This window comes from Carassius gibelio, chromosome A10 (assembly GCF_023724105.1).
Source record: "Carassius gibelio isolate Cgi1373 ecotype wild population from Czech Republic chromosome A10, carGib1.2-hapl.c, whole genome shotgun sequence".
In the NCBI taxonomy this organism is placed as follows: Eukaryota; Metazoa; Chordata; class Actinopteri; order Cypriniformes; family Cyprinidae; genus Carassius; species Carassius gibelio.
This window is the reverse complement of record NC_068380.1, coordinates 15,583,395-15,871,752: the sequence shown is the minus strand read 5'-3', so window position 1 is coordinate 15,871,752 and position 288,358 is coordinate 15,583,395. Positions and strand designations below refer to the sequence as shown.

General features: G+C 37.0%; 3 protein-coding genes and 2 long non-coding RNA genes across 6 annotated transcripts; all 5 read right to left on the bottom strand.

Moving 5' to 3' along the window:
• Positions 1-4,580: 4,580 nt before the first annotated feature.
• LOC128021335 (protein phosphatase 1 regulatory subunit 3C-B-like) lies at positions 4,581-6,876 on the bottom strand. Its single transcript, XM_052608449.1, has 3 exons — positions 6,713-6,876; positions 6,385-6,451; positions 4,581-5,928 (listed from the first exon to the last, which is right to left on the bottom strand). Exons 2-3 carry the CDS (start codon positions 6,396-6,398, stop codon positions 4,971-4,973), a joined length of 972 nt encoding a protein of 323 aa, XP_052464409.1. The 5' UTR covers positions 6,399-6,451; positions 6,713-6,876; the 3' UTR covers positions 4,581-4,970.
• A 33,154-nt stretch (positions 6,877-40,030) lies between these two features.
• LOC128021338 (fish-egg lectin-like) lies at positions 40,031-41,742 on the bottom strand. The gene is made up of 6 exons (XM_052608451.1): positions 41,581-41,742; positions 41,411-41,495; positions 41,088-41,315; positions 40,735-40,946; positions 40,445-40,572; positions 40,031-40,321 (listed from the first exon to the last, which is right to left on the bottom strand). Exons 2-6 carry the CDS (start codon positions 41,463-41,465, stop codon positions 40,180-40,182), a joined length of 765 nt encoding a protein of 254 aa, XP_052464411.1. The 5' UTR covers positions 41,466-41,495; positions 41,581-41,742; the 3' UTR covers positions 40,031-40,179.
• Positions 41,743-154,105: 112,363 nt separating this feature from the next.
• Positions 154,106-263,723, bottom strand: LOC128021332 (leucine-rich repeat transmembrane neuronal protein 4-like). 2 transcript variants are annotated; one of them, XM_052608443.1, is made up of 3 exons: positions 263,144-263,723; positions 257,969-259,533; positions 154,106-162,329 (listed from the first exon to the last, which is right to left on the bottom strand). In XM_052608443.1, the coding sequence occupies exons 1-3, from the start codon at positions 263,145-263,147 to the stop codon at positions 161,991-161,993; spliced, it is 1,908 nt and encodes a 635-aa protein (XP_052464403.1). In that variant the 5' UTR covers positions 263,148-263,723; the 3' UTR covers positions 154,106-161,990. The 2 variants fall into 2 exon arrangements, with proteins under 2 accessions (XP_052464403.1, XP_052464404.1); XM_052608444.1 differs by having other exon boundaries at positions 263,415-263,723.
• Positions 263,724-269,104: 5,381 nt separating this feature from the next.
• LOC128021343 (uncharacterized) lies at positions 269,105-270,709 on the bottom strand. The gene is made up of 3 exons (XR_008185532.1): positions 270,659-270,709; positions 270,466-270,530; positions 269,105-269,759 (listed from the first exon to the last, which is right to left on the bottom strand). It is a non-coding gene; the product is annotated as an uncharacterized LOC128021343 (long non-coding RNA).
• Positions 270,710-270,771: 62 nt separating this feature from the next.
• LOC128021342 (uncharacterized) lies at positions 270,772-271,980 on the bottom strand. The gene is made up of 3 exons (XR_008185531.1): positions 271,736-271,980; positions 271,042-271,293; positions 270,772-270,885 (listed from the first exon to the last, which is right to left on the bottom strand). It is a non-coding gene; the product is annotated as an uncharacterized LOC128021342 (long non-coding RNA).
• Between the last annotated feature and the right edge of the window lie 16,378 nt (positions 271,981-288,358).

Genomic DNA, 288,358 nt, shown 5'->3' with positions numbered 1-288,358 from the left:
ATGCCTTTGCTGCTGACCGTTGATGATCCAGTTCAACCATAATAAAAAGCAAACATTACTCTAGATAAAATAACAATTAGGTTTGAATTGTGCTCCATAATTTTTTTATTGCTAAAGAGTGTTGGACCTTCCTCTCCTGGATTCTACTCTACAGACGTCAATTGGCTTTTTCTGCAGCCTGAGGTTTATTCATTACTCATTTTGGTGTGAAAGGACTTTTATTTTTGCTATAAATAGAACTTCTTATATTAAAAACAATCAAGCCCTGCTCATATTAAAAAGGTAACAGGAAAGTAATGCTTAAGAAATGTAATGCGTTACTTTCCTTAAGTAACATAGTAACGTTTTTTTTTTTTTTAAGAAACACAATATTGTAATGCATTACTTATAGTTACTTATACGTATCTTTCCCCAACACTGATTCTCAGGACATCCATTGCTTAAGAGGACCACATGCAGGCTCATGCTGCACGTCCTGATATTGCTGAGTTAGATGTGTTCCTAGGTCAACATATTTTGTTGACCCTGGAACAACATTAAAAACTACCAAAAATTTAGTCTTGACCATATCCCTACACCTAAACCTAACCTTAACCATGAGTGATCCTTAAAATCAGAGGAAATTATAGATGAATGACACTGATGTACAAGCACCAAACAGTGATTGTAAGCGTAATATTCACAAAATCTATAAACTGGTTCTTCAAATCTGATTGGTTAATCACAATGTTTTTCCAGGGTCAACAAAGATGTTGTCACAGGAACATGTCTCACTTGGTAAAATCAGGTTCTACGCTCATGCTACCCTTGCAGAATTGATTCATGGCAAGGAGATGTGCATGACTGAGAGTTTAAAGGAATAGTTCAGACAAAAATGTAAATTTGATGTTTATCTGCTTACCCCCAGGGCATCCAGGATGTAGGTGACTTTGTCTCTTCAGTTGAACAGATATTAAAAATAAAAAAATGTTGCAGTCTGTTAGTCATTTAATGCAAATGGATGGGAATCATAGCTAAAAAAAAAAAAAAAAAAAAAAGGAACATACACAAATTAAACCCTGCGGTTGATGACGATACATTGATGTGTAAAGACACAAAACAATTGGTTTGTGCATAAAAATTAACAGTATTTACATTACATTTTTTTTTGTTGTTGTTGTTTTTGTTGTTTTCACCTTCGACTTATAAGTGTTGTATAACTGTTGTCACTCCTAATTGAGATTGTATAAAAAGGGAGTCAGTCCCATATTAAACTGCCCAAATTATTTTTGTTTATATAGCTACATTTTGCTCTTAGTGACAACTGTAAGGGGGGTAAATTTTAAACTCATCCGTTTAAATTATATTAAGCCTTAAAGTTCTTCATAATTAAGGGCTCAGCCACTTGAGTGACAGGTGGATTGACGTTGCTGTCACCACCGTCGTGCTGGATGGGCGTGGTTTCAGTAACAAGCTCCCGCCTTTTTGCCCATTTTCGATTATCCGGGACCGGGAGTGACGCTCGGTGACGTGCTGCCAAGATGCCGATGGACGCCTCCACCCACATCTGACTTCAAAAATGATCTTCGGTAACCAATGTGTGATGTCATGGACATTACATCCATGTTTTTATACAGTCTATGGATCCACTGTAGAGCAAGAAGAAGATGCCTCATGTGCAGGCTGTGTTTTGTAAAAACTGTAATATATTATTCATCAAAACAATAGGGTGATATCAGCTAAATTGGGCCACTTTTTGGTAAATCGTTTGGGACAATAATACAATACCATATATGCCTATTCCATGTGTATTTATGATTAATAATGACTGTTTTTGATAATTTTGTGTTGAAATTATGTAATAAAATATAATTATTTAGGCCCTACAGTTCTTGAAACATCAGTTGTGCCAACTTTTTTTGCATGAGCAGTTTAAGGTAAAATGGGCCAGCTGTTCAGGTAAAATGGGCCGTTCAAACTGCAAAGGGAAATAGTAATTTATCATCAATTTTAATTTCAAAACAACTGCTTATACAGCCACATAACATTTAAACTGCATTAAAAAAACATATCCATATGTGCCATTAAAAAAAACAAACATTTTGGGTGCAAACCCACATATTCAAATGTGCAATTAAAAAAGTCAATTTTGGAACAACATAGATCAGTGAACTGATGTCAGTTGTGTGTGTGTGTGGGTGTGTATGCGTGTGTGTTTTTGTGTGTGTGTGTGTGTGTGTGTGAACAATATATTTAGAACAAAATGTGCAAATTACAAAAATTCACATTCAAGATTGATAACTGATTTGTGTGTGTGTGTGTGTGATGAAAGTTTTTTTCAAACACAGTCTTTGCAAATTAAAACATCGTCATCACAGATACCATTCTCTTCACCACAGCTCTCATGAAACCAGGCAGAACATGGATCACATTTTATGTTTGTACACCTTTGGTGTGAGAGCCCTGGGTTCAAATCCACCAATGTGTCCCTGAGCAAGACACTTAACCTCTAGTTGCTCCAGAGGCGTGCGACCTCTGACATATATATATATATATATATATATATATATATATATATATATATATATATATATATATATATATATATAGTATATATAGTAATTGTAAGTCGATTTGGATAAAAGCGTCAGCTAAATGTAAATATATATATAAATTTACACACACACACGCGTATATGTGTTTGTGAGTGACACAGATGATGGCCCATTTTAGCTGAAACCATGTGGCCCATTTTACCTCAGTGGGTTAAGGTAAATTGGGCCGCCAAGAAAAACATCACTTTTTCAAAAAATATGTTCCTATACCAAACTAACAACATTATTTCTGATTGATGCCATCAAGGCAGATATTATGCATTTTTTTTTTATGTGCATGTTTGTTTTTTTATAGATTTATCATCCTTATAATAGTTTAGTTACATTTGGTATGCCAGGCTACTTACCATGCAGCTCTCTGGTGCAGTCTTGATAAGAATTATTACCCCACCCACCATAGCAACCATAAACCAATTAAATCACCTGTTACTTGTCAAGCAAAGTTATGACAATAGTTTGAAATATTTTGTAGTCATTGGTTCTAAATTCCAGAGGGACACTTTATTATGTGTTTTTAAAGGGGGGGTGAAATGCTCGTTTTCACTCAATATCATGTTAATCTTGAGTACCTATAGAGTAGTACTGCATCCTTCATAACTCCAAAAAGTATTTAGTTTTATTATATTCATAAGAGAAAGATAGTCTGTACCGATTTTTCCGGGAAAAACACGAGCGCCTGGAGGCGTGACGTGTGGGCGGAGCTAAAGAATCACAAGCGCGAGTTGCGTTGAGAGCCTTTGGAAGCTGTGACAGCTGAAACTGAACGAGAGCAGCAGCAGCAGGCGGACGCACTAACAAGGAGGCAGAGATATTTGAAGCAGTTTTACTCACTGCCTGTGGTTCCAACACACAATAGTGACCCTTTTTCGTTGGGGTTGCATCATCCTTAAGAAATAAACGATACGCAAATCCGTCATCAACCTGGGCTTTGTTTGTAAAACAAGCATTTTAGAAATGCAGGGAACAAACACAAACACTTGCACAACTCAGTTGATTCTCTGTAAAAATAAACTCCATCCACTGGTCCCTTAATGCTGTTTTTTTCTTTGGTAATCTGTGCAGGGTTGTCTTGCCCTGGCAACCAAAAATACACTTCTTTTGTGACATTTCGGGACGCTCTCGCTCTGATCAGTGATTGTCTGTGCACAGCCTCTCTCTGCTCTGCTATATGGGAGCGCGCGCTCTTCTGGCAAACGTGCCCTCAGGACCCATATAAGGAAATTCCGCTCCATCTAACGTCACACAGAGCCATACTCGAAAAAAACTTTACGAAACTTGTGACAAACCGGAAGGAGTATTTTTGGAACAGAAATACTCCTTCAAACATACAACTTAATTTTTGAAACTTTGTCCATGTTTAGCATGGGAATCCAACTCTTTAACAGTGTAAAAAACTCAGTATGCATGAAATAGCATTTCACCCCCCCTTTAATGTTTATGTTTTTTATTTTTCATTGTTGATACAACCCAGATGTGTTTTATTAAACAGCATTCAATTTGTCAAAAGACCCACAAGCCATTCTGAATCAGTGTTACAATCATTTACACATCTTAATGGCTTCTAATATACTAAAGTATATTTATAGAAAACTGTTATTGTAAATTGGAATGATTTTTCATATATACTAGTTTTAATAATGTATTATTACAGAACTTAGATTGTTTAGCTGTCATATTAGGGAAATAAAGTCAAGTGTAAATGTTGAGGTGGAATGTGTGCTGTTGACATTCTCAAAAGCTTTAGAACTGTAGGCATGAAATGTTCTTTTCTGTGAGAACATCTGGAACATTCTTTAACTCTAATTGTTTTGCTGGTTGCTAGGTGTGGCTTCAGTTAGATAACAGACTTAAAGACTGCCTTGATATAATACATTAAGTTATGAGACCAGTTCAGACATGAAAATGCCTCAGGCACGTACCACCTTGTACCCACTGCTTGTTAGTGCTACAATGTTGCTCAATAGCACTTGACAGGAAGACAAAAAGTTCATGGAAAGCACGTTCTTTTAATAAAAGAGCTCAAAATAAATACATTATCATACATACATACAGAGGGTTCATTTACACCACTTTTACATATCGGTTTACCTTTTCAGGCACAGCAAATGCAGATGATCGGGAAAGCAAGCCAGTTTCCCATAAAACATTTTAACTGTATAAGCAATGTATATTGTGCAAATTAAATCCAACTCAAATATATTTAGATGTACAATAATAGTAAAAATTCACATTTTACTGCTTCAGCAGCTTGTGCAAACCAGCAAGCACTGTGTCCATTCAAGTATGATGCCCCTCACGGGGGCGCATTTCTGTACTTCTTTGAATCCGCACTTAATCAAGTGGAAATGTGGACCGCGCCAGTGTCTCAGTCCCATCTTAGCACAACGGAGTAACATTTGGCGTTCTTCCCCAGGTCCTGTTTATCAGACGGTCCGTGTGGGCTGGGCCTTCGCATGCCAGGTGTTTCATTCTATGCATTTCATGACCTTTAACCCCAGGCCAAACAAAAATATGCTGAGGATTTGGTATAATGATGGCTCTCCTGCTTGCCGTCACCAGCTGAGGTTCCGGTATTGCATTTTCCACAAGAATGTGGTAGTTTTTACCTTTGTTGTTGTCCACGAAATGCAATTTGCTATTGCCGGGTCGGAACACCACTAGGAACTCCAGGCGCTCCTTTGGGTCCAGATCGGACGGTAGCGACACATTAAAAGAAAACAAGTCAGTCTCTGAAGTTGCATTTGGTTCCCTCACGTAAGTGCATGCAATGTCTTTATGGCTTCGCCATGAGTCAAAAGTTATGCGGATGAAGACAGTCTTGTCTAATTTAACGTTGCAGACACGTACAGTCCCGCTCAACCCCCTTTCACTCAGGCTACAGCTCTCCAACTGCACCAATGTTTCCGTAATTCTTAGACTGTCTACAACAGGTTGTGGAAAACCAAATTTAAGTCGCAGTCTCTTGCTCTGAATGGGCGCTCTAGGCTTTAACTGCTCCTCGGGCTGCGGGGCGTCTTCTGTTTCCAACTCCGAAGGGTCAGCAGTGAAGATGCGCACGGATGTGAGCGGGAGACCTATAGCATCAGCAAACACAACTCGCTTCCTCTTGCGTAGCATTCCAGTGCTAGGAGAGTACGAGGACAGGGAGCTGGCAGAGCTGGATGAAGATAGTGAAGATGCAGGTGAAGGGGGTGAAAGCCTGGCCCGTTGAAGCTCTGGTGAAGACCCACTGGGTGGGGAGCACCTGATAGCAGGCATGCTAATCAGCGCATACATGGCCAGATCCGCTGGCATCACCCGATCAGGTAAAGAGTAACTGCTAAATCCAAATGTTCTGTGAAAACACAGAGGAAAAGCTATATTAGACAATTTGGAAAGTATAGAGACATGCTTGGCTCCAAAAGACAGATCACACCAAAAATATACTCAAAATCTAATTTATAGTTTTGAAAAAAAAAAAAAAAAAAAAGAATTTCAAGTGGATGCCATTTAATTTCTGAATTTCACTAAAAGCAGTAATATAGCAGTTAATAATAATAATAATAATAATAATAATAATAATAATAATAATAATAATAATAATAAAGTAATCTTAAAATTTCAATGATACAATGCTAAATAAATCATTTTTCACTGGTGGTCTCAAACAATGTGGAGCAATGTGACAGTTTTTTGTAATCAAATATCCCAAAAATACATTTTAACTCGTACTGTGACTTCATTAAAAACAGCAAGTTAACTTTCTGTAATATCACATGCATTATTTTGTGCGGAAAGCTATGGAACTTACTTTGTGCAGCTCATTTGTGATTAGAGAGAAGAACGTCAGCTGAAGATAATGGTTGATGGAGAAATATCTACAAATGAAGGGAAAAATGGGTTCAAGTAAATGGCTTCAGAGAAATTCTTAAGATCTGTGTTAATATCTTTACTGAAAACTATTCACTAGAAGCATTATCAAACTGTTTGAAAATGACAGATGTTTAGCAGTAATATTGTTAATATTCAATGTTACATTTATTTATAAAGCACATTTAAAAAAAACTTTTGTAGACAAAAGTGCTGTACATAAAAAAGCATGTTAAAACATGCAGAATTATTAAAAGTCCTTCACTCACCTCTGTTAATAAAAAGATGCGCTGAAATGGATTTTCTTTGAACTTTAAATGCAGAATGGCAGTCGTTGTCAAAGAAATAACGCACAACAGAAGTAGTTATGAGAAGTAAACATCACTGTTTGCCATCGGCTGACCTTCTCTAAAGCGGGTGCTGTTGCTGTTCTAGTGCAGCGCTGACTCTCTCAGAGGCTTTAAAGCGCTCCCGAAGGGGCGTGGCTTATTCCAGACGTCACAACTGTCGAGGAACAGCGTGTCCTTTTATTGATTGATCAGCCCATTGTTAGTTTCAACGAAAGTACTGCAAATTTCTCGATCGCATGAATTCATTATTTAGGTCTGACTGGTCGTTTTTCATTTATGAGCAACAGGGAATAAGAAACAAAACAGATAGCCATGACTCTCTAGTCGACTACTTAAAAAGTTCAGAAGTGAACATGAATCACAGGATAATTTTCTCTGTTTTATGAAAATCTTGAACATTTGTAAAAGTAATTGGAACAAAATTGAGAAAAACTCCATGATAATATGCATTCATTGAATGCACTGTATAATAAAAAAAAATATTGCATTGACAATATAACATAGGCTATGCTATTAACATTAATTATTCTTTGTTTTCTTCGCACTTCGAGTCTCATTTTCCGAGAAAGAAATTAAAGAATATAAGATATAAAAGAATGCACTTCTGTTGACTTTTTGATAATCAAATGTAAGTTTGAAAACTTTAAAAGAGTGAAAATTAGTTCAAAAAGGTGTGCACATCCAAAAGACCAAAAAGTGGATTCAGGTGTAGGACAAATAAAGAGAGAAAAGACGTAGGCTACGCCATTTAGTTTTGCAGCCATGGTTCCATGCACTTATTAAACTATATTTTCTAAATCATTTGATGAATCCAAATTCTTTTCATAACTTTTTGTCATCAGAGTCTCTAGATGCAAAATCTAGCTTTAATTGGACAAATGGTCTAGAAGGAGTTTGAACATGTAAGAATGGTTCTAATAATTTTATGAATGGCACAAAAAAGAAAGAATGGGGGGGGGGGGGGGATTTGGGACCATCCTGACATATTTGGTGTTGTAAGTCTTTACGGTTTTGGCTGTTCACACACTTTTGGGGCAGAAATAATAATACGAAGAAAATCAGTACAAATAGGGCTCTGGATTCAACTGCTTGGAGCTCTGATAATAAATGTTTCTTGAGCATGAAATCAGCATAATAATGATTTCTGAAGGATCATGTGACACTGAAGACTGAAGCTGAAAACAGCTTTGACCTCAAAGAGAGAAAAAAAAGTAATCACATTTAAATTGTTATAATATTAGTGGGTTTCTTAATAAAATAAATGCTGCCTTGGTTGGTCAACATAAGAAAATCTGACCGACTCCAGACTTTTGAATGGAAGTGTGGAAACCTAAAAAATAAAAAATACACAATAAATAAATTATTTCCAAAACAGTTTTTTTTTACCCCCCCCCCCCCAACCATCCCGTGAGAGTGGAAATGAGAATATGTTGATTCAAAAAGCCTTCTGTGAAAACAGAAGAGGGTTCTACAAAAAGTGATTTTACAACTATTTTTCTGTACTACCCCAGACAGCATCATAGTGTTGTCCCATATCCGGACCACATCTGGCCTGTGTGGAATAGATGCGTACCAGATGTGGGCCAGATCTGGGCCAACACTATATGATGTTGTTTGGGACCCTTAACACTGGACGTTTTAAATAGTCTCTCTGCATGCACTATCAAGCACACCCAATTCAGCTGAAGAAATGTGTCAGATTTCCTTTCCCATTTCACTGATAAAATGTCACAAGATGATTTCACTTAGTTCATGTATGCCCTAATAATATTTACAATATGAAGTGACACCTATATTAATCATGTTTCTGTGGAGCTTTTGTCAATCAATTCTGCAATAACAATTCACATGATGGCTGTGATATCATTTTAGTCAAGTTGGGCCAGTTGTTTGATTGTATCTGGTAATTTATGTTCGAAATGTAAATTGTAACGTACAATGAAATGTAAATTAAAAAGCAATTATTATAATTATAAGCAATGACGTCTGAAAAAGATCAACTTAATTAATGTTTAGTCTATCAGACTACATTCATAGTCTATATGGGTGAAGTTTTTTCTAGAGCTTTTGTAGATTTAGTGTCTACTTTAGGATATTACTTTTGCAGGTAACTTCATGACACAAATCATCCTTAACAGATCTCATTCCAAACTCCAGATATTTAACAGGTCTTAGCTTGTGATCTACAGTATTAATTTTTCATTCCTTCGATAATGATAGCACATTACTTTGGACCTCAAGTAGCTTGCTGTTTTTCTTAAAGGGCAACACAAAACACAAATAACTGCTTATCTCAACGTGACCTCAGTGACCTCAAAAGTAGCTCATACAGCAGAATTTCAATATCTAATAAAAATTAGATCTATCTAATGTATAGTAATTGTTTAGTTTGTGCTAATCCAAATTATGTATGCTATGCCATGCAATCATGCACTGTGTGTAAGAGTACATGCCTATCTTGTATCTGAAAAGTCAAGAGCAGTCATTTTTTATAATTAAACTAAAGAATTCTTTCACATGCTATATACACATTTAGAATATTTATTTACTTAGCATTTTCAAAACGCTTTTTTGCACTTTTGAACAGTAACTTGTGTACCAGGTAATATGTGTAACTAATTTGCTGAACAGTTTTTACTAATTAAAATAACTTTGCTAACTTATTTATTAGTGTCTATAGATGATACATGCAAATGAGAATTATGTGAGAATCAGTCAAGTGGTTTAAGACGAAATCGAAAAAGAAGTTTTGCCAACTCAAAATGGCCAACGGACTACAACACATTGTACTAATGTTGTCCACTAGAGGGAACCACAAGATGAGAAATATATTTTTCTATCGGTTTCCATCAGTCTAAATAACACATAAATATTTTTTACAGAGGTAAAAAACAAAAAAACAAAACTGTGCTTCATATCCAAAGCAGTAATCAAAGCAAAAGGTGGCTACTTTGAAGAACCTACAATATGACATATTTTCTGTTGTTTCACACTTTTTTTATGTATATAATTCCATACATAATTCCACATGTGTTAATTCATAGTTTTGATGCCTTCAGTGTGAATCTACAATTTTCATAGTCATGAAAATAAAGAAAACTCTTTGAATGAGAATGTGTGTCCAAACTTTTGGTCTGTACTGTATATATAAAAAAACTGTTGTCAAGTTGCATGACATGACATCTTTTTATTGCAGTAGCCTACATATTTCTGCCTTTTCCAACAAGTAAACATGCCAACCTTTCTGATGCTCTGGGTGCTAGAAGCAATTTATAATACGTCAGTCATTTATAACAATGGAAATGAGAGATGAAGGCCATTATAGTAATGTTTTCCACCAGAAAAAGGCACAAGACAACAAATTCTTTTAGATCACATAGTAAAAAATGTGAAGGAAAAAAAATATATCTGTGTAAATGGTTCAATAGATCTACTATGCATAACATTCATTATAGTTTCATAAAGTTTAATAAAGTATTAAACCATCCTCTAATCAGTTTTCAAAAAAATCTGTAATCTCCAAAATACCTTCATATTTATATATCCTAAATTCAGAAAACATTTGTCAAGTTGTCAGACATGACTTAATTACAATACAGTTAAAATGAAAAGACAATATTATTATGTTTGAAAAGAGAAATTGCCTTTGTAACATAACTATATCCTCTACACAAAGTGTTTCATGCCCAGTGATCGCGAAATGCATCAATTTTTAGTATTAAAACTGAAAACCTTTTTTTTTTTTTTTTTTTGAAGAACAGATTTTTGTGGAAACTGTTTTTCTCAGGATTTTTCTCAGTTTTTCTCACTTCTGATCAATTAGATTTGAGATCAGTATTCCACCACCCACTAGTAAACCTGTCTCCTCAGCCTCTAGGCGCCGCTGCATCACACCCTCTGTAGGTGTAGAGTTTGCTTCTGTGTTTATGGGCTCACAGTTTTATGCTATGAATGGTCTGGTCTCTCCTTCATCCCCAGATAATATTCTTTCTGTGTTTCTCTCCACAAGCACTGAAATTCTAGACTCTATTGCCCCTTTTCGGACTAAATCTATTAAACCTAAGGTGGATCCTTGGCTAAATGACACCACAAGGGCCCTTAGGCAACACTGTAGGCAAGCCGAACGAAAGTGGAAAAAGGACAAATTATTTTCTTCACTAGGTTTATTAAGAGACAGCCTAGCCACATACCAGAAGGCTGTGAAGGCGGCGAAGATGCACTATCTTTCTTCAGTCATAAATAGCAGTTGTCATGAACCTAGAGTTTTATTTAATACCATTAACTCTGTGTTGAATCCATGCACCTCTGATCCGACAGAGGTTTCAGTTAGTACATGTGAGAAATTTCTTGGTTATTTTACGGACAAAGTAGCAGCTGTCAGGCAAAACTGCAGTGCTAATTTTAACGTGTTTGTACCTGCTGCTCCGGTGCTTTCTGCTGTTTTTGAGGATTTTAAGCCAGTTTCACTTACACTGCTTTCTGAGGTAGTGCAGCACATGAAACCCACCAACTGTCCGTTAGACATTGTCCCAGCCAGGATAGTGAAAGAAGTTTTTAATACCGCCATTGGGTCAAGTTTACTCACTTTAATTAATTTGTGTCTTAGTCTAGGTTGTGTCCCAGCTGCATTTAAACATGCTGTGGTCAGGCCCCTACTTAAGAAACCAAATCTTGACCCTTCAGTGTTATCTAACTTTAGACCAGTTTCTCATCTGCCTTTTCTGTCAAAGGTTTTGGAAAAAGTTGTTTTTATACAGTTACAAGCCTTTATGCAGAAAAATTCTGTCCTCGAAAAATTTCAGTCTGGTTTTAGATCACGTCACAGTACCGAGTCTGCACTGCTAAGAGTACATAATGATATTGCCTTGTCTGTGGATGCCGGGAGTCCTGCTGTGTTAGTGCTTTTGGACCTCACAGCAGCGTTCGATACGGTGGACCATGCAGTCCTCCTCTCTCGTCTTGAGCATTGTGTGGGCATTCGAGGTTTGGCACTTCAATGGTTTAGCTCCTATTTAGCAGATAGGAGCTTCTCTGTTATGATTGGTGAATGCTCCTCGTCGGCTGCTCCTCTTTCTTGTGGGGTACCCCAGGGTTCAATTCTTGGCCCAATCTTGTTTTCTTTATATATGTTGCCGTTAGGGAGTATTATAGGAAAGCACAATCTATCCTTTCACTGTTATGCTGATGACTTGCAGATTTATTTGCCTTTAAAACCGAATGATAATGTCTCACTAGACTCCCTACTTAGTTGTATCGATGATATTAGGATGTGGTTGTCACAAAATTTTCTTAGTTTAAATAATGAAAAAACGGAGTGTATCATCTTCGGCAACCCAAACGGTTCAGCGGTGACTTTGGGGGCTTTGGCTCCATACCTTAAGCCTGCTGTCAGAAATTTAGGGGTTACTTTTGATTGCGACATGAAATTTGACAAGCAAATCAGCAATATTGTCAAAATGAGTTTTTTTCAGCTTCGTCTTCTAGCTAAAGTTAAGCCTTTTCTTAATAGGCATGATCTAGAAAAGGTGATTCATGCTTTTATTAGTTCGAGGTTGGATTATTGTAATGCTCTCTATGTAGGTTTAAGTCAAGGCTCTATTGCACGACTTCAACTTGTGCAAAATGCTGCCGCTCGGTTTTTAACAAATACACCTAAGCGTGTACACATTACTCCTGTCCTCTATTCCTTACACTGGCTTCCAGTACAGTTTAGAATAGATTTTAAGATTTTGTTGTTCGTTTTTAAGGCCCTAAATGGCCGAGCACCGGAGTACATAAGTGAGATTTTAACCCTGCGTGAGCACAGCCGGTCGTTACGGTCTTCAAATCAACTGGTTTTAGAAGTCCCAAGGTCAAAGTACAAGCGTTGGGGTGATCAGGCGTTTGCAGTTGCTGCCCCAAGACTTTGGAACAAGTTACCCCCTGATATCCGTACAACTGCAGATGAAACTCTTTTTAGGTCTAAACTTAAAACCCACCTGTTTAGGATGGCTTTTAATACATAGTAGTGGTGACACAATTTCCCTCTTGCTGTTTTCTTTTTTGTTATATGTATTTATTGTATGATATGATGTTTATTGTATTTTATGATGTGAAGCACTTTGGATACCTGACAGTTGTTGTAAAGCGCTATACAAATAAATGTAAAAAAAAAAAAAAAAAAAAAAAAAAAATTGCATCCTTGCCAAATTTTATTCAAAACCTTTTTATTCAAAAAGAGTGGCATTACTGTAATAGAGGACAGAAACAAGATGCACTGTCACATATAAAAACAAAATCCGACAAATAATGAATGCTTCATTCCTATGATTTTTTTTCTTTCTTCCTGAAACAGATTAATAATTATTTTAGCAGGAAAGGTTTCAAAGGGGTTTCTTATGTGAAACTGGTCCTGTAAAAATAGGGAACATCTAAGATACAAAACTGACAACTGTTGGAGAAATAGTTTGCACAACTAAAATGCACAACTAAATTATTTTAAATTAATTAAAATATCTAAAAAAGCAGTTTGACATTACTTGTCTTGAGTCAAGCCTTCACAACAAAACAAAAGCAGCAGCTTAAGTAGGTGTGTACATTCTTGTTTTATAACATCACAACAAGGTGAAGCATATGGTTGTGCAACCAAGAGCTCCAAAGTCTCATCCCACAAGTTTCAGTCACTCCTTATGATCTTATTAGCCTTCACATTTTACACACAGAAGAATGACATTTTGTAACTCTTTTGGAATGCAGATTATTTTAAATTATTACCTGACAATATGTTGCCATCTGGATGCTGTAAAAAATCCAAATAACATGTTGGAAGGGCAAAAATATTTAACTAATTCTATTGCTTGGGCTAAGTTGAGAATACTAATTATATTAAGTCTGCACAAATACATTTTAAAAACATTAACTCAATGTTTATTTTCAAATCCAGACAACATTCAGAATGCCAGTGTTTGACTGAACTAATAAAAACAAATCCAGCCAACACTGAGATCATTCCACATGTGCAGGAGACTGAGTGACTTCGCGGGAGAAACAGTGCAGTGCCCTGTGCAGTGCATCTTGTCAAGGTCTGGCATCAGTTAGGTCCCACCAAATAAATGTTTTTTTTTTGACTCAATTTAACGACAAAGACATGCAAGATATTAGTTGTTGTTTTTTTTGAGTGGACTTTTAAAAAGTGTTTTATGAGTTGTATATCCGAAGAAAAGTGGGTATAAGTCAGTGTATGTCAAGTTCAGGTGTTAGGTAACATAAATCAAGTGGCACTGAATAAATATTTGTAACTTACTTCACGTCAGACTGAATTTATCATAACGTATATTTAAAAGGTGTAAATGTTTGATTTAAAACGCATATACTTATACACAAACGTACATATATAAAAACATTGAATAAGCGTTGTATGATATGGCTGAGGGAAATTTAAGGTATTAAAGGAAAGTGGTATTTCACCTTGTTTAATCCATAAAACACGTAATGTCAAAAGATGTGTTACTTTAATGACTTTTAGCTAATTTTGGCCTGTTGTATGATATTCAAATGTACTTTTCTTTCTCAATTAAGGTGTGGCCAAAGGTTTCACTGGTGCTTTGTCATCATTGCAAGATTTCAGATGTAACACAGTCAGTTTTCCATGGCATCCAACACTGGCACATGACCAGACTGCTCCGCTGCAACTACATACTGTGTGCACTTTAAAGACTAGGAGTTTATTGGTTTTATTCCAGGTGATTTGTGTAAATGTTTAGAGTTTTTACTACAATTACAATGGGCTTTACTGTTCTCAGTGGCATCTTACACTAATATTAGTCTGCTTCATTCTTATTCTGAGATGAATGTAGCCATCCAGATCCAGTCTGTACAGACCTGATGGTGGATCAGCATGTAGAGATGACCTCGACAGCCCTGTATGTCAGCGGAGACCATGTCAGCTAGATGAGCCCTAGAGACAGATCCTCTCTGAAGACCTCAGAGGTTTTTCTTAGTTCATTAAACAAAGTTTAAACTGAAGTTTGCAGTTGTTTTACAGATGTAATGTTTGTCAACTGGAACTTTAAAGGGATAGTTTGCACACAAATAAAAAGTTGCTGTTAATTTACTGACCATTTTTTTCTTAATTTCCTGTATGTTTAGTTTGTATGAAAAATGTCATAAATGGAGATTGTTATTAAATAAAGTGCATTATGTGTTGTAAAGTGTTTGTTTTTAGTGATTGATAAGTACCAGTTAATCATTAATTTTTTTTTTACTATAAAAATATATGTTTATGTAGTTCCACAGCAATTTCTTATGATGCCCAAATATAAATTATGGTTAAGGTAACATATAAAAAACACAGCAAACGGTTACATTTTAATTGACATAAATTACTGTAGTCTTCTTATTGTTTGACCAATTAAAACATTTTAGTTGAATGGACTATTAAACTAGTTCACTAAAGGTTATGTCAACTAAAAAACATCAATTCAGATAACACCTTCAGAAATTGACTGAATGTAAAATTTCTGTGGAACTTGTTATTAAATAATAATTAGTTGAAACCGCTTGCAATTTTTTACACTGTACTTGGTTTGATATTTTGTGCTCCATGACCTTAATACATTGTTAGGTGTGGTTTAAATTAATAGTACACTACACCACAAAAACAAAATTTGCTAAAACCTTAAGGCAAAGATGTAGAATTTTTTTTTTTTTTAAGATTTGAGGAAGTTAAGGATTCCATCACTTGCTCACTAGTGGGTCCTTTGCAGTGAATGGGTGCCGTCAGATTGAGAGTCCAAACAGTTGATAAAAACATCACAATATTCCACAATTAATCCACACCACTACAGAAAATCAGTTAAAAACGGGTTGGCATCTATACAGTATGTACCTTAAGCTTCCTGCAGCTTTCTCTAACAATAATATAGCACACACACACACACACACACACACACACACACACACACACACACTTATGTTTGTTTTTGTGAAAAGTGGGGGACATCCCATAGGCGTTATGGTTTTTAGAATGTAGAAACTGTATATTCTATGGCCCTTCACCAACCCTAACCCTAACCCTCACACGAAACTTTGTGCATTTTTACTTTCTCAAAAAAACCTCATTCTGTATGATTTATAAGCGTTTTGAAAAATGGGCACATGGGTTATGTCCTCATAAGTCACCCTCTCCTTGTAATACCTGTGTCATACCCATGTCATTATACTGAGTTGTGTCCTGATATGTCACAAAAACATGCCCACACACACACACACACACACACACACATGTGCGAGTGCACACACATCAAATTGAAATGGTAATTGGCTGTGTAGACTTCACTGAATCTATCTTAGTCTGTAAAAGCACTGCATGCACACTTATTGAGCGAAATCAATAAGGATTGCCTCAGCAAACTCAGGTGATCAATTCTCCTCAACAGGTAGACTGTTATCTGGGAATTCTCATTTATTGGAAAGGCAGAACAGGCAAAGCAAATGTCACCATCTCTGCTGTCCAATTCCGCTACTAATCTCAGCATTGATCTGTGCAGATGCTGGACCTTTGTGCACACTTTGATCGGTTTCAGTCTCCCAGTTCGACTGGAGAAAGAACATGGGAAGTTTGATGCTTTTCCTTGTGTTCTTGTTCTGCCACTAAAATAACAGATATATTAGTGTCACATTATTATTGTGCCATAATGTCCTGCACTGCAAAATCTTCATCTGAAAGTACTTTTTGTAAACTTTTTCGAAGGTAGGCCTACTGTATGTCAGTATAACAAGACTTGTTACGCAACTTAATTTATATAACTGAATAACTAGTTCTTGGTTTATCACGCCTGAATTTGGAATGTGGATGATTATGTAGAACAGGTTGTCTAAGAAGGCGGTGTAGGTCAGATTGTGTAACGTTTAACACAATATCAGTTACCAGGGTCTGGTAAAATTAAAGTGAATTTAAAATGTCTCAATTAAATATATGTAAAGTTTAGGCCACACTACGAAATGAGTGGTGTGCCCTCAAAATGTCCAAAAAGACTGATTGCTGCAAAATTGATTATCAGAAATAAACACAGCCCACTTAGTCAGTGTGGGCCATGCCCAAAAATGATTAATTTTCCAAACTAATCAATGAATCGTAATACAGCATTTTTGTTTATACATGCCACATTTGCACCAAACCGGATTCATGGCTAGATGAGAAAGAACATTCCATTTTGGGGCACAAATGGAAAACCATGTGCTCAAGACATTCTGCAGGGGAGGAACAGGATTTAACAATTTATTTATTTTATTGTCTTTTTTTTTAGGGGAAAAACTCATTTCATATTTGCTCATACAGCAAGTGTCATGCAAACTATATAAAAAAACAACAACTGAAAAACAATATTGTGAGAACTCAAGGAATTAGGAAAATCTACCATAGCGGTTCCTAGCGGACGCGGAAAGTATAACACAGGCTTCACCCTGATCAAATACAGCTGAACCAGCTAATTAAGATCTTCAGTTGCGCTTGTTAATTACAGAGAGGCGTGTTGGATCAGGTTTGCAGGTAGGTAGATCTCTAGCAGGATTGGCCACCCATACTCTTTAGAAAAAGACCATTATTATTTGCATCATAGCGACAACTAGTGTTAAGTGGATGTCAGTTCACATGCAAATCCTCAGATTTGGGATAATTTCATTAAGTTTAATGTCTCTGTGTTTTGAAGGTGCTAAGATACTTTGAGAAAGAAATCTAAACATCAAAACCTTCATTGCATAAACCGAAAACATTTATTCACAACCAACAAATCACTGTGGAACCACATGATGGCAGCAAAGCACCAGACAATGCCCAAGTGTGCAGGCACCATTTCGATCTGCACTGCAGTATCAACTGCGTTTAGATTACACGATCTTAATCAACACTTAAATACGCTTGTTTATGCTTCTTTTCTGGCTTGTAGAACTGGGCGTACAAAACAGTGCCTCACAAGAGGAAAACTGTTACACGGTTTATTTTCAGAGAAAAGATCTGATGGATGAGTTGATTGATTGCAGCTCCCCGTGGATCAAATCTTTGTGGTTCAGCACAGATGTGCTTCACAGAAACATCATGAGCTGAATTTAGATGTTCACGGCTGTGATATTATAAGCACTATGTGATAGAATCTGAAGAATGTGACATATTGCCGTCTTGGAAGCTACAGCTAGCCGTTTTCAATTTAACACACGTACGCTTTTAGCTTATGTTGTATTTAAGTCTGATTAGTATCTCAGCTGAACAGTTTATGCTTGGAATCAGATTTCATAATATATTGGATTAAAACAATAAGCCATTACAAACAGATGCCTGGCATTTTCCCAAGTGAGTTACATACCATATGAACTTGACGCACTGAAAGTTTCTTAAAAGATGCTGGTTAAAGCAGTTTTTTTTTAACCTAATTAATTTGGCATTAAAGATTTCTGGAGCCATCCATGGTACATTTGAGCCTGATGAAATGGTAAAACAAAATCCCATGCCTCCCTTGGTCACAGCTGTGCTGTGTCATCTAGACTGATTGTTTCCTAAAGATGAGACGTGCACTTTTTTTTTTCAAACAATTATTTCCTACTTATGTCACATTCCAATATAAATGTATATATACAGTCTGCCATTTTTATTCTGAAATGGTACATTCACAACCAGCAAAATTAATCTTTGTGGTTTGTGTTTATTGGTAGTGCACCGATATGTTGACCAAATTAACTTTCAGATTTATACATTTAAAATGTCTCTCTTCCTGAAAACAGATACAAAATATTGATTAGTTATGCTGCACTTGTGGGCGTGTCCACATTTTTGTCCAATTAAATGATTTCTGTGATGATGCCCCTCCCACTAATATCGCCTTTATTACTAATAACTGAAAAAAAGTAGCAAAATACATTCACAGCTTTCAATAAGTCCTGCCCCAACTTCCTGTTTAAAAAATATGTCAACTTAGGAAAGACAACTGCTCTTTTCAGCTAGTCTTTAAAACAAATATGTCCGTATGGCCTTGTCGAAGGGCCCTCTGTGAAATGCTTCCATTGTTTCCTCTTTGAGTTTGAAAACCACAGTGCTTTCAAGCATGCAAAAAGAAATGCCATTTGGAATTTGCCCTTCATTACCATGTTAGCGGAGCACTCTGGGAAATCACAGCTCATTTTGCGCACTCTCTCTTTATGTAAACTTTGGCAGCTGTTTGATCACTTTTGTTTGAAGGGAAATCTTACATCACCGTGACTGGTCTCCTTTTGTGCAATATTAGCAGCACAGGGATGCCAACAAGTGAAAAGTCAAAGAAATTAGCAAAGCGTAGTGGTTAATGATCTAACAGAAGAGCTGCAGGATCAGATGTGGCAACTGTTGATCTATGAATCACTGAAGCTGCTCTGAAGGGAATGATCCTTGTAATATGTGTACTGTAAGTCGCCTCAGCAAATAGTGCTCAAGTGAAGACCACTTTTTTTTTTAAGTAATATTGCCTGACATCTTCCAGACTCAACAATGCATGGTTCTGCTTCATCCTCTGAGGTATATCTTTCTTTTTTTGCTTTCAAACAATGAGTTTTTCACAGGTTTAAATGAACAGGCAATGAGACGATCTCAAAACGAATCTCAGAACCATAGGGAGCAGGAATTTCATCTTGATTTTTAAATGAAATCAGTGAAACTGTTGGTTTTAAACGATGACGCGTTTAATTGCTTGAGAAATTGAGTGGGGTGTTTATTTGGAGCTGAAATTCGATAGGAACCATTCAGGGGTTGTTTTCCAGCTGCTTCCTGTGTATAAACCTCCACTTGCAAATTTTCATTAGAACATTATTGAACTGATAATATAGAAAAAATGCATTTACATAAGAACATTTGGGCTGCTGATGAAGTGAGAAATGTGCTAATCGGACTTTGGCAGATGTATGATACTTGGATTTGTGCACACAGGGCAGCTTCCGCTGTGAGTCTGGTGTTTACAATGGATTCCGAGACACTCAGTGAACTTGAGGGTAAGTGAAGGAAAAGTCAAGAAGCAACAGATGTTCTTTCCATATACCTGAGGAAAGGGTGAAAGCTCTTTCTAAAGGCACTTCCCTGGTGTCTGTTGAGTTACTGGCATTGAGTGCTACTGTAACTGAGGGTTGTGTTCAAGGGCTGTGAATGAAACCACGGCCGAGAGTTTCTGACTAAAGGTCCAGCTGAACCTCAGGAGGGGCTGTGAGTCTCCCGCGCTCATATTGAAACTGAAAATGCTGAGTGCAGAGAAGTATGCAGAAGAAATTGGTTGCGACTTCGATTTTTATTCTTTCTGTAAAAAGACTTCAATCATTCTGTCATTCTGTATAAGCGCTTTTGTCTTTCCTGCATGTTGGCATTGAATTCTGTTCTGTTCGTCTGTGCTGGTCTTGTTCCTTTAAGCACATCAGATTAGTATCTCATTTCAGTGACTCGTTAGCAACAGTATGCTAAAAAACAAGACTACTTAAACCGTTTCACACATAAGTAATATGGGCATGAACAATATGGGGTTAAGAGTTTCTCAAGGTCAGATATGCTCCAACATCCCTACTCCCATGCGGTAATTTACAATAAATCATCACTTGATTTCAAGTCGAAGATAAATACAGAGGTCACATTTAAATTAAGTTTTAATATAATAAAACATCATTAATTTGGTCTAGTCTTTAAGTAAATAAATAAAAGAAGATATATACAAAAATCACTCTTTTCGCCAAATCCAATTCAATCCAAATGAATATAAATCACTTTCTTAATTTTAAATAATAGGCATATATATATATATATATATATATATATATATATATATATATATATATATATATATATATATATATATATATAGCTATGTATACACACACACACACACACACATGGTTGTTTTTTTGTGAAAAGTGGGTTCATCCCATAGGCATAATGGTTTTTATACTGTAGAAACTGTATATTTTATGGCCCTACACCAACCCTACACCTAACCCTAACCCTCACAGGAAACTTTGTGCATTTTTACTTTCTCAAAAAAAAAAAAAAACTAATTCTGTATGATTTATAAGCATTTAGAAAAATGGGGACATGGGTTATGTGCTCATAAGTCACCCTCTCCTTGTAATACCTTTGTCATACCCATGTCATTATACAGAGTTGTGTCCTCATATGTCACAAAAACATGCACACACACACACACACACACACACACACACACAAACAATAAAATATAAACCAATTTAACAAAATGATTTAATTAATTTAATGTAGTGTTTATTTCTTTATTTTAACAAATAAACTCGATTGGTTGGTTTTTATTCTGCAATTTAACCTGACCACTACTGTACACTGCTACACATCAACATTCACGTTAACATTCATTCCTCCTTCACTTCTGACTTCTAGCAGATGAGAAGACTTTTCTCATGGGCAGACAGACAGCTGCAGAAGTGAGAGGGGAGGTACAGTATAGCACAGGGAGCTGCTCAGAACAAGTTATCCACGGGTCTAGGACACAATTCATTTTCAATGAGTGGGCCCAATCCCTTAAAATGGCTTTCAACAATACTTGAAAGAGGCTTCTGTAATGACATACTTTGTACACTGTAGGTAAATGGTGTTCATTTTTTTTCCCAATGAAGTTTTCTAAAGGGACCGGACATGTAGCCTCACATCATTTTAAAATACGTCATTGTCAAAAGAAAAAAAACAACAACTTTTACATAATTATTATTAATTTTTTTAACTGAACTATACTTGTAGATTTCATTTAGTAATTTAATTTATACATTACTATAAATCAATGTATAGTTTCCAATACAGATTACTGTAAGAACCTACACGCTCAGAAAAAAGGTAGAAATGGTGTCACTGGGGTGGTACCCGTTCAAAAGCTACTACATTGCAACATTTAGATACTAAGATGTACCATTTAAGTACTAATACATACATTTAAGATACTAATGTGCACCTTTTAGGGATAAATATAGTCCTGCCCCAGTGCCAGCTTTATATTGATTTTATATTGAAAAGAAGAAAAGGCTTGGCGTACACTTAACAATTTTATTTGGTTTATCCAAATATATATAAAAAATATATAAATAAAAAATAAAAAGAAATACAGAGAAAATAAGCAGGTTCATTGTGAACAGGGACCATGTGTACCGCTCTGTAGGAATGGGCAGGTGTTGAATTGCGTCTCACAGCAGTCAAAAACACAGTGACCTTTTGCACAGACCTTTATGCTGCTGTGAAAATTATTTAAATGGTCTGAAAGAGCCATTTCCCATTTGTATTGAGCTAAATTGTTTAAAAAAGAAAAAGAAAAACTTATTTTAGGTCATCTTGTGGCCCCTTTTATGTTTTCTGGGGCCTCCAAATGTGCTAGGCTCTTTGGATGTGAACCATTTCACAAAACAAAACATATGAAGCAGTAGAGTAGCTACAGTAGAACTGAATTACTCACATTAGATATGCCTGACCAGCCCTTCTCCGGGAGTGGTGTCCTCATTACTGCAGGAATGTGACAAATGAAGAAAAATATGATCTGCTTCCTACTATTTACAAAAGTTTGGCAGTCAGGTCAGGCGGCAGGAGACAGTGAGAGAACAGCTATGCTGTGCGGTACTCAAGGGCCAAGGGAGGAAACAGACCCTAAGTGATCTAAATGAGAAAGTGCTACAGCAGAGCTGTTGCTCTATTAAGAGTCTCCTAAAGGAGCTTCACAAGGGGCTCCTGCTAAAGACCAAAACAGAGGCCTTGCCAGGCGACCTGTACGTTTTCCAAAGAAAATGGTTTGCTAGTACATAAAGATATATATATATGACATATGATACATGACAACTGTTCATGAAGTTAATATTATCCCTTGTTGCATGTTGCTAGGAGCTTCTAAATGTGACCCAACATGAAACTTGTATTAGTATAAATATAAATAGCACATAAATATTTATTTAAATGATTTTAAATAATTTTTATCAATACTTTTCAGTATTGTATGAACAATATGCATGATTGGTCAAGTCACGACAAAGGGTATTTATAATCAACATTTCCGCAATCTTTAATTTATTTTTTCACTAATCTGGACATACATCTTCAAAGTCAGCAACATTCAAGATGCCAGATTTTAGATTTTATTTCAGGTATGCATGCGATGTTCTAAAATGTGTGGCCTGCTGACAGATCTCTAACATTTGAAACCAATCAGAATAATTTTTAGAACACCTTTAGAGTGACACAAACCTAAAAAAGCTTCTTTAAGGGACCCTGAGTGCTTTTCATAAATACCTTTATTTCATATAATTTTAGTTTGGTTATTTTTAAACTTGCACATAAAATACATACAACAGCAACAAAACCCCTTAGACTTTAACAACCAAGATAAAAGGATTACTGCTCAGTCTGAAATTGGTTTGTCTGACTGCTAATTTAAAGATGTCCCAAGACTTGTATTGAAAATTGGCAACCTGTCAAAGTTAACCAGACCTGATCTGTGTAGCTAACAACAGGAGGCATGTTGTCCTTAACATGCCAATCACGACTGTAGCCAGGCAATCACAGAGGTTACAGGCAGCACCCGATCATGCGTCAAAGCACATTGAAACATTTCGACTTCAAAGGCGAGTCAAAGTATAGAATTAAGAGAAGGAAAGAAAGTGCTCTACTTGCTGTTATTTCTGTCGGAGAGCTCTTTTGTGAGCGATCAGTCATTCAAAACACAAAGAAGGTCCAGGTACCTTGTGAACCTTTTTAATGATGTACTTTTCCCTATTTTGCCATTTTATGTAACAAAGCTCTGTTTTTAAAGCAAACTGTATATTGTCAATGGTTGTAGATACATTTGCTATGACTTATGTTGTTGCATAGCAGCCCAGGCTAATTAGGTGTGGACATTATGTGTGACAAATGCACTGACAATCCAAAGGCTGAAGACAATGATTTATAGCTATCAGTCACAGGACAAGCATGCCAAATGATTGCTCCCCCTAGCAAACAGCAGTCTTTGGCACAGATCTATTGACTTGAAATTGCATTTTGCTCTTGGAATGAATATCGTCCAGTTTAATTCTGCCACTAGCCTCTTTTGCAATCCCTCACCTCTTGAAAGAAAGTATTCTTTGAGTAACTGGATTCGTAAATAATTTTTTCCCCTTGCCCCCCATCATGATGACTTTAGTCATTGCTGAGATGAACCGCAATGAGAGTGGAACCTTGCTTATTTGAGGATTGTGTTTCAAGATGATGAGCCAAAAGCAGTCTTTGGGATTGCTTTGCCTGAGATCTAACCTTCCACCATAGGGCTGTTGGCAAGCCGAGATGAGTTTTCTTTCCAATCACACAAGCCATTTTCCTTTGAGAAAAAGACTGAACTTTGTAGTTTGTCCCTCTTATGTGTGAAAGAACTCAGCTCAAGTGGCTTAAGAGGTTTCACCAAATGTTCACGCTGCTCTTTTTCATATACCATGAAACAAATGTGTCCCAGGTTTTTGAGCAAGGTTTAAAACAGCATTGGACTCCCTTGACTTTTGTTGCATGTAAAAAAATGGTTCTTTAAAAACTTTCATCAAAATATCTTCTCTTATGTTAAGCAGAAGAACAAAAGGGTGACACAAGGGTGAGTAAATTATGAAAGAATTTTTATATTTGGAAAAACTCTCTCTTTAGCCCAGGGAAATTGCTATGGTTTCTGGGCCCCCTGAACACTTTATTGTTCAACCCCCTTTCAAAATCATATTCCAGGGGGCCTCCACAGGGCCCACTCTCTGATCAAGACCCTCGGAATTGTCCTAACCTTTTGTCCATTATGGTGCCCTGCTTTAACCCATTGAGAATAAAGACCTCTAAATCCCCTGTGTAATCATTTATTATTGCTGCTGTTTTCAGCAAATGTTATCAGTATAATACCACACCTACTGAATAATTCTTTCATCACTCCCTGCAGTTCTGTGCAGTTTATATGTGAAATGTGTTGACTGGTTCCTTTAACACAATCTACTCTTTGTGGACTACTGTTGCTAACCAAGACAAAGCACATGTTAATTATAGGGAATGGGTTTCGGGACCTCTCTGCTACCCACGCAATGATATTTACTGTCAAAGTTTCACAGGGGGACTAACAGTATGTTGACAGTGTGTCAAAACAACTGAATAGGATGCTGCGTTGCTATAGCCCGGCTGGTGTGCAGAGGTGTTCGAGAAATTTAGCCTGCTGTCTGGCTGTGTCTGTGTTTGAGTTTGTGTGTTAGCGCACAGGGAGCTCTGCATTCCCTCTGGCACTGAATGGCTTTAATAGGGTTTACCCTAGACTAAGACAACCAGATTGGGAGCGATGTGTCACCTGGGGGGTAAACAGCAAACCAGAGAAGAGAGAGAGATTTTGCAAATCAGCAAGGCTAGTCTTCATGCCTATGTCCATTAAGTACCACTGGCCTTAGATGTTTTCTCAATTACCCCAAGTGTTTGCTTCATCCCCAGTTCTTATGTTAAGCATACGTCCTCTGCGGCCAAGATTGTCTGTTCTTTGGTAAATACATTTCAGGCTGTAAATTTTAACGTAACCCCGCAGCACAGGACCAGTAAGGGCTGAGCTTTCCTAAAGTCAATGTGAAATGCTATTCGAAACCCATTTTACTTCTGTAGTCTGGTATATTTAACATACAGTATATCCATCCATCTATCCTCCAAACCATTTGTCCTATGTTTTGGGGGCCTCTGGGATATTGGAGCCTGTTCTTGTGTCTCAGGCCATAGGCTTTGTATTTGGATGGCAGGGAAAACCAGAGAACCTGAAAGAAATCCCATGCCAACTCGCAAACTTGACACAGAAAGGCATTCTGGCTCAGCTTGGACCTAAAGGGGGTTCCTTCTTTCTGCAAGATGACAGTGCTACCCACTGGACAATTGCTGAGTCCCTACAATCAAAAGTTTTTTTGGGGTTGAAAAATCTTTGAAGTATCTTCTTTTGTGTTTCGCAGAGGAAAGTCACATGGGTTTGGAAAGACATACAGTAAGGGCGAGTAAACAATGAAGGAATATTCATTTTTGGGTGAACTATCCATTTAATGTGTCCATACCAGGCTGTGTCCTTCGACTTCACATAACACTCACTGATGCAGCTATCTTATTTTGACAGATACTCTCGTGGCAGAATCAACATAGATGTTGCCATTTGATTCAATGTCCTCTAAGAGTCAGTTAACAAGTGAGTGTTTAGTGGGCTGTTGAGTATCAGCCGGGTTTCAGGCTCACATCTGGTGCTGTCGAGGAGCCGACCCACTGAGGCTTTTGGATTATACTCCACTAAAGAGGGTCAGGGGCAGTGCACACACACACAGACCTCTGTTTGCCAGGTCTTCAGATCGGATTGTAGTCCGGGCAATGTGGCATCAATTTGCAAGAGTGTCGATGTCAGACCAGAGCATGCCAGAGACCTGCTGGACTGCCGTAGAATCCTTTCACTGACCCAGACACACCTCTATGCAATTCCCCTGATCTCCAGGCCCCTAAACGGATTAACTCCGCAGCTGGCTCAGGGAACAGACTCGCCACCATCTCTCAATCACACCCCTCCTCTTTCTATCCGTCCCTCCCACCCTACTTTTTTTGTCCCACCCATCCTTCCCCTTCCTTTGCCCTGTGACATGCCATTCCAGTGAGGGATTTACTTGCAATAATCATTTTCTCCTCATGTCACCTCACCTCTCCTCTCACATTTCCCCTTTCCCTCCTTCTGACAGAATTCTCTTCTAGTGAGCTAGTGATTCATATGTTCTCTCTCCTCTGTTTACATCCCCCTCCCATATGTCTCCTAGCATATCATTCTCCATAAGGAAGTGCACAGGGGGTGGTTCCTTAAGGGAAATCATTGCTTATTCTTTTTTAAATGGAAGGCCTCGTTGTGTATTTGCTCGATGAAGCCAGATGAAAGAAGTGCCTCATGATAAAATTTGCTTCAGAACTTCTCCTGTAATTACTCTCCATAAAACTTTCATTCCCATACCAGTCATCTCACCCCTTTGCAACCTTTCTTAGCTATCGGCTTAAAATTCATCCTCCTCTTGCTGCTGTCCTGTTCCAATTAGACTAAAGTAAGCCAGTGGAGCTAGTTTATTTGTTGGACAAGAACGAGAGAGCAGGAGTTACCATATCTACCACTGAAGTTATGCTTCTATCTATCTTTTTTTAATCTTTTTAAGGCCTATAAACCCTAAAATTCGAGGCTTTTTAAAATGGCATTGTTAAGCCACCTTATCAAGATTTTTTTTGGACAAACACTGCTTTAGTGGTTAAAGTTAGTTCTTTTAATTTCTAACATTCTGACAGATTTATTTGAATTCTATTTCCTTACATTCAAATTTGAACTGCAAGTTTGTTTCTCTACACCTCAATTCAAATTCAGTAACTGATTTGAAAATTTTAAAGGCATTTTCAATTAAATTCTGAATGTCGCACACCTGATATTCTGGCCACTAGAATGACTTTCTTTGTGACATGAGCTGTAATGTGTCTGGTATTTAGCCATAGCTTTCTGATCTATTAAACCACCATTTACCCAGGACTCTCTCTTGCATCTGAAACAGAATGCAGGAGGCTGGAGACACTCTGTTTACAGTTGAACTGTCTTTGAACTTGACACAGTGTCTTAAACAGAGAAAGATCAAAATAAACAGGAAGACACGGCAAACACCAAATACACCAGTCTGACAAATGTTCATAGATAAACTACTGAAAAATAGCAGGAGCTGGATTGCAGGAACCTGTCCTACATGGACATCAAGTTGGGAATGCTGGACTATGGGAATCTGTATTGTCTTGCAGATTAAAATAGTATATCCAATCACTTCGAAAAGTAATAGTATACAATGATGCATCATAAGGTTAATGTTTTTTTTTTTTAAATACCTAAGCCAAGTGTAAGAATTGTGATGTTTGCCTTAGAAAAAACTGTTAATAATAATAAAAAAGACAGTGTTTCTTTGCTCGACTTATGCTCTCAAATGGCAAAATATGAGTCTGATTGACAAATAAACAAAGCGGAGGAAGGTGCAGGGTGCGAGTAGGAGGGTGAGAGGGAAATAAATATGTCCTAGCAGTCAGTCATCTCATCAGACGGATCGACACCGATCACTCACACTCTGTCAGTGGAAGAAATAGAGCGAGCGAGTGAGCGAAAAAGAGCAATGTATTTGTGTGATGGATCAGCGGATGCATCGCATGCCGTTGCCCCAGCTGGTCTGCTTAATGAAACGTGTCCCATGAGAAGATAAAGCAAAGTGATTTAAACTGAACCAACCAGGCTTGGCTTCCTCTACCTCAAATGAGCCTAGAATTGGTCTATTTCACCACTTCAGAGTGTACAGTACATCCCGTACTTGATTCTGCATAATATTTAGATAAAGTAAATGAAAATTGCTTTCCATGTTTGACAAGCTGTTAGATGTTTGAATACACTCTCTGATAAGTACAAAAAACAACAGACAACAAGAATGCACACATAGCACTCATGAAAAGAGCTTTGATATTTCAATTCACCTGTCAGAAAACATGCTCTGCCATCAAGTATCATCAAATTTGGTCCCCAGGGCCTGGGAAACATTATCATATCATGTGTTTTCAGGGCAAAAATGAAATAAGAAAAGTGCAAAAAATACATTTTCATTTAGTCTTCAAGTTTTTAACTGGGCCATTCATTAGGTTCTCTGTGTAAATGACAGTGTGTGGAGAAGAATAAATGAATGATTAAAAGTGTCACTGAAACATGGTCGGGACAACTGATGTTTCAAGAACTGTAGGGCCTAAATAATTCAGAATTCGTGCTCTGCATTTAACCCATCCGAAGTGCAGTGAACACATACCTGGAGCAGTTGAACTTAATATAAACTTACAATTCTTTGTAGACAATAAGCACACAATAGCTTAACAACACAAACACAAAGTCTTGTTTTAATTCTTTCACACACCAGACGGATCTCTGGTAAATATACCTAAAATTGTTAGATATCATCACTTTATCCAAATGTTTAATGGCGCTACTGTTCTGGGCCTCATTACACCGTTGTGAGATATAAACCGCAAAGTTTTTCATTACGTTACACTATGAAACCAGAACAATCATATATGTTTCCATGACTCTGTTCACTCTTTCTTTTTGAATTTGTTTACCGTTGTTGCGCCATTCTTATTTTATTTTCCTGCCTAAATGTAAATGTTAGGCGTTCTACATTCTGTTTCCTAGTTTTGCTGTAATGTTAGTGAGCTCTTAGTACTCTTGACTCTGTTCATATCAATAATTTTGCGAATTTGCTTGATTTAATAAAACATTGCTTTAAACCTTTTCTTCACTTGAGACATTTACGTTATATTATTATATTATCCTAGTTTTTATGTACACTGTGGTACCGTTTTGAAATCATGAAAGATTGTTACTTATTAATTATTTTCCATCTATGCTCGTAGATTCTATTCTGTCCACCGGTTTTCTTTTTATTCAGTAGATTGAAAAACTCCTACGTGTACTGCGTTAGACTATCCAGAACTTGTTGCTTCTATCATACTCTATTTGTAAGTTGCTTCAGATATATGCTTAATGATTACATTTAAGTTTTTCAAATATAAATTTTTATGAACTTGGAGAAAAGAATAAGGAGTTAAGTGAGTCAACCTTTTATTTCAACAATGAATATACATTCATAAACATCAAGGAAAACAGGAACAGGAACTGGACGTCCTGTTGTGAATTTGACCCATATCTTTAATTTTTTTTTCTTTCCCCATACATATATATTTGTACTACATATCCCACAATTCCAAGCAGACTACAATACCCGTGCAAGTGCACTACATTACCCATACACTTCCTGGTCAAGGTCTATAAGTAGACCTCACTTCCTTCCATTGTTTCTCTTCCTTTGGTAAGGTGTGGGTGTTTGAATGGACACCCAACCATGTCCTTTGAGTCCATTCCTTAAGATGCGTTAAGTAAGTTTGTTTGCCAATTTATTGTTTGGATTGAGTATATATGTATTTGTTGTTGAAATGTTTGTTGATGAATTGGGTTGATTTCTTTTATTCTACTGTTTGTGACTTAAGACCATCTTGTACATCCTGTACATCTTGTACATGTTGCCCATCCAGTTCATCCTGTCCATCCATTAACATCGGTCCATCTCCATGTTATGGGAATTGTCTATGAATAATCATTTTGAACTTAAAATAAAAAGAGAGCAAAGGACTGGTATCTCTCCGGTGTTTTAATCAGACACACCATCAAGTTTCTACACCTCCGATGAACTTTGGATATATTAACATCTGATATTCTACACGTCCCCTATATCTTCTTCTGAGAGAGCTTCATAAAGAGCTGCTGGACACTAAACGTTGTTGTAGGAGCTGGAGATGTATGTGATATGAAGAAAGCGCAAAACAGAAAAGAAAAAAAAAATCTAAATTACAATCACATTACAAAAAGGTATTAAAGGCATGGCATTGTGGTTAATGTGCTTTAACCACAGTAAACATCATGGTAAAAATATGGTAAGTGTTGTGGTTTACTGGGCATTTCACATTCGTTGCAATTGCCACACATTCATTCACAACAGATTTGTAAAGAAAACGTCAAACTGCACTTACTTTCAAAATTAATTGCAGAGAATCAGAACAGTACCTTAAAAAACAAACCATACAATAAAATAGTTTACACACCAGGACAACAATGTTCGGTGAACTGTTGGGTCACTCCTTTTTGTGAGTGGTAACGACAGTCAAAAGGTCATTTGATGACACACACGACAAACAAGACTGTCATAAGGCTGCTATATTTTAAAATGTAATAATAGGTCATAAACAATGCTTGCACAAATGACATATGTGGTTGTTTTTAAGACGACAGTTTCCTGGTTTCCGGTTCTTCTCGTGATTAGTTTTCCCTCTTGGTTAATAGTGCAGTCGGTTCATAGCTAGCATCAGACAAAAAGCATTGAATAAATATTTTATAGTGTCTATTTGCCAGACTGTAAACCCTAATAAGTTGAGACTACTCAAATGATTTGAGAAAAGTGATTCCCTCAGTTTAATTGAGTAATGGGAAATTGACAACTCCGTTTGAGTTCACCTAATGTGGCCTTCTCATTGAGTTAACTTTAAGTACAGTGTAACCGCACTGGGTTGTACATAATAATTAACTCAAATGATATATAGGGAATTTGAATAATTAATCAGGAATATGATTAATATATATCTCATATGACAGTTACACTAAATTTTATTGATTATGAAAAATATTTCAATTGCATTTATCAATAACTCATTACAGGGCACTGTAATTTACTCATTAATATGTCAATATTCCATTCTTCATATCAATTATAGTGATATCTCTTACTGTAAATTACTGCAAATCAAACAGTGGTTTGTCCAGCAAACGGACGTAAGATTAACTTATCAATTTTCAATAAAGTTATCACTTCTTATAATTCAAGGAAAAATATTATCTGGCCATGAAAACATTATCCTATCATTATGATAAATTTAGTTACTCGAAGTAAACAGCATGCAGCTAAACATCAGACACTTCATTGACTCGTAATGTGAGTGGTTCAGAGGCAATCATGAATATATATATGGGTTTTTAATAATTGAACTAATAATACATCAAACTACAAATCACGTAGAGTAAATACGCGTATGACAATACAGACAGTAAACTTTGTACAAGACATAACGGAATCCAAATAAGGGAGAGAAAGAGAGAGAGAGAATGAATGAGAGAGAATGGAGGTGAGAGAGAGTGTGGTCACAGAATGAGCTCAGTTATGCAAACTCACAGACAGTAACCCTTGAAAGACAACACGAATCAAATCATAGACCAACTTTAAAGCAGCATTTAAATTCTCCATAGAATGATACTTGCAGGGTCCAGCGTGCGTGGCGTGAGACCGGCGCGCGTGTGAGCTGCGTCCTTGGTTCTTTGTGTGCTGGAGCAGCGTGAGTGGGGTCTTTGTTCTGTCTTCCGGGGTTTGCTGCGGAGTCACGTGGTATTTGAAAGTCCCAACAAAACAATGTTTTAGGATTTGTCTTCCTCGTGTGGAGAGGCGAATAGGTGAATAAACTTAGAAATGAAAAGAAAAAAAAACAACGAAAACGAAAGCTTCCGAAGGAGCCATAGGAACGAGGCCGCTCAGAGGGACGAAAGGAAGCGATGAGGGTCCCAACCAATGAACGTCCGCGATCTGAAGCGGGAAAAAGTTCCTTTGTCTCGATGGAAACACCCACCCTAATAACTTAGGGCTTGTCAGATCTCAGCAGTGATATTCTAGCAAGTTCGTAATTCAAGATTAATAAATTTTTACACACCTTTTATACAGGTGGATAGTTGGGTCACAACATGACAATTCCAAAAACACCAAACAGTACATATATAACTGATAGAAACACGAAGTTACATTCAAATGCAGAATTACACACATTTAAAGATTAACACACGCTAAAATTGTGGATACTCCAATTTTTGATTATGGAAAACATCTAATACACCAAAAAGCAATGCTTAATACATTGAGACCACATTGAAAAAGTAATAGTTTAGAAAACATTGAGAAAAAGGTACCGGTGAACGGGCTCTTTCCTGTCGCCCAGTGGGGTCATAAAGTTTTATGAGCTGGTCAGGGGTAGGGTTACAACCAGACATGGGGACTTGTGACTTGGTGACTTGGACTCGAGTCGCTATTTTTATGACTTGAGACTTGACTTGGACTTGGAAGTTAAAGACTCGGGACTTGACTTGACTTGAGAGACGATGACTTGAATGACTTGAGTGTTAATCACACCATGTTTTCAGTTTAAATATAAAATATATAAATTATTTTTAAAAATAAAGTTGATTACTCAGCTGGAGCGCAGGCTGAGAATAGCGTTGTGACTGGATCAGGACACTATCATCAGTCATGTCCTCTCTACCTTATGCACACCACGCCCACTTAGATCAGATATCATATCACATCACATCAACATGTCAGCCAGAGGGTTACCGACGGTCATTGCTTTTGTCTTCAATAATTTGCTCCTAAAAACGCGTGGAAAACGCTGGGTGCGCCACTTTCTCCTTCTTTCCAAAGCGCTCGGGCAGTTGCGCCCCTGAGGCGCACCGGCGGCGCCAGGGGGGGTCTTGGGGGGTCTCAAGACCCTGCCAAAAAATGCCTTGACCCCCCATTTGACCCCCCAGCCTCTTCCTGATTAAAAAATATATATATTCGGGATAAAGATCCAAAATGTTTCTCTTAAAACTACGCAGAACAATATTAAATAATAATTATTTCGACATTTATTCATACACTGAACCGAGAACCGTTTCTGTCAGACGCGTCCGATTCGAGAACCGATGAGCTGATGATAACTGCGCATGCGTGATTCAGCGTGAAGCAGACTGACACAGAGCGCATCTGAACCGAACTGATTCTTTTGGTGATTGATTCTGAACTGATTCTGTGCTACTGTTATAAGCGCGGGTAAACCAAAGGCTTGAATGAAGTGCAATCATCGCCAATGACGGCATTACATCGAGCGCAAAAACCTTTTTTTTTTTCAGCTGGCTTATTTGATCGAATTGTCCGAAAGAACCGGTTCACTTGAGCACCTGTTCCTTTGCCCCTTAAGTGCCCTTTTGTCAAAGCAAAATTTCCTCAATTTTTTTTTGTAATGACATAAACTTTTGTGAATGCCTGCCCACGCCCAATCATAATATTAGTACAATTTATTAATAATTATTTAGCCGTAAATAAAATGACCAACATGATGACCGTTCACCTGACTACGACCTCATCCAACCGGGAAGATTCCTCATGCTGCACGCGCATTTTTTAATTGCTAGAGGATATTTTCAACATCGTGGCAGCTGGTAAGTGGTGTTTCATTCTCAGCGAAGTGATTTTGGTGTTTATTTACTTATTATTATTTTACAAGAACGATGTGATGTGAGAACATGCAGATACGTTGTTTATATTGCTGTGTGTAGCCTGTAGTGTAGAAGTAACACTAGCGTGCTGTTTGAGGGAGAAAAGTTTCACAGGCATCGAGGGGTCTGGTCTTTTTTATGTTATTTGAATAAACTTTTATTATATTACAGTACTTATTTATTTTTAACACGTAAAAATAATTATCACAACACTGGTAAGGTTTATTCAGATTTTATCATTCTCTGAATTATCATTATAAAAATAAAAACAATTCAGATTTTAAATGTGATGCAAATATTTTTTCTACAATAGCAACAGTGTTTACAACAGCAAGACCACTTTAGCCTGTAAACTCAATAATATCTATCTGGAAATAAATGTAAAAATGTCAATAAAAATGCATAATATACCTGACATGAAAGTGAAGTGTGAAGGATATGAATAACAAATGTAGCCTGTCATTTGTTTACATTGCAAAGGTGTTTTTGTTGTTTAGTAGCAGAAATATGCAGTTATTAGCCATGTCCACTGTATTGTTTGTTGGTTTTCATGAGACCCCCCTTGAAAAGACCAGGACCCCCCCATTGCCCCCCCAATCAAAATTGTCTGGAGCCGCCACTGCTGAGGCGTCTGTCGTTGCTAAGCAACCATGACGAGCTCTCTCCATGACATGCTCTCTCCATGAAGACGCAGAAATTTCAGCAAAGGATAAATGGATTTGCAGCTCTAATAATCGCTTGCAGTAGCTCTGCTACTAAATTTATTTAAAAATGGCAATCCATGCTATGAACAGCTGTTCCTTCATCTTGGCTGAGCTTTCAACATTGTTACGGGAAAGGATGAAGCATATATATATATATATACACAGTGGGGCTCGAAAGTTTGGGCACACTTTGCAGAATCTGTGAAAATGCAAGTAATTTTCAAAAAATAAGAGAGATCATACTAAATGCATAACATATTTTATTTAGTACTGTCCTGAGTAAGCTATTGTATATAAAAGTTATTAACATTTAGTCCACAAGACAAAAAAAAAAATGCTGAAATTATTAAAATAACCCCACTCAAAAGTTTGGGAACCCTTGGTTCTTAGTACTGTGTGTGGTCACCTGATGATCCTCGACTGTCTTTCTGTTTTGTGATGGTTGTGCATGAGTCCCTTGTTGGTTCTGAACAGTTAAACTGAGCAGCGTTCTTCAGAAAAATCTTTGAGGTCCTGCAGATTCTTCAGTTTACCAGCATCTTTGCATATTTGAACCCTTTCCAGCAGTGACTGTATGATTTTGAGATGCATCTTTTCAGACTGAGGACATTTGAGAGACTCAAACACAACTATTTAAAAAGGTTCAAACATTCAAGGATGCTCCAGAAGGAAACGAGATGCATTAAGAGCTAAATGTAAAAATATTTTATGTACAATATCTTACTCAGGACAGTACTAAATAAAATATAACATGCATTCAGTATGATCTCTTATTTTTTGAAAATTACTCACATTTTTACGGATTCTGCAAAGGGTGACCAAACTTTCGAGAAATGTAACAAAGTTTAATGTTGTATGTAAACTGTGTTTGAGAGAGAGTTATTATTTGTTTTATGGACTCAGTGTTGAAAATGTAAAACATTTCAAACACTGTTGGCAGAAGTGAAAAATAAATAATTTTGTGTTACAATTTTGTTTGATTCCATGATGTATTTTACTGAACATGAGTATTTACAATGCAAATCCAAATTATATTAATTTACTGACTGTTGCTTATATCTTGTCTTTTAACTTTAAAATCAGATTCTGCAGGTAAAATTACAATAATAAGGTGACTTGACCTGCCCAAGAAAAAAATACTTGGGACTTACTTGAAACTTGAATGTTAAGACTTACACATGTGTGACTTGATCCCATCTCTGGTTACAACCCACAGTTCTTTTTGAGAACATTCATGCTTAAAACATTTCCCATTCAGCAACTTTAACCATTTACACAGGATTAACCATTTTATGCAATACACAACATATTCAAAATACATCTTATTAATAAAATGACGAAGGTAAAGACATTAAGAGAGGTTTGTTTGCATGTGTGTGCTTGTGTGTGTTGTGGAATGTGTTTCGTTTGTCCTTTGAGGCTGCTCACGGGTATCCCTGGACAGTCTCAATAGGTGTAATAACTGTCACCCACGGCAGGATGTGGCCGACGTCACGGCGCCCAAAATGGTGAATTATGTTGTAAAACGAAGGTCCTTGTTTACTCACGTTCTGGTCTTTGAGTGCAGAATGTGTTAAGGTCAGGATTCATTCTTATGGAACAGATGGCTGAAATACCATCAGCTCATTAGTGTTACAACAGATAACGTTAGAGGCAAAGAGACTAAACTCAAACATTCCAGTTTATATATTGTGTTTGACTTTATTAAAGTTATAAATCATTAAAAACCTTCACATCAACAACTTTATTTGGGTGATGTATACTGACTTTACTGCATTACTACATTTAATAAAAAAAAAAAAAAAAAAAAAAAAAAAATATTCCAAGGAGTATCAGGACAATTAAAAGCACACTGAACAGACATGTTTGTCATCTTAATGTACTTGACAGAAATAATGCTTTTATAAAAGCTCATCATTTAGGCCACATTTTAACAGTCACCAAAATGTGAAACTGTATGGAGCATAGTATTTGTGAATAGTATCTACCCTGTGAAAAAATAAAAAAATTAAGTGTAACCAGAAAGGTTTGCCAAAGACTGTTCTAAGATGCAGGTCTTTCTGCCCCATGGAAAGTAGAACACCTCAAGGATCATCCTGCAAGCATCAACCATCTAGAGAAGAGGAATAAACAAATTAAAACTGATTCACATGCATCCAAACTCACATTTCAAAAAGGTGCAAAGTAAAGGAATACTTCACCCAAAAATGAAAAAAAAAAAAAAAAGCTGTTAAATTTACTTACCCTCAAGCCATCCAAATGTAGGTGACTTAATCATCAGTAAAGACTTGACCTTAAACCTTGGTCATGCATATAATTGCAAGACAACAGCTACCGGCACAGAGTAAAAAAAAATAAAAAAAAAAAAAAATATATATATTAGAATAAAGACGACAACCCATATACAAGAAATTTTTTTTTAATATTGTGGCTCCTGATGATACATTGAGGTCTTATGAAGCAGAATTAACAGCAAACTCTCATTTTTAGATCAACTATCCCTTTAACATACCAGCATACTTCATGGAGTCTCTTCCCACCTGCTTCAGGATAACTGCCTGTCTGATAGTCCTGCACCACGCCGATGTTCTTACAGGGAGCTAGTACCTCAAACGGGTTTATACCTTGGAAATAGGGCTGAGTAATATAGCCCCAAAAACATTATAGAATTTTCATATCAGTCGATATTGATAAATAAAGCTTTATTTCTCTTAAGTTTAGTGGCAGAGTTTTTGCTCCTGCATGAAGTAAAAACCAGACAGATAATCATGCTTGTATTATAGACTATTTTATACAAATAACACGTACACAAAAAGGTTATATAGCTTCATCATACTGCAATTCTATTCCATGACTGCTTTAATACATAGAATTCAGAATTTTATAAAATCATGAGCATCCTAAATTTCTGCCAAAATAACATTGGTACAGACCGCTGGCGTTACAGTAAATCCATGGTAAATGCTAGCAATTTCTACATTTGAAAGCCGCCTTCCATTTTCCACCTCAGTGCTGTTGATAATGTAATCGTCTGATCAGACAGTAAAATAGTTTAAACGACAGAGACATGCATTTATTAAAAAAAATAAAAAAATAAAAATAAAAAAAAAACCCCACACACACACACACCTCTCAGCGCAGTTTAGTTTAGCGCCACTCAGTGAAAACGCAATCGATCCGAGATCTCCACGGGGCACTTTTTTAGGTCGAGGTGATAAACGGTCCAAGAGAGGCACGGTTTCTATCAGCTTGTCGTGTTTGCAATGTAATGTTTGCGTAGTTCATAAACATTATAAAGAACATTGAGCATTCTCAAACGTTTTATCTGATATCTCTAGCCCTTCTTGCAGATCACACTAAAATAAAAACATTAAGTCAAACCAAAATGTTACACATGTATTTTACCATTAACCTACCAGCGTAAAAGGTTTTCAGTGCATCTTCATGTTGATTGCATCTTCAAGGCGCTCTTTCCACCTGCTTCACGACGACCACCTGCGATATGGGATAATAACATTTGCAATTATTACAAGTTTTATTTTAATGTTAGGTACTTAGGCGCATTTTAATCTCTACTTACCAATTTAATGTTTGATTTTCATCTCGAATGAGGAGATGGCTCGCTCTGCCAGTGCCTGGACCATTGCTTCAGCAAATTCACAACAAACAAAAACTTCCGGCATTTGGCACGTGGTGTTATGTGTGGACCACTCGGCGCATTTCTCAAAGCAGAATTTCAAACACGACCAATCATTTTAAACAGACATAATGCTTAATTTAAACTGAAATTAGTGTTCATAACACTTAATTCAAAATGCTGATGGGAAGTTCAGTTCTTTTCCGTAAACCAGTTCAGTTCAATAAACCGGTTGAAAAAAAAAAAAAAAAAAAAAAAAAGGAAGGTTCACCAGTTCTTTTACGCCTGACGTCAAGTCTATCAAACATTCAAATATACAAGTCAGTAATCATAACTTTAGTCAGTTTAAAACCTCAAAATAATGAAAAGTTTACAATTAAGTTTTGAAACAATGCACCCAAATACAGTAACAGCAATAATGTGCATACAACGATTTAAGTCTTGAAGACAGTAAATAAGTGTAATCTGCCCAGAAACCATGATCCACTTACTAACCCATTGATATTTAGTCGTTATTAAATAAACTTACATGTCGCCAGATTGCCCTTCTTTCAAGCCTTTGGTTTAGCTGCTCTCATAACATTAGCACACAGAATCAAGTCACCAGAAGAGCCAGTTAAGTTCAGACACACGGTGTCGGTTTGCTTCACGCTGAATCATGCATGCGCAGGATCATCCAGTGTTGCCAGCTTCCAATGGAAAGTAGCTAAAGCCCTCCTGAAAAGTCACTAAATTATGTCATAAGCTAATTAGCATATTCATGGCGTCAGTGCATATCGGTTATACTTGCATGTAAAAGTTAGAAGCAACAGAATCTTTTTTTTTAACTGAAAGTGCTACCCTCTCTGAACAGATGCAGAGGAAAAAAATAAAAATTAAGGGAGAGTGTTTGCACGCATGCTGCAGTACTAGAGATTCTCAGAGACTAAATAAGGTCTGTCGCTAGTCTCTTTTTTTGAAAATAGGCAATTTATATTTTGTTTCATTGTAAACGGCTGAATAGTTAGGTTTAAATGAAACGAGGTAGTGGAATTTGATATCCTTTTTCATTGGATTGTAAACACAGAGGAAAATTGCAGTAGCCAAGGTGAGTGATTGTTGACTGATGTTATCAAGTGCGCTCGGTTTGCAGAATTACCAGATTTGCGTCACCGTGGACATCACACTCTCGAGTCAAATGCATAAAGTCTGAACTACCGAGGATGCTGGTCCAAAATATGCCTACTTTGTATTGAGACACATGCACAGACCTACGTCAGACTATCTACCTAATCTTCCCCAGTACTTTAGACCACAGTGGAAACACCGAAAGCGAAAAAAAAAAAAAAAAAAAAAAGGGGGTCCTGGTAACTTCAGTGGAAACGCAGCACAAGTCACCAAGTTGACAACACTGGTATCATCAGCTCTTCGGTTCTCAAATCGGACATGTCTGACAGAAATGGTTTTCAGTTCAGTGTAGTGCTGATTCGAAAACCAATGCAACTGGTTCTTGACTCAAGAACCACTCTAGCAGTGGGAGTGTTCATTCATTAGCTGGCTCTGCTCAGGGTTCATCTTCAGTTCACAGCAGTTCAGCCGGTGTACTGTTTGAGTAGATGAATTACTCTGGGTGACGAGTATTTTGAAGCAGAGGGTGTCAGCAACAAGAAAGAGGTCTCCATTGGAGACGCAAACGGTTTCGATTTCCTGAACTGGTTCAACCGGTTCACTAACCTATTCCTTTATAAAGCTAGCCGGACATCACGAATTCAGAAGAATTTTGCTCCCAAATGAGTCAAACATAACGGTTTAATTTTTGACACCAAAACCTGGCATTTTAAGTAAAAGTTAGGATAACTTGATTTCTTTAACATTGGGGTTTACAGTGCATCACTTGAAACGTCTCCACAGAACCTAATACATGAAAGAAACAGGAGTGAGAGATGCTTTCTTGGTTCAATAGAAAAAGTAATCGAGCTCTTGGTTTGTTAATTGCCAATTACTTTATTACAAATCACTCTGAGGCTTCAGTTAAGGATTGACCTCCTGTTGCTGCAGTGACATTATAAAGTACGTTTAGGCATGCGCTCTGCCAGAATCTTGAGACCGCCCACCTTGGCCCACTATAGTGCCTTAACTGCATTTAAGGATGGAGCCATCAACACACACGACCCACAGCACTCCCAGGTCAAAGCTCACATGCTTGTTACCATTGGGACAGGCAACCACTGGGATCCAGTCTGTGCCATCAGGTGTGCAGCGAGTGACACCAGTTCTGCAATAGACAAAAGGTCTCCTTGAATGAAGCATTTGGCTTCCATTTATACTGTATTCACAGGTGCATTTAACAAGCAAATCATTTGGTTCATAAAACTTGTAATAGGATTATTCAGCTTACCGTTGGAATAAGCTCCCTTGAGAGTTTACACCATAGACACTGCCATCGGTTGCTACTTCAATCATGGACAGAAGTCCAGGAATATTCACAAAGCTGCCGGACCCTGAACAGACAGTAGACGACACGTCCTGCACAAGACCAAGAGACACAAATCCAGTTAACCACAGTCAGATCAAGAAATTTTGCGGCTTTCACCCCAGTGATTTTCCCAGTTGTCAAAACTTTGCATAATCTCTAATACATTAAAACCTGGTGTACTAGAGCATTTGTATTTAGCATTTTGACATTACCTTCATTATGAAGATTTGGTCTTTGCGGTTCACTCCCCAGCAGCTGTATGGACCACAGCTGTAGTACTTCAGCTTTCCACCAATATTAACCCAAGGAATGTTACTGGATAGCCATTTGTTGTTAGCATCCATATTTGAACAGAAAATGTCGTCATACATATTGACACCTGCAATGATCTGATCACCTCCAGCATCCACCTGTTTGAGAAGCCCTTACAACACAATCAACAGGTTCAATTAAAGACCAGTTGGTTTAATAAGAACCATAATAAAATGTCTTTGGCCATTTCACAACATGTAAATTCATGACCGCTTAAACTGGACTTCATTTCTGTTCGCTGTTAAGTCTTCACCTTCAAGCTTAACAAAACCGCCACTCTGAAACCTAAAGATGTTGTTTGCTGTATTAACCCCCAGCTGACCAGCAGGACCAACACTGAAGTGCTTTAGAGACCCGCTGATCTTTGTGAAGACGTTATCAATCAGGACGAATATCTCATTATTATTGTTCACGCCAACCACGGAGCCAGACCCAGCGTCTATCTGCTTCAGGTTACCATCCACCACGTTACAGTTTAAAGCTGTGAAAACAGATGAAATTACTCCAAAATAAATCAGTGACTGCAAAGACAGCAACTTTTTCACATGAACTTAATAAAACACAAAAACTGTTCACCCAGAGTGTGAAAGAACTGGCAGCAGAAAAGCAGGACGCTCTGATAAACCTTCATTGCTCCACAACACAGTATGTTGCTTTTAATCTGTTCATAACCAGAATTATTTCATATAAGTGAAGTCCGGATAAAACATGATCAATATTACAGCGACAGTAATTAAACAAACAACCTTATCTTGTTAGTTCAGGATTCAGCAGTCACTAGAGAGTCTCCTCTGACAAGATGCACTAGAAACTTGCATTCAGTATGTGTACATGTTGTTGAGGGAGAGCTTATATAGCCATTCCAGTCGGTGACTGAGTCACGTTAGTGACCGACGAATTGGGATTTCTCTTCGAGACACCAATCTACTTCGAGTGTGAACTAAACAAGCCAATGGACAATCACATGTGATGATTCCATCCAGCTGCTGCTGATCACAGCGTGATCATGAAAAGGTGCAGGTGTATGAAGTTATTTCAGTCACGGACTAAATGTACATCCGCAAATCAGTAGCCATGTGAATTCTTGCAATGAGATTTGCACATTTGTAGAATATCTTCTTACACATACACACAGATCACATATAGGACACATTCTGCTAATTTTGTACACAAACCAAACATTTGTGAGAGGTCCAAGTGGGAAATAATGAGCCCAAAAAGGTAATTTTGAAAGTCAGGGCATATTTAGATTTTATAGAATCACCATCAGTGTAATTCTATAGAATTCAGTTTCAGATTTCAGATCTAGATTTCAGATCTAGTTTTTGTCTTTTAAATGAAATATTATTTTATTATTTATATCATAATATAATTATAGTATTTTTAAACAATTATAAGTGTAAAAAAACAAACTCTCTCTCACACACACACACACACACACACACACACACACACACACACACACACACTTTTAGATTTTTAGCTTCGTCTTTATCATTGACAGAATGTAAAAACCAAACCAATAACAAAAAACGACACAGGACATTTCTGTCAGTAATTTGTTGTTGAGATTAACACTGATTACTATTCTGCTTGAACCTCTTGATTCCTTTTTTCTTTTTTGGTGGACCTTTTGCTTCTCACCTCTTTCTTTCTCCTAGTGCCTCCTTCTATGATGATGGGGTCTCCTGGGGGGCCTGAGGCTCTTTACACTGATGGAGCGAGAAAGTGCCAAGGACAACATTCGAGAGCACTGATGTTTACAAATGCTCTTCCACGGCTCCATGGGGCAAATCCCACTTTTCCTAGTTTCCTCTTCTAATCCATGCTGCTTGTCTCCCTGATTCATGTGGCTGTGTGCCCCAAGAAGAGACACACTCACACTTCACACTTCACAAACACTTATACTCAATAAGCCTCCCATTGCTCATGACATATAACTAACACTATTACTCCATTTTAATGAAATTATTTGCAGTTATATATCAATAGTTGCAGTGAAAAGGCCTCAAATTTAACACTATGGAAGACAAATAAATAGATATAAAGTGGCTTTAAAAGTAAAGATAATGCTTTTTATATGTTATACTGTTTATTTAAACAGTAACTTTTTTTAACCCCCTCGCAATGAGCACCAATATTTTTGTTTGTTTGTGTTTTTGTAAATCACTTTAAGATAAAAACACACTGAGAACTCAGTTCTGTTCCATTAACTAAATAAACACATTAAATTGACTGCCCTGCACACAACATGTCACTTTTCTCTTTCTTGACTGTATGTGTATGTAAAATGCCTCATTTCCCTCGCAGGAATAATTGATTTAACAAATAGACATTTGTGTTTGGTTGGAGGAGGAAGTGTCAGGGTGTGACGAAGGGAGATTAATTAAGCTACAAAGTTTACTTGATGGAAATGAAACGTCTAACAAATCATGGCACTAGTTTCGAAGTTCAGCATCTTAATCCCACGTGAGCTGTGTTGCTGTCAATCTTGGCCAGGATGCTCTTGTAAAAGAGAATTTAAATCTCATTGTGCTTTTCCTGGTAAAATAAAGGTTAGAATATTAAACGCATATGGGGCCAAGTGAGAGAGAAGCGTCACTGGAACATTTTCAGGAGAAAATGTAAAACAAAACATTGAACATTGAACCATTTACTCTCATTCCTTTGTGGAACACTTCAACAGGCTTCAAATTATATTATTTTATGTTACATTATGTGAAAAAAAGTCATACAGGTTTGGAACAACATGATTTTTTGGGTAAGCTATCCCTTTAAATGGCACCAAACTCACTGCCAATATGCTACTAGGGTTTTGCATCATGCATATCGTCTGCCATATCTTGGGTCAAGTTACATATTAAAACGTAATACTTAGAATTAGGGATGTGTTCAAATCCCTAAGTATGCACAATTGGAATAGAATTGCTTGCCTTAGCTATCACAATGAATGAAACAATCCATCTCAGATCAGTTTATGAAAAAAACAGGCACCACATTGAATGCATATGTGACATTAGAGGTTAAATTGCACCTAAATGTCAACAGAGCAGCGGAAATCTGTTCAAACTAGATTATACTAAATTGTATATCCGTATAAAAGATCCTTTGTGCTTAGTGAAGGGATCCTACTGCCTGATGCAGCGGCCTTTTGCATAGCAAGCTGTAGGCTAACCCGTTCCCACAGGAGCTGGGCTGAATCGCTAAACTGCTGGGAGAGTATCCATGAATGCAGGATTCTTTACATACTACGCACACACTGTGGCCTTTTATGCATACAGATAGGATTTGGGACAAAATGGCAAAGCATTCATTGAAGTCATGTACTGAAAATACATTTACGTGAGTGTTTTGGCTGAGTGAATTAAGGGTGAGGGAGAATGAGAAGTGCTCGTCTGGTTAAATGTATTACTTTGATCACGATCACTCAGTGATTGCCCTCATTTAGTAGTTCTTTGCGATTGGTTGCATGCCCCAACCTTCCACATTGCATTATAATTCAAAGGGATGATTGAAAGATGAGCTCTTCCTCTTCAGACTAAACCAATAAGCCAAAAGAAATAAATACATGCTCACTTCTCTGTCTTCTCACGGTGCGCTATTTATTTTCCCGTTTAAGGCGCCTCGCAAACATGAGTCACTCACACCGGCAAAATACTAAGCAGACTTTTTGTGACCTTAATAACAGGTTTAACAGAAATTCCTTATCATTCTCTGCATTTCTGATTGCTGCGTGAATGTGAATGTCTTTTATGTTTTTTTTTTTTTTTTTTTTTGTGTGTGTAGAGAAAGTTATCGGGTCAACAAAAGCAATCCTTGCTCTTTTAAATGAGCCATTAATGTGTTTTATAATGTTTTTTGAAGGAACACCAGAGGCACACTTTCCCCCGGTTTCACAGACAAGGCTTAAACCCATAGTCCCAGAATAAAATGTATGTCTAGGCTGTTTTAACTAAAAAAAAAAAAAAATCTTAAAAATATATGCCAATGCCATTATTTTGTCTCAAGATTTACACGAGTAATGCTATTTTATAAGGCACATAAAAGATACTTAAATGCCCAAATTGAAATATGGCCTAATCCTGGTTTAACCTAAGCCCTGTCTGTGAAATCAGACCTTAGTGCCCTACACGAGATAAAGGATACAAGACAATGTAGCACAAAAAATAAGCACAATTAAAAACAAACGCATCAGTAACTGAAAACTTTTGCTGCTACATCCACATCACTAGGAGTCAGTAGTCAAAGTTGACTGCTAGATCAGAATAAATATTACCCACTTTGAAAACAAAAACTAAGCAAAACTGGATGAAGTTTACAGTATCATTCCGTGGAGAAGAGCAGCTTTCATAATAGCTCCTCTTTTTTTGTTACACAGAAAAGAAAACAAAAAAAAACTTTGGAGATTGGGTAGATTATAATGAGTTTCTGATATCCTTGAATAAAATAAGCAATCACGTCCTTATAATATATGTTCTGTTTAGTCCACTCTTGGCACAGTTTATTCTACTGTGACTGACTCACAGCATCTAGTGGGACTGAGTATTGCTATCAGAAGGGCCTTTTGGCTCCTTTTTATGATGATATCACTCGGCTACATCATCTCTGAGGCGCTGTTTGTGCTAGAGAAGAGTGCTATGCGAAGAGTAAGATATCACCTCAGGATCATCTGAGACACTGTTAGCTGCTGAGGCTGTCGTTCAGGTTATCACTCCCACTTACCCCGTAAAAGAGCGAAGTGGTGAGATCTGACCATCAAAGAAGGATTTGTGAGTTATTAAAATTCGTTATGAACTTGTGTGTTAAAAAAAGATGTACATTTTTGATGGTGAAATGGGAAATGGTTAGATTGCTTAGATGCTAATTTGCTGACATTCTCTGTTCTTATGCACGTATTCAAATATGTACCCTCCCCCCATGCTGTTAAAATCAAATTATATTATGATTGTTTTAGTCATAGAGTTGTGAAAACCTAAATTACCTTATATATCAAACATAGCCCCACATGTCATTTTGGTGCCAGTGTTGAGTTGGACTGGAAATTGTGACAAACTCAGTAATGCGACATAAATTGTGTTGTTGATGTTTTGCTCAAACCGTTAAACTTATGTCATCAGAGAAAGAACGCATTCCAGAGTGGAAGCAAATTATTTGATTTTGACAAATGATTATGCAGACGAACATGTTTTTTGACTTTAAGCACTCTTGCACTTATTGAGGCGAGAAAGGCATTGTGGGAAATGATCTTTATGGAACTGTCACCTGTGTGATCTGTTACCGAGGCCACTGTCTTGTTCTTTCAGACCTTTAGCTAAGTTTTAGTCAGACTGTGCATGCAAAGAGCTCAGACAGATTGATGGAAAGAGAGCCACAAGAGAGACAGAGAGGAGTAGAGCTGACTGAAAATCCTCTCACGAACACCGCACCGGGTCATTAATCATTGTCTGTTAGGCCACGACCTCGAAAAACCTGTATACTTTACATAGAACTAGAAGCTAGCAACATAAGTCTGTCGGGATTCAGTGGGACAACTGTCCTTTGCTGTCTTGTCCTTCTCAAGTTTGTTCTGCTACTAAGAGGATCAGGAAGTACGCAATTTGAATTCTACCGACTTTGCTCAAGTGTATTTCATGCTAGATTCTATTTTATTTGAGCCAATCACCTGTAAATGCCAGTGCATTCATGGTATATATTATTTATTTATTTATTATTCATCAGTATGTGTGTTCACTGGGAATCAGACCCACCTTGTGCATTGCCAATGCAATGCTCTTCCACTGAGCTAAAGGAACATGACAAACAGCAATGCATAAAACCTGCACTAGCAACTATCCTCAGCTGTCAAAGGCCAAATATATACTTTGCATAAACTATTATTTTCTACTTGCAAGAGAGCATGATACTGGCCAAAATAAATTGTTTTTGACAATTTTTATGAACATGCAGCATATAGATTACCTCAAAGTATACTTCAAATAGAACAGTTATTTTTTTTTTTTCTTCTTTCTAGAACCTAACAGTCCATGTCAGGATTCAGAAAAAAGGTTTAGGGTTAGTTAGTGTTATGCGGGATATACAATATCTTCTCATCTTTCTTCTTTGTCCTTCTGTGGTTGTAAGACAATACATAATTTTACTATTCTACTATTTTTGCTTTCAAGAACCCTAAAAGAATGTTGTCATTGGAAAAAAATCAGCTAAAACATATACAAATATTTGCACATTAAATATTTCAAATATTTAATGGCTAATACCTTCAACCAACACTTTGCTTCTATTGGTAGTTCACAATTATCTGAGCTCTCTTATTCTACCACAACAAATACTGTGAACAATATCTCTCTGAAGTCCTACAGGCTATCTCAGAAATAAAATCTTCTAATGGTGCTGGTCCTGATGGTCTGGACATTAAGTTTATTAAACTTTCTTCTCATGTACTAGCAGTTCCACTGTGTGATTTATTTAATTTATCACTTTCCACCTGTGTAATCCCATTAATGTGGAAATTTGCAAAGGTAATACCATTACACAAAGGGGTTAATTCACTTGAAGTCAATAATTATAGGCCAATTTCCATAATCAATAATGTAGCTAAGATATTTGAAAAGCTGATTTTTAGGCAATTGTCTAAGTATATTAATGAGTTATCCCTCTTAACTCCAAATCAATCTGGATTTAGACCTCATCACTCGACAACAACAGCCCTTACATTATTTACCAATAATATTTTTTTCGGCACAAGATAATAACAGGTCTACTGGTGCAATCTTTATTTACCTCCCTAAGGCATTTGACATGGTCAATCATTATATTCTTCTCGACAAACTATATGCTATTGGTCTTTCCAAATCAGCTGTTCTCTGGTTTAATTCATATCTGCATCACAGATGTCAAAGCGTGTCTTTTAATGATGTTCTCTCCCAGACTAGAATAATTGAAACAGGTGTCCGTCAAGGTTCTTCCCTAGGGCCTCTTTTATTTTCCATTTTTATAAATGATCTTCCACAATTATGCTCAGACTGTCAGATTCATCTATATGCAGATGACACAGTTATGTATACATCCAGCTATGATATATCTAAGATTCAAACCTCACTTCAATTTGATTTTAATCTTATTCAAACATGGTTTTCTTCTAATTTACTTATAGCATGCTTTTTGCAACTAGATCTGCACTCCATAAGCAAAATAATTATCTTCATGTTAAATTTGTGGATGGTACACCTCTAAAGAATGTTGAGGAGTTTAAATATCTAGGCCTTTGGCTCGACTCCCGACTTACCTTTAGAACTCATATAGATTCTATTGTAAAAAACATAAATTGTAGTTCAATAATATTATACCGCTCAATTAATTGTTTTACAAAACAGATTAGATCAAAAATTATTACTCAATTATTATTGCCCATAATTGATTATGCGGATGTTGTTTATCAGAACACAGCTGATATAAATCTTAAACATTTGAATATGATTTATAATAGTATCTGCAGATTTTTTTTGAGGTGTCCATTTAGAACACATCACCGCCAAATGTATCAGTCATTGAATCTTCTTTCACTAAATTCTAGACGGCAGTTTCACTGGTTGCAGTTTGTTTACAAATGCATTTTTTCAAACTATCCATCTTATTTGAAACAATATTTGATTCCACACCACACATCTTATAGCCTAAGAGACACGGACCATCTATTCTTTTCTGTACGAAAGATATCCAAGGAAAGTGGGAGGAGAGCATTTAAATTTAAAGACCCTTCTGATTGGAATGCTTTACCTAGGTCTTTTACATCAATTTCCTCCTACCAGTTTAATATGTCTCTTCTTAATCATTTGCATACCAGCTGCAACTGTTTTTTCTTATGTTTGACGTGAATATATTTGTCTATATGAATGACTCTAATTGTTTGTCTAATTTCTAATGGTTGAATTGGAAACTAAATGCGTGGTTTTGATGTGATGGAGAGCTTTTGTCTTTGTTTTGTTAGTATGTAGGCTATGTAAGTATGTGAAGTATGTTTTGTTTTTGTTTTGTTTTTTGAGGTCCCCTCGAAAATGAGATGTTACATCTCAAGGGGTTTTCCTCTTCACAATAAATTTGACAAATTAGCATGCCCCAGAAGAATATTATAGTTAAATTGTTGCCTGACTGTGGAAATTTCCAGTTAGAACCAGAAATGCCAAATTCTTTTGAACTAATCATGGTTTGCCAAAGGTTTTGCAATTATTTACAATTCACTTTGATTAGTTTGGATTTACTGACATACTGATTAGTTTGCAGTGGTTTCTCATACTGAAATATTAACGGGACACTTCATAAGACAGAAAAAGACAAAAAGAGTCGTAATTAAAGGGTTAGTTCACCCAAAAATAAAAATTCTGATATTAATTTATCATCTCGATGACCATGCCGTTCTAAGCCCATAAGACGTCTGTTCATCTTCGGAACACAAATTAAGATATTTTCGATGAATTCTGAGACCTCTCCGACCCTCCCATAGACAGCAATGTAATGATCAAGGTTCAGAAACATGGCAAGGAGATCTGTAAAATAATCCATGAGACATCAGGGGTTCAACCATAATTTAACGAAGCTACAATAATACTTTTTATACGCAAAGAAAACTAAACAACAACTTTATTTAACAATTTGTATCCTCTGCATCACACTGGTGCCATTTTGGAGATGATCCATTGTAAAGCCACATAAACAGCATATTCTATTCTGTTTCAGCAGCGTCACGCATTTTACATGTTGTTTATGCGTTGATTTGAACAAAAACAATATGTCCGTGTCAGAGGTGGGTAGTAAAAAGTTACATTTACTTTGTTACATTTACTTGAGTAAATTTTTTCGGTAACTAATATTTTTTAGTGTATTTAAATATGGGAACTTTTACTCTTACTTGAGTAAATTTTTAGGGTAAAAACTGTACTTTTACTTTGTTACTGTGGGCGTCGCTCCTCTCGTTACTTTTTTCTTAATGCAATAAATGTTATAAATGCTTCAGTTTTGCGCCGTCTAATTTTCTCTGGGCAATGAGTGATGCCCATTTGTGAATGATTAATTCTTTTGAGTCAATTCTGTTTAAAGGCTTGATCAAACCAGTTGGCAAATGAGTGAATTGGTTCATGAATCAGTTTGAATAATTTGTTCAGTTCCCGCCGCTTGCACTGAGTCATCTGAAGCGGTACGCTCAGAGTTGTAACGTTTAAGAACATCAGCAGCATTTAAAATGAATTGAAAGCACCTCTGCAAAGGATATTATTTGCTAGCGATGAAGATCTGTATTGGATGAACACCACGTGCGCTGTCTACGGTTCAACTTGGGCTACACTAGATTACAGTACACGATACCACTGTGACATTAGTTTGTTGTACGTGTAACTTATAACAGAGGGGAACCATGTTGAATACAGCTTCCAAAAGAAAAAAAAAGCTGATTAATATTTTATTAATTTTTAATACAATCACATCGGCGTCAGTACGTTCAGTGAGTCATATCATCAGCTGCTAAATTCAGATCTGCGTTCGCTGGCTGGCGCTGAGCCAGAGACAGACGCGTTTTTACAGCACTGCTCATTATTACCAATCACAGACGATTCTGTTGAGCTTATGAATGCAATGGCCAATCAAAGGTGTTCAGATGAGTCATCGTTAAAATGCCAGCGCTTCCTTCACTTGCTCGCTGACCGACTCAATACCTCTCTCATTCAGAAACAATTCTCACGTCAGAAACAAAAAAAGTGCAGATGTGTGTACGAATCTGTAAGATATTGATTTCACAGTGTGAACAGGTTCAGTGATTTTAATGGGATTTTAATTGGAGTTTCAGAGAATGATTGAATTCTAGACTGTCAGTGAAAATGATCTTTGATAATTTAAATGTTATTTGCTCTCTTTCTGAACAAGATATTCGTATTAGTAGTAGTTTTTATATCACATTAACATTCAATGTTATTCACATTTAATATAAAGTCAGTCGTATAAAAAATATGCTATAGCATGACATCTATATCTGTTACTTAAGTAAACAGACAGGTTTTTATAATAAAATATTACATAATTAGGCTACTTTGACCATCGCATATTATCATTATTAACAATCTATGAAATGTGAAAATCAAGATATTTCATATAGTTCATGCATCTGGGAATGTTTCTAATAAAAATGAAAAAAATAAATAAATAAATAATGCTTAATAATAATTTGCCAATATGCTGTTGTGGCTGCTGTATTTCAAATAACAACCCCCCTATGCCTAGACACAATTAATTATGATATTTCCACAATATTTACTATTGCAGAAATATACTTCTGCAAGCAGACAGAAGATCCGTCAATGTGGATTTGGTTCGTTATGTTCAGATGTTCGGTAACTTAGCGGTCGTGTAGGAGTTTTCTCTCTTCTCTGTGTCAGAGGTTATTTATACATATATAATACATACTTAGTTTAAAATATAATTCATTTCTTGATGGAAATCAGAATTTTCATCAGCTGTTACTCCAGTTTTCAGAGTTTAGATCCTTTAAAATATAATTCTAATTTATTTATAGTAAATCAGCATATTGGAATGATTTCTTAAGGATTATGTGACATTGAAGACTGGAGTAAAGTCTTGGGTTACATCTTCAGCAAGATACCCCCTCTGCCCCCACCACCCCTCAACATTGCCCCTCCCTCCTTTTAGAGTGACAAATTAATCAGGCTGGTATCGTGACTCGACTAAATAGGTGGTGCATGTTAACAAGATCAAAGTGGCGTAAAGCATTTTTGTAAATTGTACACTTTTACAGCTCTGAATCATGAGGGAGAATGTTTTGTTTGGCTCCAGTGCAAACATGCAAACAGAATCACTCTACACTTGTCAGGAGAAAATGGGCAGGATTCAGATGCGGGTTTACGCAAGGCTTTATTTAAAGCAGAGGAGGCAGATCAGATGAGTCACGTTCACAGGATTACTCGTAGTGACTGGAAGAATAGTCGAAGCAGATGAATCAAACCGATGAGTAACGTTCCACAGTTATTTGTACGACCACTGAGACCGGAGGGATGACACTGAAGCTTCCAAGAGCTCTGCGCTGGGGAACAGGGGGCAGAGAAAACAGCTAAACACACTGGAGCCTGAGGACAAGACACGACAAAGGTGAGTGCCAAGAATAGCTAGAAGATCGGAGCTATTGATACGAGTAACAACAGTCTGACAATAGACAGAGAATCACGGGGACTGATAAGGGGAAAAAATTAGAAGAACATAGAAAACAGGTGGTGAGTAATTAGGGTTCACAACACTGAAACAAGGAGGGCGGGGAAAACTCAAACAGGTAGACACGGTGAGCTGACAAGAGACCCAAACACACACAAAAGGCAGGTGATTAGCCCCGAGACCCGACAGTACCCCCCCTCCCAGGAGCGTCACCTGACGCTCTAGGAAGGGGCCTACCTCGATGCCGCCGGAAGTCCTCAATCAACGAGCGGTCCAGAATGTCCCGGGACGGCACCCAGCACCTCTCCTCTGGACCATACCCCTCCCAGTCCACAAGATACTGAAACCCCCTGCCGCGGCGCCGCTCATCGAGTAATCTCTTAACCGTATAGGTAGGAGATCCATCCACAAGACGAGGGGGCGGGGGGGTGGGCCGACTACAAGCAGGATTAAGGGGGGAAGAGAAAACCGGCTTGACCCTGGAAACATGAAACACCGGATGAACCCGACCAAAAGTGGGAGGGAGCTTGAGCCTGATCGCCACCGGACTAACCACCTTGGTGATGCGGAATGGCCCAATGAATCTGGGTGCCAGCTTACGAGAAGGCGCCCGGAGAAGCAGATCCTTGGTAGAAAGCCAAACCCGCTGACCACACACATAGGCAGGAGGAGAGGACCGGCGACGATCAGCTGCGGTCTTGGTTCGGCCAGAGGCTTGGACCAGAATCCTCCTGACTTTCTCCCAGGTGCGACGGCAGCGCTGGACGAAAGCCAGGGCGGATGGAACCGCTGCGTCGGGTTCCTGTGACGGGAACAGAGGTGGGTTATAACCAACAGAACACTCAAAGGGGGACATACCTGACGCGGCCACCGGAAGCGTGTTATGAGCGTACTCTGCCCAGGAGAGCTGCTGGCACCAGGAACTCGGATTGTTGGACGCTAGACAGCGGAGCATTCTTCCTAGATCCTGGTTGGCCCGCTCACACTGCCCATTGGTCTGGGGATGAAACCCTGAAGACAGACTAGCAGAGGCCCCAATCTGTCTACAAAATTCCCTCCAGAACCGGGAGACAAACTGGGGACCCCTATCAGAAACCACATCCACCGGAAACCCATGGAGACGGAAGACGTGGTCCACCACCAGTTGGGCGGTCTCCCGGGCGGAGGGCAGCTTGGGCAGGGGGATGAAGTGAACCGCTTTGGAAAAGCGATCCACCACTGTGAGAACAACAGTGTTACCCTTCGACGGAGGAAGCCCTGAGACGAAATCAAGGGCAATGTGTGACCAAGGGCGGGAAGGGATAGGGAGAGGGTTTAGCAGACCATCAGGAGGGCGATTGACCGGCTTACTTTGGGCACATGTGGGGCAGGCCAACACAAACTGTCTAACATCTGCGGCCATAGTAGGCCACCAGAAACGCTGTCGGATGGCAGACAACGTCCTCCGAATCCCTGGATGGCAGACTAACCTGGATGAGTGACCCCACTCAAGGACCTCAGAGCGCAGCGCAGCCGGCACCGGCAACCTGCCCGCCGGACACTCCCCTGGCACTTGCACCCCTCGACCGGCCTCCTCAACTCACTGCTCGATACCCCATGAAAGAGCCCCGACCACCACCCCCTCAGGAAGGATGGCCTCGGCCGCAACCTCCCCCCCTGGAGCACCGAACAGACGAGAGAGGGCATCGGGTTTGGTGTTCTTAGATCCCGGCCGGTACGAGAGGGTGAAGTTGAACCTGGCAAAGAAGAGTGCCCAACGGGCCTGGCGCGAGCTCAGCCTCTTGGCTGAACGGATGTATTCCAGGTTCTTGTGATCCGTCCAGACCAAGAAGGGCTGCACTGACCCCTCCAACCAGTGACGCCACTCACCCAAAGCCAATCGTACCGCCAACAGTTCTCTATTGCCGATGTCATAGTTACGTTCTGCAGGGCTGAGACGACGAGAGAAGAATGCACAAGGGTGGAGCTTCCCATCGTGGAGGGAACGCTGAGATAGAACTGCGCCAACCCCGACGTCCGAAGCATCAACCTCAACAATGAACTGGGCCTCAGGATCTGGAACCAACAGAACAGGTGCAGAGACAAAACGGGACTTTAAAATGTCAAAGGCTACCTGCGCTTCCCGGTTCCATCTGAAGGACACCTTAGTTGAAGTTAGGGCTGTGAGCGGTGCAGCAATCTGACCAAAATTTCTGATGAATCGCCGGTAGAAGTTGGCGAAACCCAAGAATCGCTGCAGAGCCTTCCGGGAGTCAGGAACCGGCCACTGGGCAACAGCTTCAATCTTAGCGGGATCTGGCTTGATCCCCTCCGTAGAAATAATGTGGCCAAGGAACGTAACAGACTCAGCGTGGAATTCGCACTTCTCCGCCTTGACAAACAACTGATTCTCTAACAACCGCTGGAGAACCCGTCTGACATGCTGGGTGTGTAATTGGAGAGAAGAGGAGAAAATCAAGATATCATCCAAATACACGAAGACAAATTGATTGATCATGTCACCCAACACGCTATTGACGAGTCCCTGGAAAACGGCTGGAGCATTGGTAAGACCAAACGGAAGAACCAAGTACTCGTTGTGTCCCGAAGGGGTGTTAAATGCCGTCTTCCACTCATCCCCCTCCCGAATGCGCACCAAGTGGTAGGCGTTGCGCAGGTCTAACTTGGTGAAGACCCGAGCTCCCTGTAATAATTCAAAAGCAGAAGACATTAAAGGTAGGGGGTACCTGTTCTTAATAGTAATGTCATTCAAACCTCTGTAATCAATACAGGGGCGCAGGGAGCCGTCCTTCTTCTGAACAAAGAAAAAACCTGCACCAGCGGGAGAGGAGGAATGGCGGATGAGCCCAGCTTGGAGTGACTCACGTATATACTTGTCCATGGCCTCTCTCTCAGGACCCGAAAGGGAGTATAACCGACCCTTAGGCGGAGAAGCGCCCGGGAGAAGATCAATGGCACAGTCGTAGGGGCGATGCGGGGGTAGCGAGGTGGCCCGGGCCTTACTGAAGACCGCCCGAAGATCATGGTACTCCGCGGGGACACCGGACAGGTCAGAGGGATCCTCCTGAGGAACACAAGACACAGAGACAGGAGGAAAAACAGCACCCAAACATGACACGTGACAAGACTGACTCCAGGCTAAAACAGCATTGTTGACCCAGTCAATGTGTGGGTTGTGTTTATGTAACCACGGATGCCCCAGGATTAAAGGAGCCTTAGGGGAATCAATAATAAACAGTTCAATCAGCTCGCTATGGCTATCAGCAATATGAAGGCTTATCTTGGGGGTGATGTGAGTGATGGTGGTGAGGGGACGGCCAGCTAAAGACCATGCTGATACGGGACTAACCAGAGGAATAAGCGGTATTTTCCAACGTTGAGCAGAAGCAGCATCGAGGAAGTTCCCCTCAGCCCCTGAATCCACAAGGGCGAGCCCAGCGTGAGATCGACTCTGGAAAGAGAGTTGGAACGGCAGCTGAGTCCGTGCTGCAGGAGAGCTTGAATTAAGAACCGTGCCCACCAGGACTCTCCGCCTCACTGGTGGACCCTGGCTTTTAACGGACAGTGAAGGGCGAAGTGTCCTCCCCTGCCGCAGTATAGACACGCCCCCGATGACAGACGCTCCTGCTTCTGTTGTGGTGTAAGCCGTAAACGACCCAACTGCATGGGCTCCTCCTCCGAGGGCTGTCGGCTGGCAGAACTGGCTGAACTGGCTGAAGAGGACTCTAGGTGGCGCCACGGGGCGGGCGCTTGCCGTTGTTTGCGGCGGCGGCTGAGACGGCCCTCAATACGGAGCGCGAGATTAATGAGATTATCCAATTCCCGCGGGAGCTCTATGGCCGCAAGTTCATCAGAAATTTGAAAATCCAACCCCTCAAGAAAACGAGCGCGCAGCGCGCTCTCATTCCAGCCACACGCCGCCGCTAAAGTCTGGAACTGGATGGCGTAATCCGTGACAGAGCTCCTCCCCTGAGTCAGACGCGACAACTGGGCCGCCGCCTCGTCTCCCTGAGCTGAGCAATCAAATAACTTTGCCATCTCTCGACTAAAATCAGTGAAGGTAGCACAACAGGGAGCCCGCGATCTCCATACGGCAATTCCCCATTCGCGGGCACGGCCCGAAAGAAGTGTAAGGACGTACGCTACCTTGGCTTCCTCAGTTGCGTAACGCCGGGGCTGCAGAGAAAACACCAGCGAGCACTGGGAGAGAAACGCTTGACAGGCGTTAGGATCGCCATCATAGACCGGCGGATTGTTGGCATGAGGTTCGGACTCGTGGGCCATACCGGTGTGAAGAATGGACCCCCGGTTTGTTGCCTCTCGCTGAAGGTCGTCCACCCGTGTGAGGAGCTCGGAGACTCGGGCACTGAGAGCGTCCACATCCTGCGCGGTGGTGTTGAGCTGGGTGGCATGCTGTCCTAACAAAACTCCCTGCTGCACGAGAGCCGAGCGGAGTGGATCAGATCCCGCTGAATCCATGATCTGGTCAGACTGTTCTGTCAGGAGAAAATGGGCAGGATTCAGATGCGGGTTTACGCAAGGCTTTATTTAAAGCAGAGGAGGCAGATCAGATGAGTCACGTTCACAGGATTACTCGTAGTGACTGGAAGAATAGTCGAAGCAGATGAATCAAACCGATGAGTAACGTTCCACAGTTATTTGTACGACCACTGAGACCGGAGGGATGACACTGAAGCTTCCAAGAGCTCTGCGCTGGGGAACAGGGGGCAGAGAAAACAGCTAAACACACTGGAGCCTGAGGACAAGACACGACAAAGGTGAGTGCCAAGAATAGCTAGAAGATCGGAGCTATTGATACGAGTAACAACAGTCTGACAATAGACAGAGAAACACGGGGACTGATAAGGGGAAAAAATTAGAAGAACATAGAAAACAGGTGGTGAGTAATTAGGGTTCACAACACTGAAACAAGGAGGGCGGGGAAAACTCAAACAGGTAGACGCGGTGAGCTGACAAGAGACCCAAACACACACAAAAGGCAGGTGATTAGCCCCGAGACCCGACAACACTGTTGCCAAGTAAAATCTACAAAGTGTGACAACCTGAGAAAGCAGCCAATGTCATAAATATTCTTGGGGTGAAGATGAACAAGTGCAATTGATTGGTGAACTTTTGCAACTTTTGGTAGAGCACATCTAATTTTTAATTGTGCTACGATACAAGTCCAGATCCTGTAGTGACACACTGTGTCTACAAGGATGTGACTGCTATAGTAGTGTCGAATCACATTATAACACTGCCCTACAAAGGCAAAAGACGTTAACTCGCTAGAGTGGGAAACTGGGGAAAACTTTTTTACTTGTCGAGCCAAATTTAGGAAATTTAACAGTTAGATGTTTTAGTAATGAAGATTATCTACATAAAAAAAAATTGAGCTCAAACGAGTCACACCAAGGCAAATGGCAGTAACTTCCACATTATCAGTATATGGTTGCTGATCACCATTTACAAGATCGTTAATGTAACACCTGTATAAAATCTAGTGATCATGGGCTGTTTCATATAAGCTATAGCATATAATAATGTGACTGTATAATTTTTTTTGGGTTGTTTCTTTTGGACCATAACAAGCAGACTAGTAGTTAAACATGAGTGGATACCTTGGATACCGATTTATTTGCTATGCTCGGTGGCGTAAAAGAATGCTAGACATAGCATAATTGCTTTTATATTGATTTGTATGAAATAGCCTAACCTAAAAGAACGACTTGTGGATTAATGTAAATGCCAACAAGTGTGAATAATGCTCAGAATGCTTGAGGATTAAACATCTCCGATGATGTTCATCGCTATGGATTGATTTTATTGGGTTACAAGAAAAGGTAGGACATGGATTTAATTGCGAACTGTTAGTAAGCTACTGATTTGATTATGATTGGTCATGCTAGCTATGGGATTCAAGTCCACACACGTCCAACTTGTAATGATAGCCTGGTGAATAATCTGCATTACAAAAAAAAAAAAAAATCTTTAAAGGTTATTTAAGATTACAAATCCCTGCCAATGTATGTATTCTTTACAGTGCTTTGTTATATGGAGCTGTTTAGTAGATCGCGATCTATCTAATTCATTTGTCTACACTGTAATTAAAATTAGGCAGACTTTAATGGACAGTAAAACAAAGGCAGAACACTGTATAACTCTGAACCGGCACCGTAATGTCATATTGATGTGTGGCTAAACAAAGTCAGAATGACGTATCTCAATTTGAGCATTCCAAACAAAGTGAAAGTGTGGCAACTGGTGTTAGACGGAGCTCTACCTTGGTTTTTCAGGGGCTTTTCGAAGTTACAGTTGAGACAACCCATTATTTTCTTGGTGAAACAACGAAATTGACTCAAGATTCTTTATGCAACAAAGCAACAAAGCAACCATGGAAGTCTATTTGTCCTTTATGTTAGAAGTAGTGCTGGTGTTTGAAGTATGTCAGAAATAGAATGAGGCATTTGTTTACTTTTGGGGATTTGTTGTCGCATTGCTTCACGGCGCTTCTAGTGTAGACAGAATCACTGATTATTCCGGCTTCTTGTTTGTTGTCTGTAGTCGTAACTAATTGTCCCGTTCATGTCTGGTGTAAACACAGTGCCAGACAGTACCAAAAACCACAAAACCAGTGCACTTATCTGTAAAACACTATACAGTGGTAAAGTCTCTGCAGTGGTAAAGAACTGGCAACAAATTTTCCGAGGGCTGGTGTACTGTACGTGCTCTGCCAATTAATTTACAACCATTACTTTAAAAATTTCATCTTAGGGTGATAGTGATGTCATTTTTTATGTAAATTTATTTTTTATTATTTTCAATATAATTATATCCATATATGAATTTTGAGCAGTCCTCAAAATAATAGATGAGCAATGTCAACACTGAACAACTTTTTTTTAACATATTCAACACAAAAGTTGATGGGTTGGCATTCTGGGCTCTTGGTTCTATTCTTACTTAAAGGACAGAAATTCTGAAGTTCAGTTGGCCAATTACTTTTCTGATTCTGCAGCTTCCTTTTGTGGGGTTCCCCAGGGATCAATTTCGGGGCCAATCTTATTTTATATATGCTTTATATATGCTTCCATTCGTTGCACAACTTTATCTTCCACTAAAAGCAGGTAATGAATACTATGATCTAATGTCTTTTTATCATAAGATTAGTCTATAGTTGTTGTTGTTGTTTTTTTTTACAATTAAATGAGGCTAAAATAGAATGGATAATATTTGTCTCTACTACACTGTCTTCACATATGTTAGACTGTTTAGGTCCTACTGTATTAAATCTGCATAAGCAAGTAAGAAACCTGTGAGTGGTCCTCCATTCTGAGCTTAAATTTGATAAGCAAGCAGACTTTGTAGTATAAGGTGGGATAATTTCAGTTAAGAAATATCGCAAAAATAAAACTTTTTTTCTTTTTTTGTTGTTTGGTTACTTGGTGACTTGAGGCATCCCTTACGAAAGGAAAATATATTTACCAATATATTTCTTAAATATATTGTGATATATAGTAATATATTATTTTCCCTTTTTATTTTCTAATATATTATATATTTGAATACATTTAATAATATATTGATGATACATATATTATATAATATATTGCAAAATACACAAATGATTGCCACTTTCAATATATTGCAATATATTGGAAAAAAATATATATATATAAGAATATATGCCTAATATATTACATGATATTTTCCAATATACTGCAATATATTTTTGTTTCATAAGGGATTTTATGTATGCTTTTATTATGTCAAGATTGGATTATTGTAATTCATTGTATCTGGGGATCCCTGCTGTTCTGTTGAATCATCTTCAACTATTAGAAAATGCAGCAACCAGACTGCTGACCTAGGTTCAAGAAACAGGTCAGTGTTTCCCCAGCCCTAGCCTGCATTGGCTGCCTGTTAATTTTAGAGTTCAATTTATGGTTTTATTGTATGTTTTTGAAACCTTGCATGAGCTAGCACCTGAGTGTATTTTGGACATGATCCAGTTTTATTCTATGACACGGCCATTGAGATCATCTCAGAAATGCTGCTTAATGTCCAAAGGAGACTGTGCCTTTTTGGTTGAGGGCACCCCACCTCTGGAATAATCTGTCATTGGAAATAAGATGTTGTAAATCAATAGGTCATTTTAAAGTACTTTTAAGAGGGCACTTACTTGCCCGGGCATTTGGTGTGAGCTAGATAGTGCATATTTGATGGTCTTGTATTTTAGTGTTTGTCACGTTGCTTTTATGTTTTTGCTGTCTTAGTTCAGGTTATTCTATTTTATATGTTTTTCTATTGGAAAACACTTTGGAGTTTTTTTTTTTAATGTGCTACACAAACAAATAAACAAACAAAAGAAAACCTTCAAAAATATACAGGAAACATATACAATCAATTAACTACATAATTATGTTTTTTTTGGCATATTTTTACATTTAAAATTGACCTTTTTTCCAATATATATATATATATATATATATATATATATATATATATATATATATATATATATATATATATATATATATATATATACACATATATTTGCCTTCTGTAAACTTCCAGGCTCACAATCACAAAATGAATCACGGTTAATTTAAAAATAATCTTTCTCTATTAATGGACATTGACACAAGAATTGTATTTTTGCCAAAATAAAGATTTAATTTTGCTTCGGTACTATTTTGACAGTGATCTTTTCTAAAGAGCTCTCATAGCTGTCAAATCAACTCTTTCTCTATGAGAGAGAAATGAGTGGGAGGGAAATGAGACAATGGAAACAACAGTACAGTACATAGTGTGGGTCAGACATGAAGCTGCGTCCCAGTGGAATTTTTTATTTTGCGAAATGGTTTATACTAGTGAATGTGCATCGCCATAATTTAATTATCTATTTTTTTTTAATACAGTTGTAGTGTTAGAACTTCCTCTTACATTAAGCAATGCACACATCAGCTGTGACCAAATAACACTATTATTAATGACCAGTGGGGCTCTGTGCATCGTAACCGGTTACCGCAGGAAGCGTATTATAAAAAAATATATATATATATATTTTAAATATCCATTTGGAATACCCATGCTAATCTATCTTTCATAACTTTAATAAATGTTATGTATCTTTTAAAAGGGGAGAGGGAAAAATAAAGAAGTGCAACCCACAAGGGAGAAACAATGCTGAATCAATACTGTGACATTTCTTTGCAAAGACTGTCAGTAATTGGAGGTGAATTGACTGGGGTCTGACTCTGCAAAAAGGCCTTCATGGGCCAGGCTTTAAGAGTGAACACACACACACACACACACACACACACATGCTCTCTCTCATTCAAAAGCAAGCGTGGATTGCACACATTCCCAATCCTTTGGGAGATACTGTAAATTCCCACTCACAAAATTAATCTGGTCTCAAGCCTTTCTGTGGCATCCATCTCATTAATGCTCTCTTTGATGGCGAACATAACAACTTTGTCAAAGCAAAGTCACAGAGCCAAAGCCTCACGTGAACTCTCTCAAAGAGCCACAACCGCATCCATATGGGAGGAGAAATCTGTGGCATTAGCATGCAGGGATCACCTGCCATTCAAACCAAAGGCCAGATGGACCCCTATGATACATTAAAAACCATGACTTTTTGATGTACTTTTGATTCTGATACACAAACACTGATAGATATATATTTGATGAAAAAACTGATACAAAGGGCGGATTCAATGACCAGCTGTGGTCCCAGGCCTATATGATTCAAACACACACACTGGTGGAAGTATTATACTCTAAGGCCAGAATAAAACAGCTTTACCCGGGGTATTAACTCAAACAGGGAGGTCTAATGCCACGGGATCAAGCGTTCTGCGCCATTGACAGGAATGAGGGTAGTCCCACAGGATCATAAACTCTGTCCTGATCTTGTTACGCAGTCAGAGACTACATCTTCTCTCTTACTAAGCCTTTCTGTGCCAGAGTTGGACAGACTTGCAGATAAAGCCTGGCTTATCATTTGCTGCTTATAGGAAGCTTTTCATCCAAGTTTTTCTGTGCATGAAGTTGAGGAGCTAAACAGAAGAAGTTTTTGAAGATGAGAGAGAATTTTTTTTTTTTCTCCAGGCATTGCTTTCACAAGCTATTCATGATTCAGGGCCAGTAACAGATACTTACTTTACAAACACATTCAAAATGTAGCATGCATACAGTGTTTTAAACACTCCTCTTGATATTTTAAATATCTGACATTTTAAATATTTGACATTTTAAATATTTAATATTTTAAAATATTTTATGAGAGTATTTATAATATATATAGTTGCTATAGTTACCTTAGGTACATATGACTTCTGTTTGCTACTGTTTAATTAGCCCCAGATGTAAAACACATTTATCACAAACCTTTGCAATATATACATGTATATACGAGTGCCTACTTTTATGAGAAAAACAAAAAAATGAAAACAAACATTCAAACTTCCTTCAGGATAGTTCAAGATGGCTCAGGTCCTCCACAGACTCCCCCATAAATCGCACCATTCAAAGCAAACATTTTCCTGCAATTATCATTCAGTTTGTAGGCTGAAACAAATTATTAGTAAGATTCCATGTGGTGGTGGAGGTTTTTCCAAAGTTAGCACTGCGGATTGGGTGGTTAGCGTTGAAAATGTAAATGGCGCAGCTTTAGCAGGCACTTCACATAGCCTCTCTGTCACCTCTTGTTATTAGCCTCCCACTCTCCGTCTGCGTGACCGGCTAGCATGGACGCTTGGAGTGGCAGCTAAGGGGGCTGCCACATGATGGCTAATAATGCCACTCATTAAAAGGGCTTTATGAAAAACCCAGCTAACTAACGCTCTCTCTTACTCACTCCCATCGTTCTTAGCAGAAAAGTGGGCACAACTTTCCTCAAATGCATCTTCTTTCCCAAACACCTCAACACTGTCTCCCATCTTAACAGCTTTCTGGGTTTGTTGAATCAAAATGATAGCAATGGTACTATTTTTGTGTTATTTTACCCAAGCTCCCTTGATTAGAGTGCTATTGTCCGATAGTTCCGCCGTATGGATGGTGAGAAGGGGATTTGATGGTTGGTTCCCATAGCGGAACAAACTCAATTCTGTTATATTTAGCAAGCAGGATGGGTCTTTGATGATAGGAGAGAGGAGGGAGGGGATTGTCCGGTGGAACATCTTAAATGAATGAGAATCAGATAGTGTAACACTTTTCTGCTCGTCATATAATGCAAGGCCCCACAGAATGGGATGGCGAGGTAGGCTGGGTCTTTGATAATGGATGACAACACTGGTGGGATGTTTGAGCCGTACAACAAATAAATCAACCATTAAGTCGTCTCACAATTTAAATCAAGCTGCTAATAGCCTCTCCATTTTAAATGGAGGGATTAATTTTGGCTCCGGGGGGTTAGTTTTTGTTGTATGTATATTGAAGCATTTTTTTGTAGGCTTTTAAGGAGTGAGCATTCACATTTGTGGTTGAAAATCATTTACGCTTGTGCAACAGAACATAAACACAATTAATTGATATATATACATTTAATTAATATACAATTAATTGATGTATATATATATATATATATATATATATATATATATATATATATATATATATATATATATATACACAGAAACATAGAGCAACCAATAAAATGATAATGTTGCAAAGGATGGTTAGAATATAATGTATAATAATAATAAAAATAATAGAGATAAATCTGCAGCTAGCTCCTAAAACCTTTGCTGATTACTGCATAATAAATCATTATAATTAAGCACATGCTTCTGCATGGACTAAAAGACCCAATATAAAATTTGTCCCAATCAACACTGCAAACACTATTGGAACAAGTTGTACTGAATGATTGCTCCTAAGATGAAAACACTGCAACTAAAACTAGCAAGTAAATGATTGCCTGATAAGAAGGGAAGTTTTCTGGCAAGTGTTTACCATGTGCCACAGGGCATGGATAGAATTAATAATTCGGAGAATTTGCCAGCACAAAATAAAACACAGGTTTTAATGAGTTTATTTCCACATCGTGGACTATCAGATTAATGAGGAAACCACTGCCTCCAAAGATTGAACCCAGGAAAACATCTCCAAAGTTTCAGACATGGTATTACTGGGAACACTTTTCTTCATTACGAATATGAAATCATAAAACAACAAATTATTCATATTTGGTTCCATTTTAATTTCTCATAAGGAATTCTGAGAGAATCATTTGTGACCAAATTGATGCTTATGAAACATACAGTAAATTCACTTTATCAAACTTTTTATTTTTCACTCTATTATTTGCTTTCATTAATTATTTTCTCTGTGACCACCTGCTCATCTGTGTATATCTGCACACTTACTGTCAACACTTCACAAGTCTTATGTGTGAGCACGAGGCTATAAAAATAACATACACAGTGACATGCAACACATATCATAAAGTAGCCAACTCAAACCTCTCCATATTTACCTTTGTGTTTAGAGATTTCTATTAGTACGTTTCTGAAAGTTTCAACCTTGTGATTCTCAGTCTGCTAATAGGTTTTTAAAGCTAAGGCCATATGAAATCACACGTCCACACACATACTCCTACACAGTATCACTTAAGTTTAAAGCCACGGTATATTCATTAATGCTTTTGGCAGACACATTTATTCAAAGTGATTTGCACTGCATACAAGATGACAGTTCATAACTTGGTATTGAAACATAAAATGTGGTTCTAGTGAGCATACATTTGCAAAGACACTAAAAGTTACATTCTTAATGCATTGACAGCATCTAAACATTTTATGGACAATGTCTAAGAAAGTATTTAGGTTCATAGAATGTTAATGGAATTTCTAGAATGAATATAATATTTTATATTTTATATATATGTGAATAATTTATATTTATACAGTACTATAAAGTAACTGAAATAAGTCAGATTAGTTTTATGAAATTGTCATGGTAGGTTATGGAAAAAAATGTCAATATAATAATAATAATAATAATTACTATATGTGTGGACCCTTCCTGGACCCATGAGGACACCAGCAATTTTTGGTGAGCCTGAGCGAATTGTAGCCTCCATTTCCTGTTCTTAGCTGACAGGAGCGGCTCGTGGTGTGGTCTTCTGCTGCTGTAGCCCATCTGCTTCAGGGTTCAATGTGTTGTGCATTCTGCATACCTTGGTTGTAACGAGTGTATATTTGAGTTACTGTTGCCTTTCTATCATCTCTAACCAGTCTGCCCATTCTCCTCTGACCTCTGACATCAACGTGGCATTTTCATCCACACAACTGCCGCTCACTGGATATTTTCTCTTTTTCAGACCATTCTCTGTAAACCCTAGAGATGGTTGTGCATGAAAATCCCGGTAGATCAACAGTTTTGGTTTGAACTTCAGCAAGTCGTCTTCACCACATCTAGATGCCTAAATGCATTGAGTTGGTGCCATGTGATTGGCTGATTAGCAATTTGTGTTACCAAGCAACTGAACAGGTTTGTACCTAATAAAGTGGCCTGTGCGTGTATATTAGATGCTAAGTTTTAGATACATCCATATTGGACATTTCATACCTCTAAACTACAAACTACCTATAGAGTTAAATAACTGTAAAATAGTTGATTATATAAGTAGCAAAGATATTTATGTAAATAAATAAATATTACAAATAAATATAAATGTGCATTTTCATGCATCTAAATGTATATAATTTAGAAATACCTACTGATCAGTATAAATACTACTGTGATCAGGCTGATATTTGCACAATACTCCATAGTATTTCCTCTTTTGGATCATATAAAACCTGAGACCTATACGTGTATAAATGCAATGGGTTGTTATAGTAATATCAGGTTGGCTGAAATGACATCACTTTGACCGGCATCGTTTGGGCATAAGATAGATATTACGTACACAGTTATTTCCTGACGTTTGGTTCTGTTTGTCAAGCTTTAGGAGTTTATTAGGATCGTAATTTAGGATGGTTCTGTATCCAATGTTGTTTTTGCTCTGAAAGATCCCTAAAAGCTTGTTGCAAGACATTGGACCAGTCAAAGCTGTGTGTGGGGATGTGGCTTGTCGGGGAAAACTGGAATTGACAGCTGGGATTTAAGCAAGGTGTTTGGCTGCTATCTTTCTGTGTCAAATGCGCTAGGTTTGGTCACTCTGGACATCCCGGGTATCCCCCAGTGGACCCTGCGTGGAAGCAGCTGTGGGACCAAGAGTCACTATGTGATTAATCACCACTGGCTGTAACACAAAGATGCACATACATATAGAGAACACAAAATCACTCTCAGCCAAGGGGGCAACAAAGAGGACATCCCTCGACACATGTAAACATTCACACCAGGCTTGCAAGGATTCCTCGCACATCCGTTTGTAAACAAAACAATCCATGAGAGATGTAAGAAGGGATCATACAGTCTCATGTGGCTTATAGAGTAACTGATCAAAGCACAATTTCAAGTCTAGAAACTTATTTTGCTGCTTTATCTTGGGAATAGCACAAACGCAGCGGGAGGGAGTTGTTTCGGCTTGATACAACAGTGATTTCAATTTCACCACGCATTCATCAGATTCTCTCTCTCGGTCTCTTTTTTCAAGAGCTCAATTTCCTGGCATGTTATGTGTGGGAGTAGTAAGGCACTGCTAGTCAGACAGGAGGTCTTTTAAAATGAGCCCTGCAAAAATGGAGGCAGTTCAAAAGACATTGTGAATACTTCCAAGTCTCCTGTCAATTCCAAGCCCTTTAGAGCTTTGCCGTTACTTAAGCCAGGCTGCTTAATGAACTCGTGTTAGCTTAATTAAACCTTTCCCATTAAGATCCTTGTCAGTTTGCTTAGGTTCGTTGGAGGGGATGTCGGCGTAATTGGGAAAATGGCCCCAGGTCTATTGCAGAGAAATGTGTTGTTGAAACCGTCCCCAGATCCTCCCTGCAAAACTTTTATGATTTTCTTTTCCCTGATTTGGCCTTCCCTTCGAGAACATGGAATCTAATCGTCATAGCAACATTAACAGTCACTTTAACGTCCTTTGGCTGGCAATGCAAGTAAAAAGGTTTCGTTTGGAGACAAAACACCCCCCTGCCATGGTGACTGCGCACACACTTACAAAGCGGCCATGGCCCTGTGCATTCAGATGATGTGATACTCAATGGCTGGAGCTTGAGGGTTACTCAGATTTCATTCTTAGAATATTTCCACAGTAGTCCTGCATTCTCTAGAGAATTAATACATACGGGTGCATTAAACATCGTGGCTCTAGTTACGCAACAAGTAGCACACTAAGAGGATAACTAGGCCTTCAACTGACAGCTTGGCGTCACCTCATTATCCCTTTATTAGGTTATGTTAATGATGTTAAAGAGAACCCGTAGCTCCTCATGGTAAGTGCTAAGGCAAAGCTGGTCTACACCCAGGCCAGTATTTGCACAATTATTTTAATAAAGGACATTAAAGGTGCAGTATGTAATAATGACAGCTAGTGGTTGAAATGGGTACTGGTCTAAATTCAAAATATTGTTTCTCCCGCCCCCTCCTCCTCAGACTCAATACTCATGGGGGATGCTAGACTGAGGACAAGCAACATGAATCAGTGCAACTGACAGTGGAAGCTAATGAATGTTATAAACTGATGAGTTGGTTTATCCACGTTTTAATATGCCTGTGGTCCTAGAGCTTTTTAGATGCCAATGCTGTTTAGGTTGGGTAGAATTAGTTATTTCTGACCCATGATGGGTTTGATGCTGGCTTCCATGGCTGCAGTATGCTGTGTTTCCTGCAAAATGTAACCCCAGGCTGTTGAAATATTATTGGAATATTATCAGTGGAAATATTAAAAATTATTATTATATTATTGGTAATTGGGTGGAATAATATGGATCAAAACAAAAACAGACACCTTTTCAAAGTAGAATTACTGGTTGTGTTTTTCAAAGTATGTGAACTTAGTATGTTTTCTGAATATTTGCAAATGTTTTTGTTAAATGCCTTTAACTAATATTTTTAATCGGTGCTTGAACACAAATGTCATTCCGTCCATCTGGAAATCAGCTTTGGAGGTTCCCCTGTTAAAAAAGGTGGTGACCCTGCTATATTAAATAACTATAGACCGATCTCTAAATTGTCTGTCCTGGCCAAGGTTTTAGAGTCTCTTGTCAGTGATCAATTAAAGACTTTTTTAGACAATAAAAATGTTCTATCTGACTTTCAATCCGGTTTTAGAAAAAGGCATAGTACAACATCTGCAGCTCTTAAGGTTTTAAATGACTTAATTGAATCCATAGAAAAAAAGCAGCATTGTGCAGCCCTTTTTATTGACCTTTCTAAGGTTTTTGATACAGTGGACCACGCAGTGCTTAATCACAGACTGTGGAGGGCTGGACTTTCTGAACAAACTGTAACTTGGTTTGTTAATTACCTTACAGACAGAACTCAGTGTGTGCAGGCGGAGGGAAATACCTCTAGCTATCTCAAAATAACAAAAGGCGTGCCACAGGGATCAGTGCTGGGACCACTGCTTTTCATTCTATATATAAATGACATAAATCATAACATATTGAAAGGAAATTTTCATTTTTATGCAGATGACACTGTTCTGTATTGCTCATCACATACAACAGTCCAGGTCCTCTCCCAAATACTATTAAAGCTTGTTTTAAATGCTGAAAAAAACAAAAGTAATGCTTTTTCAAATTCAAAATCGAAATTAAAACTGCCTTCAATCATCACTTCTCAGGGTAAGAAGAGGGTAAGGGTAAGAAGATTGAATGTGTTTCTAAATACAGATATCTCGGTATTTTAATAGATTAATCTCTTTCTTTTACTTCTCATATTCAGCAGCTGGCAAAAAGATTAAAACTTAAACTAGGGTTTTATTTTAGAATCAAATCCTGTCTCTCATTCCAATCTAAAAAGAGGTTAGTTGCTGGTACTTTTATGTCTATTATTGACTATGGTGATGTTTTATATATGCATGCTTCGTCTCAAAGTTTACATGCACTGGATACTATATACCATGGAGCTTTGAGGTTCATCACTGGTCTTAAAGTCCTCACTCACCACTGTGAACTGTATGAACGTGTTGGATGGTCTTCTCTGTCAACACGGAGACTTCAACACTGGTATGTTTTTATATATAAGGTTTTTATATATTTTAGGTCTTCTTCCATCCTATCTTCTGACCTACATCAGTGTAAAAAATACTGGGACTTGCAATCTTCGGTCCCAGGATCTTGTTCATCTGTCTGTACCAAATGTTAGAACTGAGCTGGGACTTTGCTGCTCCCTTTGCATGGAACAAGTTACAGAAAAATTTAAAACTTAATAAGCTTGTCTCATTGGCTACTTTTAAGAGGATATTAACTGACTTGGATGCAGCCACATCTGGTTGTAGTTGTTCTGCATGATATGCTAAGGATTTGTGGTTGTTGTATCTGCTATTCAGTTGTCTTATGTTATTGTGTATTCTGTGTTGTATGTATGGTTGTACTGCTGCCTATCTTAGCCAGGACACTCTTGAGTACTTTCCTGGTTAAATAAAGGTAAAAAAAATGGTGCTTTTAATACATTACTACAGTCAGATTTGACTCTCTTGCACAGAATAATGGCACAAAAGTCACTTGTTGCTATTTACAAGCATAATCTGTTGAAAGGGTCAGTAAATAAATCTGAATTTCTTGACTGAATCCAGTAGTTGTGATAAAACAAAAGTAGTGAATGGTCTTGTTCTGTATTGTGATGTACAGTTCCAGCAGTGTTGTCAAGTATGTGGTTTTCCTGCAGAATTGGGCTACATTTATTTTTTAGTCCACAGGTTGAAGAGTTACTCATGCATCGCTAAGCAAGTACCTGCTTAGCAATGCATGAGTAAACAGAACAGCCTTGCACTTATCACATCTTCTACAGAAAATCACATGCATAGATTAAATGTTAATAGGTGTGCCTTTGATTTTACCTGGTAACAAGTAGCTCTGGGATCTTATTAATTGATCCATTGTTCAGGCTAAACTCACTAAGGTTTCAGTCTCTGCAGTAAATTTCAGTAAAATTTCCAACTTAATCCAAACTAGCTGGTGCATGTGCACAAGTGTCTTCAACCTAAAACAAACTGCTGAGATCTGATTATCTGGCAAGATTGACTCTTTAAATACTTTTTCAATTTAGACGATTAGAAGGGGAATCACTCTGAAGAGCCTGAGAGCTTTTGGGCCGCTGTAGGTAATCCCTTTCCCACTAAAAGCTAAACACCAGGAAGAGAGATCCATATCTATTCCCTAGTGTCCGGAGGGAAGTCTTATCTGTGCAACTTTCAGCATCACCAAAAAATGACTTGTTACTTTAAGACCACAAGCGAGAAGAGTGGCATATCATTGTCAAAATGAAATTAAGGTTTGAACCATACACACATTTTTATTTGAATTCTGGACAATCTGAGATCCTTTATGCATCTGAATGAGCTTCCCTTATTATCAGTACATCTTGTGACCTCATGGATTACAGGATTAAACTGAGAATCATTGGTGAACTGAGATTCATTGGTGACCAATCATGATTTGTTCACAGATAAGTGAAAGCCCTTGTCGCATATGAACTACACTGATAACGTCACCAGATAATTTCTCATTGCGCTAGTGAAATTACTCTGAATTCAGCTGCCTATTTTAAAACTGCACACAGCTTTGTCTTCATGTTGGTGACACAAAGGATATGACATGATTTCAGAAATGGCATCGTGAAGAATCGTGAAGATTACAAGAATAGCCACATAATTTGATGGTCTGGGGCTAACCCTCACCGTGAACTGCATGTCAAGTAGCATCTGCGTAAAAAATACCATCCAGGCCCATAAAACTTACGTTCCTCAGCGCTTCCTCGGCTGTCATCTCTATATAAATGGCCGTAAGCTGATCTCCTTCGCCAAGTCGTTGTTATTATTAATTATATTTTTTTGGCTATGTCACTCATAATCTCTTCCTTTGTGTGAACAAGGAAACTGATGAATTTCATGGCTGTGCGCTGTTCAGCCAACAAACAGGAGGTTTTCAAATGTTTTGCGAAACACCTGAGAGCCATCCAGAAGGGAGAAATCTTGTTGACTTTTAATCAGTGAGGCTTGAGATCCAGTCTCAAGCCTCTTGCTACTGTATATGCAGACTCTGAAATAGAAGGAAATGGTTATTTGTTTTTCTCTCATAATGGCACAAAATATTGGATCTAGCAACAAACAGCAAAAGGGAAAGGTTTAAAGTCATATTCATATTCTCTCTTCTTTTTGTCAAATAAGCATTGTGGTTCTGTAATCAAACAAATAATCATTGTATCCAATTATAAGCTGCAGTTGTTTGTTGCAGCTTCTTGAGTTATTCTTGGAACACAGCTTTGGGATGTTGGGAAGATGGAAAAGAGATGAGAAAGGCTGTGAAACCAATTAAAACCAATCACGACTTATTACTTTGATAAATATGCTTGAATTAATTCCATATTGCTGCACTAATGTGGAACGCATGTTTCCACAACCTTGTAATTAAAAGACCTGCATCAGTGGAAGTCTTTGTTAACCATAATTTGCACTGGTGATTAATTATTTTCATGTAGAAGTGATACAGAATAGGTCACTGGGTTATGTAATTGTTCACAAATTGCTCTGGTTCGTTTTATTTGCACTCACCTTTGTGTACAAATTGGAAATAAAAAAAGACTCTGTCACAGTAATTCAGTTATATTTCAAATATCACTAATTGTAACAATAACTGTGATTATATTTGTGAACCCAGGTATACATTGAACTAAATAAAACAAGTGTCAAGCAAAAAAAAATCATTTTCATAACAAATGATCAAGGGTCTCAAACCAAAATTCGGTGAAGAAACACAATAACTTTTTTACGCTACTTAAACTCAGATAAATGTACTTCGCCTGCCATTGAATTGTTTTACTCAAACGAAATATGGTAATATTGATGGTAATAACATAAAGCAACTCCCAAACTAACAACAAGCTTGTGTTTTAAATCTACATGCAGCAGCTGTAATGAATTGTGGCTAAAAGCCCCTCAAAAGAACTAAAATCAAAGCTTGTCTCATCAGGACTTGCTCATGCTGTTAATCAGTGACTAACTGCTATTGAAATAATTCTGAATAAAAATCCCCAGGGATAAAAGAGGCAAAGTACTTTACAAAAACAAAAAGGAGCCTGTGTGGTGCATTGACCTATTGGACTTGATAATCTGAACACCGACTTCAAAAGCCAAAGCTTTAAAGCCCTTTAGTCACTATAACGAAACCGAACACCTACGTCGTCGAACAGGACTTAATGGTCTTTTAGTGCCTTTTAACTGATTGGTGTATTGTGGAGTACAACATAACAAGCTAGCAAATGAGCTACCGAGCTTTTCAAATCCACAACAAAAACGCCTGGGGCTCATTCAAGCACCAGAGGCAACTTTATGTCTGCTGACAACTTGATTTAACATCACTGCCTCCGTTTATGTGTTCTTTTATCCAGCAGCATGCAGAGCTGTGGTCATCATGGAGGAACTTACTGCTTTCGAGTTCATAAAGCGAAAGAAAAGAGAGCATACATGTTTGACCTCAACCCTCTCACTAAACTCGATCTCCAGCTTTCACTTGAAAGGCTACAGTTTTGTAAATAGGCACTCAGGTACAAGAACAAATGACCTATAAGAGTGGGTCATATCAACTTATCCTCTTTAGTTTATTCATGTGAATTATTATAATTTTTTTTAGCAAACCAAAGCAGATGATTACAGAGACTGGAAATGCAGCAGCTTCCTGTCACTCCCAAACTTGGACTGGATCATTCCCTCCAGAGGCACATTTTCTAGGCCCTTAGAGAGGTTGTGCTGCACTAGACTGCCAACAGGGGAGAGAAGAAGAAAGTTGGAGGACCTAACAACTCCTGGGTTTTAATTAAGACACATATCTGTGAGGGCAGCGTTGCAGAAAGTTCACAGCGGCCTACTTCTGGCCGGGTATAGAGGGCCTTCAGGGGTTTCTCCTCAGTGGAACATTCAATTGATTACGACACCTCACAGCCGGACTGGCGGAGAAGACCTCCTCCAACACTTTGGTTTCATGCTGTGCAGCCTTGTGATGTTCCCCACTCATCTTCGGCTGACTTTACTGATTTCTCCAGAAAAATATCACTAAAATGTGTTTTATGTGCTCTTTTGATTTCAAGGTTGTCCTGTGTATGATGTAAAAAGTGCTGCTTTTAGAAAGAACTTTGCTTATAAAGAAAGGAGAGTTTAGGGGAATGTAGAGAATTATAATACAGATTGTTCCAGTGATGGATACTGATTGATCAATACCAAGGTTACGTATTAAGTAATCATTTATATGCTGTTATAACAGTTTTTTCCCCCATTGCTAGGAGCAGTTTTTCAATACTCACTTTTTCATTTCTTTGGTACAACATTCTCATAAAGACTACATTTAAATTACATTAATTATTTTCTCCCTCAAACACAACAACTACTAAAACGTTATGTACCAACAGGCCAATTTATTTATCATTACCATCTCTAAAAAAGGGGAACTTGTGAATAATTGTTCTGTAAATGTACAGTAATGTAAACATGAACCATGTTAAATATACTGCAGATAATTCTAACAGTAGATAAATATTGACTAAATATACCATTGTGTAATGCTGTGAGTTTATGCAATAAAAAAATGCTGTCGTTAACTTCAGTGTTGAAGTTTTACAAAAATTTTACATTCTGCAAGTGTGTTGCATTAATGCATTTTCTTATTTGGAATATTTGCAGATACTGTACAGGTATCAATTGTATTTATTAATTTTAGAAGTGTTTAACATGATATAATTGCATTTGAGTATAAATAACACAATTAATATTTGCATTTCTTATTTTCAGACAAAAATAAACGTTTTATGGAAATGGAAAGACAAGTGCACACACAACTGTTCAAACTGTTTTTTTTTTTCAATAATTCACTTAGATTGTAGTTCTACAGAATAAGTGTATAAATACACAAATTAAAGAAAACAATTATTTAATTATTATATTTAAATATTATAAATGCATATAAATATCAAAATAAAAAGCACTAATTTGAACATGTATATAAAAAATCCACTTATTATTTAATTTATTAGAGAAATTTTGTATCATAATTCTCATTATACAGGGTTAAAGAAATTGGATATTCCTCAAGAGATGGAATTGCTAAAAAAATAAAAAAAAATAAAAAAATATGAACCTTCAATCAGTAATTATATAGCACAAATATGACATAAAAAGTCACAAGAAATAAGCTCTGAGAATTTTGCCTTCCTCAAATGTCACAAGTTCTTAAGTCAAAACATACCTAATTAAAATTTTCTGTGAAAAGTTTCTGTGGTTACTGTTGTGCCTTCAAGTAATTGTATAAAATTGGATAAATACTAGAACCATGAAGAAACGCGCTATAAATATGTCTTTGACATGCATCACTAGACCAAACGTTTGTTTCAGTGCACTGCCCGGAATCTCATGGTTTTACAGAAAAAAATACATTCTAAATACATTCTGTAAATGACCTCTTATACATTTGAGAGAAATCGAAACTTAAGTGTAAATCAGGTTAAACGTCCTTGCCAAATGAACACTAATCACCATAATGGTGACATATAGTAAACTGAAACACAGCAACGGAATATGGTCATTTTTTTTTATAGTAATTTATTATATTATGACAGAAAATTGTTTGACCTGAACTGATTGTGCATTTATATTTCATTCTGAATAAATCATTTACTATAAGTAATTACTGTTAAATTAATCCCTAAAAAATATTTTACAGCGAGTTTATGACTGGTAGAGCATAATTATGTATCACTGCATTACACTGGACATAGTCATCATGACATGCTTTCTTTTTCTAAGAATCATCAGCAACCTGTTCTTCAACATAGCCTGCTTTACTTGCGTAAAACATGAATACTAATGTGAATGACATCAAGCACAGTAAAAACACTGCTATCATATACAATAGTGTGTCATAATACATAGCATTAATTAACTGTAACAATGTCTGAGCCTCATCTGTCTAAAGACTGACAGCATTTAGAACTAAAAAAGTGCCATTTTAGAGTTGGTGATTTGAGGTTTGAGACCATTATAAGAGTGGCATTAGCATGTAAAAAGATGTGTGGATGTGTGTGAAAAGCGCCCATGTCACAGGTCCAGCCCACATTTCCTCAGTTAGCAGCAATCTCTCTGTGTCCGACCGCTCTGATGATCTGGGAACCGTGCCACCCTGAGCTGGATTAGTGGACAGCTAACAGGATCCTCCGCTCCTGTCGGGTGGAAATGGCATGGGGAGAATCGTGGATGGGGCATTACATTAATTACAACCTTTAAAAAGTAGGACGGCTCTATATTTCATGCACCGCTTCCAGGGATTGAGATGTGTGTGTGTGTGTGTGTGTGTTACATACACCTCTCTTTCTGTTGTCTCTCTTCCTTATTCTCTCTCAGTTTTTCTCAGTTTTCTGTCTTTTTTATTTAAATTTTTTTTTCATGAGGTCAAAGAGGACAGGCTGACAGAGTTGGTGGGTGCACTGAGATCACATTACCTTCTTTACACACTTGTAGAGGAAAGGGTAAAAGAAAATCCCTTTATACCACAAAAGGAATTCTGTTCAGGCCATGTCTTGGTTTGGATAAAGACTAACCATTTGCCTGACCCTTCTTACAAACGTTTATAAAAGAAAAAAAAAAGTTTTTCTTTTTGTTCTGAACTCATACTGCGACTACTACTACTGCTACTATATATACAGTACATTAGTGCCGGGACTTTAACGCGTTAATTGAGATTAATTAAATTACACAAAAAATAACGCGTTAATTAAGATTAATTAATTACAGAAAAAAAATCCCCGCATTTTTAATAACTTATTTTTGCACCGCGGAACGTTTCTCACTGGACGCGTTTCGGCGGACCGATTATACTGAAGCACCAACTAGCGTTCGCATATCGCCGCAGCAGCACATCGAGCCTCAAGTATCACCTCAACGCAAAACATATAGCAGCTAGCGTGGACTTTACACTTTATGTTGAACTATGTATTATTTTGTTGGTGCAACTGGCAGTTTATGTTGAACTCTTTATTGTTTTGGCCAAGGTTATTGAGAGTTGGACTTAGTATGTTATGGCCTCTGAAGCAACAGAGAGATGTTTTCTAATAGTCAAGGTTTCCAATGTTCTGAATGTAATTGACAGTATTGTGTTTTACTTAAAAAAACACTTTACAGAAGGTTTCAGCACCCTATAAGCTACCTGAATTTCTGAAATGTACTATTTCTAAATTGTCTCTAAATATGCTATTGCTACACTTAATGGCAAAAATTGCACTGGTCTGCTAGACTAGGTTGAACAAAAATAAACAATATTTTGTTGCTTAAGCTTATGTATTCAGTCATTATTCAATGGTATACAATAAATCCATGTGAAAAAAAATTACTTCTCACTGTTCTCAGGTCAAATATTTAAATGCGATTAAAATGCGATTAATTTCGATTAATTAATTACAAAGCCTCTAATTAATTAGATTAATTTTTTTTAATCGAGTCCCGGCCCTAATATATATATATATATATATATATATATATATATATATATATATATATATATATATATACTTGCTGAACACCTTAACTTATTTTTATTTCAAATTTTAATTTCAAATTTTTATCTAGTTTATCTCTATGTACTAAAAGAACTAAAACCAAAATTAAAATTAATAAAATCTTTACAGATGTCACATTAAAAAATCAAATAAAAAAAGACTAAAACTTAAAACAAAGTAAAACATGAAAAAAGTGCAAATATAATAAATTTAACTGAAAATATTAATAATAATAATAAAAAAGGAGCTATTCTAGTATCTAAATGATCTAAATCATTTTTCTTGTTCGAGTTGCCATTTCACTCGGATATACATTTGCAGCTTCTGTTTTATGCCAACTTTATTAACATTTGTTAAAAATATTAAATTCTTTAAAAGAAAAAAACTAATACTTCAATATATTAAGGTGTTTGTACAGATACCTCATTTGTATATACGTTTTTAATAATAATAATAATTATTATTATTATTATTTTGTTAAACAGGTGCTAAAACTGATTCAGAATGAATGTGACATTCTCAACACTCTTCAGTAGCTTCAAAGATTTTATCTTCCAGGTTTATGACTCTGAGGTGGACTGAAATGCAATACTGCGGTTTCTGTCCAAGTAAGATTTTTCATTAAACGTACAGAGGAACAGAACTATATCTGCAGCAAAAAGCCCCTTCACCTCTGAGAGTAAAGAAAAGCCAACAACCTCTGTGACGTTAACGTATCCTGACAGTGACCTCCTCTGAGCCTGAGTCTTTCAGTCAACTCTCTCTTTGTATCTGCTCTGCAACTGGAGACGTCTAGTAAAGATGAAAGTCTAAGCATGGAAGTGGTGCTCGGGAGATTAATTAGTCCATCACTAACCTGGCCTGAAAAAAATTCACTGATAACAGATATAGGTCATGCTATGAGAAGCAGAAAATATACAAACACACATCACAAACAAGAGTGCTGTCAAATATCAGGAAGACAACAAATTAATTTTGTTTAATAAACAGTATAATAAAGTAGATAATGTTAAGTGGTTTGCATTCATCAAAAATAGTTTCAAACAAAGCTACAGTGGAACCGTTGCACATATCCAAGCAACACACGGTGGTGTTTTGATACTGAATGATTCTTTAAAATTAATCATTTAAGTGAGTGATTCATTCACCTACTCATAAAGACAGCCAGTTTATTCATTACTGAAAGAATCAGCTGTTTTGTACAAAACGGTTGAATGAATGATTCAATGACTCTGTCATTAAGAGAGCGACTTGCCAGTTTTAGTTCAGTATTTAAATGTTGTATTAATTTCAGTATTATCAGTGCATTAAATTAAGGATTTATAAATGTTATATTGTATATTGAAAATCTGCTCCAGAGTGGAGTACTGAGTTTTTGAATGAATGAAAACATCAGAGCTGTTTGCCACTTATTGCCAAATGAGGCTAGAATGTGTTAAGCCAATACATTCATCTGATATACAACCACTAGATAAAACATTTTGAAAAACTAACATATAAGCAAAAAATGCAGGAAACTGTATAATCTCATTAGCATCTCTGTGCATTTTTCATTAGCAGGCCTAAATTATGCATGCCAATAACTTTTGTCATTACATTCCAATCGACATCATCTCTGTTTGTTTCTGATGAATCCAACATCTGGCACTAGAGTCTTTCTCTCAACTGGTTTGTCAAGTCAAGATGAAAAAGGTGCCTCTAAAAAGCTCTGAGCTTTAGCAGGTGTTTGCCCTGAAATGTCCCACTGAAAAACTCCCTTACATGAATCACTGTACTTCATGTTATTTAGGGTAATGCCAATCGGGCTAATACTGTATTTGAGAAGAGGGTGATCTTATTGCAGTAGAGCTAGTGAGATGATGCGAGCTTGCACAGAAACAAGGGAACGTCTTGGTTGGGATGTGGGCTGGGTAGGAGACTAGCTGAACTATGAATTTGGGGTGCCTGAAAATAATTTCTTGGAAAACGTACATATGTACTACTTCCTGCCGAAGCGGAGGTGGATTTCGATTTATTTTGAATATACTCTCTTGTCAAATGGAGGTGTACTGTTTCTAATATTGCTAGACGTGTTTCTATGGCAGCGCAGGTTGATTGAATTAAAAAGTAACAAATGTTAACTTTTTCTTTTCTTTTTGTCATTTGAAGGTCACATTAAATGATCCTTCATAAGGCCTTCATAGTGTTTTTTTTTTTTCTCTCAAATGTCTTTGTTTTTATTCCCATCCCAGACTTTCAATTCTAAAATATGAAAATTCACCATAGTAAATACATTCTTTACAGTTTGAACTACATATTAAAACAGTTCAATGTATATACTTTATATTCAGTTGATACTATATTCTACAGGAACAGCAACCCGAGTCACTCACTCAGCACACAGAGTCACATAGCATTCAGCGTCACAACTGCACAACTGCGAGGTTAAAGTGTGCTGTATGTTGTTAGTGGGGCTGGAGCTCTCTACTTGCTTGTTTGGGCTCATTAGGTCAGTAATGAAGTATAGCCGAAGGGGAGCTTCATGAGTAACAGCCAATATTTGTACTAATGTGACAGCCTGCATCCTCTTTCCCTTAATTCTGGACCAAATGCACATTTTAGCTAAGAGATATGGAAAACTTTTTAAAGAGTGCAGTTGCTGAACCTAATGTGTGTTGTCATTTCAGTTAAAGCTTATTATATGCGTTCTTTCACTACCCCATACTGAAGCAAAACATAAGCAGACATCTGCTGAGCTAAATTGCAGTCAATGTTTTGATATCTTCAGCATGATTTTTAGCAACAATAAGTGTGTTTTGGAGATGGATTCGACTGACCTTACACTTACATGCTTTTCTGAGAACCTTAATCTTCAGCACAGGAATTGCCACCTGACAGGAGCAACTAGGGTCACATCTGGAGTGCCACAGATTGTTTAATCCCTAAAAAGTGTTCACTGTGAAAGAGATCCATATACTCCTCTCTTTTAGAATTGACATTTGATGAAAATAAAGGACCGATGTGGGGTCATATCATTAATGTAGACTGAACACTATAATAGTTATAAAAAGACTTTGGGGGGAATTAAATTTAATGAAATGTGGTTGCTGAAAACGGTAAGTTGAACATAATTTGCACATCAGATACATTTACATTTCTGAGTTCTATATTGTGGAGACTACCACAACTTGATTTTATGTATTTACAGCTACAAAAAGTAAAATATTTACGAATCTTTTATATCATTTAGATACTTGCCTTTTTAATATTTTACCTTTAACCTGACCCCAAATGATTCCTATGATAAACCTACCTAAACCTATCGATAAACTTATGAACATTTTAGTAAAAATACAGCATCAAATGTCATGATTCTGCCCTCGTGTCCTTGATTTTTCCTAGTCTTGAGGAAGGATCATGACAGACCCGTGTTTTGTGTACAAGCACATGGCTTTGTCTTTGGGCCATGTGCTTGTGTTGTCTCGTTCCCTTGCCCCGCCCCCTTGTTATCCTAGTCTTGTCGTGATTGTCCTATCTGTGTCACCTGTCGTGTCTTAATTGTTCCCCCTATTTAGATCCCCTAGTGTGCTCTGTCTTGCGTCGGTTCATTTGTGATTGTACCTCATATGTGATTGTTCCACCTTTGTGATTGTGCTGTACCTCTGAAGTCCTTGTATTACCGTGAGTGTTTGGTTGTAGTTAGTGTTAAGAGTTTGTTTGTCATGTCAATCCTGTCCTGTTAAGTTGTTTAGTTTCCGCCCTAGCTGTTGTTTTCCCCCTCGTGGGTTTTGTTTTCCCCTGTTTGTATTAAATAAATCCTGTGTGTTGTGATCCCTGTCTGCACTTGAGTTCCTCCCTTGCCAACCCTGACAATCAAATATATATTTTATATAGTCGATAATCTCACTCCTACATCTAAACCTAACCATAACTATTTCTTAAACAATTGTACAGTATTAAGAAAAAAAACATGACAGCCAAGTGCAGTCAAAATCATTTATTGTAAAAATGTCAACAGCAGTACCAAAATTAATCCATAAGCTTATGCGTTGCACCCGCAGCCCTCTTTGACTAAATACAATAGTTTTCTGTGAGGTACAGAGCAGAATTTAAGTTGTTAATCACTGAAAATATTATCCAGATTATTATCCTGATTCAATCCATGAAGGCGCATGTTTTGGTATGCACACGCTTCATGGCATGTCACAATCTGTAACAAAGCAGGTGACAGCCAATGAGCACATAGATATGTATAGCTAGATGCCCTATTTGCTTGCTGTTTCCATGGGCCACTATACTGAACGTCATCTATTGGTATGTCAAAGCTGGTCAGTGAATGCTGGTGCATCTGTATGTAGTTATACGCATATGAATATCTATATCTTCAGACTTCAGAAGATGCTTTTGCTAAACTAACACAATACAACAAGACGAAGCTGTTAGCTAACAATGCATTTAAAATGTACTATAGTTTAGAAACCTGTAATATTGAGTTAATACAAATTAAAAACACAAATATTGTCTGAAATGCTGCTCTTAGCTCGTGCTTTGAATGAGTGCGTGCAAGCTCCGAACGCACGAATTGTTTAAAACGCTTGAATTGGCAAGATTTAGAAACAAGTGCAAACGATCAACTATGATCTGTTTCACCCTTTCAAGTGAGAGAACAACGCAAATCAAGTTAGGAATTTTACATCACTATTCAAGATAGCCCGTCGTGCAGGGAATACTCAATTGAATACTCAATAGCCCCGGGATGTCGGGCTAGCGATTGTATGAGCCCTGCACCTCAGATCTATCCAGTTTGTGAACCATTGGTTTCCACACTGGTTTCATTCAACAAAATAAATGATTATTTTAAAAGATTGACTCAAAAGAATCATCTGTTCACGAATCAGTTAGTGAACTCGTATTACTCAAAAGATCTTGAATAATAAAGACTTCAAGTTCATCTGTAAAGCACATAAAGCTATCGTTTCACTTTATAAACTTCTATTCCATGCATGATTTATATGGATCTGTTAACTGAATGCAAAGTGTGAGTTCTAGGAGATGTTTTGTGTCGTGATGAGCATTTATCGTTAACTAGGAGTCGCTAAATTAACAGCTGCTGCACGCAGGTTTTTTATTTTTTTTTCAACAGAGGATCGGTTGCCCTATTGGTTAAAATCCTCAAACTGTATACTTAAATATTAAATTAATAAATTACATCAAAACGGGCAGATGCGTTATGATGTGGTGGGCTGCTGTGGGCCTGTCCAGGGCCACTTTTTCATCCCAGTCTGCCCCTGAGGTCACTCACTGTACAATTACAACACTTTGCCAAAAGAGCCAGCTGTATGATATATTTTTCCTCTTAAAACAATATCTCCCAGAGAAGAAGTGGCTGTCAAGCAATTTTAGAAAAGTACAATTTCAAGAGACCAATTTTGAGCAAAAAGGAAGCCGGTTTTTGGCTAATCATTCTCCATCACCTCTCTCCTTTTCTCCTATCTATCGGTCTCTGTCACTTTCTCGTGCTCTTTTGCCCTCATCTCAGTCCATTTCGCCTTTCCTTTTTCGGAGGCTAAAGCGTTCCATCAGTAAAACCACTTTCTGCCGAGAAAAAGGCCAAGGCTATACTTTTGTGAAGGTCAGTTGTCATGTTGGCATGTCTGAAGGGAAGGACTAACTTGATTGAAAAAACCCAGCAGCTCGAGAGGCGAAGCCGCTTCCTGGGTGAAGGTGCAGTGGGTGTCCTTAGGCAAGGTGAGGGGTTACAGGGGCTCTTAGATTGAATTGTTACTCATGAGAAGAATGTCAAAGAAGTAAACAGTGGAAGAGGCAGACTGCACCGTAAGCACATGTTATTCACTTTGGGTTTATCTCGGCTTCTACCTGGCCAACAATGTAATCTGACTCCGGAATTCTCCGGAATTGATATATTTGCCAACCAAATCCTTTAGCGCATGAGATGGATGACTTTGAGCTGAAGCTTGAGACTCAAGAGATAAAATACCATCTGTAGCATATGCGAAAACATAATAAACTCCTTTCATGAAGATCCTGTCAAGAATATGAATGCAGTTTAATAGTGATTTTCTTAAAGAAGCAATTGATTGCGTAGTTTAATTAATGTGAGTGATGAGCTTTGACCATGGCCTGAATTTATGCCAAAAAAAGAAGCTAAATCATAATCATGTCACAGTGTGGCACAGACACCATTACAAAAAATCAATTTCTCTCCTTCTCTTGCCCCTTTCTCTATATCCTTTTTTCTTGTTTGGAGCGATCCCCACCGCTCTCCCAGGTAACTCCTTTGAAGCATTTATTTATTGATTGTCTAACCCCCTCTACTTTGTTGTGCTTTAACTCTCTGCACTCATCCTCTTTCACTTTTTGTCGGGATGGTTTTTGCAAATTTCCCAACGGGCATGGTAAAGACGCTTAAGAATTTTTCTGAACATAAAGTGGTTGAGTCGTGAGCGGGAGGCTGTGTAGGTGTCTGTTCCTTTTTGATACCTGAAATATTTTGAACTTATTTTGATAAAAGATTTGCCAGCACAACAGGCTTCAGTGAAAACACTTGTCTTTTAAAGTAAGCAGAGGCTTGGGTTTTGAAAGGTAACAGTTTGACGGAAAATCTTATTTTGTATTACAGACAGCACATTCAAATTTGAATGTTTTAATTTTCCTAATTCTTTCTGGAATAAAAATAATCTGCAGATTCAGAGGAGTTACTGTGATATTCATGGTGCCTTACATTTTGTAGGTACACAAAATACAACTAAAATTACTCTGTTATGGAACTGACTACAAAAGAAAGAAAAAAAAAATAGAAAAAGTAACTATAAAATGTAAAACTTTTTACCACAAAATGTATACTACTTGTTGTAATTTTTATTTTTATTTTGGTGCTATTATGCACAGCATAATTAATTTTAATTATTTTAATTATTTAATTTTAATCAATTAAATTTTGACTTTTAGGGGTGTGTGGAATCAACCTCGGCTCTCTCATGTGTTGAGGAAACAATGATATCGACAGTGTTACGCATGCGCAGAATACTTCCTGAACAAGCGTACACCCGAGTCCATGTTGCTTGCACATTCATGCGAACCGTGCCACAGCTCTGGAGCAACCAAACTCAGACCACCTTCTCCAGGTAGTCTCGGGTTCGGTACCCCAGTGTGCACCAGGGTCCGATGGCAGCGTTCACATTAGCGATTTTTCATGCGAACCGTGCCCCGTTCTGTACTAAACTGCCAGTGTGAAAGCCCCCTAAAGTAAACCTGCCTCATATGTGTAACAGATCTTCAAAACCACCCAGTCACAGCGATCCTTATCACCGAAGTACTGAGCACCTGCAGCTGTCACCAATCAAGCACCTCATCAACCAGCATGTATAAAAGCACACACCTCAGACACCCTCATTGTCTGATATTGTATACACATAGAAGACTCTCTGACTTTGCTACTACTTCCATTTGACTACTTGTCTCCTGTTCCTCCTAGTTCCCTGTTCCTCCTAGTTTCCAGATAGCTGAGGTGTGTGCACCTCCTAAATAAACTTTATTGTAGACACTAACCTGTTGCTTCAGACCTCTTCCGTTAAAGAATGCTTGCTGTGTGAATTACAAAAGCAGCAATGCACAGCAATCTTAGCTGCATACTAAGTACTTAATGGAAAAAGTATGGTATTTTGCAAAACATTTTCTTGCTTCACTGCTCTTAGTTACTTATTGTCTATCTCTGTCGATTTTCTTTAAGGTCAGCCTTGAATTCCAATTTCTAATTCTATTAAATTTTTGGGTTTGTTCAATGGAACTTGCACATTATTGGCTGGCATGTCTAAAAACATCTATTGGTTTTCATGAGGACCCAACTTAAGATTGCTTGGTTTTAAAGTAAAGATGATCAATCACAATGAAGTAAACCATTTCACCGTCAGAGTCCCCTCCTCTAAATCTTATTTCAGCATTATGGTTCCATTTAATGACATTTTAAAATCGAATTATTGTAGACCTCATTGGCCAGGATAAACTTTTGACTTTACTTTTATCCTCACCATCCTTGCCTTTTACCAGCCAACACTCTCTTTCTTGGAACTGCAATTTTTAACAAACCTAGATTTTTTTTTGGGAATCTTGCAAATTGCTCTCTCAAAACAACTTACCCCCAAGCTAGGCAAGTTGCAGTCTTTTTACCTTACCTCATTTGTGGTTTCTTTTTCTTTTTTTCTCTCTTTTTTTAAAATATATATATTGATGGGGCACCAAGGCTCGTGTGATAGAAATGCACTGACATTTGCATTGCAGATAGTGATCTTGCTGGCACAAGAAAGCTGAGAGGACAGCCAGATATGGCCTTGTTGTTCCGGAATTCTACCAGATTTCCCCTCCAAAATGCTTCTCGACATCAGTGACAGATCAGCCATTTCATTGATACTTGTAATGCTACCCTTGACCTTCTAAAGAATGGAACAGCTTCGATACTGACTCCACGGAGCAAATACAGGTAATCACATTTAAAAGAACAACCAAGATCTGAACAAAGTTTGAGTTAAAATAAACAGTACTTTCCAAAATCACCATTTTGTACTTATTTATTCACCTTCATGTTTTTCCAAACTCATGTGACTTACTTTCTTCTGTGAAACACAAAAGGAGATGTTTGAAAAAATTATACTGCTGCTCTTTTCCATTTAACAATCCATGGGGATTTATACTGCTAAACTCCAAGAATGACATCAAAGCATATTAAAAGTATCATGAAACTAGCATGCTAACATCAATTGATACTTATTATGCTTATGGTCCCCTTATTGTCCTTTATGGATAGTATAACTGTAATATATTCAGTTATATTCATATATTTTAATATATTCTTAATATATGTCACAATTATATATAATCTCATGACACAATAATCTCATTCTTTAAACAGTCAAAATAGAGTTAAAATGGTACCACCCACCCATATTAACAGTTAACAAAAAGTACTGTTCACTTCTAAGTTTCTGACCTTCTAGGTTTTGATCCACATTTACCATACTTGATGCTATATTTAAACTTTCATTTTGGATACACTATATATTTTGGTGCATTTTTGTATGCCAATATATTTAACATATATATTTGTAATACCCCTAATAACTCATCATTCACACTTTTTGTGCAAAAAAGAGAAGCTTGGACTGTCAGACAATTTTTAAAAACAATTTCATGCAAAAGAGTACCAGCATGTAGAACTCAGATTACCTTGAATTCAAGGCCGCTAAGTAACAGTGGAAACATTTGGTCCTGTGTGGCCTTCATTAATCATAGTATGAGTTCCCAAAGTATACATTCAATTAATCACGTCTCTTATGAGGAATGTAAGGGCACTCTAATTAAATAAATGGGGTGTGGGTTGTGGGGTCTAATATTAAATCAATGAAAATACAAAAAGTGTACACAGTAACCAGACTACCATCGAGCTATGGCACAGTTCTGATGATCTCCACAGGGTGACAATATCTATTCTTGTGTCATGGGAAAAACAATATGTTGAAGAGGCTGTTTATTTGTACTACATGGTTCGGAGGCACAATGTCATGTGACTGTTTAGAGCTAAATTTAATCCAAAAGCGAAGATTTTTAAAGGGGGGGGGGGGGGAATGCTCGTTTTCACTCAATATCCTGTTAATCTTGAGTACCTATAGAGTAGTACTGCATCCTTCATAACTCCAAAAAGTCTTTATTTTTATTATATTTATAAGAGAAAGATAGTCTGTACCGATTTTTCCCGGAAAAACACGAGCCCCTAGAGGCGTGACGTGTGGGCGGAGCTAAAGAATCACGAGCGCCAGTAGGCTTTTGAGTTGAGAGTGTTTGGAAGTTGTGACACAGATCCAGAGGCTGAAATTTAACAATAGCAGCATCAAGAAAATGCGGTATGCTATGTGGTATGTACTGAAACTGTATATATTTGCTTAGCGGTTTTGGAAAATGACTAAGTTCCACTTTGTGTCGTCTTTTATTTTTATTTTTTTTTAAGCTGTACATGTGGAAAGTGCAGTTTGATTGCAACATCGCATGTTGTTTACTTGATGTGCTTACGCGCTGATAGCTAAGTTAACAACACAGAGATATTTGAAGCAGTTTTACTCACCGCATGCGGTTCCAACACACAATCGTGACCCTTTTCCGTTGGGACTGCATTATCCTTAAGAAATAAACGATGTGCAATCCGAAATGCAGGGAACAAACAAAAACACTTGCACAACTCCGTTGATGCTCTGTAAAAATAAACTCCATCCACTGGTCCCTTAATGCTGTTTTTCTTTTGGTAATCTGTGCAGGGTTGTCTTGCCCTGGCAACCAAAAACACACTTCTTTTGTGACTTTTCGCGACGCTCTCGCTCTGATCAGGCTGTGCTCAGCCTCTCAGTGCTCTGCTATACGGGAGCGCGCGCTCTTCCGGCAGAAGAGCACGCACTTAGGACCCATATAAGGAAATTCCGCTCCATCTAGCGTCACACAGAGCCATACTCGAAAAAACTTTCCGAAACTTGTGACAAACCGGAAGAGTTTTTTTTGGAACAAAAATACTCCTTCAAACGTACAACTTAATTTTTGAAACTTTGTCAATGTTTAGCATGGGAATCCAACTCTTTAACAGTGTAAAAAACTCAGTATGCATGAAATAGCATTTCACCCCCCCTTTAATGTCGATTTGTATGCTTCTGATGTTTATGGATATAATGTTTGCACAGTGACACAGTTGGGATGTTTCACCTCATACCGCAATGATGTGTGAGCACCGCTGGTTATGCGATTCTGTAACTGAAATTGGCAATGGAGGTGTGGGATGAGATGCTTAAGAAATTAATCCTGCACAGTGTTTCAAGGACAAAAACCTGACGAATGTCTTGAAATAGCCCACAATATCTTAACAATATCCGTGATATGGTAACTGTAGTATAAGTGGAATAATTGACTCCGGTCCGTTGAATTATTAGAAAATAATGCACACCCAATAACGGCCACTCCAGAAAATACATTTTCTGTCTTTCTGATTAAAAAATTCACATTTAATTTAATGTGTTGCCGTTTTTTTTTTTTTTTTTTTAAATTTAATAGCAGTTTCTGGATGAAAATTGCTAGTAAATTGCACAAAAATATGTATGGAATAAAATAATAATTATGTGATAATATGCTAAAATGTATATTTTTATATTTTATTTAATAGTATTAATACTATCATTAAATATGTATCTGAAAAAATACAGGCATACATAAATAATGAACAAAAAGTTAATTATCGAAAAAAGTTTATATAATAGAACAAAAGTAATAATTGTCTTGAGTCATTGGATTCTTGAATAATTAAGCAACTTCTGAAACTTTGCCTTCCATTCTACACACCAATTTTCTGAACTGGTAAATAATGCACATGCTGAATGTTCTGTGAACTCTAAGTTTGGAAGCTGAAATGTTTCACCACATAATATCACACATTGTAATTCTCTGAGTCTTACTGTAGTTGACAGGACAAGGAGTGATGGTAGACAACAGGAGTGAGAAAGAGGGACAGAGAAAGAGGCATTTGTTCTTCACGCCCTCCCAGAGGGTTACAACATACATCTTAATGTTGGGATGAAATGGAGGTAAAATTGTCCCTTCTCCCCTTTCCTTTGTGGATCTCATACAATGGAAGCATCTTTACATCCACACAGCACTCTTTAATGATAAGCCTACTCTCGGTTCGAGATTACACATTACATCTCATTGTTCTGTACCACCCAATTGTTGCTGGATAAGTCTATGTGAGGAATACATACTTAAGAGGAAAATTCAACAAGCCTAGTAGATTAAGTTGAACATACTACAAGTATTGCAGTATATAAATCCCCTTTGGTTGGATTGGGATTATCTTTCAGAAGAGCAGCATTTTATGATCATTGCATAATAAACTGGCTTGCATGTTAAACAAGATCAAGCTATGCAAGCTGCCAATCACCCAACCCACCTCATTAAGAATGGCAATATAAAAAGAGTGTAGTAAAGAATAACACTCTGCAACTTCCACCTTATTATTTATTCATTGAATTAGGGACACCTCCACTTTCTAAAAAATAAATAAATAAGTTATGCTTTAGAACAACCAGGGTACTCACATACACCATGGCAACAGGTTCACAGATGAGATTGTGCTGTAATGAGTTTATGACTCAGTAAGGACACAGGAATATAACAGAAGCTTTATAAATATTATAGTATTTAAAGCTTTCACTTACTCTTCACGTAGGGAGTAGCCACTTTGAATTTTCAATTTGGGGTCGAGCGAGGTGAACCGAGTTCCCAGGAAGGAACTTCTGCTTGCGTAAGCATTCCATTTGCAAAACCCAACATGGAGCTCTGAATTTCCTACCTCCGATAACAAACTAAATGCAACATGAATTTCCTATACCTCTTATGACAAATGAAACACATCATAACACAAAACAAGAAGATGAAGACATTAGCTAACAACATTTAAGTTACTATTGTTTACAAACCTATATATATATATATGAGAAAAAAATTATATATATGTTTTTTAGAGAAAAACAGATTATTTCATTCAGAAATAGACAGTGCAGACACAAAATGTTTACAAATATTAGGCTATAATAAACAATGAGAGACCCAACGTTGGTTTCAGTTTCATTTTAGCCTAAATTAATTAGTTTTGGTCTGTCGTTAATATTGCTATAGCTTATATTCTTGTTCTTTTCTAAATACTGTTAATTGAAATGATTTGTTGTGGAGTGAGGGGAACTAAAATAGTCTAGCCAAGCTTCTCAAATTTCCTGGAAGCTGAACAGTTTTCATTTGCTATATTAACCTCAGAATAATTCTTATTTGGAGTCCGACTTTTGGACCGAAAAGATTATTTTAAATAACAATAATTGAAAGTACAAAAATATATAATAAATAACATTTTAGCATCCAGATACGTTGGGAACATGGAATCATTTGGATGTCTTTAGAGTGTTGATAGATTTTTTTTCTTTTTTGTAGCTTAAATTTGGTCAAAATCTAGAGAAGATGGTGTTTTATTGACTGTGACTAAGCGTTAGATCTCTATTTTTTCCTTTTCTTTTTGAGTAAAGAAAACACTATACTTTATTATTATTATTATTATTATTATTATTAGGCAAATTATAGGCAAAGAATACTGTTCTAAAAACATAACGTTATTAACTGGTATTTCTTCCACCCGAACCAGTTTTGGAACGGTAATAATATCAGAGGAAAGCAGAACAGAAACGTTAAAATATCGATTCTGCTCGGAGTGAACAGATTACATTTTTTTTTCTTTTTCCAACCGCTTCAAGATGCGAACATGACAGCGTGTCTAGAGCAGTCGACTGTGGCATCTAAGATATATAACTATGTTTTTTACCAGGGGTATTTCCTCCGAAAAGGCAAGGGAGGCAGTGCCTTCTCAAAATATTGGATGAGAAAAAAAAATATAGTACAAAAATGAAACAATGCCTATAACAAAATATAAAATGGAAAAGTGTATAAATCACTAATTTTTCTTAAGAAACATTTTCCAACAGCGACAGGTAAAGCAAGTACAGTTACAACAGGAGTTGGCATCTTTTTTGCCTCCCCTGAGCCCACTGAGTTTTAACAGACCCCCTAAGCGTGCAGTGAGTTTGCTGGGGGTAATTGAGAACGTTTGGGGGAAAACCACGTGAGAGGAGACAATGCCTCCATCATGATATGATTGGATATGACTGGTTATGTTCAGCTGTGATTGATTCATGCGATAAATCCCGCCTCTTGTGTTTGTGTTTCCCGTTTTCGCAATTTCAGTCTGAATTAACAATAATAGTGTTAATGGGAAGACTCATTTAAAAATTAAGTAAACAAATCAAACACTTACTTACAACCACTTTGTAACGTAAAAAAAAATGTAAATGCCATGAAACTGCGAAAATGTTACACTCATAAAACACTGAACTCCAAATTCACCCTCTCAACTTCTGGGCTTCCCATATGTGGACTTACTGTTTTGAATGTGTGAAATGATTAGCAGGTAGAAAGTGGCATTTTGTTTTGTTTACAGAAGGTAAGACTCATAGTTTGGCATGATAACTCTGGACATACAATACAATAATAATAATAATAATAATAATAATAATAATACAATTTAAAGCAATTCAAACTGGGTTAAATGAATGTGAATTCCATACAGGAAGTCTTATTATTTTGTGTCTGTTCTCTTTCTGTGAAGATAACCTTTGCTGCTGCTGGTAATTTTAGAATATCTGAACTGATATGAAGAGACATATCTGATTTTATTACACAGGCCTTTAATGTGTTTATCCATTAATATATTAGGTCCACACAGGCTGTTTCAAATATAAATAGCAACGCTGCTGTAAATTAATTTTAAAGCCATGTATATTTTGAGCTTCATGAGACACTCATAGGTTATACCATCTGCATTTGATTTTCACAGCATGGTTTGGTTAAGACTGATATAATTCTTTCTATCTACAACAATCAAATCAAATCTAGGTGCAAAGCCAAGCGGTCAAGCATTGAGCGCTCACACACACACACACACACACACACACACACACACACAGACAGGTTTTAGCAGTCAGCAAATAACTATGTTACAGTCCTGGGAGTGTAATGGATTTTTCTCCCTAATCCCTGTGTCCCTTCACCATCCATATTTACCTCTGGATTTACACTTCAATGAGGGGGGTGGTACACCATGATAATGCACCGTACACTTCTGCCTGGATGAGACTGACACCTGCTACTGTATATATGAAGGTGTATTTTTGCTTTTATTTAATGCATTCACATATATTTGCATGCAGCAACTTTACCTTATCTGTTCTGGTTCTGTTTTTACAGCCAGTTTTCTGCCCAACTTCCGAAGGATAAAAACAAGTTGGGACTGAGGTTAGGATTACGGAAAATCTCATATTCCAGTGAAAATATTTTACGTGAAGAATTAGATCCGGAAGGAGTATACGTTCTCTCAGGTTTGATTCCCCAGGGGATGACTATCTTCTTTTCATATAGAAATTATATATGAACCAGCCAATTTACATGACTATATGTAATAAAAATAGGCATCAAGCATATCCTTTACATGAAGCCTATTCACCTTTCCTTTACAGCTATCACCTTTACCATGTAATCCCCTTTATCATTCCCAACACTTTTCTCATCCCCCTTCCTCTCTAGGTCATTCGTACCTCCTTATCACATGCGGCTTATTGGAACTCTCCAACGAAAGCCTCAATAAATCCATAAGCCCATGAAGATGACAGAAGAGGGAATATATGATATATGCTGAGAGTCGCATCCGTATATGTGTGCGTGTTAGTTTGAAACTCAGGGATAGCACATACCTTGCATTTTCCTTGTCATCCCTGCCAGGCGCATAAGCAGTGGTGCATGAGTGTGCATATATATGTATGTGTGTGGTCTGACAATAAGACTTGTCCTCCACTGTGTCCCACAGGCATCTCAGAGAGAGCGAGAGAGACAGAAAGAGATATCTAACTACTAATGGCAGCCTTCAGACTCATGGGGCTACGATTTCCCATGTTAAAGCTGCAGTGTGTAATTTTTTCGATGTTGAAATACTTTCTTCTATCCTTGTGTAATGTGCAGAGACAACTATAAGTAAGCCGATCTTAGGAAAACTTCACAAGTTAATACTGTGGCAACATCCCAACATGTTAAAGTCTGGCTCAAGGATGGGTTTTACTGGGACTAAAAATCAGTTTAGGGCCAATGCTGGTGTATAACATGATGCAAAATTAAAAGAATAGTTCACCCAAAAATGTACATTTGCTGACAATGTACTCACTCGCAGGCTATGGACAAATGTAGCATTACATTACTTGCTCACCAATGGATCCTCTGTAGTGAATTGGTGCCGTCAGACTCCAAACAGCTGATAAAAACATCACAATAATCCACAAGCAACCCACACCCCTCCAGTCCATCAATTAATGTCTTGTGAAGTGAAAAGCTGTGAGTTTGTAGATAACAAATCTAAACTTTAAAGCAACTGTCACGGGGTGACAAAAGAGAAGCGGAACTAAGTCCCGCCGGAATTGTGTTCCCCCCGGGACGGTGTCGCGGTAACACCGGTCCACTTCCGGGTTGCGCCCGATGTCACAATAACAACGCTAATGACAGATTGACATCTGGTGTGGGGAGTTTGATGTGGCGATCTGTGAGAGGATTATGGAGGCGGAGTAACCACATAAAAAGAGAAGTGCAGAGACCATGAAGAGGGTTGATTCTTATTGGTCGTTCGTTCTCCCGGCTATTCTTCCTGGTTGTCTTTCCCTCGTATGTGGTTCTTCTCTTCGGATGTGTTCCCCTAGGAGAGGTGAATTCCTGGGACGTTTGGGCTGGCGTGTGGAGGTATTTGAGGACTATTGTGGGGTTTCGGCTGTCTGGCTGTGCAACAGATATATCAGCGATCGAGTGGAGATATTCAGGACAGAAAGAGTGTGAGTTCTGGAAAGCAAGTGAAGACCAGGCCGCGCCATCACTATCGGAGGGAAGTTAAGAGACCTGATCTGGGACTTCGATCAATTGTATACATCTGGACTGGGAGTGATAACGTTGTGAAGTGGACGGAGCCATCGTTGGATCGCAGGATTCTCTGGGCCGAACGATGCATGTGATGTCCCTATGAAAGGAGGTGGACACAAGAATTATTCCTTTCCCGATCGCAGGATCCTCTGGGCCGAATGCTGTATGTGATGTCCCTGTAGAAAGAGGTGGACACACGAATTATTCCTTTCCCGGTCTTAACCGAAGCATCTCCCAGCCGTAAGCCCCATTACTTATTCAAGAACACATACTTACTGTTGATTACTTACTCTGCTGTGCAGATCGCAGGATCCTCTGGGCCGAATGCTGTATGTGATGTCCCTGTAGAAAGAGGTGGACACACGAATTATTCCTTTCCCGGCCTTAACCGAAGCATCTCCCAGCCGTAAGCCCCATTACTTATTCAAGAACACATACTTACTGTTGATTACTTACCCCGCTGTGCAGATCGCAGGATCCTCTGGGCCGAACGCTGCATGTGATGTCCCTGTAGAAAGAGGTGGACACACGAATTATTCCTTTCCCGGTCTTAACCGAAGCATCTCCCAGCCGTAAGCCCATCACCCATTAAAGACTACATACCTGCTGTCGATTGCTTACTCTGCTGTGCAGATCGTAGGATCCTCTGGGACGAATGCTGCATGTGACGTCCCTATGAAAAGAGATTGCAGGATCCTCTGGGCCGAACGCTGCATGTGATGTCCCTGTAAAAGGAGGTGGACACGAGAATTATTCCTTTTCCCGGTCTCGACCGAAACATCCACGAGCTCTACTTACCCGGATACCCCCCCCTCACTCCGGGACGGGTGACAGACTATCCTGGCTCTTGCTGGCCCCGTACAGGCACGAACTGCCGACGACTCCACGCCTTCCCGGCGTCCGAGGTCTGGCTCCGTTCTGGTCGGGAGACACGGAAGGAACACTGAACTTTTAAATTGCTTTTAACCGAATAAAACCTTGTTCATTTTTTATACTTTCGTCCGTCTGGTTCTTCTGGTACGCTCCTCGAGGTGATCCTGGGTTTCAGGGGTGGGTGCAGTCCGGCTTGGCCCCCCCGACCTGTGACACAACTTTTTAACGTTTCCCAAACTCATCTACATCTTGCGTGGTCTGAGGGTGAGTAAATGTTAGGGAGTTTTTCAAATATTTAAATAATTATTGAAATATTTGAATCATAATTAAATGCAATCATTAAAAATAAATAAAATAACTAACATTTAAAAAGTGTAATTTTAATTCCGCATCTGTCATTTGTTAAAAGCTAGATGGATAGCTACTGTTTATAAATTAGGCAGATAGTAGACACTCCTCTTGCAATATTTGCATTGTTTGTTTAATTTTTATATAAATATTCTTTATAATTTTGCATTATGCGCTCACCTTTTCATTATACCAAGGATAAACCCCCAACTTTTTTTTATTCTATTTGTGAAAACATCACATTACATGTTTAAATTAGGCAGCTACCAACAATTAACATACATTTTAAAGTCCCCGTAAAGCCAATATTTAATATGTGTTCTGAGTCTGTCGTACCACAGAAAAGTTTATTGTAAACAAAGCAATTTGAATGATGAAATAATCCGGCATGTAAATAAAATAATTGATTAAAATCTTGAAAAATTTGGTGATATCCTCTACTCTCAAATGTTAGGGGTGTGTCTGCTTTTTGCGCTGAAACCATGCCTACTTACGGGAACGCTGCCGCCTCTTAAAGGTGCTGTACGTAGTATTTATAGTGAGTGGGTGAAATACTGTAGGTATAGCAGTCCAAATTAAAAATATTGGAGAGGGTTTTGTTTCACCTGGCCCCTCCTCCTAAGACTTGAAACACACCAGATTGCTAGATTGACAACAATAACAGGAATGAGCGCACTCGACCAATGAATGAAATGAAATACGCTGTCTTTTCCGCCAACTGGCAACCCGGGGTGCTGAAATACAATTGGGTAAAGTGTCAGCGGGCGGGTTTCACAAACCAAAACAGAGACAGACATTCCGGCCCAAACTTACATTTTCAAAGGCAAATTACTGACTTTAGCATTTATCATCAAAATCTCATACAGCAACTTTAACTGTAAAATACAGCCTGGATGGATGCTCCTAGTGCAGCAGTTCTCAATTAAGGTCCTCACGCCCCCCTGCTCTGCATTCCGCCATGATTCCAGTTCGAAGTGAATGCATATGTTAAATTCAAAGTGTATTGAAGTGTGCGAGATGTGAATTTAAAATGTATTTATTTACTGAGGTATATGATGTCACGCTTGACCATGTGTGAAGACGTTGCGCAGCACAAATCAGTGAATCAATGTTCAGAAGTGAAGTAAACTTCCCCTGCTCAGGGAGTAGGAAGCAATGAACGCTGTGTACGGACCATGTCAATTTGAACACAGATCATGCACGGAGCTCACTTCTAACAAGCTGACTATCTGAATCATGGGGGGTTAACAAAGAGAGACATGCAAAAAAGATGGGGGACGTGAAGGCTGGAATTGAGAACCGCTGTCCCAGTGTGTTACTAACGTTACTGACAGCTAGCTATTAAGCAGATGAACTGATGCGAATGTTACTCTAGTTATAGTGTTAGGGAACGGGCCATGTCCCGGGTAAAAAATCCAGAACACAGAATTGGTGAAAAACTGTTTAATGGTCTAACAACTCCACAATTCAGTAATACATAGTTCAGAGTTATTTTTATTTTTTGTTATTTTTATTTTTTGTGATTCAGCAATACATGTAACATTTATAATGCATTCAGAAACAATTCTCAGAATTGACTTTACAGGGACTTTAATGAATGTTGCAGCTTTAGCAAAGACAAGATATGAACAATGGGAACCCTGGGTGGAGAGGGCAGGCAACTTCCTCAACATCTCTTGTTTGTGTGGAGCATGTTTTCAATAAACAGCGCTGCTTTTCAGAGTGCGAATGAGAGGTCTGTATTGACTTGCAGTTCCTTAAGATGCTCGTAAGGCAGAGGCTGCAGAGACTGGATGAATAAAACAATGATTATGCATTTCTCTCTGTCGATCTGCATCTAGTCTCCCACACAGCTCAGTCTGACTTCCCACCATCTGCTGACAAACCTCAGAGATAGCAGCCCTCTCGTCTGGTCACCATCTGACTACAGCAGTCAAAGAATGATTTGCATGATATATGATTAATAGACTGCTGACCCCGCCTCCACAGTTACTGTAGAACAACAACACTTTCTATGCTTCTTTGAATTAATACATAAAAGAGATATTTTAACATTATATTTTATGGTCCTTGTTACATGTTACATGTACTTTCTATAGTAATAACAATAAACTATGCATAACTGCATTAAACTAACCCTAAACCAAACCCTTATCCTAACTCTAACCAGTAAGTACATGTAGTTTATTGTTAGTGCTCAGTAATTAAATGTATATTTGGCAATGTATAATAAAGTATAACCGCTATTTTAGTTCCTCTTATGAACAAGAAAAAAGTCCTTATTGTGAGATAAAAAGTCCAATTATGTTTCATTTTTTTTATTCTAGTATGGAAATGGGCTTCTATACTAAAGCTTTACAAAAATTACATCACAAATGTAATGTTTTTATTGTCATTTTTGGCCATATTTGAATGAAGATCATCCAATCAGAATTTATGGTTGGAACTATTTGTTTTATAAGAGAGAAGTAAGACTGCGTCTTTTTCTTCATAAAATTGTACTAAACTTTCTGACCTCTGTTTTCTGTTAATAGACTGTATACCTATTTGAGAGAAAAGCATGTAAAAAGCCCTATTCACATAATGACATTTTATGTGATTAATAACGCCATTGACAAAATAGGCAAATGGATTTTTATTCATTTTTTTTCTGTCTGTGCAATATCCATTTGGATTCTTCTGTGATTATAACCAGGGCAGATCTGAGCCTAATCCTGATGCCCCTGTGTGGATCTGCTCTCAGAAGTGAGGGCTTTGTGCAGGATTGGACTTAACTCTGACATAGTACAAAAATCTTCATGGCATCTGTGGCGGGACTGCATGATGTGAGAAAGAGTTCATTGAGGTGAACGTAGATTATTTAAAAAAAAAGAATAATAATAATAAAAAGAGTATTATCTGCTAATGCACAAATGTTATTATTAGAAAGTTATTAGCGGAATAAAATATACAGAAATACAGTATAGTTTTTACAACTATAACTGTCTGTAAATTATACTGTCTGTGCAAAATGGACATGAAATGTTCAGCTGTTTTGTTAATTAAAAATAAAAAAAAGGACCATAAGTTTTAGTGTGTTAATTACAATGGCACATTCATAATGTACAAACCAAATATAAAAAATATGTCAGAAACAGATCACATTTATTAGCAAAATTAAAATTATCCAGAAACATAAAATATGTAAATACATCACCTTGAAGAAATTTTTATGTGACAATAAGTTATTAAATGCATGAAATGCTCAGCTTTGATGATAAATAAAAAATCATTAGGGCCGTCAGCTTGAAATTGCGCAGTCTGGATGTATAAATGAAATGAAATTATTAGGGGATCAATTTTAGTCTTTTAATTGAAATAGTACAGTCGGAAATTAATTATTAAATATACATCCATTTCAAATGATCCTGTGTGAAGAGCACCTAAAAATGTCTTACTTCTAAAGTCAGTTTGTGTAATATCAATGATTTCCTTGTCCACAATAATGTATTATCTTTGAATTATCTTTATTTGGGAACTGTAACGGTAATAATGGTGAGGAAGCAAGTGCAAGTAAATGATGATAGATTTATTGAGAGATTCAAGTGAACAGAAATGAACAGCAGGGACAACAGGTATGTAGAGAGATATCACGGTGATCCAGGAAGTGGCGATGAGTTGAGACAGCAGGAGAGCGTGAGTCAGGAACTGAGATGAGTGATCCGTGGTGGTGAGGAGTGGATGGGGTTCCAGAGGTGCGAAGATCCAGCGACGAGACGAACAGAGAAATAACAGGAACGAGAAACCAGGCATACAACGGGAAGCTTCAACAACGATCTGACAAACACAAGACGAAAACAGGGCAATAAGTAGGGATCGGGTAATGAGTGGCAGCTGTGGCTGATGAACAATTAATAGAGACACCCAGATGAAACGATCAGTGCTGACGAGAGACACACAAAAACTCCACCCACATAGTGCAAAGCAGAGACAACGGTTTACCAACCGTGACAGGGTATTTTGTAGCCAATATAAATGTACATTAATCAGCACATTGTGAAAATTATTTGTTTCCAATATATATTTAATGAACAGCCATACATTATAGCCTATTATTAATATTAGAAGCATGTTCATAGTACTATATATTTCGATATGCAATAATACATCATAACATTTACAACCTAAAAATGAAATGTCCACATCATATTTCTTTTGCTATTTAGTCTTTTTTACCTTGTTTTACATTAAATCTATCAGTTCTTTCTGGCATCAGTGTGTTCAAAGAAGGCTGTGTGGGCATTCAGCCATTAGTTGTGCTCTACCGACTGCTCAGATTATCACCATCCATCATTTGTTTACAGTCTAATTTGGAAAATCGAGTTGTTTTACTCCCTGAAATTATAATTTGTCCCCAAGGCCACATAAGGTGAATATCAACTGAGCTCTTTTTTTCTTGTTTGTATCCTTAAGATGCTTTCTCAAGTCAGAATCAACCTCTCTGGTTCGTGGCATGCTTCAGATGGTATGCTGGTGGACATTCTTTGTTTTACCTTTGTTTTACGCCTTGTCTTTACTTGTTTGCAAAGATGTGAAGGTGAAAGGGAGATGCCAGAATAGCTGGTGGCTTATGTCAGTGTAAGAGCTCTCTGGGATTGATGCAACAGGGAGAGGCTTTTGATGTTGCATGTGAGCTTTGTCATTGGAAACGTTCTCAGAGACACAAGCTCAAGTTTATAAATTAAGAAAAAAAAAAAAACTACAGAAAGTCTCAACCCTATGTACTTGCACAAAAGTATGGCATGCTTCAAAAAACTCTATCAGCAGAGGGCTGGAATACTAGAATATAAACTAAATAACTAAAATTAGCACAGAGAGAAAAATAAATGAATTATTTAATCAGTTTTAGTATGTTTAGTGAAAAAAAAAACTGTCTAATAAAACAAAATGAGTTTTATTCTGGTTAAATAAAGGTAATAATAATAATAAAAATAAAAGAGCGCATACATTTTATTGTGCTAATTCAAATAACACAGTCTGAATAAGTTTCAGTGTTATTGAAATAGCAAAGTCTGAATAAAATATCAAATAAAATATGTACAATGTGCATCAAATTTATGTCATGGGTGCACTGCTTAGTAAGGTGAGGAGTAAGGAATGGAGGGAGACGAGGAGTACATCAATCCAAATGGGTTTAATTTAGATAAAGGAACACGGAAAACTCATGCAATACATGTAGACATGAACAATACCGGACAAAGGAACTCAAACTGGGAACACTATTTAAACACAGCAGGATAATGGGAAGACAGGACACCTGGGGCCTGTTCTTCGTACGGCGCTTATTACATCCGAGATCAAATGACACATCCAAGATGATATCATCGTGCTAATCCTGATCCGGCAAATTGGGTTCTTCGAACACACCTGTTGTGTATGATTAGTATCGCTGGATTGAGTTATCTGAGATAATTGCGCGTTCATGTGTTGTCTTAAAAGGGGATATGTATCGATACTCGAAACCATGATCAGCAGTGCAGCGATTGGCTAGTGGCAAGACGGCAATGTAATGATGTCATATAATTTAAAACGACACCTGACAAAAAACACCTGACGAAAAAAAAATTCTGGACTTTTATAAGGAAACAGCAAACAAAACTACATAAATGTTATAATAGACATGAAACAGATAATACATACATGTTTTCCTTTTATTATATATTTTTTCATGATTCCCAATTATTTAGATTCGCAACTTACAGTTGTGCAGTCTTTAAATTTTTATTTCAATGTAGAAATGATCTATTCATTTCATTTTATATTGGGACAGATTTGTTACGTGTCAATATCATGTTATCTGCATCTCATATTTTGAGTATCAGTTCTGGTTGAAAAGAAGCGATCTAATCCTGTTTACATGAAATAAGCCTGCTCCCGAGCAGGTTTAAGCTAACGGACCTGTTGCTATGACACTAAGATCACGCCAAATCAACAATCAAATCCAGCTAACTGAGTTAGCGACGTACGAAGAACAGGCCCCTGGAATGAAATCAGCCAACATGAGGAGCGAAAACACAAACAAAACATGGGACAACATCTGACATAACACCCCCCTCGGGTAGGCGTGACCTCACACCACATAACATCCAGAGGTGAAGGAGTGGTGGGTGTTCTGGAGGTGCCTCAGGAGCAGTACCCATTCAGGGCGCCAAGGCGGATCTGGAGACTCGGGCGGGTAAGGTGGAGCAGGGGACTAAGGGGCCGTTCACATATCTCGTCTTTTGCGCGCTCATTTTCATTATTTCCAATGTAGGCGGGCGGTATGCGTGCTCATAATGGAAGCGACGGGGTCGCGACGCGCAAGCGGTGCGACGCGCTCGTTTTTTCCAGGCATGTCCGCACTGCATCGAGTTAAAAACATCTCAACTTTTCAGAGAGCCGCAAGCACACCGCGGGTCATGTGACAAGACCTAACCAATTAGCTTAATCCTTTCCCGTAAAAACGTTGAAAGCTCAGCCAAGATGAAGGAACAGCTGACCATAGTTGTATATGGATTGATGGATAGATATCACTTAGATATCACACTATAGAGACTGTGTCTGTTCCCCGAACTAGAAAATACAAAAAACGTCCAAACCAAGTTAAGGTTAACAATTTAATTGAGGTTCAACAAATAAAAAACAAATGCAATATGGATAAACAAATGATAAAGATTGGCTTATTGAATATCAGATCCATTTCTACGAAAACACTTTTTGTAAATAATATGATAACTGATCATAATATAGATGTGCTCTGTTTGACAGAAACTTGGCTAAAACCTGATGATTACATTATTTTAAATGAGTCCACCCCCCAAGATTACTGCTATAAACATGAGTCGCGTCTAAAAGGCAAAGGGGGAGGAGTTGCTTCAATTTATAACAACGTTTTCAGGATTTCTCAGAGGGCAGGCTTCAAGTATAACTCGTTTGAAGTAATGGTGCTTCATATAACATTATCCAGGGAAACCAATGTTAATGATAAATCCCCTGTTATGTTTGTACTGGCTACTGTATACAGGCCACCAGGGCACCATACAGACTTTATTAAAGAGTTTGGTGATTTTACATCCGAGTTAGTTCTGGCTGCAGATAAAGTTTTAATAGTTGGTGATTTTAATATCCATGTCGATAATGAAAAAGATGCATTGGGATCAGCATTTATAGACATTCTGAACTCTATTGGTGTTAGACAACATGTTTCAGGACCTACTCATTGTCGAAATCATACTCTAGATTTAATACTGTCACATGGAATTGATGTTGATAGTGTTGAAATTATTCAGCCAAGTGATGATATCTCAGATCATTATTTAGTTCTGTGTAAACTTCATATAGCCAAAATTGTAAATTCTACTTCTTGTTACAAGTATCGAAGAACCATCACTTCTACCACAAAAGACTGCTTTTTAAGTTATCTTCCTGATGTATCCAAATTCCTTAGCATATCCAAAACCTCAGAACAACTTGATGATGTAACAGAAACTATGGACTCTCTCTTTTCTAGCACTTTAAATACAGTTGCTCCTTTACGCTTAAGGAAGGTTAAGGAAAATAGTCTGACACCATGTTATAATGAGCATACTCGCACCCTAAAGAGAGCAGCCCAAAAAATTGGACGACGAGTAATTTCTTACTGCTAAATTCAGAAAAAACAGAGGTGTTAATCATAGGGCCTAAAAACTCTGCTTGTAATAACCTAGAACACTGTCTAAGACTTGATGGTTGCTCTGTCAATTCTTCGTCATCAGTTAGGAACCTAGGTGTGCTATTTGATCGCAATCTTTCCTTAGAAAGCCACGTTTCTAGCATTTGTAAAACTGCATTTTTCCATCTCAAAAATATATCTAAATTACGGCCTATGCTCTCAATGTCAAATGCAGAAATGTTAATCCATGCATTTATGACTTCAAGGTTAGACTATTGTAATGCTTTATTGGGTGGTTGGTCTGCACGCTTGGTAAACAAACTACAGCTAGTCCAAAATGCAGCAGCAAGAGTTCTTACTAGAACCAGGAAATATGACCATATTAGCCCGGTCCTGTCCACACTGCACTGGCTCCCTATCAAACATCGTATAGATTTTAAAATATTGCTTATTACTTATAAAGCCCTGAATGGTTTAGCACCTCAGTATTTGAATGAGCTCCTTTTACATTATACTCCTCTACGTCCGCTACGTTCTCAAAACTCAGGCAATTTGATAATGCCTGGAATATCAAAATCAACTGCGGGCGGCAGATCCTTTTCCTATTTGGCGCCTAAACTCTGGAATAAGCTACCTAACATTGTTCGGGAGGCAGACACACTCTTGCAGTTTAAATCTAGATTAAAGACCCATCTCTTTAACCTGGCATACACATAACATACTAATATGCTTTTAATATCCAAATCCGTTAAAGGATTTTTAGGCTGCATTAATTAGGTAAACCGGAACCGGAAACACTTCACATAACACCGTATTTTCTACATCATTAGAAGAATTGCATCTACGCTAATATTTGTCTGTTTCTCTCTTGTTCCGAGGTCACCGTGGCCACCAGATCCAATCTGTGTCCAGATCAGAGGGTCACTGCAGCCACCTGGATCCAGTACGTATCCAGACATGATGGTGGATCAGCACCTAGAAAGGACCTCTACTGCCCTGAAAGACAGCGGAGACCAGGACAACTAGAGCCCCAGATACAGATCCCCTGTAAAGACCTTGTCTCAGAGGAGCACCAGGACAAGACCACAGGAAACAGATGATTCTTCTGCACAATCTGACTTTGCTGCAGCCTGGAATTGAACTACTGGTTTCGTCTGGTCAGAGGAGAACTGGCCCACCAACTGAGCCTGGTTTCTCCCAAGGTTTTTTTCTCCATTCTGTCACCGATGGAGTTTCGGTTCCTTGCCGCTGTCGCCTCTGGCTTGCTTAGTTGGGGTCACTTCATCTACAGCGATATCATTGACTTGATTGCAAATAAATGCACAGACACTATTTAAACTGAACAGAGATGACATAACTGAATTCAATGATGAACTGCCTTTAACTATCATTTTGCATTATTGAGACACTGTTTTCCAAATGAATGTTGTTCAGTGCTTTGACGCAATGTATTTTGTTTAAAGCACTATATAAATAAAGGTGATTGATTGATTGATTGATGGATTGCCATTTTGAAATAAATTTAGTAGCAGAGCTACTCCAAGCGATTTTTAGAGCTGCAAATCCATTTATCCTTTGCAGAAATTTCCGCGTCTTCATTGAGAGAGCACGTCATGGTTGCTTAGCAAAGGCAGACGCCTCAGGAGCGCAACTGCCCGAGCTCTTTGGAAAGAAGGAAAAAGCGGCGCGTCTAGCGTTTTCCACCCGTTTTTAGGCGCGATATGTGAACGGCCCCTTAGGCAGCCTCCGAGTCCGTGGCCCCAGCCCCTGCTTCGGCCTCTGTGGCTGGAGCCCTACTAACCCTCCCTGGGATTGAAGGGATAGTTCACCCAAAAATTACAATTTGATGTTAGTAGTTATTATTCTACAGCTTCTGTCATGATGATTTATGACTTTGACCTTTGACCTTTTGACAGGTTGAACTTCCGGTAACCTTATGATGGATGGGCGGAACTTTCCGACTTCAAGGGTTAACCTATGACCTTCCCACGCATCGATCATGTGGTTTTGACAGAAAGTTTTACCCTATTGACCTAATTAGTTTTAAATCATGGTTTTGACGGCTAGTTTAAACGGAAGATGAAAGACTCCCCACGCATCAATCATGCGGTTTTGACAGAAAGTTTTACCCTATTGACCTAATTAGTTTTAAATCATGGTTTTGACGGCTAGTTTAAACGGAAGATGAAAGACTCCCCACGCATCAATCATGCGGTTTTGACAGAAAGTTTTACCCTATTGACCTAGTTAGTTTTAAATTAAAACGGTATATGAAAGACTCCCCACGCATCGATCATGCGGTTTTGACAGAAAGTTTTACCCTATTGACCTAGTTAGTTCTAAATTATATTTTTTGACGGCTAGTTTAAACGGAACATGAAAGACTCCTCACGCATCGATCATGCGGTTTTGACAGAAGCTGTTTGAACTTTGTGTTAGTTAGGTTGTTTGATCTTTGTGTCAGTTAGTTTGTTTGAAGTTTGTGTCAGTTAGTTTGTTTGAAGTTTGTGTTAGTTAGGTTGTTTGAAGTTTGTGTCAGTTAGGTTGTTTGAAGTTTGTGTCAGTTAGGTTGTTTGAAGTTTTTTGTCAGTTAGTTTGTTTGAACTTTATCATATATTTGACATTCAGTTATTTCACATTTATATATATATATATATATATATATATATATATATATATATATATATATATATATATATATATATATATATATATATATAAAACATTATATAATTTATATAATCTAAAACAATTAAAGGTTGAAAACATATTTTAATTATTTCACATTTATATAATTCATATAATCTAAAACACATTTTAATTATTTCACATTTATATATATAAAACATTATATAATTTATATAATCTAAAACACATTTTAGTTATTTCACATTTATATATAAAACATTTTATAATTTATATAATCTAAAACATATTTTAGTTATTTCACATTTATATATAAAACATTCTATAATTTATATAATGTAAAGCGATTTAACCAAGGTTGAAAAAACATTCTGTTCTTTTAAAAAAGGTTATAAATTAAACTGTATAAAAAAATATACTGAAACCGACTGTTTCAGATAAACAAGATCCAATGTTTATTTTTTATTTTTTTTAGAGAGCAGAAAGGAGGTATTTTCACATCACCTTCCTGACCTGCAAGTATTCACAGCGTCTGTGTTTGCACGCCACAGTGCACACTTGTCGGAATTTACTACAAAATCATAATATCTTCAAAGCCATTTTTTTATTAAAACTAACGTATCTCACGCGGGAGTACCATGTTTTTGACAGTTTTCTGACCGGTGCATCTATGAATTACGGTGGGCGAGCGGCTAGCATCTCTTGTACCCCTCTCTCTCTCCCTCTCTCTCCCTCTAATGCCTGTGTACACACATTCGTCTCCAAGTCTTATTTTCTTCTTTTAATGAATATAAACACATTATACATTCACAAACAATATAAAACAAAACATTTACATTAGTTTTGTTCATCACTAATAATATACATTTTACCATGATCGGGGAAAAAATATATAATTGAACAGAATGAAGAATATGGTCTATTGAGGAACCCGGACGTGTCATTGACACAATTCAGTTAAATTCATTTCACATTATTTGTTGCAAGACATTTTCTATATTATATTTAAAACCTTTTATATCCATCTTTATATCATATCTTTTTCAAAAAGCTGTTTAATTATTTATTTTAACCGTACACCTACAGTACCACCATACAATAAAATGCTGCATGCAGGTACACTTTTAAGCGATCTGAATTATGACTAGCCTATAAATTTCATCATAAGCCACACGTACCATGTTATATCACTATAATATCCACGGCGCTTTACAAATTTGTATTCTGATAAACCATATAAACAAGCGGACATACGCGTGGACATATCAAGTTAAAAAAGAGACTTATCTCTATTTTAAACAATATTAAATTATATATGACGGCATGTTACTAAACCGGAACATACATTTTAAACAAGTATTCATCGTTTTTATAAAACACATCGCAGTAACAGACATGTTATTAAACCAAAACAAATAATTTTATCATACATTTTTTTTAATCATGTATTCAATCAATACTTATACTACATATACAAACACATTTTAAACATATTTTAAACAAAAACTAATCATAAACGCAGCCTTCTCAAAATTACAGACATGTACAATCATGCTGATCACATATTATGGATATTCAGACTTTTAGCCATTAATACGTTTTAGGATAATGAAAAACACCAACGTCTGAGGGGTGTCAAAATATCTCCAGTCCCCCCAAAACCCACTCAGACTCCAGGGGTTAAAGAATATGGAAATAAATAATTATATAATGACATCATCATCCTAAAGCAATTCATTAAACAAAAAAAGTATTCAACATTTAGGTTAATCAAACTTATAAAACACACCATACTCCTCTTTTTTAAAAAAGATAACTTATTTTAAATGTGATAGCATAGTATATACAATAAACATTTCTGATGATACATATAAAAAATTACCCCTTACATTTTTAGACCGGTGAGAGATGTCCAAACATGAATGAAATATCCCCAAAATAAAATGTATGACTTAAAAAATAAAATAAAAATGATTAAATCATAAACAGAATCTCACAGGTCCTCGTAGTGAAATGTATGTGAGACCTGAGGGGCTGCTTCACACACACCCCGCGCAGGCGAGGGTGGAGTTCCAGACCGCATGATCTAAGTCAATGGTGTACATTATTTCAAAGCTAACATTAATGTAATGTTTTTTTTTTTTTTTTAATAATCAGTATCCCCAGTACATCTGATGTCCGTTGATTCTTAATTCAACAAAATGATGATATATATTACCTTAAATATTTTATATTTTTATATAATATTATATAATAAAAAATTATTTATATCATATTATATCATTTCGTATATATGATTATATTATATTAGATGCGTCATGCATTAATCACTTTAGATTCTTTAAAGTTCTTATTTTTAGCACCATCTTCAAAGTTTTCATACCATCTCTCTCTCTCTCTCTCTCTCTCTCTCTCTCTCTCACACCCACACACACACACACACACACACACACACACACACTCTCTCCCTCTCCCTCTCTCTCCCTCTCACACACACACTCTATCTCTCTCTCTCTCTCTCTCTCTCTCTCTCTCTCTCCCCCTCTCTCTCTCTCTCTCTCTCTCTCTCTCTCACACACACACACACACACACACACACACACACACACAATGAAACATGAAGCCAAAGTCTTTCTGTATGTTTTTTAAAAATAAAACTTAAAATATTGATTTTGCTTTAAATCTATGCTGAGGAGCTCGTTTGTTTGTCACAGTATAGACTGTGAAGTTTAGATGAAGTTGTTTTATCTTTTAGAAGAAAGACCCTCGATCGTATTCAACCATTAAAGATGGTTCAGGAAAGACCCACGCGTCCTAGAGATGTAATTTATGTGCGTTGCTACGGTCGTAAACCTTTCACATATCCACGGTACTTTCAGACACAGAGCAGGAAAGACATTTGCAGGCCCTCTGCTTAGCCGTCCCAAAATACCTCCATTTAAAAGCAAAAATATTAAAATGACCGCCTGTACATCTAACAGGCCGTAGTTCTATTTTATATGTTTTGTATTAAAAGTACTTACTTTGTATTTAAATCCTTATTTAAAACAATATATTTAACCGACAGTATCCCCCCAACGTGTGTTTTCCATCAGTTGTTTGCCCTTCAGCCTTATTACGTAGTGCTTTTCATTTAGCCTACTGTAAGATCCCTTTACAATAGTGTAATGAAAGTTAACTTTTCTTAAAGTTTATAGTTGTATGTTACTGTATCCCCATCCTTCTATCCTGTAGTTTAAACACGTTGTGTGTCACTAAAGCAAGGCACACCGTCTATCGTCTTATTTTTTTAAATAACCCGATGACCGGCATCGTCTCTTCATATAATTTATGCACCCGAGTGCTTTTCTCTCCAGAGAGGAAAACCTTTTCTCTTTGGATATGTTTGGCAGAAACATAATTTCTACATCAGAAATTTTTTTAAATGTACGACTGAACTTTTCTCATTCGACGGAAATACTATTTTCAAATTATTTACCCGGCCTATAACACTCGGTGTAAATGTTCTTACCTAGAACAGAAAACATACGCTTTGACTATTTTGTAGGCATCGTGTAATGTTAAATGGTTTACAAAAAAAAAAAAAAAAAAAAACCTGTAATCACCAGCAGCTGTGATTTTCAAAATGAAAGAAATGTACGAGCTAAGGATGTTTCAACTATTATCATCATATCCCTTTGATCCGGATAAAGCGGTAATTAATTTTCTATGCCAGTGAAACAATATACAGTTCTCATACTATTTGTGTAAATAGCTGTGCTAAAACATTTATGTCTATTTTAGCGCAGGCCAACAGATCATGTCAAGGGTGTTTCACATCTAAGAATCACGATGTTTTGTAAATGACATTTTTCTTACACCTCGAGATTTAGCCGTATCAAGATTTTGGACGGCCTTTCGTGTATTCGAGCGACCAAATCACTAAGAAAGAGAGTATAGCGAGAAAACTAACGTTTACAACGCATATAGAATTCAGAATACAATTGTTAAAGTATTTTTTTTTTGTTAAATGTTGATTTGTAAATGATATTTTTATTACTTCCGTTAGATTAGGTCATCGTGTTCGGATAGCCGATGACGCAAATCACATTTTGTTTTAAGACTCCTGTAAGTCCATGCCAACTCTCGCGCGGGAAAGAGAGCGGGGTGAGCGCATTCTATTCATTTAAGAAAAATTATTAAACATTTCCCCCGAACATTTTTTATTATTTTGACAAAACACGACACGACGACATTAAACAATGTTATCAGTTCCTACGGCCATCTTCTTCGATTCAAATAAAGCAACATCTCCGGTGTACGTGTGTATGTGCTAAACATCTTTGCTTCTCCACTTCTCCAGATTTGTTAGATGGGCTACCGTTGTAATACAAACACATTTGAGAACTACGACGTTCTCACTTTTGTAACGGTTATAGAAAAATGCCGTACACACTTTTGCATTTCATAATTCAGTGATTTTAGCTGTAATGAGCACATAAGACAAAAATTGTCAACGTGTGACTCGTAAACATGTATCATTTTATTTATTCATTTATTTTTACCAGAGATAGTCGACACGTTGTTTTGCAGTTTTCTCAGACTGCGGTCAAACATACACTGCCTGTTCATAGGAATTTTACAGCATAAAAATATCGCCCCTACATCTAGAGCTCTTGTTCATATAGCCGATGACCACGTTCACATTGTTTCAACATCTCCGCTCGACATTAAAGAGTAGGCCTATGTGTACTCTCCTTCGGTCATAAGCATTATCATCTGCCGTGCGCTGAGATTTTTCTGCTTTGTCCACTTTTGACGGATTTGCTAGAGGGACTATGTCGCCTTGTTGTAACGTGATTACGTTTAAGATCCATAAGATTGCACTACATTCACCTGAAAAGGTTATAGATATAGTCTTTTATACAGGAAATGTGTATCGGAATAACAATTACCTAATAGTGAAGTCCGCTCTTTTAAACTATTGTGAAAACTTTTAATGTTGATCCGGCCCACCAGCCGTGTATCTTTTTCATTGTTTTTAGATAAAGACTATTCTCAGAGTTTGGTCAAACAGACAAAAACATGAACAAAATAGAGTACAAGATGATTAAATGATTGTCAAGAGAGTGTTTAAACTGAGATTGTGATGCACTTTAGAGCTTTTTCTGGTCTACCTATGTCACAATGACAAATAATAGCCACTACCTCGACTTTTAAAATGAGCCTTACCATCTTCTGTTATGACTCTTATACTTAATACAAACCCATCTACTACACTAAAGTTAGACATTAAAAGTCATGGATGTCATGGATGTGGTATTTTCATCGTATGCGTCTCTAAACAGTACTTCAATAAATAAACCGCTGTTGATAAGTCGTTCATTTAAGTGAGAGGCGGGATGATTTTGACCGTTTTAGTCATTGATCGTGCTTAAGGTCTGATCCGGAAAACGCGCTACAACTGTAATTGCGCTGTCACGTCTAAATAACCCGCTCTTCTTTAAGAAAACCGCGAGGCGAGCAGTTTCCGACATCTATTAATTCACTTCATTTTTTTCACCACCGCAAATGTTTTGTTTAGCATACATGTTAGTTTTAGTCAGTTACATAGGCGTCACGCATGAAGTTTATAGTTATTTTAAATAATTATGATAGAGTTACAGGTTTAGGTAAGTGGGGTGCCTGTAAGCGGTGACAACTTCGAGCATCGGAGACGACGGTGCTACTCAAATCGCACATAGCGTTATCTTTTAACAAAAACTATCGTATTACGCGTTACTAAGACAAAATCTGTAACAGCGTTCATTAATATGTTGAAATGAAAATGAACATACAAAACTTTATAATGACCGTATAGCCTAACACCGCATAGACAAATGTTTGTTCTAACGCTTTCGCCCTAAAATTGCGAGATTTCTTAACGGACGCTAGAGCGAACTGTAAACCACACACTTTCTCATCGCATTATGCTAAGAAACTGCACATGGTTAAAGCTATTACACCATAAACTGTCTAAAGTTGTTAATGTACAAGCACAGTAAACTATTTCTACAAAAAATATCATTGCACTACTCTTTTTTTGCATATAATACATCGTTCAACAATACTTTTGCACACTTATTCGACCGTATTTATTACCGCCGTTCTCGCGTTCCTGCTGTTCATAATGTATATATAATCCTTCATTGCTCGCTTCATCATGTACATACGATCCCTACATTGCATTCATATTTATATTCTGTATATACTCTGATCAATATCGTATATAGCAACTACACTGTATATTCTGTATAGCTTTACTTACTCTGCACTTTTATGTATATAAAACACTATATTCTTGCACTTCTGGTGAGATGCTAACCGCATTTCATTAGCTCTGTACTTGTACTCTGCATAATGACAATAAAGTTGAATCTAATCTAATCTAAACAAGTACAATCGTACGCTTCCAGGACTTTGCTCATTCTTTCTGTTTAAATTTGTTTAAACGGACTTTCGCATTCTTATTTTATTTTCACCAACTAAGTGATATTCCTAGGCCTCGCGGATTGTTTTCTAGTTTTGGCCCTCAACCTCCTTGTTCATACGTCGCGATATCTCTGTGAATTTGCTCGATTTCATAAAATATCTTTTACATTATATCATTATCCTATCCTAGTTTATATCAGATACAAGTTTGTTTCTTCATATTTCTCGCAAGTCAAACCCCAACCACGGCCCTTCACCCTCCTCCGCTTTTTGAGCGCAACACCCACAACCCATTTTTTGGTAGAATGTACAGAAGATCCACCGCTACTTCCTCGTGACTACGGCTAGTCTTTATCCCCTGTGAGCGGCTGACCTCATAAACTCTGCGGTTATCGCAGGTTTTCTTATGATCTGCGAACAAGGGTTTTACAGCGCGGTCGATGGAGTATCTGTCAGTATCTACGTGGACTGACAGAATCGGCTCTGTCTGAAACTGATGCACTCTCTAATTTTTCAAATAATAAGACTTCAACGGATCTGAACCATTTTTAAAAAAAACACTGGATCGTCGTGGATTTAAAAAAACGCTCGGTTTACGTCTTGGAACAAATTCTGAAAAGGATGTCCGCCACTACCAGCGCTGCTGCGGATGAGCGAATGGAGTGCGGCTGTGCCGAGGGAAAGATGTGTCCTGTAAAAGCCAACATAGACTCTATGTTTAAACAATGTTACAGAGAGCAAATGATTGATCTGATGCGTAAAATCATAGACGATGCGTCTGATCCGAATCTTGATTGTACGACGGATTCCAAGCGAGTAACAAATCTCAAGAAAGAAATGGACGTTGTAAGAAGACTGAAAATTAATCCGTGGCCCGATTTGACGAGCTTGTATACGACCAGCAAGGCGCCGATTTGTGTGACGACCAGAAAAATTCTGTATGTGACGACCGAATGTAGCGGCGAGATGTACATTAACGAGACTCTCAGTCTGTGTACGTGCATAACGGATTTGTGTGTGATGTTAGTCGCTAAACATTATGGTTTCGCCATACATGAAATTATTGAAACCGTCGTCAATTTCATAGTAGAACAAAACTTGAGGGCCTGCCGAGATTTTCTTTTCTGGCTAGATAACTTGTGATGTCATGTCATCCCTATTGTTTGTAATAACAATTTGATCACTTTCTTCATTACTTCATTGTAAATTCAACGCTGTTTTGTTTAAATAAAAGTTTGAATCCCTTCACTGAATATTATTTCTCAGAGTTCATTTTTTTAATGATTTAGCACATGTCCGAAGAGACTAACAAATGAGTATACAGTCGTGGATACTCTAACGGGGGTAGATGTAAGAGAAATATGAAGAAACAAACTTGTATCTGATATAAACTAGGATAGGATAATGATATAATGTAAAAGATATTTTATGAAATCGAGCAAATTCACAGAGATATCGCGACGTATGAACAAGGAGGTTGAGGGCCAAAACTAGAAAACAATCCGCGAGGCCTAGGAATATCACTTAGTTGGTGAAAATAAAATAAGAATGCGAAAGTCCGTTTAAACAAATTTAAACAGAAAGAATGAGCAAAGTCCTGGAAGCGTACGATTGTACTTGTTTAGATTAGATTAGATTCAACTTTATTGTCATTATGCAGAGTACAAGTACAGAGCTAATGAAATGCGGTTAGCATCTCACCAGAAGTGCAAGAATATAGTGTTTTATATACATAAAAGTGCAGAGTAAGTAAAGCTATACAGAATATACAGTGTAGTTGCTATATACGATATTGATCAGAGTATATACAGAATATAAATATGAATGCAATGTAGGGATCGTATGTACATGATGAAGCGAGCAATGAAGGATTATATATACATTATGAACAGCAGGAACGCGAGAACGGCGGTAATAAATACGGTCGAATAAGTGTGCAAAAGTATTGTTGAACGATGTATTATATGCAAAAAAAGAGTAGTGCAATGATATTTTTTGTAGAAATAGTTTACTGTGCTTGTACATTAACAACTTTAGACAGTTTATGGTGTAATAGCTTTAACCATGTGCAGTTTCTTAGCATAATGCGATGAGAAAGTGTGTGGTTTACAGTTCGCTCTAGCGTCCGTTAAGAAATCTCGCAATTTTAGGGCGAAAGCGTTAGAACAAACATTTGTCTATGCGGTGTTAGGCTATACGGTCATTATAAAGTTTTGTATGTTCATTTTCATTTCAACATATTAATGAACGCTGTTACAGATTTTGTCTTAGTAACGCGTAATACGATAGTTTTTGTTAAAAGATAACGCTATGTGCGATTTGAGTAGCACCGTCGTCTCCGATGCTCGAAGTTGTCACCGCTTACAGGCACCCCACTTACCTAAACCTGTAACTCTATCATAATTATTTAAAATAACTATAAACTTCATGCGTGACGCCTATGTAACTGACTAAAACTAACATGTATGCTAAACAAAACATTTGCGGTGGTGAAAAAAATGAAGTGAATTAATAGATGTCGGAAACTGCTCGCCTCGCGGTTTTCTTAAAGAAGAGCGGGTTATTTAGACGTGACAGCGCAATTACAGTTGTAGCGCGTTTTCCGGATCAGACCTTAAGCACGATCAATGACTAAAACGGTCAAAATCATCCCGCCTCTCACTTAAATGAACGACTTATCAACAGCGGTTTATTTATTGAAGTACTGTTTAGAGACGCATACGATGAAAATACCACATCCATGACATCCATGACTTTTAATGTCTAACTTTAGTGTAGTAGATGGGTTTGTATTAAGTATAAGAGTCATAACAGAAGATGGTAAGGCTCATTTTAAAAGTCGAGGTAGTGGCTATTATTTGTCATTGTGACATAGGTAGACCAGAAAAAGCTCTAAAGTGCATCACAATCTCAGTTTAAACACTCTCTTGACAATCATTTAATCATCTTGTACTCTATTTTGTTCATGTTTTTGTCTGTTTGACCAAACTCTGAGAATAGTCTTTATCTAAAAACAATGAAAAAGATACACGGCTGGTGGGCCGGATCAACATTAAAAGTTTTCACAATAGTTTAAAAGAGCGGACTTCACTATTAGGTAATTGTTATTCCGATACACATTTCCTGTATAAAAGACTATATCTATAACCTTTTCAGGTGAATGTAGTGCAATCTTATGGATCTTAAACGTAATCACGTTACAACAAGGCGACATAGTCCCTCTAGCAAATCCGTCAAAAGTGGACAAAGCAGAAAAATCTCAGCGCACGGCAGATGATAATGCTTATGACCGAAGGAGAGTACACATAGGCCTACTCTTTAATGTCGAGCGGAGATGTTGAAACAATGTGAACGTGGTCATCGGCTATATGAACAAGAGCTCTAGATGTAGGGGCGATATTTTTATGCTGTAAAATTCCTATGAACAGGCAGTGTATGTTTGACCGCAGTCTGAGAAAACTGCAAAACAACGTGTCGACTATCTCTGGTAAAAATAAATGAATAAATAAAATGATACATGTTTACGAGTCACACGTTGACAATTTTTGTCTTATGTGCTCATTACAGCTAAAATCACTGAATTATGAAATGCAAAAGTGTGTACGGCATTTTTCTATAACCGTTACAAAAGTGAGAACGTCGTAGTTCTCAAATGTGTTTGTATTACAACGGTAGCCCATCTAACAAATCTGGAGAAGTGGAGAAGCAAAGATGTTTAGCACATACACACGTACACCGGAGATGTTGCTTTATTTGAATCGAAGAAGATGGCCGTAGGAACTGATAACATTGTTTAATGTCGTCGTGTCGTGTTTTGTCAAAATAATAAAAAATGTTCGGGGGAAATGTTTAATAATTTTTCTTAAATGAATAGAATGCGCTCACCCCGCTCTCTTTCCCGCGCGAGAGTTGGCATGGACTTACAGGAGTCTTAAAACAAAATGTGATTTGCGTCATCGGCTATCCGAACACGATGACCTAATCTAACGGAAGTAATAAAAATATCATTTACAAATCAACATTTAACAAAAAAAAAATACTTTAACAATTGTATTCTGAATTCTATATGCGTTGTAAACGTTAGTTTTCTCGCTATACTCTCTTTCTTAGTGATTTGGTCGCTCGAATACACGAAAGGCCGTCCAAAATCTTGATACGGCTAAATCTCGAGGTGTAAGAAAAATGTCATTTACAAAACATCGTGATTCTTAGATGTGAAACACCCTTGACATGATCTGTTGGCCTGCGCTAAAATAGACATAAATGTTTTAGCACAGCTATTTACACAAATAGTATGAGAACTGTATATTGTTTCACTGGCATAGAAAATTAATTACCGCTTTATCCGGATCAAAGGGATATGATGATAATAGTTGAAACATCCTTAGCTCGTACATTTCTTTCATTTTGAAAATCACAGCTGCTGGTGATTACAGGTTTTTTTTTTTTTTTTTTTTGTAAACCATTTAACATTACACGATGCCTACAAAATAGTCAAAGCGTATGTTTTCTGTTCTAGGTAAGAACATTTACACCGAGTGTTATAGGCCGGGTAAATAATTTGAAAATAGTATTTCCGTCGAATGAGAAAAGTTCAGTCGTACATTTAAAAAAATTTCTGATGTAGAAATTATGTTTCTGCCAAACATATCCAAAGAGAAAAGGTTTTCCTCTCTGGAGAGAAAAGCACTCGGGTGCATAAATTATATGAAGAGACGATGCCGGTCATCGGGTTATTTAAAAAAATAAGACGATAGACGGTGTGCCTTGCTTTAGTGACACACAACGTGTTTAAACTACAGGATAGAAGGATGGGGATACAGTAACATACAACTATAAACTTTAAGAAAAGTTAACTTTCATTACACTATTGTAAAGGGATCTTACAGTAGGCTAAATGAAAAGCACTACGTAATAAGGCTGAAGGGCAAACAACTGATGGAAAACACACGTTGGGGGGATACTGTCGGTTAAATATATTGTTTTAAATAAGGATTTAAATACAAAGTAAGTACTTTTAATACAAAACATATAAAATAGAACTACGGCCTGTTAGATGTACAGGCGGTCATTTTAATATTTTTGCTTTTAAATGGAGGTATTTTGGGACGGCTAAGCAGAGGGCCTGCAAATGTCTTTCCTGCTCTGTGTCTGAAAGTACCGTGGATATGTGAAAGGTTTACGACCGTAGCAACGCACATAAATTACATCTCTAGGACGCGTGGGTCTTTCCTGAACCATCTTTAATGGTTGAATACGATCGAGGGTCTTTCTTCTAAAAGATAAAACAACTTCATCTAAACTTCACAGTCTATACTGTGACAAACAAACGAGCTCCTCAGCATAGATTTAAAGCAAAATCAATATTTTAAGTTTTATTTTTAAAAAACATACAGAAAGACTTTGGCTTCATGTTTCATTGTGTGTGTGTGTGTGTGTGTGTGTGTGTGTGTGTGTGAGAGAGAGAGAGAGAGAGAGAGAGAGAGAGAGGGGGAGAGAGAGAGAGAGAGAGAGAGAGAGAGAGAGATAGAGTGTGTGTGTGAGAGGGAGAGAGAGGGAGAGGGAGAGAGTGTGTGTGTGTGTGTGTGTGTGTGTGTGTGTGGGTGTGTGAGAGAGAGAGAGAGAGAGAGAGAGAGAGAGAGAGAGAGAGATGGTATGAAAACTTTGAAGATGGTGCTAAAAATAAGAACTTTAAAGAATCTAAAGTGATTAATGCATGACGCATCTAATATAATATAATCATATATACGAAATGATATAATATGATATAAATAATTTTTTATTATATAATATTATATAAAAATATAAAATATTTAAGGTAATATATATCATCATTTTGTTGAATTAAGAATCAACGGACATCAGATGTACTGGGGATACTGATTATTAAAAAAAAAAAAAAAACATTACATTAATGTTAGCTTTGAAATAATGTACACCATTGACTTAGATCATGCGGTCTGGAACTCCACCCTCGCCTGCGCGGGGTGTGTGTGAAGCAGCCCCTCAGGTCTCACATACATTTCACTACGAGGACCTGTGAGATTCTGTTTATGATTTAATCATTTTTATTTTATTTTTTAAGTCATACATTTTATTTTGGGGATATTTCATTCATGTTTGGACATCTCTCACCGGTCTAAAAATGTAAGGGGTAATTTTTTATATGTATCATCAGAAATGTTTATTGTATATACTATGCTATCACATTTAAAATAAGTTATCTTTTTTAAAAAAGAGGAGTATGGTGTGTTTTATAAGTTTGATTAACCTAAATGTTGAATACTTTTTTTGTTTAATGAATTGCTTTAGGATGATGATGTCATTATATAATTATTTATTTCCATATTCTTTAACCCCTGGAGTCTGAGTGGGTTTTGGGGGGACTGGAGATATTTTGACACCCCTCAGACGTTGGTGTTTTTCATTATCCTAAAACGTATTAATGGCTAAAAGTCTGAATATCCATAATATGTGATCAGCATGATTGTACATGTCTGTAATTTTGAGAAGGCTGCGTTTATGATTAGTTTTTGTTTAAAATATGTTTAAAATGTGTTTGTATATGTAGTATAAGTATTGATTGAATACATGATTAAAAAAAATGTATGATAAAATTATTTGTTTTGGTTTAATAACATGTCTGTTACTGCGATGTGTTTTATAAAAACGATGAATACTTGTTTAAAATGTATGTTCCGGTTTAGTAACATGCCGTCATATATAATTTAATATTGTTTAAAATAGAGATAAGTCTCTTTTTTAACTTGATATGTCCACGCGTATGTCCGCTTGTTTATATGGTTTATCAGAATACAAATTTGTAAAGCGCCGTGGATATTATAGTGATATAACATGGTACGTGTGGCTTATGATGAAATTTATAGGCTAGTCATAATTCAGATCGCTTAAAAGTGTACCTGCATGCAGCATTTTATTGTATGGTGGTACTGTAGGTGTACGGTTAAAATAAATAATTAAACAGCTTTTTGAAAAAGATATGATATAAAGATGGATATAAAAGGTTTTAAATATAATATAGAAAATGTCTTGCAACAAATAATGTGAAATGAATTTAACTGAATTGTGTCAATGACACGTCCGGGTTCCTCAATAGACCATATTCTTCATTCTGTTCAATTATATATTTTTTCCCCGATCATGGTAAAATGTATATTATTAGTGATGAACAAAACTAATGTAAATGTTTTGTTTTATATTGTTTGTGAATGTATAATGTGTTTATATTCATTAAAAGAAGAAAATAAGACTTGGAGACGAATGTGTGTACACAGGCATTAGAGGGAGAGAGAGGGAGAGAGAGAGGGGTACAAGAGATGCTAGCCGCTCGCCCACCGTAATTCATAGATGCACCGGTCAGAAAACTGTCAAAAACATGGTACTCCCGCGTGAGATACGTTAGTTTTAATAAAAAAATGGCTTTGAAGATATTATGATTTTGTAGTAAATTCCGACAAGTGTGCACTGTGGCGTGCAAACACAGACGCTGTGAATACTTGCAGGTCAGGAAGGTGATGTGAAAATACCTCCTTTCTGCTCTCTAAAAAAAATAAAAAATAAACATTGGATCTTGTTTATCTGAAACAGTCGGTTTCAGTATATTTTTTTATACAGTTTAATTTATAACCTTTTTTAAAAGAACAGAATGTTTTTTCAACCTTGGTTAAATCGCTTTACATTATATAAATTATAGAATGTTTTATATATAAATGTGAAATAACTAAAATGTGTTTTAGATTATATAAATTATAAAATGTTTTATATATAAATGTGAAATAACTAAAATGTGTTTTAGATTATATAAATTATATAATGTTTTATATATATAAATGTGAAATAATTAAAATGTGTTTTAGATTATATGAATTATATAAATGTGAAATAATTAAAATATGTTTTCAACCTTTAATTGTTTTAGATTATATAAATTATATAATGTTTTATATATATATATATATATATATATATATATATATATATATATATATATATATATATATATATATATATATATATAAATGTGAAATAACTGAATGTCAAATATATGATAAAGTTCAAACAAACTAACTGACAAAAAACTTCAAACAACCTAACTGACACAAACTTCAAACAACCTAACTGACACAAACTTCAAACAACCTAACTAACACAAACTTCAAACAAACTAACTGACACAAACTTCAAACAAACTAACTGACACAAAGATCAAACAACCTAACTAACACAAAGTTCAAACAGCTTCTGTCAAAACCGCATGATCGATGCGTGAGGAGTCTTTCATGTTCCGTTTAAACTAGCCGTCAAAAAATATAATTTAGAACTAACTAGGTCAATAGGGTAAAACTTTCTGTCAAAACCGCATGATCGATGCGTGGGGAGTCTTTCATATACCGTTTTAATTTAAAACTAACTAGGTCAATAGGGTAAAACTTTCTGTCAAAACCGCATGATTGATGCGTGGGGAGTCTTTCATCTTCCGTTTAAACTAGCCGTCAAAACCATGATTTAAAACTAATTAGGTCAATAGGGTAAAACTTTCTGTCAAAACCGCATGATTGATGCGTGGGGAGTCTTTCATCTTCCGTTTAAACTAGCCGTCAAAACCATGATTTAAAACTAATTAGGTCAATAGGGTAAAACTTTCTGTCAAAACCACATGATCGATGCGTGGGAAGGTCATAGGTTAACCCTTGAAGTCGGAAAGTTCCGCCCATCCATCATAAGGTTACCGGAAGTTCAACCTGTCAAAAGGTCAAAGGTCAAAGTCATAAATCATCATGACAGAAGCTGTTTGAACTTTGTGTTAGTTAGGTTGTTTGATCTTTGTGTCAGTTAGTTTGTTTGAAGTTTGTGTCAGTTAGTTTGTTTGAAGTTTGTGTTAGTTAGGTTGTTTGAAGTTTGTGTCAGTTAGGTTGTTTGAAGTTTGTGTCAGTTAGGTTGTTTGAAGTTTTTTGTCAGTTAGTTTGTTTGAACTTTATCATATATTTGACATTCAGTTATTTCACATTTATATATATATATATATATATATATATATATATATATATATATATATATATATATATATATATATATAAAACATTATATAATTTATATAATCTAAAACAATTAAAGGTTGAAAACATATTTTAATTATTTCACATTTATATAATTCATATAATCTAAAACACATTTTAATTATTTCACATTTATATATATAAAACATTATATAATTTATATAATCTAAAACACATTTTAGTTATTTCACATTTATATATAAAACATTTTATAATTTATATAATCTAAAACACATTTTAGTTATTTCACATTTATATATAAAACATTCTATAATTTATATAATGTAAAGCGATTTAACCAAGGTTGAAAAAACATTCTGTTCTTTTAAAAAAGGTTATAAATTAAACTGTATAAAAAAATATACTGAAACCGACTGTTTCAGATAAACAAGATCCAATGTTTATTTTTTATTTTTTTTAGAGAGCAGAAAGGAGGTATTTTCACATCACCTTCCTGACCTGCAAGTATTCACAGCGTCTGTGTTTGCACGCCACAGTGCACACTTGTCGGAATTTACTACAAAATCATAATATCTTCAAAGCCATTTTTTTATTAAAACTAACGTATCTCACGCGGGAGTACCATGTTTTTGACAGTTTTCTGACCGGTGCATCTATGAATTACGGTGGGCGAGCGGCTAGCATCTCTTGTACCCCTCTCTCTCTCCCTCTCTCTCCCTCTAATGCCTGTGTACACACATTCGTCTCCAAGTCTTATTTTCTTCTTTTAATGAATATAAACACATTATACATTCACAAACAATATAAAACAAAACATTTACATTAGTTTTGTTCATCACTAATAATATACATTTTACCATGATCGGGGAAAAAATATATAATTGAACAGAATGAAGAATATGGTCTATTGAGGAACCCGGACGTGTCATTGACACAATTCAGTTAAATTCATTTCACATTATTTGTTGCAAGACATTTTCTATATTATATTTAAAACCTTTTATATCCATCTTTATATCATATCTTTTTCAAAAAGCTGTTTAATTATTTATTTTTTCCCCGATCATGGTAAAATGTATATTATTAGTGATGAACAAAACTAATGTAAATGTTTTGTTTTATATTGTTTGTGAATGTATAATGTGTTTATATTCATTAAAAGAAGAAAATAAGACTTGGAGACGAATGTGTGTACACAGGCATTAGAGGGAGAGAGAGGGAGAGAGAGAGGGGTACAAGAGATGCTAGCCGCTCGCCCACCGTAATTCATAGATGCACCGGTCAGAAAACTGTCAAAAACATGGTACTCCCGCGTGAGATACGTTAGTTTTAATAAAAAAATGGCTTTGAAGATATTATGATTTTGTAGTAAATTCCGACAAGTGTGCACTGTGGCGTGCAAACACAGACGCTGTGAATACTTGCAGGTCAGGAAGGTGATGTGAAAATACCTCCTTTCTGCTCTCTAAAAAAAATAAAAAATAAACATTGGATCTTGTTTATCTGAAACAGTCGGTTTCAGTATATTTTTTTATACAGTTTAATTTATAACCTTTTTTAAAAGAACAGAATGTTTTTTCAACCTTGGTTAAATCGCTTTACATTATATAAATTATAGAATGTTTTATATATAAATGTGAAATAACTAAAATATGTTTTAGATTATATAAATTATAAAATGTTTTATATATAAATGTGAAATAACTAAAATGTGTTTTAGATTATATAAATTATATAATGTTTTATATATATAAATGTGAAATAATTAAAATGTGTTTTAGATTATATGAATTATATAAATGTGAAATAATTAAAATATGTTTTCAACCTTTAATTGTTTTAGATTATATAAATTATATAATGTTTTATATATATATATATATATATATATATATATATATATATATATATATATATATATATATATATATATATATATATATATATATATATATATATATATATAAATGTGAAATAACTGAATGTCAAATATATGATAAAGTTCAAACAAACTAACTGACAAAAAACTTCAAACAACCTAACTGACACAAACTTCAAACAACCTAACTGACACAAACTTCAAACAACCTAACTGACACAAACTTCAAACAAACTAACTGACACAAACTTCAAACAAACTAACTGACACAAAGATCAAACAACCTAACTAACACAAAGTTCAAACAGCTTCTGTCAAAACCGCATGATCGATGCGTGAGGAGTCTTTCATGTTCCGTTTAAACTAGCCGTCAAAAAATATAATTTAGAACTAACTAGGTCAATAGGGTAAAACTTTCTGTCAAAACCGCATGATCGATGCGTGGGGAGTCTTTCATATACCGTTTTAATTTAAAACTAACTAGGTCAATAGGGTAAAACTTTCTGTCAAAACCGCATGATTGATGCGTGGGGAGTCTTTCATCTTCCGTTTAAACTAGCCGTCAAAACCATGATTTAAAACTAATTAGGTCAATAGGGTAAAACTTTCTGTCAAAACCGCATGATTGATGCGTGGGGAGTCTTTCATCTTCCGTTTAAACTAGCCGTCAAAACCATGATTTAAAACTAATTAGGTCAATAGGGTAAAACTTTCTGTCAAAACCACATGATCGATGCGTGGGAAGGTCATAGGTTAACCCTTGAAGTCGGAAAGTTCCGCCCATCCATCATAAGGTTACCGGAAGTTCAACCTGTCAAAAGGTCAAAGGTCAAAGTCATAAATCATCATGACAGAAGCTGTAGAATAATAACTACTGATGTTTATCTGCTTACCCCCAGGGCATCCAAGATATAGGTTACTTTGTATCTTCAGAAGAACACAAATTAAGATTTTTAGCTCAAACCGTTGCAGTCTATAACTCTTATAATGCAAGTGGATGGGAATCACGGCTAAAACATACAATAAAAAAAAAAAAAAAACATACACAAACAAAAACAAATTAAACCCTGTGGCTCATTACGATACATTGTTGTGTAAACACAAACAAAATGATCAGTCTGTGCAAGAAAAAACTTAACAGTATTTATCTCTTTTTACATCTGATTCACGCACGAACTGTTAGAACTCCCCTGAGCGAGTCCTGTTGTGCGTATTCTCAAGCAGGTGTGTAAGGAGGCTTCTTCTTCTTGCTTTATGGTGGATCACATAGCATTACCGCCACCGATCTCTCAAGCAGACCATTGACACTCCTAATTGAGAGTGTCAATGGTCCATTTGAGAGATCAAATTGTTGTGTCTTATAACCCTAAATAGTAAGAATTTATTATTATTATTATTATTATTATTATTATTATTATTATTATTATTATTATTATTATTATTATTATTATTATATTGGGTCAAGAATTGATTTGATAATATATTAAATTCAACACCATTTGTGAAGATATGTTGCCTTATATGTAGGCCCAGATGGAATCTGTACAGGTTTTCTGCTGATTTTGGTGAGCAATATGTGGAATAGATTATCAAATTTACGATAGCTGAAAGTATAATAAAATTATCCAAAATATGTAATAAATTAACACACAAGGGTATTTATAAAAAAATATGGAAATGTGCAGTGCATCACATGGAATTCAACCGGCACATATTCCATGTGGGTCTATTACACAATGTTAAAACTGAAAGTAGAACATGCATGCATGAGAAAATTAGACCTATCTATGCATGATTTATGGGGCACTTGAGAATTATTGGTATCTGGTCTTGCTCTTTTAGACATAACACAGACAGAAGCTTGTATCACTGATGGTGTTGGTAAGACATGCTGACCTGAAAGTTCTGCTCATGTGTGAAACCGCTGGGAGTTCCCAACAAGAGCCACTGTCTGTGGCTGCTGATTCCACTCGCTTGGGGCAAAAATGGAGGAAGCTCAGGGGACAGCTTTACATTTGAAGATACAAGATCATAGAATGCCATAAATCTGTCATGTCCTGTCATACCCGACATAATTCATGCATGCATGGAAAGCTGCATTTGTGGGGAACATGCCGTTTTGTATGTTACACAGACTGAGCCATTTCTGCTCACTCTGTAGCATTCAGAGTGAAACTGAACTCGACATGGTGTCCAAATACTGCATATCCCGTTTATTTGATGCAATCTGAAAGGATTTTATCTGCCTATGTTACATATTAGACCTAAAAATATAAACATAGAAACTCCCCTCAAGCTTAATGTAACAAAGCATCAAATCTTTTGGGCTGAATTATCTTCTTCTGAACTTTAGATGCTCTTTTATTCTGACCCCAGCACGTTAATAATGCATCGTTGCATCTATTGTACATTATTCATTATTCACTTTCTCTTAAAAAACATTCATTACCCACCATGGAAAATGTTTAACATTCAGAATATTTTGTAGAATTTACAACAGGATTTTAATTAAAAAGTTAAAATTCTCCATGGAAAACCAAATGCTGGAGCATTTAGTGCACATATGAATGCTTAATTATGTATATAATATGTCTCTGTTTCATCAAAGTTATTTGTTCCTTTTGTCTTAAGTGTGTTTGATTAGTTCCTTTTGATTGATGTTCTTTAGAGTTATTACTATTCTTTAATCTTTCATGTCTCTTCTTTTATATTTATCTCATTTCCAAGAGCGAGTCAATTCTCGTAACTTTATTGTATCTGAATTACATTCATAGACATTCATGGTTCATAAAAAAATCTAAAATGATGTTCAATAATGTCTTGCCTTCTGAAAAGACAATTTTGCTGGTTTAGTGTAGGTCTTGTTGTATTATTACTATTTAAAAAAATAGTTTTAAAATAAACCTAAAAAATATAATAATAATAAAAAAAAGTTGGATTCAGTCGAACGTGCCTCACAGAGAAATGTGTGAAGGTCAGTGCCAGCCTGCTTGAATAATTTAAATGGCAAGACAGCGGTTCCGATATAACTTTTTCAGAGGATCTTAGGGCATATTGCAGCCGCAGCTGCACTTACACCACTTGCCTGTTACATATGAGACTGCTCCAGCACTAGCTTTGTGGCTAAGTCCCAATGTGGGCGTGGAAGCGTGGCACTTACCAGGTCCAAGTTACACCGGCCTGTCACCAAACCTTCACCCCATGGTCAGATCTTATGTTCCTCCAGGCAGGGGTGCCTCTAGAACAGATTTCCAGGCATACTGTGGTTTACATGGATGCTTACACAACCGGCTGGGGGGCCACGTACAATAGGCATGCAGTTTCAGGGACAGGTCCGCAGCTGCGTTGGCACATCAATTGCCTTCAGTTGACAGCATTACACCTGCCAGATGGTCCAGCTGATTTGGAGGATTCAGAGCCGCTTAGATAAGAGCTAAAGTCTCTTTCATCGAAAACTCTGCTCCTGCTGGCCTCCATCAAGAGGGTAAGGGAACTGCATGCATTTTTGGTTGAAGATTCATGCCTAGAATTTGGGCCAGCCGACTCTCAGGTAATCCTGAGGCCCCGCCCAGGCTATGTGCCCAATGTTCCCACTGCTCCCTTCAAAGACCAAGTGGTGTAGCTGCATGTGCTGCCCCCGGAGGAGACAGACCCAGCTCTGGCTTTGCTTTGTCCTGTTCGAGCATTAAGGTGCTACGTGGACTGGACGCAAAGCTTCAGGACCTCAGACCAGCTGGATGCCATAACCCTGGCTTATCAGGCTCAGGATGTGCCCTGCCTGTTCAGGTTGCGAGCTCACTCAACTAGAAGTGTTGCATCCTCCTGGGCGCTGGCTCGTGGCGCCTCGCTGACAGATATTTGTAGAGCTGCGGGCTGGGCGAACCCTAACACGTTCGCTAGGTTCTATAGCCTTCGTGTAGAGCCGGTATCCTCCTGTGTTCTCACCTCAAACGGGTAGTGGCACTGAGAGGCCCCGGTTAGTGTCGGCTTGCTAAAACTGCTCCAGAGTGTCCGTACTGTAGACCCTGTTGAGATCCTCCATCACCCTAGGCAGCTGGACGCGGCGGAACGTCCAGGCCAGGCCTTCATGTGGAATCCGTGAGAACCATGGAAGGCTGGGCTCCATATTGAGACCTAAGCGGTACTTGTATGTGTATAGTCCACGGTATAGCCTTAGAGCCCGTGTTTCCCCGGCAGACTTCTGCCTTCCCAAGAGGGTTTTAATCACCTCAAATTTCTCCGTATACTCCTAAACGGATGCTATATGTGTATTTGCCTCCGAGACCTCCTTCGGGAAGGATGGGGCTTCCGCAGCGTCCCGGCTCCAAGAGGAACCGGGTACGTTTTCCCAGTGTTATCCAGTCTCACCCAGTGAGGTAGTGCTTTGACAATGGTGAGTGGAGCTACTTGTTCTGAGCCCCGGCCTACACCTAATAGGGGCGCAGGCGGCTCGCACAGGGCACTTAAAGGGGCAGCACCCATGGCGCTTTGATAGGGATCCCATATTCGTCGGTCACCGACGTGGCGTCGAGAGTGACCGACTGAGAGGGAACATCTCGGTTACGTATGGTAACCCTCGTTCCCTGAAGGAGGGAACGGAGACGCCACGTCCCGTCGCAATGGTTGCTGTACCGCCGCTGAGCTGCCAGGTTCTCGGCTCGGCTCCTCAGCGAAAAACTGGTATGAATTGCACCTGCTGCCCTCTTATACTCACGCAGTGATCAGCAGCAGCTGGATGCAATAATTGCAAGCCAATGTGCATTGGCTCGTTTAGTTTACACTCGAAGTAGATTGGTCTATCGAAGCGATATCCCATATTCGTCTGTCACCGATGTGGCATCTCCGTTCCCTCCTTCAGGGGACGAGGGTTACCATACGTAACCGAGACGTTACCATCCATAACTGAGACATTCATCATTAATACTGTTTACAAAGGTTCAGAGAACATTCAAAAATAACTTAAATAACTTTCACATAATGTTTGCAAAATTATAAAATGGAGCATTCCCTTAATTTGTTTTCTCTAACATTCACACAACCAAGAATAATGACAAAAATAATTTATATATATATAAACTGAATGTTTTAAATGTTCAAGGAACATTCAATAATACAATTTTCATAACTTAATTGTAATGCTAGAAAAACATTCTTAGAAAATGTATTGTTAGCTTGGAAACAAATTAATCTGGATCCTAAATCAATCCAAAATTATTACAGAATTGTTGACTCCTTTTTAGTTCATTAGCAACGACCCTCCCCACTGATAATATTCATCGTTAGTCAAAAAATGACATGCCTTTAAACATCTACATGCATTTTATTTTTTGAAATAAAATGCTTATCATTCTAATATGCATTTGTCATTTGCTTTCAGCTAAAGTTCCTTTCTAAATAAATGGTCACATGACAAATTCTGTGCAGTTTTCTAGATTACCCACTGACACATCTTACCCCACTCTCCCTCTTGAAGTCTGATGTGTGCTAGAGGGCTGCTTTGTATTAAATAATAAGGGAAGATTTATTTTATAATTTAAATGACTGCAGACAGAATCAGTGCTGGAGTCTGTGTGGATCACTTACTGTCATTGCCTAACAGCTGGCTTATTAAAAGCTATCCCATCATGCCCTCTAGGAAAAAACCTTTTTTTGAGGAAGTTTCTGAAAATAATCTGATTATACAGACATAAATGTTAGTCATATGCTGTACGCATTCAGGCTGGTCTACCGAGAAACAAAGCAGGACAGATTTTTGCCAATTTGGCAGTGATAAAGAAACTATGGAAGATATTATAGACATAACTGGAGATAATTAGCCAATCAGTGCCGTAATATGAAATTAGAGACAATATACAGCAGATTCTCAAAGCCTCCTAGTGAGAAGAACATAAATTCCCAGAGTGGTAATTGTTGCTGGCTGTGATGTACAAAAACATGCTTTATAGTTCAGTCTAGCATATGCTGATGAAAACGTAACTTTGAAGGTGGTACAAAAACATTTCTCTTGAATTATGAATGGTGAACCTGACTGACCCACTTCTTTGATCTTTTTCTCAGCCTAAAAAATGCTGAATCCCTGAGGACCATAATGCACAAAGCATGATAGTTGGGGGAATCTGAAATGATGCTTTGAAATGTTCCAGACTCTCAGACTTTATAGCTGAGGTTAATAAAACTGCAGAATTATTATGGTGCAGAGGGATTAAATGTGAAGAAAAAACTAATTTGCTTTTTAATTGCACACTTTGAACAATAAAATGCTTTATTCATCCAAACTACCAGTCTTCATGGCTGAGAGCTCTTAATAATTACTTTTGATGACAAGTTTAGATTTTCCATCCCAAATCTAGTAATTTAACTAATATTAAGAGCACAATTGAAGGAATACTTTACCCAAAAAAGAAAATTTGCTGATGAGTTTGTTTCTTCATCAGAACAGATTTGGTAAATATATCATCACATCACTTGGTCAACAATGGATCCCTCTGCAGTGAAAGGGTGCCATCAGAATTAGAGTCCAAATTTTAATAATGTTTGTTACAAACACAGCTTTTCACTTCATAAAACATTGATTGGTGTACCGGAGTGGTGTGGATTACTTGTGGATTATATATATATATATATATTATTAGCTGTTTGGACTTTAATTCTGATGGCACCCATTCACTGCAGATGATCCATTGGAAAGCAAGTGATTTCTCCAAATCTGTTCTGATGAAGAAATAAACTCATCTACATTTATGATTGGCCTGAAACAGGGGTCTTGCTAGACGTAAAGCTCTACTGGGGAACGGGCCCCCCATTTCTCGTATTACTTTTCTTTTTTGAAAGTCAGTTGTGCGCAATAAGTGTACAACTCAATGAACCATATAAACCCACTACAGTGCAACGAGCAAAAGGGACATTAAATAAATACACAATAGATGATTAAAAACATGATAGTCAAATGTGTGGGTGTGAGTTAGTGCTTTATGGACATATTTATTTTAGTGTCTTCATCATACTTTACATGAACATTCTAAACAATTACCACACAGCAGCCATAGTTATTTTATGTTTTGATTTATTTTCATATATAATAGCAAGCAAATGAGGTATTAGACTAGGCAAAGATATTGATATAGCACATTTCATAAACAGTGGCAAATGTTTAAAAATATTTTATAAAAGGAAAAAAAAAATCAAAATAATTACAATAATAATTAATTATAATTAATTACAACTGTACAAAAATTATTTAAAATGTATTAAAACTGTTTAGAATAAGAAAAAGACACATACAGTGGAATCTAAATGAGATGTAAATGAGCCCTATTGTCACTCCCAGCAGGTGAGAACAGGTGAGAACTGCACAATGTTTATAGGCCCTTTTTCACCCTTTTGAGCTTTTTTGAGTGCCTTACTTCAAAAGGCCACAACTTCTCCATATATTATCAGATTTCCATGTGTTACGCATCGTTGGAAAGCTTGGAGACTACACTTTCAGAATCTGTGAATACCTCAAAATGCCCCAGAACCGACTTGTGTCCCTACTTTCCGTGATTGGTCACATATGCACAGCTATTGCACAGCTAAACATATGTGTTTTGAGTCTGGATTTGAATAAGGCATCACATCTGATCTCTTCTGGAAGCTGATTCCAACCATGTGTGGCATAGCTAAAAGGCAGACTCCCCTTGTTTTGAGTGAATCCTTCTTATCTCTACCAGACGTGTTCCTAATGATCTGGTTCATATTCAGTGAGCACATCTGCAGTGTAACCCATTTAATGATTTATAAACAAATAATACTAATTTAAAATCAATCCCAAGTGTAACTAGAAGGTATAGTGTAATATGTTCAATTCTAATTCTAGTCAGTAGAAATATTTAGCATATAAATAAATATTAATTTCACAAGACAGTTCTACAGAACACACACACACACACACACACACACACACGTTTATTTTCGCTGCAATAGGCAAGTGCAATTCCGTAGATTTGACAGAGGTTTTCCTGGGCTTAATGTTTTTCATCTCATGGCTCGGAACAAAGTTTGTTCCTCAAGGCTTACCTTCCTCAGACTCATCATCTCTTCTTTTGGCTTCTCTGTGAATACTTCATATAAAAATAAAACATAAAAAATGATTTCCATCTACGGGAGCCAATAATGTTTTTGTAAAAATAAGATCGTCATATTATTTAGAAACATACATTAGATTTTTCCAGTGCCAGTCCAGAACGGCAGAAACCTTCATGGTACACTAAGGGTAAAAGTATAAAATTGCTGCTATGGCATACAAACCCACTTCGAGCACTGGCTCATGCTTTGCTTTTAAAAGTGATGATTCAGTTGTTGCACATAGATTTATTTATTTATTCTGGAATTATCAATCTAAATTAATACACTGATAAATAGAATAAATTATAACTCAAGGTTAAGATTTTACTGGGGCACATTAATTTTTGCTGGTAAAAGGATTCTATTGTGTCACCCATGGCCTGACGGTAATTACATTTTCAGCTAATTTTTTTTTGTTTTTTCCCAAATGTAGAAAAATCATAAAGGTGTCATGGGAAATTAAAGGAAATTATAGACCCCTCAAATTTACTTCATCATTGAATGCAGTCCACATTTTTCCTGATTCATAATGCATTAAACAACTGAGCGTTACATCACAGCCAGATTGAGATGTTCCTGCTCTATTAATGGGACAGCAACCTGCCTGATCTGGTGGAGAAAACTGCCGTTCATCTCAGGCACCATTACTCTGTTAAACATGCAGGGCTCTATCCGAAGATGAGATGAGGCAGTCAGCTCTGAAAAGGCCCATCTATACATGAACAATCATATTACTGTGCCAATAGTTAAAATTCATGGTTGTTGAAACATTTATTTGTTGTGACGATTTAACTGGCCTGTGCTACTGACCCTCAGGTAATCTGAGTTTGAGACCCCTGAATTAGTTGATGGCAGTTTATACATTTATAGATTTTGAGTAAGGCAAAATCAGTTTAGCAGTTTTAGCATTTGCGTTTCACTAATGTGATCTGAGTGTGGCTCTCAGTAATCTTATTTAAATGTAAAAGTCCACAGTTTAACTTGCTGCCGCAGCAGGTACCATAATGAATTTATTGAGCCCCTCGTGTGCAGGGAGAAACTGTAGCTTATTTCCGAGCATCTGCTTAATTAAACATGAAATAGGTGTCATTTCAAGTCTTAATCTGTCAACATTGTTTATTTATCAATACGTTTAACTTTCAACTAGTGAAATTAATCATGCTGATTCTGTCTAATTAAACATTACAGCATGAGCTGGCCTGACTGATACTGTACGGTATGACGAGAGCGGCGATCCATCTCATGCTCCTAGGATCCAGCTAGTCGACAAGTGTTAAAGCTCTGAGGAGATGCTGCCAAGTTTCACCAGGATCCAACAAACAAGCCTGGAGAGTAGGTTAAGGTTTTATGATTTAACAAATTCAGGGGAGCTTTGAAACTGAGAGCTAATTTATTATGTTATACGATTTACAAAATGGAATTATTAATTCAGGAATTAACTGTAAATATCTCATATTTTTACCATAGTTTGAGTGATTACCACTGATATATTTTCAGAGCTTTCAAATATGTGTACACACGCACACGCATGTACACACACACACACACACACACACACACACAAAAACAAATGTACTGAAACTTTAACTACAATAAGTATGCTAAATTGATCAATTAATATGATATGATTACATTAAAAATGTAAATTAATATGAAAACAATAAATACAATAAATAAATATAAAAATAAAACTGGATTAGGATTATTATTATTACAACTTCAATCACTGATACATAAGTCATTTTGTTTATACTGTCAATTTTGATATGCAGGACATACATCCATTAACTCTGCATCTGAAATAGATGATAAAGTACGTCTTGAGAGTGGTGTGACATGAATCAAGACATGGAAATTGATGAGTTCTCGCTTTGATTGCATCCTTGATTGCATGTAAAATGAAAAGAAGGAGAATAAGGTCAGTTTTGCAGGAATGCATGTCTTTGTAAGAGTAAAAACAGTAGTTGTATGTTTTAATTCAGTTTTCTCTAGAACAGAATTGCTCATTTCATTTTAGCATTAGCATTGTTATTTTATTATTATTTTTTTTTTTTTTTTCAGTATTCAAATTTCCAATGCAATTAGTGCTTGGCATACAATGCACAATGTAATTTCTCTAAGCAAAGTCTTCAGAGATCTTCTACAAGCCTTTCATTGCACTTCAAAAGTCCTTCAGGCATGATTGCGTGCTTTTTCATTTCCGGTGTCGCACCACATCCACTCAGGCACTTAACATATCTGAACCAATGTGACGGCACACGACACGAGACCTTAATTTCTTTTGTCAAAACTCGCTGATGGAAGTCCACAGGTTGCCATCACGCAGTAAGAATAAATGGCAGGCACTTACACCTGCTATATACATATATAGTAAAATATATAATATACTGTGTATACAGATATATATAATCTCAAATTTATCAGATTCATACAGCAAAGAAAACATCAGTTTCTATAAGGTATAGGGAAACATCACTCTAGAGACCTTTCTCCTGTACATTCATTATTTAATGTTTACTTTCCTGCAACACAAGTGATTAACTAAAGATAAAAACACAGTAAAATAAATAAATAAATACATGTAGTATTATATAAACAGTAATACAGTAAAAAAACAGTAATATCTATCTATCTATCTATCTATCTATCTATCTATCTATCTATCTATCTATCTATCTATCTATCTATCTATCTTATAAAAGGAACAAAAAATAAATAAAAATTGGAAAACGTAGAAATACAAAAATAAATAATTACCCGTATTTTTTGGACTATAAGTCGCGCCTGAGTATAAGTCGCATCAGTCCAAAAATACGTCATGATGAGGAGAAAAACATATATAAGCCACATTTATTTAGAACCAAGAACCAATAGAAAACATTACCGTCTCCAGCCGCGAGAGGGCGCTCTATGTCTTCAGTGGAAGACTACAGGAGCACTGAGCGCCCTCTAGCGGCTGGAGACGGTAATGTTTTCTCTTGGTTCATTTCTCTTGGTTCATTTCTCTCGGTTCATTTCAAATTAATTTTGATAAATAAGTCTCACCTGACTATAAGTCGCAGGACCAGCCAAACTATGAAAAAAAGTGTGACTTATAGTCTGGAAAATACGGTAGATAAAATACAATATATATATATATATATATATATATATATATATATATATATATATATATATATATCTGTGTGTGTGTGTGTGTGTGCACCCAATCTCTCCAATGCACTCTTACACACATCATGCATTAGAAAAGCTCTGTTTCCAAAATTATTTAAATAACTTGGCAATAGAAGAAGACCTTGCAAAGTGGATCAAAAGAGTGCAAGGAGAGATCATTGGTTCGTTCCTTCCATTATTACACAATACAACAGACCATGCAACTTTCAAAGAGTGCAGCTCCTTTCAATTCAACATTTCTGAAATACAGCGTAACAATGTCCTCCTGCTTTTTTCTCCATAGGGGTTTAAAATAATTATTCAGTAAAGAATTTCAGTCATGAACCAAACCAACCAGCTCTGAGATGAATCACACCATTGCACACTTTGATTAGAAGCAAGGAAAGGAAAACATATTTCATTGTTTTTATAATGTTAACATTATATAATAAATATATAGTGATAACAATAAAATAAACTACATGCTTCAGTGCAAATTTTTTACTAAAAACCATAAAATGAGGGTATAATATAAAACAACATGACTTACAATCATTTATTACAGAGTCCTGCATCATATACATCCTATAAATTTCTTACTGATTTTGGGGTTCAGATACAACAATAGTGCTGTTTTGTACATCATAAATAAAATATTATGTACACATTATGTATTACGTACATTTTGTAGCATTTTTGTTTTTTACCTCCATTTATAAGGTGGAGCGGTCTTGTATTAACTAACTAATCAGAAAAAACAGATTAAAATTATTTGTTCAATTAGAAGATAATTTAAAAATATTATGATTTTTTTTTAAGCCATTATTTTATGCCTAATCCTGATTTCAAGGTAAGAATTATAGAAAGTGACAGAAGAAAATGCCTACATTACCCAGCAACCCTCTACGGACACCTTGGCAAATGAATCTGTATTATAGATATATAGACAGATGTATATAAATAAATGTTTTTAAAATGACAGTTTTTTGTTTTTTTGCATTTAATGTACCATACTGACATTTCACTGATGTCTCTGTCTGTAATACCCGATTTCTTTCTCAGTTAATCCTCCAGCAAATGAGTGGCAGTTGTAGGTTCTGTTTCATTTTTTCTCTCCTGTCGTTATCTTTCCTTCCTCTCACCACTTCCATTATTATATTTCAATTTTAATAAACATCTCTTGACATAAATGGACGAATATCTCTGCCACTTCATCTATTGCCTGGCAACCGGGGTTCTCATGGCACAGACACAGCCATCACACTTTTTAGTCCGAAATAAAAAGACATTCTTGACCAGCATGCAGTTAATTTTCCTCTTTTATTAACAAGGAAATGCGGTTGAAATGACTCATGTGCTGTTTTCACGCACTGCAGATCATGTTTACATAGTTTAAACAAACAATTATCTCCATTGTGCAATTATAATGATGCTAACATGATATTACACATGCATATTGTGCATTTGTGTCCCACCATGACTGTGCAAAAACAATTCATAGTCTCGCAGCATGAGGGATAACGTTTTTGTTCTTATGAAAGTGTGACTTGGGGCTAAATAGAGTGGGCTGAACATGTTTCAGCCAATATCACAAAGGCACTTATCAGTGTACTTTCAAATGTCGAAAGATTTGGTTTCTGAAATTACAGCGTGAGAGTCATTCATATGGAAATGACATCCCTTTCCTCTTTTGTCACGCTCTGTTTTCATGCTGAGTTGATATGTGGGTATTCTATGTCATACTGTATACTTTAGCCATATGGTGCACTATGAAAAAGAGTAGGCCTGTTGATTTTCCTTTTCTTCTTCTTCTTCTTTTTTTTTTTTTACTCAGTGCTTATGAAATCAAGCCCTACCTTCCCTTAATGTAAATTATTTTATTTTTGTTGTCAACATGAATATGCATAAAAAGTGTTCTATTTTTTAAGAAACTCATGTTTTTTCTGATGTTAATTATGAACTGTGTGTTGTAAAATGCTGTAATTGTAAAACATTACTGACATTATGCATTTTCGCTAAAGGGCTCTTTATTCAACCGCTGATGTGATCTTTGAAATATACAGCCTTTATTATGTCATGAGTCATGGTGCGTGGTCTAGCATTCACCATGTAATCGATCTACAAGTGCTGTTCGAGATCTCTGGCTATCATTTTAACTGAACTGGTGTTGGTGCTTCTTGGTCGTTCAGTGTTTCTGTAAAAAAAAAAAAAAAAAACTTTTTTTTTTTCTCTGTCACATCCAAACACATTTCACATTCAAAAGCCAATGGTTTGTTTTTATTTGAAGTAATTTGATATTACATGGAGTATGTGAACGTTTCCACTTCCCTGCATAATTTGATAATGCATTTTGAATATTATTTTGAATCTTTTCAAACTTGATTGTTTTTTTTTATTATTATTACTATTAATATTATTGATAAGTATATTAAAGCTAATACTTATATAACGTAAAAACAAACTAACGAAAAAACTATCATTCTTATTTTGTGGGGCAAAAAAGCATGGAAGTTTGGAAAAGGTTATTTTTTTATTGATATTTAGTCATATATATATATGATGGGACATTTTATGAAATACCATAAGATCAAGAATATGTTATTTGTACAAGTTTTAAATCACTAGTACATAAAACACATATAGAATAAACCAAAACATGTTTATTAAAAGACTTTATTTAAAAACAAAAAGTACTGTAATTGTTACATTATATCCCCTTTCACATATGCAGTCTTTACTAAAAGATCATCTGTGAACAGGAGAATTTTAAAAAAATACAGGTAAATACATTCTGGCAATTTACCGGTATGAGAAGTTGTAACATTGCCAGTAAATAACCGGTAAAGCACTCTCTGTGAATGCAGAATGAGATTACCGGTATGAGCATGAGTTCAGAAAGCACTGACGTAAGACGTCTACTCTGGACCAATCATAACATTCTGACGCAGATGACACATTCTCTCTAAACTGCGTAGTTTAGTTCGGAGTAGTCCAATATGATGTCTCTGGGGCAAAAGCAGCTGCATGAATGTGAACATTTGACACTAAAATGAGAACATCAACAAAAACACTGACCGTGTATATACTCCATGTTTACAAAAACAAAAACAGGAAGTGAAGCCTTTCTGGTTAATGATAAAAGATGGAATGTCATTGCCTGTGTGAACAGAACATTTTTGTATTTACCGTTAAAGTCGTTCCGGTAATGTCATGGCAGTTTACTGGTATTACTTTATGAAAGGGCTTATGAAACTTGATAAATAGATTATTTCACTTGCGACCATAACTGGCTGTTTAGAATGATCTCCAGTGAACTTGAAAGTATTTCAGACAACATAACTTACCTGGTTATTTAATTCAAGCATTTTGAACGTTATTTAATGTAATATCAACGGAATGCATTCACTTTGTAATATAAAAAATAACAGATCTGGAGAAATGTAGCATTACATCATTTACTCACAACTGGATCCTCTGCAGTGAATGGGTGCCGTCAGAACATTACATAAAAACATTACAATAATCCACACCAGTCTTCTTACAAATATGCTGCTTTTTGCTTTACATACATTAATTGATGGACTGAAACCATGTGGATTACTTATGGATTATTGTGATGTTTATAGCAGCTGTTTGGACTCTAAATCTGATGGCACCCTTTCACTGCAGAGGATCCATTGGAAAGCAAGAGAGATAATGCAAAATTTATCAAATTCTTTTCTAGTAAAGAAACAAACTCATCATGGCCTGAGGGTGAAATAATTTTCAGCAAATTTTCATGGGCAAACTATTCGTTTAAATAAAATATATTTTATATTATATGTTATTCTATTTTAAATCATCTGTATGGTTTTAATGCATTTTCTAGTACCAGCACTATACAGTCAAAACAGCTCACTATCAAGTCTCTATGGTATTCAAGTCTCTACAGAAAATGATATTCTCTAGGATTTTTTGGTCTTTTTTATCACCTGCCAAGTGCAAAACCATAAATCTGTTTGCTTAGAAAACAAATAGTAAATCTTTTTTTTAAATCAGCCACATAATTTGCGGCATCATTCATGTCTGTACCACTTAAGATGAATATTTTGAAAAACCCCTTACCCATATGAACAGTGATAGTGTTTGAAATACTAAAACTTGCCTAGCAAGCACCGCTAATAATTAAAAATAAAATCTTGAGGCGCCTCAGAGTTAAAAGAACATCTGGCATGCTAACTCTAAAATCATTATTAAATCAAATGGAATAAAAAAGAAAAAAAGAAAAAAGGAAAACAGACCTTCCCCTCAACAAATGTTTTAACGCTTTAACAAAATAAACAGCACCAGGTTGTTCCCGTAGTGCAGGTAAATGGCCTATTAAATAATTTTATGCACAAAAGGCTTTCTTTTATAATCAATTCAAAGATTCTGTTAAAACCCACCACAAATACACCCAATTTGCCTTTAATAATAAGAGTAAGAGCATCTCCACCTGAATCCAGTCATTTCCTAGATAATTGTACATCAACATAATCACACGCTTTGTGCACACAGATCACTCTTATGCTGCATTCACATCCATCTCTCTTAGGACTCCTTTGCAAAGAACTCTTTTGAGCCACATTACTAGCTCTTGAGTCAACATGGCTGATGGTTTCTCTTCAGAAGCATGATTGATGCCAAAACTTTACTTGGTCTTGACAGAAATGATCGGTTTGATACATTGACTGATTACCGTGTAAAGAAACAATAGCTGCTCTTAGAAAATCATTTCTTTGGGGCCCTGAAAACAGGTTGATATGTGAGTGTTAAAGCTGTAATTTTCATTTCATTAGTAACGCCATGGCAACAAGGAAAGGTGATTAGAGGGTGTCTTTCTTTGAAATCCTTTTGTGTGATCCATGGAAACCCATGGTTACGTTCCTGCTTTACATTCTTAGCCATTTGTACTTGTGGCGCTTTATGAAAGGTAACTGGAGTCGTATCTCAAGAATATATCCCAAAGTATTCATATTCTTCATAAAAAATGCTGCTTCAGTCCAATTTTGAGAAATTTGACAGTCTTACTAACAGCTTGATGCAGACTACATTTAGTGAAGAAAATGTATATTTATGGGAGGGCCTGCTTCTCTTTCCTGGCTTGAGAGACTATTTTGGAAACTTGAAAAAAAAAAGACTTTTATGTAACTCGAGCAAGTGTATGGATTGTGTTCGCACCATGCAAAGGGATCTATTGCGACACACACATTTCAGGTAATTAGCGCAAAGAACTGTAATTTCATCGGCTGATTACGGATGGTAATTAAGACACTGATCCTGCAATTATTCTCAGGCAGATATTGCATGCCTGGAATAATGTTCTTTATGAAATATATTTGGCTCTAGAGGCTGATCGGATGAGCTGTGTTATAAAATAGGCCACGAACACACATCTGTGACTGCCACATCACAAATAAGATCAATTCAGGACATCTTGTTTCTCAGATGTTTCTTATTAAAAATAAATTAATTAATTAAATATAAATGCATAAATAAAACATTTTTCACAGTACTAATTCACAGTGCATTAACTAAAGTTAACAAGAACAACTTTTGATTTGAATAATGCATTAGTAAATGTTGAAATTAACATTAATTAAGTTTAATTAATGCTGTAAAAGGATTGTTCTTGCTTAGTTCATGTTAACTAAAGTAGTTAACTAACATTAACTAATGGGAACTTATTCTACATACTTTAATATATATATATATATATATATATATATATATATATATATATATATATATATATATATATATATATATATTTATATATAATGTATAATGTATGTGTGTGTGTGTGTGTGTGTGTGTGTGTAAAACAACTGTAAAACAAATATTTTAATAAAATAATAAATCCATCTAAATATTATACAAAAAAGAAATATAATACAAAATAATTATATAAATATAATAATTACATAAAACGATATGAATAATGATATACTTCATATGATACCCTAGTTAAGGATTTGTATTTATAGGTTTGTAACAGAAAATATATAATATGGAAAAAGGTAATATTTCTGAAACATATTTAGAATCTAACAGGCACAATTTCACAGTTTTTGGGTACTTGGGGTACATTTACCTTTTAATAGTGTAACACAATAAGATTATTTACTTAGTCATGCCTCACCTAGTCTAAGTAATTTACGCACAGTCTGTGCAACATGAAAGTGGCTGCAGAAATCTAGCCACCAGAGTGATGATGTTTTGGATATTTTTTTTTTAGCAGGAAGGGGGGGGTCATCATCTCTCTATATTATCAACAGCATGACACAAACACCTGCGTCTTCCCTCTAAATAAATATCTAGACAGACAGCTGTGTGAAGAGATGAGTGACTACACATTCTCTCTATGAAACACTATCACTCACTGGCACAATTGTGTTTTCCACCCTGCTTCAGCCTTTTCATGCAGTGACCTTTCACGTCTGCAGCAATCTTGGACATGCACCTGCAAATGCACCAGCACATTTGCTATTATGGTCTTTATGAAGTGCTTTGATTACTATGAATGCACATTGTTTATTGCATACTGCATTCCTTTCTTTGAACAGACAAGCCTCGCAAAGCATGCCTTGTAATGAATGTATCCATCAGTAATTATTCTTTCGACTCATTTAGAAAACTTTGGTGATTTCAGAGCTCAAATAAAAGGCTCTAATCATTTAATGCAACTTTTATTTATTTGTATCATTATTATTATTATTTTTGCGTTAAATGTCTGCACCATCCATGAAAAAGTCATTTTATATTGTAAAATAAAAGATTAGTGCTTGACATTCTTTGCTTATTTCAGGGAATTAAGTCTCTTTGATGAAAGTGCTTAAAGATGGAATTTTATTCACAATTTAATAAAGTTTGGATGTGCATATTAAATGTGTTATAACGAACCTTTTGTCTACGGTGGTGAAGAATAAAAAAAAAATGTAACTAATCCCAGATCAAGCACCATTTACAAAAACATTCCAAAACAGCTCTATATTAATTAGAAAGGACATGGGAGTTTTCACTGGAGGAAATGTTATTATGAATTACGCTTCTTTCTTTCTTTTTGACCAGAAGCAATGTTTTAAAGTTAAAACATGGATGTGTTACTTACAATCACAATTTTTTTTCTTTTTCTTTTTCTTTTTCATTTTCTTTCTTTCTTTCTTTCTTTCTTTCTTTCTTTCTTTCTTTCTTTCTTTCCTTTTTTTTTTTTTGATCCACAAGCCATTAATTGATGGACTTATTAGTGTTGTTTTTATCAGCTGTTTGGACTCCTTTTCAGATGACATCCCTTCACTGCAGAGATTGAATGTACCCTATTGGCCATTTTTCAGGTATTTCAACAGGTAAAGAAGACTGGATCAACAATAATCTTTCAAACATAACATCCACAAATTTAATCAAGTCATTGTGAGGCAGAAAGATCAGTTCACTCAATAAGTAGAGTCTCTGAATACTTTTTGGGAAGTCAAAACCAGCATTTTATGGGTTGTATTGGCCACTAAAAAGTATTTCAACAGGTAAAAATTACTGAATCAGCTATAATCAATAATATATAACATTCTGATGCAGAAACAACATTACTACATATTTCACCTGGTAAAAAAGGACTGGATTGGTTAGCATATAGCAGGTAAAATAGGCTTCTATTATTGGCTATATAATCACGTAAATATCATGCCAGATTACACTATAAACAGCAAACACTTCTTTAGCCACAGTTCTGATTATTCCGTTACTAAAAAAGTTTCTTTGTTATTAGCACGGACATATTAAGGTTGCACTTTATTTTACAGTACGTGTACTAACATGTACTTATAGTGTACTTACAGTGTACTTATCTAAGAAAGTTCTGGTAACACAAGGTAACTACAATGGGGTAGGGTTAGGTTTAGGGGTAGATTCAGGGTTAGTACATAGATATTACATAGTTATTGTAATTACTATAATAAGTACATAGTATGTACATGAGGAACAGGACTGTAAAATAAAGTGCTACCCATATTAATGTTGTGTATTTGTAGGTTATGGCTGTGTAGAAATGCCAGCTAACATACTAAATTTAACATGCAGATGCAAAAAGTTCGGTATGACACCGGCCACAACAAAACAGTAAAATCTTTCGCAATCTAATTGTATTATGCATAGTACATGCACATTTATAACTACAGAGACGGGGAGCACGGCACCATAAAAATAACAGCGCATTTTTCAATCTGATCTGGTCTAAGCTGGTCCTAGCTGGTCATGTGCTGGTCCTAAACTGGTCAGACCATCTTAGGACCAGCACATGACCAGCTAAGGATCAGCTTAAACCAGCTAAAGACCATCTTAAACCAGCTCAAGCCTGCATCCCAGCTTCAAAATCTACCTAACTAGCATATGCTGGTTTTTATATTGTTCTGAGTGATTTAATTTAAAAAAATAAATGTCACTTGCAGAAGCGCAGATGTCTGAGAATGCAAGTTCATGTCTTCAACAAGATCCTTTCCATGTTCGTTGGTGAATCCCAACACACAACACTTGCAATGCTTCTATGGTGCTGACATTGTGTCTCCAGCAGTTACAGCAAGAGAACAGCAATGGCTGACTGCTGCTTCAGTGCTTCTCACTCAGGATGGGGTCTATGCTGCAAATGGGGCAGAGAGCTTCACAAATGGGTGGGACTTTTCCCTAGTATGACGTGTATATAGGGAGAAATCTGGAACCGTTCATTTAGAGAGACTGTTTATGATTTATTGCGATTATTAAAATTAAAATGAGTGGGTGGATTTTTATCATTATAGGCTGGTTGTTTTCATACACTGCATCCACACAACTGTGTTTAAACACCTTATACAACTGTGTTTAAACCCCCAAGGGTCTACAACTGTTGGGTTGAGGGTGAGTTTTCAGTAAATTTTTGGGTGAATTATTATTTTAAAACAATAATAAGTTGCCACTGGAGTAAGAAATATAAAATAATTTTAATTCAAGATAATTCCTAAATCAGTAAAACTTCACAGTGCACCAAACAAACAAACTGAACTCTGAACATCATATTGACTTGGTTCACTGCCAAAAGCTGTTAAGTGCTGTAAAACTGAAATGAGATCTATCAAACCAACGCAGCTCCTGTTTACCTCTGATGCCCTCTATCATATGAAACAAACATAAATGCCATAGGAGCAAGATACTGCTATTCACTACATATGATATACTTCCCTGCATTGAGTCAAAGCATCAATCTTAAGTTTTAACCTACTTAGACACAAAACTCTCAGATCGCTTCAGAAGATGTGAAATATGTTGCACAAGTCCAATTAATTATATTTTTATGGTACTTTCATGTATTTTTTCAGACCTTTCTGAAATTCAAATATGATGCAGTCACACTTGTAGCAATATTTGTTAGTTCTGTATGTTGTTTTACAGTTAGCATCATCTGGGGTCCTCTGATGGTCAGCATCATCTCTTCTCAGGTGTTCTGGATCCAGACTGGAGCTTGTGTAAATCCCGTGGCAAAACATAGAAACAAATAGAAACATCATTTAGCTTTGCTGCTGATCCAACAAAGTAAAATTAATTAGTTTAACTCAAGCTAAAGAATAAGAATGCACATTTGATCAGATGCAACTACACTCACAATTTAAGATACATTATTCAAATGCATGGCGAAAGAGATGCGTTTTTAATCTAGATTTAAACAGAGAGAGTGTGTCTGAACCCCGAACATTATCAGGAAGGCTATTCCAGAGTTTGGGAGCCAAATGTGAAAAAGCTCTACCTTTGCTATCCTAGGAACTACCAAAAGTCCAGCGTTTTGTGACCTTAGGGTGCGTGATGGGTTTTAGCGTGGTAGAAGGCTAGTTAGGTATGCAGGAGCTAAACCATTTAGGGCCTTATAGGTAAGAAATGATCATTTGTAACTGATACAGAACTTAATAGGTAGCCAGTGAAGAGACTGTAAAATACGGGTAATATGATCATATTTTCTTGACCTGGTAAGGACTCTAGCTGCTGCATTTGGACTACCTGTAGCTTGTTTATTGAAGAAGCAGGACAACCACCTAGAAGTGCATTACAATAGTCCAGTCTAGAGGTCATGAATACATGAACTAGCTTTTCTGCATCAGAAACAGATAACATGTTTCGTAGCTTGGCAATGTTTCTAAGATGGAAGAATGCAGTTTTTGTAACATGGGAAATATGATTTTCAAAAGACAAGTTGCTGTCTAATATAACACCCAGATTTTTGACTGTAGAGGAAGTAACAGTATATCCGTCTAGTTGCAGATTGTAATCTACAAGATTCTGTGTAGTGTTTTGTGGTCCAGTAATTAATATCTCTGTCTTTTCCGAATTTAATTGGAGAAAATTATTTGTCATCCAATCGTTTACATTTTTAACACACTCTGTTAGCTTAGATAATTGAGAAGTTTCATCTGGTCTCATTGAGATATATAGCTGAGTATCATCAGCATAACAGTGGAAGCTAATTCCGTATTTTCTAATAATATTACCAAGGGGCAACATGTATATTGAAAATAGAAGGGGACCTAGGACGGATCCTTGTGGGACTCCATATTTTATTGATGATAAATGAGATGACTCCCCATTTATGTAAACAAAATGGTAGCGATCCGACAGGTAGGATCTAAACCATCTTAAAGCCTGCCTTTGAATACCTGTATAGTTTTGAAATTGATCTATGAGTATGTCGTGATCTATGGTGTGGAACGCAGCACTAAGATCAAGTAAGACTAGAAATGAGATGCAGCCTTGATCTGACGCAAGAAGCAGGTCATTTGTAATTTTAACAAGTGCAGTTTCTGTGCTATGGTGGGGCCTTAAACCTGACTGAAATTCTTCAAACAGATCATTTTTGTGCAGGAAGGTGCTCAATTTAGCAGACACAACTTTTTCAAAAATTTTAGACATAAATGGAAGATTTGAAATAGGCCTATAATTTGCCAGTTCACTAGGATTTAGTTTTGGTTTCTTAATAAGAGGCTTAATAACTGCCAGCTTGAATGGTTTTGGGACGTGACCTAAAGATAACGACGAGTTAATGATATTGAGAAGCGGTTCTTCGGCTACAGGTATCAACTCTTTCAGTAATATTTCACGGACTGAAACAAGGTTTCGTTTTCACAACATTAGTCAAGAAGCAAAGAGAATCAAAAGCAAATCTTTTTTTTTTTTTTGGTTTATATTTTAAACTATTCTCATTCAAATGACAGTGAGTGCTGTGAAAATGATAAATAAGTGTTATTGATATAGCATGTGATAACAAGTGCAAGATAAATCATGCTGTTTGGCTCAATCGTTTCCTTTGCTATATCTCAGGGAGAAAAAGATTGGAATCTGGGATTCACACAAAGCTCTCTTCACTTTAAAAAACACTAGCAGCTTTGAAGTTAACTAGTTTACACTGAAAACATTATGTTGCAATGAAATTTCAGGGACAACAAAAGATGGAATTTCCCCTCTTTTATCTACTATCGAAGAGAATGTCTCTTTGGGTCAGTTTCTTTTCTTTTTGCTTCTTGAAACAACAATGTCAAAGTGGCCACAAACCTATAAAATGCAGTTTTCACCAATGTAATATCCTTTGAACCTTGAAAAACTGAAGCACAATTACACTTGCAGTTTTAAAGGTGAGTAATTTTAGTTTGATTACCAGAAATAGCATGTGTCAGCACAAGACTCCAACAATTAGATTTCTGATGTGCAGATTTTCAAAGCCACATAAAATAACCATGTTTCTCAGAGGTTAAACTGACAGTGCAATTGCAGGTTCATTGATCACCAAAACTGGTGTGTCAAAGGTAAATGTCTCATACATATTAGTATCTCATGCTTAACGTGGACTAACTGTATTGGCAAAGAGTAAAAACAATCTTAAGCAAAGGGCAGATGGCCACATAGATGTGCTAATTGGTTGAAAAAAAAAGAAAGAAAAAAAAAGCCATCTGTTCCCCTATTTGCTGTAGGCCAGCGCTCGAAACAAGTAGTTCCACTCACTATTGTAAAAGCACTACCACACTGAGTGAGATTGGATAACACTGGTAAAACGTACCCATTCCACTCGGAAGCATATACACATATAGCATCTGTTTAGGTGTATATGGAGAAATTGGAGGTGATTGTAACCATCATGGAAGGCAGAAGTTCAGCCGCGTCTGGTTGCCAAAAGTGATGGAGGTGATGATCTCAACAGTGTCTACAGTACGGATACTCTTGAGAAATTTTAGCAAGCTGACACTAACTGGGGCCTCTCGGTGCCACTACCCGTTTGATGTAAGAACACAGGAGGATACCAGCTCTACACGAAAGCTATAGAATAGTGAATTTGTTGGGGGTCGCTCAGACCACAGCTCTACAGATATCTGTCAGCAAGGCGCCATGAGCCAGCACCCAGGAATATTGAACACACCTAGTTGATTGAGCTTGCAACCTGAATGGGCAGGACACACCCTTTGCCTGATAAGCCAGGGTGATGGCATCCATTTTTATTAAATTATAAACAACAAGACTTCAATTTGTTCACAAGACTTTAAAGAAACAGTTCACCCAATAAATCAAAATTCTGTCATCATTTACTAACCCTTATGTCTTTCCAAATGTTTTTATGTGGAAAACAAAAGCTAATAAATTAATGAATATCCAGTTATGTGAATTCAGTAAAATGGTGACATTCCTATGTAAGGTATATTCAGTTTTATTGAGCAGCTTTATTGCTTGCTCAGAAGCAAATTACCCTCCTCCAGCTCCTCCTTTCATCACAGTCATGACTTGGCTTTCTTATAATCCTCGTTTTCCTGAATCAGACTCTTTTTATCTTGATTAATGTTGTTGCATAAAAATTTCATTAAGGACATTAATGATATCTACTACATCTGGTTCTACATGATTCCTATGGCTTTGGTGAAATGTAGAGTTGAGTAAATTATGATATAATCTAATTTTTTTGCCATAATTTTCTCACTTGTATGCTTTCGTTCTTCAGAGTGAACACAAAAGAAGATAAGTTCAATACTGTCTATTTTTTATTTATTTGTCCAGTGAAAGTCAATGTTGATTGGACCCCAATATTCTTCAAATATCTTTCATTTTGTGTTCTACACGAGGTCATACACATTTTGAATGACACAATGCTGAATACATGCAGATAGCATTTAAGATTTCAACATTTTAATTAAAAAGATGTTGAGAAGTGGTTGCATATTCTTAAAGGAAATTGCTCTCTCAAACAGTAGTCCCTCAATGTTTTTCCAATAAATCATCTGAAGAAAAGAAATCTCTTCTCTCGGTGCTTGAGACTCCTCTTCAGACAGCCAACAACATCTATGACCAATGGTGCAAGGGACTGTACCCTCCCTATGGCCATCCGCATGCTGCGTTAGTGATTATTATTTTTTTCTCCCCGAGTCATTAGACCCCTACCAGTGAAGGCCATGCCCTGCTGGGTCCAATGTGTCTTGATAAATTTGCCCTATTATGCTGATAAATTAGTCAGTCTCCAGAGAGTTTGGGGGCTCTGTGCAGCTGTGACTGGGGCAATGCTTCTGTCATTACACGCTTTTAAATGTCATTATATTGTCTTTCCAGAGCACAGCAAAAAGAGGCAAGAGGCAGAACTGAGTTGATAGTATGAAAAAGGACTCACTCTTATTTGCTGTTAAATCTAAACTGAATTTTGTACACAGCGGTCCCAAAAATCGAATGTAATTACATGCTAATGAATGACGTTGCATTTTGTAACAAAATACAATCAAAAAAAAAAAAAAATACCTTTCACCATTTGGTTTTAAATAAACAAATAGTGTAGTGTCTTGGATTGGATAATTATTGCAGTGATTAGTATTTTTTTTTTTTGGCATGTTAAAGTCAGTGGTGAATAAACTACCTGAAAGTCATACTCAAGTAAAAGTACAGATATCTTACCAGAAAATGACTTTGGTAGAAGTCACCATTTAGAATATTACTTGAGTAAAAGTCTTAAAGTATGTGATATTTATTGTACTTAAGTACGAAAATTATTTTTAAAATCTTAAACATACTTAAATGGAGCCCGCACATGACATGCAAGAAAAAATTAAAAAAATTGTGCGCACGATTTACTAATTCGTTCCCTCAATGTACTAAACTGTGCACCCGATTTACTATTGTGTTCCCCTCTATTTTCATTTTGTGTTCCCTCTATTTGTTATTGCGTTCCCTCGATTTGCTAAATCGTGCACACAATTTAGCAAATCGAGGGAACGAATTAGTAAATTGTGCGCACCATTTATAAATCAAGGGAATGCAATAGTAATCGTGTGCACATTTTAGTTCAGTGAGGGAACAAATTAGTTAATCAGGCACACATACTTAAGTATTGAAAGTAAAAGTAAAATTAAATGCAAAATGGAAAATGGAAAAGAAGTACTTTATCTGCTACGTAGTGTTTTTCATTCCAACATAAAAAAAAAAAAAAAAAAAAAAACATTTCTGGAATCTTCATCCGAAATAGCATTTAGCCAACAGTTTAATGTATTTCAGTGGGGACATGGATGAATTTAACCTGCAGTAATTGATGCATTAATAGGCCTTTTTTTATTTTTTACATAAAATGTTTAATACTGACATTTTATTGAGATTCAACTGGTTGAAGTGGTATAAGTGGTATTCCAGTTTGGAGTAATGATGCTAAACATTCAGCTTTGAAAGTCAGCTTTGATTGTTCCTAATAAACTGTTTAACTGCACTTGCAAGTGAATCTCAAGGTATTTTGTGGGATAATTAAATATACTCTAAATAAACTATAAACATAAAAATATATACATTTATTTTGTCCTTACATTCTTTCTTGTAACTCTTCCCTCTCAGTCACACACCTGACTGAAAGGCTCATTATGTAGCTCATTATGCAGACCTTTGTCTTCTCAGTTGTAAATCACACTAATATTCATGGCCAATCACGCCTACTCGCATATGCCCTTTAGAAACAAAAGTGTCTGAAAATTTAAAACAATCTATTGTTTTCTGTGAGTGAGTAAACAAGATGATTTAAACAACATTATGAAGCACAAATTCTAGGCTACAAGCTCCAGGCTTGACAGTCTTGTGAGTAAATGTTCAGTATGTTTTATGACCTTATTTCAGTGACTTCAAAATTTTAGTTTTTCTCTAACTACGCATATACGTTTTTTTCTCAAAAACACAATCATTTACATACAAAAAATTAGAAAAAACAAGCAATATTATGTCTAAAATGTAAGTCACTTATTGCTTTACTGAACTTGTATAAAATTATTATTAAATGTGTTCATGTATCTGCAGAAAAATTTTAATCTTTGAGTTGACTATGTCTACATTAAATTATATAAATATAAAAAGCATACAGAATAATTTTTGCCGACAACAGTTTAGAATACCTGGAATATTGAGTTTTAATAGACTAATAAATCAATGTGCGGCACTCTTTGTGTGAGTTGGTGATAAAGCCTACTTGATGATGCCAGATTGCATATCATTACAACAAAAATGAACATGATATCGCAGACAATGCTGTATATCGCACACTCCAGCCTCGACTTGAGTGGGAAATGAAATCATCCGCGGTTGTGTGTGCACTTGTTTGCACAAGATCAATGGTGTTTTTTAGGAGTCTAACTTGCAAAAGCTAGACCACTGATTTATCAACCTACTTTCCTGCAGTCTGTGTTCTTCGGACTATTTTGTAGTAAGTAATGAATATACTTAGGGTAAATGTATTGGAGTAAAAGTACGCATTTTAATTAGGAAACTTAGTGGAGTAAAAGTAAAAGTTGGAGCCAATATTCATTAGGCCCAAAAAGCCATATTTAAAGTCTTTTGGGATATGCTGGAGTAGACTCTGAAGAGTAGTTTTATTCTTCTGTTGTCAATACAAGATCTTGCCCTAAAATGTATGCAACTTTTGGTGGAAATAAATGTTGTCATGTTGCATGACATTGTTGAAACAATGGCACAACAAAACCACAGTGTAATCAATGCAAAATATGTTCCATATTGTGTGGGCAACAACTGGGCAACAACTTTTGGACAGTCAGTGTAAAGTCGACTCCAGCACATCCCAAAGAATTTCAGTGAAGTTAATCTCAGGACTCTGTGGTACCTTTCACAATTGAAGCCTAATGAATCTGTCTCTCTCTCTCTCTCTCTCTCTCTCTCTTCATGCTTCATTCTGCTTACCAGCTTTCTGAAGATGCTGATTTCATTTTCCAGCAGGATTTGGCACCTGTCCACACTGCCAAAAGCACCAAAAGTTGGTTAAACGACCATGGTGTTGGTATGCTTGACTGCCCACACACACACACACACACACACACACACACACATATATACAATTACATACATTTTACCATTTGTGTACATCTATGTTTCTGAAATGTTCTGAGCGATATTGTCAGCCTTCAGTCAAAAAAAAAAAAAAAAAATGGGGTTGTTGTGTCCTAATGGTTAAAGAGTTTGACTCCTAACCCTAAGGTTGTGGGTCCGAGTCTTTTGCCAGCAATACCACAACTGAAGTGCCCCTGAGCAAGGCACTTAACCCCATAAATGGTTGCCCACTGCTCCGGGTGTGTGTTCACTGCTGTGTGTGGGCACTTTGGATGGGTTAAATGTAGAGCAAAAATTCTGAGTATTGGTCACTATACTTGGCTGTATTTCACGTCACTTTCACTTTTTTCACTTTCAAAACAGGTGTGGATACAGCAGAACTGCACAATTTTACACCAGATGTATGTGAAATGCAGCATTTTTGGTGGTGATGTCCTATATATATATATATATATATCAAAAGTGAGACTGTATTGTTATTGCATCTGTTCGAAATCATAATCCGTTATGTAGAATGTTGAGCTCATACTAGTAGGAATAAAGAAAGGCTGCATTATTTACAACAAATTCACCAGGGATACTATGAAAAGCCTGTTTAATTTAGTTAAACATTGTTGTGCATCGCAAGGAGAGAGAAAAAAAAAAATCCCTAATAACAGCAGAATGCTTTCATGTGTGTGCAACTCCTACTCTCCACTATTAAATTTCACAAAAAGGTAATTTTGACTTTCAAACATGCTCTGTTGCTGATGCTCTGGGATGTTAAATAAAGCTCCTCCATCCTGCTTTGTTTTGCAACTGTTTTTAAGTTTAACAACCATGAATGTTTCTAACAGAAAATCATACCATTGGATCAGAAAATGTTGGCCTGTGGATTCCTCCTTGACAGTGTCTGTTTTCCCAGTCATTCGCTATCAGATGGCCTCTATTACACAAAACCTTTAGAAGAACCTGGCAACAATGCAGCTTTAAAGGGCATGAGCACAAACACACGCATAATAATTATGAAGCCGCTGACCTCTTGCTCATGCACCATACGCTATTGGCAAACATCTGTAGCGGAAAAAATGGGTGACTGAGTTTAATATTTCTGCAGTGTTTCAGATATTGCATTCTACAGCTTTACTTAAGAAGAACCAGATTTGAGGCCATATCCACGTATCAATACCTCTTTAAGGATTTAAGTTGCATTAAAATGCATGATTTTAAAGCCTTGGTTCCCTTCTTGGAAATGCAAACAGTAGCTAACAAAAAGTAGCTAAGCTATTTATAGGAGCATGGCAGTAGCAAAACAGTGTAGTTTTTCCAGTAATGAGCTATTTTGCCCATCAAGTTGCAATGTGTTTTTTTTTTTTTTTTTGTCATACTTTAATGATTTACCACCATGCAAACTGTGAGAGTAATGAAATATGCTTACCTATAACAGGTCATCTGGATCATGCACATGATGTGGACTTGCAGTCACATGGTCTTCACTCAAGCATGGCTCCCAATTTGTTGTTTCATGAATCAGAATAGTGCTCACACATGTACACAACAGTTCATCTGCATGTGCACGTTTTAAATTTGAATTCATATAGACCCCTCCATCTAGTTTCAAAGAAGCTTTGCCCACACTGCAGCATAAGACATTGGTCTCATATAGTAACATGAAATGATAACATTTATTGTAGCGCTGATTGAGCTAATCGAGCAAAAAAAAAAAAAAAAAAAAAAACCTGCTCTACTACATAAGCAGCTTAAAGCTTCTCTCGGGCCCAGTTCATGTTTAAATGCCCCAGCGGGGTGCCTAACATTTCAGCTGAAGAGGTTTTCCACTGGACATTTTTTTTTCTGGCCCAGCAAGCTGGATGTTAAATGTCTCATCCCAGCATTTCAAGCACAGGGCATTTCAACATCAAGAATGACAGCTTTCTTTTTTGAAGGGGACAGGAAATGGAAGGTACAAGAGACTGTGTCCTAACTCTTTATACTGTATCACTTTTGCACCGATTCAAAAAAGGATTGAAAAGACTAGGTCCACCAGGTAAAATTAGGAGACATTCTGTGATGATAGAAATTGCTGGCACAAAATGTAAGTTTCAGAATCTTGAATCTCATTTTTTTTTTTCATTATGCTGTCAATTAAACTAAAATAAAAATTTACTATTTAGTATAAATATAATTCATGGTATTTAGTATGGAATATAATTCATATAAAATTCACATGATAATATTTATTATTATTATACAATTTACATAATATATAAAATAATTAGTAAATACATTTTATCTCATTTTTAATAGAATTTTATAGCATTTCAAAATTCCTTTAATATTTAATATTATAGTTATTTTGTATTTTCAGAGTCAGTTCATATCATTTTAATAACCCCAGAAGTTAATATTAAATGTGTAACATAAATGTGTAACAGCTTAAAAAATAAACAATTAAATACAGGTGAATCTCAATAAATTAGAATGTCATGGAAATGTTCATTTATTTCAGTGATTCATCTCAAATTGTGAAACTCGTGTATTGAATCTATTCAATGCACACAGACTGAAGTAGTTTAAGTCTTTGGTTATTTTAATAGTGATGGTTTTGGCTCACATTGAACAAACCCCCAATCACAGCTCAACAAATTAGAATATGGTGACATGCCAATCAGCTAATCAACTAAAAACACCTGCAAATGTTTCCTGAGCCTTCAAAATGGTCTCTCAGTTTGGATCACTAGGCTACACAATCATGGGGAAGACTGCTGATCTGACAGTTGTCCAGAAGACAATCATTGACACCCTTCACAGGGAGGGTAAGCCACAAACATTCATTGCCAAAGAAGCTAGCTGTTCACAGAGTGCTGTATCCAAGCATGTTAAAAGAAGGTTGAGTGGAAGGAAAAAGTGTGGAAGAAAAAGATGCACAGCCAACCAAGAGAACCGCAGCCTTATGAGGACTGTCAAGCAAAATTGATTCAAGAATTTGAGTGATCTCACATGGAATGGACTGAGGCTGGGGTCAAGGCATCAAGAGTCACCACACACAGACATGTCAAGGAATTTGGCTACAGTGGTAGTATTCCTCCTGTTAAGTCACTTCTGAACCACAGACAATGTCAGAGGTGTCTTACCTGGGCTAAGGAGAAAAATAACTTGACTGTTTCCCAGTGCCCCAAACTCCTCTTTTCAGATGAGAGCAAGTTAGGAATTTTATTCGGAAACCAAGGTCCTAGAGTCTGGAGGAAGGGTGGAGAAGCTCATAGCCCAAGTTGCTTGAAATCCAGTTTTAGGTTTCCACAGTCTGTGATGATTTGGGGTGCAATGTCATCTGCTGGTGGTGGTCCATTGTGTTTTGGGAAAACCAAAGTCACTGCACCCATTTACAAAGAAACGTTGGAGCACTTCATGCTTCCTTCTGCTTACCAGCTTTCTGAAGATGCTGATTTCATTTCCCAGCAGGATTTGGCACCTGTCCACACTGCCAAAAGCACCAAAAGTTGGTTAAATGACCATGGTGTTGGTGTGCTCGACTGTCCAGCAAACTCACCAGACCTAAACCCCATAGGGAATCTCTGGGGTATTGTCAAGAGAAAGATGAGAAAAAAGATGAGCTAAAGGCCACTGTCAAAGAAACCTGGGATTCCATACCACATCAGCAGTGCCACAAACTGATCACCAAGTATTGAGGACATGTACAGTAAATGAACAAACTTTCCACAAGGCCAAAAATTCACTAAAAAATTATTGGTCTTATGAAATAGACTTAAACAACTTCTGTGTGCACTAAATTTATTCAAGTTCACACTTACATATAATTAGCTGAGGTATGGTATGCGTATTTGGCGTGCTGTCCGGGGAAGGGCTCCGAGCTCGGGAATGGCCCGAACCTAGAGTATCCCCCCTTCCCTGTCTATTTTTAAAGTGAACTCGAAGTGAGGAGATGGGGTGGAGGAGGGATGCTGATAAACCGTCAATGTATAGAGGTAAGTCAGCGATATTTATACTATGGTATTGATTACTTGATTGTGGTCCACCTGTGTTGATTAGGCTAAGTATCTGACGCGCTCCTCCTGAATCTTGTTACTAAAACATAATTTAATACACGAGTTTCACAATTTAAGTTGAAATACTGAAATAAATTAACTTTTCCACGACATTTTAATTTATTAAGATGCACTTGTATATTTAATTAATAAGTTAATGTGTTCATTCTGAAAGCCCTATTTTAATACAAACATGTATTGATACAAATGACATTCAAATAAAAATAAAAGTAAAATAATAATAATAATAATAATAATAATGGACATTACTGTATATTAGATTGTTAAATTACTTTATTTCTGATCATCATCAAAATTTTTACAAAACATTTTTTTTTTTCTGACAATAATATACTCAAAGAAGAGCCACATTTTTGCATTTGGAGCAGGTCTTCACAAAACTGTTTTCAATCTGTGTAAGATGAAAACAAAAGAAAACAACAGCAAAAAAAGATAAGGGTTATAACAATGCATATTTTCATCCCACAGAAAACAATAACCCATAGCCTGAGACCAGGCAAAGCCAGAGAAACATGATTTTCATGGAAATTAATGGGCCTACAGAGGATGAAGTGGAAGGTTAAAACACAGGGGGAGAATACAAATGACAGACTGTATTGCTTTTCATTGTGTTTTTGCCCTATGTAATCCATTATTAGATTGAGAGAGGGGAAATTAATCATAACCAAAAAGCCAAAATTCGCTTGAATCATTAGTTTGTGTTCTTCATAAATCATCACGACCAGATCATTGATATCTACACAATTGGCAGTGATGTCACAGCTCTTTCTACAGTTCTGGTATAGAACTGTATATCGGTTCAAAGGATGGTGTTTGAGATCTAAGCTGAGCACCGCTTTCTTTCCTTGAAAGCAGCTCTGCTTTAAAAGTGGAACAAAACATCCGACTCAAAATGTTATGCTGAGGAACCTTGAACATGCTGGATAGGTTTGCAGACAGTTAACAGAAGTCATTTTAACAAAAGCATTTTTTTGCTGTTGATACATCAAGGCTTTAGTTAACAGTGAAAAAGGATACATGGGAGCTGCTGCGACAAGTATGCCTACTGTATACCAGTCAAAATACGAATCAAACGTCAGTCTATATCAGATGCTTTTCCTGCAGATGACACTCAAAAACACTAGAGTGATAACTGCAACCCAAAATCAGTGCGAAATACATAAATAAGCTTTAGTCGATGCAATACTGAAATAGTCACAAACAAAAACAAGGCTGTTTGAGATGGATGTACAGTCAGTTCAAGTTCTGTCAGTCATTCAGGCAATGAAATATTTATTATTTCCAGAAATCTAAAAAAAAAAAAAAAAAAGACTACAGAAAACACGGATTCATGAAAATTAGATGATTTCAGACCTGTAGGACACTCTGAGCAAAAAGTACTTAAATCCCGCCATCCTGTACTCATTTTCTCTGCCTAATTTTTGTAGTTTCCTATGCATTGATTATAATATATTTAGGTCGGAGTGAGTTTTGTCCTACAGAGCTGCATTATGGCCAATTTTATATTAGTAATTAATGCTTTATTTAAGCATTTCAGAGGAAATCATGACTCTGTTCCAAAACATAGTGCACTGCCTACGTAGGCAGCATTTTAAGGCGTTATTGGCATGTTCCTCATTTAAAAGTGTTCCAAAAGGTAGGAAGCCTGATTAAGCTGCCTTCCAAATTCCCTACTTTTGACCAGTTAAATAAATAAAAAAAATAGCAGATTCACAGGCCTACTTTGCACAGAAGTCAATCCCACCATGCATCGCGATGATTCCTGAAAAATGAAAGGTTACTTCAAATGTAAAAAATAATTTGTTGAATACTTGTGTTGATTATGAATACTTGTTCATATAAATTAGCATGTGTGCCCCAGTTGTAAAATTTGATTCGAGTAAAATGAAATAGTTCAAAAAAGTTTAATAGATTCATTCAAACCCTTCCATCTTCTTTTTATTTAGTGATCACTGTTTTTCTTTTACTATATAAATTTGCTTGTGTGCTCCTATCATAGAGTCAGGGAATCTAATTATTTTATGCACATCTGTTCATTCCGATAGTTAATTTAAATGAACTTTTTCACATCTTTCACTATGTGTTCTACTTGGTTATATGGATTTGTCAGGAAATCTGATTCATTTGGGCAAATGTGTTCATTCAAATGCTCATTTAAAATAATTGTTTCAAAAAGATTCATGGATTCATTTAAACCCTTCAAAATGTGCATGCTGTTAGCTTCGCAACATGCTAACACTCATGTAAAATGTCGACGTTTCAATGTAGAGCATTCCAAATCGGTCACTTATGATGATTCATAATGGTCAGGATGCTGTCTATGTAGGCGGAAAAGCAGCTCGCTAGATTTTGGAACAGATCATTTGGCTCTTCAGCCCAATTTTCACCCGGCTCTTCTGTCCAGCATTCACTTGTTAAACTATGACACTTAATGTTGAGATAGTTTGTGGGCTGGAGCTTTGGTTGAATGTGGCAGATTTACTAGACAGAGAAGCATGGTGACAGAGCCAAGTCCACAATAGCAGCAGATGTTAGCCCCATGGGCCAACCCCCCCGCACTGACAACAGTGCTACCTCTCAGCCATGTGCAAGCCTGGAGATAAGCGAAGGGTTTTTTCACCTCCAATTTCTACAAAGATGAGCAGATGCATGTGTTTGCATGTGTGTGTGTGTCGTATATAGCTCCTTTCACCAAGACCTTTGCCCCAACATTTATATGTCTGCACAGCAGAAAAAAAAAAAGAAAGGCAAAAAGCAGAATTTTCTTCCATCTGACTTTCTTTCTCTTAGGCTTCTTTCTGTCCTTTTGGATATTTGCATTAGACACTCATTTGAGAGTCAGCAGAGAAATATAGAAGTCTTCTCTGATCCTTTAAATCCTACCCTTGAGGAAAACTGTGCTCCCAGAAGACACCCGGGCCCAAATCACAAGGGGAAATAGAACGAACAAAACAAACAAATGGGAGAGAGAAACTCATTGATGCTGTGATTTTTTTCCCCTCCTTTCTAATTTAGCTTTTATGTGAATGGACTGTATTGGTCCATTCTTTGTAAAGTGCTCTCTGAATATTAGCGAATTACGCCTACTGATTTTAGAGAACATGTACAGATACAAATTAATTGGAAATTTGCATTTAGCTTGCTCGTTCTCTGCAGCTTGACAGCACCTGCATGGAAGCATCTCCTGGAAGGGTTTTGCTTTGTGAACATTAACACAGGTTTGATTTAACCCTCCTTTTGTCTCCAGAGACTGTGCCCACCTATGATCCTTGTATAAAACTGAAATTTGATTGCATTGAAATCCATCAATAATTAAACAGAGTTCTTGATTAGGGATTGTTCATTAGGTAGAATGTGTCTCTCTGTGTGTGTGTGTGTTTCTGGTTCTAAAGTTTATTATGATTGCAGATTTGAAAAAAAAAAAAAATCTGTAAAAAGGTACATTTTTATCTTTTATTTTGTGTTTCACAAATTAATCACAATTTTGACAAACATAAAAAAATCACTGCATCACAGAATGTGCAAGGAACTTATTTATATTGTAATAAATGGCAAAAAAAATTATTTACACACACACACACACACACATTCATTCATTTCAGGAATCTTTGATTAATAGAAAATTTCAAAGAATGGCATTAATTGAAAATAGTAATCTTTTGTAACATTATAAATGTTTTTTTTCCTGTCACTTTAGATTCATTTAATCTATCCAAAAAATTGAACAAGACAATAGGAGGGTGAAAAAAATTTAAATGGCAAAATGTGAATGACAAGCAAAGAGAAGATGCAGGGGCGTCCTCAGTCTTACGTAAATGACCGTAAAACAGAAAATTGTCAGAATAATGGGAAGAGACAGTTACATAAGGCGCCATGATTTGGTAACTCTGTGGAGGAGGAGAATCATTGCTTTGAATGACGGTTGAAGAGTTTAGATTATCTAGTCAGGGTAACTCATCCAAATAGCTAATGGGATCAGATGCTTTCATATGCATTTCATGTTTAATTTAAAGCATAAAAATGATGAAATTATATGGTTCTGAATAAATAAGTGCATGCTAAGTATTTAATGCCGATTGACTAAGCAGAGAGTCCAAACAGGAGCTCTATAATGTATGGAGAAAATTATATATATTTAAAAAAAAATCATTTATTTGCTTAAATTATTATATATAAATTAATCACAATTAAATATTCTAGTTTCCCCTGAACAACAGTCTGACTTTGTCTATTCAGGACACAGAAAGTAATATGGATTTTCTGCAACACTGCCATTGAGCTAATGCCTTGCTTTAAGGAGCGTTTTATGAGGTTGTAAAGTTCTTGCGACTTACTCAGAATTGAAATGCGGTGGGCAGGTAACCCTATTAGCATTTACTTAACAACATCAAGCTTATACTTGATACATCATGCATGAAGCCTCGGAGCAAAGTACAAGCCACTTTCATTGAACAAGTAGATACTATTTTGCCTGGGTGTCTCGAAAATACAAACTGAGGAGAAAGAGAGAGAGGATCACAGCGGTTAGGGCACATAGCAGAATATAAGTATATATGACATTAAATGAGCATTCATATCAGTCTTTCTACTCCCAAACTGATGTCAGCGGTAAAGTGAGACAAGGAAAATGAAAATCTATGAAGCTAATGAGATGAGGTACTGAATGAGACGGCAAGATAGAAAAATATCAATCTTCCAAATGAGGGGTCATATCGGGTCTCTCTAGTAGCATATTCTTTGATCAGGATGAGCGTTTAAACAGCTGAGGCTTCTGTCTTTTTCACAAAACTTGTGCCAAAAGAAGCAAAACAATATGTTTCTTTATACTCTCTATTTACAAGAAAAACATACAAAGATAACTGGTGCCGGAAACTGTCAGGATACATTTCAAAATGTCTTTGATCGTCTTGACAGCGTCACTTCTCTTGAAGAGATTGAGACATGACAGCGTGGAATCCGTTTCTTACCTCGCCCGCTCTCCAGCACATTTCCCGTGACGTCACTGCATTTTATTAATCCGTATCCGATCTAAACATGCCAGCGTAGAGTTCTGGAGGCGCCAAGGTGGTTACTGTGGCTCCAAAGATGGGTGATGATGTCACCACCAGTCATTGATGCAGAGGTCTTGAACTGGTTGAAATGAGCAGTATCCACACTGATTGTTGGTGAGGTACCATGTCCACATTCATTGTGTAAAGTCCAAACGCACAGGCACACAGGGTGAAAAAAATAAATAATAACTTCTGTGTTTACAGGCAATAATTCCATATTCTCATGTTATTCAAAAGTCCATTGAGGGTTAAAAAAAAGAAACAATCTAACAGAACCATCGGACAGTGGCTTTTAATACCAGACAGTTTCTTAAAGAAAATGCTCTGCTGAACTACAGTGAGTGAAACCACAAACTAAGTGATACAGAATCAGTGTAATGTGACTAATGGATGACCACAGAAGTCTATTAGACTACTAACAGTCCAGTTTTCAACGAACAACCACGCAGGAGCATCTGGTCTGCCTTAATCTCAACTAAAAATGAACAGGCCCTCGAATGACAACGGGAGACCGGAGGCTATTGTAACACTTATTCAGCATATGCTCAGTAGAGATCACTTTGTGCCTGAGGAAAAGCATGATCATTTCACTTTGTGAGAAATAACATAATTTTTTTTTTCTTCTGTTGTGTAAAATTATACCTTTGAATAAACAAACAAACAAAAAAATACATAAAAATTTATTATTTGGAAATAGTTGTTTCATTACTAAAAAAAGTGTAATAAATTTATTTATGTTAATTAATGTTTATATATATATATATATAATTTTTCCACTTTAGACTTTTTTACCTGACAAATATAAGATGTATTATCACCTAAAACGGAAAACGATTCAGTAAAAATACAACATATTAAATCGACAATACCATTTTTTTTATGCGTGCTGTTGTTGGAAATACAGTAGGTCAATAAACATTTTCTTTTTTTTGTGATTATGATTACACCCAGACACTGTTACAATCAAATCCATAACACTCTGACTACTTGTATTAAATTCAGTGTAATGATACTATTTACTGTAGTCGGATACATAAGTTTCTTATATCAAAACATGGCATGTTAATTTATAGCAGTCTGAGATATATAGGAAAATTGCAATTACAATCGTCCCTGGTCTCCCACATGTCTTGCTGTTAAAGCCAATTATAGCAATTTCATCTATGTAGCTTCTTTGCTGAGTGACATCTGGAGTCAGAAAATCTCTTGGTTAATACTCCATGACCTGAGGTGACTAACCACCTCTTTCTGAACTCGTCTTAAGAAACCTTGGTTTATTCAGCTCTTCGATACAACAAACTCTTATTAGAGCTTGTAAATCTGTGATTTTTAGTTTATTCCCTCAGATAATTGAAAAGCCATTTGAAAATGGGTTAAAACGATCATTTTGGTCAGAAACATGTTCTACACAAGCTTGTAAACACAAAGGCTTCTAGCCAAGCTCCATTTCACACATTGTCATCTGCCAAAAACTCAAGTATGAATTGAATTTTCATCATTCTCAGTTTTTACATTTAGGTCAGTTATTGTCATAGCGTAGCAACAGTTTGAAGAAAATATCGCTGAGCACGTTAGCACACACTCCTTAATGACGTATTACTAGTTACCTCAATGATAACACACCCAGCATAATGCCGCCTCCTGGAGGTTTATTATAACAGTGTGTGTGCTTGTAATGCGTCACATCCTTGTGAAGAATTTGTTTCCACCAGTGTAACTTCAACATGCTAACCAAGTGAGGGACGTTTGCTCCGTCGCCTTATGATTCTTCCCTCTTGAAGCTGAAGTGTGTAATTGTTCGTTTTTTTTTTTTTTTTTTTTTGTGAAACACAAAAAAACTGTATCCAGTAACAAGTATAAACAAGTGGTTGACTTAGCATTCAAATGTAAACACTGTGGCACTTTCAAAGCATTGTTTGTTTAAACACTCTGGCAAGCCAGCATAGTAACACTGGCACAACCAATGGCATTAGTTTTGGGCGTGGCCGTGTCTGTTTGTCTGACCAATTGCAGATAAGGGAAACCTTTTTGAAAACAGTCATATTTTTCAGTACTGGCGAACAAATGACACACTTCAGCTTTTAAACTTATATCACACATACACACTTCCAAGCAAAAACACACGTACAGTATCTAGTCGACACATAGCCTTTAAATACAAAGCTTGATGTTTTCACTCTGGATTTCAGTACTGAATTCTGCAGAACTGAAAGTCAGTTGTAAACTCCAGTGGCCCGCACATTACAGTATGCATTAGACACATACTGATAAGTTTAATTACATTTTGAAACACAAGCTATATGTACATCTAAAGAAGCTTGATCTTTGGTACATGTGCACGCTGAAAGACCTTGCCTTGTGAAACTTCATTTGGGTTTAAATGAACACTTTTTTTTAATACTCAAGAGATTCATCTGACACGCTCATGTCTAGACAGATCTTTCTTTTTAATCAAATAATAGCAGCATTCATGAGCGCTCCATGGCAACTAAATGAAAATAACAGCGAGAGGCCTTTGAGCTCTGGAGAACATTAATTTGTTTCTTTTCATTCTCTCGTTCTCAAACTCTCCCATGTCAAAAAAAAAAAAAAAAAAAAAAACATGTTTATTGCACATTCCTTTTCATTCTTCACTCAGCATGGGAGAATCACCATTATCTACTCCTCAGAGGAGGCGTCCTGTAGTGTCAGTACAGAGCGAGGGCTGAATGAAACCAAAGCCACGTTTAACATCTCATGCATGTTGCATTGGATTTCAATTTGCCATTGAGCAGAACGGGGACAACAAAACGTGTACGGGCCTTTGATTTGGAACAAAGAAAAGATGGAAAAAGACAAATGGGATCCCATTTTCCATGATACACTGCACTCCACAATGGAAGTGTACCGTATGCCAGATCCTTGTTTCCTCCAGCGACGTCATGGGAATGTTTTTCACTTCTCTATATTCGAGAGAAACAGTTAGCGCACAGCAGTATGCACAGTTTTTTGGACGCGCCGCTGCGTTAATGCCGGCAGAATGTGGATCACTACCCAGGCACAGCCTCTTTTGAAATTAACCATCATGCCTTGCTTTGCGAGTGGGACTGTTAGCGTCTAAAAGTCAGGGTGCTGGTGGAACGTTCAGTTGTTGGATAGTTAATGGAGCGTTCTGTAGTGGGGTAGAGAATGCTGGGCCCTTCCACAGGCGCTCTCTGGCTGGGTGTGGAGCAGGGTCCTGTAGTGCCCGTGTTGATGGTGGGCACTGCCGGAAGGGCCACAGTCTGGATGGTGCTCCTCTCGCGGTGGGGAAGCTCCTCCAGCCCTTCCAGGCTTTGCGGAGGACCATCATAGCTCATGTTGAGCCGCAGGGGTTGATGGGCCTGGCAGTAGTCCACTATAGGCTGCTCGTACCTGTAGAAGGTCAGAGTTCTCATCTGGTGAGGCACCTGTAGGGGGTAAAGTAGAGAGAGAAAGCATGAGCTGAAGATCCCTAATTAGAATAATTAAGTCATTAACAGCCATTAAAACATCATTAAAAGGACAGTTCAGTCCAAAATGAACATTTGCATGAGAGTGAAATGAACATTCACTCAGCCTCATGTCAGTGAATGACTTTCGTTCTTCTGTATAGGACACAAAAGGAGAAATTCTGAAGATTGTGCTGGTCGCTCTTTTCCATGCAAGTACAATTAATGACGTCTGAATTAATGATTCAAGAATTAATGTATTAATGAATTGAAGATTCAAAAGAATGATTTGTTGACGAATTGGTGAATAACAGTGAATTTCCAGTGAATAATGACTTACATTTTGGTCTGTTTCATCACACAAAGCTATCGTGTCACTCACACGTGTCTACTTTTTTGATGCTTTTTTTTTTTTTTTTTTAGCTTGACAGCCCATGTCCTCATTCTTAGAAGTCAGAAAGAGCTTTATTGGCAAGTATGATTATACACATATTTCCCTTTATGGAAAAAGCAATCGAAAATACATCAATTCCCCTAGAGTATTTTGTTGAAAAGGATGAATAAAGACACAAAGGTTTGGACCAACATGAAACTGACATTTCTCATTTTTGGGTGAACTATCCCTTAAATTAGAGTAATTAAACCTCCCCCTCACCACAAGAGTCATTAAATAGTCCTAAAATATCTCCGATAATGATACTACCACCAAGAGACATGAACACACAGAGTTCATTCCAACATCCCTCCTTCCCACATCTTTCTCAGCCCACTCGCGACTTCCTCTTTAAGCTCTGCTTCCGTCTGCATTTAGAAGCTGCCTCGTGGCACAATGTTTTAAAAGAGGCACCGCGCTGGTAGGGGTAATAGCTTTTTACACCGAGTGCAAACCCAGCATCTGTCTTGCTTCCCAGTGTGTGTGCCGTGCTCACTGGTGACTCACTCTGTGTATACACAAGAGGCAGAGCACACACACACACACACACAATCCCCTGCATGGATTGCTGCAGCAATTCCTATGATAAGTGACATAAGCAAATATGCCTTTACTTTTCATGCCGTGACTCCGGGAGAGTCATTGCGGAGAAACAGGCCACATGTGGCTGCCTCATATGTACTGCAAAAATATTTATATTTTTCCATAAAACATGCAGAAATACTGATCATGCAAACATCATTACAACAAGATAAAAGTAGTTTGTTTAAAACTTACTTTTTAAATGTACTTTATAGAAGAAATCAAATATGTTTTCAGACTCTCAGAATTTAATTCCAGAGAAGGAAGACTAAAGAAGGATGGATTTTTTGTTTATCAATCAATCAATTGTAAAACTTACAAAAAACTCTTCTATGAAAACAAGTCTTACTATTCAACCCAATCTTTAAGTAAACTTATCTTATTTAAACACTTTCACTCACACATTATTTCAAGAAAAGAATAATAAAAAAAGTTTAAAAATACATTTTCGTAGTTCTCATCCCTCACACCATCACACTCACAAAAACACAGACAAATCATGCTGAAAGAAGTCTCCATATTTTTCCACTGAACAACCAGAGTTCATTGCTTTTAAAGGAGTGAATTAGTAAACGCTTAGAGATAGTGAAGAGCAACCTGAGCGCGATTACCGTCAGCGAGGACTAAGTGAACGTTAGTGACAAGAGAGCTCTGCCGGTGTGACAGACGAAGAGGTTTTACAAAGAGACTCCTGACAGGAAGCAAAATAAATAAACAACGTCAAATGCAGGGCCGACTCTCAAGCGATAATGAGATGCGTTGTGTCAGCGGCTCGGGTTTAGAGCTCTTTGTATGCCACAATTAATCCACTTCCCTATATTCCCCTGAGCAGAGCAAAAGGCTTTTTGCATGGGCACCAGCAGAATGCACAGCTACTTAAAAAACTGCTTTACTTAGAGTGTCATGGGATTTGTTAAAAGTAAATGGATAGTCATATACTGCAGGGTCATTGCAAGGGATGCCAAAAATATTAAAGCCAATGCTAAAATGTGAAAAGCGATTTTATACATGGACATGTCTGTTTGTGTTGATGTGTATGTGAAAAGCACTTGCTCATCAAGATACGGCAATGCGGCAAAGCATGCAAATAAAAAAATCATATAGATATATATAAAGAAAACTACATAATTAATTTGTACATTTTAATTACAGACTTGCTTCCCATTTAAACTCCAACAGCATCTGATATTCATGCATTGTATCTAATAATCATGCATCAAAGACTGTGCCAATAATTTACATTTGATTACTTTGAATTTGCTTTTACATAAAATTAAAGCACTGTTGACTTAATTTGTTCTGTTGCTTATAATTGATTCAGTCGACTGGTTACTAAAATAATTACTCTGATTACGTGATGCAATGTTTATTTCATTGAAAAATGCTTGAAAAATTTGTTAATAAGGGAATTATTATTTTTTATTTGTTATCGGCGGTTGATGTTAATCAAAAAATAGCAAATACTGGCTAATTAACTGGTCTGTCTGATACAGTATATCAGTACGGTTGGCAACATCAATCACAAAGCAGCAGTTGTATAAAAACACAGGAAGAGGAATTGAGCTGAGCTATTAAGTGATGGCAGAAGATCTTGTGTTTAGGACACAGGTGTGTCGAGTCTGTGAGGATCCTCATGAACATCAAAAGGTGCCAGGGTAAAAAGAGAGGTGCGCTTGCCAAAATCAAAACCATAGCCCCAGGTGGCCTGGAAAAATAGAAAATAAATGAGAAAGTGGGGGAATCAATGTTTTCAAAATGAAAGAACCTTCTCAAGGTTTTTTTTTCTTTCTTTTTTTTGTGTGTTCAATAGATTGCAACAATGAAGAAGAGTTATACAAAAAGAATAAAGAGTAAAAACAATATCAATTGGAAATTTAATAACAATTTATATAATTGAAATGTAATAACTGTTTCTATTTTTTATTTTTATTTTGAATTTTCAGCATCATTACTCCAGTCTTTAGTCTCACATGATGCTTCAGAAATCATTCTAACATGCTGATTTGATGGTCAAGAAACGTTTCTTATTCTCAATGTTGAAAACAGTTACGCTGCTCAATATTTTTTGTCGTAACAATAATTTATTTCAGGACAGAAAAGCCATTATTATTTTTTTTTTTTATAAACAATGTAAACATCACAAATTCTGTTACTGTTGATTCATTTGATAAAAGCAAAAGCAAAAGTTTTACATATATTAAAATACGGACAAACCCCATTATGTTTTGCCCTGAATTTTGAAAGCATTGAAAGTTAAAATCAAACACTACCATGATTTCCAATGATATTCCTGCTCCTTTAGGTGGTTGTAGTGGAGTGGTCAAAACATGTTTGCCTATTTTCTAAGCAAAGGTGTAGCAAGCTTTCCATTCAGATTACAAAGAAAAACTATTTTGTTTATGTGGAATAGCATACACAAATTCATTAAGACTCATTAAGAAAGTAAATTGTCAATTTTGAGTTGCCGTTGACTGTAAGTCTACTCTGGTCAAGTGACAAGGTCACATCGTGCTGAGTTATAGTGTGTGTCAGAGGTAAAGTGCGGTCAACTGACAAGGCAAATATTTAGTTCAGGATGTTCATGATTCTGTGAACGCAGTGTACTATGCAAATGGACAGACATATAAATGATAAACAGGGTGAATCCCATATATCGAGGCAAACACAGTGTTCAGTGAGAGTCAAACCTTTCTAATGAGCACTCAGTGATACTCCTTCCCTCTCTCCTGCAAATGAACTCCATTAAGCTACTTTTACTTTTGATACAGTGGATGATCATTAGGTGATCCCCCCGCCACACACACACTTCTCTTTCACAGCTATTTCTTTTCCTTTGACCACTCCCAACTGATCTCCAGTGAAGTTGCATTGATTAATTATCATATATTAACTACTAACTGTTTCAGTGAATTCTGAACAACGTGAGGGCATAAATCTAACCTTAAAGTGTGTGTGTGCGTGTGTGTGTGTCTGTGTGTGTGTGTGAGAGAGAGAGAGAGAGAGAGAGAGAGAGCAGGGTGGGGGGAGGGGGTTGACAATTTATAACTACAATACCTTTCAGCACAGTGACAGACATGGACCTTAGTCAGGGTAGACATTATCTTTAATTTCACACAAATGAAAAATGGCTAAGGGACAGACTTACAGTCCATTCATTGGGCTTTACTATCTTAAAGGAACAGCTCAACATGAGCGGGTGCCATGTACAAACTTGTGGGTTAATGACATGATGCTATTTTTTTAATTAATTTATTCATAAATACAATGAGCTGAATCTCTTCTATGATGCACATTTTAATTACTGCATTTAAATTAATTTGGAAAGTCAAATATACAGTATTAGGATGACACAACTGTCCTGACAACATAATGAAGTAAAAAGCCTAGGAAGCTCTTGAAAAAAATCACAGTCTCCTGCCCCATTACCCCGATGACAACACCACGGCCGACTACAGTCAAACGTTGGGCTGTTTGTCCATTACGAGAGACTCATCAGTATGTGAGGGACATGGTGTCTTTGCCGCTTCTGTTTATTCAGAGCTTAACTAGGAATTCTTGTGCCCTGACTACTAGTTATGCAATAAGTTCACGTAGCATATTAAATCCATACAGTCAAGCTAACACTTTGATTTGCTGCACGCTGCTGGCCCTAAAAGCATGCCAACTAGCTCTGTAAGGAATCTATAGGATTCATTTTTCCCAATGTTCAGGCAAAAACCTTTATATTACCAGAAACATTACTGCAGTGCATTTACAGTGGATTCATGCAGGAGGAAAATCAGTGCAACAATGTATTCGCCATGTCTAAGAGGCTAAACAAGGTGAAAGACGTTCACCATCTTTATGCATGAGTTATCCGGCTATAGCTAAGCGTGCGCAGTATGGAATCCGCTAGATCTTTAGTGAATAAGATGAAAAGTACAATAAGCAATATTGTATGTTTCCAAGCAAGAGAAAAGTGCACGACTACAAGAGAGAGGATGTTCAGACACATTGTGCAGTTGCGATTGTGTTGTCATTTGTACAAACTGTAATTTTCTGACATTATTTATTCTTCTGTATTTTGCACAGAAGAGTAATTTTTTTTGTTTTGTTTTTTTACAGAAGTGTGACAAAAAGGACTAAATATATAAATAAGGGACTAAATAAAAGGGCTGAAAAAGTAAATCAGTAAAATAAATAAATACATTAGTGAATAAAAAAACAGAAAACTAGATAAAGACTAAATAAGTAAATAAATAAATGACTTCATAACTAACCAAATAAATAAAATATTAAATAAAAGGAATAAATAATATAATAATAAAATCATTAAATAATTAATAAATAAAATGACTAACTAAATAAACAAAGTACTGCATAAATAGATATGGAATAAATATATAAATAAATAAAATAACTAAATTTTAAATAAACAAAAGGACTATAAAAAACATGCATAAACATACATCTCCAATCAACACATTTTAAAGTACTATTAAGTGGCATAAAGCCATATAATAGTGAGCATAATACAAGTAATCGTAAGGTAGTTTATAAGAGTTGCATAATGAGTCTTTACAAATGTTAGAAACATGAAACTGTTAGAAACATAATCTGTCATTTCTGGGTGAACTATCCCTTTTAGTTTGTTTACCAAAGCAGCAAACAGACATGGTGTAGACACAGGGCAGGATTGTAGTTACAAATTATCTTCACAATGGTTTGGCAGAAGTATTTTCTGTCACTGTCAAGAGAGTTAAAATCGTCCCTGATAGGGCTTAAAAAAGTTTGCATGCATGTGCGTGTGAGTATTGCATCAGGGTGTGTGAAATGCATTGTGGCCGTGTAGAGGAAGATGACACAGATATGACACTAAAGACACCAGGTGCACTTTCAATGAAGTAAACACATGTCTGAGGTTGAGTTCTCCTGAGCAGCTTGGAATTTAAACAACACTCTCCTTTAAGAGAGAAAAAGGAATTTGGTGCTGAACTAATAATTGCCACCGTCTACAACTGGTGAGCCCGTCTTCTGTGAGTGTTGTGTTTGTTTGGTGCCATATGCTTTGTCCTGTCTCTTTTCTTGCCCTGCCTGTCTGGTTACCTCATCTTTGTTTTAGTTGCTACACCTGTGTTTCTCCCTTGCTCCCGGACTCATTTGCCTTCACTCCACACAGCTGTGTCACCCACTCACAAATTCACTCTACACACCTGGTTCACTCTGCACACCTGTACACATACTCACACACACAGCTGTTCCCCATTTGTTTTGGAGTATATATTCTTGTCTCACCGACCACTCTGCCTGGCTGTATTGTCTAATGTTTTGTTTGTTTTGTGTCTTGCATTTTGTCTGCTCTGTTCCTGTGACTTGTTTCTGTTTTGTTTTTTGCCTTGTTGGCCTTTTCGTTCCTATTAAACTATATTTCCCTGCATTTGGACCCAGACCCTGTTTTTTCTATGCCAGTGACAATTATATGACAATTGTTTTTGTTTTTTTTATTTATATAACAGATGAACTCATACATTATCTGTCAGAAAACTGAAAGGCATATCTGCATTTATCCAATAAAGGTCTGTGCAATGATCTTAGGGAAAAGTTGGTGTTTGGCATTATTAAAGGTCCCGTTCTTCGTGATCCCATGTTTTAAACTTTAGTTAGTGTGTAATGTTGTTGTTTGAGTATAAATAATATCTGTAAAATTCTAAAGCTCAAAGTTCAATGCCGAGCGAGATATTTTATTTAACAGAATTTGCCTACAACAAACGACCTGTTTGGACTACAGCCCTCTAGTTCATGCTGTAATGACATCACTAAAACAGTTTTTTGACTAACCCTCGCCCACATGAATACTCCAAAAATGGGGCGTGGTCTTGTTGCGCTCCGACGGAGAAGAAGGAAGAGCTGCGTTTGTTTTTGCCATGTCGTTGAAACGCTGTTATTTTCATCTCTGAGTCCAATCACCTTTGTTTGGGCTTCCCAGGGACGCTGTACTTGGATATTAATGGTTACAATTTATGTTTAACTCGGTTCCCGAGAATTATAATCCACATGTAAAACTATGTGCAGCACATTTTGCTGAGGACAGCTTCCTCAATCTCAATCAGTTTAATGCCGGATTCGCACAAAGATTATTCTTGAAAGAAGGAGCAGTTCCCCCTTTGTCTGGAAAAGGCATTGTTTATGGACCACAACCGGTAGTCTTGTCAGTAAAAACGCTCCTGTGATTATAAGTACATCTCCAGCACATGCTCCTGCCCACTTGCTTCTCAAAACTACTCCAAAACTAGTCCAGTCGCGTTTCCAGGAGGGCAGCGCGCGTTCAGCTGCTATCGAATCACAACACAGGAACCGCTGGCACAATCACAACTCGTTACGTATTTCTGAAGGAGGGACTTCATAGAACAAGGAAGTCATCAGCCCGTTTTTATGACAATGAAAACAGTGGTATACAGATAGGTGAATTGTGTGAAAAATTACACGCGAAACATGAACACATATTATATTGCACACTGTAAACACAATCAAAAAAAAAAAAAAAAAAAAAAAAACGAAAAATGGGACCTTTAAAGAAATAATTCAGCCAAAAATGTACATGTACTCACCTCAGGCCATCCAAGATATAGATTAATTTATTTTGTCATTAGAACACTTTGATAAATGTAGTATTACATCACATGCTCATCAATGGATCCTCAGCAGTGAATGGGTGCCGTCAGAATGACAGTTCAAACAGCTGATAAAAACATCACAATGATCCACAAGTAATCCATATGACTCCAGTCCAGATTATTGTGATGTTTTTACCAGCTTGGACTCCAATTCTGACAGCACCCATTCACTGCAGAAAAGCCATCGGTGAGCAAGTGATGGAATGCTACATTTCTTCAAACCTGTTCTGATGAAGAAACAAACTCATTCTAAACTTGGACGGCTTGAGGGTGACTACATTTTCTCAGGTCATTCCTCTATTTCAGCTGACTGGAAAAAACATTGCAATCTGTATTAGAATTTTTTTTTTTCACCCAAAATTAAAATAACTGTCAGTATATATATATATATATATAAATAAATATATATATAAATCTTTTTTTGAGGAATGTTTTAGCTGTTTTTGTCAACATTATTGAAGTGAGTATTGAAATAATGTCAGAATGCTATTTCTCTGGTGACTTTTTTTTAAGGATGTTTAGGTATGCTTTCCTGAAAAACAATACAAGTGTATTTATTTATTAATGAAAAAGCATCTAATAAACAAAAGCATGTCATATTTTAGGTGAACTGTCCCTTTAAAAGCGATTGAATCTGACATATCTAGGACTGTCTCCATCATCCTTTGAAGAGGTTAGCTTCGTCTGCACACCCAAATCTGCTGTGTCCATCTGTCCGAATCTACTTTTATTTTCACTCTATCTAGCTGATGAACATTTCCAAAAAGTAAAAAGGCATCCACCCCTGTCAACTTTTAATCTGGGAAATTGAAAAGTGTGTGTGAACGGGTCTCTTTAAGCCGGGGCTAATCAGACATGCCTCCGTGAACTGGACCAAAGCCAGGCCTATGTGAAGAACACGCTCTATCTTTGCCTTTGTTTCTTTCCCTTCTTCTTCCTCTCTACTGTCCGATTTCATTTCAGAGAGGCAGATTATCTGAAACGGGGCATTCTATCTGGATAAGAGCACTCAGGATAAGGCCTTACTGAAGATGCTTCTGTTTGAAAAGGATCGATGCGGATTGTCTGTACCTCCTGTGCATCTAAGTCCTGGATTTCTGCTTTAAGGTGCTCTTCAGAAAGAAATACAAAGAATTTACTGCTCTTTGGTAAATAGAGAAATCCCTAATTCTAATAAATGGAGCTGTAGACAACAGGTCCTGCTCTGCCGCCAAATCTTCTTAAAACACAGCAGTTTTATTTATGTGACGTTACGCCAACAACCCGTCCATTGTCTGATGCAAATTGCACACAAAATGGCATGAAACCACTAATTATGATCTGAATGGTTGTTGCTATACATTTTCATCCTAAAGGTTAAAGGTGTACAGTGATTTTCTTTTCATCCGAAGGGATGTTTTCCAATATACAGGTACAGAAGCTCACAGAGGTCATGCATATGAATATTTGGTTTTCTCGAGATCACAATTTATTGTATAGCTGTTAGGTGTTACTAGCAGAGCAAGAACTTCACAACTCCTCTGTAAAACGCAATAAACATTGTAATAAAAAATATAAAAATTAATTGAAAACTTAAATTTATTTTATTACATTTTACTGGGAAAATTTATGTTTTAGGTGCTCTAACTTAATTTTTAATTACTTATAACTTTTTCAACTCACTTAAATGCTATCACATTGTCAAAATAAAGTAATCTACAAGCAATCCACACAACTTTAGTTGATCAATTAATTTCTTGTGAAGTAATGATGTTTGTAAGAAATAATTTATTGGATAATGGACACTCATACTGACGGCACCCATTCATTGCAGAGGATCCATTGGTAAGCTAAGTTATTAAATTCCAAATTGGTTCCGATGAAGAAACAAACTCAGTAAAACATTAATAAAACAAAATAATCATAATTAATAAACTGTATTTTTATAACCATAAAAGCTGTGACACCTTGCCCTGAACTGACCAGTGTTGTTTTTGGCAGCCCATTTAGTTTTAGTCTTTTGGACGAAAATGCTTTTTAGTTTAAGTCACATTTTAGTCACTTATAAACTTGAGAGTTTTAGTCAAGTTTTAGTCGACAAAAAACGCAAAAAGGTTTTATTCAAGTTTTAGTCAATTTTAGTAAAAAACAAAAAAGTAGTCTTTAACAAATTAATTTAGGTTAAAAAGTATTGAAAATGGACTTAGGTTTGACAGGTTTTAACGAGTGTTGCAATTCATAAAACAACAGTTAACCTTAAAAGCTTTGCATAATAAACTAGACTTTCTCATTGATGGAGATGCAGTGCTGCCAAGCTGTACTTCATGGTCGCATTGAGCAGAAACCTTTTATCTACATATTTCAAGTTATTTTTCCATGAATTGATGCTCTTCTAAAATTTCAGCACATTGCCTATTTTCACCAGTAATCACAGTAATAAGAAATGGTTTAAAGTTTAAACAGCAAAAAAACTTTGAGCTACTACAACATTACACACAGATAAAGTGGTAACAGTGGAATCACTGTTTTACTCCAAAAAGCCAGGAATAAAAACATTCTTACTTTGGCAATTGTGGCTTTGTTTGAGAAATTGCTAAAGTGCAATGAACAAAGTGCCCAAAATATAAGCTATTGAGGAACACATACTTATTGTCTACAACTTGTGCTTCAACTTGTCTGCCAGTGCAACCAGATGCATATTATTTGTAAACACAAACACCATACAACCCTGTCTAATAAAAGTGACACAAACATTCAGGGATGCAAACACATGTATGGTCAAAAAAGAGAGAGTTATCGAAGCCCTCACCCCGCAGCAAATATCACAATTTTATATTTATATATGGATGTCAAGAGCTAAGAAGTGTATGTATTTATATAGCCTACACTACACACAAATAATATACAATTAAATTATGCTCATTTTAAATGTATTGTGTGGCTAGGTATAAAAATATAGGCTTTTAATAATCTTTCAGTGCGCAAACCCATGATAATATGAAACGCTTCAAAACAGACCGCACAAAGCGCGTATGCACATCGCGGGCGCAGAATGATGTGCTCAAAGCAACATGGAGTCACAGTGTGCTGCGCTGCTCAACTGCGCATTTTAAAGTACGTGCAGCCCCGCCTCAATCTGCAGGCTGCAGCCGGGTGCTTCTCCAAAACAGGCAGAAATGACATGCATTGTGTGTCATGATCCTGCCCTCGTGTCCTTGATTTTTCCTAGTCTTGAGGCAGGATCATGGCAGACCCGTGTTTTGTGTACAAGCACATGGCCTTGTCTTTGGGCCATGTGCTTGTGTTGTCTCGTTCCCTTGCCCCGCCCCCCTTGTTATCCTAGTCTTGTTGTGATTGCCTTATCTGTGCCACCTGTTGTGTCCTGATTAGTTCCCCTATTTAGATCTCCTAGTGTGCTCTGTCTTGCGTCGGTTCATTGTCGCTGTGATTGTGATTTGTGATTGTTTCCCCAAACTGTTCCACATATATGTTGCTACCTGTCAGCCTCGTGAGTTAATCCTTGTCATCCCTGAAGAAGTCTTTGTAATACCGTGAGTGTTTGTTTATAGTTAGTGTTTAGTGTCTTTATCTGGTCAGCCCAGTCTTGTTTGATTATTTAGTCCTTACCCTGGCTATTGTTTTCCCCCTCGTGGGTTTTGTTTTCCCCTTTTGTCATCAATAAACCCTTTGTGTTGAGAATCCTGTCTGCACTTGAGTTCCTCCCTTACCAAAACCCTGACATTGTGAACGTCAGACTTCTAATCATTTTCGTTACGTCTCGTCTCGTCAACGAAAACTTGAAAACGTCTCGTCATGTTTTAGTCACTTTAGAGCCATTTTTAGCTAGTCATCGTCGCGTTATCGTCATTAAAAAAGGTGCGTCAACGAAATCATTTCATTGTCGTCATCGTTGACGAAAACAACATTGGAACTGACAACCTTTTAGTTCAAACCTTCCTTTATACTATATTTCACTTTTGTTAATTTATATTAATCTGTTATTGTGTCCAGAGGTGTCAAGTAACGAAGTACAAATAGAAATTTGGGGTATCTATACTTTACTTGAGTGATTATTTTTCAGCCGACTTTTTACTTCTACTCCTTACATTTTCAGGCAAGTATCTGTACTTTCTACTCCTTACATTTTAAAAATAGCTTCGTTACTGATATTTCATTTCGGCTTGTTTTCATTCCGGCTTGTCATCATTCAAAAAAAAAAACCTATCCAGATAAATCGCGCCATCCGGAGGAGTGAATTTGATTGTGGTTGGATGATAAGTATAAACATATACCATTCCGACACCCTATTGGTCTGTACGCGATCCATCGCACCTGCACGTGACACAAATCACATCACAGTCCAGCCAGGACATAGACAGTTTTGGGTTCGTTTATCAAAAAATATATATCTTAAAAGTAGGGTTGGGTATGGAACCGGTATCCGATCGCCTCAGAGTCAGTCCCCTTAAATTTCACATGAAACCAGCGTCAGACCGGTCTCCTCCCGTCTTTCAGCTCTTCAATCCGCAGAGCGCGAACGGAGCAGCGCATGCGCACTTAAACAAATAGAGGACACAAAAAAAAAAAATCTAGCTCTTAACACATATGAACGAACACATACTTTAATTAAACTTATTTAAATATACTTAATTTAATCATACGTACTTTATACATATACTACTGTGCAAAAGTCTTAGACACGTTAGTATTTTCACTTAAAAGAATGGTGTTCGGACAGTTATTTATATATTTTGCTGTAGTGTGTCAGTATAAAATATCAGTTTACATTTCCAAACATTCATTTTGATGTTGTCAAACTGCTTGTGCATTCAAAATCGCACTAGATTATTATTAAAATTAATGGCAAACTGATATTTCCTACTGACACACTACAGCAAAAGATATAAATAACTGGCTTAAAACCCTTTTTGGGGAGAAAATACTATTTTTTCCATAAGACTTTTGCACAGTACTGTATTTTAAAAACGACATTGTTGCTACTTTATAAAGAATGCATTAATGACCATACAGTAATTCACAGAACTGATTTAAGACAGTGACAGACAGCACTCATGTTAACTAAATATCAGAGTGAGTGACAGAGATACAGTAGAAACATTATGTGTGGTTTTGTATTAAATAATGACCCAGATTGTGAAATACATTTATTAGCCTTAGATTAAGGGAAGCACAACTTGCACAACAAGCTATGGATTTATTTTAAATATTTGTAATGTTCTTTAAAGTTATCCATAGTTTTTTTGTGGTTCTTTTTTTTTCTTCGTTTAGGAGCCGGTACCGTTTTAAAAGTATTGAAAAGGCACTGGACCCTACTTAAAAGTTATTATTTCTCACTGGCTCATTTACCAAATGAGTGCTTTTTCTTCGTCCTCCACAAATTAAGCTACTGTACGTAGTTCGGTTGCGAGACGTTTTAATAAATTAGCGTTTTCGATTGACGATGCGATTGACAATGTTGTGATAAGTAGGCTATACCAACTTTGTAACTCGTTACCCCCCAAACACTGGACAAAGCAGACGTATGTACCAAATACAAGAAGGTATCAATCAATAAAGTATCAGGATTATAATTTCTTTTTCAGTTTTAGTTTTTGATTAATCACTTGGATTAATCATTCATTTTGACAGCACTATAATGTTTATTGTAAATAGACAACCATACAAGAGTAATTGTTACTAAGCCTGCACCAATGTTCTTGTCCATTGCCCTCACTGATTCCTGCAGCTAATTTTGGATGTACATTCCATTAAAAGTTATTGATGACAAGCCTCTGAAGTTTGACTTTTTGCACCATAACAATACTTATTGGCAACTAGTCATCATATCTCTAGTCCTTTAATGTATTTGCATTGTACTGAAGTGAGTTCATTTTAAATGGGCATATATGCGGCTGAGGAAGACCTGAAGGTCGAAACGTTGCTTGATTAAATTCCTCTGGAGCAGTAGTTTTCAGTGTTCAGACTTCACTTCTTTATTTGTCTATATCATTTAGTTGTCTTGCACCTGCGTCCTAATTGGATGTTTGGGATGTGCACACCATTTTTGTATTTTCATATATGCGGCTGAAACAGGAAGTGCATCCCAAATTTTTCAACATGAACATTTTAATATAACATTATAGTCATTATGGCCTATGGCCTTTAGAAAAATGTTTTTTGAGGTGGTGGGGTAGTGCACAATAGGCCCCTGTGGTGCGGCCTAAGCTTTTTCTTCCCCTTACATTACTTTTACTTTTATACTTTAAGTAGTTTTTTAAACCAGTACTTTTACACTTTTACTTGAGTAAAAATCTTGAGTTGATACTTCAACTTCTACAAAAGTCTTTTTAAACCCTAGTATCTATACTTCTACTTGAGTAATGAATGCCAGTACTTTTGACACCACTGATTGTGTCTAACCAATACTTAAAGCAAAAAGTTTGTCTGATAAGATATAATTCACAAAAATTATATAACATCTATCCCTGGACTCCTTAAATCTGTTTTTAATTTTCTAAATGTGACAATACTCTTTTTCTCAGTAATGTAATTTTCCATCAAGTTATAACCCATCCATTAGAAAAACCTCTCTGATACCATATAAGCGATATCATTTGCACCATATACGCACCTTCAGTGTTCTAAATCAGAACACTTTCATTTACAGATTACCAAGATTCAAAGGGTTTGGGGAGGTTAACAACTGATATGTAATTATATTCTGGTGTAATATCTCTCCCACTCTCCTTGCCTGGTGTGTGATTACATTAGTGGAGAGCTGCAGTGCTCCTCTGTTCTGCTCTGCCTGCTGTGGTGCTGGGTTTGTTACCTTCAACATGTGCGTGTTCCTGTGTGTGTACTCGTTCATGACTCGTCTAGACCACTAATCTAAATTAAAACGATAACAACAACTCATTTAGCAATAATTAAGATAGATTGTACAGTATAACATTAATGATGGGGCATATGTTTTCATTTGCAAAAATAATTAAAACAATTTAGGAATGAGGAGAAAAAAAAAACCCTTAAGACCAGTCTATGGAAGCAGTGAAAGGACATCAGGACAGCATATAATTGGGTCATGGGCAATTTATCAAAGCAATGGGAAAACTCACAATACAGTAATGTTCAACAAAATAACAGTTTTTATTTAGAATTACTTAGCAGCAAATGTCTTGTCTGGGCACCAGGCTTATTATGGTTAATAAATTAAAATAAAACCATAAAAAAGTTACTGGAAATAAAATAAACATTAAATGAAATAAACTAAAATATATACTTTTATTTCAGCTCATTGCCACGGCATCATTTCTCATTTTCTTTTAGCTTAAATTAAAGCACTAAAAACATTTTTTTTAATAATTATATATATATTAATTCAAAATATTGATAAAATTAATATATCAATACATTTTATGTAATATGCCATGATTTGCAAGAAAATATGTAGATGGAAACCTGGCTGACACACTTTAGGTTTTACAAAGCCCACATTTGACATTAGAGTTAATAGAGCTGCATTGACAGTATTGCATTTTAATTTTGATCCATAACATCAGAATAAATGTATGAAGTCCTATCTTCAAAAACACATACATGGAAGAGTAAACAAGCACTGCCATTTCCATCTTAAATGAGATTATCTCCCCTTTAGATTCTGAACTTTGCCATCTGACATTTGAGGTCATATTTGTGTGGATAAACCTCATCACTGTATAAAGATACAGATGTCTGGTGGTACAGTTCGTGTAAAATGTTTGGATCAGTACTGCTAATACAGACATAGCATCCCATACTGCCTCTTACACTGAGTTCCTTATCAAGGTTGACGATGCGCTGCCTTGATCTGATGTTCAGTGAGGAAGAGGTAAGCCCATCAGTCCTTGACCTCAGGTTTATAGTGAGCAGACTGTGTTTTAGCAACTGTAAACATTTTACAATCATACAGTATTGCAATTACAGCGTTTATTCCCTAAAAGCTGAAAACGTTAAATAAAGTGAATTCAAATTTTCAGATGCATTCTTTTAATCTTCATTTTCTAATTTCTTGCTCATCACCTCTTAAAATACTGCCAGTGATACTTTGAGTTGTTAAACAGAAACTGAGGAATTGTCACATCCATTTTCTCAAGTTCAGGTCGAGGAAGTAGATTTTGAGGGGATTGCCTTTTAGCAGACTGAACTTTTCTTCCTTTTTTGTTTGGAAATTGCTGCCTTTCGAGGCAGATGCAAAGAGGCAAAAAAAAAAGTAATTTCATGGACTTGTTCATCCAAAAACGAACACTTGCTGGAAATCTACTCACCCTCAGGCCATTGAAGATGTAGGAGAGTTTGTTTCAAAATTGGAACAGATGTGGAGAAATTTAGCATTACATAATTTGCTCACCAATACATCACAATAATCCACACGTAATCTACTGTACACCACTCCAGTCCATTATGTATTGTGAAGTGAAAAGCTGCATTTTTCCATTTAAACCATTGCTTCATATTAAAATACAGGTCCATTCTCCATATTGCTATTGTTTTATCCAGCTGTCTCAGTTGTCTCATTTGAATCAGGAGATAAATACAGTATGCACAAATCAAGCGCTGTTAACAGTGCTTATAGTGCAAAACAGTTCTACATAAATATGTTGGTGCAATTTTTCACTGGTGTAAACATTATTAAAGATTATCTTGATCTGAAGCAACACTTTGAATGGAAAACACCTTAATGGTGGATTATTATTATTTATTTATTTTTTACAAACAACTGGACTGGAGTTGTGTAAATTAACTATGCATTATTTTATCAGCAGTTCTGATGGCACCCATTCACTGCAGAGAATCCACTGGTGAGCAAGTGATGTAATGCTAAATTTCTCCAAATCTGTTTTGATAACGAAACAGACTCTTGGATTCATCGTAGATGGCCTGAGGAATACAAATGAACTGAACAGGGAAAAGAAGCAAATTCTAAAGCATGCATATAGTAGCACATTAATGCATTTATATACTTTGTGATGCTTAAACTGCAAGACCAGACCCCAACTGAACATTATGCAACATCTAACATATAAAAATGATCACTGAAGTAGTCTTAATTATACCCATTCTTATTAAAATAGTCAAAATTCCTTCATTACTGAATCCATTGGCAGCATTAAACAATACATTATGTATTAGAAGCTTTCTGAGATAAATAGCTTTGGATAGACAAATAAATGCATTATTAAAGCTCAATTGGGAAAGATGTGACACTTCCAGAACTGCAGCAACAAATCCAGAGAGGTGCATTAAGAATGCATGTGTGAGTATTAAGTATATAAAAGTGCATTAAGAATGTATTGAGTATGTTTTTGTTTCAAATCAAAAATAACATCCAAGTTTCACTTGTGCAACCACGAGAGGGTGTGTTAATCTCACTTACACCCTACTGTATTTACCCCAATGACACTCGTCCCTTGATACTGTTTTTGAAGGTCATGTAACAACCGTAGCGAGATGTTCACAAACATGTTGGCTTAAGGATATCTATTTTCAGTTCTGCAGATAGTCAACAGATAAAATCTTTGAGTCAGCAAAGTGCTACAAAGTAAAAAGTCTTGTCAAATCTTAATGTAAAACTTGCTTCTCACCTTGGGGACCACAGAACGTGTTTTTCTGTTGCATGACTGGTGCTTCACATCCCTCTAACAATGTCATAGATGAAATTCAACCTCAATGGAAGATGTTGGGTTGGAATTAATAAATGTAATTTATGGCAAGAAAAGCTATATATATATATATATATATATATATATATATATATATATATAGCTACAAATATACCCCAGCGACTCAAGACTGGTTTTGTGGTCCAGGGTCAAACATGCAAGAAAAAAAAAAAGCTAAATAATAATTATTATTATTATACATGGAAAAATGCAAGTAATTTCTTAAAATTAATTAGAAATGTTTTGCGCCAGAAAAAGTAATGCCCATAAACTGCCCTCGACTTAGACTGCATCTTGAGAGAAAATGACTCTCTTTCAGCAATTCCCGCTGCTGATCTGTCATTCCTCAGTGGTTTATTTGAAAAGCGATGCTCGAGCACAGCGGGGGTCCAGTGCCATTGAGAGATGAACGGAAGGTTGAGTAACCCCCAAAGCTGCAATTACTCTAAACAGTAACTGGTCTTTTTCCCTTTAACCTCACTTGTGGCCCTTTATAAAAAGCGTGAACCATCTTATGTGCACCTGGAACACACCGGACATCAGCAGGCTCTAATAAAACTTTAATAACCACCGTTGATAACCGGTTACTTGACTGCTCCAAAGACGTCCAGCTGGGTTGTCCTCTAGTGACTTTCGTCTAGAAAACCCCAAAATGAGTCTTTATCCTGGTGTGAGGAAGAAAAATAAAATCTTTAGAATAACACTTTTGTTCCAAGACAGCTCTTCATCTACCTGTGAAAAAATAGTTCATTGCTTGAAATGGTGACAATATGGTGCTGACTTTGATGGTGTGTTTTACAATTCCATAGCAGAACACTGAACGATCCTCCTAATGCTTCTTTCTCAGCCTCCAAGTTGATCTTTGGCCCTGTGTGCCAAAAGTAAGCGTCTCTACAGAGATGTTCTGATTTCAGAACAGTGTGCCCTGGCTAGCCCTCCTGTCACATCAAATCTCTTCCTGAGCTTGGTGGATGTGCTTGGAGAGATGGGTAAATATCGGGCCTAGGCTTGGATTAAGCTGGCCAGATAGACCATCACATTACAGATGGTAGGTTTAGGTTGCGAGATTTACCCAAAAGCTCACGTCAGAATGTGTTATGGGTAATGGCAGGGCATGATTTGAAAACTTCTTATAGGTGTATAAAACTCAAGGCAAGTAGATAAAAGGTGACATGAGTCTCAAAACATCTCAAAAATCCAATGAGGAATGACAAATTCCCTGTTAATTCTATGTTTTTCAGGAGTGTGGCACCCTTATATTTATGTGCTATATCATTATTTCCCCCTTTGTTCTAAATCCATTTCTCATTCTTTCTAACTTTCCCTGTCCATCTCTCTCCCTCCTTCCCCAATTTCTCTCTCCATTACGCCCACAAACAGCAGCTGAAAAGGTCTGGCACTTGTTCAGAATCCCAATGATCACCCTTCCCAAAAATGTCACTGGATGGAAATCAGGCGACGTCACCAGACTTAAGATTGAAGCGTGGCATTATGGACGACCGAAAAGCTCCGGCTGTGTGCTGAGAGAGGGGAAGTGGTCCTCTCCTCACTCCTGCCCAGTCAGAGGCCTGGTGAAGGGTACAAATCAGCAGTTAAAAGCAAGCCGGCTCCCCCTGATTGGTGTATAATTGAGTGTCTTTTCCGGACATTTCTCAAGGCTCTGGCTCTGATCATTTTAATTTTGCAGTGTGACTTCAGGGTTCTGGGCTAATCAGAAGAATCTGTGCCCTGTGAGATTTGCACACTAGAAGCAGTGTGGCTGAATGGTGTTTAATATAAGAGAGTTGGTTTATAAAGTCAAAAAAGGAAATTAAATTATGCTGCAGAGAATCAAATTCATATCTGGAGTACTAGCCTACTAATATGCACCCACAACTTTGGGTTTTCATGGGCAACTGGAAGAAAAAAGAGGGTGATGCAGTTTGCCAGTATTTTTAAAGGTCCAGTAGATATTATGCTATTTAGTTTTTGATATTATGATGTTTTATCAGACAACAATATGTGAAGAGTGACAGGATTCTGTTTTTGGAATACTTTCCATTCCATTTCCATTTCCACATCGACACACAGTATTGGCTCAAATCTTGGTTGATACTTATGTTTTGTACACATTTGCTGAAACTTTACTCAAACCTTAAATACATCCAAAACATTGAGAACATATTTGGAGAAATTTAGCATTACATTGTCACTTGTTTACCAATGGATCCTCTAAAGTGAATGGGTGCCGTCAGTCCAAACGGCTAATAGAAACAACACAATAATCCACAAAAAATCCATATGGTTCCAGTCAAACAATTAAAATCATGTAAAGCGAAAAGATGGGTGTTTGTCTTTTTAACTTAAATTGTCACTTCTTGACAAAATACTAGTCCATAATCCATTATAACTCTTCTTCCAGTGGAAAAGTCAATCCCTTGGTGTGTTTTTGACAGTTTTCGCTTGCAAACTGTTGATCTTGACCATTCTTACAGCACCCATTCACTTTAGAGGATCCACTGGTGATCAAGTGATGTACAAAAATGTAAATATATATGTATTATACGTTACAATAAACCTACCATAAAAATTACAGACTCTTAATTATTATTTTTATTTTTTATTTTTTTGGTAAGTGGGCAAACTTTAAAAAATCAGCAGGGGATCAATGTATATATATATATATATATATATATATATATATATATATATATATATATATATATATATATATATATATATATATATACACACACACACACACACACACACACACACACATGTTTGTTTTGGTGAAAAGTGGGGACATCCCATAGGTGTAATGGTTTTTATACTGTGCAAATTGTATATTCTATCGCCCTTCACCAACCCTACCCCTAACCCTAACCCTCACAGGAAACTTTGTGCATTTTTACTTTCTCAAAAAACTCATTATGTATGATTTATAAGCGTTTTGAAAAATGGGGACATGGGTTATGTCCTCATAAGTCACCCTCTCCTTGTAATACCTGTGTCATACCCATGTCATTATACAAAGTTGTGTCCTGATATGTCACAAAAATGCAAATGCACATGCCCACACACACACACCAGTTAAATAATTGACTGCTGCACTATGAATCTGTCTGGAATATCAGAACTAGTATCATTTTCTCTATTTGACGTCAAATTTTCGGGTCAGGGTAGATTCCTCTGAAATAACTTTATGCATCTCTTTGTTTCAACATCATACCATCCATCATTCTCAGGTGCCACCTCTCCTGCCCCTTTCCATTACCTTCATCCTTCATACCGTTTCCATAGTGATGTTTGCTTTTACTCAAAATGACTAAGTATCTCTCAAAGAGGACTGGCAGGAACCCCTCTAATTTCTCACAGCCCTTTTCTTTGTGTCTCATGTGCAAGCTCACCTTTAAAGAATAGTCTGTAGAGAACACCAGAGTGGCGGGAAATGCAAAGTGTCCTTGTGTATGTTAGTCACATCAAAACAAAATGGTAAAAACAAACCTTTTTAAAAGTAATTGAGAGATTAAAAAAAAAAAAAAATATATATATATATATATATATATATATATATATATATATATATATATATATTTTTTTTTTTATTTTATTTTTTTTTTACATTTTTAAAAAAGAAGAACCCGGGTTATTGTCGGTAACCAAAACTATTAAAAAAAGTTTGTTCATTTAAATAATGCTGAAATAAACTATAAAAACATTACATGTACAACTAAATAAGAATTTGAGACTTTGCCTTTGGAAACTAAATTACATAAGCTTAAGTTAAAGCACTGTTGTCATGATCCGGTCATCATCCACAACAGACTCTCAAACTACACAATACACCCTGGACTACATAGATTTCCCATGCTCCATTGCACCAATCACATTCACCTGTTAACTATCACACACAGCTGCCAACAATTACACAGCACAATCATCAGACATGCTTTATAAGCATTGGACGCACACACTGCTGAGTATTTTTTAGCACTTATCACTTTCCAAGAGATAGCTACTTTATTAAGTCACGTCTAGTGTAGTCTTAGTTTGTTTCCTGACCTTTTGCCTCTGTTTATTGGATTAACCCTTTGTCTTCTGTTTTGGACTGTGTTCGCACCTCACCTGGACTATTGCTCGTATCATTGGATTTCCACTTTTGTCGCTGCCCTCTGGATTCTGTTTGCCGATCGAAAACCCAAGTTTGTTCTAGGATTGTTCTTTGTTTTACCTGTGTTATACCTGATTGCCACTGTTTGACCCACGCCTGATTATGACCACTTTTCTTAAGCCCTTGCATATGAATCAGCACGTCTCGCGTCTTGTAATGACTACATGTAAATAAGTGAAATTTTTAAAGTAAAATTAAGATTTAAATAAAAGTAAATTAGACCTAAACAGTAAAATATATATATTTTTTATTAAATTTTATTTAATCGCATTCCATGTAAAAGAGCAGCGTGAACATGTTTCTAAATTTCACATTTTGTGTTTCTCAAAAAACATGAAAAAAAAACATACAGGTTTGGATCGTCAATGACACAATGTTAATTTTTGGAAAACTATCCCTTTAAGAATTATAGGGAAACAGCTGTCTTGTAAGAAACTTGATTGAATAAGACCGAAACAGTGAAGGAGCGCACAGGGGAGGGTATACTGGTACAACTGCTAAAGCAGAAGAAAACTGTTTTTTTTTTTTTTTTTTTGCCCAGGAAAACAGAGGGGGAGGCTAGCAGAGATGGAGAGCTACAACAAGACTGATCCAGAGAAAGAAGGTGGAGGGGGGAATGAATGCAGAAGAGCATTGAGCCGTAGACTGTGTAGCAGCATGTAGGCACTTATTACTGATGTGGCAGAAAATATGTGCCGACAGGAAACGAGGATGCCAGCTGTCCCTCGATTATGACATTACTGTGCAAGAATGGGCGACAGCAAAATCATATATGACTAACAGACTACGAATAATAGGCAAGAACCATGACCTTCTGGCCCTGCATTAGGAGCCACATACAGACTCCAAGCCTCCCTATATGCAAGGCACAAACTGCATATAAACAATGACACTAAACCACCATGAGAGGCTTGGGGGATTGCATTGACACTCAATAATTAATAGCAATTAAAATTAGTGTCTGTGCACGCAAAAATCCCATCTGGAACAGCTGAAAGCAATGCCTCTATCAAAAAAAAAAAAAAAGCATATTTTTCCCTGCCAGTAACCATGCAAACATCCACACAACAGCATCGATGTGTGGGCGGCAAACATTATTATGCGGACATTCCATTAGTTTTTCAGAATAAGTGACCTTGCCTTTAGAATCTACTGGTGTAGAACTGCAGGGAAGTGAGAGAAATCTAAAACCACTACACATATGAATACTGCATTGACATAAATGTATACTAGGGCTGTGCATGTTGGTCACTTTGACTCTTTGAGTACTTAACAGCAAAGTCAACTGAGTGCTCCAGAATTCAGATGGACAGCTTTAGCCATTTCACTGCAGTGTGAATGCTGCGGTTTTAAAATGCAATGTTAGGTTGAAAGTAGTTCCAGGACCCCTGCTTTATGTTCCTGAGTTAGACCTTGCTACCTATTTTTATGCAAAAATGCAGTGGAATGTCTAAACATTTTTAGTGGGGTGGCTATGTGAATAAATAAACAATGAATAATTAGATAACAAAAAAATAAGTAAATTATCAAACAGTATGTGCATACTCCGCCACCTCCAAGGGGGGATCAGATGTTGTGAAAATACAATGACCTGTGGAATCCTTTTTTAAACGCATTGTAATCTGCTTCCTTCCTGCAGTGGATGCAGTTGCAGAAAGGAATTACCATTAGATGTGAAAGAATTGGATATGTCCTTGGTACCTGTCATCTTAACAGTCACACTATTTTTGAGTCCAAAAGTTGCATCAAAAACACTAGCACTGGGCAAGAACTGTGGCCCAGCAAGCAACCGCTGCGATGCATTCTGCATACCAGAATGTGGATGCTGATAGTTTGGTGCCCTCGGGGACATAAACTCTAGAGAATAATGTTCAGCATATGAGACAGGGGAGAGCTATCAAGACTTAGCCACGTGGCCCATGGCACTAGAGATCATGCATATTTCATGGAAATGGCAAAAACAGACAGTGAGGGCCGCTAGGTCTCTCTGTGGTGCTCTTGAATGACAGCAGTGTGCTTTGGGCCGAAGATTGGTGGGTCATGTTTGGTAAGCAATATTTGAAAGTAGCATAATAGACTTCTTAAATGGATTTCTGAAGGTATTTTTGAAAAATCTATGAATATCTGAACTCTTACATGACAGAATAAAATATAGTAAAGAAAAATGCATTTCTAGAATGGCAGTTGTCCATAATGCAATTTCAGATAACACACAAAATAAATAGCCTACCAAAACTGCTTCCAATGCAGTGTTAAAAAGACTACTGTAATGACCACTTTATATTATGAGTTGGTCTCACTCTTTCTCTCCCATTCTCTCTCTCTCTCTCTCTCTCTCTCTCACACACACACACACACACACACTCCCCCCTCTCTCCCTCTCTCTATCTATCTCTATGATATCAATAAATGAAAAAGACTGGAGAGATTCAGAATCCCTCTAAGATCTTCTCTTCTGTTTTATCCATACAGGGGTAATTGTCACAGCTGGTTTCAACCTCCTCTTCCATCCTTCTTAAGAGGCCTAATGGTTTCCCATCAAATAAATAGAGTATAACATTGATGGCTCACATGTGCACTGACTGCATCCTTCATTTCTAAATAAACTGAATGTGTGAGGACACTCCTAAACTTAGAGACATGTCAGTATTTATCACCTGCTGAGAAACTGCTAATTTGTAGATAACATGTCCCCAGTACATGTCCCAATCACAAAGCACCCACTCTCTTGTTTTTTTTTTTTTTTTTACGATATTATAGTAGATGGATGTGGTTGGGGACCCTAGGGACCCATGTACACTGCCCTAAATGAAACAAACCCACTACCATGTCTCTATGATACTCTGGTGCTAAAATATACCCGTATGGCTAAGGCATGTTGCTAAATGGTTGCTAGGGTGTTCTGGTTAGTTGCTAGGTGATTAGGGTGTTCAGTCAAAAGAGCCCACCCTGGAGTCTCTACTGCATTCTGTTCCTAACATATAATGTTTCATTTCAGGGTAAGTCTCTGATAATTTATTTATTTATTTATTTTTTTGTCCGATTTTTCATCCGCCAGGCAAAAACTGTAATTTGGACTGCTTAGAAATGTAATAGCACAATTAGCTGCATGATATGAGGTTTCATATCCAGGAAAAGTCATGTGCCAAATGAAAGTTTTCAAAAAGGTTTGCCAAATACGTTTTCCAGTGTTCAACCAAACAGGTAGTCGTGCCCCAAACTGGGGCCATTGTTTGAGCCAATGTTGTTGAGTCGGGTCGCTCAAACAAGCACAGTTATGCTGAAAGCCCCACAGAGCCACAGTTTCCACCCTTCAGGGAACTCTGCATACGAATAGCTTACTTATATTTGTCTCTCTCTGCACACTAAGCTTGGATAGGAGAAAGTATTTTAACAGGAGAAATTACATCAGCTTGGATTTCTCTTATTCCTGATATCGCACTATATAGCTGGTTGGGGTTATGTGGACTTAGCCAATAACACACTTTTAAGATTTATGATTACACAAAAATGTGTACCCAAAGCGCACTGTCTTTAAACTGTAAAAAACGGTCTAAGTTGAGATGGAAATGCTCTGCAGTTTCTTTAAGGCCATCTGCAGAGAGCTTTGCTTTTGCAGTCTGTTGGATTTAAAGCTTTTCAAATGGGCTCAGAGATGATACTACTGCCACAGCGGTTTTAATCTTAGTCATGGCATTGTCTCGATGCCCTCTGCCTTCTGTGCTTTGTAAGTGTTGGCCTCTATGAGAGCGTCTAATATAAGAGAGGTGCACTGGCTATTTACTCATCAAGGTAAGAAACTGTGTACTTTTATTCCTGGCATCTTCAAGAGCTTTGACTATAGCCTCAGTAATGGGATCCTTTCCGTATAGGTGAGGCAGCAATCAGGAAAATAATACCCAAAGAAGAAGAATAGGAGATGAGGCGGAGGCAGGAAAGAAATACAAGAGACACGGAAATTCTCATTGACATTTGAATAGACTGCAGCAGCGTTTCAGAGGCTTAGAGCGTGCAAAAGCTGAAGAGCCACTGAATAAAAATATCATGCCAAGAAGCCAGAAAAGAGAAGATGCACAGAGACATCGATAGATAGACTGAGAAGGAGGGTAAAATGAAAATCACGACTAGACCCAGTGGTGATTTTCAATTCTCCCTTGTCATCGTGAGTGGGTGTAAAGTTCAGCCTCCTCACAAATTGGATGGGGGAATTTGTTCTCCTTTGACATTCTCTGCGGAGGTGTCACACAGAGGAGCTGGCCGCGTGCTCTTTGGAGAGAGATGACAGGGGCATTGTCAGGCCAGGAAACACAGGCCCCACTTCCCCTGTGCTATCTGTTGTACATCACAACACAAGGGCAGCTTTTTGAATACTGTAGCTTGCCTTGAAATAGCAGGGTGGAGAGGGAAGCAGTGCAGGCACTCAAACGGACTCAAGTTAGATGCTGTTTTGGGATCAGCAGATAAAGAGGTTGTGAATCATGGGGTGTTTGGGGGAATAAGGTGAATGTTCATCTTAATTATCTCCCTGACATCTCACAGATGTCCATGATGTTTGCAAGATACCAGAAAATGTGGAAGATGAATCCCTGGGAGGGTTAGGAATGTCTGAAGACAGAGGGATCCTGTCTCTCTCTATACCAATCTCTTCATCAACCACATCATCATTTTTCACACTCAGCTTGCGATGGTGGCCACATGGGAGATGGTAGGAAACTACCCACCCTGCCCCATCCAACACAATTTCGCATGCTTTGCAGAATATACTCTGCTCTATCTGGGGAAATAGACATAGACACCTTCCAAATTAACTGTGACAAAAAGAGCTAGGCATGATCCCTCGATGTTTCTAGCTTATCACGAAACGTCTGGTCATTAGCAGATTTGCCACTTAACACAAATGTACCTGCTTCTCCCAAAGGGACACATCAAGGCCTGATTTTTTTTGCACACTGCTGCTTTTCAGAAGCAAAACTAACTAAAACCGACTTGATTACTGCATGCTGCTGAAACCAACGAGGTCAATGATATCTGGAAAAAGCTGTTCGTTAAAATACACATTGATCTGAATGGTAGTTGCATCACTGGGACAGAAACCCACACAAGAACACTATTTGAATCTGCCATCACTCATGATACCACAAAACTTTTAAACAACTCCTACAGTCCTATGCTGTGATGGTGTACTTACCATTTAGCATTTTCCATTGACCTGGTGTGTCAAATCCTGCTTCTGGAGGCCAAAGTCCTGCAGAGTTTAGCTGCAACCACCTCCAACATACATTAGTTGGTTCATGTGTGCCTAATTAGTTTTACAGCTAAACTCTGCAGGATAACAGAGCTAGTTCAGATGTGTTTAATTAGAACTAAAGCTAAACTGCAGTGCAAAGTGGTCCTCCCGTAGCAGGACTGGACAATCCTTAGGTATACAGTACATTTTACCAATGAATTCATCCCTGGGGATCAAAAGCAATGATCTTGGCATTGCTAGCGGCATGCTTTACTGTTTGAGTTACATGAGGCTACCAACAGGGGTTAACTGGACTATATTAATGAGCCAAATATTAACCACTTGCCTGAAACAGAGTATGTAGCTGTCCTTGGTCCTGAAACTAATGCAGTTGAGTTGTACTGAATAGAGTGCAGCAGGTAACTGTCCAGGGTCCTGAAAACAGCACTACACATCTGTCTAGAATCTGGGCCAGCTGTCTGAACTCAGCTGACACAATGCAGGGCTTATATGAGAATCAGCGTCAGTAGGTTTGCACAACAAAATAGAGAACAAAGAGAACATGTGCAGCAGGCACACCATGTTGAGACATCATGTGACCCGTTTTATAAGCAGAGTGACACTGCAGAAGCCCTAATCCTTATCTTTGAGATTAGGAAAACATGACACTGTGCTCTTCAAATCCTTTTAATCATTCAAATGTTCTGGTCTCCTCAAAATCACAAAAATGTGGCCAAATGAAGGAGAAATGAATCTGTCTGGAAGTTACTGTCTGGCAGCACTGCACCGCATTGCCTTGATACCCTTATAAAATATGCCTGGAAGTTTGCATAAGGGCATCTAATGCAATTGTCTGCATTTAAGCCTTGTTTATTTCGCCTGGCTGTGCATCGCAAGCCCCACTGACTGCGCATGCATCTTCCCCAACTGACGAGGTGTTTATACTTGTGTATGGCATTGTAATATTTATTGAAACAACAGGGGGCAATGATGTGTAATTGTCCTCTCAAACCATCGGGAATCAGTTGTGAGAAGAAGTAATTTGCTGGTACAAGACTTCTCTTGTGATAAATGAGTTGATGAATTAATTAAATGTCTTTATATACAAACTAATAATAATAAAAAAAAAAAATAGTGTTAAACCCCATCTAAATGAATTTTCATTTATTTTTTATACAAAAGAATATATAAAAGTAATTTACTTAAAAAACCTTGTACAAACTATACAAAAAAAAAAAAAAAAAAAATCTATGCACTGTTTCCCCTTAAAGCCTCGAAAAGCACCTGATGGAGTTTAAACTTCACAACAACCTGCTTCCGATTTCATAAAAATGCTGGAACAGACATGCTTGTTCAGCCAGAGTCCCCTTTAAGTCATACAACTTTGGAAGCGGAGATGGGTTCAAAGTAAAAAAAAATGCTTTGCACACTGCCATGTGAAAAGGAGAATTGTACATGGCCGCCCACTCCACAATGACAGCATTTTGGCCGCATACTCCTTTGCGCTTGTGTGGATATGGCAAGTTTAAACCAGGCTTCAGGCTCAGAAGATTTCTTCTTGTGGTATTATTGATAAGTTTGAGGCAAATTACATGCAAACTGTTATTTTAGTCATATCAAACTATATTTGTATATTGCTCAGAAATCTGACAGAACTATGCATCTTCCTAAGGCGCCAAAAGTGGTACAAAAAGAAGAACTGTATGTGCACTGAAAAGTCCTAAGGGGTTTCTAAACAAAGTTCTGGATGAGATTTTAATGGAGCAAAACAAGAGGAAGTCATGTAAAATTAAGTGCCGGCACAAGACGAACGAGTCATTGTGACCCCTTAACCTACTGTTCTGACTCCGATCTCGGTTTGCACATAAGTTCTGTTTTATTCTGTCTTTGGATGCTTCATGTCTTCAGGAACAATGACTATGTTCACAAAGCGGCAGAATACAGTTGTTTTCAGCCACGTTTTAAGGTGCTAAATGAGTACATGTTCACAGAGTTTGGTTAATTTGATATAATACTTTATAATATTTGCTTTTTAAAAAGCTTATACACATGAAAAAATATCTTTTTAACAAGTTTGAACAAGTTTAAAGGTTTAAAGCTAAACCAATTCTGATTCCTGGTTCTACAGTAACTCCAACAAACATACCAAATGTAAAAACACAACACTGAGCAATAGTGGCTACAAAGCAAAACTCATATATCATACATGTGTTTGTGTGAACACATTTATTACATCAATGCCCAAGGCAGAAGACACATGCTGCACCTGTACCGCTGTCATGTGCAATTGTGTGATGGTACTCAAGTTAAGTAATTACTACAGGCATACTTCTTTTTCCCTGATGTCACGTACATCAACCACAGAGAATTCAGCTCTCAGACAATTCTATGTACATGGGCTCATTCTCATGCAAACACAGGCACATGCACACTCAGAGTCCTCATGGGACTTTCCCAGAATTTCATTTATCTGCACTGGGATGTGCAAAACCTGACTAGAAAAGACACTCTGAAATGACTAGTTGACTCAGTTGAATCAACACCTTGTATATTTAATCTGGTTTCCAACCGAGTTCCTTGTGCATCATTTAAATAATATGGGTTGCATTCAAAAACAGCACGAATAAACACAATGGCATGCAAAACAATGCAAAGCGGTCTGTTTGTTTAATACAAATACTTTTCGCTTTGCAAGGTGTTAACTGATGGACTGGAGTGGAGTGGATTACTTGCAGATTATTGTGATATTTTTATAAGGCTAACTGTTTTAACTCTTATTCTGACAGCACCTATTCACTGAAGAAGACCCATTGTTGAGCTGATGTAATGCAGTGATGTAATAATGTATTTTTTCTCCAAATCTGTTCTGAAGAACAAACTTATCTACACCTTGGATGGCCTGAGGGTGAGTACATTAAAATTTCATTTTTCTGTGAACAATTCCTTTAATGCCTACAAATAAATACACAAATAAATCCCGATCCCATTTTATATTAAGTGGCCTTAACTACTAAGTACTTACATCAATATTACATTATATTGTATTACAAAATAATAATAAGGTTAAGGGCAGGTTTGGTGGGATGGCTAGGTTTAAGGGAGGGTTAATGTGTAAGGGATGGGTCAACGGTGTAATTATGTATGTGAATACAGAAATTAATTGCAAATGTAATTGCATGCAGGTATTTTTAAGTACAATGTATAAACATGTATGTACATAATTAGTGCATTGTACCTAATAATTAATTTAAATCGAAGTACATAGTAGTTAAGACAACTTAATATAAAGTGGGAGCTAAATCCCTAACGGCTTTCTGGACATATACTATGGTGTCCTTGACAGTACAATGACATATTTCAAAGTACAATAGTATTGCCATCTGATACCATCAACGTACAGTATCATAGTACAACCATGGCATAATGTACACACAGTAAAAGGCAAAGCTTTGCCCTCTGTTAGCATGCTAATTAGAGCAACATTAGCTAAAATAAAAGAACTGCTCTGCCTCCCTAATCAACTGCTCTGTTGAACTTTGAAGACTAACCATTGTGACTCAACCCTATTAAATGAGCTTTTTGGCAAAAATCCACTCTAACCATACCCAGAAGGCAACTAGCCGCCTGAACTCTCTCACACAAGAATCAATCAGTGCTGCTGACTATGCCACCATGAAAACATTCTCAGAAGAAAGCCTTTTCCCCTGAATTTATTCAGAAATCAGGGAACATGTCCATACGCACGTGCACTGTGATAAACTGCCCAATTCCACTATCACCAAGTCTAGAGCAGAAAGCCATGCCTCCAGTGTATTGTAATTGTGTTTCTTGTTTCAGAGTGTAAGCCTTCAGGCTGCTCTTTTGGTTTATTCATGAGTTGGGTTTAAGGATGTGAGTGGTAGAGAAGAATCTTTAATTTTACCATCAGCCCAGGCCTGGCAGATCTATGTGAAGAACCTTCTAATTAAAGTCAAAAGGAACATTGACCATTTTTCTAATGGAATAATTCAGATGAGCCATGTTTGTCCACGCCAGTCTCTCATCCTCCATTCTCATTCATTAGAATGCATTACACTTGTGTGATTTCTGGCATCCTGTATTTGCTTCAAGATCACAAGCCAGTGCTGCCGTCAAAGAGAATTGCGCTCGTTCTCTCTCCCTCTCAAGTGTGCTTTCCAGGTGGTGCAGGAAGGGATCCGATGAGGAAAGCAAGGGATTATGAGCTCTGGTTAACCCTGTAAAGCCTTTCATATGTAATGCTAGTCAAAAAAAGAGAATTATTATTATTATTAATATTTTTTTTAATGGAACAGATTAATTGAAATTTATACAAAAAAATAAAAATAAACATACATTTTAATGTGTTTTTGATGATAATAATATTCAAAACATCAGGCAAGTTGCTTCAGTCTAGCAAGTGTTCATCTTCAAATATTACTAACAATATAACAGGTCTTTTTATGTGTACTTTAATAAAAAAGTCTAAACTATCAACGAGACAACAGACAGCATTTAGAAGGTTGTGTACAACATATATTTCGGAACATTTATTATTTAGAGGCCATTTGAAATTTGTGTATCAAATTTGATACAGTAGGCTTTATAGAGTTAAGCAGAGGCTGAAAGTAAGCAGAGTTGGCTTTGTACAGCGTTGCTGGAGAGGAGCCGAGGAAGTCGCAGGTAACACAGGGATGGAAACCACACCACACACCAGGCGTGAAGCCATCAATAGCTTCACAGAATACAGGTGTGAAAGAGGGATATCAGAAGAGGCAATAACACACTGTAAAAATGGCACATTATAAGACTAGTTTACACAGAGGTGTCTTGTGAATATGGCCATATTTTGTGTGGTTAAAAATGTTTTAAACCAGTTCTTTGATCTAATTTGTGTTAAAGTCACTACTAACCATCAACCAAAAACGAATCAGGCTAATCCGAGTAGGACCAGTTGAGGAAAAATTTGACTGATAAACTGTCTGTATTAAATCCCATTTTAAAAATATATAGAAATTAAAAGAAGTAATCATGAAGCAATTAAACTGTTAGTAACCCTTAAATATTTATCCATATAAAATATTAAAAGGATTATGCAATAATAAATCTAATTTCCCTTGATCTCTTGACACATAATAGGTCAATGTACTACAAAATCATCCTGTCCATTCCAGAACTGAAAACTTTTCCAGCTTTTATTAACACTAAATAACTAAAATGACTAGTTTTTGAATTTGTCACATTATGACATCATAGTGTGATGAAAGGCCACATCTGCAGAAGAAGATCAACGCCTGCTTCTACATCGCTGCCTTTCAAGTCTGATTTGCACATGTAATAAGAGGAGAGGAAATACTAAAGAGATGCAAACACAGGATTACTCCATCAACAAAACCATAGATTTGCCCAACACACCATTTTTTATTGCCTTCATTGTAATCTTAACACTGTATTTACACCAGATGCGAGTGTTGCATCGCGTCGGGAATCAATTTCTCTTTCATGTCAGAAACATAATAAGTGCTTGGAGTACATGAGAAATAGAACGGAAAATCAGTTCACTGTCAGGGATTTATCGTGTTGCGCCACTTTAGTGTAGACAGTCTGACTGCACTGGATCCAACAGTAATGTCACAAATGAGAAATTAGAAAATGTGTTTTTAACACCATTGCATCAAACGATTGTCTGTTCCACATCGTTTGATATGTACTGAATATTTCTACATTTTTAACCCAAATGACCCAAGTACTGTACATCACATCATAATTCATCAATCATTTGAAACTGTTAGCCAATCACAGCAGTGTGTGTTTACTTTTGAGTCTTGAATGCACCCCGGCTATAAAATCTGAATTCTGCAGAGAAGGTCAAAAACAAGATAATAGCCTGTTACTTCAAAATTATGTTTTTTGATCATGCTAACATTATAGGTTGACTTCAGAGAAAACTATAAAGTTATAATAAAAAATGCAATTCATCTTTAAATAGATTGCACAAAAAATCAACCTTTGAGACAGCTGCCTCTCTAGTCCCCACTCAGTTCCCTCTTTGCCAAGCCTAGATGTTCACCCAATGGTTTTTCTGAAGATGCACTGCCAACATAAGGATATGACAAGGATTCATGAAGCCTGATGGAAATGTTATCAAATATGCATTAAATCTTATGACTAGCGAAAACATTAGTGGAAGTGAGCCACGTTGAGTAAGTCATGTGTGGTTTGTTGCCGTAACGGGACTTTGGGGAGGTGTTTTATTCCAAAAAAAAAAAAAAAACAGGATTAAAAAAAAGTTTTCAGAGTTAGTTTACTCTTGGTGTACGTTTGCTCAAGTGATCAATCAGAAACTCTAGAGACGTTTTCTAAATTTTAGACAGCACGGCTACATCCTTATTTCCATTAACACCTAGCTAAACCTGTTAATGAGATTCTTTAACCTGTGCCTAATTAGGCAGCGGTAAGGACAGCAGGAGCCAATGTGGGATTCAATCTCCCAGGATTTAGCTTTGATCATCCCTTAACCCAGAGCATGGCCCTGGGGGTCTGATTTAAACCCACTAGCGTGGCCGTTCAGGGGTGAGAATCACAGCGGGAAGGGTCGAAAGTCTAGAGGACTGTGATTGGGGATGAGAGCCAAGATTGGGAATACAAAGGTGAAACTGAGGACTTTGCTATTAGGAAAGGTAAGTCTATTTACAGCAACACTGTCTGGGGAGGAAGAGAGAACAAGGGAGTGAATAAAAAGGCAGCTTCGGGAAACATTTCCCCTGACTGAGAAAGAAACAAGGTGAAACAAACAAACCAAGCACATGAAATGCAGTGAGAAGAGCTTCAAAGCCTCCAGGTTGATTCAGCAATTAACTTCATTAGCATACGGTTGACTTAAGTACATGGCTTTAAAACACAAAGGCATCTCGTATAGAAACAATACAAAATTATACTCAGAAATAAATCATATATGACAGTGAAACTGTTCAGAAACACTAGAGATACAATGTTCATTATCTTAAATACTCCCACGAATCATATCTCTCCATTTATCCCTTAGAACATAGTGCTTGAGCTAGCGTTTCATTTCAGAGATGTTGAAAACACATAGGCTGCTCTTTTCGTATTTTTATGTTTCTATGTTATGCTAAAACTGAGGTGCTTAGTCAAATCACTGAGGCTTGAAGAGCAGAGAGGGCTAAATTATTTACACCCAAATGAGGGCAACGCTGACGACTTATACATTGTAAACAAAAGAGCCGGGAAACTTACTACAGGAATTTACCCTGGCAAAACTTAAGCCTGTTAATGAAGTCCACTCAAAAAACAACAAGCTAAAGTAGCAGCTAGCGTTAACAAGCACTTAATAAGGAACAAAACCAAAAAAAGTGTTTTGCTTGATAAATTTGAGGTCATGCCTTACACAAAGTACTGTAGTATTAATAACTGTTACTATGTAATCTGGTGTAAAAGTATTACATTTAAAGAAATTCACAAAAATGGCAGATACAATGATTACAAATAATTTTAATTTATCGGCCAACACCAAAAAGTTGTGAAAAAGTTAATGTAATACTTTAAAAAAGTTTGTGTCATTTTTAACACAAAAATTGTGTTTACTATGTGTTTAATGTTTACTATTGTGTCATGGTGTTAGCATAGCAACATGCTTACCTTAAACTGAAATCGATATTCAATTTTGTGTTGGAGGCGCATCGTGTTCTGCTGTTGTTAAAGCTAAGGTCACGCCATTGAGTCACTTATAAAAAAGTACTATATTTAAAATAACTGTAACTATGTATATTCTGGTGGAAAAGTAGTGGATTCATGGAAAATTAAATCTGAATGGGAAATAAAACAAGTTAAACATTTATTACAGGCCATTTACTTCATGAGGAAATACCATAAAGCTCAAATCAAACTAAATATGTCTTATTTTAACATAAAAGTAAAAGGTATGTTTACCATGTTTAAATATTTATTAATGTATCATGGTGCTAGAACATGCTAACATCACACTATCAAAATCAATTGAAATTTCAAATATCCTGTTCATTTTGAGCTGGAGGTGTGCCATGTCAACAGTTGCTGCCTATGTAGGGCACTCCAAATCTGTCACTTTGGTTCCACACACAAGGTTTCTGACAGGAAGGATGCTGCATTAGCAGCAGGCAAGGCATCTCACTAGCTTTTGAATCAGAGCCAATGTGTTCAAAATTTGTGGGTACATAGTTAGTTTCATAGAGGAATATATCTCCCATTGATTGACATGGCAGTGCTGCATGAATTATGTTAAATTTACAGATATAAACGGGGTTTGCTGTGTCTAATGTTTTGTGTCATAAATCAATGCTAAATGGCTAGCTTCGTTTGATAATTTGAGCTGCTGGCGCACAGTGCAGCAGGATGTATTTGACAGCTGCACATTCTGACTCCAAGTCCATTTTCCCTGGGTTTCTCGAAAGAGATGTTACCCCCTGCGCTCAGTGGGGGGATGTTTTTATTTAACACCAGACAAAGTATTATCCAAATGCACCTATCTACATCAGATAACCTAGCAGCTTCAGTCTGTCTCTGGATTTTTCCAGTTCAATTTCCGTGCAGGAAGTCCTCAGAGACGACAAATTATACAGTCCATAGCAACACAGGTGCAAGCTGGCTGATATACTGAACAAAGCAGCAAGGCCACCCAGCATCATCTCCATGAGGGAGGGAGGAAGCAGATAAAAATGAAAATCCAGACATTTACTTTGTGGATCAAAAGATTAGATGGGCAATGCAACAATGTATATGAGACATACAGTATGATGACATATAATTACATGAAAAAATGGTCTTGTAGTTTTTTTTTTTTTTTTTGGGAGATAGTTGCTCGCCCACAACACACTAGCATACACACTAGCAAAACTGGCAAACTGATAGACATGGTTTTCTCTCCGACATGTGTCAATTTTCAAAGGCGCGAAGCAACTTGTGACTGAAACGGGATGCAGCGAGGATCGCTCCATCAAAACAACATAACCTTGATGTCTGCAGTTCAATAGTTCCCGTCTGAGCTACACACCATTTATTCCACCATCTCGGGGTTCCTGTGGATAAACAGGTGAACGAGAAGTATGTAGATGAAAAATAATAGCATGGGAGACGTGGGAGGAAACGAGCAAAGAAAATCCAGGAAGAGTAAAACTGACTAAACTTGACAAAACTGACAGATATGGGTGGAAGAAAGACAGAAGATCAATGGGTTTCTGACAGGGCTCTTCTGACATGACAGCTGAGTTAATAATGCAAATGTGTTAATGATTGTGACATATGCAGTTTTTAGATCTGCAGGCAGAAAAGAAATAGATGAAATCTGTGGTGCAGTAATAGAGTTACATACCAATGCACATGACTACATATTTTCAAAGACGAGTAGAAATCGGGTTGTCTGTACCAGGGTTTTTTTATTATTAGGGTATGTTTTAATTCAAAGGATAATAATTATCTTGCAAAAAACTCAAGACAATATTTTTAATTTTAATACTTTTTGTACATATATATATATATATATATATATATATATATATATATATATATATATATATGTATATATATATATATATATATATATATATATATGTATATATATATATATATATATATATATATATATATATATATGTATATATATATATATATATATATATATATATATATATATATATATATATATATATATTTTTTTTTTTTTTACAAAAAGATATTTGCCCAATGTTGAAAAGGAGGTTCAAATGTATTTTTAGAGCAAGTCTTAGTCTTAACAATAATTAATAATATAGTCATAATTCCAGTGAGTGAGTGATAAACACTTATGCTAAATATAAAAACAACATGCTGTTTACAAAACTATATGCCATTTTTTTATTTGTTCATGTGATTTTTTTTCATGTTTCTTTCTTTTCTTTTTTTTATGTTTTCATTGAACTGTTTTGCCATCTTAATTACAAAAGAGGCTCACCACAACAGCCAAAATATTCTACACTTTTCATGTTAGCATGCAAAAAACTTTAAAACCCCTCTTTGGGACACTTTGGTCCCTAGCTGTTAGGATTCCTGGTTTTCACCAAGGCGGCCCGGGTTCGACTCCCGGTATGGGAAGCATTCTTTGGAAGTCTTGGCCTAGTGGTTAGAGAGTTTGACCTCTGACCCCTAGAGTTGTGGGTTCAAATCTCGGGCCTGCAATACCACGACTTAGGTGCCCTTGAGCAAGGCACCGAACCCCCAACTGCTCCCCAGGTGCCGCAGCATAAATGGCTGACAACTGCTCCGGGTGTGTGTGTGTGTGTTCACTGCTCTGTGTGTGAGCACTTTGGATGGGTTAAATGCAGAACACAAATTCTGAGTATGGGTCTAAATTCATCCTCTGCCACTAAAAAAAATAAAATATTAAAAATTAAAAAAGCCCACTTCAGCAACTACTTGACCATCCTAACCCTGTTCTACGCTAAACATGGCCAGAAAATAATTTGCCTGCCTAAAATGTATGATTACAGTTGGTTGTATTATGAGCATCCACTCACTGGCCACTTTATTAGGTTCACTCTTTTCTAGTACTAGGTCTGATGTGTCTAGTGCTTTGTGACATGATGTGGTATCCAGCTGCAAACGGCCATGACAAGACAGAATGAGGCTATATATGAGGGGTGCACATGTTCTGCAACGATATCCAGGTATGCAGTGACATTTAAACAATGCTCAACTGGTGTTAAGGGCCTAATGCGTGCCAAGAAAATATTTCACACATCATTACACCAACAATACACAGAGCAGGATGGATGGATGCATCGATCCATGTTTTTTATGTCAAATTCTGGCCCTACATTTTCCTGTTTTTAACTGACAGAAGAACAACCTGGAGTGGTCAATTGCTGTTGTACCTCATCATCTTACAGTAGGTTTCATTCAAGGTACATTCAGATTCTTCTGCATAGCATGTTGTAAAGCTTGCTTGCTTTCGCCTTTCTGTCAGCACGAAGCAGCCTGGCTATTCTCCTCTGACCTCTCTCATTACCAAGGCTTTTTCGCCCACAGAACTGCCACTTACTGGATGCCTTCTGTTGTTCGCAACATACTCTGCAGTCCCTAGAGACTCCAGTGCATAAATAATCCCCGGATATCAGCAGTTTCTGAGATAAAGATTACATTTCGCCTCAGTTCTGATGTCTAGTCTGAACAATGACTGAACCACTTGATTGTGTGTATGTCTCAGTCAACTCTAGTGCCATGCGACTTGAACTCTGCCATTTTTAAATCCTAATGAACAATAAAAAGACTTAAGTCATGAATTACTCTAAATCATTTACTCAACCAATTCATAAAAAACAAGCAAAAAAAGCAAGAAATTTGTAAAGCTGCATATTTAATGATATGTATTGTGATGAGTGCTATTCAAATATTGATAACAAATATATATATTTTTTTAAATCCGTACCACTAAGTACTTCCTCTATGCTTTTGTGCTTTTATAAATTCCTGACACATGATTGGCTGAATAAATATTTGCATGCATGCAGTGGCATGCACAGGGGCCTTGTCCTTGTCACTGCACTTCTCCCCTGCCCCTCTGGAGGTCTGTGCATGTCACTGCATGCATATATACATTTTAATATATATTATTTTAGAAAGTGTGGTAAATTATATATAAGAAATGAGAATTAAGGATAACAAGACTTGTTTAAGTCATTAGCAACTCTGAATCATTGATGTTCTTTGGTGAACTGATTCAAATTCATGGAGATGAATCAAAATCCCTGTAAGATTCATGACATACAGTACATAACATTCATTATAGGAACTAAATTTCAGACTAAAAGGAAAACAATCTTACCGAGACCCCAGGAGACAGACACAGGATAATAGTCTGGCCAATATCCACTCCACTTCTGCTTGAGTTATTACAGCCATCTGAGGCTCTTAAAACCCCTCCTTCAGCTACAGCTACCAAACAGGATTAAAGGGGTGTTAGATATCCCCAGGAACTACAGATTTAACCTTTAATTTGGGATTACAAATTATATTGACCAATTATTTAAATTTGGCTTCCATTAAATACACAAGAAACTGAGGCGTGCAGTGACATTTGCACTGGCTTCCTCCAGTACCTGCACTCTTAAGAAAAATGGTTCCAAACAGTACCAGAAAATGGTTCTTCGGCTTGTAACAATAGCAGAACCCTTTTTAGTGCTAAATAGAACCCTTTTTAATTGGTTCCATAAAGAACCATGCTTTGAAAATGCTATATAGGACTTTTATGGTGTTATAAATAACCTTTTAATAATAGTTTTTTTTCATTAATATTAGCATATTAACATATTATATCATTATTAATATTATTTGTATATATTATTTATTAATATAGTTTTTTTACCCCTCTGTCTGCCTGGAATTACAATAATCTGCAGTTTCTGTTAGGGTTTTACGAATGAAATGAAATAATTTACCTGTTGAGAGTGTGTTGACAGTGTGTAGTTGGAACAATGAACTCTAAATTAACAATGAAACTAAATAACGAAGTTCTTTGTCAGTTACAAATTAAAAAAAAAAAAAAAAAAAAAAAAAAAAAAAAACTGAAGGGCAGGAATAAAGAACCCTAAACTCTGAAACAAAGAACCATTTCAGCATTACAAGGGTTCTTCAGGATGCTATGGTTCTAAATAGAACTGGTTCTACATGTACACTTTTTTTTTAGTGTACCCACCGATGCAATAGATAGAAAGAGTCAGGGCTGTTTCTTCAAGGTTATAGGTGCCATAAAATAATACATGCATATCAATCCCTCTGACCTTTATTAAGTTCTGTCAGGCACCTTGTGAACAAAAGTAGTTTTAAGAATCCACACCACAGATTTTGCATGCAACAGCATCTTCATGAAAAAAACAAAATGCTTGGGATCAGATGACAGTTGTTTCCGATTCAGAAATGATGAATTGGTGAAACGGTAAATGTTAGAGAATATTTTCTAAACACGACGGCCTGACACAAACCCTGTAGCAGCAAAACTGTCAGTAGTCGAAAAAATAATGCTTCTCCAGTCTAGCACTTTTGTTGTTCAGGCTCAAAGCCAGTGTTGCGATTTCGACTAAGAACCACCTCAGGTGTAAGAAAAGTTTGCAATATACATCTAACCCATTTTTCAGATAAAAGGACATGTGTCAAATCCAAGCACAACAGTACGGAAGATAAATCATTCTGTATCTGATGAAACCAGACTGTCACACTTGTTAAGGGACTACATCTAGCAAACAAAATTCTAATAGTGGATGGGATATAAAGAGGGTATTTATCTTCAGATCGCACCTAGCGCTTTCCGCGGGGTGCTGCTTCGTTCAAAGAGCAAAGATAAAGAAATGGAAGCTCATCTTTGTCATTTTCAGTCTCAGTTAACTGAGTCGTTAGCGGGGGGCCACCAAATCGAAGATAGTGCGGCATTCTAGCTGCGGGTAACCCCTGCAGAGCTCAGATTTATCTTCTGACTGTCTGCCAGAGATTTAGAGGCGAAGAAAAGGCCATCAGAGGGATTTTTTTTTCAGGAATTGTTTTTCAGCCATCTGAAACATGGGGTTGTGGGATCAGTCTCGGACAGCCACAGAAGTGAGGAGGGAGGAAGCTCTCTGGGGAGGACGCTCTAGGGGAGCATGGGGAGATGTAGCTGGAGACGGAGTCAATCTGCTGTCAGCCTGCCAAACACAGGACAACAAGACAGGCAGGAGAAAGGAGACATTACTGGTCCTCGGGGAGACGTTTCACAAGCTGGGCTGGTGCAGGTGGATGTGGCAGAACAAATGGCAAAGGTTGTGTTTTGAATGGTAAGTCACAACAGAGCATTCTGTAGCTCTAAAGGACAAGGGCACGCTTCGACCGGATCCTTTCCAAATAACTGTCAGTGGGTATCTTTGCAGGGAGGATGATATCTTTTGGACACAGTCCCTGCAGCTACAACTGTCAAATTCTCTTTTTTATTTTTTATCCCACTGCGCACTCTCTATGATGCACTGTCAGGTGAAGATGTCGATGTTGGGAGACTTCGTCAGATCCGTGCTCTCGCTTGAATGATCGGGACCTGTAAAATCTATTGATTCCTTGCTTTTTACTTGGAAAAATACATTGACAAATAAAACTGTATTAAGTGTAAAACTACATATTTTTTTAAGGTGTAAGAAAAATATGTGACTTTTAATGACTAAAATATATAAATACATCACTTTTAACTCTGCGGCAGCAAAGTAAGTGTTTACACCTTTCAACTGTTTACTTCTAATTGTCTTTTCATATTTAGATGAAAAAATAAACCCTCGACAACATAAAACATTAAGTAACAGGGGCAGAAGGAAGTTCATCCACATTAATTGCAGCCAATAAAGCAAGAACAAAGTATTTCTTGCTTGCAGACTTTGAGTTGAGTGTATCTTGGTGTACCTTACAAAATGTTCCACTTAAAGGTGAGTCAAATCCTCACTTTTGGTCTCTCTGCCCTACTTAGAGCCCGTGTTATCAGTCTTCATAACCTAAACTGAATGCCTTTGTAGCAACCTGCTAAATTCACCTTTCTCTTGAGGCTCTGTATTTTTCCTCTATTTTCCTCCACTTTAAAATAAATAATTTCTATTTGTTTCATCCTATATCTATCCGTTTTCCCGGGTATGTAAATTACTGTCCTAGATAAAATTGTAAAACACCTACTGCTGTATTCACAAGGATTATACGTCTAATCTCAACACTTCATCATATCATTTTCAACGGCACAGCTCGTAACAGCTCACGATGTGAGAACATGTGGAAAAAAAAATACACCGAACCTCTGTAAGTTTCCTCAAAAGAAACAGGCTCCTGAGAAGTGTGGAGGTGTGAATTATTGTTAAGCAGTGATGAGAATTGGAAAGAATTTAAAACATTTGGGTTCCAATTTAGATCCCGGTCCCAACAGTGATTGCTTTAGTACGTTGAAAAAGAAATACGTGCAAACACAAAATGCAAATCTTATTACAGTTACTGCCCTCAGCAGTCTGATGACACATCATTTCAGATTTTCAGTGTGTTTTCAGAGGCAGTCCAATGCAAATGCAATTTATACATACAGTATTAGTTAATAAAAAAATCGGGGTGGGGGGGTTCGTTCTACACTGGTCAAGTTGTACGGTCAAGTGCTGGTCAAGCTATGATTCACTAAAAAATACCCTGCGTCCTATGAATTTCCTATTGAGAAAAAGACTGGTTGTGGTTTGTTGCCGATTTGCTACAAAAACTAAAATAAAATAAAAAATTAAGTAAATAAATAAAATAACAATTCAGAAGAGTCATGCATGTGTAAGTTTTTCTGTCTGCACTTTGTCATGAAAATACTTTAAATTCTTATTTATTATTTTTTTTTAATGGAAGCTTTTCTGAATAAGACATGATTCTTGTTTCCAGCCTCATTTGTAAGTATACGCGCCCTAGTTATGCTTTGAAATTCATTATATAGACACTGTCTTATTAAAAGGAGAGGACTACACTACAGGGATATGCAAAGCATGACCCACAGCACAAAATCTGCCCAACCACATGGTTATCAGTGTCAATTTACCACAATCCAGATTTATTTATTTTTTTATTCACTTGCCACTTCTGCACTTCAAGTGAATGATGCAACACAATAAATCAGCGCTCTCTGCTATAATGAACAAACTTGTCTGCACTTCTATGGAGTTTGACAATTGTAACATGTCTACACTGAAAACAAAAGGACAGCAAACAAGATGCATGCAGTTTGCATTATTGCCAGTGATATGCATATGATATATTGACAATTTTTGAAAACCTACTCACCCTCAAGCCATCAAAGATGTAGATGAGTTGTTTCCTTACATGAACAGATTTGGAGAAATTTAGCATTTCATCACTTGCTCACCAATGGATCCTCTGCAGTGAATAAGAGTCCAGGCACGCGACTAAAAACATCACAATAATCCACAAATAATCCACAGGACTCCAGTCCATTGTGTATACATCCAAATACTTGTATACATACTGTATTAGGTGTGTTCAACTTGAAGGGGCACTATGCAGACCAATTGATGAAAAAGTACCATGAGGGCGATTCGAAAGCATAAGGAGCTGTCTGCTCTCTATAGATCTCGAGATGTCATACACCGATCAGTCTGCACAGCACAAACAAACCAAAACCGGGATATTTTAGTCAATATAACAATTCTGGCCAGGACGAGTCCGGAAAAAAGGGCTTGTATGGTCAAACTACATTACAATAACCAGGTCAATTGATTCACTGGCCTTTGGTGACCCTTGGGTTCCTGAGCTGTGTAATTTGAATATCCCTGCTATACTATGTAAAATACTCCAGATTCACATGGTTTCAGAATTTCTGAAATCTTTATCAGTGTTAGCAATGTACTAGCACACTTTATCTTTAACTACCCTCATTATCTTTTCTCAAAGCAAAAGTTGAATTGGCTAGGAAGAAAACTTCAAATTCTTCTCCTTTTTATATCTAATTAAACCCAGTATATTCTATGCTATTTGATTCTGCTCCTTGCAACCTTATTAGCATCAAAGCTAAAACTTGTTTGCTAGGGTGACACAGGAGTACAAACGTTACACCGACTTACAAGACCTGTTAGAATCAGGCCAGGAAGGTTAACAGTTTACATGTCTAAGTCCAAGACAGCCTGCTCTTGGTCCATTAGGCATTAGCATTGGTACCTTTTCGTTACATTAAGAATTTAGCTGTCAGCCCTGTTTAAAGCACTATACAGCTTTGCACATGATGAATGTGAATGCTAACAGATGGCTTCTTCCAGATATCCCCAGTGAATAAGATGTACTGTACACTTTACCATGAAGAAAATATTAAAAGAGTATCATATTTTCTGCAAATCACACGATAACTCACAGAGTCAAACTTGCACTGTTGACAAAAAAAAAAAAAAAAAAAAAAAAAAAAAAAATATTATAATAAGAAATAATGTAAAATGTTTGTAAATAAAACCAGTATAAATATATCTTTATAGTGGAATCAAAATAGAAGTACAAAACAAACAAATGAAAGAGACATTATTAATGATCAACAGTATTTATTATAAACAGCAAGCCTAAATTAATTAATTAACATGCTTGATGTAATGCTCTGGAAAATATGACAAATAATAATAATAATAATAATAATAATAATAATAATAATAATAATAATAATAATAACAATAATAATAATAATAATAATAATAATAAATCCATAAAAAACAGGTGAAACTTGTGTAAGCAATATACTTTTAAAGAATATATGCTGAATGTAAGGTCTTCAAGCATTTAATTGCATGCTAATTGCAATCAAATAAAAAATGTATTAAGTTTTCATTTATATCTAAAACAATAACTTTATTTTATTTTTATTTATTTATTTTTACTCACTTAGGTAGGATTTAAGTACATTTTTATGCAATTAAATAATTTATGTAATTATATAATTATATATTATTATACAAATATATTGCTGAATGTACTGACAAGCATTTATGGTAAATTAAAATATACTTTAATGTCTTTCTATTGAAACTTCTATGTCATTTATATTCATATATTTGTAATTAAACCTTTTTAACAAAGTAAAAAGAAAAATTAAATATATTAAATATAAAATAATAATTTACTATATATTAAATGCAAGATTGAATAACACTACAGTTAAAATTATAATCAAGTACTTTACACATTCTCTAGTATTCTATTCAAACATCCCAATATGTACTGATAAAGTATGACACAATATTATTAAAACAATGATTTAATAAAAATGCTTTAAAGTAAAACAATTAATATGACCTCATGATTTTTAAAAGTGTACTTAAGTGTGTTAAGAAACAGTCATAAGAAGTGTACCACTTGAGATTATTTTAAAATATGCTTTTAAGACTTCAAGTATACCACAAGTGCACCTTCAATAAAAAAATAAAAAAAATAATTAAATAAATGAAATAAAATAAATTCACAGAGGATATTCGAGTCACATCTGCTAGCAAACACTCCCAAACATTTACTTTGTGAATGTAGCATTCCCACCCCTTGGATTGCTTTAGCGTTAACATTCTCCACATAAGTGGTTCTGAGCAGTCAGCAGCATTTACAGCCATTGACCGGGCTGCACCATTTGATCAGCGGCTAATGACACTTAACACAATCGCTTCAAGACAAACCCAGTACTGTTTAGAGCAGAACAGATGTTTTGGCAAAGTGATCTCACGGTTTAATTAGCCCATTGATACTAAGTGCATTAGCAGTGAGAAACATCACAGCTTGAGATATGGCTGTCATGCTGCACGTGCTAGCGCTAATAGGGACTGGGACTGATGGTGTGGTGATGGTGGAAGACAATCAATAGGTCTTCCAAACGGCTGAATGGAAGACGTCGACGTTGAAGAGTGTTTTTGTTGGGAGCTGCTTAAGGAGGTGTTTTATGGCTACCAACATCTGGAGCTCAGGCAGATGTGCAAGTGGCAAACAGGAGGATGCCTTAATAGGTCTCTCTAGGTGAAAGTCATTACTGCCCATTACATAGTCCACTGAGAGTGATATCCAAGGTGTTCTGATGAGCTTAGTAACTTAATTAAAGGCTTTGATTGAAAATACAAGCGTATATTGTCATCAAGCTGTGATTATGAGAGCGGAATGTAATATTAGTTTATGTAATTTGCAGCCCCCTCCTCTCCTCCCCTCCCCTCCTCTTTCTCACCAGCAATTATTCAAGATCATTCATTAAGCTTGTATTTATAAAATGCCATAAATTGTAAAACAAGGATTAGCATTTGAAAATGTTGCATATGTACATGAGTGTGTGTGTGTGTGCTCTTGTTTTTGTGACATATGAGGACACAACTCTGTATAATGACATGGGTATGACACAGGTATTACAAGGAGAGAGTGACTTATGAGAACATAACCCATGTCCCCATTTTTCAAAATGCTTATAAATCATACAGATTTAGTTTCCTGTGAGGGTTAGGGTTAGGTGTAGGGTTGGTGTAGGGCCATAGAATATACAATTTTTACATTATAAAAACCATTACGCCTATGGGATGTCCCCAGTTTTCACAAAACCAAACGTGTGTGTGTGTGTGTGTGTGTGTGTGTGTGTGTGTGTGTGTGTGTGACACAAAGGATGATCTTTCTGAAATAAGGGCTGCCAACTCTGGAAAGACTTCAGCCTTCAGTCTTGGATACATCAGTAAATCACTAGTGCCATTAAATCAAAACGGTATGTTCCATTCACCATAAAGAATTGTCTTTTCATGTTTTCCACTTTGTAAAGTATTTTTTTTTTTCATTCATTCATTTATTTATTCACTATATATATTTTTTATCTTTTCGCTTAGTCAAATAGCAAAACCCAGAAAGCCCTGGTCAGAAACAGAGAGGAAAGTCATAGAACACTGTTTCAAGAACTACTTTAAGGAAATGAAGGCTCCTTGAAAAGTGGACTGTAAAAAAATGCATAAATGCAAACAAGAGTCTAAAGGATAATGGAAGAAAATGGAAAACAGTTAGATACTTTGTGCTCAACAGAATAATTTAAGTTAAGATAAATTTGGGTCAAAAGTATTGAGCCCATAAACCCTGAGAGCTTGCGATGTGGAGTATCAGTGTTGAGTCATAATTGTGCTGCGACATTGATAGTCCATGTAAATCAGTGTGTCATAGCATTGAAATGATTGACTACAGCTGTTTTCAGTTGCTGTTTGGGCCTCAGTTTTGGAATGACTTGTTATAACTTTGATGTAAGCCACTATCATTTTGCACTATTTAAAAAAATATGTTTAAAATACATATATTTTATTATTTTCATTTTGATTTGTTGTTTTACTTTTCTTTATACTATCTAAAATAATTAAAAAAAAATCTATATTTCCTGCAAAGCAAAATGCACCTGCTAGATCACTTGGACATGTTTGTATATAAGAGGTAAAAACTATATAAATACTGTTTGTTTTCTCACACAAACCGCTCGTTTCGTGTCTTAGACCATCAATGTGTACTAACGATGGGGAATTGTTTAATTTGGACTCCTCTGTGCATGCTCTTTGAGGTGGTGACCATAGACCTCCATTATATGAGTAACAGACAGGACGGTTTGACCTAAAAGTATTTTTAACTACTGTGGAAACAAAGACACCTACATCTTGGATGCCCTTGAGGTAAGCTAAAACATACCAAAATTTAGTTTCAAAGTGAACTGTCCCTTTAAGTTCCAATTCTCACCATAAACTAGCTGCTTATTAGTACTTATCAAGCCCAAATGAATGCTTTATTTAGCTTGACCATATTTTAGCTCCCTTAAGTCTACCCTGTACCTAAACATAATAACTGCCTTATTAACTATTAATAAGCAGCTTTTTTGAAGTTTGTTAATGGAAAGCAGTAAATATTTGTTCCCTTTTCTAAAGTTTTACAATTTATAGTAGTAGTAGCAGGTATCGTAAAAATCAGCAGCCTTAACTGTGCTTATTTCCAGCCGGTCTCACACAAAGCAACAAGATTGGCTTTCTTCCAACAGTGGTGGTTCAGCCACCTGGTCTCCGCCAGCTCCAAAAGAACCTCATCAAGCTAGCTGTATCCCCAGCTGAGGCAGCGTTTAACCTTAAAGACACTTGTATCTGTTCTCCCGGTGCCACCCTCTCCTCTCACACCTTGACCCACCTGCCACGGCTATCCGAAATGTCAGGTCATGGGCCACTGACTACCTGCAAGCTCCCCGGTCTCAAACGACACTCACACACCGGCCCTCACAACCGCCCGATGGTCCACTGACTGTAGCGCTGGTAAATGTGACCTTTCAAAGCTGGTCTAAGACTAGACTTTTTATTTATTTTGAATAGCACCAATGATCTGAGATCTGAGAGTTGATCAGTGCAGGAGGGAAATTCTCACCACAACCTTCTGAAGTGGTTGTTTTCGAGTTTCATCTGCCCTAAAGCAGGTAAATCTAGCTGATGCAAAGGGCTACATCCTATTAAATGACACCAGAAATTAATTTCCAGTTAGAGGTTATTGTTGCGTGTTACGGGCCCCAAGCTGCCAAGCTTTAAAGGCGTTTGACAGGGTTTAACAGTTCTTTGTGTTGATGAAAGCAGCATCAGAATTCTATTAAAGATGTAATGTCAGACTCTTCATATGGTCATAAACACCCACAGAAGATTCAGCGGTCATAAAAAAGGACATAAAACTTGGCTCATAATCTTAAGCTTTTTGCAGTAAGGAGCATCAAAAATGCTACTTTATATTCACACTCCAAACAGATAATAAGCTTCCAATTAAAAATGCACATTTGCAGCACACAATTAAAGGATGTGTGTCACGAGGATGAACGGTGCAGTAAAAAGTTAACAATGGAATTGAGAGTGACAAATGCCTTAAAGGGGGGGGGGGGGGGGGGGGGTGAAATGCTCGTTTTCACTCAATGGGCCCTATTTTAATGATCTGAAACGCAAGTGTCAAAGTGTGAAGCGCAAGTAACTTTGTGGGCGGGTCTCGGCGCTGTTGCTATTTTCCCGGCGGGATAAATGGCTCTTGCGCAAATCTAAAATCGGTTGGTCTGAAGTAGCTTCATTATTCATAGGTGTGGTTTGGGCGTAACGTGAAATAAATCAATCAGAGCGTCATCCAACATTCCCTTCAAAAGCTGGTGCGCAAGTTCCATTATGGATTGCTATTATTATGGCGTATTTACCAGGCGCATGCCAGGAGCGGTTCACAGCTGAGGAGACTGATGTTCTTGTAAGAGCAGTGAAAGACAGAGAAGTTGTGTTGTATGGGGATGGGAGAAACCCACCCAAAATAGCATCGGTTAAACAGGCGTGGGAGGAAATAGCCACAATTGTTTCATCGATTTTTTTTCCTGGTTCTTGACGGACAAACCAATTTGTCAGATGTCCTTATATACATATATGTCTTGCCACTATTGGGCAAACAGGTCTGATCCTTAATTACTACAATTACCCTGAATAATTTGTAAGCTAGATTTATGCCTATTTTTTCACATCTTCGTGGCACACCACAATGATTTCCGTCATCTCATGTGTTAATATTTTTTTAGTGTAACAATTTATGATTTGCAAAAATAACTGTTGCATCTGTGTAGATTACATGAGCAAAGTGTATGCGCGTTGTGCACGCTATACATTATGGTCAAGCATGCGCCCTTAAAATAGCATAATGAACAACGCGCAACACGCCACTGACTTTAGACTAGTTTTTTTCTGGTCAGTGGCACAATTGTTTAATGGAACAGCAAAATAGCACCAGGGATTGTTTGCGCCGGAACACGGCTCCTTTTTGCGCTGAACCGCCCAGGGAGCGCAAGTTCATTCACTAGTTTAGCGACGTGCTTCTGTGGAGGGAAAAGCGCGCTTTGAATGACACATGCGTCGGTGTACAAAGTCAATTGCGCTGGGTGCAAGATAGGGCCCAATATCCTGTTAATCTTGAGTACCTATAGAGTAGTACTGCATCCTTCATAACTCCAAAAAGTCTTTAGTTTTATTATATTCATAAGAGAAAGATAGTCTGTACCGATTTTTCCCGGAAAAACACGACCGGCTGGAGGTGTGACGTGTGGGCGGAGCTAAAGAATCACGAGCGCGAGTAAGCTTTTGCGTTGAGAGCAATAAGCGGATCTTTTGTGACGTCATTGTTTATGTTTGTCGCGTTGCATCATGGGAGTCGTGTGGCAAGAAACACCGCTAGATACCTGTAATTTGATTGTTTTGCACGTTTGGAGGAGGATTTAGAGAAGAGGATGGTTAACTCTTGCTGTGTGGTCGATTGTACGGCTCGTTGGGGGCCTGATAAAAAGTTTTTTCGAATTCCCTCCGAAAAGGATAGCGAAAAACGAAAGAAATGGTTGCGTGCAATTAGGCGATTGAACCTGGACGCTCGGAAGAAAGCCTGGATTCCTGCAGCTTCTGATCGAGTTTGTGAGGCACATTTTGTTCATGATAAGTCTTAGTGACTATGTATTTTCTTCGAAATGCAGGGAACAAACACAAACACTTGCACAACTCCGTTGATGCACTGTAAAAATAAACTCCATCCACTGGTCCCTTAATGCTGTTTCTCTTTTGGTAATCTGTGCAGGGTTGTCTTGCCCTGGCAACCAAAAACACACTCCTTTTGTGACATTTCGCGACGCTCTCGCACTGATCAGTGAACGTCTGTTGTGCTCTCACTCAGTGCCCTGCTCTACGGGAGCGCGCGCTCTTCCGGCAGACGTGCCCTTAGGACCCATATAAGGAAATTCCGCTCCATCTAACGTCACACAGAGCCATACTCGAAAAAAAACGTTCCGAAACTTTTGACAAACCGGAAGGAGTATTTTTGGAACAGAAATACTCCTTCAAACGTACAACTTAATTTTTGAAACTTTGTCCATGTTTAGCATGGTAATCCAACTCTTTAACAGTGTAAAAAACTCAGTATGCATGAAATAGCATTTCACCCCCCCCTTTAATTGTACAGCTGATGCATGCTGGGAATGACGAAGGGACTTTGAGAGGCTTTAAAAGAGACACACACACACAAAAAAACATGCATTTGCAAGTGAAAACCTTCTAGGTAATCAGAGTAAAGTAACAAACATATACAGATTAATAAAAACACGTTGAGTCAATTGAATTTACAAAAATGTAAATTTTGCTTATAAACAATAAAGCTTACTTTAAGACCAATAAGATACTCCCCCATAGTTAACCTTCCCCTTAATGATAATAATAATAATAATAATAATAATAATAATAATACAAGCAATATAGATTTTTTTTTACTTAAGATTAATGAAAATTAAGATAATCTCCCCACTTGTTTTACCATAATGTGAAAACATTAATTATATATTAAACAGATAAGTATGTATACATCATGATATTGATTATTGCACTTACATTTATGTTAACAGTCACTATTCAGAATGGGAATACAAAAAAAAGAGTAAAATATTTAAATACGCCACTAAAATGAGAGTAACTGTTCACTAACTGTTTTTTTTTTATTTTTATAAAACATAAACAGGACCATTAAGATCGTCTTCCATTCACACTGATGTAAAAAGACAAAAACAAAATCTCATTCACATTAATGTGATACGAAAAAATGTTTTATATATTATTAAAATGGAAAAGGTATTTAAACATCATGTTTGTGTTTATTTCAACTTCAATTTATGCAGACTGAAAAAAAAAACTGTATTACAATAATGTGAATCTAATGAGAATCATCATCCAGAATGAAAAAAACAAACAAACAAAAAAACACAGGAGTAAAAGCTCTAGACACACCACAGTAATGAGGACAATTGTGCTTAATTTTCAGAAAAATTACACAAAGCTAAATCAATTCTTAACAGTCTTAAAATCTGCTAGAATTGCATTTAAGCTTGCAAGATAGACAGTGATCTATTAATAACTCTCCTGTTTGTGTCTGTAACCCTATCGGAAAACAATTTGTTATTATAGTGTGTGCACACATGATTACAGTATCACTGTATTACCCAGCTAATAGACCAATCTGTGGGGCAGAACCTTGTGCAAATCACTGAGGGCCACATTTCAGAGCGAGCCACTGAAGCCCTGTTCTGTATTTCCATAATGGCTCTTGTGGGTTGTGTGTGAGGTGACAGATTAAAGGCAGAGAGAGTCAGGGGTATAATATTGGGTAAAAGCAAGGCTGCCAAGTGTATTTTTGATATGGAGCCCACTGTGGCAAGTGCTATTGTGAGGCTGTGAAAGTGTGTGTGTGTGCTGTAGATGCAGAGCGTGTGGGCATTAAGTTGTGTGTTTGATGTGAAGGTAAAAAGCCTGATTGTGTTTTCTCTGTCCCTGAGGAAGTGACAGGGCTTTATTGTAATTCCACTCTCATTTCCTGCAGCACGGCGACCGCAACTCTGTCACTCAAGCGCATGAGAGAATGGCTCTGTCAATCAATCAGGCCTCCATAATGCAGTACTTCCTTTTCAAACCTGCACTTTTTCTCCTGTGTCACTTTAGCATAACTACATTTGAGGTCTTTGTCATTGGTGACCATGGATCGTGATTGGTGTGGCAAATGAAAACAGCGAGATATGGAAAGAAAAGACACTGCGCTACTCAACGAACTGACCATCAGCTGCATTTTGTGGTCTTTGTACGGTGCCCGGGAGGTGTCATGTTTGGTGCCCAGGAGGTGAAATGTTCACTTCACTTAGTTTTATCGTGGCCACAACATCATAACTCGTGGGAACGTGATAATATGTTGTGTCCACAAGATATTATTTTGTGGGAATGTGATAATATGTTGTGGCCACAAGATATTTATTTGTGCCAATGTCATATTAAATCGTGGGAACGTGATAATACAGTAAGTCGTGGCCACAAGATCATTTTGTCGAGTTAACTACATCCTTATTTTGTGGCCTGGAGATGCTTTGTTGTGGGAACAACATATTTTTATTGTGGCCACGAGTTTAATGCGTAAACAAGCCTGTGTGATCATAGCAACCCGGGATTATCAGAGATTGATTAATTCATTTTTTATTTTGAATTAAGACATTATTATATTATGTATTAATGAAATTTATCATGAATAAATGTTTCATAAAGCGCATAATATAAAATAGGCCTACAAGAAAACTATTTTATTCATCCTACAGTATTGTAAATCCATCAACTGATCGTCTTTTCCCCATAAAATATTTGTAGATTATTATTATTAATAGTCTAGGACTATTGGTTATATTTTTATATCTGTTTATATAATTTTACCCCCTTTATTTCGATCTCTTTACTTAATGTTTTGAATATTTTTTTTGTAAATAATAGCCTTACTGTAAATGCTCGACATGCCAATAAAGCTTAGATTATTCTGACTGGAATTTTTGCTCAAATGCAGTTTAAATTTTACATATCATATATTTTAGTTTGGCTAATTAATAGAAAATAAGTATAAATACTATAGTGTTTCATAGAGAAATTAATCATTCATGTAGATTCATTTGTAAATGAAAACACACTCATTTATCATCACACATGGGCATAAATACATTCATAAATTCAACACTTTATTGTAATAATTGTCAGGCATTTATTTGCAAAATATATGGTAGGCTAGCAAATACTAGCATAATTAAACAAAACCATCGTGGCCATAAAAAAACTAAGTGAACCAAACATGTCACCTACTGGGCACCGTAGCCTATGTGGCGACTGCAACAGAAATAATCACAGCAGCATCTTCTAACCAAGTTTAAGAACAGCAGGATTGGACGGTATGATGATATGTACCTTGCGATGGTTAAAGCATGGTTCTAAATAACCATTTAAATTGCTATTACAAGTCTTAAAATTACATTTGCAACCTTATTTATCATAATCATAATGATTACGTCATATCCCACATTTGTGACTTTTTCGTAATTATGACTTCTTTTCACGAAATTCTTTGCAGATGTGGTCACAAATGTGAGATGTGTGAGAAAGTGAGAGTTTCTCAGTTGTAAATCTCTACATCTATATAAGTATATTGCATTTTTTTATGGCCCCCTTGAGCTTTCAGAAGAGTAGGGGAATATAGAAAATTAATAGCTTGCATAACCCTATCTTCCATCTGACTTACAGAAAGCAAGAGACAGAAAAAAAGGAAATAATAAAATGAAATTACATGCTCCATCTATGTATTCAGATTTTGAGATGGTGACAGGACATTTGGTATGAAAGTGTATATGAAAGTGTGACAGCAGTATAAATTGAGCCTCCAACTCTTCAGTCATACAAATCTGACAGATATGCACAACTTACTCTCTATAATTGGCAACTTACAGCTTACCTTTCCCTCTAAAGAGAGGTGCGTGTGAAAAGAATGAATTCATTTTTCCAGAAAGTAATAGATGGGAATATGAATATTACCACTAAAAGAGGTAAATGCAAGACAGACCACAATAAGATGTAACCGGGATGTAAAAGGAAACTGTCACAGGGGGTTAAGCAGTCAAGATCTGTTGTGTGACATTCAAACGGAGTGGAACATTACATTTTATCTTTTCCATTTCGAACAAAGACAAAAGTACAAAACAACACTCAGCCATGTAGAGTGAGAGCAAGAGAGAAGCAAGGAAAAATATAGCTGCAAGCAGCGATGGCGGGCTCAAGCCACCAATGCCATCACCACCCCGGTGGCATCAGGTAAACTGTGCCCAGCGGGCACATGCATTCACAATATCCCTCTGGCAGTGAGGTTTTAAAGGATAGAGGGGAGCGTAGAGGGGAGCGTGCATTTGCAGTGGCTGGGCCACGACTCTGGAATACCCTGCCTTTAGAGATCAGACTGGCCCCTTCCTTGTCTATTTTTAAATCTTTGCTAAAAACTTTTTTATTTTCCTTAGTGTACTGACTACTGTGTTATGCTACATTTTGAAATGGGTGGTTTTAAATTTTTTGTCTGGTCTATTTTTATGTATGTGTAATATTCTTGCTCTTATGTTAAAGCACTTTGGTCAGCCAGGAGGCTGTTGTAAATGCGCTATACAAATAAATTGAACTTGAACTTGAACTTGAACTTGATATGGCAGTTAAAGGGTTAATCCGAATCATCTAGACTTTAAAATCACATTCACAGAACAATATATATATATATATATATAACTTTAGTAACACTTTACAATAAGATTTCATTTATAAACATTATGTTAACATGAACAATATTTATATAGCATTCATTCATGTCAGTTAATATTCCAAACTTAAACATTAAAACATTGTTTTATTGTGATTTTTTTCCAAGCACATTTTACCAATTCCAAACCATATCAATCTTAATAACTACCATTATTTTTTATTTAATCATTTATGAGTGCTATACAATAGTCCAGGAAAGCTGGAAGAGAAAAACAGGTCAAGAAGAACTGACAAAAGAATTGCAAAAGAATTAGGAATTAATGTGAAGATTAATTTTTAGTCAATTCTGCAAGACAGACTTTCAGGAAAGGAGGTGGAATAAAAATGAGCTCCTAAATCTTAATCCCGGATTCTGGAAGATATATTCCTCAAACCATCGGACAAGAGAAGGTGGTGCTGGTCCTTCACGAGTCACTCTAATCTGTTCATTAAGCCTATATATAAAGTCTTAATATATAGTATTTCACAATACTTCATGGTATTCTAATTAAATATTTTTTTGGAATCTTAGATCTCTCAGAACCTGACACCGAGTAATTCTGAGACTCCAGGAAAGTGGCAGTTCTGTAAAATGTTGGCGCTGGAGACTAAATGCTCACTGATAGTTTCACACCTAATTCACTTAAAACACACACACACAGTGACAGAGGGACAGAGTGACATCAGATGTATGTTTTTTAATTTTCTGTCATCCATATAATGTTGTATAGTCATGAAACTATGCATATTTCCTCAGAATGACTTGTCTTCTATGTGTACATTTTTTTGAAGTGTTTAGAAGCTGCACTTTTTTTTACTGGTTCCTTTTTTACTATTATTTCAAAAAATCACCACGACAAAACCATTCAAGCTATCCAAAATTCATTCACACCTGTTCTGTAAGATTAATTCTTTAAACAGTGGTAAAAGAGGATGTGGTGCTGAACCTTCAAGAGTCACTTAAAACGTATCTGTCCATAAAGCCTATTAAGAATTATTCTTAATATACAGTTCACAATACTTCAGCTTGTTATTCTAATTAAGTGAGGGTCATTTTATCAGTAAAATTCCTAAAATACATATTATTTTATTTGAAAGATTTCTATAAATTATTTAAATCATACTGGTTTCTCCAATAATTATTTAAAAGTAATCCTATAGCTCCCTCTGGTGGCCATTATAGGTACTAAGAATTGCAAGCTTGATTTATAAGTTATGATAGTTTTAATTTTATGCTGGCTCTTGAAAATGATAAAGCTATGAAACTTACTGTGCTTCCTTCAAATGAGGACTTCTACTTATATAAAAAATTATGAAGAGTTAGCATGAAAAATTTTAAAGATATAGTAAAATAACTATTGTATTTTTTATGTTACTTTAATAAATCTCTATGGCAACACCATTTAAGCTATCCTAAACCCATTCACAATTTAACATCTCAGTATATTGGCATCATGTTGAAAAAGGAGTATGGAGTAGTATGAGGAGGAGTATGAATTCATTTACAGGCTGATTTTATCATAAATCCACAATAAAATTTCTGAGTTCTGTATCAATCTGTGTTGTTGTTTGTTTATTTTTATCTTTTATTTTTCATAGGAAGATAACTGACCCTTTACTCTCCTTTTTAATAAATGTGCTTATAAACCAAGGACAAGCTATTTATAGCTGTATTTATAAACTGCTTACTACTGACTATTAATATTGGGACAAGGCTTTATAAAGCATGAACTGACTATTTACTAATGAGTGCAGTTATTATAAAGTGTTATCAATGCATTTGCTAATGTTAACAAATTAGACATTATTTTACAGTGTTATCAAATCCTTAAATGACTCATAAGCATTTGTGAAAGTTCTGCTTGCATTACAGCTTAGTATTGATCTGTGAGCTGAACAGATTTACTGTTACATCCATGAGATTATGTAAATTCAAATAAATATAATGTCACAGGATGTCATAGGTCAGTATCAAATGAGTTTGAAATTATTATTTGCAGCACAAATAAGTTTTTTTTGGGATTTTTAAAAATCCCTAAAACTGTCAGAAAAAGGTTAAGGCCTAAGCTATTTCTATGTGAGTGGCTAAATTTATTTTGGTTTTTATAATTGTAATACACAAACTATGAAATTATACAAAATGTATAAAAAGGTAAATAAATAAATACGCACACATTAAAAAAGCAGCCAAGTCGAATGAGTTTCCTTTTTTATATAGATTAAAATTGAAGACAGAAGCAAGTGGTAAATGTGGTCACTTTAATATTCAAATCCAGTAGATCCAGTTTATGTTCACGTGGCTGTTTTCGTTTATATTCGCCAAGCTATTATGTATTTTGAAATAATCTTGTCCGTGATGTGTTCGTTCGTACGACGAAAGCCAGAATCCTGCAGCTCGAGAGATATATGTTATTCTGCCAGTCGCGCTTTCAAATAGTCTTGCACACTTAAACAGGTCACAAACACCTGCATTTAGCTCTTGTAGTGTTACAATGGGTTTATTGTGTGCATTTGTGGTAATATTTTATTTAAAAAAGCTCTTAAACAAGAATAAATTCGTTTGTTTTGAGCTGGACACTGTACGCGCTGATCGGAGGCGGTGATTTCAGATAGGCAGCCACAAATATTTCATTTTCACACAAACAGTTCAAAAACATCTTAATTTAGCTCTTGGTGTGTTCTAATTGGTTGATTGTGTGATATCGCTGTAATAATTTATTTTTAAAAGCTTTAAAACAGGAATAAATTCGTTTTCTCTGAGCTCTTTACTCCAGACGCTCGTGGTCACAGCGGTGATTCATCTCTCCTAATTCTCACGTATCTCTGGCCAGAAATAATTTATCCATGAGCCCTGAACCGGTAATAATCAGATATGTTGGTTTAGCTTGTCAGTGTGAATTAAATCTAAGTATTTATTTGTATTTTTAACCGATTTAAAAGTGAAAGTAAAAGTCCGGGAATTGAACCTGTAGGGGCGCTATTTCTCTCAGACAATGGAAGTCTGAAGCACATATACTCAAACAGAGGGACAAAGTGAGATGAGATGTCTGACAGTTTTTAAATTTTCTGTTATCCATACAGTGTTGTAAAGTCGTGAAACTATGCATATTTCCTCAGAATGACTTTTTCATCTGTATGAAAAAATTATTTGACGTGTTTGGAAGCTGCAATTTAAAAATACAATAATGATTCCCTTTGTAAGGTCATTTCAAAAAATCACCACGGCAAAACCATTCAAGCTATCCAAAATCCATTCACAATTTAAGTTCCTATCAGAAATACTGATGTGTGTTCAGAGTTTTGTGAAATTCTAAGTATGTTATTTGCCTCAAAATCACCTGAGAAGTATTCCAGTTTGACATGTTGCCACGGCAACAATTTTTTAGATATCAATATCCCCCTTGCAGATTTATATCGGCTGTGTTTTAACATTATTCTGATGAAGTTTGAAGCAAATCGAGTAATAATAAGATGCTGAATTCAAATCATTTTGAAAATGACACACTTCCTTCTGCCAGTTGGTGGCGCTATAACTTTGACTCCTAATAGTCACATATATGCGATCGACATCATACAACGAATAATCTGATGAAGTTTGATTAAAATCAGGAAATGTATGTGGACGGTATTAGACACTTCCTGTTTCTCATTTCTCGCCATAATTTCAATGCCTCGCCACGAGCAAACCGTTCGAGATATCAAAAATCCCCTGGCAATTTTTCATCCCCAGTGTCTTGAGATCATGTTGACCAAGTTTGGCGGCAATCGAGCAAAAAACCTATGACAAGTATTTCAAATTCCAGAGCATGCGCTTTTTACATAACTCTAAATAGCTGACTTCCTGATGGGCGGAGCCTATGACATGCAATACGAAAGTTGTTCGGCACGATGAGATCTATATGTGTACTGAGTTTCATATGAATATGTGCAAGTATGTGTGAGCTATACATCAACATTTCTGACTGTGTTCCAGGGGGCGCCGTAGAGCCCCTGTGCCACGCCCGGGTCCCAGCCTCTGCAGGCTCCTAAAGGCCACAGATTCCAAAGTGTGCGCAAATTTTCAAGAGTTTTTGAGTATGTTAAGGACCCCAAAAGCCCCCACAACTTTGACGAAAAATTTGAATACTAAACCCTAAATAGCCAACTTCCTGTTGGGCGGAGCCTATGATATGCAATACAAAAGTTGTTTGGATTGATGAGATTTATATGTGTACCGAGTTTCATACGTCTACGAGCAAGAATGTATGATATATGGCCCTCCATATTCCAGGGGGCGCTGTAGAGCCCCTGTGCCACGCCCGTGTATCAGTCTCTGCCCGGCCCTAATGGCCGCAGGTTCCAATCTGTGTGCCAATTTTCAAGACTTTTTAAGCATGTTAAGGGCCCCAAAAGCCCCCGAGACGTTGGAAAAAAAAAAAAATAATAATAATAATAATAATAATAATAATAAAAAATAATCCTAAGGAAAACAATAGGCCTCTCGCCCTTTGGGCTTGAGCCCTAATTAGAAGCAATAGTCTACCTTGAATCTGTCAGCTGGTCTTATGTTGTACGCTGCACCTTGACAAAGACTACTGCATTATGCAAAATGAATTTTGTGACACTTTAAGACAACCAAAATTGTTCCAAGCTGTGACATTTAATATACCTCCTGTTGTCTTCCAGTTTAACCCCCTGCATTCAACATAATAATAAAGTTGGCTGAAAGGCACAAACTTTAATGACTTTGAATGAATGAATGGATGAATGAATGAATGGATGAATGAATGAATGAATGAATGAATGAATGAATGAAAATATTGAATGAGCAGTTAATTTTTTTTCCTTTTAAAATTATTTACAATTTTATCAGCCCTATTAAATGTACCAATGTCTACATTTGTCTTTATGATCTCTAAAAAGAGCAATTTCATTCATTCCAAAGGGCAAATAATAAATAAGTACTGAAATTGCATATTTAATTTACACAAATAACAAACAAATTAATACAGTAGTGTTACAAATTGAGTGGAAATTAAGTTGTCTTCTCAGTATGGTATGTAATTATGATAAACTTATATTTAAAAAGAAATTTACAATCAAATAAAAGAATATTATTTTCAAAAGTAGCTGAACAGACACTAAGAGGATATAAATAAACCACATAGCTGTCATAAACAGTAAATGAGGTTTCTGTGCCATTCTGAAGTCTTCAGGGTATTTCCAAAGAAATATATTTAAAAAAAAAATGTAATAAATTTCCTTTTAAAAAAAGTTAATGATAATCCTCTATCCCACACCAAGTAGGCTTTAGGCTAGTCATACAAACTGAGGGTGACATATGCAAAAGGTATGATATATATATATATTAATACAATGTCAGCCCTCTCTGAAAGCGTTTTAAGTAGTTCCCAACACATTTCAATGCCCCTCTACGATTAACACTGCAGTGTTGACTTACATCAGGATTTGATAGTGTTTTCAAAGCAGTAGGTCAACAAGGCTATTTTCACAATAGATGCAGTGCAGATTTAGCCCTCAGCCATTCACTATAGTTCTACAAAATGGCTACTGCTCTTTTGTAAATAAGCTATATTGGGGTGAGGGGCAGACATGCTCTGAGGTTAAGTGCCTCACTTAAGGGTACTGGACTACTGGACAGGTACGGACATCAGAACTTCTGACCTTCAGCTAGTGAGTTAACATCCACTACTCCACGCGGAGATTCAATGACCTCTTGTCTGCTGGTGTAAAATCACTACCTGGCACCTTCCACAAATAGCTTTTATGTGATATTGATAAATCGCTAAACATAGTACAGTTTTAAAACGACACGAAGGTGAGTAGAATTCAAAATTTTAAGACCCCGTATCTCAATGCCTCATTGCCTCAATTTTATTTTTTATTTTTTTGCATCACAGTAGATATGCTATATACTGTACACTGAACAGTGACTATCAATGGCAGGGTTCTGTCTGGCATTGTCTCTAGATCTCCCAATGTAAAAATGTGTTGAAAAGCACTGTCATAGATAGAAACGTGTAGACACACACTATCATAAAGCTGTCCCCTTGAGTCTCAGAGATATATTTTTCCTTCTGTTCACATTGTACCAGTGGAGACTCTCATTAATCAAAAAATGATTGGACAGTTAAAAACACTTTGTGCCATCCCCTCTCTGCAGTGCACTACATCCAAACCCGCCTCTCTTTCAGTTGCTTTCTGTGCCAGACTGAAACTGCTGGCACTAAACACACACAGGTCCATAAGGGACAAGCAATCGATTGCTCTGAGTCAGCTCTGTCCACTTTAATTCATTAAAACCCCCCTGTCAATGCCCTTTGGGTAATTCCAGTAATGTGAAAGAACTTAGGAGTGCCTGTGCATGCACACACATAGGATACACACTACAGGACTTACTATATACAGCTTTTCATGAAGGAATGTGGGCTGTGAATAATTGAAACCATTTAAATAGAATTATTAACATTATATGGCACACCTGCTGCTACTTAGCCACGATGAGAAGAAACACCACCTAGCCTCGTCAAACCATTGAGAATTTCATGTTGTGAGTTAAGTTTTGTAACGCCCTGCCTCCGAGTCCGACCTCGAGTGCACGCCTAAAACTACAACCAGCCCACAACTCTGCATCGTCAGAGAACACCTAACCACGGGCTTTCCAAGACGTCACTTCAACGACTACTGAACTTCCAGCCAATCAGCAACCTCGGGAAACCCCCTTTTCAACGACAACAAAGGAATTCCCATTACACAGGCAACGCAAGTAACGTACCTCCAGACTCTGATCTAAACTGGTGTAGCTATCTAATATATTTTTAACCTCACTGAGGAACTCAATGCGAGGGTTAATTAAGTGATTGATGGCTGTTCATGTCTATGCAATTTCACATATTGCTGTAAACTTGGGATTTCACATTTCCATTCTCTTAATAACTCAATAACTCATTCTTTCCTAACTTTCTCTCTTCCTGCAACTTGTGTGAATGTGTGAGTGGCACTGAGTGCGTGTGCTTATGTGTTAGATTTATCTAATTAAAGCCTCATTCATATTAAAAAGAGAAGTATCTTGTGTTTTGTGCGTAAGTTAATGTCTTAAACTGCCGATCTTGTTACTGTTCTAATTAGTATTATTGTCAATACACTTTGCATATTAATATCCAGTGCAGAGTTCATGTTAAACGGCTCGTTCAATGAATCTCAGTCTCAGTGATTAGCCGTAAAAAGAGTGATTCTGTTCAAATTCCCTTAAAAATCTTAAATGTGCTAAATTGACCTGTTTCCCTTATATTGTTTTCCTTTTTATTTTAATCGGGAGAAAAAATGCACCAAATCAACATTCATAACCATCATTTACAATACAACAGTTAAACAATCTGGTTATTTGGCGTCATTGTGTCAGGCTCCAGGAACACAGAGATTTTGTTTCAAATAGGATTAATGAAAAAAGATTTCAAATGACTACATTAGGCAGTCATGCCATTCCAACAATGCAGTCTTTATCAGATGTTGAGTAGCTTTAGTAAGGCGAGAAAAGACATCAGAACACAGTGAGGCATGAGCGCCACTCTCAAGCTATTACGAGTCTGAGTTAAAGGAGCAGAGGACAGAACATTCAGCGACAAAAACGCACTTGCGATACGCGCACAATCACATTCCACACTTGTCAACTTAAAAGGTCACCATATTAGTGTGGGCCCAGCATCCAACGTATATGGAAATATCATGGAAAATAATTGGATGCATATTTTTATGAATTCATGCGACAAAAAATAATCTCCATCTTTAGTTTGACATTAAAAACTGCGGTTTCACACAACAGCTGAAGTGGAACCAAGTCTGAAATGAGAATTACAGGCTATAGGAACAACACAATCTGACAAGGACCAAAACAACTATTAGTTGAAACACTTTATCATAAATATGTAATATTTTACACTAAATATTCTGGCTTAAGTTTCCAGGTTCCAAGGTTTTGTGCAATATCAGTTCATATCAGTTTTTCACACATAACTTCAAGTTTGCATTGGATTTTTAAGTAATAAAAAATAAATAACTTCTGTATTTCATTTCATTTTATTTCATAAATGGCTCATTTTGTGCATATGTGCTCACACGTTATCTTCACGTCAGAGGTTAGTGAGCTGTTGCTGAGAAATTTCGAGTATGGGTTGGGATCAGACTTATGAACCAGTCGGGTTGGGTCAGAAGTTTACAGTGCAGATTCAAACTCCAACTTAATGCCTTTTGAAGACCTCTATCATACAGTTCTGCTCATATGTTTACAAACCCCTGGCAGAATCTCTGAGATAGGCTTATGATAAAAAAGAGAGATTATTAAAAATTGCATTGCTTATTTAGTGCAGCCTTTAAGCTGTTTGATAACAGCTATATTCTACAAGACTAAATAATAACCGAATGTACACTAATTATTCTGTTAAAAGTTTGCATACCCATAGTGCTTAACACTGAGTGTTATTATAAAAAAAATAAATAATAATAAATAAAAAAAACGTAACATTTTAGAGATTCTGTAATAGGAAAATAAACTTGTGAGGGAAAAAATGTTTGTATACTTGAGCAGTACACACAAGTGCTCTTATCAAGATACTGAGTTATGAGAATGGTTCACTAGTGCATATAATGGATGATGTAGCAGAAAAAAGTAATATTTTGAGTATTGCAATTTCAATTCCTACCAACATTAGAACCAAACCCCAACTTCCCTGAAATGGAAAGAGTGATGGTTTTATCTCTTGAAGACTTTATTCCCCTTTTTTTTTTTTTTTTTGCTCTTTTTTTGGACAGAAACAGCATTAGGATTCTGGCGAAGACTGTTCCTTGTGGCAGCCTTTGCCAGCCAATTAATTTGCCGTTTATAGTTTCACCATGGCAGTAATTTAATCTGTAGCCCGCAGAATATTTCTGCCAACGTTGATGTGTGTGTGTGGTGATGTGAGAGGATGTGTTGTGCACATACCATACTTAAAGGGATAGTTCACTCGAAAATGGATATTCTGTCATGTACTACTTGCCCGATTGTCATTTCAAACCTGTATGATATTCTTTCTTATGTGAAATAAAAAAGAAGACAACTTGAAGACTGTTGTCCATAGAAATATGATATAAGTGGGCCATGTCGACCACAAGGTGGCAAATTCGTACGACCTCACTCGTACAGTTTTGTAGGATTTCTCTAGACCCCAGTGATGGGTCGGTTTAGGGGCATGGTTAGGTGTATGTCATTCGTTCAAATTCCTACAAATTGTGCAACTCATAAAATACGTACAATTTAGCATGAATCATATGAATTTGTACAAGTCAGGTTGTACGAATTCGTACGAATTAGCCACCTCGTAAAATAGGTATGAATTGCCGTTAAATCAGGCTGGAAATAATGTTTATTGTACTGATCACAATGCAATATATATATATATATATAATTTATTTTTATTTTTTTTAATGATGTTCTTTCTCAGTATTTTTGCCTTGGTTTCCAGTACAAATGTCAAAAGATTTTTAAATCAAGAAGTTTACTTGACAGGCAAAATGAGAGAGGAAGATAAAACGTAAGATAAAAAAGTCAGCTTTCTGTTGAACGGATCCAAAAAAAATGGTTTATTATTAAAACAAGTACAAGTATCTGCCAATCAACTTAATTCAAAGGGGATACATGTTTTCATACCCCACAAACAGACTGTTCTTGCTCTAAGCATGAACTAACTTAATTTTGTTTTGTTTTTTTAAGACATCACTTTACTTTTGCATCTAAAGGTAATGTATCTTGATGTCTAGATATTTGTGTTGGCAATCAAAAATAATGAGGAACACATAATTCCTCAATAACACTGTTTATAAAGTCATGCAATACATTTCTGACAGATCATGTCAGGGTTTGCAAGGGAGGAACTCAGGTGCAGACAGGAAGTAACTCAACACAGGATTTATTATACAAAAAGGGAAAAACAAAACCCACGAGGGGGAAAACAACGGCTAGGCCAGAAACAAAACAACTTAACAGGACAGGATTGACATGAAAAAACAAACTCTCAAACACTAACTACAAACAAACACTCACGTTAATACAAAGACTTCTCAAAGGGGGTTACAAGGGTAAACTTCTCACAAGACTGACCAGTAGGAATACATATGTGAAACAATGAACCGACGCAAGACAGAGCACACTAGGAGATCTAAATAGGGGGAACAATCAAGACACGACAGGTGGCACAGATGGGACAATCAAGACACGACTAGGTTAACAAGGGGGGCGGGGCAAGGGAACGAGACAACACAAGCACATGGCCCAAAGACAAGGCCATGCGCTTGTACACAAAACACGGGTCTGTCATGATCCTGCCTCAAGACTAGGAAAAATCAAGGACACGAGGGCAGAATCATGACAGATCAACAGCAAAATTCACATTGTTATTCACTGATAATCTTTACTTTCATTTTTGCTATCTTTAGCAAGTTCATGAGACAAGCAGCGCTGTCTGATTGCGTAACAAATCATTCTGAGTTGAATCTTTTCAATCAGTTTACAAAACGAGTAAGTGAATCACTTTAATCCAGTTTGAGTTAAACTCACTTGACTTAGGCTGCAGCTCACTCTGATTAGCCGTAAATAATGACTTTAACTTCAATCTATTCTTTACACAAAGCTAATCAGATTTATGACTCTCATTGACTTCTTTTATTATGCTCTCAAATCTTATTTGAAGCTTGAAATCTTTGGTCCTCATTCATCATAAATTAACGGAACAAAGCCTGGGAAACAGTCCTCAAATTGTCTCCTTTTGTGTTTTGCAGAAGAACACATGGGAAAATAACAACTGAATTTTGGGGTGTACTATCCCTTTAAGAAATGTTTAAGAAGCATTTATGCTAGGTTCATGTGTATGTGGACAGCCTAAACAGTCAATGAACGTGCACATTAATATTACTCTGCTCTCAAAGGTTTTTTGTGTGTGTGTTAGTGTGTGTGGGTGGGTGAGAATGCACCTTTTAAGTGTGTCTGTGTGTGTTTGTGGTTATTTTACCAGCCTCGTGGGATGAAGCAGCAGTATTCAGATCCTCTTATTTAGATGCAAGTCCTAGCGTGGTTGAACAGTGCTGGGAGATGGAGCGAGGAGGGAGGGATCGGCTGTATTTTGTCTCCAGTCTCCTGCCCCCCTGGGCTTACCAAGACCTATCGAACCCTCACAAAATGCATAAACACTTTTAATAAAAAAAATCCTTTCACAGCATTATCACAAAGTAATCACTACTTATACTAATGTCCTTTTTTAAAGTACTATCTTTACACCACTCTTCAAAATTTGGCCTAAAATGGCATCAGGCCAGTTAACATCGTTAACATCCATGCAGTTCAATGATTTACTGACATGGAATGAAAAATGTCTTCATCAACAAATGTTGAGTTGCCCAAAGAGCTGTATCTTTATTTTTACAAATATTCCCAATGACCTTCAACTGGGTATTATTCTTTCCCAGGCAATCATTATTCACTAACAGGTCAACTAGAGCCCATTACGGACAGTAGACTTCATACTTGCATGCTCATTTATCTTAATCGGACATGTTGCTGCGTGGCATATCTCATGCATTTTATAAAAGATACTTATTCAACGATCTTTTTAGGCTGCAACCCAACTGATTCGATGAAGCCTATGAGCCACATTTCTCCACTTCCATATGCAAAAGAGCCGTTAGGTTCACCCCTGCTATTGCCCATTCCCAGAGGTCTCTTCAATTGTATACGCTCTCACTAAACCTCCTCCCTCAGTGGTAGCAAATGTCTGGATGTTAAAGAAAAATTACAGCCTTTGAGAATTTCACTCTGCCTATTGCCTCAATGTCACAGGGAAAAGCCTTTGCTAAACAGACAACAGATGGAAATTTTGCAGCCAGAAAATGATGGTAAACCAACATAGCGGTCACCAAATGTACAAAAATGCTTTTAAAGAGCATTGAATATCACACATTAAAGCAACCCATCAGTCACAACAAAATGGCTGCTTTTCAAGAGCTTCATGACAAATTTACAAGTCAGCTGGCTTGAGCCCACAAGACCAAAGATCTCCAGCAGATCTGAGACTACATCTGAATAAGTGATTTAAGCATTACTCTCACGCTTCCAATCTCTTTGTCATTGTGTCGCGAGATCAGAGCCTCACCGTCTCCTCTCATCTCATCTGCAGGCTTCAACTGTCCCGCACCACTCAAAGAAAAGCGCGTCTGAATTTCAGAGCTTAATGAACATGTCGGAATTCAATGAATTCTAATTTGCCTGTGCTTTCGAAAGAGCTCGGGAAAAAAGGGGACGAAATTTATTAGAAAGAAAATTGAAAAGGGGACCTCTCCTGTTGCTTGATTTCCTGCACACGTTCCAAAAGGGGCTGCAAAGCAATTAGCGCTCAGGTTATGATAGTAAATGAGAAGTATGAATGTTTGGATCGCTTTCCAGGAATTAAAATTCTGGAGTGGGAAGGATTATGTTAAACAGTCCATACCAAAAAAATCTAGGTAGTATGGTGCTTGAGCGAACACTCTGTTAAACGTAATCCTCCCCGGAGCCTAATTTTCTTGCCACGTGTATTGATTATTTGAAAAGGATGAAAGGGAACAAGATTTACAGAGCGCATGCTTCATAGATAAATGCATCAGCTGTGAGTAACCCGTTGAACTTCGACAATAGAGCGAGAAAAGAAATCCCTTTAAAATTGCTGTGTGAAAGTGGTAAATGAGCGGTGTTTGCAGTCACAACCTTTGCAAACCAATTTGTTTTGGCAGTCTTTAGTAAAGTAGCTAAATTGCACAGCTCAGACTGCTTTGCATTGTTGTGTCTGAAGGCACGCTTGCATAGAGATGCTATATCTGCTAAACACTTAATTAGGAATGAGGCTGCCGTGTGCTGCCCTGAGTCTGTCCAGCCTCTGGCTCTTCCCTGCCAATCAACATGAAATGGACTGCACCTACATGTCAATCTTCGAGGGAATCTCTTTGGTTTCTCAACAAGAAGTCGGTGTGAGATGTGTCAGGTTCTCAGTTTCAGAGATGGTGATGCAACATGTTAACCGTAGCTCTATAAGTGAGAATGGACAGTCTTGTAACATGGAGTTAGCTGTAACAATGTCGGTTTAACCAATTAAAGCTAAGGTGGAGAGAAATCATAATGTTTGACCACCAGCCTGCTGAGATGATGGTAGAGGACTCTGTACAAAAATATAAAATGTATAGATTTCATATATAACATTCATGTATTATTTACATCTACATATTAATATGAGACTGAAATGGGACAATTATATCGACATTTGGGACACACTATGCTAAAAACTGCACTAAGCTATTGATGTACAAAAACAAAAACATGTTACAGGTCTCCTTTAAATGCCTTAATTTATAATCCTTTAAACAATGTGGTTACACATGCCCCTAAATTTAATTACATTCTAAGAAGTCTGTAAAAATACAGCCCAATGTACACTGTTAATATGACTGTATATATGTATTATTATTATTATTATTATCATCATTATTATTTATTTTTTTATTTTATTTTATTTAACTGTTGTTTTGCCCATATTCTTAATTATTCATGGCATTGTTTTCAAAAAATGTACTAGTAATTTTCCTGTCCTGACATTATCCGTTTTTCTGCAGAAATATTATTATTATTTATGTATTATTTAATTTTAATATTTTTTGTACAGTGTAAATGAAAAATGAGCACAAACCAACAAAACAGATTGCATCTTTAATTACGCAAATTTAAAATCATATACAGTTAAATAGTTTGACACCATGGTATAATGAGCATACTCACACCCTAAAGAGAGCAGCCAGAAAAATGGAGCGCAGCTGGAGGAAAACAAAACTAGAGGTATTTTGTATTGCTTGGCGGGAAAGTAACCTATCCTACAGAAAAGCATTAAAAACTGCTAGATCCGATAGAATAACCCCAGGTATTTATTCAATACAGTGGCTAAATTAATGAGAAATAAAGCCTCAACAAGTGTTGACATTTCCCAACACCAAAGCAGTAATGACATTATGAACTACTTTACTTCTAAAATCGATAAAATTAGAGATAAAATTGCAACCATTCAGCCGTCAGCTACAGTATCACATCAGGCAGTGCACTATAGACCCCCTGAGGAACAGTTCCACTCATTCTCTACTATAGGAGAGGAATAATTGTATAAACTTGTTAAATCATCTATACCAACAACATGTATGTTAGACCCTATACCATCTAAGCTCCTAAAAGAGGTGCTTCCAGAAGTCATAGATCCTCTTCTGACCATTATTAATTCCTCATTGTCATTAGGATATGTCCCCAAAACTTTCAAACTGGCTGTTATTAAGTCTCTCATCAAAAAACCACAACTTGACCCCAAAGAACTAGTTAATTATAGACCAATCTTGAATCTCCCTTTTCTGTCCAAGATACTAGAAAAGGTGGTATCCTCACAATTATATTCCTTCTTAGAGACAAATGGTATATGTGAGGATTTCCAGTCAGGATTTAGACCGTATCATAGTACAGAGACTGCTCTCCTTAGAGTTACAAATGATCTGCTCATATCATCTGATCGTGGGTGTATCTCTCTATTAGTTTTATTGGATCTTAGTGCTGCATTTGACACAATTGACCACAACATTCTTTTGCATAGACTTGAACACTTTGTTGGCATCAGTGGAAGTGTATTAGCATGGTTTAAATTGTACTTATATGACCGCCATCAGTTCGTAGCAGTGAATGAAGATGTATCATAACGATCACAAGTGTAGTGTGGAGTACCTCAAGGCTCAGTACTAGGGCCGCTACTCTTCACGCTTTATATGTCCCCCTTGGGAGATATCATCAGGAAACATGGTGTTAGCTTTCAATGTTATGCTGATGATACTCAGCTCTATATTTCTTCGTGTTAATTATAGGACCTAAAAACTCAGCTTGTAATAACCTAGAACATTGTCTAAGACTTGATAGTTGCTCTGTCAATTCTTCGTCATCAGTTAGGAACCTAGGTGTGCTATTTGATTGCAATCTTTCCTTAGAAAGCCACGTTTCTAGCATTTGTAAAACTGCATTTTTCCATCTCAAAAACATATCTAAATTACGGCCTATGCTCTCAATGTCAAATACAGAGATGTTAATCCATGCATTTATGACCTCAAGGTTAGATTACTGTAATGCTTTATTGGGTGGTTGTTCTGCTCGCTTAGTAAACAAACTACAGCTAGTCCAAAATGCAGCAGCAAGAGTACTTACTAGAACCAGGAAGTATGACCATATTAGCCCGGTCCTGGCAATGCTGCACTGGCTCCCTATCAAACATCGTATAGAATTTAAAATATTGCTTATTACTTATAAAGCCCTGAATGGTTTAGCACCTCAGTATTAGAATGAGCTCCTTTTACATTATAATCCTCTACGTCCGCTATGTTCTCAAAACTCAGGCAATTTGATAATGCCTGGAATATCAAAATCAACTGCGGGCGGCAGATCCTTTTCCTATTTGGCGCCTAAACTCTGGAATAACCTACCTAACATTGTTCGGGAGGAAGACACACTCTTGCAGTTTAAATCTAGATTAAAGACCCATCTCTTTTACCTGGCTTACACATAACATACTAATATGCTTACTAATATCCAAATCCGTTAAAGGATTTTTAGGCTGCATTAATAAGGTAAACCGGAACCGGAAACACTTCCCATCCCAGACGGAAAGCAGTTTCGGCCCAGGTCTGCCCTTATGAAAATTAACCATGGTTTTACTACAAATAAAACCCCCCAAAAATGGTTACTCTAGTTAAACCATGGTAATCACAAATTAACCATGGTTTTGCTAAATTAACCATAGTTTAACCATGGTATTTGTAGTAAATCTGTGGTTATACAAATGGTAGTCAACACGCCAAAAAACCATGTCTGTTTCTCTCTTATTCCGAGGTCACCGTAGCCACCAGGTCCAGTCTGTATCCAGATCAGAGGGTCACTGCAGTCACCAAGATCCAGTACGTATCCAGACCAGATGGTGGATCAGCACCTAGAAAGGACCTCTACTGCCCTGAAAGACAGCGGAGACCAGGACAACTAAAGCCCCAGATACAGATCCCCTGTGAAGACCTTGTCTCAGAGGACAACCGGGACAAGACTACAGGAAACAGATGATTCTTCTGCACAATTCTGACTTTGCTGCAGCCTGGAATTGAACTACTCATTTCGTCTGGTCAGAGGAGAACTGGCCCCCCAACTGAGCCTGGTTTCTCCCAAGGTTTTTTTCTCCATTCAATCATTCACCTTTATTTATATAGCACTTTAAACAAAGTACATTGCGTCAAAGCACTGAACAACATTCATTTGGAAAACAGTGTCTCAATAATGCAAAATGATAGTTAAAGGCAGTTCATCATTGAATTCAGTTATGCCATCTCTGTTCAGTTTGTGTGTCATTATTGACACACTGTTTTCCTAATGAATGTTGTTCAGTTGCTTTGGCGCAATGTATTTTGTTTAAAGCGCTATATAAATAAAGGTGACTTTGACAGTATGCCCACATGCCCCCGAAAGAGACTATCGATGTTTTCTATTTATTAATTATCACCACGCAAATCTATATTTTTTATGAGCTCCCTTCTGCATATGTAAATAAGCTATACTCTCCAAAGCTTATATGATGCCCTGCTCATCATGCCATATGAACACACATACATGCACTCACACACGCACATACACTAGAGCTCACTGCTCTAACTAACCCTTCTCCTTTCCGATGATTTATAGCACAAAGGAAGTGACAAGATGACACTGACCTCTGCCATCATATATCACCCCATCTTACATGTTGATCACATGAGAGGCTCAGTGCAGACACCCCTGTCATAACCTGAAACCTCTTGCCTTCACTGATTGACACAGAGGGGAGTCCAACCAAGCATTCATTTTCATTGTCACTCACAGCTTTGTTCACTGGCACATGCTGTCTGCATTCACTAAAGTGGCACGACTGTTTTGTGAATTTATCCCTGAGTGTCACCTAACCAGACAAACATCAAGCCATTTTACTTTGCTTTGACTTTATGCAAAGATCTGAACTTTATCAGTGAGAGAGAGAGAGAGAGAGAGAGAGAGAAAGAAGAGAGAAGAGAAAGTGCAAGGAAGGGGGAAACAATAGAGAGAGCTGTGTGGTTATGCTGTTGCCTGGTGACTGACTCTATCCAGCTCTCATGGCTCATTGGCCATGTACAAGTATGGCTAAATTTACCTGCAAAGAGAGAAAGGGTGCAAGCCATGCTATTTGCATAAAAAGTGTGGCAGAAAGGCTCTTACCTGCTTTTTCTCGATCCCCCACACCCCCACCCATCACAGTATGTGAGCACTGCGAAATGGATGGAGAGAGTGGGCAGTGATGGAAAGTCATTTCTCTGAATGGGTTCTTTGATAAAGTTTCCAAGAACCAGTTTAAGAACAGTTCCAGAGGTTCGTGATTTGGTCCCTGACATCCCAGTGTGATCTCTGTTTTAAAGCATTCTGATCATGTAGGCACATCTGCTCTTTATTACATGCTTATTTTTTATGTATTTGTAAGTTTATACAAATTTCTAGTGCTCTAATTTACCCATGATTCAACTCATTAAAACATTTATTAATTAATTTATTTTTTGGTTGAAAAAGTCATTTAATGTTTTATTTATAATATTGATTCAGTATACACTATAAAAAAATGACCAAAAACATTGTTATTTATTTATTTTTAACCACAGCTGCCGTTTTTATTTTTTTTTTATTTTTTTTACCATACATTTTACAGATTTCGTTTTTTACAGTGTACAAATAGCAAATGGCTTTGAACATTGTGAATTGTGAATAACTTCAGACGATTCATCGTAAAACATTGGGCTCAACCCTGTCAAATTAATTGGACATAACTTGGAGTGGAGAGCATAGTAGAGAGTAAAAGCTATTTATTCCTGCTCTAACACAAGCATAACATGACAGGTGAATTTTTTAAAAAGCATGTCAAGAAAAACTGGTTTCAAGTTTCCAAAACAAGTGTCACTATTAAAAATTTCACAGCCATGTCATCCTAAAAATTGCATTGTCCTCACAAATGAGCAAACATGATTTCACTCCATACATTCTAAGAACTTCACAGTTTAGTGGTGATATGCAAATTCAGAGAGGGAGAAACACAGAGTGGAAGTAATTACAGAATGCTTTTAGCAACAAATACAACATCTACACACTACAATCCACCTCCTTTAAAAGACAGTGTTTATCTCAAGCTAATTTTTTAACCGTCCGCAGCAGTGAGGTTATTTGTATTCATGCAAGCTGTGGTAGTTTAAATGTAAACTCATTTAACCCAGCTTAAATACCATTCAATAGAGCTCAGATGTACAGAGGGGTCTCTTAGGCAAACTCAGTGTGGCAAATTAACAGCAACACATACACAATGTTTTTAGTTTGCATTAGATTTATTGGTAACTTTCAACTCTTCAGTCTTATTACAATACTCCATTTTGGAAAATAGGCTCCACTACAAAATGCCAAGCTTGAACTACAGACAAATTGAGTGAATCATTTATGGGAGGTAAGGAAAACATTGCAGGTAAATAGATTAAATTAACTCTCCCAAGCAAATGAATAACCCCCCACCACCACCACCAGCACCAAAGCTCTTCAATGGGAGCTTATTTGAGAAGAAATAAAGGGAATGCTTGGCGTGTGGCTCCTGTTTTTGTGGAAGTGGAGCCATGTCCAGTAAGAGACAGTAGAGTAGCTAATTATCAGTTTTGAAAGATTTATGAGCTATTATGGAGCAGCCTTACCATTCCTTAAACTGTTTGTTCATTTGTAGATTTCTTTTTTTATTAAAATGGGGAAATTAAGTGATTGAAAACAAAGGTAATGAAGGCTTTTGTGGGTCTCAGCGTGAGCCAAATGGGGTGGTTAAACTCAGTGGATAAATGGTGCTGTTGGAAGAGAGCTCAATCCTCCCTCTCGATCTCTCGGTGCGTAGTGAGGGTGCTTAACGCTGGCCAGAGCTTTGGACTCTACAGAGCCATTTATTTCTCTTGGCATTCAACAAATCACCACTTTAAATCTCAACTGTCATAATGCCATTTACTCAAAATGGTTACCGCAACAACATGTAATTCAATCTGACCCCCATGTTAATTCAATAAAGAGCAAGAGTTCAGATGCATAGTTGCTCTTCACTGTTAGAGAGGGGATTGGTGGTGAGAACAAAGAGTTCTCCTTGCTCATTGGATGGAGTGGAATGAGGGGTGGGTCTTGTGTTGCGGCCATGCAGGTGCGTCATGGACCTATTTTGATTGAGAAGGCATCAGGTGCAGACCTGTCTGACTTGGGACAACAGACAACATAAGACTTAATTTAGAAAACATTTTAATAACTTAGTAATAAGTTTAAAACATGTTAGCCTACAGGGGTATGGCTAAAGGACATGCAAAAATTAAATTTTTTAAAATCGATTAGTCGTGGTTTGCCTGGATATCTAGTTGGCAAAACAGAAGGCCACTAAGTTTAGCTCTAATCCCAATTAAAGATGCCTGAACCAGCTAGCCAAGCTCTTAGAAACTTCCAGGCAGTTGTGTTGAGGAAAGTTGGAGCTAAACTCTGCAGGACAGTAGCCCTCCAGGGCCGAGTTTGGAACCCTCTGGTCTTAAGTTAAACCTATATAGTTAGCCCGGTTTTGTGTTTACCTGACTCAGATTGGACATATTTGGACAAGTGTGCATTTACCTAAGATGCATTCCTGCAAAAACAGCAATATGGAGCCGTATGGAACTGAACAGAAAACAGTTGTCTTACAACATGTTTTAAAAAGTGGGAGTATGTTTAACTTAACTTGCTAAAAAATGGGATGAATTTAGAGATGACAAATCTGGCGAGGCACTAGACATCAGTCTTAATGGGAACAATGCTTCTGTTGCCTTGCACTGATCCAGGCCCGTCACAATGATCCTGATGGAGGGTGCCAAAAGAGGGCAGGAGCAAGCAATGACAAAAGACTACATAAGGAGGGAAATGAGATGGATGGAGGACTGCAGTAATGGGGAAGTACAGGGGCTGGCAGAGACAGGTAGAAGAGATGAAAAGTAAATAGGAAGGAGAGGTAGGCGTAGGAAGGAAGATAGAGGAGTAGAAGGATAAATGGACGGCAAGCAGAAGAGAATGAAAAGACGTCAGGTCAGGAAAATAAATGGCTGCTGGAATGCTTACAGGTGAATTTAAAGTAGGATTAGTTGATGTGTACATGGAGAAGAGAAAGACACTCTGTTCCAAAACCTAGTGAGCCACCTTCGCAAGCAGCATCATAAGCAAGATTAAGTTTTGAAGACTGCTCCAAACTGATCATAAATCTAACTCAAACAATACTGAAATCTCTTAAAATCCGGACCTCCGGCATTTGCAAAGCATCCCAATCCAGCCATTTCTGAGGTTCTGTTTCAGATATGATACTGTTTTAGAAAGAAACTGCCTATATAGCAAGGCACTCTAGTTTTCGGAACAGAGATAGAGTGTGAAAGAAGTTGCCTAAGGTCTGGCATGAAGAAATGGGGAATGAAGAAAAGTGAAATGGAGAGGTATGTCCTGACTCTGTTGTGCTCTCTTGGGGAAGGTCTTAAATTACACTCGGATGTGGACAGCTTGTCAATTTCGAGGCCAGGGCCCTGGATCCAGAGAAACACTGCATAACCTTCATTTGGCCACAATATCAGTGGCCGTCTCTAAATCTCAAAAACCTTTATTTATTTATATACACACTTATTTATGTATTAACCTTTCCCCTCTTCTTCTTGCAATGTGATGTCAGGTCTTCACATCAGGTCTTCCTCTTGAATAAGAGATAGCAACAAACCTTACACTTTACTAACCAATAGGATTTAACAACATAGCAGTGAAAAATAGTAGAAAATATAATACTCCCTGAGTATTAGAGCAGAAATAACCATAATGGGATGTACATTTTAGTCTATGGAGGCATTTCAGCTTGAAAGAGCACCAAACTGCAATAATTGGCATTTACATTTGATTTCACGAGGCAAGATATATGCTAAGTGTTAATACTAACCAACTGCTAGAAACTCTCCTCTTAACCTCAGGCTAGTCGCCACATTCAATGATTTATCGGAGGACAGTTAATTAGCCTCCTGCACTGAGATATCTGCAGGCGCTGTCAAGGGGCTGCCCGTCATATGCATCAGTACTGATGCCTGTCAATCACAGAGCTGGCGGTTGAGCCCCTAAAGCCTGTAAAGCTCCTGCTGGGCCCACGCCAGCGTGACCAGTTTTGAATGTGAGGAGAAGCTACATGAGGCTGGGCTGAGCTCTTCTACAGCTCTGTGATATGAAATCATGAAAGAAGCCAGAGTCACACTCACTTCTCCTCTGTTTCACCCATTTTCTGGGCTCCTGCTCCTGATGTTACCGCCCAACACTACTGAATGTCCGTCTCCCACTGAGATGAGTTATGCGAGATTCCCTGCTGGCACGAGCCAAGCTGCCTCATCACACACTCGATGCACCATAAAGGACACTGAAACCCCGTTCCCACATAAGTTGAGGATTGCAAAAGTATATCAATGGCTGAAATCCTTAAGTTTTTTTTTTTTTTTTTTTTCTAGAAAGGTTTTACTTTGCAAGCGCTTTTTTGAAGATCATTATTTTGGGTATTTGGTGTAACAGAATATGCTGACATGATTTAATGTTCAAAAAACAAATTATTTGTAAAATACTGTAAATTATTGTAGGTCTCTCTATTGTAGGAAACCTTTTTTGAAAAAAAGGTTCTATATCCATTGGACAATTTTCAGGGAAATCACAAGAAATTGTAAAGCTTAGCTGAGGGGAGATGTTGCTGTGAATCTAAACAGGCTTAGTGAAAGGAGCTGAAAGGTACAGTACTGTACCCGGAGAACCAATACCCTAAGCCTCATATCTCTTCTCCATATTTCTGATCACCCTTCCTCAACAAGAGAGGCTCTGAGCCTTCTTCTCCCTCCAGTCAAACTGAATATGCTGAGGAATAATCGCTCAGTTTTAGCAGGAGAGTTGGGGCTAACCCCTCCAGGCACTGCAGCTGATGGGATGAAGAACGGAGGAAGGGAATTAGGACTGCAATGCAAGGAAAACAAAAAGTGAAAAAAAAATAATAGAAAAGAAAGAGGTTTGCTGAGGTAAACTGATAAATTATGGCAGTACATCTCTGTGAAAATCTAGTAATAATAATAATAATAATAATAAATAAATAAATAAAAATATGTTTGGTTGTATTAGTGTTAGTTAGAAGGCTATATATTACAAAATTATGTTTTAATCGTTAGGCTCTGAAAGACGTAGCTCAGAACATCTCAGCTGGGTTTTCAAGCAAAAACTTTATTTCACTCATATTAACTTTCATGGACTCCGGACTCAAGACTGCCACATGTCATTTACCTCATTGAAAATGTAATAAATTCCTCAGGTAAAGCCTGCCATATCAGATTACCAAGGTTGCCCCATCAGTGAAGTTATTTCAACAGTGCATTTGTTGGAGACAGCTTTATTTTGACAATGACATTAATGCAGAAGGAATGTATTTATAAATCGAGAAGGCATGAGGATGAAGAGCGGCCGAAGGAACATAGGAAAGGAGATTTATCGGGAGGCTCGTTAGACAAACATCAAATTTCAGCCTGTCAAATAAAGGTAGAGTACACCTCCACAGAACTTGGTGCCCTGGGTCTTCGACTCACCCCACACCTTCGTAATGGGAGTCAGCGGTCATTACGTCTGCTCGATGAGTCATTCTGCTAGACTTTGTGCTTCTTAGTTGGTCTCTCTTTTCCAGTTAGCTGCTGTTATCAATATTTCAAGCACTGTTGCTAATATTTACATTTCCTTTAACATTTCCTTTAACTGTTACAAAAAAAAAAAACAGTTTAGCACCACTTCCCTTGAGGTCGATACCAAAATGGGGCTATGAAACAATGGATAATATCCCCAAACTCTTAACCTCTCCAAAGAGTTTGTCTTGTCAAATTTTACCTTGCTGCTCGCTAGCTGCTGGGGATTTATTTCTTTGCCTTCCCACTATTCGGTTGCTCATTATTTCTCATCCCTGTTGAGAATTAGCTTCCTAGGACCAACCCTGAATATCTGGACCATCATAAAGGAGACTGCTGGGCCATTTCAGGACTCTTCCGAATCACCTACAGTGCATTAGCATACACACAAGGGAAGCACCTGCTGGTCCCACGACTGAATATGTGTCTAGACACTGCAGCCATTTGATCAAATGAGTCTATGGGTATTTAATGAAACCACAGAATCATGTCAGAATTCTGGGCTTTTACAATATTTGTGGATTTACACAGTTGTGAAATCTGTATGAGGTGACTACAGGAAGTAGTGCACACAAGGATAAACTATGGGAGTAAAGTTATCAGTGGCATAATGCACTTCTTTGCCACTTTTTTTAGCACATCTCAGCATGTCATCTCAATGTCGCCAATTTTATTGCTCACCCACTGCTTGGTAATTACACCACCCATCAAGACTAAGCCAAACTCTGGAATACAAATGCACAGTCTTGTAAAAACAGCTAAACAGGGCTACAAAGTCAACATCATCTTCTGTTCTAGACTTATTGTGTCTCTCTTATGTGTCTCAATGTTTTCTTCACGGAAAAGCGTAGGCTTTCTCAAATAATCCAGGTATCAGTGGAATTATAACCATGGAATATTCAAAAGCTGGACATTGCTAAAGAGCCCATCCTAAATCTAGTGGGAAGCAGGAGGGGAAAAAAAAGTCAGAAATGGAAATGGCAGCCATCTCTTCTCTGACTGACCATATGGTCCTGCTGGGTGGAGATGCCAAGCCCTCGTGGGTATCAGCAGCCCAAACAATTTCCATCTCTGATTTCGGACACAATTTATCCGGAAGCAGTTTCCTCCAGGGCAATGAAAAACCGCAGGGTTTTTTGAAGTGGGGTGTTTGATCCAAAGTAGTGTTGTCAGGGTACCAAAATTTCAGTATTCGGTACCGATACCAGTGAAAATCCACAGTTCTGGGTACCAATTTTGGTACCAAAGCAAAAAAAAAAAAAAAAATACACTTTATATGACTAAAAATAAAACCAATGCCATTCTTTATACTTATTTACAATTGTGTTTAAAGTTTTTCTACAAGTAATACAATTATAAAAAACAGTAAACAATTTTCACCCAAATTTGATTTGTCTTTTAATTAATGAAATTGAAACACATTTTATTTTTTTGGTAAATAAAGGGGATTTGCTATTAAAATGAAAACATGGAAGAAATATTGTGTGATTTATTTCTTTAAAAAATAAAGTTTTATACATTTTTTCAACAGTAGTAGCAGTATCACATACATTGTAATATTTCTAGCACAATGCCTTTATGTAAAAACAAACTTTTATTTTGCAACCCTCTACGCACACCTTGGCAATATAATCGCCACTGGCTGGTAAAATTTACTGATATACTAATTTACATTTCTCGCCCACTCTCTGTGCATGTGTGAGAAACAGCGATATCAGCAAAGCGACAGCGAGTCGTGCGCCTTCACAGAGTTTACAGTTTGGCATATACGGGTGCGCTGTGCGCCCTGAGATGAATTTAAAAGTACAGATCGCTTGATGGACAGTAAAACTCTGAAGCGCTCAGTCAGTGTTCAGTGAGTGAAAATGTGCTAATCGTATAATAGCCTTGAACACACACACTAGCAAGTAAAATCTAAGAATTTATTAGCCAATGGCTAACAATTCGGTTGTTAAGTGATGACGTAAGAAGCGCTGTTTCCGGGTCCAAGCCTCAACTCACTTAACTTGAGAATACGACCTCAGCAGCCGTTTATGAGAACTGTTTATTCATATTAATTGTTTAAGCTAAACGCTTACAAACTTACGGTATACACTACAGCCTCCGTGCTCACAGCGTCCCAAACACAAATAATTTTTATATATTTTTTTTATATTTATATTTTCATTGTCTGGCTATCTGGGACTTCGGTATGGAGTTAAAGGTTGAAATTATAACTTTTTTGCTAGTATTCTATCACATTGTGAGTTTATATTTGCACCTTTTGTTGTTTTCTCGTGGTAACTGATAGAGCGTTTGGACACGAAAGCGCTGCTACGTGACGTCAGACTTAACAAGCGAATAGACATAATTTAGTCGCCCAGAGTAAAATTTAGTCACATATGCAGGTAATTTACTCGCAATGTAGAGGGTTTTTTTGACGGGTCAGGGTGAATACCTTTAAATTGACACTGGTTTTACGTAAATGAAACGGTAAAATGCTTGTGAAGTGATGGTGATGTTGTTTATGTATTTATGTCCTCATTGAGACGGCAGATGCTGAAATTACTGCAAGCATCATGCGCTTAACATTTACAGATATTGGTCCATACGAAGATTTGATTTGATTTGTTTATGCTAACTTTGACAAATTCCGTGACTGTCGATGTTAAAATGTAAGTTTAATTTTCATGACTAGATTTTGAGATTCCACCCATGTTTTCTGCTTCGCGGAAATAATAGCGCTGTATGCGTCGAGAATCGGGATGACTAGGTAATCGGCACCACCGGTACTTAAAGAAACCTGGTACTGTGGCATTTTCCTTTTTTTAGTACAGACTTGGTACCGAAGTACAGGGTCTTTTGACAACACTAGTCCAAAGACCAAGCTGTCTCCCAATTGCCTCTTGAAAAAAGGCTCCAAATACAGGGCTTGTCTCTATCTTTCTCTTGCTCAATGTAGGGGAGCCATTGATAGGCGCCAGAGCAGATGGGGATTGACAGACTTCCTAGGCAGAAAGCTAATTGAAGGAGACTGGGGATGCCTTTGGCGGCACTCAAATGCCTGCAATGATGGGGAAATCAATGAAAGTGTCCAATGTACTACCTCCAACAAAATTCAAGGAACTTTTTGGAAATTTTTGCATAAGTGTTTTTTCTAGTTGTGGCCCCAGAAATAAAACCTAACCCAGACAGTCTCTCTGACATTTTCCTAATAGTTTCCTATATTCAGAAGTATGTAGCACAAGCAGACTATGTGATGCTGAATGGACCAACAGCAATTCCCTCCTTACCTCTTAAAACATTGTGCAATCACTCTAATCTACTCCAGGATTTCAATCCCCCACTCTTCATTATCTTTTAACAATCTACCGTAGTTTAGGTATCATGAAGTAACAATGAAGAATATTTATTTTAATGCACTACTGATCATTAATTCATGTACAAATGCACTCACCTTGAAATGTTACAAATAAAATAAGCAACATTAATTAAAGCTGTATGAGCACTGTTAATTGTTATTTAATTAAATCTAATGCATCAATTTACCTGTTTATAATTATGACAATTTTAGCCACAAAATATCACCTTTCTGCATATGTTTGACATATTTGCAATCTTAGAGTGCCATTTGCGATCTTTAAGTGAGAGAGAACATCTTTGCCCAATCATTCAAAAAATTAAAAATTAAAAAATGCTCCTCACTTCAGGCAAAATTATGAACTCCCTGTTTTGTGCACACTCTCAACAAGAACTCCAAAGTGATTCTTGTTGTTGGAAAGCATTGTATGAGAAGTAGCTGCAATGTTGGGAAAAATGAAAAATAAAAACTCTAGTGACACCACAGTGCCTCTGTAACCTTGAGCCATAATGATATCCACCTATAAATAACAGATTTCAGTACATCATCTATTTGCCATGTGTAAGTCAGTTACTGTCAGAAACTGTTACAGGTCAAACAACTGACTAGTCGTTGGCAATTGATGTGTTGTGTGACACAACAGCACAGCCAGCATAGCTTCCATTTTACAGATGGCGGAGACAGACGACCAAGAGCAGAACCTTCAGATCTAAAGTGGGAAAGGATGGCACAAGCTTGAATAAATGAATGAATGATGCATTTATATTGCCATGTGGCTTGAAAGTCCACCAAACAGATTCTTCAAGTTGTGTGACAGAACTATATCTGTGACTCATTTACATTTCATTTGCTGCAGATAGATACTGTGTGCCTGATCGCAGTGTCCAAGATCAAGGATTGAATTTTATTTTTTAATTTTTATACCATGGACCCAACATGTGATAAACAGTTATACATCTTTAACTTGGTTCGTGTCTTGCACTACATAAAAGGAGACCCACATTTATTTGGTAAGAAATTAGTTTTTTTTTAAACATAGGCTAAGCCTGAGGCACATTTCAGCCAGATGCTCAAGAGACTGTGATGAGAAAGTACTTATATTTTTATGATTTTTTAAAGTATTTTTAAAAACTCTTGGGGGTGTCTTCTACTATGAATGCTGAAGAAATTCAACATCCATAGGGTGGCACAGTGTTGATCATGACTTGTTTCTCCCCTAGCCTTTTGATGTCAGATAGGTTGTCAAACCATTGATAGCTGCCTCTTGATTTCAGGCAGATAAAATGCATCTGAATTGTAAATTAAACAAAGGAAAACTCAATGACGCACACAAAATGAGTCACATACGTAGGACACTAAGCAAATATGATACAAAATTCATCGGCTGGAAGAAGGAGAGGTTGCCGGACAAAATTTTTACCACTATTGTGTGTTTGCATTGCCATGACGACCAGAACTGGCAGAGCCAACACTATTGTTTTGAGATTATTTGGCCTACATTGTAATGCGTATGTTTTTCTGCCATTCTGATCTATTTATATTGCTCTTATTAATCTCTATTTTCTTGTTGACTCAAGTACATACAGATACATCTAATCTTACACAGCTTCTTGTTTTAATACCTTAATAATTGGCATTAAATATTCTCTAAAAAAAAAAATTCCCCCCTAAAGTTGTGTGTTGTACCTAAGCTAAAGCTAATTAAAGAAAGAAAATATTTACTTTCTCTCAAGTTGACAGTGCAATCTTTTTTTCTGCCCACAATAAAGATGAACAAACTTGAAGATAACTATGACAACAATCTTTTCGTTATCTTTCTCTCAAATTTCCATCCAGTGCTTCCTTTGCGGACCCACTTTGAAAACTCAAATTGTGACCATTTACACATGCAAGCATACACAAGACATAAAGCTCACAAAATACGACTTCCTCATAAAGCACAAGTCCTTGTTGCCTCTTTTTTCCTCCTCTCGAAAAATATCATCTCACTCTGAGAGCAAGGGAGAGTAGTGGGTGGTTTGGGTAGCATCTGACTTATCTGACACAGCCAGAGATAGCCCGAAGGGTGCTATGCTAAAGAGGCATATCCAAAAATTGGTGCTTGAATCAAGCAATGCAGTGGGAGGTGATAGCACCCTCGCTTTAAACTAAAACAAAGCTTACCTATTTAGGAAGAAAACACCTCAGCGCAGGTCTTATTTGGGAACACGGTACGGCAAGAGTGCAAACAACAGTGATTATGTGCGAAAGAATGCAAGATGAAAATCAAACAGAGAGCATCTTGTATGGCCCCATGAGGAAACAGAGATGTAGGAGCTAGCATGCAGGGGTACCTCTATGATAGAGGAGGGGTGTGTTAGTTTCACAGATGGAAAGAGTGGTGGATTCTTGTCTTGAGGATGTGAGGGGCATAGGCAAAGTAAATCATAAGTGGATCATTTCATTTGGGACACAGACGCCCAAATCCCAGGCACCAGTGTTGAAAAGAGTGTTTACCACTCTGCCTCTCCTCGATGGAGGTATTAAGGAGCCCCACTTTATAAAATAGGCCATCTGTACAGTGCCAGACACTTCACTAAAAAAGAGCCAGAGCCAGTTTAGATCACCACCAATCTAAAAATTCACATCTGAAGATTCTCTGCTTTTCAGAGGTGCAGCAAAAATAATCACCTAGTACATTTTGCATGAAAACACTAGAGGGGGTTCTAGAGAGGCTCAATGGTATGTGTATTGTTCCTCAATTAATGACTGCTGTGGTACCCTTGAGCAAGGCACTTAACAACTATAAGTTCCAGGTGTGCTGCAATATAGATAAAATGATGCTTCGGCACTCAAGTTGCATCCAAAAGCTTAGGCAGCTGACTTTTTGCCTCATTGTCCTGGCAATGCAGGCAGTTGCGTTAGTGTATGAAGTTTCCTTACAAAACTAGATTTCTGACAGCATAATAGTTTAATGATCTACAACTGATCAGAGAGAGCTTTGATGATAACTTAGTGAATAATTATTAATTAATTGTAAAATAAAGTTGGTCAGAAACATACATTTGCAAACAAACTAACCACCAATCACAATTTTCAGATGCCATATTTCTTATTAGCTCAACTGGCATGGAATGGAATGCACAAGATGGTGGGACATCAAGGGTAGGGAAGGATACAGCCTCCGAAGGCAGTATTTTTCAGCTTCCGGATGCAGCCAAAGTGTTAACATTTTGTAAGTAGTATCCTGGTTTCAGTATTAAAATTTAGAGACATCACCCTAAATATAATGAAGATGTTAAAAGCTAGGCCTTCTCGAGAAAATAATGGTTTAGAGCGCAACAGCTAATGAAAATAAAATTCTAAATTGCATCGGGGGCCAAAGGATTGCAAGTGCCAGCGAAACTGTACATCAGCTTGGCACTATACTTTGAATAGTTCACAATGAGACCCGTGAGACCTTCAAGACACTGAGCCCCAGTCACAGGGAATAGTCATTACCTGCAAAACCACACTTGGTTATTTCACCCTTCTGACAGGAGGCAGGCTTTAGTCCCAGGGCCCAGGTAAGTGCATGCTCCCAAAAGGCCTTGGCGGCAGACAAGACATCGCAGACATTGAAATGATGCATGAAGGATTATATGGCCGCCAAACAACACTTCCAGTGATGGGTTAGACATGTCATCCTCCCACTCTGTCCAGTGACAATGTTTTTTGACCTCATTGCCACTGAGATTGCTCTATGAGCACTTCTCTCGACAACAAAGCTGCCCTAGTTTTTCTCAGAATAAGCATTCCTCATGAACTTCTCTTGCAAGTATCTTTCCTAAGAAATGCACAAGATGAACCCCAAAGGCCAATTAAAATTGTAGATGTCATTGCACCTGGTACAACCTAGAGGTGAACCAATAATTGTTTTTGCTGATTAATTTGTACTGATAAAAGCTTATAAAACTCTCAGATATTGGCAAAAATAAATAAAATAAAATAAAAGCTGATAGTGTTTTTTTATTCTGTTAGTAAAAAATGAAATGCAGTTAAACAATGACATAAGGGTTTTGTGTGTCTTAACATGTCTTCATTGAAATCATATTGATATATTTGTTCTCACTCTACTGCATGTTTTTACTATTTTAAACGATTAATCAGAGTTAAAAAAAACTGAACAGGAACATTATTATGGAGTATATAGACATATGCCCTGAAAGCACATACATTGCATCTAGAACTTGATATAAAATGATGCAATACATAATACGATACGATATACAGAGAAAAAAAAAAAGTATAAATATGATACCAATTCAAATCTATAATAGTCGATGAATTACTGTTCACATGTGTTAAACAACAATATTTACTTTACAGTGTTAATATTATATGTGACCCCATGTAATTTTTTTTATTTTATTTACATTTATACATAATTTGAAAGCTTATAAATAAGCTTTCCATTGATGTATGGTTTATTAAGATCTGACAATATTTGGCCGAGATAGAACTCTATGAAAGAAAAAGAAAAAGAAATACTGAAAAAATCATTTGAAATTGTCCAAATTCATTCTTAGCAATGCATATTAATACTCAAAAATAAATGTTTTATATTTTTGCGGTAGGAAATGTACAAAATATCTTTATGGAACATGATCTTTACTTAATATCCTTATAATTTTTGGCATAAAAGAAAAATCTATAATTTTGACGGTAACACTTTAGAATAAGGTTCCATTAGTTAATGTTAGTTAACTACTTTCGTTAACATGAACTAAGCAAGAACAATCCTTCTACAGCATTTATAAGTCTTAGTTCATGTTAATTTCAACATTTACTAATGCATTATTTAAATCAAAAGTTGTGCTTGTTAACATTAGTTAATGCACTGTGAATTACCATGAACTAACAATGAATAACTGTATTTTCATTAACTAACATTAACGAAGATGAATAAATACAGTAATAAATGTATTATTCATTGTTTGTTCATGTTAATTAATACATTAACTAACATTAACTAATGGAACCTTATTCTAAAGTGTTACCATTTTGACTATAAACTACATAATTTAAAATAAGATTATTATTTTTTTAATTACACTTTAATTATGAGCATTTCTAATATTCAATATAGGATGAAGTTCCTGCAAAAAACTGAATACTCACAAATATATCCCCTTGTCAAGCTGTCCGTCAAAAACCTTTCTAACCTTTGGGGTATGAATTTCTAAAACATGACTTAAAAGGTCAATTCCCACATCACCTCTCCTTCCACAATGAAGGCTCTACCATCCTTGTTTCATTTCCTCAACCTTCCTGAATCTGCCCTCTCTAAAGATAAAACAGAACAGCTCACGATAAACGAACAAAAGAGAAATGTGGCGACTGCCCTGGTCGTGACGGAGATGAGAAGACCTTGATACGCAACTAGACCTTCTTAAAAAGAGAAGGGGAAAAAGAAAGCCAATAGAGACAATTATCACACAGTGGGGCATTGGCTGCAAAAGTAGATGGGTTCTGCTTCATATAATTATCATCATCTATTAGAACTTATTTTTCAATTGTCCCACAGCTGGTAGGCTAAAGGTCTTAAACGACTGCTCCTCAAAAGAAAGTTATAATACCGGTTTGGAATGACATGAAGGCGAGTAAAAGATGACACGATTTACATTTTTGGGGTGAACTATCCATCCAAGCACAATGAAACTCTGCCTGACAAAAGACAGAACTGCCATTTAAGCTGACAACACCCTTTCTTTACGTACGTATGCACTATCTAGAGCCTTGACATTTGAGGTTCTGCTAATTCTACCCTTGCGTTGCCCCACTATAATCTTAATCAGCGCTATTCTTCCGCTCAAAACTGAGCTTCTGAACAAAAAACATGCTTTAGCCCACCATGCACCATGTACTCGAGAGGTGAGAGCCTCATGTGTGCCTACTGGGCCAAATGCCTGCTCAAGCCATGACATGATCCTAATCGACATGAGCACACGGGAGGCCTCCAGCCCAGTGCCGGGGGCCAGACACGGAACACAATGACCAGCTCTCCCATTCTGGCATCTCCGAGCACCTTACAAACAATGCCCGGTCAGGAAAACAAGCCCTCGATATCAGTCCACAGCTGTGCATTTGTCTCTCTCTCTCCATCTGTCAGAGACACACCACGCAGGCTTATACACCTACGCCATCGCCTCTTCTGCCCTCCTCGACGGAAAGAGCTTGTTTATCACACCGAAGCATATTGCCGATGTCCTCGCAAGGCGAAGGGAGAGAGAAAGAGACAGGAAGATAGAGAGACGGACACAAGAAAAGGGAACGAAAGAAAAACAGAACAAATAGAGGTTGTGAAAAAGATGTATGGAGTGAACGCATTGGAAAGCACATAATGGAGGGGACAGAGGCTAATTGAGGAAGGCTGGATTAATTAGGCTTTCAGTCTGCCTGCCTCTCATTTTCCCACTGTGTTTCCTGCCAGAGCCACACCCTCCATCCCCTCATAAAATACGACACATTGTTGTTGGATGGATTTTAAAGATCTAGCTTTTGGAGTGTAGATAGGTCTGTAATTTCCAGTGGGAATGTAACTTGTTTCGCTGTGTAGGCAAATACAAGGTAAGGTTGGGTGGAATGATGGTATATAATGTGTGAGGTGTGAAATGTGATAAACGCACTTCATCGCTTATACTACAAACTATTCACAACATAATTAAAAACCTGACGCCGCATCTGAGCCAGCAGGTTTAGTGTATCGCTCCATGAGCCATTTTTTTTTTTTTTATATATATATATATATATATATAGTATTTTATATAGAAATAAATAATTCAATATGAAATACCTTAATAACTAAAACCATTAAAGTTCAGTAAAGTATGAAAAATGTACATTCATTTTCAGATTTGCTAAAATTTTGATTTAACAGGGCTAAAGATAAATCTTATACCAAATACAAAAACAGAGAAAATTGATATATCCAACTGAATATCTAATATTGATATACAAATATATAATTAACCAATTAGGCACAAATTCACAGCATCATTCATTCAAGTATTTCATCAATATACACACAAAATCACTGCTCTATAAAATGTCTCAAACCATGATCCAATCTAAAAAATAAAATAATAATAATAAAATAATATAAAATTAAATAATGACAAGACAACAAAAGTTGCAGCGATTATAAATATATTTTATTCTTTGGGATTAAACTTACTGTAAACTTACAGTACAGAGCCAATTAAATACAGACACTGCATAGCTAATAGCTTAAAGATCTTTCAACTGTTGACATTAACTATGAATCAGCAAAGTGTACTAAAGTCTGTTTTTCATAACACTGCATTACAAGAGGCCATCTGGGACATAAAACAACCCTTTTTCTCAAAATCCCAAATGCACCCCACCCTAAACACCTTAAAAAAAACACTCTCTTTTCCTAATGGCACTGTTTTCATGAGGGGCCACTTTTGCAGCGAGAGTCCTCATTGGTTCTGTTCCTCCTCCCGGCTCTATGGAGCAAATGATGAGGACTATTCAGCCCTGTTCACAAAAATTACAGGCACTGATGGGCATAAATATTTATCAGGAGCCAAAGCTTTTACAAGCTGAAGATACTGGGGCAAAAATCAGAAGGGTAGGAGAAAAAGTACAGCTAGCCGTTACATGATGATTGACGTCAAGTCTTGCTTTCAGAAAGTAATTTTGCAGGGGGAGGCTGGAATGCCCTTGTGCCAGGCTGTGGGCTCAAGTTTATGGTAATCCTAATAAATTATAATGTACTCTGCAGACATTAAAAAGCATGATTGGTGCTTAATAAAATGTGCTCTGACTCACAGGTCACAGTGAGGCGGATGCGTTCTTCTAGATTCTTTCTCATCACATCTCTCATTTATTTTACTCTCATTTAGTTTATTGCCTTTTTCTGCTAGACACATCCAGCAATGTTCATTTGCAATAGGAAAGAGTGGGGTAAGCTGTGGCACTTTATATTTAAACTGTCCTCTAGTCAAAGAGATGCTAATAATGCTCCTGATTGTATTTCAGGATGTGTGCTATCAACTGAAATCAGAAGAACGCATCTATAATAGAAACAGATACAGAAATCTGACTTCTTAAAAAAGTGGTCCAGTGACAACCTCAAATAAAAATAATAAGAGAGATTAAAAATAATAATAATAATAATTAATAAATAAAAGTAAAATATAAAAATGGACTGTGATGAGTGGGGTGGGGCCAAGAGCCGTGGGAATGGAGCGAGCCCGGTGGAGTAATTAAAATTGAGCGACACCTACAGTGCACCACTCACCGGTCTCAAGTCCCACAGAGGAGTTCCAGAAAGATAAAAGGAAGAGTAACGACAGTGAAGAACGAGAAAGGACCAGGCCTGAATTTTATTTTGTGTTTTGGTTCTGTTTGTGAGCGATCGTCCGTGAGGGGATGTCGCGCTGTTTTGTGTTTATTTTGTTTTTAAAGTTTTATTTGAATGTTTACCATTTCCCACCTCATTCTTCCTGACCTATGAACCAGTCATGTTACATGTACTTTGATAATTATATTTATAAATTCACCTTTTTTTCCCCTCATGATTACAAACAGCTCTTTATGTTATACCCTTTTCAAATATATGATCACTACTGACACACCATTTAGGTGATCATTATTTCTTTTCTTTTTTTTTCTTTCTTTTTTTTTTTAAATTGATATTTTATGTCTTTAATGGGAAAAGCCAGTAGAGAGTGGACAGGAAACCTTTTGTTGCAGATGGGGAGAGGGATCGGCAAAGGACATTGAGGCAGGGTTTGAACCTTGGTCACAGTACTAACCACAAGGATATCATTGCTGACTTTTGTTTGTCACGTTTAATGCTGAACTGAAAAACAACATTTTTGTTCTTGACTCGGTTTACTGAAAAAAATAAAATAAGTTTTCCTTTTTGATCAATGAGCACAATGAACTTAAATATAAGTGCATTTGTGTCTACATCACCTTCCCCTTTCTAGTTTAATACAGTTTTCTAGTTTTTAATTAATGCGCCCATTCTGAACTGCTAGCCAGAATTGTGATCAAAACATTAATCTCCAGAAGGCACTTTTGTCTGTTTGGGGGGATTAGTCCATTTTCATTATTTTCTGGGGTCAAAGGTACTGTTCAAAACCAATTTGTTAACTAAAATTTGTTGAGTCTAATGATGATTAATGCCCTTGTTGTATGCATTCCACTTTTACATGAGGCAAAGTTCTGTTTCTTTTTTTCAACAAAAGCAATTAGTGCAATTTTAAATCCACGAAACACATCGCAGGCTGACAGGTTAAGCTTTTAATGCAAATGTGACAGCAACATAATGTACAATATGACAAAATGTGATGGTACTGGCCTAATTGCTCACAACTAAAAATAATTAATATTGAATGAGGTGGCTTCAAAAGCATGCTTGGTTTCAGAGCCTCCATGACTAACACATATACACACGATAACCCCAATGGGCCTGGCCGTATGCTGCCCTCATTCCTGCACTTATGTGAGTATTTTATGTTTTATGAGAACATGTAATGAGGTATAAGTCACAGTGTAAAGATAACTGATGCGTTTTGTGACATCTTCCAACAACTTAGGGCTGGACCAGAATAGTCGATTATTTGAATATTCGTTCGGTGGGTTGGTATTTATATATAAACCTAGCTGCTTTTATCCACCATGTTAATCAGTAATTTTACACATGATCAAAAGCGTGCACTTAATTTGCTTGGAAAAAAATGTGCTAATACGACAGTCATAAAAAAAACTTACAGTAGCCCAGCCTAATAATAATTTGTCTATATTAAAAGTATTGCTCTTAAGAGACCTGTGTGTTTTGTATCAGTCGTGCAGTGTCCGTTCTCAGAGCATATAAGCCCTTCCCGCATGAGGCACGTCGCTTCTGCCTCATGCTGTTCTGTAGTTTATTAAAGGTTTATTAATTCTGAACATGTTGTGTGTCCATATTGCACCAAAATGCAACACTGAACTCCATTAGGTCCGCAGCAACACACACACCATGGGTGAAGTCAATTGGATGAATGGTTCTCAACATAATAAAATGCAAACAGACAGATAGACACACAGATATTTCTGCCTTTATTAGAGAGAATAATATGTTCAGTCCCCTCCCTCCAAATCTACAGAAGCTTTGAAGCTCAAAAAATGGTATTCAGACCATAAAAACTACCATAAAAAATATTGGAATTGCAAGACTATTGCAACCTATTGTCAAACTGTGTGTGTTTTTAGCACATTTGTGTAATTTTTATGTAAATTTTATTAATCAAAATTACTTAATCACGACTACCATAGCATGGAAAACAACTGTACAGTTCCAATCTGCTATAGCATGATGACTGTTCAGTAAAAGAAAGTTCATCACCAATGGATTGAAGGTGCACTTCATTCACAGTTGAGTTAAGTTCTGATGATAAAGACCCTAGGTTGATCTAAATCGATTAGTGTAGGTGTAGCAAGACCTTATAATAAGATCTTGGCATTATATTTTACAATGAAAGATTGGCAAATCACATGTCAGGTTAACAGAGAAACACTTTCAAGGAGAGGTCAGAGGACAGTCCTTCTTGGCTGTTTCTCACACACCTTTATGCCGTTTGTGATTCGACAAGAAGAGATGTAAGGCATGAGGAGAACACTGGTTTTCAAGACAGGAGCAATCTGAACTGTGTGTTTGAATCTAGTCTTTTGGCTTGATGTGAAAAGTCCGTAAATCAGGTGCGCGTGTGGAATACCAAATCACAGGAGAGAGAATAGAACTCATCAATCATAGGTGACGTGCGCTTTGCTGCACGGGAGGGAAGCCAAACCACTTTAGTGTTGATGCAGCAATGCTGTGGTATGGAAGTCACAGTGGAAAAAAACAAGGCAAACAATTCAGAATTATAGACTATTAATGGAAAACATTATGAAAACAGGTCAAATAAGTGCACTTGATGTGAGGCCTTTTGATGATTTTGGACTTGACAGGTTCATCCTAAACTTTAGGTAATAGTAAGCAAGGTCTGAGCAAATAATTGCATATTAAAGTTGCTTCACAAAAAAAGAAGACTTTTTTACTATAGTATAATGAGAAATTATAAAATACTTTGGAATAACCATTAATGGACAAATATATTTTACTGCCAGACGGTGAAGTTACATTATCTGCCAGCAAGGGCTTATGAGGTCAGGCTAACAAACCAAACTCAACCCTTTGGTAAAGCAATAGGTGAACTCTGTGAGACAAATTGTTTTCTTCTTTCAGTTGTTCTTTTTGTACTGACTAGAGCAATCATCACAATGGCAAAAGGGACACATTCTGTGCAAGAGACTTGGGGATTTACGCGTAATAATGAAACAAGTTTTATTTTCCGTGAATTGGGGAATTCACAAGAGAAAAACATGCCAATCTGCTGGACTCTGATGTGCACCTCTGATATCTCAAAAGTTGCTTTGAGGACACAGATTAGAGAAGGGTCAGGGGCCCATGTGCAGAGGTCATCATCGCTGTCAGGATGTCATTCTTTGTGATCCCTTTGCATTCTGACCCACCTTTTTAGTCTTCTCTTCCTGTGACCTGATTTGGCCTTTTGTTTACCTGTCTAGCATCATGCCAATTGGCCTGCTAACATGTCTTCCTGATTTTCTTATTTCACTCAGGTCTATCTTGCTTGCCACCAGCATACACACCCAATAATCGCTCTGCCAGAAGCCGTGTCTGCCTCTAATGACACCTTACTGCACCACTGACAGGTTTCTTAGCCCAAAGGAGTAAAGGTAGCCCCTAACCCCTGGGAAAAGCATGAACATATGTAAATATAGCCAAGTATACAAACCACACACAAAACCAGCTCCTTAAAAAGTGGCAATTGACCCCAGCTGTCAACACATGCTTGTCATAGGAGTCCTGAGTGACACACTGAGAAAAATTTTTTTTTGTAAATTGGAACTACAGAATATGTAGAAAGATGTTTCAAGGGGGAAGGATGAATGTGAAGCAAAGATAAGAGTCTAAAAACACAGGTATGCAGTCATAGACATAGAAGAAGTGAAAAAAGAGCCCTTGGAAGATAAAGTGGGGGTGTTATTAAAGACATTCTCATAGCCCCAGGAAGATCACGAGGAAAATAAAAAAAAGAAAATATAAAAAAATTGTAGTGTTTTTCACATTAACTGAGCAAGGATCAAATGGTGCTAAAAAGCACCAATGAGTGTATAGGAGTCAGGATTAGAAGAATGGTTAGGATGTTTTTTTTTTAATTAACCAGATGTGTTTAAAGTTCCCCATGGACAAAACAATTTCATTTTGGTTTTGGGAGTATTGATTGTGCATATGTTAAAGAGGACAAATAAATAATTGTGACACAGCAGCTTACTGACAAAGTGTGTTATCCTGTGATTACTGCAACTAAAATGTTCAAAGAATCATAAAAATCTATTTGAGATAAAAGAAAAAGCAAGAGCCTGCAATGACAGATCATATTAAATGATCCTTAATATTCTATTACCTTCAAGTAGATGCCTCACAGACAGAAGAAGGTATTGCAGGTAGACTTGTTAATGCAAAAATTCAATGTGAAATACCACAGCCTAAATTACAACTGCTCCTAAAAGAAAAAAATCAACTGAATTAACATGACTTGTCAAATACACACAAAAAATGTGTGGTGGGCCGCATTGGCGTAGCCAGGGGAGGGGCCATGGGGGCACTGGCCCCTCATTGAAAACTGATTGGCCCCCCAGTGTGCCCCCACCCTTTTACTTGTCTGTCACTCACAAATTCAAATCTTTCAGTTTAGTAAATAACTCATGATTGTGTCGCGATGCTTCTCAACGAGGACCAAGAATAGCGAGCTGCTGTTTTCCAACAAAAAAAAAGCACACGATAAGTTGATCTATTTTATATAGCTTATGTTTTTCGATTAGCCAGTTGTTGCAGTGCAAGAAGTGTTTGGTACTAAGGTTAACGTCTTTCAGGTTCGATGACGATGTTATCTCCTAGAGCAGACCAAATGCTAATAATTATATTTACTATGCTCCTCTGATGCTGAATGTAAAAGGGTTTTACTCACTGATCTATATCAGTGGTTTTACTGCGTTACGATTTACTTTTTTTTCGGCCGAACGCACCGATATAGGCAACAACGCAATTTAAAGCAATGGTTTAAAAAAGTATAATTGCAATTCTAATAAAGTCATTATTGAATCATGCAGTCGATTAGCGACTCTTTTTCACTTAAGTGAGGTGACGAAACAAATCGTATGATGTTTATCTAACGCCCCACACTTGAGACTTTTTTTTACAGTCTATGGGTGAGACACATGCAAAAACATCGTTTTTTTTACTGGTCAATTTTGAGATTTGGGGCTGTTTGTCTTCAATAACATGTCTTCTTTCAGACTTTTGGAAAAAAAAAGTCCAAAATACACATATAGGTCTTTATTTTACTACATCTTTAGTCTATTTGCGTCTGTAGATTTCTCATAAATTCAGTTGGTGTTTTAAATCACCATGGTGCTCCGCGATTGCTGTCTGCACCCTGGAAATCTCTCTCTCTCTAAAATGAATTGTATATAATTTCTATAACTTGATGTTTACTTGCTATACAATATATTGTAGTTTTCTTGAATTTTGTCAAAGTAAATAAAATGAATCTCAAATTCGGCGTGTACTGTGTTTTCACAGAAGTTATTGACAAAACGTCATTTGATGACACCCAGAAACATTCTCAAATAAAAAACAAGTGAGCTTTGAACAAGTAGCTATCTAACAAAGTATGGATATATGATATTTTTAAATCAATATGCTAAAGATTAATTAGCCTTGACATAAGTAGATTTTGTTTATTTATCAATGCAAATTTACTGCAACTGCTGCTATGCAAATTGAATGGGATGTGGATAATAAACAAAAACAATTTATTATATTAAATTTATGCCCCACAGTTGAAAAAATCCTAGAATCGCCCCTGGTGGGCCGTTATCTCCGTTAACGTGCTGGGTTAACGCGAGACTCTTATCGGGCGATAAAAAAAATATCGCCGTTAATCTATTCTCAAAGTTGGGTTGGGAGCTGGGTCTATACTAAGCAAGCTATGATGACTTTCACCTTGATATTTCATATAACCGACTGGCTGAGACCAGCCTAACGGACAGCGACACTGAACCGAGCTCTCTTCTGCGAAGCTCTCCTCAAAGTCCCTCCTGCACCGGAACGAACAAATACAAATCGCAGTTTGAAACAAACAACAAGATGTGAAAGAGCCCGATTCAGTACTCGCTGTGTTCTGGTGTTCAGGGCTCACGCAGAGAAAGGCGTCTCGAGACGCTAAAAACAAGCGTTTTCAAGTGTTTTGATCAAAACACTTGAACATCGAATTTGCTTATTTTTGCTCTAGTGCCGACAAATACATACGAAATATGTCAAAATATCCACTTTGGAAATTATGCTTTAAAAAACTGTCCGTTATTTCTTAAGTGAAAGTAAACAGTTGAGGAAAAAAATGGGATGTGTATTATATTGGATGCGTTCATCTTCTCTTAAAGTGACCGCGCCTAATTTAGCGACTGGCTGCTGTAATGCTAATCCAAGAAAATGAAAATGAAAATCACTCACTGCTCTTGACTACTTTGTAGTTTTAACAGTCAAACCATAAATTATTCAAATTCGAATGAGCCATTTTAATCTAGATTAATTTCAAGATCACAGTGAGATTAATCTAGATTAAAAAAAATAATCTATGCCCACCTCTACTAAAAATCAATATATAATTGTAAATTAACACCACATCCAAAGTTAAACAGACGACATACTGTGCCAAAAACACTTGCTAAAATAACCCTGCCAAAAACATGTCCCTCCCATGCATACACTTTTATCCAACAAAAATCTCCCAAATGTGGCATCGAAACAGCACAAGAACAGAAAGAATTTCTTAAAAACTGTTAAAAAACTGACTTCTCTTCTCACCAATATCAATGGACTATAAGTTGTGTGGAGTCTTACCTCACATTCTCTGGAGCCAGAGATGGTGTAGGTGCATGGTCCAGTCCCATTGACCAGCACATCCGTACCCTCTGTGTTATTAGGTTTGTAGTCCACATAGTACTCCTGCAATGGTGTGCTAAGTGTGCGCTCTGTCTCCCGTGATTTTTTCCGACGTTTGTGAGCAGCAGCCGAGTTTTCTTGTAGCTGCTTAACACTGCTTGGATAGCGCTTCCATGAGACATAAATTACCAGGAGGATCATGGCAACTGACAGGAAGAGGGCAACACTTCCTGCAACTATCTTGTGGAAAGACACCGGTTCGAAGTCTTGCTCAGGTGGTGGGACAGCAGGCTGAGAAGGTGCTGAAGACGGGGTGCCTTCCAAGGACGTCCCCTGGCTCCTTCTGCTGTCTCCAGATTTGATGGTTGGGATAAAAGAGCTGGCAGGGGTCTGGGCAAAGGCGACAAAAGAGGTAGAGGGAATAATTACAGTTGATGGTGTAGCAGGGGAACCCCTGCAAACTCCACTGGCGTCAACTGCATCCATAACCTTCTCCCCTTGAGCTTCTTTGGGTAATGCACAAATCATATTAATTTCTTTGTTTCCACGGAAGGTTCTCAGCCAGGCCACCAGTGGACACACAACTGGTCCACAGTCCCACATGTTTCCTGCCAGACTAATTGCAGTCAGAGAGGTCCAAGCATCCACAGCTTCTTGAGAAACATTGACAAGCTTGTTTGAATCCAAGTTAAGCATCTGCAGATTTGGCATGGCCTGGAACACGTCTGCATCTATCTCCTGCAGGTCATTTCCTGAAAGGTCTAGCTTCTGCAATGACGTCCATGTCCATGTGAGGCCTTCACTCATGGTCCTAATGCGGTTCCACTGTAGGTAAAGAGCACGTAAGTTATAGAATCGTGGAAAGTTGAAAAAGTTGATTTTAGAGAACTGGTTATGCTCTATATGCAGCTCAGTTAGCTTCATCAGGCCAGACATTGAATTGCGAGTGATGCTCCGCAGACGGTTGTAGCCAAGGTCAAGGAATTCAAGATTACGGCAGTCTTGAAAAAGGCGAGAGGGAAGATTCTTAAGGGAGTTGGAGCGCATGTGCAAGCTGAGTAGCTTTCGCAGTCCCTGGAACTGCCCTGGTTTTAGAGCTTGTAGCTTGTTATAGGAAAGGTCCAGGTTCCTCAAGTTTGGTACCAGGTGAAATGTGGTGTTATGCAGCAGTGTGATCTTGTTGGAGCTCAATATTAGCTCTTTGAGCCTCCGTATCCCTTGAAAAGCATGTGTATCCACATTTGCAATGTAGTTGTGGTCGAGGTACAGCCAAATGAGCTGGTTGAGGCCAACAAATTGGCCAGCCTTCAGGCTTGCTAAGCTGTTATACCGCAGGGACAGGCCTTGACAGCCGCCTGAGAGGTTCTTGGGAACATCACGGAATGCGCTAGACTCACAGTATACAATTTTGCCATCGCATCGACAACTCCGAGGGCAAGGACGCTCACCAGAGCAAGGGGTGGCAGACAGCCATGCCTGCATTAGCAGTGGCACCATGAACCAGCGGTGCCTCATGGCAAAGCCTAAAATGTACAGAGAAAGAGAAAAAAAAAGAAAAACAGTCAAGAAATGACTTACTTCCTGATATTACTAATACACAAATTAAAAGCATGCTATCTAAAGCATGTTACTTAAAAGGGAATTTATTCAATTGTATTTAACACAATACACAACTTGTAATTAATGTGTACATACAGTATTTGACACAATACTGGGCAAAAGTAAGTCAAAAAGCAAGAAAGTTTGAAACACACACAGCAATTCCCTTCCTGACAGATTATCTCACTTTTCTGGCGCAAATCCAATCGTGATCCTTTTAGGACGCTGTGATGCATTGCGATGTTTGAATTTTGAAATATGCAATATGATGTGCATCATTTTGTGAGGTAGTTGACAATATAATTGTTGAGCAGTTTCAAATCAGAGATTAAGACATCTAATGAGAGAAGAAATATTGTAATTGTTCTGTGATTATAAACCCTTGAAATGTTATATTTATACAGCAGTATGATACCACACAGGAAGCAATTAACAGTGGTGATTGTGCAAATCAATCCAGTAATGCCATGTTGTTTAATTTTTCTCTCTAGCAATGACAAACATGCTATCAGAGCAAGCCAGTCTTTCAATAAGCTTGGACATGAGCCCAATATAGTATGAAAGGAAATGTCCTGAGAGATATGCCTCGGCCATCCTATTAGTCCCTAATTATAATCTAAATGATTGTCAGTCAACCAAATCAGTTATTTTTGCTTGGCTGTTCAGTGACTCTGCTACCAAACCTTTGTCCATCTTTCCTTAATACACATTGGAAAGCATGGGTGCTGTTTTTGTCAAATTAAATGGGGGAGGTGGGGGGATGAAGTGAAGCATTATATCAGCAGTGAGTTCCCGACTAAACATTGGCTCAAGAAGTTAGAGGTCTGGGTAAAATACACATTCTTTATGTGAAGGTCTTGGCCAAAGCCTGGACATTTTAATGGTATTTCATCATTTGTGCTGTGTCTTTCTGGCCTTTATATTGTACCTACAGTATGCTGTGTTGTAAGACACAAATTTAATTAATTCAATTAAATCCTATTTGCATAAACTTTTACAAAGCTTCCTAGAAATTACATTCTGAAATGAAGTTCCTAAGGCAATTTATGTCTGTATGAGATGAAGAATGTGACTATGACACAATAATTGCCATAAGAATTCATGAAAGTGATTATGAAATATCAAAACATCCATTTAGCTTGAAAGCAAAATTACTGCAGACCCATCCAAACCTTTTAGAACCATACGCACGGAATAGAGCAGTTTAAATGAATCAGTGCTATGTTACAGTAATTCTGCCAGATGTTGTCTAAGGTTGAAGAGGAGAAAATATTGATAAGGTACTCTATTTAATGACATTTAATGGTTTATCAGGATCAAACATTTGAATGGTCATTTACTTTATTAATGCACCTCTGGTTCGTGATTATAATACACTGTGGCTTTAAAAAATGCACTTACCTTTGCACTTAAAAATTAAATCACTGAATCACAACACAAAATATAAAATCCTCTTTTAAATAAATTATGCTAGATCTCAGAATTAACCACACTTTTCTTGTCCAAACTCATCAGCTGTTTTAAAGTCATTGCAAAAATGGCTAAGTTGTTAAGACAGTTATTTAGATATTTTCTGGTAAATTTGGAAAAGCTTATCTATTTTTAGCATATCAGGGGCTAATGACTGTGATTAACAAAAATCACAAAAACAAAGGAAAGAGGTTGTGGTGCAATAAAGTAATTACATCACTGGCTCCCATTCATACTAACCAGACAATCAGACTGTATCGACTGTATATTTGTTAATGAAATGATGCTGATATAGTTAATGATCCAAGCAAAGTCTAATAAAAATTAATTTGTAGAAAACTTGCACTTGCACTTTTATTATTTAATATGCAACTACATTTTTTCCTCTGATGGTAAAACTGATTTTGTCTCTGCTCAGGCCTACATACCCTTTACAGAGATGCTCCAAAAAATTTTCCAGGCTTGTTATTTTATGTTTGCTGTCAAGATCTCCCAATACAGTGCTGCAAAGCTGCAATATAGCTCATAATTTTATGAGCCGTGGAAGGCCATCTTGCTGCACATCACTAACGAATAACAATCAGAGCAGGTCACATATCTGTCAAATAGCCCCTGTAAAATGATTGGAACCATATCTATAAGTATTCTAATGTGGCTGTGAGAAGGTCTGCGGCTTAGTTAATCACAGTGCTTGGTTAAATAATGAGTCTAGAAGTTAGGAGAAATATGTAAGAAATAAAACTAATATGCATCCTTTAATAACTAAACACAGATTAACATCTAAAGTCACAGACACTAATGTAACGCATATTGATTGTGTCCTCTTTGTTTTCTGTCAATAATAAAATCTCTGTGGCTTCGCCTTCCTTTGATGATGAAGAAATAACTCAGTTGCTCAAACAAGCTAATTATGCAAACTGAACAACAATTCATTGAGCGTTGCAGGCATTGTATGCACACTTACATTGCAGAAAATGTGCACACATACCACAATGCATTCATGATGTGCACCTTTTCCAGCATCACATGCAAGTCTGACATCTACAAAATAAAATCTGTGTGCGATCTCCACACTATCAATAATGCACAGACACAATCTGAGAAATTGCCTTGCTGCCAAAAAAATGAGGTTCAATTAGCATCCCAGTGCTAATCAATGAGTTGGCATCAGTCTGCTCTTTAAATCAGTGAGAGATGAAGAACGGTGATAGGCCGACATTAAGTCAGATATGTTTTACCAATATTCACACTTTTCAACTCAATTGGTTGTCAGGATGAATGGCATCACTTGGTGGATCACGACTGAAGCTACTAAGCATGTGGTAATAAAATAGACACTCAACTTTGTAGATAAGAACCATTCATTCTCAAATGAGAAATATGGATCTTAACAAACTAGATCTAGATCCTATAGTATAATCCAAACCACAGATTAAAATTAAAAACCATCTAGATGACAAAACAGCTTTGCACAAATATAATGACATGAATAACAGCAATAAAGCTTTTAGAAATATGTCCTAGAATCGTGTTTGCAACATTTTACAGTTGTATATTAGTGGTAGCATAAATATCAATTTAAATAGGCTATTCATAGTTTATTATTATTATTTTTTTTACTGTAGTACAATGATCATTTAGATATAATTATGACAAAATTGCACTGCATATCATTAAAAAAAAAAGAAAGAAAGAAAAAATTCTGTATAGGTCATAAAACACTGAATAAATATTTATCAAATGAACATATACACTTGACTGTACCTCAGCAGAATCATACCACTGTGAGCTGAAGTGAATGCATGGTCAGATTTGAGAAGAAATATGTGTGATTGTCAAATGTAAAATAAATCAATGCATACAAATTAAAGAGAGCATCGTATGAATGCATGCATAGGCATGTATGAACATTTTATGTTTTTCAAAGCACAGATAATCTCTTAGTTTTACTGCATGGACGCCGTTTAAAGACAACTGACATTGCACTGTAAAATGAATAAAACTGCAGAAAATCCATCGTGTTTTAGATGTTCACTTAATCCCGATGGGAATACGCAAATTTACCCATAACAGCGTCTCAGTCAACTCCTGGCCACAGGTTTCACAGCTTTCTACCGCTCGAGCCCTGAAACGGCATGGCACGCGCTCTCCTCAGATGGTTCGGTTCTTCCACGGCCGCCTGTAGTCCTCCACCGCAGAGCAGGCGCGGGAAATCTTCAGTCTCTCCTGTCTGACCACTGCACTGACCATATCTTTCAATTCCCCACAAAACAAAATTCTCGTCATAAACATCCACTCGAACAGAAAGAATCCATTTTAAATCCTAAAATTATACCTTAAGTCACAAACAGAGCCGAAGACGCGCGATTCCAAATCCAAGTTATCTAGCACAAGTCAAACTTATGGAAATCCCAGTAATCCCCTTCCGTCTCATTATATTCCATCGAAGCATACTGCGCAAATACTGTCTTTCCGAAACGGGTGATGCTCACCGTAGATTAATCCATGGCTATTATAATATCAACGAGAATTATGATCTTTAGTAGACTTTAATGCAGTCCAAAATGAATGCACTCATAGAATACTGTTTGCTAGTGTACTCCACCATCGGGAATGTTTCTCCTCTCCTGTACAGTTCCCGACAGTACAGAGATGCAGCAGGATTGTGAGTGGTTAACCACAACCGCCTGTCGCACCATAACTTTATCAGACAGAATCCGAATGCCCTCTTCTGGCGAACTGACATCTCCAGCAGCAATCTCTTCCTCTTTCATTTCACTCTCACTCGATATTTCCTCAGGAAAACTTGTGGGTGACACAACAATATATTAAATCGACTAACATAAGAACAAACAAACGACGCAGCTGAATGTCTGTTACATCACAAATCTCCAAACAGTTTATGAACCTTACTGCTTGTATGTCCCATTTGAAAGCTGAATAGGTTTATTTATTTATTTATTTATTTATTTATTTATTTATTTATTTATTTATTTATTTTTGTTATTATATTTAATTGTTCCCTGCTGGTTTTCATGGAAATAATTCTGACGTATTAAATCAGTGTTTCTTTACTGGTGGGTCACCCAGAAAGAAACCTAGTGGGTCACGGAGTACAGGGGCATCTCAACATCATTTAATTCTGGTGGTTATGACTTACAGCTTAGGAAAATTACAAATTCAGTATCTCAGAAAATTTTTTGAATATTTTCTCAAAGATCAATCAATCCAAAAAATAAAAAAGATTAACAAAGCAGAACTGTTCAAGATCTCCAAAGCAGGTTTTATTATGCAATCAATTCATGGTTGGGTCTCCACTTGCACGGATTAATTTTTCAATGCGGAGTGGCATGGAGTATCAAACAGCCTTTGGCACTGATGAGGCATTATTGAAGCCCAGGTTGCTTTGATAGTGGCCTTCTTCTCTGTATTGTTTGTCAGATGTTACTCTTCCTCTTCACAATACCCCATAGATTCTCTGTGAGGTTCAGGTCAGGTGAGTTGGGTGGCCAATCAAGCACAGTAATATCATGGTCATCAAACCACTTGAAAATGGTTTTGGCACTTTGGGCAGGTCCTAAAGTCCTGTTGCAAAATGAAATCAGCATTTCCATAAAGCTTGTCACCAGATGGAAGCATAAAGTTCTCCACAATCTCCTGGAAGATGGCTGAATTGACTTTGGACTGGATAAAACACAATGGACCAACACCAGCAGATGTCACGGCACCCCAAATCATCATTGACTTATTAAACTTCAAGGTGGCCTTTGGATTCTGTGCCTCTCCAGTCTTCCTCCAGATTCCATACCTTGATTCCCAAATAAAATGTACTTTAATTTGAAAAGAGGACCACTGAGCAACAGTCCAGTTCTTTTTCTCCTTACCCCAGGTGAAATGCATCTGTCGTTTTCTCCTGGTTCAGGAGTGGCTTCGTTCTAGGAATGTGACAGCTGTGGCTCTTTTCCTGAAGACGTCTGACTGTGGTGACTCTTGATGCATTGACTCCGCTTCAGTCCACTCCTTGTGAAGCTCTCCCAAGTTCTTGAATTGGTATTTCCTGACAATCTTCCCAAGGCTGTGGTCATCCCTGTTGCTTGTACACATTTTGCTACCACACTTTATCCTTCCAGTCAACTTTCTATGAATACATTCTGATACAGCACTCTGTGAACAGCCAGCCCTTTTAGCAATGACCTTCTGTGGCATACTATTTAATAGGGACTGCTATTTAATATCCGTACCTTATAGGCTGTTTATTCAGTATTAGTCATATTCTTGACAGTCTTAAATAATTTTTTTGTGAAATTTTAGATGTGTCCGTGTGTTTGTGTCTGTGTGTATACAAACACACACACACACACACATATATATATATATATATATATATGTGTGTGTGTGTGTGTGTGTGTGTGTGTGTGTGTGTGTGTGTGGGTTTTGGCTTGTCCATGGGAAAACGTGGGTCCCAATGCCAAACCAGTTGAGAACAACTGTATGAGATGAATTGGCTGCCACAGATGATGTTGGGAAATGTAGTTTGGTCCCAAGTAAGCTACAACCAATAAGATAATTAGAATTTAGCAGCCATGTGCTCCCTCATAAATTTTCCTCATGATTTGATTTTCATATTTGATATAACATTAATACATTAACATACTTAGGCTAAACAATTATTGAGCAGCTGTGTTTTTAAAAATATAAGTCACTGAAGAAAGACTTTGTCTATCACAAGGATACAGTGCTTATCAGCCATCTCTAGTTTTCATGACATTATGTTTTGTCTGAATAAATAATGTCATTAATTATTTCAGATTTAATTTAATACAGATTCACTTAAAGGCCCCGGGTTTGAATGACTGGCTGATCAATTATGGGCTCTAACATGGATTAGAATCTGATTGGCTGTAGTTCTTGTTGCAAGAAAACATTTGAGTGGCACTGCTATTTCCTGCTTCATCATTAGCGCAACCCTGCAATTTCTGTCCATCAAGTGTCCCCTTGAAACTAACAAGCCTGTTAACAAAAGCATTTAACCTCTCAAGACTGTTAACTGATTGAGCAAAGTCAATTACTGAGAAGCTGACCATCTTATATATTTATATTTTATATAATATAATATGTGAATGGCTGAATGAGAGAAATGTAGCTGCCAAGGATGAAAGAGGCTTGTGTTTCTAACATTTACTGCCCGTCTTTAAAGAGAACAGCTTATCCCTGTGCACTGAGTCTCAGCAATTGTACAATAGCCTGGAAATCGAGGCCAGACAGCTGCAGCCTTTAAGAACAGTTCAGAAAGGGGTCATGGCAAGAGAAAGTGTATTCCTGACTACGCTGGTTTATCCACCTCAGGACTACAAATATATATATGTGATGAGGAACTGTTTCCTGCTTTCACTTTTAAACATTTTTTAAACATTATGCATTTAGCAGACGCTTTTATCCAAAGCAACTTACATTGCATTCAGGCTAACAATTTTTCCTAACATGTGTTCCCCGGAATTAAACCCCCAAATGTGCGCGTGCTAACGCAATGCTCTACCGCTTGAGCTACAGGAACACTAAATAAATAAATAAGTAATAAAAAAAACATGATCCTTAATAAGACTTCCTCCAAAAGTCCATTCCCTGTTGTCCTCTCACATCAAAATCCACCATCATATTTGTTTAGAACTTTGGAACTGTTTCTGCTTTCACTTTTAAACATTGCTTGATCTGTGCATATTTCTCTTCTGATTCAGATGAGATGACTTCACTGGTGAAAGCAATATTATGGATGGAGTAGACCTGTATTTTAGCCAGAAGCAATGGTTTGATGTCAAAAATGTCTTGATGGATTTGTTTATTATATGCACAGCTTTTCCCTTCAAGTCATTAACTGACAGACCGGAGTTGCATGGATTATGCATGGATTATTGTGTTGGTTTTATCAGCTGTTTGGTCTCTGACAGGGCCCATTCCTCCAAATCTGTTCCAATGAAGAAACAAACTCATCTACGTCTTGGTTTGCCTGATGGTGAGTACGCCTAACCTGATTTTACCAAGTGAGACATGTTCCTGGGACAACATCGTTGTTGACCCTGGGACAACATTGTGATTAACCAATCAGATTTGAAGAACCAGTTTATAGATTTTTTGAAGTTTATGCTTAAAATCAGTGTTTGGTGCTTGTACATCAGTGTCATTCATCTATCATTTCCTCTGATTTTAGGGATTACTCATGGTTAAGGTTAGGTTTAGGTGTAGGGATATGGTTAAGAATATATTTTTGGAGTAAAATGTTGTTCCAGGGTCAACAAAATATGTTGACCTAGGAACACATCGGACTTGGCAAAATCAGGACGTGCTGGTGAGTACATTTACATTTTTGGCAGAACTATTCCTTTAAGGAAGGATTCCTTTTTTTTTCTCACTCTAGATGCTTCCTATTCAGAATGGCTGCAGGTATCTATGATGTCCTGGCCCCAGTATTGCTGCTTCAGTGTAAATATGTTCTTTTGCCAGTGTTTTTTTTTTTTTTCTCACCAAGCATGCAAAATTGGAATCTACTAATTTACATACATTTTTATGAACGCTAAAAACTTTTTCTGATTAATTGTTGAGCAAGCTGTCATTCCGTAAGTATGTAGAATTGTCAGTTGCACATTTCGAGTCGCTGCTGTGAATATTACCAGAGGCTGAGAGTTCTGCCTGGCCTCAGCACTTTTTCAGAATTTGAGTTTGACACCTAGGTCTGTATTGCGAAAACATTATTCCCTGGAACTCTTACTTACATACCTACTGGACTCCAAATTGGCTGATGGGCCGCTCCTTGGCCAGGGTTCAACAAGCAGAGACAATCCTGCTGACAGCAGTGAAACAATTAATGCCCTGTGAAGTTATGATGCTGGCAGCTGCCCTTGTCCCATGTAGTGCTTTCACTCTGGTGACAGTGTTATCCTTCTTTTTGCTGCTTCATATGCTGATGTTAGATTTCTGCCGGGGGTTTACATCATGATGACAAGGAAACATCAAACTAAATCCAGGGCTTCTCTGATAATGAATGGTTATTAGTGTTTTAAAGTATTGACTTAATGTCCAAGAAAACCAATATACCGTACTTAGGAATAACAAGTACAAGTGTGCAATGGTGTTCTACATTCTTTATATATATATATATATATATATATATATATATATATATATATATATATATATATATATATATAAAGTTTGGACACACCTTCTCATTCAAAGAGTTTTCTTTATTTTCATGACTATGAAAATTGTAGAGTCACACTGAAGGCATCAAGGGCTATTTGACCAAGAAGGAGAGTGATGGGGTGCTGTGCCAGATGACCTGGCCTCCACAGTCACGGACCTGAACCCAATCCAGATGGTTTAGGGGTGAGCTGGACCACAGACAGAAGGCAAAAGGGCCAACAAGTGCTAAGCATCTCTCGGGGGAACTCCTTCAAGACTGTTGGAAGACCATTTCAGGTGACTACCTCTTGAAGCTCATCAAGATAATGCCAAGAGTGTGCAAAGCAGTAATCAAAGCAAACACTCTAAAAACTGCTGGGTTGAAAACAACCCAATTTGGGTTATTTTGACAACCCAGCGCTGGGTCAAAAAGGGACGAACCCAGCGCTGGGTTGTTTTAACCCAACCAGTTGGGTTATCATATTTAACCCAGCCTGGTGGGTTGCCTTTTTTATGGTTTAAAATGACTATATTGCAGGGTTTCAAAAACCAGAGCAGGTGTTTTTTTATCACTGTATTTCAGAAGGAAAACTACTGTATTTAGAAAATGTTCGATATCATTTCGCATGTGCTTGAGAAGGCATCATTTGTGAGCTCACCGCCGCTCTGCAGCCGTTACCGGAGAAACCTACCTCTCCCGCTCTTAGCGCCTCCTGCTGGCAGAAAATAAACTCGCAGAGTGCAGCCATGTGGGGAAACAATGCATTTCTACGTTAAAAATAACCCAAATTGAGCTAGGCATTAAACCTACAAATGTTGTTCATTTTAAATATCACTTTTACACACAAATAATAATTACCAAAAGGAAAATATTTATTAAAAACAAGAGAAAAGTCAAAAAGTAACATGTTAGAAGAAATGCAGAAAAGGATGGCATTAACAGCTACAGAGTTCATAAACAAAGCATTGAACATTTGATGAATATAACTTAAGATCAAATTGGACTTTGTTCAATTGTATATAAATATACGAAAACACATACAATAAATTTACAATTAGTTAGGTTTTTTTCCAACTATTCTGGCATGACAGTACACAAATAAATCACAACATTAACTTTGATATTATAACATTTAACAGACGCATGTGTGTGTGTGTGTGTGTGTGTGAAAGAATGTGAGCAGGTGTATGAATGACAGAGTGTAAACTCTTCTACTAAACAACACAGAAAAAGCATTTAACTTTTTTTTTTTAACTAATTATACACTTACAGTTTGTTTCATAGTCCATGAATACAGATCATGCATCACGGTCAATTTTCATGATCTCTTTAGCATAACTGATGTAATCATGAAGAAACCCCATCAGCACAGCATCTGACATCTTCTACACCATCCAGGGCAGCGTCCTCCTTTAAAACCACCGCTGCATCAGTTTAGGGGAAAGAAGATTCTCCTCTCTGACCAGCATTCATCCCAGTAACCGCCTGTTCTTCATCAGTGGCCTAAGAGAAACACATTTGAAAAAATTAAACATTTAATTAAACTATCCATTTTCAGGTAGAGGTGCATTCACATCCGTAACGATAGGTAAATAATCGGTTTTAAAGTTTCAACACTTTGTGCGGTTGTTTAATGTCTCAGTCCACCACAGCGCTCCAGAATGCTATAATGGCAGCACTAGTGTGAGGACATGCGATATTGTTTGAATAAATATTGCTTTCAGAAAGCTTCTTTACTGAAACATTAAAACAGACATGACATTCACATTCCTCACAATATTCACGTACATTGAGGGCTGCTCTTCAAACCGTTAGTTCACCAAATAATTAAAATGTTTATAATTTACTCTCCCCATGTTTTTCCAGACTCATACAAAATCTGCAAATTTTTTGGAAAACGTATGAATATATTTAATATTCTCTTTTTGTGTCCTCCATTGCTGGTCTGGGAGACCAGTATTTTATTTTGAACATACATGTTTGCTATCATATAATTTAAGATGTATTCATATATAAATATCAGAATTTACTTCTACAATAACTCTATATTTATGAAGCTTGAAAATACTGATTATCTAAACTATAAATGGATTAACAAATATTATGAGAAAACTAAAAATATATTAATTTATGTTGTAAAGACATACAAAAGTCTTATAGGTTTGGAATGACTTGAGGGCAAGTAAATTATTTTTTGTGTGAACTTTACCTCTAAGAGCGAAGACCAAGAATAATGACTCTCCAAATCAGACAACTCCAAAGTTGGTTTGAGTTCTGCAATAAAAAACACAGACATCAATGGTTTTAATGAAATGAGCACGTAATCACACTGTTGTTGCATCAAAATGTGAAGTAAACTGGCAGGAGACAACAGAAAAATTTATTTTCTAAAAATAACTTACATAAAATCTCAAAGGAATGATGCTCTCCCATGTTTCTTGCTTTTAACATCTACAAAAACAAAAAAACAAACATTATTTTACTCTTAGTAAAAAAACAACAACTGATAACATGAAATTATGAAGTTTACTTGCCTTAAACGATCTTTCCCTCTCTTCAGAAGAAGCTGAGAAAACCACTTCCTCACACAAGCAGACTTGTGTGTCCTTAACTCCAGTTAGTTTGAGTTCTGCAAAGAGGGGCATCAATGGTTTCAATAAAATATTAACATATACATACATATATAAAATCACACTGTTTTTGCATCAAAATGTGAAGTTAACAGGCAGGACACAACAGAAACATTAATTTTCTAAAACAAAAAAGTAATAATAATTTAACTTACATCAGTCTCAAAAGAATGAAGTTATCTTGTCTCTGGATTTCAACATCTAAAAAAAACACACACATTATTTTAGTTTTAGTCAAAATAAAGATAACTTGATGTTATTCTGAAGTTTACTCTCCTTAAACCGTCTGTCCCTCTCTTTAGAAAAACACCTCCTCATCCTCACACAGGTCTGTGACTCCTCACACAAACAGCTTCTGTGTCTTTAACTCTCAGCGCGAGGACAATGAAGACACAAGCTTGACAAGTCTGAAATATTACATGTAAAACATACTTTTAACAGTTACTTCAACAGCCTCTAAATAATTATGCTAGTCTTTACTACACAATGCCGTTTCCTTTAGGAGACAAACATACATTCAGTTTAACCGCGAAAAAAAAGACAAATTCACATGAGCGTAAACGTGACCATAACCGTCTGTTAACGCCTCAAAGAGAACAGATAATGTAAAATCTTATGTGAATATGACAAAATACATTCACAGACATTATATATTAAAAGTACATCCTCCGTTCAGTAACGTTACATGAGGCAAGACCTCCGTGTCCGAGGCGAAAACCGCGTCCGTTTTTTATATATATATAACGTTAAGCTCCTTTGTTTCCGCCTTTCATAAAACCTTCCGCCTTTCATACAACCGGGTAAACAATAAAAGATAACTTTACATTTTGAATATTTAACGTTACTTACCATAGTCTTTCACTCGCTTCTCGCTTCTATCACGCTGAGAAAATGGCGGCTGCTCGCACTGGAGACGTACGATTTTGACGTGACGTGCGTGCTCTCCTTCACGTCCGCGTCCTCAACCCACCCCGCTGGGTTAAAAAAGAAAGTTATTTTCAACCCAAACTTGGGTTAAAACATCCCAAAGTCCTATCCAACGGCCTCAACCCAGCAGTTGGGTTGAAAAAACAACCCAGCGTTTTTTAGAGTGAAAGGTGGCTACTTTGAAGAACCTAGAATATGACACATTTTCAGTTGTTTCACACTTTTTTGTTGTGTATATAATTCCACATGTGTTAATTCATAGTTTTGATGCCTTCAGTGTGAATCTACAATTTCCATAGTCATGAAAATAAAGAAAACTCTTTGAATGAGAAGGTGTGTCCAAACTTTTGATCTGTACTGTATGTATGTATGTATGTATGTATGTACTACACACACACAGATACTATATAACACATCTTGGGGAACACTATTAGTCACAGATCAGAACATGACTAAGCTACTCCAAAACATGCATTTCTGTTTCCTTTCATGCAATTGCTTCTGCGATTTGTTGTCTGCCTGCATCACGTAAGTTACACTTACACACAGATGGAAGAATATTCTCCTTAAGAATGACCTGATATACAACAGAACTGTAGTAATAACACCTCATCCAGTTTCCAAGACAGCTAAACATCAGCATAGAATCAAGCTGTCACTACATGTTTCACTAGATAGGCTACTGTACACTGTTCCTGCAGTAATATGCTGTATTAGCTATACTCATGTATTCATAGAATATTTTCCAAGAATTCATCCAGGGATCACCCAGGTGCAAACATGAGATGAGTTCTGATGTTCTTCTTGGCAAGCAGTGGTTCTCGTTTTGCTACTCTTCTTGTTCCCTTTATAAGTCGTGAACATTGACTTTATAGCTGATGCTAGAGATATCTGCAGTTCTTTAAAAACATATTCTGGGAATTATTAGAAACTTCCCACAGGAGGAGCTGCTATTCCCTTGGAGAAATGTTGGCATGTCTGCCACTTTTGCATGTGTTCACCACCACTCCAGGCCTCCTCCAAGTACCTTTGAAATTACTTTCTAACCTTTTCCAAACTGATATTTAAACTCAGCAGAAAAGCCTGCCTGTATTCAGCCTCCTAAATTTAATTAACAATACAAATTTAGTTGATTTATGGGGCAGTCGCTTTTTCACAGTTGCCATATGGATAAGTGTCTACTTTTACTGAGGCTAAATTCATATTTTGCAGAATGTTCATGCAAATTCCATTGTGTTGGATGTTTATATTGCTATTTATATATAATTTTACATATTGGTATTTATGAACTCACATACTATATATATATATAATATTATCTATATGTTATTTATTTTTTCCTTGATATGTTGTGAAAGTTTGTGCATATGGTTAAAATTAGACTATACTCAAATTTTAGATATATGTATTTGAATTTCATTTGGATTGTAAATGTTTTACATAATTAAACCAATAAACATAATGTGTTGCTTTTATTCATTCATATATTACACAGGTAAGAAACATAATATTTAATGGCATAACTTTTTAGTAACTATTTGCATTTATTAGATTTTTTTTTTTTTTTTTACATAATCATACTTTTAAAATCCATAAATTGAAATCAGAATAAATCTGTGTGATGAGCGGGGCGGGGCCGAGAGCCGTGGGAACGAGCGAGGCCGGTGGAGTGATTGGAAATCAGCGACACCGGCGACACTCACCGGTCTTGAGTCCCACGGAGGAGATGCAAGGATATAAAATGGGAGCGACGACAGTGAAGGACGAGAGTGGACCGGGCCTGGGTTTTAGTTTGTGTTTTTTGTTTGTGCGGGGCAGTTGGCCATGAAGAGTTTCTGCGTGTTGTGTTGGTCAGTGAGACTTTAGCAGGAACAACTTTGACATCGGGAGCATGCCTTTTGCTATACATTTGCTCAACTGGTTTCATAACAGCCAGGAAGTGATGAGTGTGAAATGAGCTTAAAATTAAGTTGTATAAAAATTTGTCTGGATCTTAAATCAAACATTCTCCTATCTATTAACTATTCATAGGTATATTAAAGTCTACAATTAAATGCCTCAACTACAAATCAGAGTTTACAAGCCAACCACACACAATGGCATAGGCTAAGTGAAAGTAGAAGCACTAATAGCCTTGCGCAGATAATGCTATGGTCATGCTTGAAATCCACCCCTCAATGTGATTTAATTAACTAATGTTTGATCTGAGTGGAATATGAAACAATATCATTTAATGACCTTTCATAATTGCTATGACGCTGATGGGACAGGGTTATTGGTTTGAAGGTCTCTTTTCCTTCTGCTGTTCCCTCTGATGGTCTTTTTTTTTTTTTTTGCATACCTGGGCATTATGGTGAGTGGTGCTTGTTTAACACTGATGGTTTTGACAGGGAGGGCTGTATCAGCAGAAAACATAGGCCATAAATCGCCCTGGTTTCAGGTTCTGCAAGGGGATATAAATGTACTGTACCTGGTCACCCAAGATGAAAACATTGAACACACTGCTATAAAGCATTAAGAAAATCTAATTATATACAGTACATCATTAGAAATGTATATGTTTAATATTTAACTTCCACATCCACAGTTTGAACAATAATGCAGGAATAAATTAAACATTTAATTTTAGCTGTAAGTAAAGCACAAAATACACAGTAAGTACTCTATAGTACACATTGAAAATAATTTTTTATCATTTTCAGTGGTATGTTTCATATAATACTAGGTTATTCTACCTTGAATGCGTTAGACAAACATAAAGATGGATTGCTGTTTGCTTTTGTCTTTCAGATGTTGGTTAATTTGTAACTCTGATTTGCTTTTCACTCTACAGTAATTTACAAAAGGATCCATATGTCCTTTTCCTGTAAATCCAATCCCAGCGTCCTATGATTCTCAGTTTAGATAACAGCTCTCCAGATTGGGACACAGCTTGTGGCAAAGGTTGGGAAGGCACCCAACTCCCCCCCCCCTCACACACACACACTAAAACACACTCAAGCACAATGATGCACACGCTCCAGAACTGAACTGCTGCCACACTTCACACGTCTTGTCAACAAACCAACAAAACATCTGTCATTTTATTTGCCGCAGTTAGGTGAGTTTGATGCTTCAACTTCAACGTTATTTCACAGTTTAGTGAAAGTGAAACAATCACCACCTGGTGGTTGCTCAACCTTTTAATTTTTCAACAGGGACTTTTGAACAGAAGACAAATAAAAGGATCAGAGCTTCTTTTCATCAGTGCTGTGGCACAGACTTCGCATCAAGCACAAAGCACCCTTATTTTCTAAGAGGTGATGGGGTCTGGAAACCTGGAAAGTTTTTATATATATAGCATTCTGGTTACTTTGGGAGTTGCATTTTTATATTTTCTTGAGAACTTCTTTGGTCGGTTTACAGCATTCAGGGAAAAAGCCCACTATATTATACTTTGTAAAATATATATTGCACAATATTTACTTCATATACACTTAAAATATATTTAGGCCTAAATGTAGGATTCATGTTTTTGAAATGTATAGCCTATAAATTTGCCATTAATTTGGATTGCACAGTTTAACATAAATTAACTAATAAACTTGCCATATTTGAACCATGTTCATACTGAATAAAGATTAATAACAAATAACTGACTTGACAAAGAACAGATTGTAATGCAGTTATTTCGCGGGAAGAAGGAGGCGGGAACCGGCGGACAATCAAACAGACTTTTAATAATAAATAAACACACTAATCAATCCCTGGCTGTTATGAAACCAGTTGAGCAAACGTTTAGCAAAAGGCACGCTCCCGATGTCAAAGTTGTTCCTGCTAAAGTCTCACTGACCAACTCATAGAAAAACATAAGACGCAGAAACTCTTCATCAGGTAATAAAAATGATCACTATTTTCATCACATTTAATGTAATTGATCTAAATGTGTTAATACTATTTGTGTGTGTGCTTGTATTTCTTTTCTTATTAAAGAATAGTACATGGTTAGCAACAGGCAACCTGCGAACATTTTATAGATTTGAAGAAGAATTCTTGTTAAGAATGCATGATCACTTACATAAATGTTTATGTTTTAAATCGCTCCCTTTTAGTGCACTATACTTGAGGGGACAGCCAGGCCTAGTGGTTAGAGAGTATGACTCTTAACCCTAGGGGTGTGGGTTCGAGTCCCGGGCCAGCAATACCATGACTTAGGTGCCCTTGAGCAAGGCAACGAACCCCCAACTGCTCCCTGGGTGCTGCAGCATAAATGGCTGCCCACTGCTCTGGGTGTGTGTGTGTGTGTGTTCACTGCTGTGTGTGTGCACTTTGGATGAGTTAAATGCAGAGCATGAATTCTGAGTATGGGTCACCATACTTGGCTGAATGTCATGTCACTTTCACAAAATAAATTTCTCTGTTTCACCCGATGTTAGTGTCTGCAGCACTTCCAAAATTGTCTATGTTGTTTTCATTTACTTTTCTGCACATTGATGGAGTGATGCTGGGAAATCTGAATAAGTGTATAGGGGTCGATTTCATACACAGCCTTAAGATGCAGTCACACTAGAGAATGACAAAAAGAGTTTGCTATCAAACTTTGTTATGGTAAAATATGGGAACTTATGTAACATTGAGATTTTAGTTGCCAGTCAGCGTTCACAGCCATTTTATTTATTTATTTCTATTTTTTTTTTTTTTTTTTTTTTTTTGGTACCACTGTAATTTACTTGTCAAAAGCATAGCAATACAGGTCTACTAGCATTAACCAGCCCAGACCTACATGGAAATTCATGCTGGTGTAATTTAGGGATTGAATCAGGGGTTAAGCTCTCAAATTCATTAAAAGCAGTAAACCATGGTAGTGGGGACATCAAGGTGTCTCCTGAGAATAACTTGACTTTCAAATATTAATGGTAAACCAAAACTGTCATCATCAAAGTTCACTGCAGTGTGACTGTAGTTGTTTAGAGGAAATATTGCCTGTTTTGCTCATACCTGAGGTTGGTGAGAAGGAGGTCTATGGAAGGTCACTCCTGCAGTGCTTAATTAGACAGCAAACTGCCTCACTAAACATGGCGGCTATCCTGCAGAGAACATTCCCACACAAACACATGCACGACTATGAGTCTTACACCAGCTGGACAAACAACCAAATAATTCTCTCTCTTTGGGCTTGATTATTGTTCTGTCAGAGTTGGAGTTCTGTCAGGACAGGTAAAACAGTCAGTGTAATACGCTCTAGCACACATAACAGTACATATTCACAGTCTATTTTATTTAAATAATATATGCTAAGTACTTAATGTTAAAGTATGTGGTAACTGAATAATTTAGAATCTTCAAAGAGTTTGATATGGGAAAATGTAATGTTTAATATTTAAATGAAGAAGCAGAAATAACGACATACTGTAATGCCTACACAGAGACTGCCGCTCAGAATACTAATGCAGATTAAGCTTTATTTTGTAGCTAGGTTATACATTCTCTCTCTACAAATATTTCATTCTATAGCACATTTGATTAAATATTCATAAACTGATTCCTGATTTGTTTAATAAAATAAAAAATAAAAATAAAAGTATCACATTCATGGGTGATGATTGAGATTCACCCTAAGTCCCTATGCCAACAAACTCAGGGAGGGAAAAAAAGCAAAAATAAAATCATGTCTATCCAGGAACATCCAGGAGGAGGTCAAACAAATACAAATTCCAAGGTGGTGCAGACGGTGTTTAAGTCCAAGAGATGGTTTTGAGCAGAGGAAGATGGTTGTTGATCCTGGCCACAGCTGAGACTGTGCCCTCATAGGTATTGCAGGAGGGTAGTACAGATCCGGAGGGCTGAGGTCAAGCTTGAACGAACGATGATGGAAGGTGGTCGAAGCTTTAAGGGTCGAGGGCCAGAGAGCAAAGACTGAACTGCCAGTCTGTTGCATATAGTAGGTGATGTTCATCTCAGTCGCTCTTGTTAGCGCTGACTCATCTGTCACAGTGGATCCACTCACACTGCCTGCGGTGCACTTGGGCTGCCCATTCCCGCAGTCGGGGTGTTGTTGGTTGGGCACTGGGTACTTATTGGGGCTGGTGTCATGGTCAATAGGTCCGACAGCAAGTGGCGATTTGCAAAACACCATCACCCACTCCACATAATCCATGAATCTCCCTTGAGGTGCATCCTTGGACAGCTGTGCTCTGGTGGCATTGTTAAGTTCAGAGAGCAAGAAGCTAGAGAGCCAGTTTTAGGAATTTAGGAATGATGTTTCGTTAGCGAGTCTGAGGAATTCCTTAAAGCAATTGTTGAGAGAGCTGTCCTTTTGCTCAAGGCACAATAACTGTATGGCTGGCAGATCCATTTAGAAAAAAGAAAAAAAAGAAAAGAAATGCAAACATGAAACTTCAAAACACTCCAGTATTTTTTTTTTTCTGGTCTGGCCTTTGTCATGACTTATAGTCTGAAAGGATCAGAAGTCTTTATCTCAATGAGGAAGACAGAATTAACTTACGCAAAGCTGTAGTATAGACGAGGCCAGACAAATTCAAACTGAAACCGAGAACTAAATACAAGAGATAATGAGATGCACAGCTGAATGGGATGTTTAACCTAACTATGTCACTATGGCAAAAAATACATATATATATATATATATATATATATATATATATATATATATATTAAATTAAATGGTAAGAAAAGAAAAACTGACAGTAGGTGACGGTAAATGTTGCTGCACAGACTGATCGGAGAGAATTGCTGTTTGCAAGCAGGGGCAGAATTGAAAGACACAATTTCTGCTTCCTGTAGTGATGCTTACATGTTGTTTGCATGCTTTAGTAATGATAAATTCAAAGATTCAATAGCAAATACAAAGTATCTTTATTGAGAGAAGATCAGATGTGGGAAGAGTGAATGTGAAATTCCGGCCGGAGTGCTGAGGACAACCCGATCTCTCTGGAGACGAAGAGAGGAAGCTGATTTGGGAATGGACATCTGGAAGACGTGATGTGAAGAACTAGGAGTGCTAAATCGTAAAGATCACAGGAGACTGGTCGGGCAACACGAGCGGGAACATCCACAATGATCTGATAAAAGGCAGAGGAACTGGGGTCTTATGATCGGTCCAAATGATAGAATGTACCCCCGACCCCTCTAAACAATGATGCCATTCCTCCTTAACGTCGTTCTGGTGGAGGTCAAGGCAATCAGAGGCGCAGATAGTTGGCTGAAGTTGCGAACAAAGCGCTGATAGAAATTGGCAAACCCCAGAAACCACTGTAGGGCCTTACAAGAATCTGGACATGGCCAATCTATCACACCTTTAACCTAATCCATACACACTCCATCAGAATAAATGATGTAACCTAGAAAAGAAACAGACAGTGCATGAAAAATGCATTTCTCCGCTTTGATAAAAAGCCCTTTCTCTAGCAACCTCTGAAGCACTCGTCTGACGTGTTGGATGTACTCCTGGAGAGGAAAAAATCAATATATCATCCAGGTAGACATATATGAATTGGTCAATAGTTTCCCTCAACGAGTCATTGATGAGTGCCTGGAAAACCGCCGGGTAGTTGGATAGCCCGAAGGGCATAACCAAATATTCAAAATAGCCCCTGGGGGTGTTGAACATGGTTTTCCATTTATACCCCTTCCTGATGCGAACCAAATGATATGCAATTTCATATGCAGTCCAATTTAGTGAATATGGATGCTCCCTTGTACCTCTAAAAACCTCAAGACATCAATGGCAAAGGATATGTATTCTTTACCATGATGTTGTTCAGCTCTCTGTAATCAATACAAGGTCGACAAGAACCATCCTTCTTTCCTACAAATAAGAACCCCACCCTGCTGGAGAAGAGGAAGGATGGATCAATCCGGATGCTAGAGAATCAGAAAGATATTTCTCCATGGCCTCCCTTTCAGGAGCTGAAAGTGAGCAAAATTTACCTTTAGGCTGAGGCTTACCTGGGAGTAAATCTATAGCACATTCATAGGGACGATAGAGGTTGAGAAGCAGCACGGGACTTACTGAACACCTCCTCCAGGTCAAGGTACTCTGCGGGGACGTTTGATAGATTCACCACCTCCCTCTGAAAAACAGAACTAGACACAGACGAACAGCTAGACATCAAACAAGATGCATAACATTGAGTGCTCCAAGATAAAACTGAATTATGTCCCCAGTCAACTCCCGGACTGTGTGTACTAGCCAGGGATGACCCAGAATGATGGGAGCCATGGGTGAGTCAAGAAGAAGAAATTAAAATTGTTCAGTGTGATTGCCGGATGTGGCGAGTGTCAGAGGATGAGTGGTGAGTGTAATGTCAGGAAGTACTTTTACGTTGAGTGCGCTGACTGAAACATAATTCTTGAGAGGAGTGATAGGTATCCTGGGTCTTTGAGCTAGAGAATAATCCATAAAATTACCTGCCACCCCCGAGTCAGAAGCGGTTGACAGTGGTATGGCCGGGTTGCCCAAAGCAGTCTCACCGGAAGGAGAGTGGAGGATGAGGTCTTGCCCATGGAGGTCCCGGCCAACAGTAGCCTCCTGTTGACAGCCGAGCTCTTTCTTCAGGTGTTCAAATATGTCCTGCTCCGCCACAGTAAAGGCAAAGACCCCTTGTTCCTTGGTCCAGGGTGAAGATCTCCTTCTGGATGCAGTCAGCCAACCTATGCAGGAACATGTCCCACTGCGCCGTGACGGGCTGCCTCCCATTCTGCAACTGCTCGATCGAATACCCGCTTCATCTCATCAGAAAGTGCCTAAAATGAGGAACAGCATTGATGTTGGTTCTCCCATGTCGCCGTTCCCCACAATGCTACCTGCCCTGAAAGTAGGGTCAGTACGAAGGCCACCTTAGATTCCTCCATGCAGAAAGTCTGTGGTTGAAGGGGAAAAAACATTGAGCATTTCATCAAAAATGCCCTACAATAGCTTGGCTCACCGGAATTTAATGCAGGAGTAGGTAAGCATGGTTCAGGTTTGCGGCCCGGATATAACAGGTGTGGGAGGGACAGGCGGTGTGCTGGGCGCAGTGGGTTTAGCTAGATGTTGAAGCTGTTGGGTGAGCTCTGACAACTGTGCTACCAAGGCTTGCACTGCTCATCCTGTTTTGCTCCTGTTGATCCATTCTGGACATGCTTTGGGACAAGAACTTGTATAAGCCTGCGGTATTTGCTGTATCCATGTTGGTCGGATCATTCTGTAATGATCATTTCAAAGATTCAGTAGCGATTCAGTGCGGATCAGCAGCCGTGAACAGCAACCATGCCCACCACACACTCACACGGCATGAAATGAGAAAAGACACAGTGAATATACCAACTGTGACAGCTTTATCACAGATTTAGTCAATTAAATGCAATATTTGTCAAATACACCGAATTTTCAGAGACATTTCCATGAAGCAATAGAAACACTTTTTATGTACTGCTTAATAAAGGGCCTGTTCAAGATAAGATTTCAGCATAAATCTATAGTATTTAAATACCAATAAAGTGGGTCTATTTATTTTTTTATCAGTGATATCTGATAAGCATAACTTAATAATATAACATTGTGACTACACAAAAAGAGCTTTTACTGTTAGAAAAACAGATTTGGAGCATTAGTGGAACTAAACAACTTCATTGTGGTCATGTGGTGAATTATTAGCGCACCTGAAAACTGCACAGGCTGAGTCAGCCGAATTCTCTCGAATCGCTCTCACGGTTTGATGCCATATGTCACAGTGATGTCGGACAAAATTTATAAATGGCATGCACTGCTTCTAGTCAGCCGCCGAACACTCCTATTGAGTACTTCATTTATTTGATTAGTTCAAATTGCTGATTCATTCAGGAATTCATTTCTTTTTATGAATGGGTCATTGAATCATTTACACAATTCATTCATTATTCATTGAATCGTTCACCTGATTCATTCAAAATGGATTCATTCAGAAATGAAACTGCTGTATGTTGCTCAGAGACAAACAACAGTTGGGTTCATTGACAAATTGAGCAAAGAGAAACATAATAGTAAAACTGACATAAAAATAAAATTGTCATATCACTCACCTATGGTTACTAGGTGCTGAGCAAAGATCTTTTTAAGGCATTTATTTCTTCATTCCTTATTAATTTTAATAGTGCACTGAGGTACTGCTTCAGGTAGTCTGTTGGCTGCCCTGGCCTATACATAATTAAAGTCATTTAGCAAGACTTGGGGTTGGTTTGCATTCATAAAATGTTGTTTAACCTTTGAAGCCCAGCCAAGACCTGCAATCCACAAAAGATAGGTGAACCACTGGTCCGGAGAATTGATGGCCAAACATTTATACAAAGATTTGAGGTAGTGTAAATGGTTTGATTTGATCCTTTTTGATGGCATTATGGTTGTGAGGGTTTTCTGTATTGATGTTTAGCTTCGTTTAACCATAGTCACCCCTCGAAATGGCCCAAGATTGCATCGATTTATGATTCGTTTGCAGCCTCCAGCAAGCCTAGCTGAATAATTTACATTGTGCTGAGGCCTGCGTGCCTGGAATGGCTGATAGCATTGTTCCACACGTGGATACTGTATTTGTGTATCTGTGTGCATGTCGGGCAGAGAGGAATAAGGCTAGCAATAGTGGATAGAAGAAAGAGGTTGAAAGGTAAGAGATGTGTGATGCTGTTGGTATGCAAGGCGATTCCAGCAATGCAAATGTCACAATCAATTTCTCTTTGCATTTGTCTAAATCTTAACTAAATTTAAAAGAATAGTTGATCTAGGAATGAAAAATATCAATATTTGTGTTCAAAACACACATGGTGTGTTTTGGTAGAACAAAAAATGATTGCAGTTTTTAATAAACTTAGATTTCAATAAATTACAATATGAGGTTTTTATAAAAAATATGTTTAGACAAAATATTTTAACAAATAGAAGTGGCCAAATCCAATAAACCTAAATTAACAATTATACATATTTTATTATACATATTTAAATTATATAATAATTATTCTAAAATGTGTGTATTGGGTATATCCCTGAAAAAAAAAAAAAAAAAAAGGGACTATCCCTTTTATAAACCAAATGAATTGTATGCAATTTACCATCATGCATCAGAGATGTGCGGTTATTTATAAAACAAGTCAAAGTTATTGAAATTTTACACCACAACCTTAAAAATATATCAAACCTAATGTATTTTTCATGAAACAGTCAAGAGATATGAGGATATAAGCCAACAAATCAAAACTCGACAACTGAAAGCACTAAAGGAATGAATTCTTTACAAGAGCACTTGATTCCTCAATTCACATACACATGTATTTGATAAAGTGAGTGTTCCAACACAAGATCCTTTTTAAAATCTAATCTAGATGTACAGTAGCAGCTCACTGCCAGTATTTTGGGAAAAAATAATGTCTTATTTCCAGGGCTCAACACACAGTGTGTGAGATTATCCCATGCTCAACACACAGTGTGTGAGATTATCCCATGTGTAGATGAAGTCACTCAGCCTTTATCCATCGGCCCATCAGACCACCACACCTCCCAGTCACCCTTGGTTCTTCATGACACATTCTCAGTGGAGGTACAGCCTCAGGGAAGATGCTGCAGAGACCTTGATCCCCTTTCTACCTGAATATCCTTTTCTTTTCATTGTGTTGGCCTCAATCTCCTGCCATTTGTGTTTCTCCAAATCTTGTGAGCAGCTCCTCAGAGACTCATTACATGCTTTTTCATATTTAAACTCTGGCTTCTTGCCAAGTTCGCCTTGATGTTCTTTTCTATGGAGATCGACATCATTCATTCCTGAACCTCTCCACTCTATGTCTTTCAATCATGAAATCTCTCAGTCATGTTGATGGCTTATCTTGAAAGACTGTTTGCTTGGACTTCCAAGAAGTAATTTGTGCAAAAGAATTTGAACTTTTATTAAGTGAAGCACAAATGCATGCATGACATTTCAGGTCTGATTAAAAAGAACAAGAAAGGCTTGGACAACATGTTATCATTTAGCCATTGCTTGCAGTGAAATTCATTTCAGTATGCATATCTGCTGTGTGCACTGGTGTTCTGAAATGAGGAGGCGAAGTCTTCTATATATATATATATATATATATATATATATATAATCAAATGTAAATTCATGTCCCAGTCAAATTTTCTTGGTTAATTAAACATTGCTTACACTATCAGAAAAAGTGAAGAAGACAAATATATTTTATATTTTACAGTAACAAAGTAATCAATATTCTATTTATTGCAGTAAGTGTGAATCTCATAGTTGGAGTTTAAGAATTTTACATATATTCCATAATAATAATTCAAGGCAGTAACAATTTTCTTTATTTACTTTAAATTTAATCTATATAAAAATATAGATTTTTGTTTATTTAGTTTAATTGACAGGTTATATTATTTATTTATTTATTTATTTACTTTCTCTTACTTATAATTGCTTCTGGCCAATAACCAATAATTTGTATTCTCTCCTTGAGTATGAATGACACTGCATGAGAGTATTTAGCACTCCGTAATGTTCACATTGCCTCATTTTGGATACAAATAAAATGTCAGGTCATGCAAAGACTTCCCAGCTAACAAAAATATTGATATTATATTGAAATTATATGTGTTTTTATGCCTTATATCTGTCACCGCAATTGTGATTTAAAAGGCAGAATAAGACATTGTGCCATGTCTCTTGTGCAATGTCTACTCTGTCTCCAAGACACTTCAAGAAACCTACCTGCAAAGCTGCCTGAAAAACAATGAGCAAGTGCACCTAGGACAAAAGCTTTTTTTTTTTCAATGCATAGTGTGGTCACACCAAATGTTTATTTAATTTAGTTAAGTTAATTAATAAACTATATTTATGGGATTATTTTTGACTGCATCCATTTTTACACAAGTGCCTAAAAGTTTGCACAGTACTCTTGAAGTGTCTTGGTGACACTGCCGCAGTTCTTCTGGATTGAGTCTGTCTCAGTTTGTTCCATTTCTTCATGTTATTCCAGACAGACTGATGATGGTGAGATCAGATCTATGTGTCGAGCACTGGCTGCTGTCAGACTCCTTGTGTGAACAAAAATCTTTTTAATCAAAAATAATGTTTGGAAATGTAAACTGATATTTCCTACTGACACACTGCAGCAAAACAAAGAAATAACTTACTTCTTTTAAACTATTTTAAGACTTTAAGGCTTTTGCACAGTGCTGTATAATTGATGCGTGTATAGACAATCATTATTTTATCATTTTGCATGCTCTTATTCAAAAAAGTTGTGAACATTGGCTTAGTCAGAAATAATAACATCTGATAAACAGGCAAGTTTATCGAAGCACTACATATTTCCCTGCTATAAAAATGGATCATCATCTGATGGGATCAATCTAATAAGATCTTAATATAGGAATAAGAGTCAAAATATTGCTACAGTTGTTTTTTATTTTATTTTATTAACTATATATATATATATATATATATATATATATATATATATATATATATATATATATATATATATATATATATATATATATATACATTTTTTTCCTATACATTAATCACAGCAATTCTTTAGAAAACAGAAAGAAATATTAATACTGAAATATACAGAAATAATTGCATTCATATTTTAAGTGCACATATTAAAAATGCTCATATAAAAGCATACTGACTATAAAATATAAAATAAAATAATATAATATAAATAATTCTCTCTCTCTCTCTGTCTCTTTCTCTTTCTGCTTAGGGTTGGCCCCTCGGGATCAACCCCTATTTTAGAAAACTTTATTTATCTAAACTAAGGCAACATACAGTACACTTATTACAAGTGAAATTAAGATTTTCTTTACCTGGGACAATAGACCAAAAATATTGAATATACACCACAGATTTCTGACCAATCAAAGGCTCTCTAAAATATGAATGTCCGTCCCTCTAATATCACCTTCAACTGACTTGCAAGTATAAGTTCATGTCTCTGAAGTGAGACCTTCGACATGTGTCCCATTCCAATTCCAATATATATTGCAATTCTTACGTCCTGTTTTTTTTTTGTTTTTTTCAATCTTCATAACAGCAAGTTATAATAAACAGCTAGAAACTCAATATTAGAACCTTCTATGTATCCAATACAAAGAAAAACTAATCTTGCATACTGATTCGGTTTTTGCTTACAGCTGAAGGAGTATGTCCACACTTTTTTCCATATTTCTCCATCCGGGTAAATATGTGAATACTTAGTGTCTTGCAGGCTGAGGCAATCTCATTATGCTTATAAGATCGAATGCAGTGAACCGTGATGTAACTTAAATATTAAAACCTACTGGACTCATCCATTTCCCGAGAACTACTAAAAGGGTTCGGAGCAGGAGTTTGGCTCCAGGGATGGGTCATTAAATCAGTTGGGATGCCACATTTTTGGGCTCAGGTGATCCTTGAAGAAATCTCCCAGCTTTTAACACAGACAGTTTGTTTCACAATATTACTATTGTTTATATGCTGCATATCCCTCCAGCAAGAAAACCACATCTGTTCAGGGTCACATTTTTTTATTTATTTTTTCTATTATCATTATTACTGTTGTGCGCACAACACTGATCTCGTTGAGTATGTAGTCAAATGCTAGATTACAAACTGACAGATGATGCCTGGATTAAAAAAGGACTCTTTTTTAACCAAATGTAAAAAAAAAAAGAAAAAAAAAAAAAAAGAATAAAAACACACTGAGGTTGCAAGACAAAAGTGGGTTGAAGTATGGTAGAGGGTGATAACATTTAAAACACAACAGTTTCATTTTATAGAGATGTTTTTGATAGTGGCGCATATGTATCATGCATTTTTGCCTTAAACATCAGTGAATGCAATTCCATTATTCATGGAGAATTAGGCAAATGTCTAGTATCTGTGTAAAATGCGTTGCGTCCCTAGAGATGCAAACAAACACAACCAGAGGTGCGACATGCACTCACCCGCACACACATTGACCAAATGCCCGCTTTTTAAATCTCAGCCGGATCCGACTCCTCTAGCATAGAACTAATAAAATATGGTGCTGCTCTGGACAGGATTTATGAGCTCAATCAATTTCCTTCAGCCTGATCTTCATCTTGTCCCTAGGTTTCTTTCTCAAGAGCCTTATCAATTACATGTTGCCAAGGGAGGCTGTATCGCTTGTGTAGGTGTAGTCGGTCTTGTAAAGCAGCTTGGGTAATGGATTCACACCCCTGGCGATGGTGGATGGCATCTTGGGGTGGGCACTGGGATATGTGAGGTAGCCAACTAAAAATGACTTTGCCATTGAAAGTACAAAACACTGTGCTGCAATGGTTTAACATAGCATATCCGTTTCGCTCTATTGTCATAATTCCCCAACATAGATTATTAATTAGAGCATGTGCATGAGCAAAGTGCAAGTAAGAAACGGAAACATGAAACAAAAAACTTCTTTTGATGTCATTATTACACTCAAAAGCCCTTTCCCTGATTGTACAGTGGTTGTTCATTCATTAAAATAATCAATCTTGGTACACTCTAACGAATACAGCTGTGGCCAAGATATTTAGGTACGCAAAAGTTATTCCTCACATTAAATGCTCTGAATCCTTAGATCATGCAGACAACATTAATAAACATTTCCTTGTGCTTGCTGAGGCAGTAGATATAAAGACTGTGATTTCCCCAAAGTGTAAACAGGCGGTAAACACTCTGAGCAATGTTCTGATTCTAGGACGATCTTAAGGCCCGTTCATACCAAGAACAATAAATATACTGTAAAGATAATGTAACAAGACCAGCGGACGATAACTTCTGTTTCTTCAAAACACTCGCTGTTCTGCTGCATTCAATATTGAAATTCAATGGAACTGTGCTTTGATTGGCAAAAGTGATAAACAACTGGGGAATGCGGTAAGCTGTGCCACTTTTTAATTAAATTGTCTAGTCAAGGTGAAATAATAAATAAGACACCTGTTTAGTCTGCTTATGACTTTAATTAAAAGAAAGGGGTTATAGGTCAAGACCATAGAAATATGGCCTCTCAAAAATATGATCTAGTCCAGTGACACATGCAAATGCAAATCCACAGGCACATCTTACTCTGAAGCACGTGGTTCACTTTATCCCAGTTACTATTTTAGAAAATAAATATGGGTCTTTTCAGTATTTTCACCCCAGTAGGTGGTGATAGGGATTGTCTTTACGAGTCAGTCATTCATTCAGTCTATTTAAAAAATGAGCGTTCATTCAAGAATGAAACAAGTTGCGACTCACTGAGTCATTCTTATCAGCAGAATCAGGAAAAAAAGTCAGGATTAAAACAAGTGAGAGCCTAGTGAGTAATGTAATATTCCTTTTAACCGATTCATTCAGCAGTGCAGATTTATTCAGGAACTAAACAAGTGGCTGGCTTTGTGTGCGATTCATTCAACCAATTCGTTCAACAACGTTGATTCATTTCAGGAACGAAATCATAATATCACATTACCGCAATTTAGTACTATTTATGCCATTTAAATATACAGTATGACAGAAGAAGATAAGATAGCTATTATCAAATTCTTAACATAGGCAAGTTTTTATG

Coding starts and splice junctions, on each gene's coding strand:
- LOC128021332 (XM_052608443.1), bottom strand. Junction 162,330..257,968: donor CTGGCTCCAGAGAATGTGAG/GTAAGACTCCAC, acceptor TACCCCCTACAG/GTGCCTCACCAGATGAGAAC.
- LOC128021338 (XM_052608451.1), bottom strand. CDS start 41,465: ATGAAGGTTTATCAGAGCGTCCTGCTTTTCTGCTGCCAGTTCTTTCAC. Junction 40,947..41,087: donor CGGTTTTGTTAAGCTTGAAG/GTGAAGACTTAA, acceptor TTGTGTTGTAAG/GGCTTCTCAAACAGGTGGAT. Junction 40,573..40,734: donor ACCAAATCTTCATAATGAAG/GTAATGTCAAAA, acceptor GGTCTTGTGCAG/GACGTGTCGTCTACTGTCTG.